The 214,226-nt window shown below is 43.2% G+C and overlaps 1 protein-coding gene across 1 annotated transcript; it reads left to right on the top strand.

Annotated features, from left to right (window-relative positions):
* The first annotated feature begins 45,256 nt into the window (after window positions 1–45,256).
* KIF5C (kinesin family member 5C) lies at window positions 45,257–211,425 on the top strand. The gene is made up of 26 exons (XM_047771966.1): window positions 45,257–45,796; window positions 101,857–101,947; window positions 109,961–110,034; window positions 117,541–117,645; window positions 121,866–121,914; window positions 122,172–122,227; window positions 122,905–122,992; window positions 127,510–127,634; window positions 130,237–130,341; window positions 130,686–130,834; window positions 142,142–142,290; window positions 153,225–153,400; window positions 158,929–158,997; window positions 160,797–161,003; window positions 164,008–164,154; window positions 171,245–171,433; window positions 175,228–175,345; window positions 177,715–177,791; window positions 179,401–179,510; window positions 181,537–181,638; window positions 181,873–181,933; window positions 186,280–186,351; window positions 189,292–189,396; window positions 191,407–191,623; window positions 193,096–193,209; window positions 208,377–211,425. The coding sequence occupies exons 1-25, from the start codon at window positions 45,671–45,673 to the stop codon at window positions 193,200–193,202; spliced, it is 2,874 nt and encodes a 957-aa protein (XP_047627922.1). The 5' UTR covers window positions 45,257–45,670; the 3' UTR covers window positions 193,203–193,209; window positions 208,377–211,425.
* Window positions 211,426–214,226: the final 2,801 nt, after the last annotated feature.

Below are 214,226 nucleotides of genomic sequence, written 5' to 3'. Positions count from 1 at the left end.
CAAAAAACGCAAATAACATTTGTACCAAGATGTTGATGTTTGACAGCAATTCTCTTCCAGGTGTGACTTGACTTTGGGGTTAATTTTTCATCTGTAAATCATTCTGTCCTGGCTGCTTTAGAAAGTGCTGTTCTTGCCAGCCTTCATCACTGGCAGGTGAAATTTGTTTCTGTGTTAATGAATAAAGAATAACCCTTTCCTCAAAGGCTTTTCCTTTTTCCATTCTGTCTTGGGGAATAGATTGCATGAACTTCTTTTTGTAACAAAAAAGGAGGCTTACTGATGATCTTGTCCAACCCTCTCCTTTTACATATGAAGAAACTGAGACCCAGCAAGCTTCAGGAGCTTATCCAGGAGCTGAATGGTGCCCAACCTGGAACTAACTCAAGAAGGCTGCCAGTTCATCATGCTTTCCAAATGTTCATGACCTTGGTCCAACAAACGCTTGTTTAAGTGGTTTTCAGCTCTTAGTTATAAGTTCTGTTTAAAAGTGTCAGGTGGCCACATTACTAAAGAGCATTTAAATGGTTTGTTATATACATTGCATACATTGGAGACACTTAAAAATTGCGTGGATTGAATTTAGTATTTTAGATATCTAAATTCTACCCCACCTAATGTTAAGGCGTTGGGCCCATTCTTTCTTTATATTTGAATTTTGCAAATATACTTTTCTTTCTTAAGGTGACATTCACATAGCATAAAACTAACCATTTTAAAGTGAACAACTCGGTATTTAGTACACAGTTCAGTGTTGTGCCACCGCCACCTCTTTCTAGGTCCAGACATTTCATACCTCAAAAGGAAACCTATAGCCATTAAGCAATTACTCTCAATTCCCTTTTCCCTCCAGCCCCAGGCAACCATTAATCTGTTTTCTGTCTCTGTGGGTTTATTCTGGATATTTTATTTAATTGGAACCATATGCGACCTTTGTGTCTGGCTTCTTTCACTTAGCATAATGTTTTTTATATATACATTGTAGTTTATGCCAATACTTTATTTCTTTTTATGGCTGCGTAGTATTGCATAAGTATATACCACAACTTATTTATCCATTCATTTGTTGATACATTCATTTTGGGTTTTTCCCACCTTTAGGCCATTAAGAATAATGCTACTATACATGTGTATATGTTTATTAAAGTACCTATTTTCAATGCTTTGGGGTATATAACTAGGAGTGGAATTGCTAGGTCATATGATAATTCTATGTTTAACTTTTTGAGGAAACAACAAACTGTTTTCCACAGTGGCTAAACCATTTTTACATTCCTTCCAGCAATGTACAAGTGTTCCAATTTCTCCACATCCTTGCTAACAATTATAATTTTCCTTTAAAAAAAATGGGAGTTGTGTTGTGGCTCAGCAGTAACAAACCCAACTAATATCCATGAGAACACAGGTTCAACCTCTGGCTTCCCTCAGTGGGTTAAGGATCCAGCATTACTATGAGCTATGATGTAGGAGGTCACAGACTTGGCTCAGATCTGGTATTGCTATGGCTATGGTATAAGTCAGCTACAGAAGCTTCGATTCAACCCCTAGCCTGGGAACTTCCATGTGCTGTGGGTACAGCCCTAAAAAGAAAATAGTAATAAAAAAAAAAGAGCCATCTTAGCGTTTATGAAGTGGTATCTCATTGTTGCATTTTCCTCACAACTAATGAAATTGAGCATATTTTCACATGCTTGTTGGGCATTTATTATCTTTGGAGAAATGCATATTCAAGTCCTTGACTCATTTTTAAATTGAGTTGTTTTCCTTTTTATGTTAAATTATAAGAGTTCTTTGTATATTCTGGATATGAGACCCTTATAACTCATGATTTACAGAGATTTTCTCCCATTCTGTAGCTTTTCACTTTCTCAATAATGTCTTTTGATGCACAGAAGTTTTAAATTTTGATGAAGTCCAGTTTATCTATTTTACCTTTGGTTACTTGTGTTTCTGGTTCATTATTAAGAATTGATTGCCAAATCCAAGATCATGAAAACTTACTCTTAGGCTTCTTGATAAGATTTTAATGATTGTGAGCTCAATTGATATATTTTAAGTTAATTTTTGTAAAAGGTGTGAGTCAGGGGTAAACTTTTTGGGTTTTTTTTTTTGCTTTTTAGGGCCTCATCTGCAGCTTATGGAAGTTCCCGGGCAAGGAGTCAACTCAGTGTTGTAACTGCTGGCCTACACCACAGCTCATAGCAACACCAGATCCTTAACTGAGTGAGGCCAGGGATCAAACCCACATCTTCATGAAAACTAGTCATGTTGGTAACCTCCTGAACCACAGCAGGATAACACAGGGAACCAACTTTATTATTTTGCATGTGATACCCACTGGTCCCGACTGCATTTGTTGAAGAGACTCTGCTTTCCCTGTTGAATGGTTTTAATATTCTTGTAGAAAATCATCTGGCCATTGATGTATGGGTTAATTTCCAGATTCTTAATTCTGTGTGTGTGTGTGTGTGTGTGTGTGTGTGTGTGTGTGTGTGTCTACCCTTGTATCATTACCACAGTGTCTTAATTACCGTTGCTTTGCAATACATTTTGAAGTCAGGAAGTGTGAGTTGTCCAATTTTGTTCTTTTTAAGATTATTTTCACTACTTGGGGCTCTTACAATTCCATACAAATTCGAGTATTTTTTTTTCCGAATCCACAAAAACTCTGATGGAATTTTTATAGGGACTTAATTGAACCTATATATTTCTTGGGGTAGTATTGCAATCTTAACAGTATTAAGTTTTCCAGTCCGTGAACATGGGTTGTCTTTCCATTTATTTAGGTCTTCTTTGATTTCTTTCAGCAATGTTTTGTTGCTTTCGGCACACAAGTCTTTCACTTCCTTTGTTAGAATTTATTTTTAGGTATTTTATTCTTTATATACTAAGTGGGACTTCACTGTTTTTTAACAAACAGAAATACACCTCTTAAAGAGTGGCGGGCAGAGAGGCAAGCAGCTTCTCTGCATTTTTCTGGCACACCAATTATAAGGGGCATCCAATTGCATGGGTGGGATATTCACTGGGAAGGTGGGGTTGAGGGTCATATTCTTCGTTATCATTCCAGCTCCACCTTCCCAAAGGGAGGAGGGACTTTTGTTCTTATGTAGCTTTTATTGGGAGTGTCATGGTGCAGGATGCCTGGTGCATGAAGTGTCATGGTGCATGATGGGTACTTCTTATCTGCATAGCTAATTTATTATAATTTAAGATGAAAATAAATTAAAATTTTATTTATTTATTTTATTTTTTATCCTTTGTCTTTATCGGGTCGAACCCGCAGCACATGGAGAGTCCCAGGCTAGGGGTTGAATAGGAGCTACAGCTGCTGATCTATACCACAGCCACAGCAACGCCAGATCTGAGCCGCCTCTGCGACCTACACCACAGCTCATGGCAACGCCGGATCCTTAACCCACTGAGCAAGGCCAGGGATCAAACCTGCAACCTCATGGTTCCTAATCGGATTCTTTTCCGCTGCACCACGACGGGAACTCCAAAATTTTATTTTTTAATGATGCTGGAGATTTTCACCCTTTTCTACCTTTCTTTATCTGCCTCCAGGACACACGTACCGCCACAAAATGTGTGGTTTCCTGTCAGTCTGGAGCCTCCTGCTTATCTTTGTAAGCCATGGACTCTGATTTTTGCATGATGCGTGGTTTCCTGCCATCTGGCCCCAAGCCCCCCTTCTCTGCTCATGCCTAACTATCTGCCTGCTGTAACACATTCCTGGAATAAATTCATTTAGTCTTGGTATATAATCCTTTTAATATGCTATTAGATTTGGTTTACTAATATTTTATTGAGAATTTTTGCATCTGTATTCATAAGGGGAGGGCTATAGGTCTGTAATTTTCTTGAGATGTCTTTGCCTAGCTTTGATAGCAAGTTAATGCTGACTTATAGAATGAGTTTGAAAGTGTTCTCGCTTCCCCTTTTTGGAAGAATTTCACAAATATTGGTGTTAATTCTTTCTCAAATATTTAGTAGAATTCACCAGTGACACTCTATTTGGCTGGAATTTGGTGGGGGGTTTCTACTTTGCTTCTTATGGTGTGTTCAGATTTTTAATTTCTTCTTCGGTCACTTTTGTTAGATTGTATTTATAAGAATTTGTTCACTGGGAGTTCCCATTGTGGCTCAGCAGTAATGAACACTGCTAGTATCCATGAGGATTCAGTTTCAATCCCTGGTCTCGCTCAGTGGGGTAAGGATCCAGCGTTCCAGGAACTATGGTGTGTGGCTCAGGTCCCACATTGCTGTGGCTGTGGCATAGGCTGGCAGCTGCAGGTCCAATTCGACCCCTAGCCTGGGAACCTCCATATGCCAAGGGAGCAGCACTAAAAAAAGAAAAAGAATTTGTTCATTTCATCTAGGTTATCTAATTTGTTGGCATATGATTGTTCATAGTATTTTCATATATTTTTATTTCTAGAAGGTCAGTAGCAATGTCTCATTTTGATTTATAAATTTAATTGTTTGTGGGGGGTTGCTTTTTTTTCTTTCTCTCACTCTTTTTTTTCTTTTTCAGGCTATCTAAAGTTTTGTCAATTTTGTTGATCTTTTCAAAGAATCAGCTTTTGGTTTCATTAAGTCCCTCTATCATTTTTCTAGTCTGTATTTCACTTATCTCCACTCTGATCTTTATATCTTTCTCCTGCTAGCTTTACATTTTTTTGCTCTTCTTTTTCTAGTTGAATTAAAGACTTGACTAATAAGTCCAATGTCACTGCCTTCTCAGAGGTAGTTTCCATTAATTTCTTTTCAGAATAGACCACATTTTCTTGTCCCTTTACATACTTTTTCATTTTTTGTTGAAAACTGGACATTTTGGATGTTATAATGTGGTAACTCTGGAAATCAGATTTTTCTCTCTCCTTGGGGTTTGTTTTTCTTACTTGCTTGGTGTAGGCTGTAGCTGTTTGTTTTGTAACTCTTCTGAATTATATGAAGTCAGTATTTGTCATATATGGTCCCTGATGTCTATTTTTTTAATCTATGTTCAGCTAATGTCTTAATAGAGATTTTTTTCAATCATCCTCTTTCCCCAGGGAAAGAAGGAAAACAGAGAGAGAATAGAAAGCTTTTAAAAACACAAATAATTCCAGTTTTTGCAAATTGCTTTGTGTTGGGACACTCCTTCAGTATTTAGCCAGGATTTATGACTCTGCTTTAACCTTCATGTCTTCTTGGACTCAGCCTAGAGATTAGCCTAGAGAAAGCTTAGGGTCTTCTCAGGTATTTTCCGTTCATGTGTTCTGCCTTGGGCATGCATGCAGCTTTCTAAATTCCTCAGTATGAAAGGGCCCCTTTGAATTCCCTGATTTCCCAAAACTCTCTCCCCAGCTTTTCTACCCAGGCTTTGGCACTTTATGCTTCAGTCATAATCTTTTGCCCAAAGTAGCTGCAAATAGTTGATTTGCATTACAATATTTTCAACGACTATTCACTACTTTTCTTCCCTGAGCAAGTTTCAAGTCAGGCAAAACAAAAGCAGAACACCTGTATCAGTCCTTCAGGTAATCCCTAGACAGGTTAAAATGTACAAACACAATTGCAAGTAAGGTTTGTTTTGCTCCTTCTGGAACCAGAGTCCTACTCTGGGAATGTGGACCACCATCTTCAAGACCATTGATATGCCACAGAGGTTGTGGGACAAGGGCAAATTAAAAAGCGTTATCTACCATTTTTAGGTTCCCTGCTGTAAACCTTTGTTTTCCAGGGTTAATGAATTTGGTTCTTCTAAAATTTTTTGCTTGCTTTTTTAATGTTTCTGTGAAGGAATGTGTTCATTCTTGGAGCTGCCTACTTTACCCTTTTTACTGACATCCAGCAGATATACCCATCACTTTTTATCATTCACATTGCTTTGGGTGCATCTCTCAACAGCACAGAGTTGTATATTGCTTTTTTTTTTTTTTCACGGCCACACCTGGGACATATGGAAGTTCCTGGGCTAGTGTCTGAATAGGAGCTGCAGCTGAGGCCTGCACCACAGCCACAGTAGTACTAGATTCAAGCCGCATCTGTGACTTATGCCACAGCTTGCAGCAATGCTGAATCCCTAACCCACTGGAGCAAGGCCAGGGATGGAACCACACCCTCAGAGAGGCAGCAATGGGTCCTTAACCTCTGAGTCACAATGGGAACTCCATGTATTGCTTTTAATAGATTGTTTAAACCCATGTACATGTTTTGATATGAGAGAGATGTTTTTGTCTCAATTCTTTCATATTATTTTGTTTAATATGTGTTTTAATGTTTATGTGTGTACATGCATATTTGTGCATGTGTTTGTTCCGTCATGTGATCTGCTTTCTTTGTTCATTTTCGTTATTGTTGTAGTTCCCTTTGTGTTTAGGAGAATTTTATTTTTTGTTTTAGTGGTTTGCTTTGCATATAGATCTTTAAAAAATTAATAATCTTAGTTCCTTCTTTTTTAAAAACAACGCCTGTTGTTTCCCTATCGTGAGTAACAATTTCATTGACTTGTGTCTTCCTCACCCTATGGCCCCTCTCTTCTCTAACACACAATTTTAGTCAGCAATAATTTCTTTGTTTTACTTTCATATGGTAAAAGTACTTAAGATTCAGTACAGTGAATTAAGGATCCAGTGTTGCTGCTGCTGAGGCATAGGTTGAAACTCTGGCTTGGATTTGGAAACTTGGCCTGGGAACTCTGTATACAACAGGGTGGCCAAAAAGGAAAAAAAAGTATTTAAGTTTTTGTTACTATAAATGATATCTTTGATCCTTAGTTATTTCACAAGAGAATGTCATCGCACTTAATTTTCTTCCCATTTTCTCTCCCATTTTTGTTTTATTATTTCAACATTGTTAGGAGTTCCCATTGTGGCTCAGTGGTAACAAAACCGACTAAGATCCATGAGGATGCTCGTTCAATCCCTGGCCTTGCTCAGCGGGTTAAGGATCTCGTGTTGCCGTGAGCTGTGGTGTAGGTTGCAGACACAGCTCAGATCCTGCGTTGCAGCTGTGGTGCAGGCCAACAGCTGAAGTTCCAATTAGACCCCTAGCCTGGGAACCTCCATATGTGGTCGGTGCGGCCCTGAAAAAAAAAAAACCATTGTTAGAACGTATGACATTAACTGCCTATTCCCACTTATGTTTTAATTACTATAGCTTTTAATAATTCCTAATTTCTAGTAAATTAAATTCTATATAACTTTGGTTATTCTTGCAACTTTTCTTTCCACATGAATTTTAGGATCAGTTTCTGAGAAAAACTCTATAGGCAATTTGATTGGAATTGCAGTGAATCATAGAGAAACTGAATGAAATTTACCCATAAATATCTTTGCATATTTGTTTTTAGTCTTACTTTATTTTTTCTTTTTTTCTTTTTTGGCCACTCCACAGCACATGGAGTTTCCCGACAGGCATCAGATCTGAGCCACAGTTGTGACCTACACCACAGCTGCTGCAATGCCAGATCCTCTAATCTATGGTGCCGGGGCCAGGGATCAAACCTGAGTCCTAGTGCTGCAGAGATGCTGCCAGTCCTGTTTAGCCACAGTAGAAATTCCAATTGTTAGTCTTACACCTAAGCATGGCTTTTGCTGCTCTTGTAAATTATTTGGAAAACCATGATTTCTTCATTAATCTATTGCTTGTTTTTTATGTAACCCCAATGGGTACCCTGACCATTACTCCCTCTCCTTGCTCCTCTCTGCACTTACCTCCAAGTGGCTGCTTATCCCCTGCCCCTCCAGTGCACCTCAGTACAACTAAATGGCCACAGACGTCCCTCGTCTCATCACACCAGCCATCCATCCTGTTGATGCGGGCCAGTGAGCATGCTAACCAACCTGTCCTCAGGGTCAACGTTATACTTCTCAGTCTTTTCCAACACTTACTGTCTTAATAAGCTCCACTGTTTTTAATTAGGACGCTGTGGTTTTATTCCAGGCAGGTATGAATGGGACCCTGAGCTGGCAGTGGAAAGAAGAGGAGGTCAAGACACGAGACAAGAAGGAATTAGAACTTCCAATACCTGTTAAGTGGTGGAATGTGAGAAGCAAGGAAGAGAGAGGGACTGTGACCTCCTTCCTCCTTCAGACTCTCGGGGTTGTGTGTCAGGGTTCTTTTGCTTTCTACTGATGCTTTCAAAGAAGGACGACATAAACTCAGGAGTGAACACCCTCTTCCTCAACTCCTGTCCTTCCCACAGCTCCCTCTACCCTCCCCAGTTCTGCATCTACATCCAGACATCCCTTGGTCTCTCTGCCTTCTAGCAATGAAGTCCTGAGCCTGGTACATTATAGATGCCCCATGAATGCTCTGTGAAGAGATGAATGAGGGCCGCTGCATAGGTTATTGCCTTTATGACCTCTGGGGTAGGTCAGGGTGGTAGGATCATGCCTATAATACATTTGGCACTAGTGTAACTAATAAATCCAGACATCAGAGTTGAATGTGTTCAATCCATGGTGGGCCAGGCCTTTTCTTACCTCTGAGCCTTTGGCATGCAAATCCCTCCACTAGAAACACTGTCCTCTGCCCGCAGCCTCCTCTTGGGTCTCTGACATTTACACTCCAGGAAGCCTTCTCTCTCCTGATGAAGCTGCCTTCTCTTTATCTCCCTTTCACAACCCTTGCATTTTAACTCATTACACAGAGCTCTGCCTCTAAGCTACTTAAGGGCAGGGAGGGACCTCAGGTGCCGTCTACTCCAGCACCTGGCACACACTTGGAACAACAACAAAAAAATCTCCTGTTGGGCTGAGTGAATTGGATTGCTTCTACCAATGAGAAGAAGGTTGTTCCTTTTTACAAGATATTCCCTCTTCTGGACCACATAGCAAATTCACTTTCCCGTCTTAAGAGAGCCCTTTGCGAAGGAGTCACCCCCTCCAGCTCACCAGAAGATGTGACTCAGGATTTCAGATGATGTTTGTACAGAGGCCAATGCTGCTCACCCCCTTGACAAAGGTGTGTGTGTCCAGATGGCTGCGGCTGTGGCACTTCACCCTCTGGAGCTCTGCCAGTTCACCTGCCCTGCCCAGACTCAGTGTTCCCATCAGTGAGGCTGGTGGCAGCTTTGTCTCTGCTCTTGGCACTGGAGCCCTGGCCCCTTGCCCCCTACCTCCATTAGCTGAGAAGCTTTCCCGCAACTGACACAGGGCCAGAACTCCTGGACCCAGCGCCAAGAAACCTTTTGTACTAATTTATAACCACAGTGCCCAAAAGTTCTAACCTTGAGGATACCTGTGAGTTACACGCACTTCCCAGGGCTGGCAGCTCTGCCAGAACATGGGGATGGAGGGCTGCTGGGAAGCAGGCTCTCAGCATGGTGGGTAGCCTGTTCGAAACTATTGGTCTGTTCCTCCTCATATTCTTCTTTGCTGGGGGTTCCTTGTCTCTGCCATGCCAGGCTGTCCAGGGAGCGGTCTGTCTAGGGCAGGAAAGACGAGCTGGGGTCTTGGGTAGGCTTGGGCAGCTCTCATGGTCTGCAACAGCTGGGAAAGTTTGCAGACTGCTTCTGGGTCTCATGGCTATTGCTGGGCTGTAGAAAGTAAGATAGATTTCTCCCTTTCTCTCTCTCTCTCTCCTCCTCCCTCCCTCTCCCTCTGCCTCTCCCCTATCCATCTCTCAAGAAGTTGCTTGAGCATATTTTTTTTCTGCCATATCAATACTTCCTTCCTATCTTACCTTTCTCTCCCAGATCCTGCTGAGCATACGCAGGAAGAGTGTCACCCTCCAACCAGAGGAAGGCATGCGATGTGTGGCTTTCCTTCAAACTATCTCTGAAGGCATCCTGCTTTTTGACTTTGGTTTTAGGATTTTATTTTCAGTCACTCTATGTAAGCTAGCACTGTCCAGTAAAAAAACACAATGCAAGCAACAGCTATAATTTTAAATTAAATTAAAAATACAGAAAGATAAAATGAATTTAATAGTATATTTTATTTAACCCAATGTATACAAAATATTATGTCAATATGTCATCAATATAAAACTAATGAAATTATTTACACTCTTACTAAATCTGTTTAATGAGAGATGATGTTCTACTTTCAGTTTATTCATATTAATTAAAATTAAATAAAAATATAAAGTTGAGCTCCACAGTCACACTGGCCACATTTCAAGTACTCAGTGGCCACATATGGGTAGGGCTGTGGTGCTGGACAGCGTGGATATAGACAGTTGGGACAAAGTGATAGGCTCAGTTGAGTAAGCCAGGTTTCAGGATCTAATTTCATTGTCCCTGTGTGTTTAGCCATTGTTTGCTTTTTTTTGTTTTTTTTTTTTTTTTTTTCTTTTTTCCTATTTGGTCACCCTGCGGCATATGGAGTTCCCAGGCCAAGAATCAGATCCTGGCCTCGGTTGCGACCCAAGCTGCAACTACGCCAGGCCAGGAATTGAACCTGTGACCCAGCACTTCCAAGATGCCACGTATCCCTTTGTGCCATAGTGGGAACTCCTGCAGTTGGATTCTTAACCCACAAGCCATGTCTCATGTTTTCTGTGTTCTGGTGCTCTGACCCTGGAGAGACTTGCCCCTCCCAGTTCCTAGAGAGCAAATGTGTACCTGTCCTCTGCCTTCCTGTGCAAACCAGCCAGTCCAGAGCCCACCTCTGTGGGGCTCTCACTCTCGAGCGCCATCCCCCTACCCTAATCACCCCTGGGTCAGACACTGGACAACTAGGGACAGCCCTGTGCCCCAGGGCCCCTGAAATGGCTTAAACTAGTCAGTCCTAAACCTGCATATCCAGCCTTGCCCATCTCCTTTTCATCACAAAACCACGGTGAAAACTCTTGCCACGTTTCTCCTCGCTCCCTCTGCCTCCTGACCTAGCCCATGCAGGTGGGTCTGGCCTCCCTGAGGGCTGTAGCTTGGCTCCTGTTTCTAAGGAACTGTGAGTTTAATAAATTTCCTTCTGACAGTCATTTCAGTGTCTGTGTGTCTTATCAGGCCCGATTTTCTTAAAAATCCCAGGTACCCTTAAATCACCCTGTCCTGGGGCTCATCTTCTTTTTCATCCACCCCCTCATCCTCCCCAATCCTAGCATCCTTCTTCTTATCTCTTTGTTCTGAGCATGAAGCTCCCATTTTTTTTAAGCTCCTGTTTATTGAACAGGCTCGCCATGTACAATTGTGCAGGTTGTATACAGCAACCAGTAGGGGCTGATATCCAGCTTGCACTGGGTCAGCCCAGGAAGCCCTTTTTTCTGTGAACTGACAAGACTGTTCCTGGGAACCTCACTTCCCCCCTCCTACCTCCCTAAGTCCAACCCATCATGGAGCCCTTCCAGAGCATTGTAGACCTTGTGCTCCTGGTTTAGAAGGTGGGATCCTACTCCCAAGCTGCTTTTTTTTTTTTTTTTTGGTCTTTTTGCCTTTTCCAGGGCCACTTCCCACGGCATATGGAGGTTCCCAGGCTAGGAGTTGAATCAGAGCTGTAGTCTCCAGCCTACACCAGAGTCACAGCAATGCCAGGATCCGAGCCGTTTCTGCAACCTACACCACAGCGCATGGCAAGGCCAGATCCTTAACCCACTGAGCAAGGCCAGAGATCGAACCCGCAACCTCATGGTCCCTAGTTGGATTCATTAACACTGCACCACGACGAGAACTCCCAAGCTGTTCTTTTATCACAACGGAATGTCTCCTCCTTCCTCAGGAAAAATCTGCAGGAAAGTGGCTGAGCTGCCAGGAGCCTCAGTGCAGTGAGAAGAGATGGTCTTTTGCCTCATCTGCTTTGCTTCTGCTTGCTTCTCACCATCACCACCCAACCCCACTCCCATTCCATTTACACCAGGGAGGAAATGACTGAAAACAGTTTGAAGCAGGGCCCTAACCCCTTGTCTGTAGTTCAAGTAGGGCCCAAGTTTTCCAAGAATGGTTCTTGATGGTCTAGACCAGATCAATGATTCTCAAACTTAAAGGTGCATCAGAATCACTGGAGGACTCCTTAAAACCAAGATTGCTGGGCCCTACCCCCAGAGTTTCTGATTCTAGGATGGGATCCATGAATCTCCATTTCTCTCATGACCTACATGATGCCATTGCGGTAGGCCTGGGACCACACTTTGAAAACCACTGTTCTAGATGTTGTGCTTCAGGGTCAGCCCCACCTGAGGTGACTGTGACCCTGTGTCCACTTCCAGAACCTAGGCATCCTTATTCTGCAGAACATGGTGCCTGAGCTTTCCGGACAGAGATTCTGTCCAAACATGGATCTATGAATCATTTTGTTTTCCCTCAGCAAGTGTTGCGTATCCTCTCTGTGAAAGCTTGTTGGCCAGGAACAAATACCTAATATCATTTTGTGCATTCTGAGTGCTTTTGATATCCGAGTGATGATGACAATTTTCAAAGTTCTAAGGAAGTATTACATTAAACTCCTCTCCCTTACCCTTAACTGAGTGACGTCAGGATTCTGATTTCAGAACAAATAAGGATTTTCTGGGCTCATTGGTATGAGTTGTGAACATCACAGGGAGTAAAATCAAGAAGGGTCTTACTTTAGAGAAAACTCTCTCCTTGGCTCTCTCTTTTTTCCCACTTGATAAAAATGTCGGCTTTTCAGAAACCCCAGTTCAGCTTCTGAAAGCCACAGCAGCATCTGTGGAATACCAGAAAGAAGAGCCAGCCCCCTCCCCAACTTGGAACCAGCTTTCCTTGGAGAGCGAGCAGAGAAGCCTCATTAAATGACAGCAAGTTGGAAATTGTTGGCAAGAGAAGTGATTTGCACGCAACAGTGAAACCCCTATGTGATTGTCACTTCCAAACTATGACTGCCTGTCTGCAAGGACAGATTGGACACTTCCCCAGATTGCTGCACCCTCCAAAATTGGACCTGGCTTTATAAGCTGACGTCTGGATATGCTGTCTCCTGGGGAGGAGGGGGTGGAAGAGATAGCAGATTTTAAAGGGCTCCTTAAATTAAAACCCAAATCATCTCTGCACAGTGAGAACTGCCTCAGCCAAGCACGGTCTCTCTGCACAGCCTGTAAATGACGCAGAGCCATGGCCCCTGGGAAGGCCTGTCACTTAACTCTTTCCGCACTGGTGGGCAGAGCAAGCTTCAAGAGCCAAACTCAGCAGCAGTGGGGAGCGCAGAGCTCATTTAAAATCAAAGATTCTATGGGGCAGCCAAAAGAAAAAAAAAATTAAACAAAATCAAGAGATTCTGAACATTAGCATCACTTGGGGAGCTTTTGAAAAATACCCATGCCTGAGCTCCTCCCCAGACCAATTCAGTCAGAATCTCTGAGGTTGGGGCCTGGGCATCAGTAATTTTTATCCCATATCTACCCAGGGAACTCAATGTGCAGCCAGCCTTAAAGAGTCTTGCTTTAAAGCCTGCATGTCACTTACTGGTTGGGTGATACTGAAGGCTATTCAACTTTAGTTTCCCCAGTGATTCAATATGGTGGACATTATTTGCCTTCCACAATTGTAGTGAGCAGCAGAGGAGGTCAATGGGTATGTAGAGCTTGGCCCAGTAGAGGGACCACAGTAAGTGCTCAATAAATGGTATGTTCTATTTTAAGCTGAGTCATTGAGGGCTAGCAATTAGGGAAGATCCTGAGGTGTGGAAATGGAATGAAAAATAAAAGCAAAAACAAAAGCTAAGGACATGAAATGGCAAGCCATGGAATATTGTGATTATTTTATACTGATATTATCTGATGAAGGACTAATGCCCAGAATAAAGAATCTCTACAAATCACTGATAAAAAGATAACCCAATATCAAAGGGTCAAAAGATTTCAACAGACTCCTCACAAAAGAAGATATAAGATTAGCCAATAAGTGCATGAAAATGTATTCAAGTTTCATTAGTCATTTTAGGGAAATACAGGTTAAAATCACGAGATCACTTTACACCTGTGGCAACAGTTAGAATTCACAACATTGATAATACCAAGTGCTGGCAAGGATGGGAAACAATTGGAATGCTCTTACATTGTGGACATGAATGTAAAATGACATGATCACTTGACAAATCTGTTTAGTACTTTCTCATAAAATTAAGTGTATATTTACAATACAACAGCAGTCCCAGCCCAGGAGAAATAAAAACATTATGTCTACAAAAAGACTTGTACAAGAATGTTTACAGTTGCTTCATTTATAGGCAAATACTAGAAATGATCCAAATGCCCATCAATTGGTGGAGAGATTAACACAGGACAGTATGCCACTCAGCGGTAAAAATGATCCAATAACACAACAGCACAAGTAAATCTCAAAACATTATGTTGCTGTGAGAAAGAAACCAGACATTGGAGAGTTTGTTCTGTATGCTTGCATTCATGTGAGATCCAAAACAAACAAATATAATCTTCAGTGACCAAGGACAAATCAGTGGTTGTGTCTGAGTGGCTGAATGGTGTTGACTAGAGGGACATGAAAAACTTTCTTGGGAATGGAAATGTTCTATTTCCTGTGAGGGGTGATCCATGGCATGTCCATTTGTCAAAACCCATCAACTTATATAATTAAATCTGTGAACTTTATTGTATGTAAATTATACATCAATAAGAAAGTGCAGGGCAAATAAATAATAAAATTTCATACTCTAAGTGGCTGGGCACAAAGAATGGATACTGGAAGGCCAATGACTGTGTGGCTGCTAAATTCACCACAAACTGTGTTTTGCTCAAATCAGAGGAATTACCTATGCTAAAAGGAGGTGTAAAGCATATTTACATGTAATATTAATCAAGGGTATATGCCTCCTGCAGAGGAGTATGAGCTGCTTTCTACTCTTGCAGTCCTCTTGTCAGGGTGAAACGTTCTCCATTCTCCAAGATTTGTACAAATAAAATCTTTTGACAGGGCAAGACCATTCCATGTGGATTTTCAACTTGGATATTTACCAGAGACTAACCTCAAGATAAGATGTTGTGATGGCTTGTCTTAACCTAGCCAGTACTCAGGAGGAAACCTGAAGAGGATCCAACCGGTCAAAGATGCACAGCATGAGCATCGCTGAGGATGCTGACTACAAAGGATGGATGGACATCAAATATGTGTAAATGCAAGAGGGCATAATAGTATAAACCAGTGATGACAACAAGAGCACATTTAATTCGTCACCATCAGAGGATGCTGGGGAACCAAACCATTATTTTGAACAGTAAATAAAAGGAAAGAATTAAGCTTTTCATTTGCCTTCTCTTTACTAACTGTGCTACCAGGCAGAGCAATGGTACACAAAGAGACTTTTTTCTTTTTAGGGCTGCACCTGTAGCATATGGAAGTTCCCAGGCTAGGGGTCTAATTGGAACTACAGCTACCGGCCTACGCCACAGCCACAGCAATGCCAGATCCAAGCCGTGTCTGCACCCTACACCAGAGCTCACGGCAATGCCAGATCTTAACCCACTGAGCGAGGCCAGTGATACTACTCAGGTTCATTACAGCTGAGCCACGACGGGAACTCTGACAAGGAAAGATTTTTTTATAGAAGTATTATAGCTAATGAATGAAGAAGGAATAGTGGATTTTGAATATCATAATTTTGGATCTAGGAGTGTTACTAGATACTAACATCACAAAAAGAAAACAACCAGACACCTGTGCCTCCTGATGGAAGAATACACCACTAGCCAGCACTTACTACTGCTGAAAATATCTGGCATGAACATGCCCATGCCTATAGATCTAACTGCCAATGCAGAGAACCAAGGAACTTGTTAAATGACCCCATTGGATGCCATCAGTAAAATCCCAACTTGGGAAACTATAGGACAATCAATCTGTTTTTTTTTTTTTCAACAAATTAATTGTAAGAGAAAAAAGCAAGATGGAAGGGAAACCTATAGAATAAAGAAAGTGTAAATGTAATATCAACCAATTGCCATGTATGGACCCTAATTGGATTCCAATTCAAATAAGCTGTAGAAAAAAGGAAAAATTAATGACATTTATGAAACAGTCGGAATTATGGATATTTACTAGATATTTGATATTTCTGATTTATTCTTATTTATGATATAGGTATTATATTTATATATAAAAAAGGGAGTCCTTTGAGATAGATTCTGAAAAAAATTTACAAATAAAATACTTTGATATCTGGGAAACACTTCAAAATAATATGGAAGGAGCAAGTGGCTGGGTTATAGATAAAACAAGGTTTGACATGAATTGGTCCGTATTCCTCATGTTGAAGCTGGTGAGATGTGCAGAGGAATTCATTATACTCTTTGCTCTAGCCGTGTCTGTGCTGAAAGTCTCTGTAATGGATACTTAAATAGGGAATTGGGGGCAACGTTTTGGTAATAACATTACACTGCTTGAATATGGATATTATAGTTGCTGATTAATTTTCAACACTGATAGAAAAATATGCTTAAGTATCTGTCGACATGTAAGTGTAGCATTAGATAAATAGAATAAAATCTAAAACTTTCAAATAACGAAGGGAGGGAAAAGATTTGAGATCCTTGAAAGACCAGTAAAATGCAGAGGGAAATAAAGAACAACATGGTGAGAAAGCTTTCTTGTGCTTAGTCAATTTTAAATGATTCCATTTGTGTGAAGAACTGCATGTTTGTAAACGCAAGAGCATTGGAAGCCTAGACTCTTAACTCCAAGGAGAGGAGCAGGATGGCAGTGGGAATGAAGGCAGACTTTCATCTTATTTATTTGATGTTATTTGAACTTCTAAGATAAATGCATTAGTTTAGGGAATTTTGTTGAAATATCAAAAGGAGATGAAAAATTTCAGCCACACATAGGACTGGTTGGCCTTGAATTTCTAACTCAATTTTCTGGGGGCAGGGTCCACATACCCCCTGCATGCCTCCTTCCCAGGTGAGCAGACCAGGGATCCCACTTGGAGAAAATGTGTCTCAGGGTTGGAGGGGTGAACAGAGGAGAAGGTTTAGAGGGAATGAGGGCACAGCGAAGGTGGCTGAACAGCAGGCTCGTATCACAGAAAAGAGGGGACTCTCCAGACCCTCCATCGTTCACTTCCCCTGCCACCTCCTGCCCTAGCCTGGAACTTAGGAGATGTTTACAGATATTCATTGCATACGCAAATAAATGAGCAAGTGAATAAGTGAATACTTGGGTGGGAATAGAGGCAACTGTAAGAGTTACAAGTTCCTAGATATGGTTGGGGAGGGGATGCCGGAGTGGAGGTGAGCATCAGCGACATGGTGCAGAGATCACCGACAGAGCACCCAAAGCCACCAGCTGATGTTAGAACACTTCCACTTCCTTACTCACAGAACAAAGATGACGGGAGTATCCACCTCAGAGGTTTTTGTAAGATAACGTACATGTTTCATAGCTGACCCTATATCTACTGCTCAGCATTGTGGTTAGTGCCCGCCCATTTACTGCTTCATTCACATGAGCATTCCCTTTATTATTTTTATTATTCAAACACTGCACTGTTATGTCCTGGCCTCAGTGAATGTGCAGTGGTTGTGTAGATGGTGGCAGGTGAAGCTAGAGGAAGTACTGCTGCTGGGGATGAGGGGTTTTAAGTGAAGCCTGTGGACAGTGAGGGTCTAGAAGCCTCCAGGCAAGATCAGAGGCCACCCAGCTCCTAGCCCCAGAAACTCATAGTGGAAGAACCACCTTTCAGAGCATTCCAGCAAAGGCAGAGGCTGGTTAAAGTGTCAAGGTGGAGTTGATGTTTTTGAAAACACAGTCACAATTCCTTTCATCCTGTCCTTCTTTGCCACCAGTCTCTAATTCTCTGAATTAAATACTGTTGAATTTATGAAGATTTTTAGAAATTTCCTGAACATATAATTTGGAGCTTGAGGCTCATTCATACTCTTTAGATGGATGGCCAATTCAAAGTTTTCTTGAGAAAGAGCCATGACGTGCTAAGGTCGGATTGTTTTTTCCATTAAAGAAAAATTCTGATTGAGTCTGAGCCCTCCTGTGTTTACTTGTTCTGGCATCAAAATTTAGACTGGACAAATTTTTTAATTTCACTGAAGTATTATAAATAGGTAGGCAATAAACTGAATATGTTCAAAGTATACAAATTTGTACCTCTTGATGTATGCATATTCCTGTGAAACTATCACCATAACTGGGCTGCTTTTTGAAAATATCAAAGTGTAGTAATTGCCCTTTTACACACACACACACAAACACACACACACACTCATAAACACATGCATACTCTGATGTTGTTACATGATAGAAAGGAAAACCCTGATCAGGATTTACTTTTAGAGAAATAGTGTAGGACATACAATACTCAAATGTTATTGGTTTGTTTCACTATAAATAATTGTTTTATTTTTATTGAAATATAGCTGATTTACAATGTATGGATTTCTGCTAAACAGCAAAATGATACATATATATATTTACATATGTTCTTTTTGTTTTGGCCACACCTGTGTTATGGGAAATTCCCAGGCCAGGAATCAAAACTGCACCAGAGCTATAACTAGAGCCAGAGCAGTGACAACACTGGATCCTTAACCTACTGACCCATGAAGGAACGCCTTATGTGTTCTTTTTTTATATATACTCTTTTCCATTATGGTTTAGCACAGAATATTGAATATAGTTCCCTGTGCTATACACTTGGACCTTGTTATTTATCCATCTAGTTGGCATCTGTTAACCCCAAATTCTCAATCCATCCCTCTCCCACCCCTCTTCCCCTTGGCAACCACAGCCTGTTCTCTGTGTCTGTAAGTCTCCATTTCTTAAAACTTCATTTGTGTCATATTTTAGATTCCATGTATAAGTGATATCATATGGTATTTATCTTTCTGACTTAATTCACTTAGTAAGATAATCTCTAGTTCCATCCATGTTGCTGCAAAAAGCATAATTTCATTCTTTTTTATAGCTGAGTAGTATTCCATTGTGTATACCACACCTTCTTAATCCATTCATCTGTCGATGGACATTTAGGTTGTTTCCATGTCTTGGCTATTGTGAACAGTGCAGCTATGAACATAAGGGTGCATTTATCCTTCTGAATTATAGTTTTATGTGAATATACACCCAGGAGAAGGATTACTGTATCATATGGCAACTCTTTTTTTAGTTTTTTTTGTTTATTTTTGGCTCACACAGCATGTGGAAGTTCAGAAGCCAGAAATCAAACCCATACCACAGCAGCAACCGAAGTTGCTGCGGGGACAATGTTGGACCCTTAACCCTCTGTGCCAAAAGAGAACTCGTATTTTCAGTTTTTTGAGAACCTCTATACTGTCCTCTATAGTGGCTGCACCAATTTATATTCCCACTACCTGTGTAGGAGGGCTCACTTTTCTCCACAACCTCTCCAGCCTTTGTTGTTTGCTGACTTGTTAATGATGGCCATTCTGACTGGTGTGAGGTGATACCTCATTGTAGTTTTGATTTACGTTCCTCTAATAATTAGCAATATTAAGCTACTTTTTTTTATTGTCTTTTTGTCCTTTCAGGCATGTGGAGGTTCCCAGGCTAGGGGTCTAATCCAAGCTGTAGCTGCCGGCCTATGCCACAGCCACAGCAACATGGGATCCGAGCCGCGTCTGCGACCTACACCACAGCTCACTGCAACACCAGATCCTTAACCCACTGAGCAAGGCCATGGATTGAACCCTAAACCTCATGGATCCTAGTCAGATACGTTAACCTCTGTACCAAGATAGGAACTCCAATACTGAGCATCTTTTCATGTGCCTGTTGGCCATCTGTATGTCTTTGGAGAAATGTCTATCAAGTTCCTCTGCCGTTTTTGATTGGCTTGCTTTTTGTTGTTGAATTGCATGAGCTGAATCAACTATTTATTTTATAACAATTTTGGATTTACAGAAGAGATACAAAGAGAGTTCCTGAATCCCCTATTGTTAGCATCTTACATTACTATGGTATATTCCCCATAATCAATGAACCAATATTGTTACATTATTATCAACTGAAGTCCATGCTTTATTCCAATTTCCTTAGTTTTTATCTAATGTCCTTTTTCTGTTTCAGGATCCCACCCAGGATGCTGTGTGGCATTTAGTCCTTGTATTCTCCTCAGACTCCTCTTGGCTGTGACAGTTACTCAGACTTTCCTTGTTTTTGTTGACCTTGGCAGTTTGGAGGAGTATTGATCAAGTATTTTGTAAAATTCCCCTCCATTTGAGCTTGTTTGATGCTTTCTTTATGACTAGGCTGGGTTTATGGGTTTTTGAGAGGTGAAGTGCCGTTCTTGTCCCAACATACCAGGGCTATGAACAATTACCACGACTTATCACTGATGGTGTAAACTTGATCAACAAAGGAGTTTCACACCATATAAAATTGTTGCAGAAGAGATTCTTCAACATTTACTAGTAGTGTGTAATGCCTTTTTTTTTTTAACAAGATAAAGTAAATAACAAATATTCCATGACTCCAGATGTGGTTGCAAAGGCTTGGGGGAGGGAACGAGGGCTTGGGTGCTTTGAGGACAGAATGGGGACCATGTTCTTGTCTCACTTCTTCATAGCATCAGCATGCCAGCGTCTGGCAGTGATGTTCTCTGGAACATTCATGTCCGACGGGGGAGGCCCATGGCCTGGCTGCACATCAAAAGAACTTCTAAGAACACCAAGGCCAGCCCTGAGCATCAGATCAGGTGACAAGAGTCAGAGACTGCTCTTTTCTTTCTCAATCACTTGGTGGCTGTTTTTCTCCTCCAAGAACTTTCAAGGATTTCTCCTTTAGTTCTTACAACCACTTCATATGGAAGGCATTTGCTTTGGGGTGAATATCTTCTGAATGCAGAGCCTGAGACAAGGATGTGTCTGAGTTGTCTCTGGGAAAGTGATCCCAGGAAGCAAGAGAGAGGGAGCAGGGAGAATGAGGTGGTGACAAGGAAAAGTCACCCCAGAGAATATTAAGGAGGTTGCTGCTGTGGGCAAGCGAGGTCTGATCCCTCAAGATATCTAAGGAGCACAGAGAACACCCCCACAGCTTCTATCCTAAGCAGGGGAGGTTAACTGGCCCCCACATGGGCCACTGACCCACTGGCTCCCATCTTCTTTTGGTTGAGGGTTAGAATGGGGGTTTTAACTTCCCTGCACTTTCAAAGCAGGGCTCCCACTTCTTCGGGGAAGGCCTTGAGGCACAGAGACTGAGGCCCTTAGGCTCAGTAGCACCAGGCCTGAGTGGGAAAATGAGCCCCACAGAACCTGCCCCCCACCACCAGCTATGGCTGAACCCAGAGGCTGCTGCAGGCCATAACTACGACCAGGCACTGAAAGCCTATGCGGCAGACTTCAGCATCACCCCTAATTTACTCATGAGGGAACTAAGGCTGAGAGAGGGGAATTAATGTATCCAAGGTCACACAGCCAATAAGTTATACCACCAATGCTGTCACTCAGGCTCTTGTGAATTTATCCTACATCCTTTAATCATTATGCTTCTCTGCCCACTGATTTTACTGCACTTAAGGCCACGCTACATCTTACTCATGAATTCCATTCAATATCCTCTCTTGATGCACTTCCTCCTGGCCCTATGCCCTAACCATCATTTCGCACTTGCTAGGCCCTTCTGGGTTGTTTGTCTCCCTTCCCCACTTCCTTCTGAGATGCCTCATGGAAGAACTGTGGTCCTGAAGCTCTTTTTCACCTGCTCTGCCTCAGCCAGTTCTGTTTCCTGTCAAGTGAGAAATTTCCTGTATTCCCATCTGAGCCATTGAGGACTTTGGGGGTAGAGTGACTTGTTGAGTCTGCACTTAAGAGGAATTCGTGGGTTTCTTTTACTGAAGTCAGGCTGCATGTAAAACTCCCAGGCCCGACTTGTCAAAGGCCCAGAGACTGGTTCACCTGGTCTCCAAACAGTCACTGCTGGCTTGTCTGCCCTGTCAGACCTCACTTGCCACCTGGCTTTGGCCTAATGGTTTTTATCCAACAGGTCTTTATTTATATTTCTATTTGGGTACTAAATTTTTAGAGATCATGGACCAGCTCTGTGTATCTGGTATTAAGTATATTGAGAAAGAGCCTTGCCGACTGCCCCTGGCACTGAGCCAAGGTTCCTTGGTTGGGTCGAAAATGCATGGACAGAGGTGCAGATGAAGGGACTGTGGTATCACTTCGAACATATGGCTGTGTCTTGTTTAGTTTTTCAAGGTGTGTCTATTTTATTAGCTCATCAAGTTAAGGACCATGTATTTGTTCTTTTCTTTCTGTCCCCTGACGTACGACTGCTAGTTGGATGTGAGTATGCAGGGTCCGGGAATGAATGGCAACCTCTTGTGTCACAGCCACTGGCCAAGAAGTTGAACATCAATGGGCTATACCATCCACTGGGTTTAGATTCAGGCAGGTAGTTTGGTTAGGGGGATGACTTATGGCCTAGCAATTAGGGGAAAGCCCAGAAACTTAGAGAATGATATAGATGTTCTGCAAGACCAAGGAGCTGTGTGCAGTCTCTGAGATCAGGAAGGAAGCAACCGAAAAAATGTTGGAGCTGGCAGCTGGGTTCAGAATCCAGGAGCTGTCTTAGGACAGCCAGCGTGAGCAGCATAAAGGAATAGGGCTGGGCACACAGGCGAGCGCCCCCCCACCCCCCACATCACACTCCCTCCTCTGCAGGGGCGGGGGTCAGACTGGCCAGCACACAGGCACCTGCAGCCAGAGGTAGAGCTTGGGGGACTTCCCTGGCTCAAGCAGGGAGAAGGGTGGGCTGGGCCTGAAATTCTGTAGGCCTTTTTTTCTTCTTGGCTTCATCTCCTTGGTCTCCTGCAGCCTTTTATCCACAGAGTACAGCTTCCTGGGTAGTCCCTGTATGCTGGTCATGCAATTGTCCAGAGGTGGGCAGAATCTACAAGGAGGCAGTGGGTCTGTGCTAGCTGCCAGTGGAAGCAGAGCCTGGGGGTCAGGAGGTGGAGAGGATTGGGTGCAAGTTCCCAGCTGTGTCCTGAAAGGGTTTTTGCTGATCCTCTACTGCTCAGATGCCCAATGTCCATTAGAGCTCAGAAACAAATGCCTTGGCAGTTTCAGCAGGAATAATGGTATTGAAGAAGAAATGGGGTCAGTGCAAGAAAGTAAAGTGCTGGCATACTTACCTGCACTCTGGTTAAAGAATTTGGAAAAGCCCAAGAGCTGCTGAAGCAGCTAAAGACTTTGTAATAAATATTAAAGGAGGTGAATGGGAGAGTGAAGCCTGGTGGGGTTGCCCCAGGCAAATGTGCAGGTTTTGTCTTCAGCTCACCCCTTCTTTGTTGGGCCTCATTCCTTGTGCAAATCTCTCCCACCCACTATCATCAGTGAGGTCAACAGATGTGGACTGAACACCTATTATGTGCAGTCCTTTGGTCAGTCTGGGTAAAGGTTTGTCAGTTTTGTTGATCTTTTTGAATAGTCGACTGTTGGTTTCATTGATTCTCCTGCTTTTCTACCTTCTATTTGTTTATCTCTGTTCAAATCCTCATCGCTTTTTTCCTTCTGGTATCTCTGAATTTAATTTCTCTTTTTTTATCCACTGTCTTAAGGTGGAATGTTAGATTGTTGACTTAAGATCTTTATTATTTTTAAATATAAGCATTAACAAGCATAATATTTTTATTCTTTTCAGGGCCACAATGGCGGCATATGGAGGTTCCCAGGCTAGGGGTCTAATCGCAGCTACAGCTGCCAGCCTACACCACAGCCACAGCAATGCCAGATCTAAGCTGTGTCTGTGACCTGCACCACAGCTCACAGCAACACCAGATCCTTAACCCACTGAGTGAGGCCAGGGATGGAACTCGCAACTTTATTGTTCCCAGTCAGATTCGTTTCTGCTGCACCACGACAGAAACTCCAAGTATAAATTTTCTTTCAACTACTGCTTTAGCTGCATAAGTTTTGTTATGTTGTGTTTTCAATTTCATTCGTGTCAGTTCATGTCATGAATTTCATTCATGTCAAAGTTTTCTAGTTTCCCTCTCTAAACTTTTGTCTCTTTTCTCCCTTTGGGACTTCCACAATATGTATACTGTTCTGCTTAATTATTTTCCACAGGGCCCTCAGGCTCTGCTCACTTTTCTCCAATATTTTTTCTTCTTACTCCTCCAATTCAATAATTTCCATTGTCCTACCTTGAAGTTTACTAAGTCTTTCTTCTGTTTGCTCAAATCTGTTTTTGAATCTCTCTAGTGAATTTTTTTTTTTGTCCTTTGTCTTTTTAGGCCCACACCTGCAGCATATGGAGGTTCTCAGGCTAGGGGTCCAATCAGAGCTGCAGCTGTTGGCCTATGCAACACCAGACCCAAGCCACATCTGTGACCTACACCACAGCTCACAGCAACGCTGGATCCTTAACCCACTGAGCAAGGCCAGGGATCAAACCTGCAGCCTCATGCTTCCTAGTCACATTCCTTTCCACTACACCATGATGGGAACTCCCCTCCAGTGAATTTTTCATTTCAGTTATTATACTTTTCCACTACAGAATCTCTTTTTGATTTCCTTTTAAGTTTTCTATTCTTTATTGATATTTCCATTTTGCTCATACAGTGTTTTCTTGATTTTCTCCATATTTTCCCTTAGTTTTTTGAGCATCTTTAGGGTGCTAATTTCCCCTATTTTTGAATTTTCTTTTGAATGTCCTAGTTTTCAATGCCTGGCTTTCAGGATGAGAAAAAGAGAAACATGAATGAGGAGGAAAAGTCCCAGTCTTTTATGCCACTTAGAAGTCACTTCAGCCACAGGAGAAGGTGCTTACAACAATAGGGAGGAGATGCAATAACAATGGCCTTTTCATCTGCCTCTCTGTGATCAGAAGCAGCAGTCAACAATCAGAGCATAGGAGTTCCTGTTGTGGCTCAATGGTAATGAACCCAACTGGTATCCATAAGGATGTGGGTTCCATCCCTCACCCTGCTTAGTGGGTTAAGGCTCTCCATTACTGTGAGCTGTGGTGTAGGTCACAGACTTGGCTTGGATCCTGCATTGCTGTGGCTGTGGTGTGGTATAATTTAACCCCTAGCCTGGGAACTGTCATATGCCACAGGTATGGCCCTAAAAAGACCAAAAAAAAAAAAAATATAGATGCCTGATATTTAGAGGCAAGGGTACTCTTTGTCCACCCTGGCACCTGCAAGCTGTATGCAAGCTGCTCAAGGAAGAGGCACACAGGCGCCTGCCATGGGGCTGAGGGGTTGGGGGTGGGAAACTGTTACCATGCTAAATGCTGAGGTTGACTGAAATTAACTGCAGTTTACCATCCAAGCTTTCCCCTGGAAATTGCAAACCTTCAGTAGATTTCAGAACTTCGAAATTATTTTATTAGACAGTTTCTACTAGTCAATTGTTGTCTAGGTGAGGAGACAGATTTATGGATCTTCATACTCTGCCATCTTGCCAGAATCTTCCCAGAACTACTTTTTTTAGGCTGGTATTTGAAGGGTTTTTGACCTCCGCTGGGCTGTGTTTAGCAGTCTTTTTCCCTAGTCCTTTCTGATGAACTAGTTAGCCTATGTTTTAGTTTATTGCTCTTAATTCAAAGGACCTATTATTTTCTATAGCACTCTTAAACTTGAACTACTGCACACTCTGTTTCACGTAAAATACATTCCTTTGATGAAGGCTTTGGAGCTCTCTTTTCTTATGGATTGCCTCTCCCTTGCAGAAAATTTCTGAGCCACTACTCTGAGCACTGGCTGGTGTGCTAGCCTCTGGTCTTCTTGACTTACCTCTACTCTACAAGTGAGAAAGCTGGGATGAAGGTGATTGAGGCCCCAGTGTTCTTGGTTTGTCAAGCCTGGGATAGAAATACTATCCTATGGTTTAAGGCTGGATGGTAGAAAAGTGCTCATCAGAAACTGAGCCTATTTACTTCAGAGTTGGAGGGAATAAGAAATGCTGGTGGCTTGCCTCTCCCAGTAAAATACGATAATCAATTATTAGTAAATGAAGAAGAGGAAGTCCTGTCTTTTTGATCATATCTTTTCAGAGATGAGGTAGGGAGAGGAAAAGAGTGGGTTTTGCCTCAATGCCATGAACATTTGCTATAAATGTTTCTTCATCTGTTGCATGCCCTTAGGACAATTTCCAGAGGTTTAAGAGATTTTCACCATCTCTGCTCATTTTACTGGAGACGAGGTCTGCAGAGTTCCTCATGCTACCATCCTGGAAGCAGAATGCCCATCCAATCCATTTTATACCCCACTGATGAGGTGGTTTTCTTTGGAGCATGTTGATTGATATCATTACTCTGTTTATAAACTTTAAAGCTGCCTGTGCCAGAGACTATTAGTTGAGATTTAATATCCATTTTCCCTTCCTCCTCAAGCACAGAATCCCAATGTTATTTGAAGCAGCAATGCACCCAGATAAAAGACAATAGCAGTTAGGTATAATCAAGTAAATGATTTCTGGTCAGTAAGTAGAAGTATTACCTGTGTCTTGGAGAAAGCTGCTCAGAGGGAGTATTCAGTCATGGTTGTGACCCTTGCCCTTCTTTTTTACTAGAATATGGTCTTGATGGTTGGAGAGTAGTCATCTTGGACAATGAGGCAATTTTGAGGCTGGAAGTCACACACTGAGATGGTAGATTAAAAACACAGAAAACACTTTTTTTTACTTTGATTACTGAGTCCTTTGTAATTTGCTGGACTACCATATCAGTCCTGGATTGACTTCTTATAAAGATTATTGATCCTTGTGTGTTTAAGCCACTATTTTTCTCAAATGTCACCTCCTCTATGAAGTGTTTCTTGACCTCTTGACAGCTAGAAATATTCTCTCTTTCCTTTGAATTCTCATAACACTTACCTCTAATTCTCTGTGGTACTGATACATGATATAACATTCTTTCTTGTGTTAATGCTACTTAATTTTGTGTTGAAAGGAACCAGATGGCTAGCCTAATAAAACCTAGTCCAGATTCTCCAAGGCTGGCTATGGGGGAGCAATCAACAAATAAGGAGTGCTATCTGGAGCTCAAAGCCCTCATTCCTGCTCTGAGAGTCACTTCTTTCCCGGAACTTTCTCACTACTACCTATGGGCTGGCCTTGGGTACCACTGCATTACTTTTGAGGGTTCAACCCAAGTACGAAGACATAGAACATTCAACTATTCCCTCATTCCATTTGGCACATCTGAGAACAGTCTAGAAGATATTCTTTAAAGATTATTGAAAGCTCAGAGTAATAAATGAGAACTAAAAAAGACGGTAAAATAACATGAGATAATCCATCTTACTCATCTTTAGCTTGGGGGCCCTGCTGCCTGCTTTGCTGCCTCCAGGTAGCAGATACTTTTGATTCCTTGTCATCTTTACATTCCAGTGGCCAAGCTACCCAGATGCAGCTATTACATTATCTTAAAGCCTTTGGAATATGAAGGTATCTGGCATGCCCAAGCTGAGCCCTGAATCCTAATTTTTTTGAAACTTGATAATAAAGAGGATATAAAACAGACTTTGTTATTTAAAAGTTGCCTTATAGAAGTCATTATTTTGAACCTAGAATTATACTAAAATGGAAATTTTATAAATCAAATGTAAAGCAAAGATCCTCTTTTAAATGAAGCTGTTCGAGACTAGTTCCCAGGAGCTAAACTTGGAATTTTTTTTTTCCTTTTTAGGGCCGCACCTGCAGCATATGCAGGTTCCCAGGCTAAGGGTCAAATTGGAGCTGCAGCTTCTGGCCTACGCTACAGCCACAGCAATACAGGCTCTCAGCTGCATCCATAACCTACACCACAGCTCACAGCAATGCCAGATCCTCAACCCACTGATCGAGGCTACGGATTGAACCTGCAACCTCATAGTTCCTAGTTGGATTCATTTCTGCTGTGCCATGACGGGAACTCCTAAACTTGGAATTTAAGACCGTAAAATGTTGTCCTTGCTGGATGCTGAATTATATCTTAGCAGACTTTAATCACTTTGGAAGAAAATGCCCTTAACTAAGGAGGGGACAATAATAGTTGAAGAGCTAGCATGGTGCTTGGGTCTGGGCTTGCACTGAACCCCTATATTATTCAGAGGGATGGAGGTTAGGAGATAACAGATCTGTTTTCAGGGAAAATTTTGTGAGACTCAGGGCTTAAGGCAGATTTTCAGAGTAGGTGACAAAGTGTGGCTGAGAGTTAATAATAAATAGTTAAAAAATAATAGCAGACACTTCTATAGTGCTTATTCTATGCCACTTGATGTTCATTATCTCATTAATCCTCATAGTAACCTTTGAGGTAGTATGATTATCATTCCCATCTTACAGATGAGGAAACGGAGACAGAGGGAGGTTAGATAGCTTGCCCTAAATCACTCAGCTATGAAGAGGTGGAGTTGAAACCCATGAAACCTATGCAGTTCAGCTCCAGAGCCTAGGCTCTTACTCTGCTTACCATCCACTTAAGGAAAGGGTCCTTTTCTTTCCACCTCTACACGAAATCTTGAGCCCTTGTCGATGGCATTTCATCTTCCTTATGAAGCTAGATATTCCTGATGAACAGAAAAGGAGGTGATTTCATCCACTTATTTTTCATCTGACCACTTTATTGAACTTACCTATCAGGTCTATTAGCTTTTTGGCTATTTCTTGTTATTTGAAGGTAGTGGCAATCATAATCATCTTTCCTGCAATTGTGTACAATCCTGCTTCCACTCTTTCTACAGCTATGCCTTCCATTTCTGTTTGTTGCCTTAATGGGCATAATTTGTGGAATAATTAACATGGAATTAAGTTTTAGAATGGTTCTTGGATGCATAAATATGAGATCTGTGTATATGGTGTAGGATGAGCAGTTAAGAAGCTACTGAGGTAATATAGGTGTGACGTCATAATAGCTTGGTCTACGATAATTGTTAGGGACATATAAAGAAGGATATACAGGGAAGATATTTTAGACAAATACTGGACTTAGTGATGTGGGTGAACAATTAAATAAATACATCCTACCTGAAATCTAGTACTCTACATGATGGTGAAAATTCATAGCAGATATTAGTATCTATGAAAAACATATGTCTGGGGTGTTTCCACTCTGACACAGTGGGTTAAAGATCCAGCATTGCTGCAGCTGCAGCGTAGATTGCAGCAGCAGCTCAGATTTAATCGCTGGCCAGGGAAATTCCATATGACATGGGTGCAGCCAAAAAAGAAGAAAATATATGTCTGGTCATCTAAAAGGGGGTAAGAGGAAGAGAATTGAATCACAAGCCTCAATTTATGATAGTGATAGCAGATACATGTATATAGATACATTCTATTTATTCCATCTTTATCCATCCACCATTTATCTATGGATCTATCCATCTATCAATCTAATTTTTAAAAATCAGATCTCCATGATTCAGTCTTTGATCCATGGAGTATGCAGCCCCATTGCTTGTCTGCTGGTTCCAGAACACTGAAGCCTCCCCCCAAACCACCAGCATCCTTCTCCTCATGTCTTCCACACATTCTATTCCCTACCCTTCCACCCATCTTAGTTTAAATGGCACTTGCTCGGGGAGCCCTGCCCTGATCATCCAGCCCTCCAGCCATTACCATCACACATCTTGCACTTTTCTGTCCAAAGTACTTGCCATGATTGCAATTTAATAGGTATGTGTATGACTGTGATGTCTATTGCCCTCACTAAACCATAGCTCCATGGGGGCATTAACCAAGGCTGTATTTGTTCCTCCTGTATCCCTAGTGCCTAGCATGGTGCCTGGGGTATAGTTCATAATCCATAATTCTTCTTGCATGAATTTATGGCTATCAAAACATATCTCACATAATTAGCATTTCTGTAGAGTTTTTCTAGTTTACAGAGGAACATTCTTTCTATTGTGCCCCATCTAGTCTTCATATAAACCCTGTGAGAAATACATATTGGGACATTTGGCCAGCACCTTAGACAAGTACTGTATTTTCACCTGCATCATCTCACTCAGGCTCATTCATCCTCATAATTTACACTCCAGCAGAACTGGGCTCTGAACACAACATACTCTACACACAGAGGTCCTTCTCTCTGCTGAGGTATACCCCCATTGTGGATGCCATTGTGCCCCATCCAGGCACCCTCTTCCAGCTTGGGCTCTCCACCCCTAGCGCTGGGAGTGACAGCTCTTCTCTGGAGTGTTGCCCTCCTCCTAACATGGGAGGAGACACCACACAACCAGTGACTGCCTGACTCGGGGGTGCAAGAGGCTACCCCCTTCCTCAAGGGGGTGCAATTATATGCCGGAGTTTCCTGGTACAACAATGCTGGAGTTGGTCTCCTGCAACTGTCAGGTGTGGTGGGGACTGGCATTCCTAGAAGCTACTCTCCAGTGTCCAGAGATGAGGAAGCCAGGGAAGGATCTTCATTCCTTGGTGAGCTGGCCCTTCTGGTCTAGGAGAAGCAATACTTGCTCCTTGGCTGCCCTTCTCTCACCCTTAATGCCTGAACTCAGAGGGAGGGGAGCCCATGGGTTTTATACACAGGAATGTGCATTCATGCAACCCCATTATCTCAAGTCCCACCTCCACTGGACCCCTGAGGTCTAGGATTCCAAGGAAACCGACCCAATGAGACACTGGAAACTTATCCCTTCTGCCTGAGGCCTGCATCGCTTTCCCAGGGGGATGGCAGTGTAGGCCTTCCCTCCCTTCCATAGGACATGGCTATCCTGTGAATGCCACAGTGCCACTCCTCAGAATGGAGGCACACCCACAATTCGACTATTTTCCAGGTCTTCATTTCTCCCTTAGGTGGTAGCCGCCAAGAAGTTAAGCACCATGTCTTGCTCATCCTAGGAGACCCTGTGGTAGCAAGAATATAAATTTTCAGAGTTCCCTGGTGGCTCAGAGTGTTAAGGATCTGGTGTTGTCACTGCTGTGGTTCAGGTCACTGCTGTGGTACAGGTTTGGTTCCCTGACCCAGGAACTTCTGCATGCTGCAGGTGTGCCCCCTCCTCCCAAAAGTATAAGTTTTATTTATGAGTTGAAAGAGTTCTTAAAGCTGTGTGGTATAATTTCCCTGGACAAAGTCTTGTGATCTGTCTCATTAAATGAGGGAATAAATATTTTCCTTTGATTAGAATCTTGCAATAATTCAACTAAATTATATTAAGGTAGATTTGCTAGTTATAGCAAATTTTATATTTATATTTTAAGGCAGGGAGACCTAGAGGCGTCCTCAAACTCTTTTAAATAGGAAGAATTCTTGTGTTTTTTTTAAGACTATCCCTAAGTCTTACTTGACATTTTGAAGATAGAGAGTAGACTATGCTGAGAGACCTCCAGGCAGGAGATATTTTCACACAGAGATTTGTTTTGTTTCATGCATGGAAAATCCCCAAAGCCTTTCTATTTCTTTTTGGCATAAAGCGAGCCACAATCTTGGGCCCATCTCTCTCCCTGGTTCCCATTCTCTTCACCTCTGACTGCGTTCTGCTCACAGATGGACAGTGCAGATCAGCACAGAGCCCATGACCCACTTTCAGATGAAAGAGAGTGGAATTTATTCTTTTTTTTTTTCAACTATACACATGTTTAAAACTAAGTAAACCTTCCTGCATCCTGCCTCCTTCCTTCCTTCCATGCGTCCACACCTATCTTAGTCAGCCTGGGCTGCCATAGCTAGATGCCACAGACTAAGTGGCTTAAACAATTAGAAACTGACTTTCTCACAGTTCTGGAAACTGGGGAGGGTCTAAGATCAAGGTTCTGTCAAGGCCAGGTTCTGTGAGAACTCTCTTTCTAGCTACAGACAGCCACCTTCTCACTCCTCACATGGTAGGGAGGCAGATTTCTCTCATGTCATATACTTTTTTGTTTATTGTCTACCTCCTCCAGTAGAGTGTAAGTCAATGAGGGCTGGGACCACACTTTTCTTGTCGCTGTTGCATACCTAGCACCTAGAACAGTGTCTGGCATTTAGTAAGTATTTTATAGATATCTGTGGAATGAATGAATATCTGTGGATATCTATAGAATGAATGAATGAATGAATGAATTTCTCAAAACAATGGAACAGAGATCGCTATCATTGATAGATAGATAGATAGAGGTCATATGTATACATATGTGTGTATAATATTATATTTTTGTAACTTACACTTATATTTAACTGTGTGTTTAAATATTATATATGATTACTTAGAGTAAAAGGGACTCTAGGATTTATTTTATTTTATTTATTATTATTTTTCTTTTTTTGTCTTTTTGCTATTTCTTGGGCCACTCCTGTGGCATATGGAGGTTCCCAGGCTAGGGGTTGAATCGGAGCTGTAGCCACCGGCCTACGCCACAGCTCACGGCAACGCCAGATCGTTAACCCACTGAGCAAGGGCAGGGACCGAACCCGCAACCTCATGCTTCCTAGTCGGATTTGTTAACCACTGCGCCACGACGGGAACTCCGGGACTCTAGGATTTAAATTTTGAGGCTGATGCTAGTATTTTGCTGGGACGGCCAGAATGCCAGTAAAAGTGGACAAAGAAACAACATAAACTATTACTTTTCATTAATCAGAATTAAAAGCTAAATGTTGCCAATATATAGAAGTGAGACATTCTCCAAATAAGGCTAGGGAATTGTTTGCCAGCTGGGTTCAATCTGTCACCCTGCTCACAACTATGTGCTTAGAGACTGGAATATTCACTAAGTGTTGACAAGGCTGTTTTTGTTGTTGTTGATGTTGTTGTTTTTTATGGCCACAGTCACGGCATATGGAAGTTCCTAGGCCTGGGACTGAATCCGAGCTGCAGCTGTGACCACAGCTGCTGCAATGCCGGATCCTTTAACCTCCTTGCCAGGTTGGGATCAAACCTGTGTCTCTATAGCGCCCTGAGCCACTGCATTTAGATTCTTAACCTACTGCACCACTGTGGGAACTCCAAGGCTAGGCGTTTTAAAGTACTATACCAAATTCAAATCTTTTCTAGGTCAGCTTAGAGTGTCTTATACAGTTAATTCCTTGTAATTCAATTACTCTCTGTCTTCTCAAGAGGAAATGGGTTATTTAAGGAAAAAATAAAGCCATCTTTAGGCTCCTAAGCCATGGTGCAACTGGACCAAGTGAATCAGTTGTCATCCCCAAACAGGCTTTTGATGGCTGGTTAACCAAAGGCCATATCAGGGCTCTATTAGATGTGAATTTAATTGACTCTCATAAGGTGATGAGTGTGTGCCATGGGGGTGGAGAGGGAGAAGGAGAAGGAGAGGGAAAGAAAGAGAAAGAGAGAGAGAAGTTGGCAGGGAGGAGCAGAAAACAGGGGCATTTGACTCACAGAACTGAGCCTGAATTGAATGCTGCTGTGGAGGGCATATAGTATTGAGTATTGCCATGTCAGCATCCATTTGGGTAAGAATTCCACAGGGAAATAGATGAGGTCTCTCTCATGGCCTCTGTTACTCCCTGAGTTTGACTGACATCAACACCATGGTGTTTTTCCAGGGCTTCCCCCTTCCTGGGACCTGCTCACTCCATCCACATTCCAGTCCACTTGGTTAAGGGATTACCTCTGACAACCATGATTGTTGAACAGGATATTGCCAGGGGCAGAGTTGATTTGTCCAACAGAGAGAGGGAGCTTACCTGAGCTGAACCCATCAGTCCTTCACCAAAAACTGAAATCAGGGCTGAAAGATTCAGAGGTTTCATAATTCTCCAACTTGTTAGCTAGATAAACTTTTGAGCTGGCAGAGCTGAATATTCTGTGATATAGCCCAAGAAAGCCAAGGAACCCAGTACGCAGAGAGAGAAAGAGGAAAGCATGTACCTAGAAAGGAGCAAAGATAAGACAGAAACTTCACAATATTCAAATGTGAATGATGCCAGTTTATTTCTGAGCCCAGTTGCAGTCCAGCCTTATTTCTTCAAGAATTGTAACTCTTTTTTTTTTTTTTAAGGACCACACCCAAAGTATATGGAAGTTCCCAGGCAAAGGGTCAGCAACACCAGATCCAAGTCCCATCTGCAATCTACACCACAGCTCATGGCAACAGCAGATCCTTAATCCACTAAGCGGAGCCAGGAATCAAAGCCGTGTCCTCATAGATACTAGCTGGGTTTATTACTGCTGAACCACAACAGGAATTCTAAGAATTATAATTCTTGAAGCTCAAGAAGCTAGCGCAAGTAGACTTCTGTTGCTACAACCCAGAGTCCTAGGTTGCACATTTGTGATATGTCCAGTTCCATGCCTGGTAGGAGATGATATCTGACTCTCAGGCTGATACACCCCAAATGTCAAAGGTTAAATGAGTTCAAACACCTGGGGCTATTTGAGCTCCAATTGTATCCCTGGATGAGTATCTCATTAGTGTTTTTTTTTTTTTTTTCCCTAACCGGGCTTAGAACTCTTCTTTTATCTGATCGCTCCCCTACTTAAAAACTTGCAGTGACTTCCCACTGTCAGTTGAATACCACCTGTACACCATTACCTGCTGTCCAAGGCGCTTAATAATTTGGCATAAATGCGCTTTTCCAATTGTAGTCCCCATTTGTCTCCAATAAACTTTGCCCTTCCTTGTTCCCTGAAGGTACAAGAACTTGCATACCTGGTATTTCTGTCCCTTCAGTAGGATGTCTGTGTTTGTACACACTTCAGGGTTTGATTTATGTTGACTTCTCAGACAAATTATATACATCTGCCTTCCTCCCAGTAGCATAAGAGAAGGTTGCCTTCTTTGTATGCATTACAACATTGGGCATTATTATTCTTTGTAATCTTTGCCAACTTAACAGGCATTCTTTTGGTTACTAATGAGGCTGAGTAGTTTTTCATGCGTTTAAGGGTAGTTTGTAATTCTTTTGTTTATTGAGCTTTTATGCTCTATGCTAATTTGTCTATTGTGCTTTTACAACTTTTATATTGATTTGTAAGAATTGTTTATTAACAATATGGACCCTTGGAGTTCTCTGGTGGCCTAGTGGTTAAGGATCTACCATTGCCACTGCTGTGGCTCATGTCACTGCTGTGGCATGGGTTGGACCCCTGCCCCAGGAACTTCTTCCTGCCATAGGCACAGACAAAATAAAATAAACTAAAATAACATTGACTTTTTGTCATATGTGGGATAAAACCTTCCTTAGTTGATGGTTTCATTGTTTTTGTGTATGATTTTTGATGTATAGGATTTTCTATTTTTATGAAGTTAAATATATTTCTTTTTTCCTTTGATAATACTTACTTTTTTTTGTTGTTGTTGTTGCTTAGAATAACTGTTTCTCTTTTATTTTTCTATTTTTTCTTCTTTTTTTGGCTGCTCTGTGGCATGTGGAGTTTCCAGGCCAGGGATCAGATCAGAGTCACAGTTGTGACCTAAGCTGCAGCTGCTGCAATACCAGATCCTTAACTCTCTGTGCTGGGCTGAGGATCAAACCTGTGTCCCAGCCCTCCAGAGACGTGGCTGATCTCATTGTGCCACAGCGGGAACTTCGGCTCTTTCTCTTTTAATCTCTGTATCTCTTGTCTCCCAACTAGACTGAAGCTCTTTGAGAGAAGGGTCTGCTTCTGAAGCTGTCTTCCTAGATTCCACTCTCTGCCCCATTTCACTGTAAATGAAAATAAGTGGCAATTGATTTATTGGTTGTTGTGACCCATGGCCTTCTAGAGGACCCCCAAGGATCCATGTCTCCTGATAGTCACTCCTAAGTCCCCTCCTTTTGAAAGTGTGCTGGACCTACTGAGTTATCCTTCCTTCCTAATCAAGAAAGTATGAAAACGTGATTGGATGAAATTAAGCTATAAAAGACTGTGATTTTGGTCTTGTTTCCTCTCTCTCATCTGCTCGGATAATGTCTACTGCTCTGCTGCTCTTCACATGGCGAAGAACTGAGGGTAGCCTCTAGCCAACAATCAATGAGGAATGAAATTCTGCCCAAAACCACAATAATGAGCAGGAAATGTCTCCTTCCCCAGGTTGAGCCTTGAGATGGTTGCAGCCCTTGCGCATGAGTGAGGAAACCTGGGCCACAAGAGTCAGCTAAGTGATGTTTGATTCCTGAACCACTGTGAAATATCAAATGCTGGTTTTTTTTTTTTTTTCTTCTGGCCACAACTGTGGTATGCAGAAGTTCCCACTTGGACCAGGGCTCGATCCTGAGACACAGCACTGACAACGCCAGATCCTTAACGTGCTGGACTACCAGTGAACTCGATCAAATGTTGTTTTAAGTCACTAGGTGTTGGGGTAATTTGTTACATAGCAACAGATAAATGATTTCTTTCCTTTCTTTCTTTCTTTTTTTTTTTTTTTTTTTTTTTTGCTTTTTAGGGCCACAGGTGCGGCATTTGGAAGTTCCCAGGCTAGGGGTTAAATTGGAGCTACAGCTGTGGGCCTACCTCACAGCCACCATATGGGATCCAAACGGAGTCTGCAGTCTATAGCTCGTGGCAATGCTGGATCCTTAACTCACTGAGCAAGGCGAGGGATTGAACACTCATCCTCATGGATACTAGTTGGGTTCATTTCCACTGAGCCACAACAGGAACTCCCTAATACCATTGTTGAAGAAAAGGCTTCTAGTCTTTGCGTACTTTTCTCTGATCTCTGTTGCAGAAAACCTCATCTAATTTACTGTTTCAAAAAGTGAAGGAGAACCTCTATAGGCAACAACAGTGTCTTTATTTAACATCTTCATAAGGAATTGATTTGCTGAAGCCGCTGCTGTGTTTCTCCATTGTGGGTAACAAGAAATGTATTTATATTTATTTTTCTTTCCCACAGTGTCTGAGGAGGCTGGAGCTGTGACTAGAGGAGCCCCCTGTGTTTTGCTGAGCATAGCAGTGAGTTAGGGCTGCAAACCTGGGACAGAGCTGGGATCTGCATCAGTGAAGAACAGTGTGGAAAAGTCAGCGCCTGGAGAGAGGAGTCACACAGGGTGTCAGAAGGGAGAGGGACCTTCTGTGGTGCATGACAGAGATGGGACTTTGGAATCATGAAGTCTGTTTAGTAGTGACTTTTAAATAGTTCACTTTGGGGTGTGCAATAGAAATCCCTCATCTGTGATTCCTCGTACATTTTTAATAAAGTTTACATTACTTCCTAATGCTTTCCTGAGAGTGGATTTTTATTTTTTTGAATTGATTTTTATTTTTGTTTTTTCCTTTTTTTTTTTTTTTTTTTTTTTAGGGCTGCACCTGAGGCATACGAAAGTTCTCAAGCTAGGGGTCAAATCGGAGCTGCAGCTGTCAGTCTACACCACATCTCACAGCAATAGTGATCCTTGACTCACTGAGCGAAGCCAGGCATCAAACCCGCATCCTCATGGACACTAGTCAGGATCATTTCCTCTTAGCTACAACAGGAACTCTTCCAAGAGTGGATTTTTAGAACTAACATCAATCAGGCCCAAGGGGGTTGTGAATGAACTTAGATACAGTTGGTGGAAGATGAGGGAAGGCTGACATCCAGGTCACACTGGGATTGTGCTGCATCAGCCCAGAGAAGGGCAGGGTTGCCCTTGTCCCTCACCTCCTGCATCTTGGCTCCTAACCAGGCCTGGTACCTGGTTACCAGTGCTCATTCACAGCTGGGCTCTTACCCCTATCCCTAGGACATAAGAGTTTGGCTTCTCTCTCTCCTTTCCTCTCCCTCCTTAGACTCAGTGGTTCTCCATCTTATTTGTTCAGAGCCTTGGATTCTTTTTTTTTTTTTTTCTACAAGAATTATGCTAAAGGTTTAATCTAAGAAAATGAATCTCAGCTGGAGTTCTCTTGTGGCACAGTGGGTTAAGGATCCTAGTGTTGTCACTGTAGCAGTGTGGGTTCAGTCCCTGGCCTGGGAACTTCCACAAGCTGTTGTGGAAAAAAAAAAAATCTCAGCTGATGTGAAAAAAATCTCACCCCTAGAAAAGAACAGGCTTCTCTTCAGATCAGCTAATGTTATGTCAAAGGGGAGGTGATAGTCTGCTTCTTCCCCAATGAGCTGGATTATGTGGACGTCTTGAACTGAGTGGCTAAATTTCAAAAGACAACCCAATTTTCCAGTCCATGGCAGTGGATTGTTTTTGCAAGTTTTAAAGGGATTTTTCAACCCTTTAAAAAACATTTTCACCTGTCCATTTGGTTTTTAATCTTCATGAGGGCCAGGTATTTTTTGAACTTTTAGGAGTGGAGCTGGGCCCTGGCCATCAGAAATGATTAAACCCATGCTGGAACATGCAGACCTCAGGGTTTGAGTTAAATAGCTATACCAGGTCTGCTGAAGATGGGGAGCTGATGTGAAAATTGAAGCAATTACCTCGATCACTCAGGCAGAAGGATTTCTGAGGCTCTTTTTCCTTGAACAATCCAGATAATTGCTTCAATTTACACTTCTCACTGGGAGTAGAGACTGGGAGAGAAATTGTTCTTTAAGACCGAGCTGAATAGAGTAGAAGCAAAATGCTCAGAAAATGATTCTGATCAATCTGGAGAGAAGGGGGGATGGGAGTGGGAGGCATGTACTTTGGTCTTGATTCCTATCAGGCTCTATCTAGCAAGTCAGAGGGAGATTTCGTTGTTGTCCAAAGGATCCAGATAATTCCTTGTTTATTTTATGTCTCATCTCAGTGTGGAAATCTTAGGGTCAAGCAAGTGTTACTGGTGGAGGTGTCAGAAGAAATTGTGGCTGGGAAACTTGAGGTCCGGTTGAGGCCCTTCCCCTGTGCTAGTTAGTGGGTGAATTCCTCAGTTCATTAACTGCCCTCAAAGGACTTATAAATTCCAGCTTCAAGAAGGCTTTGCCGGGTTAGGAAGAGGGGAATGGAGTAGGCACTGTCCTGGACGGGCACAGCACACCTCTTAATTTAACCACAAGCAAAAATCAAGGCCGAAGGACTTGACCAATCCCTAAAGCAGGTGATTCATTTACTAGGACCCTCAGGGATTCATCAGCACCCAGGAAAATTCAAAGTTGTTGAATGAATGAAAGAATGATGCATGAATCCATGAAAGACATTTATTGAATTGCTGCATGGTGCTTGGCATTATGCCTGGTCTTGGAATAATTTACTTTATATTAATACTCACCTTTTCTCTTTTCTTCTCATGTTTTCTTGAAGGGGTGATTTCCCCAATCTCTTTACAACCGCTCCCAGATTTTATTCTCAAGCATTTCCTCATGTATTTCTCCTCTGATTCTCATTTATCCTGAAGAGATAACATTTTCAGCTCCATTTCAACAGATGCGGTTAAAAAAAAAAAAAGTCATTCAGTGATATTGATTGAATATATTTTTCAAAGTCACAGAACTTGTTAGCAGCAGAATGAATGCACAGTGAAGGTCCTGAGCCCAAGGTTCTATCCACAATGCAAGGTCATTATTTCCACGTTCATACATTCATTCATTTGTCCTTGCCCTTCTCATGATCATGATGGACATGTCCCGATCATCAGAAAATATTTTTTTTTCAAGAAAATACTTCATGATCCCCCACAACATATATAAGGGAGCAAGATATACATACAAGACATTCAACAGAAAGAAAAATACTATGAAGAAAAAAGAACTAGAGAACAGAAACAGACAATGAGAGGAATGTCATTTCCAGGCTGCAAGCACTCAGGCGCCGAATCAGGGGAACTGATAGCCTGAGGGCACAGAGAGCTCTGTGAGCTAGAGCTGCTCCGGAAGGTTTTATAAATGCAATTTCTTTCTCCTTCAATGTTAATATATTTTTAAAAAATGAGACATAATGACATATAGCATTGTAGTCATACACACACAGTGAAATGATCCACAACAAGTTTAGTTAACATTCATCCCTACACAGTTATAATTTTTTTTTTCATAATGAGAACTTTTAAGATTTATTCTCTTAGCAACTTTCAAATACGCAATACAGTATTGTTAATTATACTCACCATGCTGTATGTCATGTCTCCAGGACCTATTTCTCTTATAGCTGGAAATTTGTAACATTGAGCACATTTAGTCAATTCCCCACTCCCCCACCCCTGCCTCTGATAACCACAAATCTGATCTCTGTATCCATGAGTTTGGTTTTCTTCAGATTCCACATAGAAGTGAGATCTTTCTCTTTCTGACTTACTTCACTTAGCATGATGCCCTCAAGCTTCTTTCTTCATTGGGTTGTAAATGCATGATTTTCTTTTTTATGGCTGAATAATATCCTATGGTATATATACCTCATCTTCTTTATCCATTTTTCTGCTGATGGACACTTAGGTTATTTCCATGTCTGGGCTATTGTAAATAATGCTACAATGAACACAAGGGTACAAATATCTTTTCAAGATGGGATTTTGTTTCTTTTGGATAAATATCCAGAAATATAATTGCTAGGTCACATAATAGTTCTGCTTTTAATTTTTGAGGAAACTCTATACTGTTTTTTAATAGTGGCTATACCAGTTTACATCCTTACCAATAGTGCACGAAAGTTTAGGAAATTATGATTAAATATACCACAATAACATAAAATCTGTATTACATTTTATAGCAGAAAATTTACCATTTTAACCATTTTTTTTTGTCTTTTTGTCTTTTTAAGTCTGCATCCTCAGCACATGGTGGTTCCTAGGCTGGGGTGGAATTGGAGCTGTAGCTGCCTGCCTACACCTCAGCCACAGCAACGTGGGATCTGAACGGAGTCTGAGACCTACACCACAGCTCATGGCCACACCAGATCCTTAACCCACAGAGCAAGGCCAGGGATCAAACTGGCATCCTCATGAATACTAGTTGGGTTCATTAACCATTGAGCCACGACAGGAACTCCATCATCTTTTTTTTTTTTTTTTAACCATTTTTAGTGCACAGTTCACGAGTATTAAGTACATTCACATTGTTATGTAGTCATCACCACCATCCATCTCCAGAACATTTTTCATCTTCCTAAACTAAAACTCTCTACTCATTAAATAATAACTCCCCATCCTGCCCTCCCCCAAGCCCCTAGCAACCACCATTCTACTTTCTGTCTTTAGGAATTTGACTCATCTGAGTAACTCATACAGATGGAATTGGTACAGTATTTTTCCTCTCGTGACTGGATTATTTCAATTAATGTCCCCAAGGTTCACCTATATTGTAACATATGTCTAAATTTCCTTTCTTTTTTAAGACTGAATAATACTCCATTGCATGTCTACACCATATTTTCTTTACCCATTCTCCACAGATGACTTAAACACTTCAGTTGCTTCCACATTTTAGCTGTTGAGAATAATGCTGCTATGAACTTGAGTGTACAAATATATATTTGAAAGTCTAATTTCAATTCTTTGTATATACCCCAAAGTGAAATTGCTGGATTATATGGTAATCTACTTTTAATTTTTTGAGGAATTACCATACTGTTTTCATGGCAGCCACACCATTTTTCATACCCACCAAGAGAGTACAAGCATTTCAATTTTTCCACATCTTCCTCAACTTTTCTTTTCTTTCTTTTATTTTTTTCTTTTATTTTCTGTTCTTTTCTTGATAGAAGCCTTCCTAAAGGGTGTGAAGTGGTATCTCACTGTGGTTTTGCCTTGCATTTCCCTAATGATTAATGGTGTTGATGTGGAGCATTTTTTTCATGTGCTTATTGGCCATTTGTATATCTTCTTTGGAGAGAGTTCTTTTCAGGTCCTTTGACCATTTTTAAATCAAATTTTTAAATATTGTTGCTTTATGGGAGTTCCTTATTTACTCTGGACATCAATACCTTTTCAGATAGATGATTGGCAAATATTTTCTCCCATCCTGGGAGCTGCTTTTTCATTCTGTGGATTCCTTTAATGCATAAAAGTTTATCATTTTGATATTGTTCAATGCATCATTTTCTCTTTTGTTGTAGGTGCTTCGGTGTTTTTTCTTAATTTTTTTTTAATCCTACCTGACCCATCTCCTTGACTGGGCCTTCTTAGCCACCACCAAGCACTCTACCCTCAGTACTGCTCATTTCTAAGTTGCCTGAGGGGGATGACTTATTTTGCAACTTCCCTCAAGTAGAGGAAGAGCCCTATATTAGCCCCTGTGAGTTCATTCAGAAAATTCAAAGGTATATCATGGTGGCAAATGTCATTTTTTCAATTAATAGTTGATGGGTAGATAGATGGATGAATAAATGAAGAGTGAACCCAGGGACACACAGTCAGGCCTCTCTCTTCCCAGGTTGTCCATGTTTGGACCTGCTTAGACAAAGCAGCGTGTGAGCTTCCAGGCATCCCCTGGTGGGCTTAGGAGAACTGGAGACGGGACTGCCCTCTCCAGTATATTGTGAAGTTAACCACTCAAGAGAGTTGGTGTCTGAGCCAGAGAACTACTAAGGTGAAAAGATGAAAATGTGGCATTTGGACTTTTGTTTGTTTTTGTTTTTTGTCTTTTTAGGGCCGCACCCACAGCCTATGGAAGTTCCCAGGCTAGGGGTAGAATCAGAGCTGTAGCTGCCAGCCTACACCATAGCCACAGCAACACCAGATCCGAGCTGCATCTGCAGTCTACAAAACAGCGCATGGCAATGCTGGATCCTTAACCCAATGAGCAAGGTCAGGGATTGAACCCACATCCTCATGTTTCATTACCACTGAGCCATGATGGGAACTTTGGCATTTAGACATTTTTAAGCCTACTTTCACTGTATCTGAGGGCAGAAAATCAAATTAGTACAGCTCAGAGTAGTTTACAAAAGTATATTTCTGTAGTTCTGTTTTCTCAGCTAGGTGGAGAACCTGCATTCCTAGGTCCACATGCATTTAACCAACAAATGTGTTCCTAAAATTAACTAATTACTTGTTTTATAATCATTTGTTCATTACCTTATAATAATAATAATATTTAACTTTTGTAGTCCCTGTTGTGTTCAGTGGGTTAAGAACCCAACATAAAGTCCATGAGGATGCCAGTTCAATCCCTGGCCTCTCTCAGTGGGTTAAGGATCCAGATCAGCTTAGATCTGGCATTGCTATGGCTGTAGCATAGGCCTCAGGTGCAGCTCTGACTCGACCCCAGCCTAGGAACTTCCATATGCTGCAGGCGTAGCCATAAAAAAAGAAAAAAGTAATATCTAACTTTCAAAGGTTTATATCATATAAGTGTCAAGCATCATGTAGGTGCTTTTAAAGTATTACTTCTTATAAATCCCTCAAAAATTCTATGAGATGATATCATTACTCAAAGATGATATCATTACTCAAAAATGATAGAGATGGGAGTTCCCGTTGTGGCTCAGTGGTTAACGAATCCGACTAGGAACCATGAGGTTGCGGGTTTGATCCCTGGCCTTGCTCTGTGTGTTAAGGATCCGGCATTGCTGTGAGCTGTGCTGTATGTTACAGATGCGGCTCTGATCCCGTGTTGCTGTGGCTCTGCTGTAGGCCGGCAGCTGCAGCTCCGATTTGACCCCTAGCCTGGGAACCTCCATATGCCGAGGGAGGGGCCCAAGAAATGGCAAAAAGACACACACAAAAAAATAAAAAATAATAGAGATGAGGAAAGAGGCTTAAGGAAATAAATTCCTTGCCATGGGTCCTACAGCAAATAAGAGAGCCAGGTTTCTCACTCAAGTAGAGCGTCCTCCTAGGTTGGGTTCCTTATGCTGCTTGTTTGTCCTAAAATCTAGAGACATAAAGATGAGGCAGATAACACTATCCATGGAGATGCAGGGAATGAGAGGGACAGAGATGATGAGAACCACAAGGAGGACCACCTAATTTCTGTCAGTGTTTATGAGTCAGGGAAGGCTTCATAAGGAGGGAGAGTTGAGCTGAGTCCTAGGGGAAAAGGTAGCACAGGAAGGAGAGGGTGGACCCCTAATGGTGCTGCCAGCTCTACAACATGCTTTTCTGGAACTGACATCCCTCTTCTTTTGGGAAGCTTCCCACCATGAGATTCCTTTGTGATTTTACAAAGTCCTTGATTTTGATTGAGTGGTCTAGGGGTAGACAACAACTTAACTCCGGGCCAATCATAAACTTTCCCTAGGATTTTTCAAACCAAATTTTCAAACCCAAAGTTTCACAAACATCTCTCCTTATCTAAGGGTAGAAATTGAAGAATAAATCACAGGGGCTATTGGCAGCTGAGTTTCTTGACATGTGGAGGGATGATGTAGAGTGAGAAAGAGTGAAGCCAATTTAAAAAAAAAGAGGTAAAGAGAAAGTCTTGGTAGCCTATATCTTCCTTGGCTTGATTTTTAATTTTTTGTTTGTTTGTTTGTTTGTTTTGCTACACCTGTGGAACTTCCCAGGGCAGGGATCAAACCTGAGCCACAGCAGTGACAACACCGAATCCTTAATGGCTAGCCCACCAAGGAACTCCATTATTTCTTTTTTGTCTTTTTTTTTGCCTTTTGTCTTTTCAGGCCTGCATCCACGGCATGTGGAGGTTCCCAGGCCAGGGGTCTAATTGGAGCTGCAGCTGCTGGCTTACGCCACAGCCACTGCAACACCAGGTCCAAGCTGTGTCTTTGACCTACACCACAGCTCACAACAACACCGGATACTTCACCCACTGAGCGAGGCCAGGGGTTGAACCCGCAACCTCATAGTTCCTAGTCAGATTTGTTTCCGCTGAGCCACGACGGGAACAAGATCAATCTGCCTTCTTTTGATAAGCTCTCTTTTTGCCTCAGTGTCTCCTATTGAATTTTTATCACTCTCCACCACAAGAGCCCTAAAATCCATACCTAATAATAATAGTCATTAATGGGTGACTCCAGGAGAGTAAATCCTTAAAGTATCAGAAGAAAGCAGGGCAAGAGTAAATTTAAATGGAGGAAGCCACCAATAGTTTGATGTTTGTCAGAGTGTAAACATCAAGACAAGAAATGGCAAGAGATGAGGCTAATAAGTAGACAGAATTCTGATCATGGGGTCTGGATGTATTTTGCAAAGTACTTTGGACCTGATCCTATATATATTATGTTCATTCTATAGGATTATAAGGAAGTATTAGGCAGTGGTTCTGTAAACTGCACTATAATTGGTAGTAATTAAGAGGTTCTTAACCTGAGAGTTACAGGCAGCTGTCAGTTGTCCCCAAACCCTGTGAAAAAGCATGAAAAATCTGTAAGTGTGTATGGGTTTGTCTTTTTTTTATAATGTAAAACGTTCATCAGATAGTAAATGAGTACCTGGTCCAAAATATGTATGAACTGTTATCTATGTGCAGGCATTTTCAGAAATTACTGGCTTCAAATATTCATGCAAATCTCATTTCCCCCTGATTTCTTCACAACCCTTAAAAACTGTTGAGCACAGAGAAAAAGACCTGCAAGCTCTCGGAAGTGGCACCCGGGACACCACTGCTGCTTAAACGCCAAATCCAGAAATCTTAGTCCTTCCACCTGCCTGTGCAACGACTACAAGTCCCAGGATACTCCTCTCTCAGGAGCCGGAGAGAGGGTCTGGCGGATCTCCGCAGTGACGTCACCGTCCAGGGGCCGCCCGGGGAGGGCGGGGCGAAGGGGCGGGCCGGGGAGGCGACGGAGCGTGCTGGTGCTGATGCAGGATGGCTGAGCTCGCAGGAGCCCGGGAGGTCTGAGCCGGGAGAGGCTCGCTCCCAGCGCATCGCCTGGTCCGCCCGCCGCGTGGTCGCGGGCAGGTGGGCCTGGGTTTGCAGCGCAGGGCCAGGGCAGCGCCAGGAAAGGCAGATCTGCAGCTGGCCGGGCCGAAGGTTGAGAGGTTGCTCACCTACGAGGTCTCGGAGCGGCCACAGCTGCCCAGCCCGCCCTGTTCGCGATGACCTGCTGAGAAGCTTTGTCGGAGGCTGCAGGAGGCGGCCTTGTTGCGGGAGGTGCGGTTCTCTACCGCGTCCCTCGTTGTGCGGAACCCCGGCCCCCCCCACCCATCCCCGCGCTCCCTCCCTGCCGCGGGCCGAGATGGCGGATCCAGCCGAATGCAGCATCAAAGTGATGTGCCGGTTCCGGCCACTTAACGAAGCAGAGATCCTTCGCGGGGACAAATTCATCCCCAAATTTAAAGGCGATGAGACCGTGGTGATCGGGGTAAGTGGTCGGGATGTCTGGCCTCCTCTGCTGCTTCACGCCGCAGCTCAGCGCCCCGACACCCCAGACCAGGCAGAGATGCTCAGGCCGCCCCTTCGGACATCCCCTTGAGGCTGCCCTCTAGGGTGGACTTGACGAGAGACCTCCCCACCCAATCCCACCCTGTAGTTTCCTCCTCGCTGGGTGGAGGGTCAACTGGGGGCTGCAGGGCGGGCCCCAGGCAGCGGAGGTGGGGGTGGGGGGCGAGGAAGTGTTCCGCGCCGCCATTGCTATTGGGGTGGGGGCCTGGGTGGGCCTATTGTTTCCCGCCCTGGCCACGCCGCGTGGGTAGTGTATTCAGGTTACCCTCAAGCCCAGGTTCCCCTTCAAGTATGAGCTGTGTAAACCACAAATGATTCCAGGCATCGGTTCGATTTTTCGAACACTTTGCCTCTTCTCAAGATCTTAGTAGAAGAGGGAAAAAAGGTACTGGAAAAATCCCATCCTAGGCTTGGAGCTCGCACCCTGTGTAGACTCGGACCCCGCGGTGTTTCACCTTGCTCTGCACGCGGAAGGCCGGGGGTAGGGGAACGCTGGTGGCTTTCGTGTCCCCGGGGGGCCTCGTGTGTCTCCTCCTGCTCCCTCTCAACCCAGGCTTCCCTTACTTGGACCTTGGGTCTGACGCTTCCCCAATGGGGCAGCCCCCAGCTGGGGTCCGAACACCCTTGGGTACACTTCGCGCTGTTTGGCGTGGGGTTGGGGGTCCTGAACGTAGCTAAATAGCCTCCGTTCCCAAAGAATAAGTTACTTTGTGTGGATGGGGTCCCCCTCCCTCTCGATCTCCCTTCCCATATTTCCCTTCCCCCTCCTCCCCTCACCTCCCCAGACTTGGCTTCCTTTCTGCAGCCGGACTGCTGGTGGGGGGATGGAATACCATTGATTTTTAGTTCTTAAAGGAGTATGTCAAATGAAATAAGCCAGCCTCCCCTCTCCTCCCCCGCCCTTCCCCCTCCGCTGTCCCCAGTGTGTGTAGCTGATGTGCCCTCTTTGTATGCGAGTCGCGTGGGGAGGTACCGAGTTAATGGGAGCCTCCCGATCCCCGCTGACACGTTCCTGGCAGCCTGCTCTAGGCTGCTGATGCAGCCTTCCCGGCCTCAGCATTGATTAAGTGATGTCATCCCGATTACTGAGCATGCTCCGAATAACCCCCTCCCTTGCCTTTCCCCAGTGGCTGGTGTATTTAGGTCAAATGATTGACAGGTGACAATTTACCTAGGGTCTCTGCTCGAGTAAGCCAGTCCCTTCTTAAGGCCAGAGGCCAACCTTTGCTGGCCGTAGCAGCCCCAGTATCTCCGCCAAGGCTGTGCCGCAGTCCCTGTGAAGGGCCCTGGGGACTAGCAGGTGCCAGCTGAACCGGCAGGCAGGCGCTCTCCAGGAGAAGAGAACCAAAGCAAGGCTCTGGCCTTAGGGTTTCATTTTGTACCTTCCTTAGGAAGGCAGCGCCCCTTGGCGACCTCTTCTCTCCTCCCTGTTTTCAGAGTCATCAGGAAACCGGTGACCTCCAAATGCTCTGGATGGACATTCACCCTGAGAGCTGACCAATGAGGTCAGGAAAGTGGGATTTTCTCTCTGCTTAGTGTTAAACTGAGAGAAACATGTAGGCTACAATTATTGATAAGGACAAAAATTCTTACTTAATGGCAGGCATGGGATAGTGATGGGCTATACTTCTAAGCTAGGGTCAGCCTACAGTCTGATTTGTCATTTCCTGAGCCAGGCTGTGGTTCAGGGAGAGTGGGAGTTACAGGACATCTAGACCCTGCCCCTTGTCTTGTAACAATTTTTTAACAATTGTGCAGCACGAGAACATGTTCTGGTGACCCTATTTTTTCATAAGTTTTAAGAAAAGCTGAAGTTCCTTCTCTTTCTCCTTCTCTCCTCCTCTTCCTCCTTTTTCTTTTCCTTCTTCCTCTTTCTCCTCTGTCTTTGTCTCCTAAGAGTGGTATACCAGGACTAATGAAGTGGAGTAATAAATCGCCCCATTGATCTGTGTGCAAGACATAGATCCTTAATTTTAGGATTATCCTTTAATTTTATGACATTACTATGAGTATACATGCTATTTCCCATCTGCATATATTATTGACTGAATAAAGTAAAACAATCACCGTAGAAAATGAGTATATTAAAGTTTGTGTGTATATCTCTTCAACGGTACATTGAAATTTTTGATCACATTATTGTAATCCTTTAATACAACAGTTTTCGTTTTCTTTAAGATAAATTTTTTATTGAAATAAAGCATTCGTATAGAAAACTGTTTTTTAAAGTGTACAGCTTAATGATACTTTGTAAACACTCCCTTGTAACTCCTTCTTAGACTAAGAAAGAGACATCTTCAGGATCCCAGAATTCCCCCTATGTCCCTCCCAGTCACGAATTCCCTCTGCCTCCGGGTAATTACTTTTCTGAATTCTAATGACATAGGTTGCATTCCCATCGTGGCTCAGAGGAAACAATCTGACTAGCATCCATGAGGACGAACGTTCAATCCCTGGCCTCACTCAGTGGGTTAAGGATCTGGGTTTCTGTGAGCTGTGGTGTAGGTCGCAGATGTGGCTCAGATCCCAAGTTGCTGTGGCTGTGGTGTAGGCTGGCAGGTACAGCTCTGATTCGATCCTTAGCCTGGGAACCTCCATATGCTGTGGGTGCAGCCCTAAAAAGACAAAAAACAAAACTAATTCCATGGGTTAATTTTGCTTTTCTTAAAGCTATATATACATAAAACCATATAGTATGTTCACGTCTGTGTGTGAATTCTTTGGCTCAACATCGTGCTTGTCAAATTCATCCATGTTGTACTATGTAGGTGCAGGTTGTTCAACCTCATTGTTCTTTAGTATCTCTTTATGAATGACTACAGCACAGTTTTTTAATCCAGTAACAGTTGGTAGTAACTGTTTGGATAGGTTTCACTTTGGGCTAATATGGGCAGAGTGCTACAAATGTTCTTTTACACATCTTTTGATGGGAGTGGTACAGAACAGAAGACAACCAGATGCTGAAGGGTATTGGGACTTGGAGTAGCATGTGCTAGGACCCTTCCCATTTCTAATTAATAATATGTGACTAAAGGAAGTGACAGTTTTGGCAGCCTGTAATACGCTTTTTACACTGAGTACGGTGGCTCCCAATCCAGTTCACTTGGAAGCAGCCCACATGGCTCAGTTGCCGGTGAAGACTGCCTTAGGTGGGCACTCCCTTCCTTGCTTGCAGGGATGGAGATTGTAGGGATGACCAAAGAAGACCAGAGACATCCAGAAATGTTAACCGCTTTCACTCCCCATAGAGATGAGTGAAGAATGAATTTCTGTGCCATTAGCTGTGAGTCCAAATTCAAAACCCTAGAAATTCTTTTTGTTTCTGAAATTGGGGTCATTTTTCCCCCTTTAATATCTTGTTCAATTCTTATGGAAATGTGTGCTAAGAGGGAGATTTTGCAGGTGGAATTTCTGGATTTCTCTTTTAGGAAAATGTCCTGTCTTGGGGGGAATAATCTCTTCTCTATTGCTTTTTTCCCCTTGGCTCCTGTGCAGAGCTTTCTTTCCCTGACTGCCCCAGCCATAGTCTCTTTCTATTGTGAACTCTTGTACCATTTATTTTGTATATGATCTCATATTTTTTTTGCCTTAGGCTAATTATTTGTTTTGATCATATGTCTAATGACATTGTAAGCCATGAATAGAGACAAGACCCATCCATTCCATGTTTTGCTTCTTTGTAATTCTCAGGACCCTTGTCTATAGAAGGCATTTAGTAAATATTTATTGATCTCTTTGTTGAATCTAGTAATCTTTACTTTGCTATATTTAATTGATTTTATGGACTTCTAATTGATTATCAGCTGTGGGGAATAGTTTAAAAAATAATTTTAGAGAAATGTGCTATCCCTTTGAGCAGGCCTGGTAAGAGAATATATAATATACTTAAATGTTAAAGGAGAATTGGGAAAGAAGCTGTATTCAGCTTTGTTAAAAGGTGAGCTGGAGTTCCCTTGGTGGTACAGCATGTTAAGGATCTGGTATTGCCACTGCTGTGGCTCTGCTGTGGCTTAGGTTACAGCTGTGGCGCAGGTTCAATCCCTGGCTCTGGGGCTGTGGGTGTGGCCAAAAACAAAAACAAAAAACCCAAAAAGTAGCAGAGCTAATGGCACTGGTAGTGAGCTAAAAGTAGAGGGTGGGGGTGGGGGACTCCACCATGTCAATTCTTCAGAGAAAAATACTGGATTTACAGCATTTCTCAGAATATTCCATTAGCTGCTAAAAATCCTGGTGAGTCATTACTTTGAGCCCTGTCTGTTGCCTTTGGTGCATGTGTATTGATGGAACTCTCTTAGAGAGTTCTCAGTAAGGTTCACTGAAATGGACTTTTACACTTCAGTTTTGGGCTTTCCTCTGGTTTGCTGTCCTGGGAAAGCAGGTCCAGTTAACATGGGTGCTTCCCCTGAGGCAGTGTAAATTTTGACTTGTTTGAAAGCCAAAGGAAAATATCTTCCTTTTCCAAAGGCTGCAAACCCTGAGCCAGTCTTTGATGTGGAAAGTGGCCTGTAGGAGCTTAGATTAGTTCTGGGCAGTGGATGGGCAGGGAAAGCAGTGGCCAGGACAGAAACCAAATTCCAAGCCTGAGTGAGTTATCGATGTGGAGATTATGGGTGGAGGACGTTAAGAAATATAGCTAGAACTTTTCTTTTTGTCTGTAGTAATGGTCTTTAAAAGCAATAATATTTTAAAAATTTATACACAAAGAGTTGTATAGCTGTGCTGTATTAGTTTTCTGTTGCTGCTGTAACAAATTACCACAAACTTAAAGGCTTAAAACTATACAAGTTTATTATCACACAGTTTCCATAAGTCATGTGGACAAAGAATGTCACTTGCCATTGATGGTGCACCCTGGGGGGAATTCAGGATGAAGCAAAACAGGATACCAGCCCTGGGTAGTTTAGATGCATATCAAAGGAATGATTTCAATTAGGCCAGACTCTTTCATCTTCCCATATGCAGAAAAGCACTAAAATCATTAACTTGAGATGTCTGGTTTTATTTATTTATTTTTTGGGGGGGACCAACAGTAATCTTTTTTTTTTTTTTTTTTGGTCTTTTTGCCTTTTTCTAGGACCACTCCTGTGGCATATAGAGGTTCCCATGCTAGGGGTCTAATTGGAGCCATAGGGATCCGAGCTGCATCTTCCACCTACACTACAGCTCAGGGCAACGCTGGATCCTTAACCCACTGAGCAAGGCTAGGGATTGAACACACAACCTCATGGTTCCTAGTTGGATTCGTTAATCACCGAGCCACAATGGGAACTCCCTGGATCATCAGTAATCTTTTGATGTTCCCCCACATGCTTTTTTTTTTTTTTTCTCCCCTCCAAAAACTGTATATCCTGGTTCCTCCCTTACCTTTTTGGAACAGCTATCAGAGAGGCTGCCAACTGGGCTATTGTCCTCAGTAAATGCCACAAATAAAACATAAATTTCAGTTTTTAGGTGCATTTTTTTTTAAATCGACAGAAATCCATCAGGTCTGCTGGTTTCTGTTTAGAGTCTCACAAGGTCAAGACCAAGGTGTTGGCAGGGCCATTTTGTTTTCTAGAGGGTCTAAGGGAAAATCTGTTTCTTGTTCAGGTTGTTGGCAGAATTCATGTCCTTGTGATTGTAGGACTGAGGTCCCCGTTTCCTTGCTGGCTGTCAGCCTGGGCTGTTCTCAGCTTCTAGAGGCTATGCTCAGCCCTAGCCACATGGCCCCCTTCCTATACTGTAAGTGCCAGCAATGGGTTGTTCATTCCCATGCTTAGTATCTCTCCTGCCTCTCCTGTAGCAGGTCTCTCATGATTCCCTTGTCTCCCTCGTACACTTTTAAGGGCCCACGAGATTATAATGAGCCCACTCAGATAATCTGGGATAAACTCCCTATTGCAGGGTCAGCTTATTAGCAACCTTAATTCTATCTGCAAAGTTCCTTTTACCTTGTAACTTTCACATATTCACAGATTCCAGGGATTAGTGTGGACATCTTTTGGGCTATGACTCTGCTTACCACCTAACCACCCTACTCAAGGTACAAAACAGTTTCTTCACCCCCCCAAAATAAAAAAGCCCTCATGTCACCCCTCTGTAATCAAACCTTCTCCTCTCTCTTAACTGCTGGCAATTATCTATTCTTCCTCTCTATACATTTTGCCTTTTCCAGAGTGTCATAAAAATGGAATTGTATATTGGAGTTATCTTTTTGAGCCAGGGTCCTTGGAGATTTAGGTTGTTGTTGCATGTATCATTAGTTCATTCCTTTTTTAATTGCTTAGTTGTATTACTTTATATGAGTATACCATAGTTTGTTTATCAAGTCCCCTGTTGAAGAACATCTGGGTTTCCAGTCTGAGATGGTTATGAATAAAGCTGTTACAAACCTTTGCACATGGTTTGTGTGTGTATAAATTTTTATTTCCCTTGGATAGACACTCAGGGGTGGGATTGCTAGATCACATTGTAACTGTATGTTTAATTCTAAGAAACTGCCAAGTAGTTTTCCAAAGTGGTTGTACCACTTTGTGTTCTCACCTAAAAACAGTAACATTTTAAGCTGATTCTTATGGAGTTTATTCAGTGACTTTGTCAAAGTGAATGTTAACAGTAGTGTTTACTAGTATGGAGATATATTAGTCCTTCATCCCTTGTGCCCCCAATTCAAAGATAGTTTATATCACTTGAAAATGAATTCGTAGTTTCCTGTAAACCTACCCTCTGAAACCCTGGAATGAGTGAGCATAAGCTGGCGTGTGTTGCTGGAGGTCACTTATGTTCGTGATGAACTCACAGTTGGTGCTACATAAATGACTGGGGTGGACAGAGCAGAGGGGAGAGTTAGAGCTGAATTTGGAGTCACTAGCTTGCTGTGGGGTTTTTTTCAAGTTGCTTAGCTTTCCTGGGCCTCAATTTGGTTGCATTTAAAGTGGAGATAATTAGTTATCTCTCAGGGTCTCTGGGATGAAATGAAATAAAGTGGTTGAAGTACCATCTGGCATGGAGAAAATGCACAATTAATGCTAATTATCTCCCAACCATTTTTATTCCCCTTGTAGTTTTCTTTATTTTCAGAATTAGTCTGTTCCCCACCCCAATGCCGCCTAAATTACTGCCCTTGACTCTAGCTAGCCCCTGAAAACGCATCCTAGATCCTATTTCCTAGGCACTTGTTCACCCCATTCTTCTGCTTGGAATAGCCACTCTTTCCCTCTGGTGTGTAGAATTGCTAACCATCCAGAAGGCAGAGCTCAGATTCCACTTAGAGACTCTATCAGCTGTTCCCAGTAAATTCAGTGTTAACATATAGGGTATATGTGCGTACGTGCACATCCTCACGTAAGTTATAAGCTTCTCAGAAGCAGGAACTGTTTTTGTCTTTGTCCCCTTTACTGTCATTTTCTGGTTGCTTAGTAAGTCCATGTTGATTGACAGTTCCATCTTCCCCTGTTCCCTGCCTGGAATCAAGTCTCCCTGAATGCCAGTTTCTGCATTTCCCTAAATAACCTCAGCATCCCTGGGGATTTCCCTCTGCCTCCACTGGGCTTGTTTGGCCCAACTCCCCTATTTAATGATAGCGTTTTATATCCTTGGCTCTTCATTCAGAATAGGAGACCTCCCCCACCTTTGGGTTCCCTTTAGTCCCTGCCTCAGATTTCTCACCTGTGTCTACTCATTAAACAAGCAAAAACAAAACTACCTACTCCCTAATGGTTTCTCTTGAGTTAAAAAAAATCTCCCTGACAGAACCAATTTCATTCCATTTCTCTCAGGTTTTTCCAGAAAGTCCTATTTTTGTGGCAGAGAAAGCTCCTCCTCCCTTAACCCATTTGTGGTGCATCAACCAATTTCCTTTTAGTAGGAACAGAGACTAATTTGTGGTTATTTGCAAATATTGCAGAGATTGGGATAGAGTTTTAGATTCATCGTACTATCCCCAGCACTGAACCCAGGACCAGTTCTCAGCTCTGTGACTTCTTGGCTTTCTGAACTTGCTAAACCATGCTAAGTTTCAGTTTCCTGGCTTGTGAAATAGGGATAATATCATTCTCCACATTATAGAGTCCTTGTGGGCAAATGTGTGTAGAGTGCTGAGTACAGTGCCTGGTGTATAGTAGGTGTTCAGAAAATACACGCTATTGTAAGACTTAGTGTTTTTGTCTCTATACCTTGTTGGGGTGACTAATCTTGAGAAAGCTCGAGACCCTTCACAGGTTCCCTCGTGCCCTCAGGTTGTGTTAAAGAAAAAATTATTCTGACACTTGTAAAAATAATAAGGAAGACTTTTGTGGTAGATGTTATTACTACTGTAACAGGAGAGAGAAATGAGGCTTGATTTCAAGTACAAGTGGAGCAGGTGGGTGCGGGGTTAGGTGGATGGACAATCACTAAGAGGAGACATGAAAATTAGTGGGCATTCTTTCTAAACCGATTTAACAGGATTCTTGCTGAAGGCAGACTTCAGGGTGTTAAGATACAACTGTGGAGGGATCGAGGGTGGTAAGATAGTGACGGTGGGGCGATTCTCTTGAAACTGCCTTTGTGGGGTGCTTGCTAAAACTGGACTCTACAAAGACAGACACAGAGGTCCAAAGTCAAGGCCCAGTTCAGAAGAGGGCTAGGGGAGCCTAAGATTTGATCATGGAGAGAGTCTTTGTCGGTTGGAACTCAGATAGTGGGGCCTCCGAGACCTACCATATTCCGGGCCTATCCTCCCCCTACTCCCTAGGTCTTTGTTCCCTCCTTGCTTCTGTTCCTCAGAAATATTAGGCTTCTCAACACTTGCCCTTGGCTGCCACAGCTGCCCACTTCCCGCATGCCTGGGATGAGCGTCGTCAAAGTGTGCTGGCCTGGCAACATCCATGTGCCTTTAGACTCCTACCCCATGGTGCCTCTTCTGACAGCATCTTTGCCCAGCAACTCTCCGCCCGCACCCTGCCACCCTGGCCAGGTTAGATGCTTTCTCACCTGCACTCCTTGTACCAGACCTCCCAAAGTACTACATTTCATTTGTTTGGGTACCTGCATCCTTTCCTCCAATTAGACTAAAATCCTAGGATGGCAAGAGATGCATGCCATTTATTTCCATCTCCAAGTCCTGGCATATAGAACAGTCGCTTAGCATGAGATGTCTTTTGAAAGAAGTGAAAGAATGTCGACCCTCCCAGGCTGTCAGATGTCCGAGCCTAGGGTTTATGTGCTTGGATTTTTACCTTTGACCTCTGTCCAGCTCTGGTTGATTTTTTTTTCCTCCTTTGGACCTCTTCGTGGTTTTGTTGTTATTATCTGAAAAGAAATAGCTTTCCAGGGGGTCCTGATATATGCTTATTGAAAGCATATATGTGTGAAAATGTGTGAAAGCATGAAGATGAAGGTAAAAATCACTTTTACTTTTATGAATCAGAAAATGTTATTAACATTTTGTTGTTTATTCCTGCTCTTTTCTTCCTATAGAAAACGCACTTTGTTTTAAAATGAAGATTAATGATTTTATAAAGTCTTTTTTGGAACTCGCTGTTTTACTAAATAGTATACCTCAGATAGCATTTTTAGAGGTTGTATAAAGTTCCATTGTGTGTCTCATTAATAATTTAACCATTTTGTGCTTATAGACATTTGTTATTTTTGTTTTATTTTTCTGTTGTGAACAAAGGCATGATAAACGTCAGCGCGCACATCTCTTTGTACCCTTGCCAATTTTTTGTTGGAATACCTTCCTAGAATTGGGATTGCCCGGTCAAAGGACATAGATGATTTTAAAGCATCCATAGTTTTTGAGAGGGAGCAATTTAGAGATGGCGAATTGTCTTCTGTTTTCGGTTCTCACTTCTCTGTCCATCCCATGGAGTTGCTACCAGTTTGTCTCTAAGGCATCCCTCATACCTGAGCTGGATTAAATGCTTACCAAGAGCATGTGCTTCATCATACATTCTTAACCTGGGGACCTAGAACACGGCAATGCCTTTAGACTTTTAATGTAAACCGTAGGATTTTGTAGGCTGTCTCTTGTCAGTTTCAGTATTCTAAAGGATGTTGTTTCTTGGAGGTGATCAAAAGCTAAATCTCTCTCTTGAGACAGAGAGAGATAGAGGTCAAGATTGTGGTCTTAAAGAAAACTAGGATGGATGTTCCCTTCCTTCTTGCAGCTAACAGTGAATGGCTTGGTAAGTTGAGAAGCGATATAATAGCCCTTCAAAAAAAGCCCTAGAAAGAGCTTTTTTCCCCTTCCTCTTTGAATACTAGGTACTCTTTGAAAAACAAACAAAAAAACAAACAAAAAAACATATAAAATTCAAGCACATGCCAGAGTGGAAAAAATATCAAAATGTACCCACGTGAATCTATCGACCAGTTTAACTGTCATCAACAAATGGGCTAATCTAGGAGTTCCCATTGTGGCTCAGCAGAAATGAATCTCACTAGCAACCATGAGGATGTAGGTTCGATCCCTGGCCTCGCTCAGTGGGTTAAGGATCCGGCGTTGCCATGAACTGTGGTGTAGGTCACAGACGTGGTTTGGATCTGGCATTGCTGTGACTCTGGTGTAGGCCAGCAGCTGTAGCTCTGATTCAACCCCTATCCTGGGAACTTCCATACGATGAGAGTGCAGCCTTAAAAAAGACAAAACAAAAAAAAAACCCAAATGGGCTAATCTTATTTTTTCTGTATACTCCTAAACTTTTCCCACCCAAGTCACTTAATTATTTTAAAGTGAAATCTCATATCTCACATTATATTATCCCTAAACATTAATATCCCTGGTCTAAAAGACCAGGACTCTTAAAACTACAATAACATTATCACAGCCAAATTGTGCAAAATTCCTTAATGTAGATGCCCAGACAGTTTCTCCCCATTGCCTCATAAATTTCTTCTCAGTTGGTTTGTTCAAATCAGAATCCTAGGTACTGTTGATTACAAGTGTGGAGAAAAAGAAATGCTTGTACATATTGACCGTGAAATGAGAGGGAGGGAGGCTTATACTCTGGAGTCATGTGTGGCAGTAGAAACACACAAAGCCATCAGGACTAATCAAGATTTCCAGCCCATCTCCCTTAACAATGTCCACGTTCGAGTTAGCCTTTTTAATAAACCAGTGCCGGCATTGCAATGTCACCCAGAAAAGCTATTCAAAGAGCTACATGCTTTATAGCTTCCCTCCTGCTGCACTCATCTCCCCTTGTTTCAGTTGGCTTGCATAAACGTCAGGAAAGCAGGCAGATGTGTCACTCATTTGTCTTCCAAGCTCAGTACCCACCCTTATTAAATTGGTACCAATTACAGGTGAGTCTTAGTGTATTAGTATGTATTATCTTTTCAGTCAATGAATACTCATCCTGGATGTGAAGTGACTACTAGAAAATAAACAGCTGAAGGGAAAACAGGTGAGAACAGAATTCAGTGCAACACAATACTTTAGGGAAAAAGGTAGTTCTCTTTTTATGTTATTTATTCCTTTTTTCTTTAAAAAAGAAGCTTTGGAAAGGAGTGGGGGTTAGAGAAAAAGTGCAGATGAAAAAAACAAATCCAGGAGTTCTCTGGTGGTTCAGTGGACTAAGGATCCAACGTTGTCACTGCTATGGCTCTGGTCACAGCTGTGGTGTGGATTCTATCCCTGGCCCAGGAACTTTTCTGCATGCTGTGGGTGCAGCAAAAACAAAACAAAACAAAACAAAACAAAAAAACCCAAAAAAACCCCAAAAAACAAAAAACAACAACCAAATCCCCATAATCGATGCTTTAACTTCTTTGAAGGCAGAGTATTCAGTATAAGAGCTGCTGATCAATAATGTTCTCTTAGAAACGTTTTATTTAAAGATCTTGGTTCATAGTTCTGAATTGACAGATCTAGGGACTCTTCCTTTCCCAGGCTCTCTCACAGAACAACCCCTTCCACTTCAGCTCTCATCATGCCTCGTGAGGAAAGGAAGAACAGTCTTCTTCAATTCTCTGAGGAGGTTATATCATAGTTTTTTTACTGTCTGCCACCTCATTCCACAGAGATTATTGGTTTTCATCTGGGAATCAGGGTAAATAACAACTCCATCTGACATCAGAAACTTGGGGGAGTTCCCTTTGTGGCTCAGCAATAATAACCCAGCTAGTATCTATGAGGACGTGGATTCCATCCCTGGCCTCAATCAGTGGGTTAAGGATCCGGTGTTTCCACTAACTGTGGTGTAGGTCATAGACTCGGCTCGGATCCCGTGTTGCTCTGGCTATGGCGTAGGCTGGCAGCTGTAGCTCCCTTTCTACCCTTGGTCTGGGAACTTCCATATGGGTGTGGCCCTAAAAAGATGAAAGGAAAGAAGGAAGGGAGGGAGGGAGAGACGGAAGGAAGGGACTTGGGGAAAGGGACTTCTATTCCTCTTTCTTAGGCGCCTCCTGCTCCACAGAGAGGAACAAACGTCAATCTGATCAGTGTCCCGATCTCTGCTGGTCCTGGTTACTGGTGGATAGGATCTCATGGGAGGTGGTCAGTTCCTTCCTACATCTGGCCTCCCTAGTAAGCTGACCCCTGCAGGGTCTGGGTTCCTGGGCTGGCTCTCAGGGGCTATTTTCTCATCACCTCAACATCATCTACTGTGGAGTGGATGAGTTAGTCTGGGCCCTGATATTCAGGCCCATACTGGCTGGTCTCAAGGGCTATGGGAGAGTTGGGTGGTGAAGTGAGGAAAGTAAGAACACTACATAAGTCTCCCTGTCAGAGGCTGGCCAGGTTTAATATCGGGATGTTGGAGTTCTCTGGTGGTCTAGTGGTTGGGATTCGGCACTTCCACCGCTGCAGCCTGGATTCAGTCCTTGGTCTGGGAGCTGAGATCCCACATCAAGCTGCTGCATGCTGTGGCCCAAAAAATAGAGGCATTGGGATGATGGGTGCTAGCACCCCACCCAGGCGTTGCTTGGATACCTGCTGTGTCCCTGTTCCTGGTAGAGCAACCTCGCCCACCCAGGAAGGAGGAAGGGAGCAGACAGAGGAGGCTTCTGGCCTTCCAGGATCCCTGGTACCAGTGTCATCACGATAGCATTGAAACAATCTTCTAACTACTAATAGTTTGTTTATATAACATTTGTGAAAGACTTTAGAAGGGAAGTGTTTAGCTCTTCAGTAATAATTACTAAACAACACAACCTACTAATTATCTGCTCAAATATGTGGTAAAATTACCACCCAAAGTGCTATTCTAGAGTAAAGCCTGCTCTTGTGTATTGTTAACTTTTCCTTAATGAATATGGCCCTGGAAAAGACTGGCTTGAGGGTCTATTTTGTTTATTTGTTTGTTTGTTTGTTTGTTTTTTTGCTTTTTAGGGCCGAACCTGTGGCATATGGAAGTTCCCAGGTTAGGGGTGGAACTGGAGCTACAGGTGCCAGCCTACGCCGCAGCCACAGCAACTCTGGATCTGAGCCATATCTGAAACCTACGCCACAGCTCAGGGCAACACCAGATCCTTAACCCACTGAGCAAGGCCAGGGTTCAAATCCAAACCCATGTCCTCTTGGTTACAAGTTGGCTTCGTTACCATTGAGCCACAATGGGAACTCCCTGAGGGTCTATTTTAAATACTATTTTCTGAAAGGAGTGAGCTGTCATCAGTGCTGTGAAATAAGTCTGGTGTGCCAAAAAAAAAAAAAAAAAAGAAAGAAAGAAAAAAAAATACTATTTTCTGAACTAGACATTAATCCAAACAAATTTGTAAAGGAAAATTATACACTTATCTGATTCTTGCTTCCTTAGTTCTATTAAAAACAAATGTAAAGAGGTAACATACCTCTTTATATTTGTAAAACTTTGAGTTCTTGATTACAATGAAAAACGTTTTCTTTTATAAAGAGGTGTTTTTCTGCACTGTAGACTTTTTGGAGTTTCACTGTAACACTGTGCTGTCTAAAATGGTCGCCACTAGCCTAATGTGACTGTTAAGCTCTTAATATGTGGGTGGTCCACACTGGTATGTTCAGGAGATGTAAAATGTAAACTGGCCTTCAAAGGCTTTCTGCAGACAAAAAAAAATATTAATTTACTCAATTTTTTTTCAGTATTCATCACATGTTGAAATGATATTTTTGGCTGTATTGGGTTAAATAAAATTAAGAAAATAAATTTCCCCTTTTTCTTTTTACTTATTTTTAATGTGACTACCAGAAAATTTAAAGTTACATATGTGGCTTGCATTTCTTTGGATGGCATTATGTTTCTATTGGTAATATTGGTAATATATTTCTTTATGAGAATGATGCGCTAACATTTAGATGCCACCATTCTCATTGCTTTTGCGTTTATTAATTTTGGTTCCAGTTTCCTGTCGAGGGGCTTATTGCTGCTAAGTTCATTGCTAAGCATTGTGGACTTACTGTAAGACAAGATCCTTGCCATCAAAAACCATATATAGGAGTTCCCGTCGTGGCGCAGTGGTTAACGAATCCGACTAGGAACCATGAGGTTGCGGGTTCGGTCCCTGCCCTTGCTCAGTGGGCTAACGATCCGGCGTTGCCGTGAGCTGTGGTGTAGGTTGCAGACGTGGCTCGGATCCCGTGTTGCTGTGGCTCTGGCGTAGGCCGGTGGCTACAGCTCCGATTCAACCCCTAGCCTGGGAACCTCCATATGCCGCGGGAGCGGCCCAAGAAATAGCAACAACAACAGCAATAACAACAACAACAACAAAAAGACAAAACAAACCCCAAACCCTATATATATATATATATATATATAATTAATTCAATGAGAAGAGCAAGTTAAAAAAAAAAAAAATTCACATGCTCTGAGTGTCCAAAGAGGAAATCCTGCCTTGTTGGAGTTAAGAAGAAAGAGAAAGCCTACCCCCTGGGGTTCTGGGGGAAAGCTCAGGCAGGGGGATCATTGAAGCTGGGGTAGGAATCTGCTTTGCAAATGTAAAATTTGCTTCCCTATCTAAAGTTACTTTGCAGTTTTGGATAGCTGATTTACAGATTTCAGTTTGAATACCATAAGGTATTATACTGGAGAAGGGATGTGTGCTATGCCCGGCCGGCCATCCCTCTCCTCTCACTGCCGGCACCCCCACCCCGCAGGAGTCCCTCACGCCAATATCCTGTAATTAAGTACCAGTCGTCTGCTGTACTGGGTTTGTGATGCATTTGTAGTTGGTGACACTGGGAACACCAGAAAGTGACAGGGTCCGTTGTCTTGGAAAAAATGGCAGGTTGGCTCCTGCCTCAGCCAGCCCAGGGACTGGACCCCAGCCCATGGCTCAAACCCTAGACCGCTGCTCACCCTATCCCCTGACTGCTGGGCCGGCCTTCCGGGCAGAGGGTTTTTAATTTCCAGGCAAGGATCGCCACTCTGCCGGTGGCTAATCTGCCTCTTACCTTTCGTCTCCATTCTGTCGCTAATGATGGGAATGATGAAACCTCCTGTCTGGGAGATGCATTCCCTTTTAGCACAGGCACCTTCTAATGAGGGCTCTTCCTCTTTGGAACAAAAGCTTCCATTAGGAGGAAGCTCCTATTAGGAGGTGGTGGGGGGACTGTGCTCAGCTGTGGGAAACCAAGGCAACACCGCTTTTGTCACTCACAGGTGCCTCTCCTTTGTCCTGGCAGGTGAAGGCTACACAGCTCTTGGGAGAAGGAGCTGGAAGCTCTTTTCTACTCTCACTCATGTCTCTGTCTGGATTGGCGTAGATTTGATTTTTCCTCCTTTGCAAATGGCCAAGATGGTATTTCACAGGATGGTAACATGGAGCAACAGCAAAATCAGCTGTAATCTCACCACCCTACATCATCCATCTTAATTTTTTATATGCTCCTTTTTCCTCTTTTGGTTGATAGCTGATGTTTGGGTAAATGAATGTATTTCCAACTGTAGATGTACGATTCTGCCTTTTAAAAAAAAAGTAAGCTTATTCCATATATGGTTTTCTATGTCGTATAAGATCTTCATGGTTATAATGTTCAGTGATAAGTATGCGTTGGGCTGATAGATCATGATTTGGTCATTCAGATCACATCTCCCCTCGCTCTGGGTGACGGTTTAGTGATCATATGCATTCACAGTCTCCAGGAGTTGATTTATTGGGCTTGGTGTAGTGAACGTTTTAAGAGATGGCATTCAGTGTTATCTTGTTGCTTTCTGTAGGGGTCTACCAATTCCTGTGGCCTCCAGGGATATATCAGTGTCCCATTTGGCAGGGAATTAATTTTTGAGGTAAAGGAAATAACTATTTGAGAGGGTGATTTATAGAGCAGTGGTCTGGGATTCATGTGTCTTAGGTTTTATTCCAGGCGTTTCCTCTGATTTATATGAATCTTTAACTAAAAGTTTATTCAGTGGGCTGGTGTAATTTGGATTATCGCAGTCAGTGGGCACTTCCTGGGTCAGGCTGGTGAGTGGGGAGTCTCCTGGGCTTCATAGAGGAAGGAAGGATTTGGGAGGGTGGCTATACTCCACCACCCAACTTTCATCAGAGGAATTGTTTGGAGGTGGTGATTTACACTAGGTTTAACACAAGACTCTTCTCACATGCTCATAAGGTATCATTATTCATGTCGTTGCACTGGATGAGTTTCAGACCTTCTGTCTCCTAACAGTAGCACACCTAGGGATACATTTTGCTAGATGACTGGGGCATCTTGTAAGAATCCATCCTTCCAGGAGGTGTGGTGGCATCACACAGAAGGCATGACTTCATGCTTTGATGGTTCTGTATACTCCAGGGACCAGTGAGCTCTTTAGTTCTGGGGGGAGCCCACCAACTGGGCTCACCATCCTGTGGGCAGCACTGGCAAAGATAGCACAGGGACACAAGAACGTGGGTAAGGTGAACATAAAGAAAGGCAGTGTGAAGAGGAACTCGGGCCCAGCTAGAAAAGAGAGGAAAGGAGCGTTGTGGGCTCTCTTCCTGAGTGTCTCTGTTCTCTGAACTTACTAGACATGACAGGACCCATTTCTTTTCTTACAAGACTTTGGTGGGGTTTTTTGCTTTTTTTTTTAGGGTCACACCTGTGGCATATTGATGTTCCCAGGCTAGTGGTTGACTCAGAGCTTCAGCTGCTAGCCTATACCACAATCACAGCAATGTGGGATCTGAGCCACGTTTGTGACCTACACCACAGTTCATGGCAATGCTGGGTCCTTAACCCACTGAGCAAGGCCAGGGATCGAACCCATATACTCATGGATACTAGTCAGGTTTGTAACCCCCTCAGCCACAGCGGGAACTCCCAAGACTGACCTTTTTTTTAAAATTATTATTATTATTTTTAATAGTTATTTCCCCAACACATTTTTTTTCTACTGTACAGCATGGTGACCCAGTTACACAAACACGTGCACATTCTATTTTTGCACATTATCATGCTCCATCGTAAGTGACTAGACATAGTTCCCAGTACTACACAGCAGGATCTCATTTTTTCATTGCTAATCCAGTCCAAAGGCAATAGTTTGTATCTGTTAACCCAAAGCTCCCCAACCACCCCACTCCCTCCCCTTCCCCCTTGGCAACCACAAGTCTATTCTCCAAGTCCATGATTTTCTTTTCTGTGGAAATTGTGCCTTATATTAGATTCCAGACACAAGTGATATCATATGGTATTTGTCTTTCTCTTTCTGACTTACTTCACTCAGTATGAGTCTCTAGTTCCATCCATGTTGCTGCAAATGGCATTATTTTTTTCTTTTTTATGGCTGAGTAGTATTCCATTGTGTATATATACCACATCTTCCTAATCCAATCATCTTTGGAAGGACATTTGGATTGTTTCCAGCTCTTGGCTATTGTGAATAGAGCTGCAATGAACATGCGAGTGCATGTGTCTTTTTTAAGGAAAGTTTTGTCCAGATATATGCCCAAAAGTGGGATTGCTGGGTCATGTGGTAGTTCTATGTGTAGATTTCTAAGGTATCTCCATACTGTTCTCCATAGTGGCTGTACCAACAGTGCAGGAGGGTTCTCTCTTCTCCACACCCCCTCCAGCATTTGCTATTTGTGAACTTATTAATGATGGTCATTCTGACTGGTGTGAGGTGGTATCTTGTGGTAGTTTTGATTTGCATTTCTCTACTAATCAGTGATGTTGAGCATTTTTTCATGTGCTTGTTGGCCATCGGTACATCTTCCTTGGAAAAATGTCTATTCAGGTCTTTTTGCCATTTCTTGGGCCGCTTCCGCGGCATATGGAGGTTCCCAGGCTAGGGGTCAAATCGGAGCTGTAGCCGCCGGCCTACACCAGAGCCACAGCAACACGGGATCCGAGCCGCATCTGCGACCTACACCACAGCTGACGGTAACGCCAGATTGTTAACCCACTGAGCAAGGGCAGGGATTGAACCCGCAACCTCATGGTTCCTAGTCGGATTTGTTAACCAATGCGCCACAACAGGAACTTCTATTCAGGTCTTTTGCCCATTTTTCAATTGGGTTGTTGGTTTTTTTGCTGTTGTGTTGTATAAGTTGCTTGTATATTCCAGAGATTAAGCCCTTGTCAGTTGCATCATTTGAAACTATTTCTCCCATTCTGTAAGCTGTCTTTTGTTTTCTTTTTTGTTTCCTTTGCTGTGCAAAAGCTTGTCAGTTTGATGAGGTCCCATTGGTTTACTTTTGCTCTTATTTCTGCTGCTTTGGGAGACTGACCTGAGAAAATATTCATAAGGTTGATGTCAGAGAATGTTTTGCCTATGTTCTCTTCCAGGAGTTTGATGGTGTTTTGTCTTATATTTAAGTCTTTCAGCCATTTTGAGTTTATTTTCATGCATGGTGTGAGAGTGTGTTCCAGTTTCACTGATTTGCATGCAGCATCCAGGTTTCCCAGCAATACTTGCTGAAAAGATTGTCTTTTTCCCGTTTTATATTCTTGCCTCCTTTGTCAAAGATTAATTGACCATAGGTGTCAGGGTTTATCTCTGGGTTCTCTATTCTGTTCCATTAGTCTGTCTGTCTGTTTCGGTACCAGGACCACATTGTCTTGATGACTGTGGCTTTGTAATATTGCTTGAAGTCTAGGAGAGTTATGCCTCCTGCTTGGTTTTTGTTCTTTGAAATTGCTTTGGCGATTCTGGGTCTTCTGTGGTTCCATATAAATTTTTGGATTGTTTGTTCTAGTTCTGTGAAAAATGTCATGGGTAATTTGATAGGGATTACATTGAATCTGTAGATCGCTTTGGGTAGTATAGCCATTTTTACAATATTAATTTTTCTAACCCAGGAGCATGGAACATCTTTCCATTTCTTTACATCTTCTTTAATTTCCTTGATGAATGTTTTATAGTTCTCAGCATATAAGTCCTTTACCTCTTTGGTCAGGTGTGTTCCCAGGTATTTGATTTTTTGGGGTGCAATTTTAAAAGGTACTGTATTTTTGTATTCCTTTTCTTTTCTTTTCTTTTCTTTTTTTTGTCTTTTTGCCATTTCTTGGGCCGCTCCCGTGGCATATGGAGGTTCCCAGGCTAGGGGTCGAATCGGAGCTGTAGCCATCGGCCTACGCCAGAGCCACAGCGACGCGGAATCCGAGCCGTGTCTGCAACCTACACTACAGCTCATGGCAACGCCGGATTGTTAACCCACTGAGCAAGGGCAGGGACCGAACCCAACACCTCATGGTTCCTAGTCGGATTCGTTAACCACTGTGCCACGACGGGAACTCCTGTATTCCTTTTCTAATATTTCATTGTTAGTATACAGAAATGCGACTGATTTCTGAATATTAATCTTATATCTTGCTACTTTGCTGAATTTGTTGATCAGTTCAAGTAGTTTTTGGGTTGAGTCCTTAGGGTTTTCTATATAGAGTATCATGTCATCTGCATACCTCTTCTCTTCCTATTTGGATGCCTTTTATTTCTTTTGTTTGTCTGATTGCTGTGGCTAGGACTTTCAGTACTATGTTGAATAACAGCGGTGAGAGTAGACATCCTTATCTTGTTCCAGATTTTAGTGGAAAGGCTTTCAGCTTTTCTCCATTGAGTATTATATTTGCTTTGAATACAAAGTATTGCTCTCGGTTGCTTTGGTTTAGTTACTCTTTTGGGGTGTCTTTATTATTGTGTTGAATACTATTTATTTAAGAAATTAATTCACTTGTGAGAATTTTACCTATACACAGAGTAAATCTTAGGTTTTAAAAAACAGATAAAATCAGACATACTCATGGTATAAAGCTCAAACAACACAGAAGGAAATAAAGAGAAAAGGAGAGGTGAGGTAAGAATATTTACAAGGGAGAAATGTATTCAAGATAATCACTGTGTGTTCAAGGGATGGGGGGAAATCATATGAACTACTTTAAAGAGGCCTGAGTTCAGAGGAGAAGTAAGGTGGTCAGATTAGAATAAACTGGAAGGAGTTGGGTGTGGAGGGTCTTGAAAGGGGGCTATAGGAATTGAAATTTGATTTGGGTGACTTGTCACTCTACTCTAATATTTGTTCAGAAATATTCCCATGAAACACTTCTTCTTCAATGCATGTATTCCTTGGCCTCAAACAATCTTTTCAGGTTCCCAGGAAGTACCATTGAAGTTAGGGGGTGAACATTTTTTTCATGCATGGATCACCAAATTTCAGGGAGTTGAAACACAGTCAAGTATCATAACTTAAGCCGTATTTAACATGTTTTTCTGAGGATATAGACATTTCCTGCAAGAATTTTGCATTGTTGGTAAGAATGGTCTAATTCAGGGTATTGCATATGTCAAAGGCTCCTCATTGTGCAACAGTAGTTTCATGTCTGTTGATCTTGCTTATTTTGAGGGAAGAAATGATAGAAAACAGCCCTCTCAAGTGGCTCAATTATGGCCAAATTTCTTGAGCACTGAATTTCCTTTCAGAAGATGGAACTTACTCTGGAAAATGAGTGTGGGAGGTCAGAGAAGGTGCCTTTCAATTTGAATGCTTGGGAAGACCATATTTAAAGAAAATTCCTCAACTGTTTTAAAGTTAAAGATAGCCCCCTTTTTTATTTTCTATTTGCTCCACCCCACCCAAACATGGTTTTAGCATTCCATATAAATATTAGCAGAGTTATAGACAACATATGTGTTACCACTCTTCTCAGAGACCTTTATGGACCTATTCGATGACCAGTCATTTTCTTCTTAAGCCAGTGAGGTTATATTTTTCCCTGTTTGCTTGCAAAATATTGAATTCTAACAGAGTAGTGACAGCATATCATGAAATCTGCTTGACTTAACAAACACTTATGTAAATGCTTTACATATATTCATTAATTTATTTTGATCCTCATTACCACCCTGTGAAGTATGGGTGGTTATAACCCATCTCCCATTCCACAGATGAGAAATCTGGGACACAGAGAGGTTAAGTAACTTGCCAAAGATTGCGCAAGAGTTAAGTGGTGGATCCGAGATTCAAACCCAGGAATACTGGCCTCAGAGTCCTTGATTTAAACTGTTTGCTATGTTGATTTACATTTTGGCTCATACCAGGAATCGAGAATGTTTGGGTACATAGCACTTTGTAAATTAGAGTTTCTCTAGAGCACTAGTTCTTTGAAATTTTTCCCTGATAAAAGAGTTTGATATCAATTAAATGCTGGAAGTGTTACCACATTCTCTGCCTCTTGGAAATCCCCACCTTGCCTATCAGCAATCCTGCAGTAAATAAACCCACTTAATTTTGTTTAACTTGGTGTTTCCCATTACCAACTCACTGGCTGAAACTTAAATTTGGGGCTACTGTACATAGTAGCTATAATCTGGGGCTACTTTCAAAGTGGAGGATTTTTTTCCCTCTTTCTTGTCCTTGCATTGATATAAAATTATGTATGAAATAAAATTATGGTCAGAATCAGCTTCTCTGTTATTGCTGTGATTTTAGTATGAAAGGCTGTTTAGGGCAGTCCATAGAACACAATGCAGATGCTTTCAGGGTATGGTGTACTTGCTAGGAAACCTTGTAAACTAGACTTCTGGATATTTCAATGTACTCTTAATCAACATGGATCTGTCCACAGAGAAAAGAATTACGATGCTTTTCTTTCTTATAAGAACATGTATTCATCGCACTCTTCTGTGTCTTAAAAGTAGATTTGTATCTGTTCTTGGATTTATAAGTCCATTGACATTCAACCTTATTATTAAACTTTCTTCTAAAAAATTGTCAGTGGATTTAAAAAGATGTATTATGAAGACAATTTTTTATCATCTTCAAATAATGTCAGTTTTGTTTCTTTTCAAAACATGTACTTTAATTTCTTTTTTCTTATCTTACTGCATTGGATAGGGCCTCTAGGACAGGTTAGACTAAAAACAATAATAGCAGGAATCTTTGTCTTGTTCTTGATCTTTTTTCCTTTCTTTTCTTTTTTTAAAGGAAACAGTCAATGCATATGGAAGTTCCCAGGCTAGGGGTCGAATCAGAGCTACAGCTGCCAGCCTACACCATAGGCAAGGCAATGCTGAATCTGAGCCGTGTCTGCAGAGTACACCGAAGCTCATGGCAATGCCAGATCCTAAATCCACTGAGTGAGGCTAGGGATTGACCCCATGTCCTCATGGATACTAGTTGGGTTCATTACTGCCACACCACAATGGGAACTCCTATTCTTGATCTTAAAGCACTGTTTGATGTGAGTTTTTAGTACATGTCCATTATCTTGAGGTAATGAAGGTACCACCTATTCCTATTTTGTTTTTAATCATGAACATGTCTTGAAGACCTTGATTGCTTCTTACTTGGATTGCAATAGTCTTGGAAAACAATTCCATGGTTGCTAAAAATCTTCTTTCTGAAGTTCCACCCAGAATATGTCAATTTTCTGTTCAAAACATTTAAGGGCTTTTCTTTGCTTACCGAAATAAACATGAATGCCTCAACTTGTTCCTATGATTCAGCAAAACCCTCCACAATATATTCCCTTTAGCCTTTCTCAAATCTAACTATATGCTTTGCCCCATTGTAGTCTGAGCTTTCACCCTTTCAGGTCTTTGTTGTGAGGGTCTCATCTTGTGGAGCACCTTTCCCATCTGTCTGTCCTCCTTCTCACCCTCAAAACTCACTGGGAAGTGTCTCCTCTTGTCCTTAGTCCCTTCCTTCTTAGAATTACTTCACCTTGAGTATGAGCCCCTCTCCAGGTTGGGGTTTGTTTGATTAATTTTCTTTCTTTTTTAAAACAGTTTGTTGAGGATTGTTTAAGATACATTGTTTGATTTATTCTCACACTCTCAGCATATGATTCATAATGGGTGTATGATACACAATAGGATGAATGACTGACTAACTACTAACATGTTTCTTGTATACTTATTGCTCGTTTTTATGATTATTTTTTGTTTTATTATGCTGCTCTTCCTCTCTCCATCAGTCTCATCTGAGGACTAAAGGAGCTACCCACATATGTCTTTTGTGAAATTTACCATAATTGGGCAAAATTGTGTATAGGCATTCCTCAGGGAGCATGATCCATTTATCTCACCCTCAACCAACTCCTTGTCTAGCAAGAGATAGAGATAGATGCACACACACACACACACACATAATGGCAACTCAACTGATAAGTGATTGAATAGTTCTTATCAAATAGGCTTTATTGAGCATGAAACACCTTTAGGTTGAGGCAAATTTTACAAAGTTGTTCTGTTTTCCAAAGGAAAAAAAATATTTTGTATCGAACATCCAGATTCCATTACCTTCTACTCAGCTACTCAGTTGGCAGAGCCAAAGAGAAAAGAAATTAGATTCATTAAGTATAGAAAAATGACTGCTTTCAAATGATTTCCTCTTCAACTAAAATGTAGAAGGCACACACAAAATCACTCCTCTCTAGGTTTGTAACTTACTAGTCTTACAGAGTTTTTTAACAAGAACTAAAACTGGCATCATAAAGAAGTATTCAAGAAATTGCAAATCAAAGACATTAATATAAAGGAACCATACTTAAAATTCTACTGGTAGTCCACAGCTCTGAAAGGGACATGTCTGTAATTTAATTGAATTACCTTGAAAGGGAAAGAAAAAAAAGAGACTTCCTTCCTTGGATGTCTGTTTCCCGGCATTTTCCTAATAACCAGGATATAGAGTAATTGAATTATTATTACAACCCCATAGCTATTATTTTCATTTCAAAAGAGTATGGGTTAATTCTAGCTGAGGCTTACTTTTCAAGTAGATTTATATGTAATGTATATAATAAGTCACCTCTGAGCCAAATGGTCTGGGGATCACAGTTGCTTTAGAACAACCAATGCATTTTTCTTAAAGATGGTCAATTGTGCATTCCACCTTATTACCCAGGAAGATGAAAGGGGTGGGAGGAGGGAAGATTAAAGAAACTATGAAAGTAATTACAAGTGTTCAGTAGTTTCTTTTTACTTCTTTTAATTTCATTGGCTTTTTTATTCCAAATGTAAATATTTTAGGACTATTAAAAATATTCAGGGAGGGGAGTTCCAGTTGTGGCTCAGCAGAAAAGACTCTGACTAGTATCCATGAGGATGTAGGTTTGATCCCTGTCCTTGCTCAGTGGGTTAGGATTCGGCATTGCTGTGAGATGTGGTGTAGGCCTGCAGCTACAGCTCTGATTTGACCCCTAGCCTGGGAACCTCCATAGGCTGCGAGTGTCGCCCTAAAAAGACAAAAAAAAAAAAAAGATTCAGGGAGGTAAAATTTGGAAGGTAGAAATACCCCATATTCCATTTCCCCAGAATGATTACTCTTAATGGATAGGTGTTATATCATTCCAACATATTACTTTCATAAATTCAATTATAAAATATTTAATACATATGAAAAATAACAAAAGTAAATCACAAGATATTTGAATAAAAGTAACACTCATGGGGTCACCATCTACTTAATAGCATGTTACTTACCAATGTATGACTCTCCCTTGGTTCCAAGGTGTTATCCCCTCATCCTAGAAGCAACCACTCTCCTGAATTTTGCTCTTATCATCTGTATATTATTCTTTATGGTTCTATGGTAAATTTTTTTTTTAGTCATAGATGATATATCATTTGCTTTTTCTTGGCCTTCAGTCTATTAAGTACTTATAAAAATACTGTGTATATTCCTGTTTCAAGATAGCTACTTAAAGTCACTGAATTCTTTCTTTCCTTTTTTTTTTTTTTTAACAGCTGCACCTGCAGCATATGGAAGGTCTCAGGCTAGGGGTTGAATTAGAGCTGTGGGCTATGCCACAGCCATAGCAACACCAGATCGGAATGGCATCTGTGACCTATGCCGCAGCTTGTGGCAATGCCGTATCCTTAACCTACTGTGCGAGGCCAGGGATCAAACCCAAATCCTCATGGAAACAATGTCGGGTCCTTAACCTACTGAGCCACAAGAGGAACTCCATGAATTCTGATGGTAGGAAAACATAGCGTATTCAAATCTTATTTGGTATAGATGGTGTTGGTCTGCTTGTGTTGCTGTAATAAAGTACCACAGACTGGGTGGCTAAAAAACATGAACTGATCTTCTCATTGTCCGGGGGCTGGAAGTCCAAGATCAGGGTGCCAGAAATTTGAGTTGGTGAGACCTGTCTTCCTGGTGAAGATGAAACTACCTTCTCATTGTGCCCTCACATGGTCTCTCTGTATGTGTGGGAGGAGAGAGATCTCTGTTGTCTCCTTATATGGACACCTGTCCTATTGAGTTAGAGTTCTCCCCTTAGGACCTCATTTAACTGTCAGTGCCTCCTTAAAAGCCGTATCTCCAAAGTCACATCAGACATTGGTGCTTTTTTTTTTTGGCTGTTTTTAGGGCTGCACCTGCCACATATGGAGGTTCCCAGGCTAGGGGTTGAATTGGAGCTGTAGCCACTGGCCTACGCCACAGCCACTGCAACCTCACATCCAAGCTTCGTCTGCGAACTATATCACAGCTCATTGGCAACACCGGATCCTTAACCCACCAAGCGAGGCCAGGGATCAAATCTGTGTCCTCATGGATGCTAGTCAGATTCATTTCTGCTGAGCCACGATGGGAACTCCTGGACATTACTGCTTTTACATATGAATTTTGTGGGGACGCAATTTAGTCTGTACAGGTAGTATACACTATGGCTCTGTTACACATGCAGGAGGTTCCAAGATGATGAGCTCAGATATTTCTTCCAGAGATTATAGCCTATGGTGGACCTCCTGGCTTTTCCCTAGTAACAGGGAGAGCTGTGGGAGAGGCCTTCTAGAGAATGACTTATGTGAGCATAGAAACTGTGCTGCACTGAGCCTATAAACAAGAGTAGAGGGACGACTGAGTTGTTGGCATGTCACCTTCCCTGATGGGGTGTCATGATTGGGCTTTGAACCCTGGGCATTGGAAGCGGCTTCCCTGAAAGCTAGTTATAGCTGTCACAGTGGGGTGGATGACTGCATAAAAGGAAGACTTCTGCAGCCATGGGACCATTTTTATAGACTTCTTCCCTTTCAGAGCATCATGATACCGATGTCTCTCCTATTTTGGTCAATGAGAAAGGAGAGTCCTGGACACATGTTCTGTTAAGGGAATGAGAGAGCCATGGAAGAGAGAATAAGGAAGTGATTAAGCATCATTCGTTATCTTGTCTTGCTGCGGCTGTCTGGGACTCCAGGTGTGTGCATGCGGCCATGAGAAAAGGTAATAGGAACCTGGGTCACTAAAAATTAATAGTCATTTGGGATTGAGTTATTGTTCATTATCATCCTATGAAAGGCTGGCCTATTCCAGAATTTTGTGATGAGAATGTTTTTACTGTAAACAAAGTTTTCCAGTTTTTTTGACTGATAGGCCATGATCTGTTTTACTTCACAACTTAGCACACAGACCCATCTCAAATAATGGTTTTATGAAACAATCTATTAAAATGTGTGCTGCATTCTGACATTTTCTAGTCTATTCTCTCATTTTATTTCTTTAGATTCTGGATATGATCTAGTAAAGATGATTTATGAACCAGCACATAGTAGCCTAGTGTTTCTCTACTGAAGGGTTTGTTTTAGGAGTTTACAACCCCCGGATCAAATTCCTCATGGTAATTTGGAAAGGCTAGATGACATCAAAATCTCATTCTTTACCGTTTTCATGTCTTGATCAGTTCAACACTCCACCTGACAGATATTGTAAAAGTATGTGACTGTGCAACAGATATTTTTCAAGCCCCAGCTCTGGGCCAGACACTATGTGTGAAAATAGTGAAATAAAATTTCCAGATGGGTAGCATGTTTGTGAAGAGTGTTTAAAAGGCAATTTAAAATTGCTGTTTTCAACCTAACCCTTCTTTAGTCCCAAAGAGTTTGCGGTTTGCCACTGTCTCCCCCAGGTGACTCTGTGATGTGAATGTCTGACTTTGGTGCCTCATCAGCCACCCTAGGCCTGCTGTCCTTTCTGCTCCAGGGATAGAACAGCTGGTGAGGAGAGCCTGGGGTTTGGGTCAGTAGAGATGAACTGCGCCCTGACTATTTCTCTGAGGGCATGATCTTGGGCAGGTCGAACAGTTGAATATGTCTGCAGTGAAATGGAGGTGCTGAGAAACCCCAGAGGGTGGGAGTGAAGAGGAAATGAGAACCTGTGTGTGAAAGGAGGTTGCATGGTGTACCCATAGCCCCCATACCCTCTGCATGAGGACCGTTGTGTGAAGTCCTGCCTCTTTCCTAGCCCTCTCTTCCTGCCAGATGTCCTGTCCAGTCCATGCAGGCATCCAGGTGGTGGAAAGTTCTAGACTAAGCAGCTCTTTCCAGTCTGAAAAAGTCAAAGTTTGTCAATGCCCATGCAGCCAAGTAGGCAGGCTCACCTTCAATGTCCCTGGTTCTGTGGTGGCTTCAGTGAATGTTATTAAGATCGCTACTGAGGAGTTCCCATCATGGCGCAGTGGAAATGAATCCAACTAGGAAGCATGAGGTTGTGGGTTCGATCCCTGGCCTCACTCGGTGGGTTAAGGATCTGGCATTGCCATGAGCTGTGGTGTAGGTTGAAGATGCATCTTGGATCCTGTGTTGCTGCAGCTATGGTGTAGGCCGACAGCTACAGCTCCGATTCGACCCCTAGATCACCACCAAAACATTTATTAGATCTACAAAAGTCCAGGGACCCTGAGATGAGTGTCTCCCTGAGACAGTCCCCTCTTTCTGTAGGTGGCAGAATAATGGCCCCCAGAGGTGTCCACTTCCTAATGCCTGGAACCTGATCTGTCGTGTTATATGACAAAGGGGGATTAGGGTTGCAGATGGAATTGAGGATATTAATCAGTTGACCTTAAAAATGAGGAGATAGTTGGAGTTCCCACTGGGGCTCAGCAGTAACAAACCTGACTAGTATCCATGAGGATGCAAGTTTGAGCCCTGGCCTTGCTCGGTGGGTTAAGGATCTGGTGTTTCTGTGGCTGTGGCTGTGGCTGGCAGTTGCAGCTCCGATTTGACCCCTAGCCTGGGAACTTCCATATGCCCCTAAAAAGACAAAAAGAAAAAAAAAAAGAAAAAAAGAAAAAAGAGAGAGAGATTGTTTTAGATTTTTCCCCATGAGCCTAATATAATCACAGGGATTCTTAATGGGGAAGAAGGATGCAAAAGAGTCAGACCAGACAGCTAACATTTTGAGAAAACCTGAACTGGACTCAGTCTTGCTTTGAAGGTGGAAGAAGGACATGAGCCAAGGAATGCAGGTGACCCCTAAAACCTGGATGAGTCACGAAAACAGATTCTCCCCTAGCGCCTCAAGGAAGGAAATTCAGTATTAACCTTGATGTTGGCCTAGTGACACTTACTGCAGGCTTTGATCCTTAGAGCTGTGAGATAATAAGGTTTTATTGTATTAAGCTGCTAAATTTGTGGTTACAGTAGTGATCAGAAACTAGTACACCATCCCATTACTTAATTTTTTACAAAGCAAACACACATGTATTTGCCGGAAATGAATATGAGAAAAACAGTAATGTTCGAAGGGCCCATTTTCATATTAACAACAAAATATTCAACATTCAAAAGGGCATTGTATATGAAATGGAGATATTATGTGTACAACCCTTGCTTCTAAAAATAAAAGAATTGTATTAGAGATTTGCTGTATAGAATGTTAGTGTATTTTTCAGAATTCACAATTATTGACCTATATCATTCTTTTGGCAGAGAAGACTTTAATCTTTTTAAAAGATTCAGTGACAAAGCACATACAGCTCTAGTCTACTGTTTTCTTTCATTTGTGTTTCCAGACTAGTTACTGTTTTTCTTGTTAAAAATCCTTGGCAGTTTCAGGTTGTGGGCAATAAAAAATGCAAACCAGGTGAAGTAAAGCAAAGTAAAAGGGATTTGTTTTATTCTCTTGAATGAGAACATCTTAGGCATGCTTGTGTTTTGCATTAAAAAAAACCTGTAATTAGGAGTTCCCGTCGTGGCGCAGTGGTTAACGAATCCGACTAGGAACCATGAGGTTGCGGGTTCGGTCCCTGTCCTTGCTCAGTGGGTTAACGATCCGGCGTTGCCGTGAGCTGTGGTGTAGGTTGCAGACGTGGCTCGGATCCCGCATTGCTGTGGCTCTGGCGTAGACTGGTGGCTACAGCTCCGATTCAACCCCTAGCCTGGGAACCTCCATAAGGCGCGGGAGCGGCCCAAGAAATAGCAATAACACTAACAACAACAACAACAACAAAAATAAAATAAAAAATAAAAAAAAAATGTGAAAAACAAAACAAACAAAAAAACCTGTAATTAGTACTTCTCCCTTACATACAGTCTCCTTAAAAATTAGTTCAACAGATTTCCTCAGCCAAGTAATAGGGATTTCTTCCTTTTGAATTTCTTGAGATTGGGTCTCCCCATCTCCCTTGTGGCCTTCTGTACAGCTCCTGTTTTCAGGCCTAAATGTGGGATGGTCCTGGGGCATTGAGGCAGCAGGATGATTTCAAATCTCATCAAAAACAAGTGGGCTCATAGCCGCTCCACCCTGTCCTACTTCAAGCTTGGCTCAAACCAATACAGAAACAATTAAGGTTGGTAGCTGCCCTAGAATCTGGCTGCACAGTCAGCTTTATTGAACCGTTTTTCTACTATTCAGGTACCTTGTTTGATTATTCCTTGGAAAGCTGTTGTGCTGATTTTGCGATTTTTTTTTTCCCCATTTCCCTTCCCTGCGGCTCAATTTTCAGTATTCCCTAAAGGTGTCTCTGTTTTGACCATACCTTCTACTTCTCAGAACTTGAAAGAGGTGATTTTCCTGATCATTTATCTCCTTTCTTTCTTAAGCCCACAGTATTGTGGACACTCTTTGTTCTATAACCTGCCTAGATTTTCCGTTTTCTTTTCTTCTTTCTATCTTTCTTTTTTTTTTTCTTTTTAGGCCTGCACCTGCAGCATATGGATGTTCTCAAGCTAGCGGTCAAATCACAGCTACAGTTGTCAGCCTACACCACAGCCATGGCAATGCAGATCCATAGCTGCATCTGTGACCTACACCACAGCTCACGACAATGCTGGATCCTTAATCCACTGAGCGAGGCCAGGGATTGAACCCATATCCTCATGGATCCTAGTCCAGCTCGTTACCTGCTGAGCCACAACGGAAATTCCAGATTCTTGTTTTCTATTTGGAGCTTACAATCCAGCGATGCAGGGAATGCCTTATCTGTGAGTGTTTTATGCTAAGCCCAAGGAAAACTTCTGATTTGTTTTCAGAACCTTGAAAGTCAACTCTTAAAATGTCTTTCAAGACCTTCATCAGCAAAGCAGACAATTGACATAGAGGCTGGTAGAATCCCGTGAGTGGCCCTTCCCTTTCAGAGGGCTGACTCACCTTTGCCTCTTTACAAGCATCTTGTTTCCTCTCTGACAGTTACTTTATTTATTTATTTATTTATTTATGTTTGTTTGTTTTTTTGTTTTTGTTTTTTATTTTTATAATTTTTTTTTATTTTCCCACTGTACAGCAAGGGGGTCAGGTTATCCTTACATGTATACATTACAATTACATTTTTCCCCCACCCTTTCTTCTGTTGCAACATGAGTATCTAGACAAATTTCTCAATGCTATTCAGCAGGATCTCCTTGTAAATCTATTCTAAGTTGTGTCTGATAAGCCCAAGATCCTGATCCCTCCCACTCCCTCCCCCTCCCCCTCCCATCAGGCAGCCACAAGTCTCTTCTCCAAGTCCATGATTTTCTTTTCTGAGGAGATGTTCATTTGTGCTGGATATTAGATTCCAGTTATGAGTGATATCATATGGTATTTGTCTTTGTCTTTCTGGCTCATTTCACTCAGTATGAGATTCTCTAGTTCCATCCATGTTGCTGCAAATGGCATTATGTCATTCTTTTTTATGGCTGAGTAGTATTCCATTGTGTATATATACCACATCTTCTGAATCCAATCATCTGTTGATGGACATTTGGGTTGTTTCCATGTCCTGGCTATTGTGAATAGTGCTGCAATGAACATGCTGGTGCACGTCTGACAGTTACTTTAATTGTGAAGTGAAGTTTGCATTTAATCACTTCCATAGCCACATTGGTCAGGGAATCGATACTTTTACCTTCTAATTACAATTTGCCTTGGGGAAAGGGTTTAACAAATATATAATTGGTATTTTCTCAGTAGACACTGGAGAGGCATTGGTGACAAAGGATGGAGCTCATGCTTACAAACCAGGAGAAGGAAAGATCATTGTAGGGGCTATGGTGGTGCAGGTTTGGAGGGCCGGTACAGGTGTGGATCCATGAGAAAGGTACCTGGTTTGGAATGGGGCAGGTAGAGCAGGGCGGGGAGCTGTGTTGGAGGAGGCTTCACAGAGGAGTGAACTAGCTCATGAAATTCATTTCTGGTGTCTAACAGGAACATGATAGCATTATTATTATGACAAGTATACAAAAGCATTGTATCAAGGTGAGAGAAATTAAAACTGGTGGTTATGGAGATCCCTCTGCAGTGCAATGGGTTAATGATCCTGCTGTGTTATTGCTGTTTCAAACTCCAACCGGGTACAGTGGGTTAAAGATCTGGCAATGCTGTAGCTGTGGCATAGGTCGCAGGTGCAGCTCGGATTTGATCCCTGGCCTGGGGAGCTTCCATATGCTGTGGGTGCGGCAGCAAAGGGAAAAACAAAAACAAAAAACAACTGGCGGTTATGAGGTGGGATTGACTAGAAAGAAACCCAATGCATGTGTCCTATATTTTGTTTTAGGTGATGGTTACAAGAAGGTACGTGATTGTCAAAATCAATGGGTGGACAACTTCAGATCTATGCATATATTATATACAAATTAAAAATAAAATCTATTGCAAGAAAGCTCTCCAAGTACTAATATATGGAAAGATTTTTGAGACATATTAAGTAGAAAAAGCAAAGTGGAGACAGGTGTAAATCATACACCACTTTTTACAGCATAAAGAAGGAAAACTAAGAATCCATGATTGTCTGTTTCTGTATGATCAAAGAACCCTGGAAAGACAGGTAGGGAACCCATAGCAGTTGCTGGCCTCGGAGGTGGCGAGCTGGGAAGTGGGGAGCAGCTGACATCTGGGGGAATGGAGGGCAGGGTTGTGAGGGAGTTTTCTCACTGTATCCCTTTTGGCTTTGCAGCCATTTAAGGGGTATTCAAAAAATTAAAAAGAAAACACATTGAAACAAGAACGAAGAAGGTTTTAACTGTTTACCATTTAAATGTTTCTAAGCAACTTTCTCTCAGCACTGCTTTAACAACTAGCTGGGGCGTACACGCCACCCCCACACCAGACGTACTGGTGGCAGCTCCTGTCAGCACAGTTCTCCAGCCCAACTCCATACTCCCAGGGACCGCTCCCTGTCAGTCTCTTTGGCGCTAGAGAGGAAACATCATTTGCCATCTGGATAATGGCCTATGTGAGACTCAGTTACAGCCTTTTTTTTTTTTAAACAGGGTCTGTATCCTCTACAGTATTCTATTTCTGCTTGGAACAAATGTAAGCAAGGTATAGTTTTTAAACAAGATTTTTGGCTTGAATTAGATAGAGCCTGTTACTTTTCGCCCCTCCCTTGGGTGGGCTGTGCATGCAGGCGGCTTCTTGGCTGAGCTCACCGGCTGTCATAGTCAGGATTGGGCCTGGGCAGAACAGAGATCCAGGTCTCCTCATTTCAATGCCGCCTTTCTATATGCAGAGTCTGGGCAACAGCTTCTCTTGTTAGGCCAGTGGGAGCACCACTCACATCCCTGGTCTGTTTCATCCTCTTTTTTTTTTTTTTCATTTCTCTCGGTCTGGGGGCAAGGCTCAGATGGCCGCTGCCTGCAGGATATCTTTAATTAGCGCCTTGCAGTCTCTGTTCCTTCACATTTCTTACCTTTCAAATGAAGATGCTGCTAGTCTTCTAGGTGCCTGGGGAGAATAAAAATATTTTTGGAGTGCTTATGTATTCTAACAAAAGGCCTTATGAAAAAGATCATCTCACATTGCTTATACCTATTATTGTTTGGATGTTCTGAACATTTTCCCTTCAACACATACAAGATGAATTTTGTATTATATTCTTAGCTATTTTATTTTTATTTTTTTATTTTTTGTCTTTTTAGGGCCGCAACCAGGGCATATGGTGGTTCCCAGGCTAGGAGTCGAATTGGAGCTGTAGCCACTGGCCTGCTCTACAGCCACAGCAATGCCAGATCCAAGCTGCGTCTGCTACCTACACCATAGCTCGTGGCAATGCCAGATCCTTAACTCACTGAGTGAGGCCAAGGACTGAACCTGCATCCTCATGAATACTAGTCAGATTTGTTCCTGCTGAGCCATGATAGGAACTTTGTATTCTTAGTTATTTTAAATGTAAATGTCTTATGAAAAGAACCTAAGTAAAAATAATTCTTGGCCCTGCTGAATATTAATCTCCTGCCTCATTCCTGAGTTGCCTGCTTATACTGTCATCTCCTGAAACTCAACGCTATGGACTGGTGGTGGAGCACTGGGTTGAGAAGAATTCTAAGGTTGTACTTGAGCTGTACTATGGGCAAGCATGCTGTGATTGATTAGTGATGTCTGCCATGGGACAAGAAAGAAATGGGGAATAGTTCTAGGGACAGGCATCCCTCGTTATGTTGTGCTTCGCAATAAAGCACTTTATGGACACTGCATTATTTTTGCAAATGGAAGGTTTATGACAAGCCTGTGTCAAGCAAGTCTGCCAGTACCATTTTCCAATGCATTTGCTCACTTTGTCTCTGTCATATTTTGGTAATTCTCCCAATATTTCACCTTTTTCCATTATTATTATATTTGTTGTGTTGACTCATTATCAGTGATCATTGATGTTACTGTTGCAAAAAAATTACAACTCGCTGAACCCTCAGATGATGGTTAGCATTTTTTTAAGCAGTATTTTTAAGTTATACACATTGGTTGTTTAAGACATAATGTTATTGCACAGTTGGAAGGCTTCACTGTAACTTCCAAATGCACTGAGAAACCAAGATTCATTTGACTCACTTAATTGCAACATTTGCTTTATTACAGTGGTGTGGAACTGAACCTGTAGTATCTTCATATTTGCCAAGCTGGCCCTAGATGGCCCTACCCTAATTTTTTTGATTCTTCTGCAATACTTAGTGCTTTTTTACTAAATATATATTCAATAAATATTTGCTCACGTTGCTTTTTTCTTGAGTTAGCTCTTCTGGAAACATGATTGTCCAAAATAAACAAATCTACCCCTGAGATCAAGGCACTGACACTAAGGCTCATTCTTAACGGAGTTTAAGTAGCATCATATAAGCATGAAGGTCTGGTTCCCGTACCACCCTAATCCCTCCTTAAAAGAACTTTTGCTAAGCTCCTTTGCTTCATAATTTGAGCCTCATGTGGTAAATGTTGGCCATCTCCTCTCACAGCTCCTCAGCACATAATACATACTAGGAATTCCTTTATGACTCAGTGGTTAACAAACCTGATTAGGATCCATGAAGATGCAGGTTCAATCCCTGGCCTCACTCAGTGGGTTAAGGATCCGGCGTTGCTGTGAGCTGTGGCATAGGTCACAAACGTGGCTTGGATCCTGTGTTGCTGTGGCTGTGGTGTAAGCAGGCAACTGTAGCTCTGATTTGACCCCTAGCCTGGGAACCTCCATATGCTGCAGGTGCGGCTCTAAAGAGCCAAAAAAAAAAAAAAAAAACCCCAGAAAAAACCCCCCAAAACCAAGAATACATACATACTAGTGTTCCTAGCAGCCCAAATAAGAACTTAAGTATTTCCAAGGCCTGCCAATCATATGTAGCTTACTGCTTAAATCAGTAGTATGAATAGCTAAGTGTATTGATCAGCTATCATATGCCTTGGTAGCATTCTTAGTATTTATATATATTAGCTCATGTAATTCTTGTAAAACCCTATGAAATAGTTACTTTTATTATCTTCCTGATTCAAGGTCAGAGAGGTTAAGTTATTTACCCAGGGTCACAGAGCTGCTAAGCAGTGAAGCCAGGGGTTTTCAGCTTGAACTGTCTCATCAATGAGGTGTGCTAAACGCTTGAATAGGAGGCAGAGACCTGCTGTTCTTGGGAAGTGACTTCTCTGGGCCCTGGTTCTCCCATGTATAAAATGTGGGCTTGGAGAGGATGGCTGAAATCCCTCTAAGTACTACCTTATTTGATTCTAAGTTACACATTGAAGATATCTTTGAGTCATCCTAGACTCACCATGAAATCTGACCAATGATCTGTGCATGTGCTGAAGATTCACAGATCGATGGAAAGACTTGAACATTCTCTCAGCACACACCAGAATTATAGCTTGTCAAGTGCGAGAAACTTATTTTCGCAAACAATTAGAGGACACCAGTAATTATGTTTAATTACATATTGAACGGTTTTCCTCTTGTGCCAACCCATTGTCTTAATCGTGCTTAAGAGCAGCAAGCTGTTATTTTGAGGTTTGTGAGTTTTAAAATTGCTTTGTGTCTGAGCATTGGGAAAGAGCAGAAGAGTTAAGCGTATGGGCTCTGGCGTCGGACAAACTTGATGCAAAGCTAGATCCACCACTTACTGGAAGTCCCTGGTAAGTTCCTTAACTTCTTTAAATGTTGAATTCCTCACATTGGGAATAATAATGGCATCTACCTTATAAATGTATTGTGATGCTTGAAGAGCATGTATATGAGGTGCGTGGTACAGCACTTGGCATGTAAACCTTTCAGATGGTGGCTGCCATGTTGTTTTTTATTGACTGATTAGATGTTGGTTGTGGGCAGTATCTGGACACGTTCCAGCCTCCAGCCCTGATGGATGGCCTGTCTTGGGTGGGTCTGGGCTCAAGCCTGAATGGATAAGTGCTGCTTTCTACCAGTTCTGACACTTCAGGTTCTTGTCGTCTATCCCATTTCAGTTATACGTCTGTAATTCCATTTTCCTAAGGACATGTAGAATGGAGCTAAGTAATATGGTCAACCATTGAAGATGTCACACTTGCAAGTCCCCTGAAGAGAACTATGGGGGAGTAAGAGCTAATCTGAGTATTGAGTAGGGAAATGATCTTGGTAGTTGATAATTTTATGCAGTACACAGACATGGTCTTAGATAGCATCGAATCACATAGTAAGAAGTTATATCCTTTTCTTTCCCTTCAATCCTTCTGATACTATCAAAGAGAAAGACTCAGTGTTGTGTTGTGCTAGTCTTTAATCTCGATTGCTTTGAGGTTTCCCTTTTAATGAAAGGAGAGAGCAAGTCTTAGGCTTGGAACCCTTGGCAGGCAATGGAATTTAGCTAGACTTCACTAATATGGCTTTATTTTCACTGTGCTTTTTTTTTTCAATGTGCCCTCCATTTATAGTATGAAATACTAATTTTTCACTTATAATAGCAATATAAACGTTTCATTGAAAACATAGTTAAGGAAAAATGAGTTGATGTAAGGAAAAATGGTAAATTAAACCTGAGTGGATGGTACATAGCTGCGGCAAAAATTGTGACGCGGCATGGGGATCTCTGAGCTGGGAAATGCTGGTTTAGAGAGAGAAGGGGCACAAAAACTTCATTCTAAACAACATTGGCAAGGCCAATGTTTTGGAAGTGGAGAAGTTCTAGAAGTCACAGGAGTGCCAAACGAATGCAGAGCTAGCTGCGGGAGAAATCCTTCTGTAAGCAGAGGTGGGCACAGGGGCAGACGCCCATCACTACAGTGATTGACAGAAGAGATGCAGTTGGGTTTGCTGATGGGACAACCAAGAGGCCTTTGTGGTGCCACCTTAGCACAAGGACCAGCATAGACTGAGGAGTGATTTAGAGGAAGTAAGCCTCTTGCTTTTTTCTAAGAGGCTTGGTGTGTGATGATGACACAGCTGAAATCGAGACAAGGTGGAAGGGAGTGTTTTTTGTTTGTTTGTTTAGAATACTAGAGACATATTTATGTTTTTACCTGATGGAGGATGGGTTGCAAAGATGCATGTGAGAGGGGCTAGATGGAGCCAGGGTCAGGGGTGTAGGAGGGTGGGTATGCCTGGGACAGAGGGGAAGGAGAGCGTCCCCCTCCTATACATTCTGCAAGTAAGTGGTAGCCAATTCTTGTTTCAGCCCAAGAGGAGGGAGGGGAGCAAGTAGGGGTGCTGAGAGAGAAGCAGCTGGCTGTGCAAGTGGAGATGGAGGGGATTTAGGCAAATCCTGGCTCTGATCTTTTGGAAGCACAGGGAGGAAGGCTTTCCCCCAGGAAGGTTTGGCGCTCAGGGCATGACCATGCTAGAAAACTGAGGGCAAAGAAAGTAGCAGCTGCTTTCAGATCCATCAAAGGAGGATTCATCTGCAAGTCAGCACTTTGAGGCCCTCTCATGCTGTCTTGTGAGGCTTCTTGAATTAAGGAAGTGCAGTCAAGAGACTTGGACCTGTGTCCAACTGGAGCCTCTCAGCAGGCTCCCTTAGAGTAAAGTCGATTGATTTCCTGTCATTTGGGTCATCTGCAGATCAGCCCATAGTCTCTAGGCCGCAAGTCTCTGTCCCCATCTCAAATCTTTCCAACCTACTCAGTTGCTATTTGTACCATTTACATTGAAAATATTTTTTTGTTTGGTGGGTTTAGGCCATACCTATGGCATGTGGAAGTTTCTGGGCCAGGGATCAAACCCATGTCACAGCAGTGACTTAAGCTACTGCAGTAACAACACCAGATCTTTAACCCTCTCTGGCACAAGGGAACTCCCTACATTGAAAATTTTGGTTAGCCTGGTTTTTCTTTTATTACAGCATTGCCCACAATCACAGATACAGGATTGCTGTGGAAAAGGTATTCCAGTGTTCACTAGCATGGAAGGTAGACATTTCTAGGCCGCTTGGATAGTAACTTTTAGAATGGCTCTCCATTTGCATTTCCCAGAAAAATGCATCAGAGACAGAAGGGGTAGTAAGTCCTGGCACCTTCCCTGCAGAGAGTTGCCATTCAATTAGGGAGCAGACATCATATTCTCAAAGGAAAAAGAAACAGAGAAAAAGAAACAGAAAAAGAAAGGACTTCTCAGAAGGTGGGATGTGAAATGGTCCTTGAAGAATGAGTAAGATCAAGAGGAGACATCTAAGGTTTGATAAACAAGTATAGGGGACACCAGAGCTCGCCAGGGTCCAGACCCCGCTGTCCAGACATTCTTTATCTACTTCACCTGTCAGGCTGAAGGCAAAAGTCTTTTCTTCTACCCTTAGGGGAGATGGAGAGCAGCTGTCTCAATATATTTAAAAAATATCCTTAATGTGCTGTCATGAATCACCCTCCAAGATTCTTCTCCTCCAGACAAGTAAAGCTAGGCCCATCAATCCAGTTTCATATTCCTAATCCCTTAGGCACTGTACAGTCCCACCCTGGCCTTAGCAGAACAGAAGATGGCTTGAGAACATGGCCCTTGTTCCATCCCACGTCAACACACTGGGTCATCTTGGGCAAGTCATTGCAACTCTAAGCCTCAGTTTCTCTAACTATAAAGTGGGCATTGTAATATTATGTACTCCAGGAGTTCCCACTGTAGCTCAGTGGGTTACGAAGCCAACTGGTGTCCATGAGGGTAAGGTTCAATCCTTGGCCTCGCTCAGTGTGTTGGGAATCCCACATTGCTATGACTTGATCCCTAGCCCAGGAACTTCCATATGCTGCAGGTGCAGCCCTAAAAAAAAAAAAAAAAAAATTCTACTTCAGGCAATCATCCTAGGAGTCAAAGAGATGATTTCTGCAGCTCTGACTCCATGGTGCCTGTTGCCAGTGGCCAACAAGCTTCTCTCTTACTGCCTTTCCCAGATTGTGCTTAGAATCAGTCCTAATTGTGGTTAGGTGCTGATTATCCCTGCTAACATTCTGAAGGCTGCTTAAAATAGAAAAGAGTTATTTTACCTGAGACATGGCATTTTTTGAGGTGATACTTTTTTTTTTTTTAACTAGACAGTACTCTTACAGAATAATAAAATGGAATGAAACTGTGAAGTTATCTGCATAATGAGGCCAGTGTGGCACCAGAGCAGCGAAGTCCTTGAAAATATCAGCCAGATCTCCGCTGTCAATTTAACTTTAGCATTCACAGAGTTTAAAAGTCCTAGGAGAGAAAAACCACTTGCCTTTCCTAAGTCTTCACCTCCCCAATCAGAGCCTGAACTTTTAGTCCTTGGGAGCTGTGTCCTTCTCACTATTAGTCTCTTAAGATCTAGCAGGTTGCCCGAACACCAGAGCTATTGATAATTTTATGTTAAATAAATGAAAGTATTTTTATCTAAAAACTTTTGGGAAAAGTAGGGGAAACTAAAGTCAAGGGATAGAACCCAGAGTGGTTTCCAGAGTGGGTGTTATCAACTCATGGTCACTCTAGATGCTGTGAAGTTCATTCTCCCTGCAGTGAAGTCTCTGGATTCTGTATGGAGTGTTGGAGGAGCGTGGGCTTTGGGGTCAGACAGACATGGGTTAGTTTATGGCTCTGCCATGTCCAGTTGAGTGACACTGGGAAGTTTGCTGTCCCTGTCACATTGGGCGGGGGTGGGGGAAGGGTGCGTGATAGTACCTCTTCCTTGGGATTGTTGTGGCATGAAAGGTGTTGACTTGAGGTTCTTGGGACCTGGGGCTCTTTCTTTGCCTTGATTTCTGAACTATTTGGATGACTATTGTTGGCATTCTTGAACTTGGAGGTTGTAGGAGGAGAGGCAGTCTCTGAAGGGCATTTTGAGAACAGGATGAATAAGGCCTTCCTGCCCTGGTCAACCTTGATGTCGGGTTGACTTTAAGTGATCTGTGGCCTGTGACTTTCCCATGGAGACCATCACATCTGACTCATGAACATTTGCAAAAGTCCATTGTATAGTTCTTTGTTATCCATGTTTGCAGCAGGCAACCCCTTCCCAACTGCCCCCCAAATCCACCCTCTTCTTTCCATCTCCTTTGCCCATTCTACCCACACTGTCCCCTTTTTTGGTGGATTTCTACATGGCCTCTTAAGGGGTCTTCATGTTTGTTTTACCTCACTTTTCCTCCCCAGACATCAAGTCTCTACAAGGCATACAGAGTAAAATTTTAAAAGCAGAAGCTGAATTAGGCCATTCCTTTGCTTGATTTGTACATTATAAGGACATACTACAGGGTTTTCTAGCCCCAAGCCTCTGCCTGGCTCTTCCCCCATCATCTCATACCATCCTGATCCTCGCTCTCCATACACACCAGCCCACTTTCCAACAAGCCAAGTGCTTCCTGACTCAAGGCTGCACTTTTTTGGTTGTCTCTACCAGAGCCCTCTGCCCCTCATGCCTCCCATGGCAGGCAAGCCTCTAAACCTCCACTCTGATGGCACGTTAGGAGGATGCTCCAAGCCATCCTCCTAACCCCCTATGTTTCCATCACATCACAACACTAGCAGGAAGTATCTCTGCTATGATTCCATTGCTTATTGCCTGTCTCCTCCCATTCAGTTTAAATGAAAGTGCCATAAGGACAGGGAACCCATGTTTCATCACCGCTACATTCCCAGTGTCTAGAACAGTGCCTGCACGTGAAGGAATCTATCACTATTTGTGGGTCTGGTTTTTTTTTGTTTTTTTGTCTTTTTAGGGCCACACCCATGGCATATGGAGGTTCCAAGGCTAAGGGTCGAGTCGGAGCTGTAGCTGCTGGCCTATACCACAGCCACAGCAACACCCGATCCAAGCTGTGTCAGTGACCTACACCACAGCTCATGGCAATGCTGGATCCTTAACCCATTGAGCAAGGCCAGGGATTGAACCTGAGTCCTCATGGATGCTAGTCAGATTCGTTTCCACTGAGCCATAATGGAAACTCCTTTATTACTATTTGTTGAATGAAGCAGTGAGAAGAGAATCTCTAAATCTGTAGCAGTATGTGAAATACGTTGAGCTATGTGGTAATATGGAAGGGAATCTGAGAGGTGTTCTCATTGCTTGTGGGTATAAGAGAGAAAGTAATGTTTCTGTGCTCTTAAGGGACAGGAGTGATCTCGGATGCAGAAACATTGTTAGACTGTGATAGTGTTTAGATGAATTGGATCTTTGTGGTCTGGAGTCTGGAATGGGGGGAAAACATGAGCTTTGAAATCCGACCTTCCTGTTTCTGCCCTTTACTAGCTGTGGGATTGCTCCTGATTGTCTCTGAACTCTGATTTTCCTGTCTATAAAATGGAACAATAATACCAGCCATCCTGCACTGCTGTGGAGATTAGATAGTCTATATCTGGCACATATACCTGTTCAATAAATGGCAATTTTTATTTTGGAGTGAAAAAATTTTAAATACGATTAATTCAAGACATGGCATCTGAATTCTAATTTAATTAAATAATTATTTAAGTGTTGTTAATTATTATAAATACTGCAGAGAATCCAAAGATGGGTAATATACAAAACATGTCCTTAAATAACTAAAAATCTATAAAAGATCTATAATATACATTATAATGCTAATGACAAATATGTATACTAAAGTTTGCAGTTTGTAAAGTGATTTTGTATGCCTTTTATTAATTGGTTCTTGCTGACACTATATGAAGCATGTATAATACAGGATTTGTGACCCTGTGCAAGTGAGGGACCTCTCTGAACCTGACCTTGTCACTTATAAAATGCAGAGAGCAATTGTGAGAAATCTATGGGATGACCCAGGGGAAGCATTCTGTTTGGCAAGTGAGAGTCACTCAAATAAATCTCCCCAACCCCTACCTTGCCCTAGTCTCTGACCCTGGGTCCTGCTTTCTTCTCCAAACATGGTGCTTTCAAGTGACTATAATATGAAATAGCTTGTGATCAGAGATCAGAGCCTTTCTGGAAGCATATCAAAATGCCACAGAAGTTCAAAGAAGGGGCAGGGGGAGAGAGAGCAATGAAGTTTGTGCAAGAGAGAGAGAGGTCATCTATTTGAGCAACGCAAGAAAAGGCTTTATCTTGGAAGAGATAACATTTGGCAAGAGTCTTAGAGAACAGGTAGTGCTTTGACAGATAACACGATAAAAGTATCAAGTTGTCAGCCCAGTTAGAGGGAATAGTTACAGCAGTGAGGTGGATGCAGGGCAGTTGCCGTGAGTATGTCGCTGGAGTGTTGGGTAGGGAAGGGCCCACCTGTGAGGTGGTCCCCACTGTGGAAAGCATCTGACTAAGGGGCTTATGTACAGTAAGGCATCCTAGCAAGCGACTGAGTGCCATCTTTAGGAGTAGGGCCAAAGGCAGATGAATTTGGTAAAGAATGCAGAACGCACTGGAGGAAGGTAAGACAAGCCGACTGCCAAGAAGGCTTTTGGACAAGCATAGGCAAAAAGTAATAAAGGATAGTTGAGATGCAAAGCAAGAGTTAGACCAAAGAAATGAACTACTGCTCTGTGGCAATGGACTAGGTGACAGTGGTGAGCGAGAGCTGGCGGCAAGATGCATGTATGCTTTTCGGCTTAAGTGACAGGGACAGAGGTAGAAAGAGAGGAAAGGGAGATGCAAGAGGAAGAAGGCATTGAGTTCCCTCATCACCATATATCATTTAGAGTCTTGGGGAACATCTAGTTTGAGGTTTTAAACAATTGGAACATGGATTGGGGGCTGTTAGGAATAGACTTTTTAAAGTCTTTTGCACAAAACTTATGGCTGAAACTACAGGGTTATTTGAGCTCTTCTATGAGAGAGTACAGAGGAGGAGAGTGCCAAAGAGAAGAGGTCCAGTGACAGAGCTGGGGACATTCTTTATTTGTAATTGGCAGCAAGGAGAACTAGTGACAGAAAGAGAGAGGGGGTCTGGTGGGAAAAGTGCAGTGTTATGGGGACCATGGATCAGAGTCTCACCAAAGCAGGGCTGGTGCACAGTTCTAAATGGTCTGTAACCTTTGAGGACATTGCAGGTGGTCAGAGGGCTTAGATTTGAGGATTAGGAGGATGTGGGACCCTTGAAGAAAGCAGCTGAATAAGGACAGAAATTAGATGGCAGGATGTGAGGGAAGGGAGTGAGGAGGTACTAAAAGCAAAGAGATGAACTTTCCAAGTAGTTTGACAGAGAGAGGGCTGAGGTGGGGCAGTGATTTGAGGGAGGACAAAGAAAGGAATTAATAGAAGAAGAAAACACCAGCTCCTTCTTTTTCTTAAACCACAGTAATGAAGAGGAAGATACAGAAAGGAAATGTGAGATGAGAATGGATAAAAGGGGCCCTTCTGAAGGACGAAGGCGCCAATCAGCAGCCCTTCCCATAGCTGGGTGTGGCTGTATATTGAACAGTTAGAACCCTAGATGGTTGAACAAAAGCTGCTTGGAATAATAGGTTTAAATGTTTACCTGCTGACCCATCCTAGGCAGGTTGTGGAGCCGCATTTGCCTTCCGCCTCTCGCCCTGACTTTCCCTATTTCCTCTGCTCCCTGACTGTCTACTCAGAAATGAACAACTGGTTTATCTTGGTTCTATAAACTAATGGATCCAATAAGCTAATTGTTGCTCCTGGCAGAAGATTAGACAGCTCTTTTCGATAACAGCCTTCTGGAACCACATTAGTTTCTTTTGTTGTCTAACCCATTAATGGTTTATGTGGTGGAACTTCAGGTCCAGAAGGTGGAGCATGGGCAGCAGAAGGAAGTGTTGGGAGATGTTGCTTGTTCAGTCCTAACCTTGTGGTTGCCCAGCCCTTCAGTACCTGAAGCCCTGACAAATGTGGTGCCCTGTCCTCCGAGTAAAATTAAAAATCTTTTAAAAGATACGAGGTTTCTGTGTCCACTGCACTTAAAACAGCTGCTATCTATCTAATCTATCTATCATCTATCATCTATCTATCTATCTATCTATCTATCTATCTATCTACCTATCTATCTACCTATCTATCTATCTATCTATTGGCTGCCCTGCAGCGTATAGAGTTCCCAGACCAGGAATCTGCTCCAAACCACAGTTGCAACTTACACTGCAGCTATGTGCTAGGCCAGTGATTGAACCCATGTCCCAGTGCTCCAGAGATACTGCCATCCCATTGCACCCCAGCAGGAACTCCAAAACAGCTAGCTTCTTTTAGATTTGCTGACTTCAAAATTATGTCTGGATTCAGCAACACTAGATATGTAAAATGGCAATAAAAAAAATTGGGGGGGGGGTGTCAAGCTACCTCACCTGCTAACTGGGCAAGTCTGCCTCTCTGGGTCAGAGTTCCCTCCTCCTGGATGAGGATGTAGTCCCATTGGACTGAGATGCATGAGCCTTACACAGCCTGAGTTCCAGCCCATCCATTCTGGACTTGGCTGGCTGCGGAAGAGCTGTTTAGAATGTGCTCTGAGCATCTCCCCTTTGTAGTGCTAGTGCATCCTAATCAAAGGAGGCCGGCACCCTAGACCACTTAACAACTGTTGCTAGATTTGGTTAATGTTATCATTCTATTTTATGGGACCTTTGTTCTGTAATTTATGGGCATCATTTTCTTCAGTAACATGTAAATGCAAGCCATTGCACTCTGGGTTACCGTGCAACATGTTCTAAACCCAAATGCGTGGAATTCTTAGAAAATCTATAGTTGGAGCTTAAATATGTTCTTGGAGGATCAGTGACAAGATGCAATATGGAGTTATGGGTAGAAGGCTTGGCTGGGAACAAGAAATTCTGGATCCTAGGCTCAGCTCAAATTTTTGCTTTGCACATGGTCACGGGAAGTTGTTCTGCATCCAGAAAGGGAAGCTATTATTCCTGCCCAGTCTCCAGAATCATGAGGAACAAATGGCGATGATGGATGTGAACATACCATAATAGCAAAATTGCTGTCCAGTATATGGGAATATTATAATTGTATGAGCTGTTTCTGAAGGGTGAAAAAATTAGTAGAATATTAATTCTGTTTGTAGTTAGTATTTGCAGTGCACATCTTTCAGAAGCCTTTATGTATACCATACCTAGGTAAGTGAAGGTCTGGGAAGAAGATTTTATATTTCTTTTTTTTTCTTTTTTTTTCTTTTTTGGCCACCCCCTGGCATATGGAGGTTCTGGGGCCAGGGATCTGATCTGAGCCACAGTTGGAACCTACTCCATAGCTGCAGCAACACCAGATCCTTAACCCACTGTGCTGGGCTGGGGATTGAACCTGTGTTCCAGCACTCCAGAGAGGCCACCGATCCTGTTGCACCACAGAGCAAACTCCTGTATTTCATTTTTTTAATTAAAGTAAAGAGAATTTTACATATATTACCATGTGGCTTCCATGTTGTTGGAGGTGCCACCGTGAGTCTTGGCAACGCTGGGAAAGGGTTGCAGAGTGGCAGTTTGACTGAATTGCCCAGTGTTTCTCCAGAAAGCTGCTACCAGGGTGACTTGCCCTAAAAAGAAGGCTCAGGGTTGTCTTTGCTTTCTTCCATTTGGCAGAATAAACCCTACCTTCAGTGAAACAGCTTTTCACCTTCTCTCCACTGTGAAAGGTTTGATTTTTTTTTTTCCAGAATTGACTTTGCAGAAAGCCATTATCTTGTGAAATAACCATAGCAGCATTTTGTATTCATTTCTCCAAGTATGTAGAACCTTGGGCTCACTCCAATGTAAAGATTACCGACTCTCATGCTATATGTTGTCAAGACAGATGCCACTCTTAAGGGGTAAATTCCAGAACCCCTGTGGGGTTAGAGATAGAGCCAATCTTTCACTTTACAGAGAGGAGGGGGCCCAGAAAATATGCATAAATTTGTTTAAGGTCACAAAATGTGGGGCGGTAGGGTCTGGGAGTAGAAAGAGTCCCCTCCCCTTCTCTCTCCTAGTCCCCATGTTTTGGTACATTGGGATACAGAACAGTTAAAGGGCAAAAACTGGGGGGGAGTTCACTATATTTTGATATGAAATGATGAAGTTCCCATTGTGGCTCAACGGGTTAAGAATCCAAAAAAAAAAGAAAGAAAAAAGGAATCTGACTAGTATCCATGAGGATGTGGGCTTAATCCCTGGCCTTGCTCAGTGGGTTAAGGATCCAGCGTTGCTGTGGCTGCAGTGTAGGCTGGCAGCTGCAGCTCCAATTTGACCCTTAGCCTAGGGACCTCCATATACTGCAGGTACAGCCGTAAAAAGAAAAGGATGTGAAATGAAAATCACATTCTTACAAAAAAGAATCTTGTTTTTGAAACACAGATCCCATGAATTTCTTTAACAAAAGTAACTCTTCTGTCTTCATTTTGCCTATCAGCCAGGCAATAATTCAGAATTTCTTCATTATTGCTTGAGTGGTTTGTCTTCCTAGAGCATTTCTTCATAGCTGTCTGAAGTCTTGACAGTGTCCATGCAGCAGGACTTCTGGCAAAAAGAAAAGAATTTGAGGCTGGTTTCCTGCAGGAAGAAGGCTTACAAGATTCATTCTTGTGTGTTGCCTTTGTTCATTCTCAAGACCTGCAGTGATTGGCATTGCCTTGGCAACTCCATTGGAAGCCAATTGCTGCTTCACGGGTGTCAGTTTTATTGCAGCCTCTCCTGGGAAGTGCTTTGGCTTTGGCCAGAACTGGTATCAGCCTCCTTCCTTGGGGCACAAAGTCAGTATGGGGAGGGAGATGGGAATGTCTGGACCCAGCTCTGGTTTAGAATTTATATCCCTGGTTGCAGAGTCATCTGTGCCCTGTGTAGATGGGCACAAACAGTGGAGGGCAAGGAGAAGATGGAGCTGGAGGGTTCAGCTGCTGGGAGAAACCAGGCTGATTGGCCTAAGTGTCTCCTTGTGAGGCTACATTTGCCGAATGCTGGACCCAGGACAATTTATAACAGCAATGGAAAAGAGCACGTCACTTCCAGGTTTGGGCTGCTTCTGCACAATGGGGTTTCATTCTGCTTTGGGAATTCGTAGGCTGGTTCCAGATAAATGGGAAGGCAGGTGACGGGGGAAAGGGGAAGAAAGGGATACAGAAAGAGAAGGGCAACTCCATGGTTGTTATAATCTTGGAATGTGGGACTAGAATGGTCAGAAACAAGTGACATTTCTGACAGGCTGGAGAGATACAGTGAGTATGAGTTCTATCCCATCCTTTCAGCATCCCAGCACTATTTCATGGTGTTCTGGCACCCTGTGTGCTGCCGGCCTTAGCTGTCATCAGGAGCAGATTTTTATTAAGCACCTCACCTGTGCCATTCTGTAGAAGGCATTCTGCTAGGTCAGGGCTTTCTGGAGCCTGGAGCCCTATTTGTGTAAGTTAGAAATTGATAATCCTCTGGGCAGATGTGGCTCCATGGGCCCAAGGCTTGGCAAGTGACCAGTACTCTTTCATGAAGAAAACGTCGCCTCTTTTCCTAAGAGAGTGTCCCAAGCCCACAGCTTGTTAAATTTTTATACTGTTTCTTTGTTTTATTTTTTATTTTTAGGGCTGCACCTACGACATATGCAAGTTTCCAGGCTAAGGGTTGATTCAGAGCTGCAGCTGCTGGCCTGTGCCATAGTCACAGCAATACCGTAGCCACAGCAATACTAGCAATACTCCTCCACTCTTAAACCCACTGAGCGAGGCCAGGGATAGAACCCACATCTTCATGGTACAAGTTGGATTCTTAACCTGCTGAACCACAATGGGAACTGTCTGTTCAATTTTCGTACAGATTTCAATTTCCATTTACCCACTGTCTGGGTAACGTGACGACACCGTATTTAACCGAGATTCAAGCAATCCTGCATCTCTTAGGACCTACTTACTGAAGAAAAGAGCAAAATGTCTGGGATTTTGACTTTCTTCGGGCCTTCCCAGGAGCAGACACCAAGCAGGGATTCAAGCTCAAGTTTCTTTGGGAGGTGATTCCTTGAGACACCAATGACAAGTGGAGAAGTGAGGCAGGAAAATAAACCATTGCAGAGCTTGTCATCATGCACGTTACCACCACAGGCAATGAGAGTGACATCCCAGTGAGGAACTTGGGGAACCAGTCTGGAATACACTGCTGGTGGGGATATAAAATGGCACAGCCACTTTGGCAAACAATTTGTCAGATCTTCTAAAAGTAACACCTAGAGTTACTGCATCACCCAGAAATTCTACTCCTGGGTTATCTAGTTATCTACCCAGGAGAAATGAAAGCAATGTCCATGTAAAAACTTCTACATGCGTGTTCATAGCAGAATGCATAATGGCCAAAAAGTAGAACAACCCAAATGTCCATCAATTGGTGAATGGATGCATAAAATGTGGTAAATCCATACAATGGAATTTTATTCAGTCATGAAGGTGAATGAAGTACCGATTGATGCTATAGCATGGATGAACCTTGAAAACATTATAAGTGAAGGAAACCTGTCACAAAAAAGCCACATCTTATGTGATTCCAGAACAGGCACATCTATAAAGATAGGCAGTAGATTCGTGGTTGCTTAGGGCTGTGAGAATTGGGAGGCTGGGGAGTGACCTCTGATGGGTATGGAGTTTTTTTGGGAGGGGAGTGAAAATACTCTAGAGTTAGACAGTGATGGTGGTTGTATAACCTTGTGAATGTTCTGACAACCACTGAATCGTATCCTTTTATTAAAGGGGTGAATTTCATGGGATATGAATTGTATTTCAATAAACAACATAAAACAAAACTTCTGGCAGAATATTTGTGTTGATAAAAAATGAGTATCAACATTAACCCAAGGACTTCCTGCTTTTTAGTTACTGTTCTGGAAACATTCTTTCAGATTGTTAGCAAAGTCCTTGAGGATATAAATTTATCTTAAGTAATTTATTCTTGTACAAACTAATACAGTGTTTTACTGATGCCTTAATCTTAGACATCTTTGGAGTCCTTCAAGTCAAGACTGAGCCATACACCTTGTAGGGAGGAAGCACATCTGTCTTTCTCTTTTCTCTGTCAGCGACAAGAGATTGGGATATTGAAACACTTAGCTCCCGAAGTGAACAGGGCTGCTGTGAGATGTAGGGAGGCCTCCCTCTCCTTGGTCTGTCTTGTTCCAGAGAACAGTGCCATGTCTGATGCTTCAGGGAGGCAGATGTTAAATCAATACAAGGACACAACTTTTTAACAATTTGAGCTAGATGAGTTTTGAGCTGGTTCTCAGGGCTGTGGAAATGAGAGGTGTTCATTGAGTGGCAGGTGGACAGCTGACTCTCAAGTTCGCATTAACTCCGAAATGCCACGATTCTAATTCTCCTGCTATACTGCTCTACCTCACATACCAAGGACTCTTTTTGCATTGAACTAATTAATTGTGTATTTGGAAATAATTTAGAATTGATTGGGAGGAAAATCAGGGGCGGGGGTAGGGAGGAAGTACCAGAGGCTCATGCTGTCTCCTTGATGCTCAGAGAGAACAGTTGATTCTAAAGCCAGAAATTTTAGGAGTTCCTGCTGTGGCACAGTGGGTTAAGAATCCAACTGCAGTGGCTCAGGTCACTGTAGAGATGTGGGTTTGATCCCTGGCCCAGTGCAGTGGGTTTAGAATCTGGTGCAGCTGCAGCTCGGATTTAGTCCCTGGCCTGAGAACTTTCAGTTGCCGCAGGTGTGTCCATTAAATAAAAAAATAAATAAATAAATAATTAAAAAAAAAAATAGAGCCAGAACTTTTAGAATACAAGCCAGGGAGCCAAAGAGGTCTGGGTTCTAGGCACAGATCTTCTGCTACCTACCTGACTGCCTGGGTGACTTTCTGCAAGTTATCCACCCTCTCCCAATTCAAGTTTGTTTATTTGTAAAACATTGTGTTGGGTTTGAATGACCTTGAAGGAGCTTTTGTCTCTGAACATTTCTAGAATTTTTCTTAAGAACTCCATCTTTCCCTAGCAAGTCTTATGCCTGTCTTTTCCTCAATTGGCCTTTGCCTGTTTCTTCTTTTCTTTTCTTTCTTTTCTTTTTCTTTCTTTCCCTTCCTTCCTTCCTCCCTCCCTCCCTTGGTCTCTCTCTTTCTTTCTTTTTTGTTTAAGGGCCACACCTGCAGCATATGGAGTTTCCCAGGCTAGGGGTCAGATTGGTGCTGTAGTCACTGGCTTATGCCACAGCCACAGCAATGCCAGATCTGAGTCACATCTGTGAGCTACACAACCGCTCATGGCAACACCAGATCCTTAACCCACTTTGTAGGGCCAGGGATTGAACCTGCATCCTCACTGTTACCAGTCGGCTTCCTTACCACTGAACTGCAATGGGAACTCCTCCTTTGCTTGTTTTTAATTCCTTCTTTTGCAAGGAAGCCTCACCATGTGTATGCCCACCATGTTTCTTGCCAGTCTTGCCCTTCCTTGATCATAAGCCCTTCTTCCCTCAGTGTTTCCTGTCAGTTCCAGCTTCACGGTTAACACTGTCTTGGCTCTCTGTTCTGTGTTGCCTCGTTAGTCGCTTCGCTTCAAACTTACATGTTAGTCCCAGCGTCTGCTATTTGTGAGTCTCCTACTTCTCCAATAAATCACTGGCTCCTTAAGAAAAGGGCCTGGCATAAATGAAGAACACTTGAAATTAAAGTGATTTCCCCAAAGTGATAGAGCTGATGATGTGTTGGGGCCTTCGTTTTTTAGTTTGTGAAATGGGGATAATACCTACCTACCTTATGGAGTTATTGTGAGCATTAAATGAGATAAAATATAGAAGGATTTGGACCTTAGTAGGTGGTGATGGTGTTGATGGACTGCAGTGAGAAGGTGGTAGCACAAGCAGAACTTGTCCTCTTCTGTACTTTCAGGAATGAAGTCACATGAACACCTGGGACAGAGAGTGAGTGATTATTCTCGGTAATCAATTCCTCCTCCTAATGCCTCTCAGTGTCTGAAGATAATTCCATAGAGGGAGTTTAAATCTTGCTGGGGAAATATAAATCCTTTTCTTTTTCTTTCTTTCTTTCTTCCTTCCTCCCTCCCTCCCTTCCTTTCTTCCTTTTTTTCTTTTCTTTTTCTTTCTAGAGATAGAAGAAAGTTCATTTAAATCACTGGCCCCTTTGGTCACAACCCTTGGTTGTTCTCAGAGATTGTTATATTACCCCTTGCTTATCTCTTTTTGGGGATAATTAATTTCATTTTCCTTAACATCCCTCCTGGTGCCCATTTTCCAAATCTTTAAATGGGTCTTTTGCTTTCCTCTGTCTCCTGGAGTAATATTCCTTCCAGGCTGGGGAACAGTTGTTGGGTAACAGGTCAAATGTATTAATAGTCAGGCCATATGGTTCACAGACACTTTGCTCTCAACAACTTGATAGGAATTCTGGTGGTTTGATTTTTTCTTTTTAATTTTAACTATAAAAATGTAGGGACCATCTGCTGTTATTTTTTGGTATGTGATCTTAGTAAATTATTTAGCTACATTGCTCCAGTGCAATTAGCACTGCTCTGCTTTTTATGGCCAAGCTGGGTTACTTCATTTACACATACAATGTATGTGGGGTGTGTGTCCCATCCAGATTCCTTTCATAAATTGCAGTGGGTTTGCATTACATATAATTAGGTCTTGCATTTATACGGCTTCTGTCTTGGTTGGTTGGATGTTTTAACTGTAGTGGTCTACTTGATTGGTTGAAAACGGGTCACATAGTAATTGCTATGGTGCAAACAGAATAGGATAATGCAATAGAAAGTGATACCAAGGTGGTGGGGTGGGGCTGCTTTAGTTAGGGTCATGGAAGCTTCGAAGGAGGAGAAATTAGAGTTGATATCTGGAGGGTGGTAAAGAGACAGCCAAATGAAGATCTAGGGAATTCTAAGAAGAAAAAAGAGCTAAGGGCAAAGGCTCTGAGCTGAGGAATAAGCATGGTACTGAAGGAAGTCCAGTAGGCTACACTGTAGTAAGATGGAGCAGGATGCAGGGAGCTGAGGTTGAAGAGGGTCTAGTACAAGTATAATAGGAGCCACTGGAGGTTTTTAAGGGAGATGATATCATTTGATTTATAGTTCTAGAAAGCTCTCTCTGACTGCTAAGTGGAAATTGGATTGTCAGGAGCAAGAATGGAGGCAAGGAGACCAGTTAGGAGGCTATAGCTCTTGTCTAGATAAGAAGCAATGGTGGCTTGGACTGAGGTTGCGTGGTATAGATGGTGATGGTATTTGGGATATATTTTGAATATGGAGTCTCTGAGACATACCGAATGATGGTGCGATTCTTACTCAGATATAGAAGGCTTGATGGTTTTTTTGGTGAGTTAAGTTTGAGATGGCTAATGGACATCAAAGTGGAAATGTTCAGCAAATGATTGACTATATGAATCTGGAGCTTAGATGAGATTTGAAGTTTGTGTTCATCTGAAATATGTGAAAGTCAAGAATTAGAGGCGTTCCCATCATGGTTTAGTGGTTAACAAACACGACTAGTATCTGTGAGGACGCGGGTTTAATCCCTGGCTTTGCTCAGTGGGTTAAGGATCTGGCGTTGCTGTGAGCTGTGGTGTAGGTTGCAGACACGGCCCGGATCCTACATTGCTATGGCTGTGGTGTAGGCCAGCAGTTGTAGCTCTGATTTGACCCCTAGCCTGGGAACCTCCATATGCTGCAGGTGTGACCCCCCCAAAAAAAGAATGTGGACAGAGAGGAGGCTGACATCAGGGTCCAGGAAACCCTGTCATTTAGAAGTCTGAAAGAAAGTCAGCAAAGGATGCAGAGTAGCCAAAGAGGTGTCAGAGGACCATGTGCTGATTGTGCTGACAACTAGAACAAGCTGGGCCCAACTCCTGTCCACAAAGGCTTTCAGCCAGGGTGGGATCAGAAACAGGGAGACCCTTGTCTCCTGGGGGGTTTCTGCTCAAGTCTCTGCCAGGAGTTTTGAGATTTTTCATACCATTACCAAACAGCAGAGTGATTAGTTTGTTGTTGTTGCTTAATGGCAGTTGTATAAAGCTATGTGGCTGGCACAGCTTTGACACAAGTCAGTTCTTTGAAAATAATCAGTGACTGCATTCTAACTCTAAATTCTAATTGCAGGATTTTAAGGTTCATCTAAAATAAAAGCCTATGACCAACTCAGTGCATGAAAAGACACATTAAAATGCTTACTTTTTTAACTATTTATGTTCTAATCCTGACAAGATAAGTCTCATAACAAATGATTATCCTATCTCAAACACAGTTTCTATTTGGGAGTTAACTTCAGCTTATGGAAAATTGTTGTATTATACATTTGTCACTTGATAAATGGATATTATTTAAATGAGTAGATTTCTTGTTTTCTAGTCTAAGTGAAAACATAATACACTCCAACAAACATTTTAAATTAAAGGGAAAAATTGGGAAGTCCTGTTTTTCTACCATATACCATAATTTAATAAGTTATTTTCCCTGCTGTGTTAAGTGCATTTTTTGTCAAATCTAAAGCAGGGTCATGATGTAAACAAGGTTTATTTTTGTCATTCCTACCAAGTTTGGAGAAATAATGGATTTGTTTTAAATCAAGCAAAGCTCCATTTCCTTTCTAGAATGTTCAGTGGATAACAAATACTTAGGCAAATGCTATAAATGTGTATCCTAATCTTTTACCTTACTGACTATTTGTTGAATTTTACAAATAGATAAGGCTAATGAGAATGTGGTGGGCTGATTGTTGGCAATAGATTGTGGTAAGGAATATTCTTGTGGTTATTCAGCCAAATACTTGGTTCCCTGATTGAGTGAGATTTGCTAAGAACAAAACATCAAGAAATAGTCCCTTTCCATAATTTTAAAAGAATGACTGGTTCTGCTGCTTTGCATAAAAACAAAATTTGACGCTACCTTAAATTCTCCACTTTTTCCTAAGACCACACTGGGAGTAGCTCCTTTACCTGGTTGGCTTAATCTTGTTCTCAAAGGCTAAAGCTCAACCACAACCAAAGGCCTAGGGCCTTACCCACGTGTGGCTTTACCACCATTGTAAATGTTAAGCCAGGCTGGCAGCTGAGTTCTTCCTTTGTGTGAAGGTTATAGGATGTAGCAAGCCTGGTGCTTGGATCCCCCAGGAGCGCTTATCTTTGCAAGGTGTCAGACTGTCCTTGACTGGTTCCTGGTGTCCAGAGCCTCACGTAGGAGGTGCAGGAAGGAGGCTCTGGGCTCTCTTCTTTCCTCCCTTCTCTTCTCCTGCCCTTGCTTCTGTGCTTGGAAATGAAAGTAAAGGGCTGCCTGGGTGCCTCTGACAGTGGAAAGGGGCACGGTGAGGGCCATCCCTTGCCCGGGTGGTACTGGTAGAGAAAAGGTGCTATGATTTTGGGGGGAGAGGCTCTCCCAGGGAAGAGGCTGTGTCTGTCCTTCCCACCCCCTCCCCAGTGCTCTGTAACGTGCCTGACATGGAAACACCTCTGAGTGGTGGTGGTGGTGGTTGGGTCAGGCCTCATGCGGCACCACAGCAGAACTTCTTCCCTCAAATTGCACATGGCCCAGCATCAGACCAAACTCTGAGAGCCTACGCCTGGGGACAGTGCTTGATTAACTAGATAGAGCCCCCCCACTTTCTTCAAAGCCTCCACCAAGTTAAGGAATCACTTTATTCATGTGAAGAAAACACTGGAATAATTTGGGACCCGGAGTAATAATACCTGGCTATTAAGAGCAGCTTCTGAAATCTGATCGTGGTATCTTCCCATTGAATAAAATCCAAGCATGTCCTGCAGTTCTTGTTCTATATGAACTGGCGCCCTCTTTCTTTCTTACTTTTTTTTTTGTCTTTTTAGGGCCATACCCGCTGCATATGGAGGTTCCCAGGCTAGGGGTCCAATAGAGCTGAAGCCACTGGCATATACCACAGCCACAGCAATTTGGGATCCAAAGCACATCTGTGACCTACATCCCAGATCCTTAACCCACTGAATGAGGCCAGGGATTGAACCTGCATCCTCATGGATGCTAGTTGGGTTCGTTTACTACTGAGCCACAATGGGAACTCCCCCATTTATTTTCTTACGTCCTCTTGTACACCCTTTAGTTCCCTGAGCACCCCAGGCCCCTTCCTGTCTGCTCTGCCCTTCACCTGGAATGTTCTTCCATGGTTGTTCCCATGCCTCAACCTTTCTGATCCGTTAAAGAACCACTTAACTAGTACTTCTTCCTGGAGATCTTCTCTGGTCCTCTCTCCTCTGTCCCATTATTTTATACCCAGTCCTGTTGCATTGTCCTGTGTGTTTGCTTTCTTTCTTACTAGCTGTTTGTCATACCTGAACGAATGCTCTCCAGGCAGGACTGATTTCTTTTTTGTTATTTGTTTGTTTGTTTGTTTTTAAGGCTGCACCCAAGGCATCTGGAGGTCCCCAGGCTAGAGGTTGACTAGGTTGCCACAACCACAGCAACGTGGGATCCAAGCTATATCTGCGACCCACACCACCGCTCACAGTGACACCAAATCCCCGACCCAGTGAGTGAGGACAGGGATTGAACCCATATCCTCATGGATACCATTCAGGTTCGTTACCGCTGAGCCACAAAAGCAACTGCCAAGGCAGGACCAGTTCCTGATGTGTTAGCATCTAGTCTGGGCCCAGCTCAGAAGCTCTCATAAGTAAATATTTGTTTAAATGAGTAGAGTGTCAACGTACCTTTCATCAGAAAATTGCTCCAAGTCTAAAAAAGAAAGCCACGTTTTTAAAAATTTCTTTTTTCAGATTCTCAGCAAACAACACACACACACAATGTAGGTGTGGTTCACGCTATAAAATTTCCCTAGGTTTGGCAAGGAACTGCCTTCAAGAGTAGGGTTGATGATTGAGTGCTTATGGTCTCACTACTAATATTAGTGCTTTTCATTCCTAAATGTCTAATGTGGTTTTTCTGCCTTTTTCTTTTGTCTTCCTTTTTTAGCAAGGAAAGCCGTATGTCTTCGACAGAGTGCTGCCTCCCAGCACGACCCAAGAGCAGGTTTACAATGCATGTGCAAAGCAAATTGTCAAAGGTAAGTGCTATTTCTTTATTTCCTCCTGGGCCTTTCAGAGTAATTGAAAACATTAAGTGATATTTGCAGCCTAGGAATCAATGTACCTTGACCGTAAGCAGAGGCCTGCTAATTGGAAACAGTGAATTATAGCTGAGCACTGGCCCTGGTTTGCTCTGGTGTCACGCAAGTTCTTTAACCCCTCAATACCTCCTTTCCAAGAGATTTCTTTATTTCTTTTGCTACCTTTTGGGCAGAGGTATTCTGTCACCTAGAAGCTTGAAAGCAAGGTAAGCTATAGTTACACTATTTCTGTAATGGTTTTAAAATATTACTGAAAGTACTGTACCTCATCAGGAGGAAAAAATATATTCTGATGCTCCAGTTGTGTATTTTTGGGTTTTTTTTTTTTTAATGCATCTGTCTCTTCAGAAAGAAGACTTAAATGTGGAAAATTCTTGGGCAGCAAGGAATTTTCTCCAGCATCCGAAAATCACATTACCTTGCTGGTTGTTGAGTTGTTCTTGCTCCTTAGCATTCTTTAATTATGCTTTCCTCTAACCCACTTTCAATCATCCCACCCAGATCCTGACATTTGTTCTTCCACCTAGGTAGCCTGAAGCCAAAATTTGTGTCTTAGAGATCAGCCCTTTTCTCTGGGACTGGCCTTGGCCCTGAAGGATTTGTGTTAGAATAACAGCAGGGGGATGAAGCAATTTACATGTTGCTCTACCTTGCCCTTTCAAATCAGGGGCAGGATGGAGCTTGCCTTTGGGGAGCTGGCCATCTGGACAGAGCCTAGGGGCATCTCCTGCTCCTTTGGTTTTCATCATCAAATCCTTGCCTTCAGATTTGAATGTTGCAGCAGTTGTGCTTTCAAATGTCTTGATGCTGTCACCTTTATAGGTGGCTCTAGATTTTCAAAGAGTGAAAAGTAAAAACAACCCCCCCCCACACAACTTGTCATATTAGATATGCCTGTTTTTAGAAGCTCAGCTGACTAACTATTTGAAATGCATGAAAATCAGCCCTGGGTACATCTGTTAGATTAATTCTGACCCTGGACACCTGCGTGGGAGCAGCCCGTCAGCATCTCATGTTTCTTGCTGAGGTGTATGGTTATTTGCATTCGTATTGCAGACATCAATTAAATGTGAAGGTCTTCACAGTAAGATTATTATAGAAAACCAAAGAGAAAAAAAAAAGCCTGAATATGAGGTCTTTTTGAATTAATAATATGGGTCTGTATCTTGTGGTAATTTTTGTCTACTTTCTATCTCTGCTCTTTTTCTTCTCTTTCTATCTAAACATATTTTCTGTTGCTTTCTGGAGTATATAGTTCTAGTTTGCTCCTAGTCAGCCCTCCTGCCCCTCTTTTATCAGGCCCTTTCATATTTTTATTGAAGTAAGATTGATCACATATGAGCCAGAATTTCTTTCTTCTCTCCTCCTTCATTATCAGAATCAAATAGTATTTACCATGTACTGTGCTAAGCATGAGGGCAATTTAAATACATACCCATCCTCTCCAAGTCGACATTATGATTAGAAATGGATACACTCCATTTAAAAAAAAAATCCTGTGATTAACAAACAGTAATAATAATCTTTGTCTTTATTTACTGCCTAACTTTGGATCCCTTTCAGTATTTAGATTTTTTTCTATAATATGAAATGTCAGAAATGGGCAGTCTCTGGGGTTTTTGTGGACATCCTAACTGTGGATAACTTGAGGCCCAAATATATAGTGAGCCACAAGAAAACTATTTGGAATAAAATTAGGCTCTGACATGATATGGTAAACAGACATCATAAATATAACATAAATATACTCATTTTGTAGCAAAAAGAGTATCTTATTCCCCCTTGAAAGGAAATTATTAGGGGCATGATGAAGACTGATTTAACTTTAAAAAATTATTGTAATTAAATTATAGTTGATTTATAATGTTCTGTCAACTTCTGCTATACAGCTAACTTCTTTTTTAGCATCCACTGAGGCTTGTGTGAGGGGAAGTGGCTGTGTATTTCTGCACCAGCAAGGTAGAATGTAGGGATATAAGAAAGAACTGCTTGGACTAGATTACCAGGAACAGCTGAGGTGTCTCTGGCCATGACGAGCCCTATTTAAATCAGGAACAGAGGGTGGTGCAGTGGGGGTCTTTTCCTGGAGGCCAAGAATTGAATCAAGTGACTTCTGAAGGTCCCTGCAGTCTCTGCGATTCATGGTGATGCGGTGAATCAGTGAACTTTCCTTTCAAGTCTCTCTAAACCCTTTATGTTTTTGAGATCAGGAAGACTCCTTTTAACTGGACAGCTTTATTCTCTCTCAGTCTTTCTTTGCATTCCCTTTAACTTCCCTGAGTTTAAAAAAATATTTCAAACATCTAGTTGTAGAGCCGTGGCATCTCCCATGCTCTCATCTGTGTCTGGTGTGTGTTTTTCAAAATGCTACCTGAAAGAGTTTGCAGAGTCTCCCCCATTTCTTCTAGAAGAGGATATAAGATTTGTGACTACCAGTGTGGTAAATAGGAAGGTTCCTGTGGACACCCTAGGAATTAGACACCATGATTAAGTTTGCTATTGCTGAAGTAGGAGTGACTCTGTCTCTGCCTGCAGAAGCTACTCCTGCCATTTGCCTTCACTATTAACTGGATGTAGACCATCAGGTGCTAGAGAAGACAGTTTTTTATTTTCCAGTTCTAATTTCTTTAAACTTCATTCACTTGATTGTTTCTTCATTCATATTTTTATGCAAGTATATTAGGTATTTACCGCATGGTAAATACTGTTAGGGACTGGAGCCACCAAGATATGCAAGACTCTGCAAGAGCCTTTGAGTACAGGAAAAGAGACAGATGCATGCATAATTATCATACATGTGGGGATTATGTGCTTTAAGATGGGTGTGTGCAAAATGCTGTAGGAGCACAGAAGAAAGTCACTTAATACTGTTGATTTTGGTAGGTGAGGAAGAAGATCGGAAATTAAGGAAGGCTTCTTGGAAAAGTTGGGCTCTGAGGACTGTAGAATATGTAGGACTGTACAAGCAGAGGAATAGCAAAAGCAAAAGCATAAAGACTTACACTATATGGGCAGCTTAGAGTGGTACAGGGTGCATGTTGATGAGGCCTAAAAAGTTAGGCTGGATCAGAGTTTGGTAGAAATTAATGGACCTATAGGCAGTGAGGACCCATTGAAGAGTTTTTAAGCTTAGGCTATTATCAGATCTATTTTTCTTTTTTTTCCTTTTTTATGGCCGTATCTGTGGCATATGGAAGTTCCCAGGCTGGAGGTCGAATTGGAACTGCAGCTGCTGGCCTACACCACAGCCACAGCAACTCGGTGTTTGAGCCGCATCTGCGACCTGCACCACAGCTCATGGCAATGCCAGATCCTTAACCACTGAGTGAAGCCAGGGATCAAACCCACATTTTCATGGATACTAGTCTGATTTGTTGCCACTAGGTGACAATGGGAACTCCCGATCTATTTTATTGTTATATTACATATGACTCTTCTTTGTTGTTGTTGTTGTTGTTGCTTTTTAGGGCCGCACTTGTGGCATATGGGGTTTCTCAGGCTAGGGGTCAAATTGAAGCTACAGCTGCTAGCTATGCCACAGCCTCAGCAGACAGGGTCTGAGCTAAGTCTGCAGCCTACACCACAGTTCACAACAATGCCAGATCCTTAACCCACTGAGCAAGACCAGGGATCGAAGCTGCAACCTCGTGGTTACTAGTCGGATTCGTTTCCACTGCTCCATAATGGGAACTCTTACATGTGATTCTTAAGAAGAAAAATATTTATTAAGCTACTGTTATCCATCAGGCACCCTCTATTCATTTTACCTGTGTTACTGCACTGGTACTGCATTTTAAATCTTTATAGTTTTACGAGGTGTGAGCATTATTATTCTCATTGAACTGTAGAGATAATTGAGGTGAAATAACTTGGCCAGGTCATTTAGGGAGTGGTGAGGTTGGGCCTTTAAGCTAGGTTTGTGTGACTTACTTGAATGTTTCTGTACCTGCCCCCACTTTTCTGGTGGGCCCGTAATGAGCATTTGATAACTGTTGAATGGGTTTTTCCTTTTCTATCAGGCTGTACAGACTATTAACCAAGCATTGCAAAGACAGGGATAGGAGTGGGGGTGAAGGAGAAGGGAGAGAACAGAGACTGGGTTCCAGAACCACAGGGTGACCCTGGTTGTCCACCAGAAATGAGACATGCTTCCATTCTGAGGATGTAGCATGCCCTTGTCTGGGCGTAGCAGCTGCCCTTCACCCTGGTTGGGCCAGCATCCTGGTTGTCACCAGTGTTCAGCAAGGCTGCCTCTTCATTTTCTGGCATGACCTGCCTGAGTGGTGTGGCCAGCTTGTGACAGCCTTAGGAGTCCAAGCCACGGGTGAGCTGTCAGCCACTATTGCTCGAGACTCTGATGCCATTATCAGGCCACCATGTCACCTGGAGAGTTGATAGGAGGCCACAGCAGCCTTCTCAGGCACACTGGTATATAGGTATGATTACATCTTCCTCAGATTCTTACCTGACAATGGAACTAACTCTTCTGCTTCAACAGGACTTGGACATCCTCCACTAGGATAGAAAGCCTGCCTCCCTAGTTTGTAAGAGGAGGTGAAATGTATCCTCTCTTTTGGGTTTGCTTGGCTGCTAGACAGATGTGTGCTGTGTTTGTGGGGCGCTGCTGGCTGGGTGGTATGAGCTGAAGTCACATCACGCCATACCCCATCACAAAGAAAGGTTCTGTCCAGCTGGGCTGGTTCCTGGCTCCAAGGCTGGTGTTTAGAAACAGTTGTTCTGTTATGGCGGAGTGAAACAAATGCTTTCCTCGGGCCTAGGACCTGTCATTCAAGGCCATGAAAGTGCCTTTCTGTGGACTGTTTCTGGAGAGGCGGGTGGGGTGGTTGTGTGGCTCAGTGGTGTAGAGCACAGACCTGTTCCCTCACCTTTCTATCCTTGGTGGGTGTCCTCTACCTCCTGTTGTCTCAGCGGTCCAGTCTCAGATGCTCTTTTGTCCTGCATCCCCTTTCTGGCTTCTCCTCTTCACTCAACAACAAACCAACCCCCCAAAGCCTGGAGTTTAGAAGAAAGTAGAGAACCTTGGGTTCTAAGAGCTTTTTGTTTTCTTTTTAAATTACCTTCTGACTCAGAATCGGGTTGATAGAGGATGACATCAGCCCTGTTCACCCTGGAACACCAGGGATAGATTCTCCAACAGCGAATTAATTGTCACACAATTGTGAACACTTTAAAGGTCAAGTGGAATTTGTTCTAATGGGCTTTTGTGTTCTCTTTTACTTAAAACAAACAAAAAAAAAGTACTTGTGTGCAGTGTTGAAATAGTGGCCACAAACAACCTGGGTTTCTGCAAGTAGAGTCTCTCGTGCACCTCGGCTCCCTGCCTTTGAGCAAATGGTGCTGTCCCTGAGCTCTTGTTTTCCTGTGTGTATCCCAGTCCTTAACCTGCAGGAGTTTGCTGAGCATCAACCCATAGGAGTTAGGATTGTGCATTCACTCCCGTGAGGGCGGATATAGTGGGTGGAATGAGCCTGGGGGCATCTGTGGGGCCCGATTCAGATGCCCTGGCCCCATTGCTTCCTGACAGAGAAAGAAGCATGTGCTGGGCTTTCTTGTCCATAGGTCTTGGCTCAAAGCTGAGGTTTCTTCAGGGTCGGGCAGGTTGCTTAGAGCCACCTCCGTGCAGGTGGATTTGCTGGGTGATCATCGGCCATGATGGGGACCAGAGGGATCCTTGGCCTTGGCTTCCTTCCTCTTGTCCTCATACCTGAGCTGTGCTTCCTCCACAGAAGCTTAAGCTGAGGAAGCTCTTTCAGTGTGGGAGTGTGTGTTCAATTTCTAATATATAGAAGCTTTAGTGTTGTGATTGTGACCAGCATTCCCATTGTCTGGAGTTTGTGCCATGAATATAGAATTTGACAACAACAACCAAAAGGTGGAGACATTATTCTTTGGGTTCCGGAAAGCCTGTCGCATTCGTGGTTGTGTGGAAGCTCTCTCTCCACTCTGGCTGATGTTTTTATACCAGAGGAGGCCTTTCTCTGAGCAGGTTGGCATTTTCGAGAAAGCTAAAGCTTGAACTCCAACCCTTACACTGTAGTCATCAAGTTTTTGCTTCCTCCGTTACCAGGGAAACCATTACCAGAAGTCAGATACGTGCGAACATTTTCTCTTTCTTAATATAGCTTGACGCAAACTGTTGAGGGCTGCTAGGATTTAAAAAAAAATATCCTGCCTGCCACTTAGTTTTCCCTTTTCTGGCCTCCTGAGGGAAAACCCTGCTTTCTTTTCTGATTCCTGTTCACACTCTATAACCTCAGATCAGTAAAATGTTATATAGATTTTTTTTAGAAGACCCAACAAAACAACAAAAACTGGGAGTTCCCATTGTGGCTCAGTGGTTAACCAACCTGACTAGCATCCATGAGGATGCAGGTTCAATCCCTGGCTTTGCTCAGTGGGTTAAGGATCTGTCATTGCCGTGGCTCTGGTATAGGCCGGCAACTACAGCTCTGATTGGACCCCTAGCCTAGGAACCTCCATGTGCCCTGGGTGTGGTCCTAGAAAGACAAGAAAAACCAAAAAACAAACAACAAAAACTAACTGGCATCATAAAATTCAGAGGGACCAAAAAAGCAAACCAGCAAACCTAATCAGGGCCCGAAATAAATGGAGTTGGTTGCCTGGCTTGGTTTTTTTGGTTCATGACCTGGAGTGGACCTGCCCTGCTTTTAGGGATGAGGAGGACTTCTTTACGGAGGGATGGTGGTCCAGGACATGAAGGATCATCATTCCTCTTGTGAGATTTATATGTGGCTGAAGGAGGGTAGAGGGAAATGAGTGCTGAATATATTTTAATCACCCCTGCGGCTTTGAAAGAATTCCCACAGATAATCTTCAGCGCATTACAACCTCATCTGTCTGACCGTCTGTCTGCATGCCCCTGCCCATCCCCACCTCCACCCCATCCCTGTGTGAGAGGGAAGTGGCCCACAGTGTTGGGGGCTGGCACAGTGTGCTCATTGTGTAATTAAGAGAAATTCCTGAGCTCATGGCTGGGTCCTCTTGCTGGCCACAGAGGCATTAAATTTGAGTTGGGGGAGTTCCCGTCGTGGCGCAGTGGTTAACGAATCCGACTAGGAACCATGAAGTTGCGGGTTCGGTCCCTGCCCTTGCTCAGTGGGTCAGCGATCTGGCATTGCCGTGAGCTGTGGTGTAGGTTGCAGACGCGGCTCGGATCCTGCGTTGCTGTGTCTCTGGCGTAGGCCGGTGGCTACAGCTCCGATTTGACCCCCAGCCTGGGAACCTCCATATGCTGCGGGAGCGGCCCAAAGAAATAGCAAAAAAAAAAAAAAAAAAAAATTTTGAGTTGGGGCCCATTTGGTTTCTGGGCTGATTGGATTGTCACCATGTCTTTCAATTTACAGAGGGGGACCCTGGTCCCCTTACCAGCTCTGCACTAGCTCTGTTCAGAAGTTGCTCTGGTGTGGCCTTCTCTCAAGAACCCTCCCCAAGCAGCCCGATGAGGCCAGGGTTTAAACTGACCCAAATCATATCCTCAGGAGAGAAATTCTACTCTGCTTTCTCCAGAGACCCAGGGCACAGTCACACCAATGTTTTTTTACTCTCTTGACTGATCTCAAGAGATCAACGTAGAGAGGAAAACTCAAACATCCTTCTGCTAAAAAGAAAATGCCCTGCTCATATCTGTCTTGATTTCGACGTTACTAGGAGGAAGTATGTCTGCCTCTTTCTTCATTAATATATTCTGTAGGCATGTGAGTCCATTTCTTTTTATTTGTGAAGCAGTGGAGGCTTTTATTTCTGCTTTTATCTCACAATTCTACTTAAAATGCAAATGGAGTTGAAATACATCATTTGTGTGAAAAATGAGATGGGCCCATTTGGAAAATGTAATTTTAAAATAGGCAACCAGCACTGGCATACAATCAAAGCAATGAGTTAATTTCAAATTTTTTTTCTTGCTTGCAGATGTCCTTGAAGGTTATAATGGGACAATTTTTGCATATGGACAGACTTCATCAGGAAAAACACACACCATGGAGGTAAGATTGCAGCGTGCTGTGGTGCCGGTCTCTGAGATGATTGAACAGAAGTAGTGCTTCCAGAAAAATCTGAGGTGCCTGTGGCTTTTTTTAACTGATAATAGAGATGGTGAAGGGCATGGTTATGTTTGTGTCACAATTTATTGTGTCTTTGAGGAGTTTTAAAAATAGTGGTGAGAAAGAAAATATCAGACGTTCAGTATTTTACTATTTATTTATTTAGTTAGTTAGTTAGTTATTTTTGGCCTCACCTATAGCATGTGGAAATGCCTGGGCCAGAGATTGAACCTGTGCCACAGCAGTAACCAGAGCCATAGCAGTGACAATGCCAGATCCTTAACCTGCTGAGCCACGAGGAAACTCTGGAATTCAATATTTTAAAAAAGGCTTTTGTTAAAAAAAATTTAAAAAATCTTTTCTTGATAGCCCTGTCAAAATAATAATAATAAATTCTATTTAAAATAATCATCAGGGAGTTCCTGATGTGGTGCAGGGGAAACGAATCTGACTAGTGTCCATGAGGATGTGGGTTTGATCCCTGGCCTTGATCAGTTGGTCAGGGATTCAGCGTTGCTGTGATCTATTATGTGGGTTGCAGATGCAGCTCTAATCTGGTGCTGCCTGTGGCTCCGATTCGACCCCTAGCCTGGGAACTTCTGTATGCTGTGGGTGTGGCCCTAAAAGTTAAAAAAAAAAAAAATCAATAATAAGCTAAACAGTGGTGTGAGTATCCTTATGGAATGCAGCCCCAATCCTGCTGAGAAAGTTTGTTGTGAAAATCATTTATTCCGGAGTTCCCATCATCTCTCTGCTTAAGGACCTGACATTGTCTCTGTGAGGATGTGGGTTCGATCCCTGGCCTCACTCAGTGGGTTAAGGATCAGGTGTCCTGCAAGCTGTGATGTAGGTTGCAGATATGGCTTGGATCTGGTGTTGCCATGGCTGTGGTATAGGCCTGCAGCTGAAGGTCCAATTCAGTCCCTGGTCTGGGAACTTCCATATGCTGCAGGAACAGCCATAATAAGAAAAAGAAAAAAAAATCATTTACTCTAAGAAGAGTCTCTGGGGAAATGAGTTTCTTCTGAAGAAATAAAAAACGGTAAGTCAGAGGTTGAAAGAAATTGGCTTGTGGATCAAATTCAACCCATAGACATATTTTTGTTTGACCTGCACAGTGGTTTCTTTTTGTTTGTTTTTTAAATTGCAGGCAGTGTTTGAAACGGGATGATTTCAAACAATTCTGTTTCCAACTTTGGTTGAAAATTCTGAAGATCTAGAAACTCTGGGTGAAGTTTCATAATAATAAAAAGTGGAAGCTTCCCTGGAGCAGGGGTCTTAATTGCCTTATTCACCTTTTTATTTACATTGCTGGTGTGTGGGGCAGTGGCTCTCATTAGGAGGGCTTTAATAAAATAGCAGTGAAAATAATAGGCTCGTAGTGGCCCTGGCCGACCCACAAGTGCGGGGCCAGGCCCTCCATTGTGGGGCCCTACTCCCTTCCACGCACATCATGAGCAAATGTTCACTGTCCTTCCTTGGAAACTTACATACCTGGCCCCTCTGTGCACCTGAGGGTGTGACCCCAGCTCAAATTGTTGGCCTTGAAGCTCTGTGGCTCCAGACAAGGCATGCCTGCAGAGAAAATTGGCCCCCTTTACCTCTTCTTTGCCTGCTTTTTACTCTGGTTTCAACCCCTAGATGGACGTTAGGCTGGATAATTCTAAAGGCTGGGCCCATCTGACAGGTGAGGAGAGGCGAAGAGTGGTTATTATGAGAAATTGCACAGAGGAAGTTTGGGAAATTGAACAGGGTAGATGAATCCTTAATCCTTCCAGCTGAAGTTTTTCATTTATGGTCCCCTCTTGGGAATGTCACTGAGACGGCTGGTGCAGAATCAGTTTAGCTTATGAATCATTCCTACTGAAGAAGAGATTTCAAAGGCACGAGGCTAAACTCCTCAGGCTCTGATGTTTTGCTCCCATCAATTTCAAGGGTGGGGTTTGACCCTGGGGGTTCTCATTCCTGTTGTGTTGACTCAATTTCCCCCCTTTTGCTGGAGACCAAGTAGTTTAGAGACTGCATGGATCCAAAGAAGCACAAGATTTATTTGCCCCTCTTCTTAATGGAGCAGGACTGTTCCCTGACCCCTGAGCCTCATCTCTCTCCACCTCCCCCTCTTCTGCCATGCTCCTTGGAAGTGATGTGCGGGCATGAGTGTCCCCTGGCTCCAGCCTGGCCCCTTGCCTGCCTTTCCTGCTGGGCCCCAGACCCTCAACCTTCTAGGTGCTAGAAAAGCTACAGGGGTACATTTCTTAAGTTCTGTCCACTTCAGTAGCCATGGACAGACTCCTTTGGAGGTCATAAGGCATGAGAAATAAAGGGAGAAAGAGATTTGGTTTTTTTTGGCTGTGCTGTAGCACACAGAAGTTCTAGGGCCAGGAATCGAACCCGTGCCACAGCAGTGACAATGCCAGATCCTTAACTTGTTGAACCACTAGGGAACTCTTGAGAGAGAGATTAAGAGATGGCTTCTTATGAGGGACTCATTCTCTAGTTTTTTTGAAAATTACCAAATAATACACAATACCCCAAAATGCAATATTTAGAAGCCCTCTAAATCTTACAGAATGCTTACAAGAGTGACCTTTTAAGCTCTCGGAGTAATTCATCTTTGGGAAATAGAAGGTATTTGCTAAATGTCAGAAATTTACTTGGTAAACCATCAAAGGAGAGACCTGTGCCCAGAGTACAGTCCTCGTTTGGGGTGTGTGTGTGTGTGTGTTTGTGTGTGTGTGTTTGTGTGTGTGTCAGGGAAGCTAGTGTGAGGGGACGGCAAAGTATGCCTGCTCTTTCAAACCAAAATTGGAGTTATCTTATTAAATGTGAGCCTCTCTGTGGGGCCAGAGGGACTCATGGAGACCTAAGGGAATGGGATTTGGTGCCGGCCACTCTCGCACTTGCCCACATTCTGTCACCTTTCCATTCTTGTCAGTTTTATTTTATTTTATTTTTTTCTCTTTTTGCCATTTCTTGGGCCACTCCCGCGGCATATGGAGGTTCCTAGGCTAGGGGTCTAATTGGAGCTGTCGCTGCCAGCCTACGCCAGAGCCACAGCAACACGGGATGCGAGCCGCGTCTGCAACCTACACCACAGCTCACGGCAACGCCGGATCGTTAACCCACTGAGCGAGGCCAGGGATCGAACCCGCAACCTCATGGGTCCTAGTCAGATTCGTTAACCACTGCGCCATGATGGGAACTCCCATTTTTGTCAGTTTTAAAAGGCTTATAGTAAGGAGTTGCTTTTCTTTATTGTGACTTTGGCGGATCACACCCTTAAGCCCACGGGAGGAAGGAGTGGGTGGTGGGATCCTTTCCTAGTACCTTCTCCCCCTCCCCAACTTCATCTGGTTCTTTCTGAGGGTGACTGTAGTAAGGGGATATTTTACAGGAAAAGAGAGGAAAGGATGAGCACCAAGCTGAGGTCTAGAGACTGTAGGAGACCAGGAAATCCAGGACCCTGGAATGCAATTAAATTAAAAAAAAAAAACCCTGCAGGACTCTCACCATCTGAAAGGAGGATTTATATACTCGGCATTACACATTGTGATCTTTTAAAGGCTTTCGGAAGGGGGTGTCAGCTCCCTGAATGGACAGAGCTCTCACATTTAAAAGCTGTTTTTCATTTTAATCCTCCCATTTTGGGTCTGACATCCAGTGGTGATTCCATTACCTTCTATTGAGGGGAACAAACAGCTAAGCCTATATAAAATTGGAAAGATTAGCTTCTGAGGATGGTGCATTTAAGGCAGATTTTCAGCGCAAATATGAACCCCTTGGCAGTGCTAGTGCTAAGCTCCATGCTGGGCCCAGCTCCCGTGGCCTTGCATGGCTGGGGCTACTGGGTGCTGGTTGCACAGGGATGAGGGCTAGGCCTTTGTCCTGCATGTGGCGCTGGGAAGGACTCCTCTTGGCCCTGGGATCCGCTTGGCCATTGTCTCCTGCACACTGACTTAGATGCTGGAGACATGCTGTGTTTTTCCTTCTGCCCAAAGGGCCACCTGGAGGCCCTGGACGGTGCAGGCTGCTGTGCCACCCAGGCTCTGCCAAGTGATTTTTAATGAGCCTGTCTGAGGGCATTGGTGCCCCTGGGCGCTGACGGGCCCCCCTGCCCTCCCATCTCAAGTGTTTCAGGAAACTCTGTCCTGCTTGGGAGGTTGAGGAGGCCACTGGGGCTGGAACAAAGCAAGTCTTGTTCCATGGCCAATGGCCTGGGTCTGGTTTCTGCTTCACACATGCTCCGAGAGGCTGCCTTCCAAAGTGGGAAAAGGTTTTGAAGAGGATTATACGGGATGCGAGTATTAAAATGTGTCTTTTTCCTCTCTGAGAGAGACACGATGAGGCAGCCTTACATTCCTTTGCTGCTCAAGTCCATCTCTGATCCTGCAGCCAACGAAACTTGCCTTTGTTCTCTGAAGGGACATATTCTCCCAGCTCCTAGCTTTGTTCTAGCACAGCCACCTCGGCTCCTCTGCCCATGTCCTTTTTGTCCATCCTTAATCTTACTTGTCCCTCAAGATTTGGTGTCTCTTAAGGAAGCCATCCCTTGTCACCCCAGCTGGTGCGAAAGCCCTTTTCTGTTCCCTGAGTTTCTATAGCTCTTTGTTTCTTTACCACCTTTTATTGCTTGATTGCCTGAGCTGACCGTTGATTGTGTGTGTGAACATGTGTATTTCATTTGCAAAGCGATCAACATAAAAGCAGTGAAGACCTTTATGGAACACCTCTCTGTCTCCCACATACCAAAGACCTCTACACCACAGATACCACACACATCCATCCCCCCACAACACACATATCCACACACCGCTCACACCCACGCACTGAATATACCACCCTTAACACAAATACACACAGTGCACATGCATAGCCACACCACACACACTAGCACTTCAGAAACCAACACTGAACACCTACCCACGTGACACATATCCATAGCACACCCTCCCACACACACTGCATGCACATCCATCATACCCCACATTCACATACATATTTATGAACACTGCACAAATCAACACCACACGCACACACAAACATGCACACACACGCGTGCACACATGTGCACACACATGATTGTTTCGGCAGCCTCTGAGGCCCTCACCACTCTCGGGTTTCTGAGCTAGAGCAAGCATCCCAGCCCTTAAACCTGTGGTAGATTTGGGTGTCACCCTCACTATGGGGTGGGGAATTATTATGCCTTTTCCAGGGAATGTGTGCTCCTCATCACATGATTTTTTTTGGGTGGGGTCTTCAGGGAAACAAGACAGGGAGTGTCCAGACTCATCCCGGTTCTGCCTTGGTTCTTTCCCTGACCAAGGCAGACAAAGGGTGTCAATACTTGTGTGAGCCAGGAATCAATGGGAGATGAATCTGTTGAAAGGGAAAGCATCTAGGGAAACAGCTTTGAGTCAATTATAAATGATTTTTGGATTATCAGTCATCTTTCCTTGGCTGTGGGCCACTGAGGAGAAGCTGAGGGATTACGATGAATTATGAAAGAGCTGGGTGGGGGGAGCATTCTTTGGACTCTGAGTCAGGTCGGCTCAGTGGTGTCATGACATTTGACAGGACAGAGATTTGTGTTTTCACTGTACGATTTCTGCCAGCAATTTCCACCATCTAGAGCCTGTGGGACCCAATATTTGATTTGTTCCATGTTTATGATGGCCAATGAGAAGTGAAGGCTCAGTTACTTGGTTTTGTTTTCATAAGAAAAAAAAATCTGGGGTAGAAATGTGTTTTCAGACTCTTCAGGTCAAATATACCACCACCGCTTAATTAAGAGCTAAATAATAAAGCTAACGTTGATTGTCACTAAACACATTATATATACTATTTAACTTAAATTCTGTAATAATTCTATGCAATAGATACCATGCCAAGTGTCATAAGCAGTAGGAAGAAATACATATGCACTGGCCATCCTGTCCTTAGAGAGTGTACAGAAACTAAAAAACAACAGAAACACATTATGTGATTTAGGATTCTTAGCAGATGAAGCATGCCGGGAGAGTACCTGTTTTCCCAGTAAGAGAGCTTTGCCGGAGGACAGATGTGTCTGAATTCAGCTTTTCTCCTGCTTTGCACAGTGTGGAAGGTCAGGAAGTAGGTGGGTGAAGGAGGATTCATAATGTAAAGTGCTCTGGGGTCTGGAGTCAGTGCCAGGGCTCATGTGACTTCTTGCTTTTGAGAACTCAGATGTTGGCTAGAAAGCCACCCTGTCAGAGAGACACTAAGTAGTGTACTCCTGAAAGAAAAAAGAGGGCTCGATTGGGGGAAACCAAGCAGATCCTACAGGTATTGGGCAGATTTGGAACAAGGGTATATGAGCTGAAATTGTAATACTGTTGGGCATCTCGGGAAAACTAGAGAACAAACTGGGTTTTATGCTTTTCTCCTAATTCCATTTCTTCTTAGAATTTTAGAACTTCCGAAAGGCAGAGTCATTCTCTAGGAATACAGTGGCTGGCAGTCACTTTAGCTGTGCAAACTCTGAGTTTGCGCGCTGACAGGTTGTTTAACGTACAATTTTAAGTGTTCCTTTGAGTGTGGCGTAAAGAAGGCTCTCTGCCATTGTACACCTAGGTCCGTGCTAAGCCTGTTGCTTTAAGCGTTTCTAGAACTCTTCTCTAGGAATTGCTTTCAGGTCCTAGGGTACATCTTTTTGAAAGTTTTGTGAGGCAAAAAATTTTGGATGTTGAAAATGGATTTAGTGATAGTCAGAATAACAGAAACATTTGTTTTACCTGACCTGCTATTTTATAAGCAGGTTTACATATTAGAAACAGTCAGAAATTATTTGGAGCAATTCAGGCTGGGAATTATAGATTTTTTTTCTTTTTATGGACATGCCTGTAGCATATAAAAGTTCCTGGGCCAAGGGTTGAATTGGAGCTGCAGCTGAGGCCTACACCACAGCCCCAGCAATACTGGATCCAAGCCACATCTGCAACCTATGCTGCAGCTTAACAGCAATGCTGGATCCTTAACCCACTGAGAAAGGCCAGGAATCGAACCCACATCCTCACAGAGACACACTGGGTCCTTAAACTTCTGAACCACAACAGGATCTCTAATTACAGATTTTAAAAAGAGATTGATAGGAGTTCCCTGGTGGCTCAGTGGGTTAAGGATCAGGTGCTGCTGTGGTGGTTCGCTGCTATGGTGTGGGTTTGATCCACGGCCCAGGAACTTCCTCATGCCACAGGCATGACCACACACACATAAATAGAAATTGATAAATTGATTGTCTTAATTGGTTTATAAAGTTCAACTGATGATATTTGGCACATCGGGTAGATCTGCAAGGGATCAAGGAGTGCCTGCATGGGTGCCCCTCTGGCATGGAGTCCTATTTCAGGAACCCAGGTATGGGCCCCCCTCTCTCTCTCACAGGGTGCCCAGCACTCTTTAGCTTCTGTGTTTGTGTTTTCCACTTACTAGGGAAAGCTCCACGACCCTCAGCTCATGGGCATCATTCCAAGGATCGCACATGACATCTTTGACCATATCTATTCCATGGATGAAAATCTGGAGTTCCACATCAAGGTAATGCTGTTGATTCCACCCCAAGAGAAGAAACCGGGTCCCTCACTGTGCTTGCTTTCCTCTTCTTATGTGCACAAGGAAGGTGATTTTATGTATTTTAAATGACATTCCTGTAGTCAGCAGAGCCATGTTTATTATTTAAGGTCAGTACTGAGGAAATCTTGTGATACAGTAAAAGTGCGTTTTAGGATGGAATCATCTTAATAATTGTCTGAATTCTACCCTTTACCCTGTGGGTTTCTGTAGATTTGACTGGCCTGTGTCCATGATTGGGTGAAGACTGCGTTTCCCAAAGTGTGTTCAATGGAATGCAGTCCCTCATATGACTACTAGGTGGTGCTACCATGGAAAAGGCTTTTGTGGTCATATAAACTTGCAAAATGCTGAACAATGTTAAATTTGCTACAAGCCTAAATATGCAGTTGTGTGATGCACTTCTTCAATGGGGGCATGTCATCTATTACATTTCCATTATTTGACTGGACATCCTTTTCCTCCTCAGAGTATGATAGACTAGTGTTTGGAAGAGCACCCTCTGAGAAGCACTGGGAAAGGGAATTCTTCTCTTCCTTGTTTTTGTTTGTTTTTTTAAAAAACCCAGAAGCTATGCTCTGGCTTAAATTTGAATGGAAAGCGAAATTTCTACTTTTCACTAGCGCTGTGAATTCATAGCACTTGGTATCAGGGATATATTCACTGGAGTTCCTTTGTTTGTGGGTGACTGAAAGCCACTTGTTTAAGCAAATAGAGAAAGTTGTTGGAAGAGACAGAATCTGATAGCAGGTGAGGGGGTGGGGGGTTGTGGAGAAACAAGAAATCTAGGCACTGCTTTTCCTAGTTTTTTTTTTTTTTTCTTTTTAACATAAAAAAAATTGAGGTGTTCCCATCGTGGCACAGTGGTTAATGAATCTGACTAGGAACGATGAGGTTGCGGGTTCAATCCCTGGCCTTACTCAGTGGGCTAAGGATCCAGTGTTGCCATGAGCTGTGGTGTAGGTCACAGACACGGCCCAGATCCCGTGTTGCTGTGGCTCTGGTGTAGGCCAGCAGCAACAGCTCTGATTAGACTCCTAGCCTGGGAACCTCCATATGCCGTGGGAGCAGCCCTAGAAAAGACCAAAAAAAAAAAATTTGAGATATAGTTCACATACCATATAATTAACCTTTTTTGATGGGTATAATTTATTGGGTTTTAGTATCTTTTCAAAACTATACAGTCATGATCACTATTTAATTCCAGAACATTTCACTACCCCCAAAAGAAACTCCATACCTTACAGTTCCTGTGTTTTTGCCCTCCTGCTTTATTTCTTTCCCTTATTCCAGACCATCTTTCTTTTTTGGGGGTATGGGAAAGAGGGCAGTATGGCAGCTCCTGCTCCACATTCCCTTAGTTCCAGTTCCTAATCCTCCTGGGAAGGGCCCATTGGCCCAGCCTCTAGTAGGTGACCCCCTAGCTCAGATTAGCTGTGTCCAGGATGCACTTGGCTGGTGGGGTCCCCACCACAAGTGACTGGAGACGGGGTTGATGGAGGATGGGGAGGTGAAAGGGGCAGTTCTAAGAAGACTTGGAGCTAGGCAGATGAACCCTGAGGCTGATCATCCTCAAAGGCTGGGACCCAAGTGCACGGGCTCATCACTTTAGAGAGGAGGAAGCTGAAGTTCAAAGCTGTAGAGCCAGAGGGCCTGAGTGACAAGTCAGGTCCTTGGCAGAGTTGAGATTAGACTCTTGATCTGACCAACCCCCATTACATTGTATTCCACCTTTTCTTACTTCTGGTGGGTACCTTCCCCAAATTATATAAAAAGAAGGCAATAACTCTTTGCCCAGTTATAAACTACATCTAGCAGATGTTTTTCCCTGCAGCTCCCTTTGTTGGCTAAAGCCAGCTTCTCCTCCTTGCTAGAATTCTTTATATCTGAGGATACAGAGGCTTGTTGCTTTGATGGGATCAAGATTTAGGCGCTTAGTGCATCTTTAAGGCTGTTTGCATTTAAATCCCTTAACTACTGGAGGGTTCTTATGGGATAATCCTGGAGTAAGATGTTAAACCAATTATTGCCCTCAAAATAGGGTCTTGTATTAGAATCTTATTAAGATAAAAACAGCCCCAGCATGAAGGGGGAGAGGAGGAACAACACTCAGGTCTAGGGCTGAATCTTATAGTCCAGGTTCCTGTCTTGCATTTGTAGTCATGCTCCCTTATTTCACAAATAATACTCCCTATTTTAAACTGAGTAAGGACAGTTTTAATCAAGAAAAAGAGGCTTGATTAAGGCAATATTGAAAATCTGTTCCTTAAAGTAAGTCTCATAGAGATATTAAACATTATTTCTGAACATGCTTTTCTTACTGCCAAACAATACTTATTTATCTTTCTTCCATCTGGTCTTACAAAGTATTTGAAGTGACAAAAATAACAAAATTAACTCTCCCCAAAGGCAGCCACTATCTGCTATCATAAAAAGAAATTAATAAATCAGAAATCTCTTTCTACTTCTATAAAATGTGAATAGGATTCTCATGGCCAGATTTGCTAATATCTAGGTCACGACTGGTCTTCAGGTATAAATAATTTTCCCTGTGACCTAGGGAAATAAGGGCACTTGTTTAAGACCTCAAAGATAACAAAAAAGCCTTAGTGAAAATCAGACAATTCTGAAATACACAGGATAGATTGGAACCAAGGTTGAGTGGGCTGCAGAAGGTCTGGGTTACAGATGTCAAAGGTTAGAGGCCAAGTAGACCCCAGGATTCTGGTCACAGGGAGAGGTGTCCAGAGTGGTCGGCTTTCAAAGATCAGGTAGGTGTGTCTGCAACAGAGATGGTCAGTGACAGAGCTATTTGACAGATGTTCAGAGGTTGGAAGCAGACAGAGGTTGTTAGGGAGAGGATGCTCAGCTTCAGATTCCAGGGTTTGAAGTCGGGACCCTGGATCGCAGAGAAGTGAGGACATCAGGAGGTTCTGGGCTCAGACACACACAAAAGATAATCAGGGCGGAGCTGGGTTGGGGCTAGTGCTGGGTTAGGGGGTCTTCACTTCCCCCTACCTGGAGGCAAGACTAGTCCAGAGCTGGGATGTGGGGGTGAGATTTTACCTGTAGAGTTACATCCCAACTTTACAACTGTTTTACCAAGTTTTTAAAAAACACCTTTTGGGGTCCAATCCTCCATTTAGATTTCAAAAAAGAAACCCCAAAACCATGAACTTGAGGGAGAGAAAAATTGATCTGGTCAGCAGAAGGCAAGTCCACACTTGAGTACAGAATCCCAGAGGGAATTTTTGGTACCGTCAAATCTAATGGCTTCATCTGACAGAAAGCAGCATTGAGTTCTAGGGCCTTGGTTACTTGTGAATTAATATTCCAGGATCACATATCTAATTAAAGTTGTTCTCAGATGTCAGCCTGAGGTAAGATAAGAATCACCTGGGGAGTTTAGAAGTCAATTCTTAAGTCCTATTCTTGGAGATTCTGATTTAGTAGCGGGGTTCAGGGCAATTTAAACATCATTAATCAAGTTTTCTCCTGGGAGATGCTGATATAGGTAGTGCTGGGACTGAACTTTGAGAGTAATCAATTGGAAGTTTTCCTTTCCCTCTCAGTCCAATTGTCATTGATTAAATTATATTTTGTTCAAATTCTTCCTGGACTCCCCCAAACTGGCCACTGTCACCAACTCTCTCCCTGTTACAATTCTGCAGTTCCAAGCAAACTGCCCTAACCCCCCTCCCTACCTTCTTCATGTGAATGTTTGGAACATGTTCCCTCTCTGGTCTGATAAAACTGTCAACATCATGCCTAAGGCAAGGGCTACCGATCATTGACAGTTATACTGAGAGTATTGTAAAGAGCATGTTCCATTCCAGCTGTTGTCCTACCTAGAAGTTTGCTTAGAGCTCACTTGGGGGGAAAGGCAGAGTCCTCCTGGAAGGCTGTGTAGCGAAGATATAAATAACACCTGGCTGGAACCGTAGGGAACCCTAGTGCTTTGTTATGGGATGCAGACTGGCCCACTGAGCAGCACTCAGAGCAGGGGGACAAGCAGGGGAATCTGGGGAGTTGGCTGTAGCTGTGCCCTCTAGGACTCTGAATCTCCACTTTGTAGCTTCCCTCTGCTTACTCTTCAATGGCATGATAAAATGCTTTTACAATTTCTAATAGTGATGTTTTTGAAGGATGGCATTTCTGTTTTCAAAATCTTTTTTTTTTTTTTCCAGGTTTCCTACTTTGAAATCTACTTGGACAAAATCAGGGACTTACTGGATGGTGAGGAACCTGAATTCTAGTCCTTTATGTGTTCTGTAACTAAAGTCCAGGGAGGTTGAAATGATTTACAGCACTTCTGCTTAAGAAATTATAGAGATGTTCTATTGCCTTCAGGCTATCTGCTTATTTTCAGCCACGGCTTAAACCAGTTATTGCAAAGAGATTAGATTTGCCTATCTTCTGTAATAGTTTCTGTTTTTCTTCTAATATAGTCTTTAACTTTTCTTCTTTGCATGTCATCATTATCATCTCTGTAGTATCCAAGACAAACTTGGCTGTTCATGAAGATAAAAACAGAGTCCCATATGTAAAGGTAAGAGGAAAACTTGATTAATGATGTAGTTGATTTCTCTCCAGTCATTGTCTGAGTGTTACATAAGATGCCCAGAACATTATCAATAAAGTGCATATGGACATTTAATTGTATTCCTTATGTTTAATATTCATCTGGTTAAAAAAATCAACATTTAATTTTTTCAGTCATATCTATGTAAATCTATCACAGATGTCTAATCACGTGAGGTAGGAACTGGAGAAGTGAACAAACATTTATTATTCATATTTAAAGAGGCTTTGGTACTGAGTACAGTTGTCATACCTGGCAATTTGGAGAAGCCTAAGATAGCGTTACATCTATGACTCCAGTGTCTAAGTTAGTGGCTAAGAATGTAAGGCAAAGCAAGATTTCATCTATTTTTCTGTCATTGATTTTCTTTTTTATTTTCTGTCTCCTTTGCTATTGAGTATTGATATGTATTTAAAATCAGGCATTACTTTTATGGTTTACTTCTGGGTTTCCTAGGGTTTGTTCAGACTTCTTTTAAAGGTAACATTAAAGTTCTAGGTGAGGAGGAGAAGTTGTTGGCTTGAGGCTATAGCCTTTCTCTTGATCAGCAGCTCTAGAAGAGAAATGGGGAAATGCTTAACTGTTTCAAAGTATTGTTGCTTTTCAATTTTTTCAGTGATGAACCTGATCTGACTGTCTTGCAGGGGTGTACTGAGCGGTTTGTGTCAAGCCCTGAGGAAGTCATGGATGTGATAGATGAAGGCAAAGCAAACCGCCATGTGGCTGTAACAAGTAAGCCTGGTGTGGTGTTTCCCCTCCTCTAACTTAGGACACAAATGTCTGCCTACCAATCAGATTGGGTGGGGTAATGAGATCCGAATGGAATAATGAACGGGAAGGTGGTAGGAAAGCAGTGGCTCAAACCAGAGTGCCTGGGTGGCTCATGGGAAACAGCGCCTCCTGCTGTCCAGGGGACTCTTGGAAATGTTGGGGGACAGTCATTGGGCCTAAGCCTGAACACTGACAAAAACAACCAACCAGCCAACCAACCAACCAACCAACCAAAGGGGCTGGGAGGAAGTAAGCTTCTAGATTTATTTATTTTATATGTGTTATTGCTAAAATTGTTTTTTTGTTTTTGTTTTTAAATCCAAACAAGCAGACTCTATATGCCAGTCATACCCATGGAAAGAAATCATATTTGGTTCCTGCCCTCTGTAAACAAGGAAAGGAAAGACATGCGGGAGCTCAGAAAGCAGAGTTGGGAGTTTCATTGTAAATTTTGGATCCTTATTAATAACACACACCGTCAAGACAACTGATTTACCTTCTGGTTCCTCACTTGGCACGTTTCGGGGAAGCAGGTCATGTGGTGTTAGAGCAGCAGAGGTTCCATGAGAAGATGGGGGCTCTCTGTCTTAATTAGAGGAATATGGGCAGATGAGAGTGAGGCCCAGGTCCTTATGAAGAGGACCTGAAAGAACTAAGGATTTCTAGTGTCGAAGAGGGAAAAATATCTGAGGAGGGCATGTGAACAATGCAGTATTTCTTACCATATTCTTAACACTTTCAAGGTGCTGACATTAAGAATGAGAGTCAGCTTGCTTTGTTTGATCTGAATGGGTAGACCACCCAGGATTGTTAGAGCTGCAACAGATCTTGAACTACTGTAAGAACTCCAGTCCTTTTAGCTGCTTCAAGCAAAGCCTGCTATCTGGAGAGGTAGCAAGTTCTCCCCATGGTGTAGAAGAGATTCAAGTATTGCTTGGTTAACTGGTCTAGCCTCTTTAAGTCTCCTTCACCCTTTTCACCCCCTGCTCTATGATTCTTTGACCCAGTACTGTAATTCTCAACTGTTTCTCTACCCCAACAAATGTATCAGAGGGTATTCATATATATGGCAAATTTCATAGGTAAACCTAGACTTGCATACAGTGTAGGTTCAACTCTATTTTCTCTTCTGCTTACACATCTGGGGAAGAATGTAAGGCTGATACTCTTATAGCCTCTCTCATTTGTAAAGAAGTTTTGCGCTCTGTTTCTTAAGTTACTGTTAATCATGAATCATTCATGCCACACCTGACAATCCATCTCTTGGCCTCCTGGTTCACAACTGCTGGTCCAGATCATTATTATTTTTCTTATCATTCTGGTAAGGTGGGTTTCTTTGTTTTATGGTACAATATGCATAACATAAAATTTACCACTTTTACCACTTTAAGTGTACAATTTAGCAGCATTAAGTACATTGACAATATTTGAAACCATCACCACTACCTATTTCCAGAATTTTTAATCATCTCAAAGTGAAACTCTATACCCTTTGAATAATCATCCCCCATACTCCCTCCTCCCAGCCCCTGGTAACCACCATTCTGCTTTGTCTCAATGAATTTGACAACTCTAGGTACTTCATTTAAGTGGAAAAGTACAAGTCCTTTTGTAACTTGCTTGTTTCACTTAGCATAATGTCTTCAAGGTTCATTCATGATGTAGCATGTATCAGAATTTCCTTCCTTTTTAAGGATGAATAATGTTTTATTGTATGCATGTACCACATTTTGTTTATCCACTCATCCATAGATAGACATTGTGTTGCTTTTACTTTTGGCTGTTGTGAATAACGCTGCTGTGAACATAGGTGTATAAATATCTGTTCAAGTTCCTGCTTTCAGTTCTTTTGGATATATGCCCAGAAGTAGCATTTCTGGGTCATATGGTAATTGTACTTTTAATTTTTTAAGAAATCGCCATAGCAGGTGTATCATATTACATTCCCACCAACAGTGTGCAAGAGTTTTAATTTATCCATATCCTTGCCAATACTTATTTTCTGCTTTTTTTTTCCCCTTTTAATAGTCATCCTAATGGGTGTGAAGTGATATCTCATAGAGATTTTGATTTGCATTTCTCCTAATGATTAGTGATATTGAGCATCTTTTCATATGCTTATTGGCCATTTGTACATCCTCTTTGGAGAAATGCTATTCAAGTCCTTTGGCTATTTTTTAAAAATTGAATGGTTTGGCTTTTTTGTTGTAGTTGTTTATTTGTAGGAATTCTTTATATACCCTGGATCTCATTCCCTTAGATACATGATTTGCAAATATATTCGCTCATTCTATGGGTTGTCTTTTCACTCTATTGATAGTGTCCTTTCACACACAAAAGTTTTAAATTTTGATGAAGTTAAATATATCTATTTTTGTTTCTGTTGTTTCTTGTGTTTTTTGGTGTCACATCCTTGCCAAATCTAGTGTCATGAAACTTTTCCTCTATGTTTTCTTCTAAAGTTTTATAGTTTTGGCTTTTACATTTAGGTTTTTGATTCTTTTTGAGATAATTTTTATATATGACCTTACAGGAAAGACTAAGACTAAGATTTCATTTTTGCATGTGGATATCCAGTTTTCAGTTTGGTGGAGACTGCCCTTTTCCCATTGAATGGTCTTGACACACTTGTTGAAAATTATTTGACCATATTATGTGATGGTTTATTTCTGGGCCATCTATTCTATTTCTTTCATGTCTATATGTCTGCCTTTATGCCAGTACCACACTGTTTTGATTACTGTAGCTTTGTAGTAAGTTTGAAATCAGTATGTGTGAGCCTTCCAACTTTATTCTTTTTCAAGACTGTTTTGGCTATTCAGGGTCCCATGAGATTCCATATGAATTTTAGGATGTACTTGTCTATTTCCGCAAAAAAAAATCATTGCAGTTTTGATAGAGATTGCTTTGCATCTGTAGGTTACTTTTGGTTAGTATTGACATCGTAACAGTAGTGAGTTGTCCAATCTAAGAACAGGAGTTATCTTTCCACTTATTTGTGTCCTCTTAAATTTCCTTTAGCAACATTTTATAGTTTTCAGTGAATAAGTTTTCACTTCCTTGGTTAAGTTTATTCCTAGTATCTTATTATTTTTGTTCCTATTTTAAATGGAATTGTTTTCTTAATTTCCTTTTTGGATTATTCATTGTTATGGTATATAAATGCAACCGACTTTTATGTATTGCTTTTGCATCCTGCAACTTTGCTGAATTTATTTATTAGTTTTCACATTTTTGTGAAATCTTCAGAGTTTTTTCCCATATAATCTGGTTAGATGGGGGTTATTTTTGTTGTTGTTTGTTTTTTCTTTTGCTTTTTTGTTTTGTTTTGATTTTCCTTTTAGGGCTGCACCTGCAGTGTATGAAAGTTCCTGGGCTAGGGATTGAATCAGAGCTGCTGCTGCCAGCCTATACCATGACCACAGTAACACCAGATCCAAGCTGTGTCTGTGACCTACACTGCAGCTTGCGGCTATGCTAGATCCTTAACCCACTGAATGAGGCCAGGGATTGAACTTGTATCCTCATGGATACTAGCCAGATTCTTAACCCACTGAGCCACAACAGGAACCCTTGGTTAGATAGTTTTAAGAAACCGGAGTTCCCATTGTGGCTCAGCAGTAACAAACCCAATTAGTATCTATGAGGACTCGGGTTCGATCTCTAGCCTCGCTCAGTGGGTTAAGGATCCAGCATTGCCATGAGCTGTGGTGCAGGTTGCAGATGCAGCTTGGATCCCACATTGCTGAGGCTGCAGCTTAGGCCAGCAGCTGGAGCTCCAATCTGGCCCCTAGCCTGAGAACTTCCATATGCCACAAATGTGGCCGTAAAAAGCAAAAAAAGAAAGAAAGAAATGATTACTAGTGGGGGTTGAGTAAGACAGTTGCTGGTGTTCTGCTTGCTTCATGAACAAACACCAGGGTCCAAGAAGATTTTATATACTTGGTCCTCATGAAGTATATTTAACCTTCGAGACTTTTTGTGTGCTTAGCATGAGTTATAGAAGAAGGGTATATATTAATCCTTAAGAAAGCTTATGTGGCATTCCCATTGTGGCACAGTGGAAGTGAATCTGACTAGTATCCATGAGGATTCAGGTTCGATTCCTGGCCTTGCTCAGTGGGTCAGGGATCTGGTGTTGCTATGAACTGTGGTATAGGTCACAGATGAGGCTCGGATCCTGCTTTGCTGTGGCTATGGCGTAGGCTGGCAGCTGTAGCTCCAATTCGACACCTAGCCTGGGAACTTCCATATGCTGTGGTTGTGACCATAAACAGCAAATAAAAATTAAAATAAATCTTTTATTTCTAGAATAAGCATTGCTTTTAAGAAGAAATCATGGTCTCAGATAATTTTTTAAATTGAATGGACTTAAAAACCTAGAGCTAGTAGGCATGATTCATTGTGCTCTGTATTGAGAGGCTTGCTACCCAAATTTGTGTGTTCTTTGTAGAGCAGTAAACTATTTTCCTTTTCAGACATGAATGAACACAGCTCTAGAAGTCACAGTATCTTCCTGATTAATATTAAACAAGAGAATGTAGAGACTGAAAAAAAACTCAGTGGAAAGCTGTATCTGGTTGATTTGGCTGGGAGCGAAAAGGTAATTGGTTCTTTATTTGTATTATCCACAATTTCCCCCTGTTATTTGCTTCAGTGTGCAATGGTATAATTTTTATGTCTTTCTATTCCCTGGTTTTAAAGCGCTTTTACAGTTCCTGATGTTGTTCCAAGATGTTATTAAAATTAACCTTCATTTCCCTGTTCTTTCTTTTCTGGTCCTGAGGTCCCCTATTCACATCACAGGAGGTGCTTTGAATGGCAGCTCTGATTTCTTCCTCCTAAGCTCTGATGATGACAGTGGGCCAGTGTTGGTATGGACTTAGCCTGGCAAAGCAGCTGCACAAATGAGGGAGGGAGGTGAACTTTTCAGAGCAGGAAAGATCTCCGTGTTGTAACCAATTCATATGAACCAGAAAAGGGCTTTGCTGCTGGGGCAGGATGGCCCTGCCTCTGTAGATGTGTGGGCCGAATGGAAGATTTGGAACGTGGAGTTCATCCTGTGTGCCCTTCTTCTCTGCAGTAGGCATGAGCTGGTGGTGTCCTGCGAGGGTGACCTCATTCCCTTCAAGCTGTGGGGCCTGGAGCCCTTGTTTTAACCATGAGTCCTGACACTTCTCTGATCTTGCCAGAGGTTTCTTTGGGCATCTGTACCCTGTCCACGCTCTCCCAGGCACTGGCTGAGGCCATGCTCCAGACCAAATAGGCTTCCCAGAAACTCTCACCTGCCCCTCCTAGTCCCACTTCCACAGCCCCACCAGAGGATCCTACTGCCACACCCGGGCTGGAGACACTGCCTGCCTTGGGTGACATCACAGAGCAAGTCCCTGTGCACAATACCACGTGGCCTCCCTCACCGCTGACGTCGTGCTGTCCCCATCAGGGCTGGCCCTGAAGCTTGGTCAGTCTCCTGAACTGTGTAATTGATCCCCACTTATTGCTCCCACCACTGAGTTGCCAGACACCAAGATATGGCCACTAATATCCATGTAAGTACCAGCTACTTGGATTATCCTCCTGTCTGCATTCATACAACCTTGAGCAGAAGATCATCTGGACAGTCCCAGTTGGGAATCAAAAATTGTACTTGTCCAGGCTTATAACTTTATTTAAGCAGATGCCCACCAGAAGGGGAATGTAGGGCAGCATGGCTCACTTCTAGATTCACTGTTAGCATCCACTTGGCTGCTACCCCTGTCATGTGGGTCCAGACAAAACACTCAGTGACCCTTTCCCTCTTCCCAAGCTGGCCCCCTTTCCCTTTAGAGCACAGAGATGAGTACTTAGGGCCTAAATACTGCTGAAAAGTGCTGAATGCTGGCAGTTGAAAGCGGAGGCCTGCTCAGTGTCAGTGGTTATTGCTTATGATATTTATGAGGCATTTTAAAGCTGTGGTCCTGCACATCGTTTCTTATGCTCACATCTATTTTCCTTGCCCTAGATGTGTCTGTGTGAATGTGTCCGCGTGATCTGGTAGAACAGACCTCTGGGTCTTAGTCCTCATCTCTCCTAAATGGTGTTCTTCCCTTGGGCAGGTGACTTGATGTCCCTGGAACTCGAAATTTTCCTGTCTGTGAAAGGAAAGTGATGCACCTGTTTTGCATATTTCGTGGAGCTAAGATGCTCAAATATGAAAGCACCTTAAACAGCACTGAGTGAATAGACTGTTTCTGTTTGTGATACAGCAACTCTGTGATTTCTCCATCTGTGAGCAAGGGACTCACATACGATTTCCAGAGAGATGAGAATCTATCCTTTTTGGAAAAAGTCTACCCCTGGACATGCATTCATCTCTGTCACTGAGAATTTCTCCTCTATACATAATTGAAATCCATCTTTGTGCAGTTTAACATCATTTCCCCACTTTTCTTTCTTCAGAGAGCAGCTGCTCCCCCTGCGTCATTTTGCCCAGTCAGCAGAGCTATGAATCATGTTGAGTTCCCTTTTTTCTAGCATCTGTGGACTGCTGTCTACCTAGAGCAGATGCTGTAAATACGAAATTACCAGTAATAACACAACCAAGGAGGAACAGTGTGTGGTCCCTCTAACTGTGGAGGAAAAAAAGACTATTCCCTATGTAATATATACTTTCTTGACTTTCCATGTTGAGTATTTTTCCTTCTGGATGGTGGTTCCTTTTTTCCTTACTATGGGAGTATGTAGAGAAGGAACAGAGAGTCTGGATAATCATCCCAACCTCCTCTTGTCTTTTTCTTGAAGTGGGAGCTTGTGATTTATACTCTGCCCATTTATTGTGGCCAGAACAGCGTTTTCTCTTAACAGCCTGCATGGAGGCTGTGGTTCAGTCTTGTAGAACTCTAGCCTTTTTGTCATGACAGCACTTTGGGAGCCTGGTTTCCCTGGATGGATGTTCCCTGGAAAGCATCTGCAGCTCTAGCACTTGAAGCATTTCAGCCATTCCCCTAAAACCTAATTGAGAGGAAAATGACAACGAGAGAACAAATCCCCAGTCTCAGGCACAAGGGAAGGTTTTAGCACCATGATTCTTACTTCATTTTTCCTTGCATTCCAGGAGGATTCACGTCGGCCCCAACCTCCCTGCTTGCTGTCTTGTGAGTTGGAATTTCCTCCTCTGTGTTTTTGCTGTCCAGTGCAGCTCACTGTTTTCCTCTTCTCTCTGGTAGGTCAGCAAAACTGGTGCCGAGGGAGCTGTTCTCGACGAAGCGAAAAATATCAATAAGTCTTTGTCTGCTCTGGGAAACGTGATCTCTGCCTTGGCAGAAGGGACAGTAAGTGGTCCTATCCCCGTCTATTAAGTGATACTATGAGAAGTTGCCTTTTGGACCCATGTACTCTCTTTGCCATATACCCTAGAGATTCATTCTGTGTCTCTTTGAAAAGGGCCGGGGGTGTCCTGGTTATGGACACCCTGCTTGCTGGGAGATAAAGCCCATTCAGATCTTTGAATGGTGACGCTAATTTCATATGACCCAGGTCCTAGAATGGGCAAGATCCAAAGACCAGGAAACAGATTCTTATTTAGCATTTCTAGCCTACTTCTCATCACTAACTTGCTTGCCTCTGTATTTTCCTTTGAATGGGCTGTAATAGCCATTTTTTTTTTCCTAATTAGAAAACACACGTGCCATACCGGGACAGCAAAATGACTCGAATTCTTCAGGACTCTCTGGGAGGGAACTGTAGAACCACCATTGTGATTTGTTGTTCTCCCTCAGTCTTCAATGAAGCTGAAACCAAGTCAACACTAATGTTTGGACAAAGGTAGGTGTGGTCGCTCATGATCTATGCTCTGAGCTGAACCTTAGGTGTTAGGAGCCAGTGGTCAGAGAGGAAACAGGAGGAAGCAGCCTGTTAGTAAATTGCATTTATCAGGTGATCTGTAAACTAGAGGCATCATTTATTGCGGCCACAGGAACATTTTACAATCATGGGCAGGAGAAGTTCCTGTGTAGTGCAGTGGGATCCAGCATTGCCTCAGCTGTGGCACAGGTTGTAACTGTGGTGAAGGTTCCATTTCAGGCTGGGAAACTTCCACGTACTGCAGGTGTGACCAATAATAATAATAATAGTAATAATTGGCAGCAATATACCTATCAAAGGTATGATGCTAAAGAAACACTCAAGCTCATTATTAATGTGATTGTTGGTAATCAGTAGCGTGTTACTTTTTGTTCTTCATGGATTCAGTCTAACTTTCAGGTTCACAGGATTTCAAGTGTGTTCAACTCAAGCCTGGTTACTACCAGCTACGATTGGTAATACTATTACCACCAGTAACAACTTTAGTATTTGGGATCCATTGCAAATTTGCTGATAGAACAACTGAAACTTATGTGAATGAAGAGTAGTTGCATAAATATAAAAGGACGGGGGAAAGAAATCCTAATATTCACTCTGGTAGTAGGATATACAGCACATACGCTAAGGAACCATCATCTCGTCTTCCAAAATATCTGAAGATTTCCTAGATGTCTGGGAAGTATTACTAGGTAGGCAGCAGGGACAGTCAGTAATCCTACAACAACATTCACGGGTATGGGTTAGTTTATCCCTTCCTTTCATTTTTTTTAATTTGGCCACGCCCATGGCATGCAGAAGTCAGTGATCAAACCTTCATCAAACCTCAACTGCTGCAGTGACAATTCCAGACCTTAACCCACTGCACCACAAGGGAACTCCAAGGAAACTCCTTCCTTTCTTGCATAAGGCCTGACCTCCTTCATGCATGGTCCCTCAGGTTAAGGTGTTCAGCCCCATCCTCCCTGCATGGCTACCTCAGGTGCTAGAGTGCCTGGGTGCTGTGGATTGGGGCACTCTGAGCATGCTCAGTGCCAGTGGGCTCAGCACAGACCTGAGGTTGGGAGATGTGGATTCTACTGTCATCATTCCCTTCAAACCACCGTGTGATCTTTAGACAAGTTAGCAGTTCTCTGCGGGCTCCAGCTGCTTTGTGCCTTCCCTCTGCCTTCCTCCTGGGAGTATGTTGTGTGGTTATGCCTGAGAAATAGTGTAAGATGCCTAGAGAAAGGACAGATGGCAGTGGGCATTCTGGATGGGAGATTGTTATGGCTTGTTTAAACTGCATTAAATCCCAGTCATTTCCTGAACTCTCAGTAGAACATAGAATTACGTAGTCATGGCACCTGTGGGATGTCTAAATAAATAATAATTAAGCTGAATTGTTGTAGAACTAATATACCTTTTAAATTGGATTTGGGTCCTTTGCTTCCTCTCAAATCATTTCCTTCATCAGCCAAATGCCTAGTCAACAGATTGCAGTAGGATAACAGCTACTTTTCCTAAGGGTCTTGGGGTATCTATAAACTATTATCTGCTTGTGGGAAATATAGATTACCGTGATGATCATTCTGTCTGCCCCATCTCTCCTGGTTTCTTCAGCTTAAGCTTTAACAGTTTCCCTGAAGACTGTTTGAGGAAACCAACACTGAGTGCATTTTTAAAGGGAACATCTCTTTTTTAAAATGTCTCACCCACAAAGCGAAAATACTCTGAATCTCTGCAAGGCAGAGCCCTTCTGGGGCACGGGCTTTGGCTGAAGGGTGCTGCTGGTGGTGGTTTTAGGTATAAGTCTGAATGATTATGTTCTTCTGATCGCAGTGAGGCCATCAGAGCATCAGCATTATCACTAGCCCCACCCCACCCCCTGTTTTTAAAGGGCCATGTCCACAGCGTATGGAAGTTCCCAGGTTAGGGGTCGAATTGGAATTGCAGCTGCCACCTATACCACAGACACAGCAATGCAGGATCCAAGCCATGTCTATGGCCTACACCACAGCTCACGGCAACGTCAGATCCTTAATCCACTGAGCGAGGTCAGGGATTAAACCCTCATCCTCATGGTATTTAGTTGGATTTGTTACCCAACTATAACAGGAACTCTTCCAGCACTTTTTTTTTTTTTTTTAAGGAACTAGCACATGCTGGGCATATCAACATCTTCCTAGAAATTCTATCAGATAGGCATCTCTCCCCTTTGTACAGGGGATGAAATTGAGGCTTAGGCTCTCAGCCATTTGGTCCTGCTCCTAAGGCCACACAGCTAGTAAATAACTAAATTTGTGGGATGTTGTAGGATGGAGGCTGTGTCATTTCACCCACAGCCTCATCCATGCAGGCTGCTTGATCGGAAACTTTGATGACCACAGGCATCTGGGGTCAGTTTCTTGGGTCTGAAGCAGACTCTGCCCCAACCTGTTCTCTCTCTTGTTTCCTTCTCCAGAGCTTCAGTCTCTGCACCAGTAGGAAGACATAAAATAATGCCTACCTCTGATAATTGCTGGGAGGATTAAATGAGTTGCTTCAGTTTTTCCTTAGCACAAGGGCTGGCATGTAATGAGGTGTTCAGTGATTCCAAGTTTCCCCTTTCCTCCATCTTTCAGCAGACTTGAAAAAGTCATGGTCATGAATGCGACTTGACTGCAGGTGACATAATGGGCAGGAAACGGCTGTGATATAAGGATGAGGACTGAATGACGTAGGAGTAGAATTAAATTTCTGGAATGAATGATTAAAGAAATGCTGCTAATAATTTGGGATTCTAGGAAATAAATAGTATTTCAATTATGTTTTCCTATGAAATAGGACATTGGTCTACAATCTTTTATCAGAGTCATCTGGACACTGGGCTCCGTGAGGACAGGGACTAGTAGTTTATCACTGGCATCACTTGCCCCAACAAGCACCCAGAATGACAAGGACACAGTAGGTGACCTATAGATAAATGTTGTCAAATGAAGGAACAGATGAATCTAAGGATTATTATGTATTATATATTCCTTAGAACATTAGGGCGGGTGCTGAACTATGACACCGTGATGTTCAGAAGTTTGGTCGGGTTTAGGTCTGGTTAATTCTCCTGCCTATAATTAGAAATGCATGAGGTTTAGTTGCCTCCATCCTTGAGTTAATGGATTCTTCAAGGGCATCTAACTTCTCTGTGGGGCCAAGGTCTGCTTTATTGTTAAATACACACATTGAACCCAATTACACAGCAGACACAAGTCTGAACAGTGAATTAGACATGGTATCTGATAGCTAATGAGATTAAGCACTTTGAACTCAGAAAAGACTGCCAGGCACCTCCCAAATTCAGTGTAACGAGTGTTCATTACGTCCTGTTGCAGGGGTAGCCGAACCTAAGAGCAGCATGAAGTTCCTTAGTTCTTGCCACAAGGTTCTTTCAAGGACATGAAGCAAGTCCATATTTGTTGCTTGGTTCTACTGTAGTGATGTTCTGAATAAAACAATAGGAGGGCCTTTGAAGCAGTAGAAACATGACAGTGTACAGATGCCTGAGGGCAGCCTACCAAGTCAACACTCTTCAGGATTCTAGATTAGGTGCTAGAATTTACTTATTTTTATTTTTGTTTTTATTTATTTATTTTTGTCTTTTTGCCATTTCTTGGGCCGCTCCCACGGCACATGGAGGTTCCCAGGCTAGGGGTCGAATCGGAGCTGTAGCCGCCGGCCCACGCAGAGCCACAGCAATGCGGGATCTGAGCCGAATCTGCAACCTACACCACAGCTCACGGCAACGCCGGATCCCTAACCCACTGAGCAAGGCCAGGGATCGGACCCGCAACCTCATGGTTCCTAGCTGGATTTGTTAATCGCTGTGCCACGACGGGAACTCCATAGGTGCTAGAATTTAAAGGAAACATTTTACTATGTCTGTTTCTTGGTTTCATGATGGATTCTGGCTCCTCTGTTGGGTCAGGCCTGTCTCCTCTAGGCCCCTGAATGCCCAGCCATGTGCTCAGAAAGAAGGAGAGCCATTTTCATTTGGTCAAGGAGGCAACACTTGAGTTTCCAGGCAACAGAGAGTCAAAAAGCTGTGCTCTGTCAGGAAACTGAACACTTTCTGCTTTAAGGGATGGGAACTCAAATTAGAGCACTTTCATTGATTTTTCTTTTTCATCTGGCTTCCAGCATTTCATTTTTTAGTCTTTAATTACTCTTCCAAAGTACTTCTACAGCACAATTCGAGAAGGATACTTTTAAGTTTTAGAAGTGACTCAAATCACCCAATTATCTTGGAAGCCTATTTAACGTACCTTGATTTGGGGTGGTAATGAGGGAAAAGGGATCCCTGAGGGGGCAGACCAATCAGTTTAGAAAAAGACTGAATTAGCACATCATTGACACCAAGAGTTTTGATTGATCCAGCATGAATAATTCAAAGTTTTATTTGTATGTTAAATGAGAAAGGAGAAGTGACAGTTTAGGAAAAGTAATACTCTTTTTTTCTTTTCCTAATGTGCACTTTTTAAAAAAGTTGTGCCATGTCTCTCTCTCTTTTTTTTCTTTTTCTTTTTATGCCTGCGAGGTACCTGGACTAGGAGTCAAATTGGAGCTGCAGCTGGGTCCCATGCCACAGCCATGGCAATGCTGGATCCTTAACCCTTAATCCTTAATAAGGCCAGGGATTGAACCTGCGTCCTCAGAGACACTGTCAGGTTTTTAACCCACTGAGCCACAACAGAACTCCAAATCGTGCCATTTCATACTCAGTTTAACAGCAGCTGGATTAGGCAGAGCCTGAGTGGTGTGCATGCAAAATTCATGTCCCCAGAGCCTGAGACAAGTTCCTGCAAGACTAGAGCAAGCGCATGGCCTAGGGAGGCTACAGTTTTTTTTTTTTTTTGTCTTTTTTTTTTGCTGTTTCTTGGGCTGCTCCTGCGGCATATGGAGGTTCTCAGGCTAGGGGTCGAATCGGAGCTGCAGCCACCAGCCTACGCCAGAGCCACAGCAACGCAGGATCCGAGCCGCATCTGCAGCCTACACCACAGCTCACGGCAACGCCGGATCGTTAGCCCACTGAGCAAGGGCAGGGACCGAACCCGCAACCTCATGGTTCCTAGTCAGATTCGTTAACCACTGCGCCACGACGGGAACTCCAAGGCTACAGTTTTGACATAAAATGGAGAAAGACTCAAATCATCCTTTGTTGGAGGGATGGTGGCGAAAACACCAATAGGGTTAATTTTTTTCTTGGAGGAAGAGATGCTGTGGATGACAGTTTAACCAGATGCCAAATCCTCATCGCAGTAGATCATTTAATGTTTCTCCAGAGACTAGAGCTTTTCAGAAGACAAAATTTAAAGCTTCTCATTCCTCTCTCCCTTTATCTTCCACTCACGAGCAGGGAAATGGCCTTACTGGGAAGTGGGAAGGTGCTTTGTGGCAGTCATGTTTCTAGGAGAAGTTTAGGTGTGTTATATGGGAACAAGGACCTGGAGCAGATGAGAATATGTGATGGTTTTATGTGCTAACTTGGTTAGGCTGTAGTAGCCAAGAATTTAATCAAACACTAATCTAGGTGTTGCTATGAAAGTATTTTGTAGATGGGGTTAATGTCTACCATCAGTTGGCTTTAAGTAAAATATATTACCCTCCATAATATGGGTGGGCCTCCTCTAATCAAATGAAGGCCTTAAGAGCAAACACTGAAGTTTTCTGGAGAAGAAGAAATTCTGCCTCAAGACAGCAACATCGATTTCCGTGTGAGTTTCTAGCAAGCCAATTCCGGTAGGTAGGTAGGTAGGTAGGTAGGTAGGTAGATAGATAGATAGATAGATAGATAGATAGATAGATAGATAGATAAAAGGTATATCTATCTATACATCTACCTATCTTCTATCATCTATGTACCATCATCTATCCTCTTGGTTCTGTTTCTCTGGAGAACCCTGATTCATAGAGAAGAATGCTGAACCACCCTGTTCCACCAAATGGGAGATCTCAGTTTCTTTATCTCTCTAACACATACACCATTCACAGCGGGGCATCACACATTACGGATTTATTCCATGCACTGAAGGTGTGGGCTTGTTTAGAGCTCCTTGTTCAAATGCTAGTACTCTCTTGGAGAGGGAAAGAAGATGCTGAAAACAAGAGGTAGGAAGATACCAAGAACAAAAATCTTTCTGGCTGTTCCAGGGGAGGCCACAGTAATTTGAAGAAGCCCCAGCAGTATGTTGTTTCTATATTGTTTGGAACAGATGTTTGCCTGGAAGTATGAGTGTGGGCAATTACTGGGGAAATAGGTAGGGTGGGATTTATCAGGATGCAGAGTGATGTGAACCAGTGGTTCTAGGACTTCTGTTCAACAAGGGTTGGGTCAATTGCCAAATTATAGAGTGTTATCACATATGGGGACTTAAGGAAAGTGGTAGAATGGACACGATTGAGAAGACTGAGCTGAGAAGTCTGGGAAGCCTGGGCATTTGTTTCTGAGCAAATTCAGTGACAGAGGAACTGGAGAGGCCATAACAGAGCACGTGAGGGCGGGGAGGCAGAGTCTTCCTCCTTCCATCTTTCAGTGAACTATATTGATAGACTCCTTTTTTGAACTTAACTGTCTTTGTGTGGGGATCTATGTGTAAGAGGTCCTGTGGCCTCTGCTCTCTGTCTGCTGGGCTTGATCTACCTTCTCCAAAGGTGGTTAACATTCATTAGCATTGAGGTCTTTTGAAAACTAGGTCCTAGTTCCCTTCTCATGGGGAGAAGACATGTATTTGGTGCAAGCCTAGATCATATATTATTTAAGTGGTGCTTAACTCTCTAAAGCAAGCTGAAACAAAGAAAAACTGCAAAACACATACCCTGGTCATTGTACCTTCAAGATTTGACTCATCTGTGCTAAGTAGGTCTTGCTGTTAAGTGGTAATATTAATTAAGGTTCTTCCCTTAACTACCTTTTGGTTAGGATTTTTCTCAGTGTGTGCTATGGTTATAGCTGGTGGAACAGCTATAGGGGCTCTGGCAACCTACACCACAGCTCATGGCAACACCAGATCCCCAACCCCCTGAGCAAGACCAGGGATCAAACCCGCCTCCTCATGGATACTAGTTGGATTCATTTCTGCTGCCCCACAATGGAACTCCCTGTCTGCTTTTTTCTTATTGATATATAGGGGTTATTCTGAGTAAATCCTTTGTCAGATGCATGGATTGTTTATATCTTCTCCCACTTTGTAGCTTATGTTTTAACTCTTTTAATGGTAACTTTTAATAAAGAGGGGTTTTTAATTTTAATGAAATCAAATTGATCTGTTATTTCCGTTCTATTTAGGGAACATTTAATCTTTCCCTATCCCGAAGTCTTGAAGGTGTTCTCCTGTTTTCTTCTAGAGGCTTTGTTTTAACTTTCACATTTATGCATATGATTCATCTGTAATAGAATTTTTAATGTTATTAGGAGAGTTGATAAAGCTCATGATCGGCCTCCCCAACCCCCAGCACCACATAATTTGAAAGGACCATCCTTTCTCATAGTGCTGTATGGCCACCTTCGTTGTAAACCAAATGGCTGTATAGCTAAGTGCCTATGAGTGTCTTGTTCTGGAGAAGCTATTCTGTTTCTATTCTAAAGTGGCTGGACTATTTAATCAGTTTTAATCACTGTGGCTCTATAATAAGTGTTGATATTGCATCCTCTAGCTTTGTCTTTCAAAATGGTGCTTGCTATTCTTGGCCTTTTAAATTTCTTTTATATATCTTAGAATCAGGTTGTCAATTTTTTATATTTATTTTTTAATTATAGTTGATTTTCAGTGTTGTGCCAATTTCTGCTGTACAGAAAAGTGTACATTTGGGTGAATGTATATGCACACCTTTTTCTTATATTATCTTCTATCATGGTCTATTCCAAGAGACTGGATATAGTTCCCTGTGCTGTACAGTAGAACCTCATTGCTTATCTGTTATAAATGTAATAGTTTTTACCTACTAACCCCAAACTCCCAGTCAATTCCACTTCCTCCCCATAGAGAACAAGTCTGTTTTGTATGTCTGTGAGTCTGTTTCTGTTTTATAGATAGGATCATTTATGCCATATTTTAGATTCCACATGTAAGTGATATCATATATTTGTCTTTCTCACTTACTTCACTTAGTATGAGAATCTGTAGTTGCATCCATGTGGCTTCAGATGGCATTATTTCATTCTTTTTTATGGCTGAGTACTAGTTGTCAGTTTCTATATACACATGCAAACCTCCTGGGGTTTTATTTCAGATTATTTTAAATCAGTAGAATACTTTTGGGGAGAATTACTCTCTCTCCCAATCAGTGTTAGCTGCTTTCTTCTATTCTGCCTTTAGTAGATGGAGAGGCATGATGCTCTTCCTCATGTGGCACTGAATGAAGTCCATCGAGAGCAATGGTACAAGACATGGTTTCCTACCATTGTTCTCAGTTCCAGATAGGAGTTGGGTTGTATATCTTCCATCTGCTTCTCTGGATTGTTTTTGTACCATCTCTGCTCTGCTCTGTGTCCTGGGACGGTGACCAGTTTGGACAACTACGATGGGTTCCCTTGCCTCAGGCTTCCGGTTAGGATCCACCGATTAGGAAGGAACATGGGCAGAAAGTCAGAAGGACAGAAGAGAGTGAAGTCAGGGTATTACTTTCGTGACTCCTTCCCTGCAGGATCACTTTAGGTTGGTTGTGTTCCTAGATTAAAGGTGGTTACAGCTTCCATTGGGCAGCACCATCTTTTTTTTTTAAGGACTTTAAATTGTATTTATTTATTTTTATTTGAAGTTGATATACAATATTGCACAAGTTATAGGCATACAGTACAGTGATTCGTAATTTTTAAAGGACATATTCCGTGTATAGTTATTGTTATAAAATATTAACTCTATTCCTGTGCTGTACAATACCCTTGTAGCTTATTTATTTTATGCATAGTAGTTTGTATGCAAATTACTTCCCTTACCTACAGCTTGCTCCTCCCCTCTCTCCTCTCCCCACTGATAACCACTGGTTTGTTCTCTAGATCTGAGTTTGGTCAGCCTTCTTATCACTCCCTTCCTCTAGGCCCCCTTCAACCTAAGTGTGATAATGGCTCCCCCATCACTAATGTGGGGTACACATTATCCCTTGTTATTTCCCATCACCTCTTCCAACCTTTGTTAAAGTCTTCTCAATTTGAGTAGATGATTTTCGGCCAGGACTCTGATTACAATAGAAGTGGGAGGAAAAGAATTTTCTCAACAACTTAAAAGGACTTGGAGAATGAGGAGCAGTTATACCAGTGACAGCCTTGTTGGGTCTGCTCATCGCATAAATCCTGTAGGCCTCCCTTTCTGGTATCATTGGAAATCATCAAGACATTCTTTATGATGAAAAAGAAGATTAGTAGCCTCAGCGTATACCCTTAAATGTCCACAAGCATTTTAGCCGTAGGTTATTTTTCACTTCCTGATTTAACTAAGTTGTTAATGGAATGCTGCTGGATTTGTGCTGGTATCTGAGAAATGCTCATGACACGCCTGAGGATGTCAGAAGGTGAGGTGAGAGTGTCATACTGGCATAGTCTTTAAAGTAGCAATAAAATTGCTGCCATTTGAAAAATGAGAGTTGAAGCACTTCTGGGGACAGCAGCCTTAAGCTACAGTAAGCAAGGGAGAATTATACTAATTCTTAAGTGGAGTCTTACATTGAAATCGTTTAACTCCCCTTTTGACAGTTTGGTTATTTAGTTGTCTGCTTTAGGAATTAATTTTTCGAATGACATCTGCAGCACTGGTGAGGACTGCTGAATTTCTTTCACTGAAATAGAAGTCATGTCCAAAATGTCATTTCATGACAACAGTAATTAACCTGAATCACACATCAGATAGTGCTGGCAAATATGACAGGACAGAACTGGTGGGAGTTTAAAATGAAAAAGTCAGTAGCAAATAAATCAGGATATCACATCTTTTTAAATGAAGGTTTTACTTCTTAATAAGTTCAGAGTACAAGGAATTCTGCCATCTTCAATTTACTTTTTAATTGGACAAGTCTGCTTGCATGTGTTCATTTCTGTGCATAAGTAGGTGTCTCAATGTATTTTGCTTTTAGTGCTGACTGGAGCCACCACTGGCTTAGCTCTCACCTCTTGCTCCCTCGAGGTACTGTCCAAACATCCCTCGTGGCATCACACTTCCCCCAGGCCATTGCCCTAAGAGGTCACTCCAGCTCTTACGCCACAAGTGGGAAAATGGTAGCCATTAGTCATGTTTGTTTGTCCCACACATCATTTTTTTTTTTTTGTCTTTCTGTCTTTTTAGGGCCGCTCCCACTGGCATATGGAGGTTCCCAGCCTAGAAGTCCCATCAGAGCTGTAGCTGCCAGCCTACACCATAGCCACAGAAACATGGGATCCTTAACCCCTGAGCGAGGCTAGGGCTCAAAGCTGCATCCTCATGGATGCCAGTCAGGTTCGTTAATCGCTGAGCCACGACAGGAACTCCCCCCACACATCATTTTGAAAAATTGTTTTAAACTGGGAGATACAAATGCAAATCTCAGTTTCTGACTTTTCTTGAAAAATGGGGTGATCTGAGAACAGGCCCTCTTCTCCTGCTTGGTGACAGTTGTGTGGGTGGGTAGGGGTGTGCTCAGCAAGGAGCAATGGTTTAACCTAGCCAGCCTGAGTGGATTGTGACCCATGTGTCCTGTGATGCATGTGTTGATTATTCTAGGTACCAAATGGAAGGAAGAGAAACAATTGATTTAGGCTGTGTGTTTATTGGTACGAGAAAACCATAAGCGCTAAGGCCAGAGACCTTGTCTCATTTGTCTGGTGTATCCCCAGTGTTTCATTGATGTGACTTGAATTGAAAGGAAACTCCTTGGGCAGATGAATCTGGCAGGGGTATGCAAAATGCTTAAAGGGGGATGCTGCATGTTTGAAAAAGGCTGTCACCATAAATTAGTGCTGAGAACATAGACTAAGGTGGTAGCTAAGGGGATAGAGATGGTGATGGGGAAGAGAGAAAGAATGACCCCAGGAGACAAGTTGAATGAAAATACATTGGATTTAGGGACTGGCAGGAGGTAAAGGACAAAAACAAGGACAAGGTGAGTTTGGAACCTTCTGAGTAATGGTGCCATTATAATAGAAGTGGAGGGTAGTAGGTAAAAGTGCAGGATCCCTCCTGCTCCCCAAGTCCTAGTTTTCTGGCATAAAAAGAAATAGAGTCTGAATTATATTCCTGATTGGATAAATGTTAGTAGCTATGCTCAGAATTTTTCCCATATGTTTTCACCCAGGGCTAAGACCATCAAAAATACAGTTTCTGTGAACCTGGAACTGACAGCAGAAGAATGGAAGAAGAAATACGAAAAAGAGAAAGAGAAAAACAAGACTTTGAAGAATGTTATCCAGCATCTGGAGATGGAGCTGAACAGATGGAGAAATGGTAAGGAAGAACAAGAGGATGACAGGCATGGGTGTGTACTTTGTTTTTGCTATGACAGTTGGCATCCTGGGACATTTGGGAAAGAGAGTGTGATGGCGGAGCTTGGTTCTGCCTTGCAGATGTTTTCTTATCCCTGAGGTTGACATAGATTCTTCGTGTGGGCAAGTGACTGTTTGCCAGGTTGTCTTAATCTATTTCCAATGAGATGCACCTCTTGCCACCCCTGGAATTAACCTCTGGTAGCCACATTTGAGGTTTAGAGGGCAGAGCCTGAGACTTTGGTGCTCTGATTGCTTTTGATTAAATGAAAAATGTCATTCTCTCCTATGCGAGTTTTATAATTGATTTGGGGTTAAAAGTCACCTCCGGCCAATATTTGCATTTTCTTGCCCAACGCATCTTCATGCTCTGCTTCTTCAGAGCCAGAAATAGAAGATTCCTGAAGAAGTTCTGTCCTAAAATGGAGTCTTAAAGGCTTGTTTCATGACTCGTTTCTCTTCTTCCCTAAAATATTCTCTTTGGTTTGTTCTACTTGAGGAAAATATCTCAGAGAGCTGACATGCAGTGGTGGGTGGGTTGTGGGTGAGGTGTTGAAGAGGGGTTTCCTGATCCAAGCGCAGACAGATTATTTCAGTGGCTTTCACTTTGTGATAGAGGCTAGAGAGTGGAAGTCCATTTTTTGTTTTTTGTTTTTTTTTTTCTTTTTTAAACTAAAACAAGGCAGGCTGATGTATAGGGGGATAGTGGATAGTTGGAGGTCACTCTTCAGATCCTCTGCTGCTGGGTTTGGTATTTATTTCAGGTGCTGTGTCAGATCTCAGTCTTGGGTAAGTGTAGGAGCCTGGGGGCTGCTGTGCAGGATGGGGAGGTAAACCACCTGCTCACGATTGCAGATTTAGCAGCAGACCATCTTGTGATTATGTTTGCCACTGTTTTTGCTAGCAAGGGTGGGGTAGCAATGAACTACTATTCAATTGAAAAACAATTACATGGCAAAGGGGATTCAAGAAAGGTTCAAGAATTGGCCTGGTAGCCTAAATAATGTGATTCTCTTGGGGACATTTTCTAGCTGCACACATGTTTTGAAAGCTTCTAGAATAATTGAATAATTCAGCACCTGTGGCTGGTGGATGATTCCTTGCCATTTGGCTGGAGTAGGAGAGTAGAGAGGGGTGCTGGGCCAGGCAGGAAGTGGCCGTGTGAAATTTTGTTCTATTTATGGGATCCTCTTGGGTCACTTCTCTCCTGGGCAACTGGAACATTCTGTAAAACCTTTTGGTAAAGGGAGGGGGGACTGGCCCCAGAAACACTGCAGTGTGGGCAACTCGCCTTGTTTTTTCTCTTTTCTTTCCTGTCCCTTGCCAAGCTTCCATCCTCCAGTTCTCCAGCCCTCTGTCAACTGTTCTCCAGGGTGTACCCACTGCTCTGTTCGCCTCCATGCTCATGCCTCACATCTCTTTGGGGCACTCTCCCCTGATCTCAGATTGTCTGCTTGACATCATCTTAATTCTTTGTCCCACTTCATCCACCTTGTAGATCTCAGAAATGTACTGTTTTCCATGCCCTGTAGGGTGAGGTCCTACCTAAGCCCTTAACTTACATAATTGGGGAAAACTAATCTATGGTTTCTGGCATGACTTTCATAAATGTATGTTAAGTAAAGGTGTGTTTAAGGCAGTGTTAGAGATCCAGGGGTGAGCTGTCAGACATGGTCTCTGCCCTCACAGAGCTTGTAGGCTGATGGGGAAGGTGGGCTCCAGCCATGACCAGTAAACATGTGATGCTAGTCTGTGCCGCATACCAAGATGGGAAAGTATAAGGTTCTGAGAGAGCCCTGAGCTTGACTCAGAAGTCTGTGAGGGTTTCTCCCAGTAAGAGACGTAGGGAGTAAAATCTGAGAGAAACAGAGCAGTTAGCTGAGTAAAATAGGTGATGAGGGTGGAAGTGGGGGTGGAATGGGAGGGCATGTTTATAATGGCCCTGAGGGGCAGGAGTTTGAAGGCCAGTGTGGAGAGCTGGGGTTGGGGGAGCACCAGCCTGAGATGGGCAAGACGGGTAGGCTGGCCCATGCAGGGCTATGTAGTCCTCATTCAGGATTTTGATCACTATCTTGGAATCAGTGAGAAGCCATTCAGGGATATTAAGCTGCAGATCATATACTAAAACTTGCATTTTTGAAGGTCTTGTTTGTATTGGAGAATGGACTAGAGGGCGTGGAGAAAGGCTGGGACCCTCCGAGGATGAGATGACAGTTGTTGAATTGAGAGATAAAGCAGTGGAAAGGAGAGCAAGAATGAGGGACCAGAGAGATATTTAGGAGGTGAAATCAGGGCTTGGTGAGGAGCTGGCTGTAGGGAGAGCGAGTGTCAATTTGCCAAGTTGAATGGAGAGCAGAGCAGTTCACTGAAACAGGAAACACTAGAAGAACTGGACTGGAGACCTGGGAGATGAGGAGGGGAGTTTGAGGTGCTTGTGGTATATCCGGGTGAAAATGCCAAATAAGAAGGTAGGTCTGAGTGTCTTGCAGCTCAGAGGAGCTGCCTGAGCTGCAGCAGGAAACGTGAGAGTCATGGATCTTAGGAGGTAATCAAAGGCATAGGTTCTGTGGAAGAGAGAATAGGGAGGAGAAGAGGGAGGGAGTCCTGAGAGACACCCCCCCATAACCCCACACACACCATCCCCATATAATCACTGAGTGATTAGAAGGGAGAACTCCTAAGCTCTCCTTCCTGAAAGCGAACATTTACGTTTTAAAGATTTTTTTTTTTTCCTTCTGGAAGCGCAAGTTTTCCAGATGCAGCTCGGATCCCGCATGTCTGTGGCTGTGTAGAGAATCTTCTCTAGTGGTATACAGATTTCAGGCAGGAAGTGAGGCAAGTGGAGGCCCTGTGGAGTGGTCCTTTGACCAGGTGTGAGTGAAGGACTATTTCAAGGATTAACTGCACATCCACCTCCCCCAACCCACCCCTCACATGTTTTCTGTCCTGTTCCTAGGCTGGGCAGGGTTTTTTGTTTTGTTTTGTTTTGCTTTTTTGGGCTGCACCCATGGCATATAGAAGTTCCCAGGCTAGGGGCTGAATCGGAGCTGCAACTGCCAGCCTAAAGCGCAGCCACAGCCATGCAGCATCCGAGCTGCGTCTGCAACCTACATCACAGCTCCAGGCAACACCGGATCCTTAACCTACCAAGTGAGGCCAAGGATTGAACTTGTATACTCATGGATACGAGTTGGATTCATTTCTGCTACACCAGAATGGGAACTCCTAGGCTGGGTGTTTAATCCTCTAGCATCCCTGGGGGGCAGAATAGACTTGCTTAAGGTGGCTCTGTAGGGCCCTTGATTCCTAAGTTCATTCCCTTTCTGTTCTGGCTGCAACCTGCATGCAGCCCTAGTGGTTTGTGCTTAGGCAGACGAGTGTGAAAGAAAGGGGCTGGAATTCCTTTCCCAGTGACCTGAGCATCCTGGTTCTTCACAGTCCTGAGAGCACGGCTGGGCTGTCTCAACTAGAGAGCAGGGATTTTGAAAGGTGGATTAAAGAAAAGAGGCAGTGTCCTCCACTAAGAGCCAAGTGGCAGGATATTTCCAGATTTCTTTTGAAATTTGACACTCACATTGGTTCTAAACTTGTGAGAGGCAGGCTCTGAGCCCACCTCAGTGACACCTGCATGTGGCTATTTCCATGTTGCCATCAGATCACAATAAAGAAGCATTGTCAGCTGTGTGCCCTCTCCTGTGGGAAAGAGATCTCCCTTGCATGGTGTTTATCATTTAAAACTTTGGCCACTCCACTCCAGCTGTGGGAGAGCAGGAGAGGAGGAGTGTAGCAAAGAAAAGCATGACTCTGTGTGCACGCTTGTGCCTTTTCCTGTTTGCTGTTATCCAGAATGAGGTAGGAATATGGAGGAGGAGGAAAGGTAAAATAATATGCTGTCTCATCAGCTAATCAGGTCCAGGCAGATACTGTAAGTAAGTGAAGGGAGGTACACCTGATATATTTCACCACAGGAGAGAGCGTTCCCTGCTCAAAGTCGTTCAAAAGCTGTGAAATACTATCCTATTACATGCTTGTAGGCTGGTCCCCACTCCCCAGACCTGTCCTCGTAGCTTAATGGGCTACTTCAGAATGCAAGCCTGGCCGTTTTCTCCTCTGGGTGTAGTAGATTCTCACTGATTCTCAGGATATGGCCTGTGACTCGTCACGCACATAATGCACCGAGCCTTAATTCATTCCTGCCACAACCATGCAGGTATGTGCATGGGGCTTTCGGGGTGGGGTGAGGGGCATGCTTTGTTTTTATAAAGCAAGAGTGAGGAGAACTAACCACTCTCCTGGCTTCATTCCCCACTGAGCCAGTGTGGGTCCTGCCGGCTTAAACAAAAAGAGAAAACAGGGAACAATATTCATTATCTTGAAATAACCTATAATGGAAAAGAATCTGAAAGAGTATATATGTATAACTGAATCACTTTACTGTACACCTGAAACTAACACAACATTGTAAATCAGCTATCCTTTGGTTAAACAAAAAAATCCTGGGGAGTTTCCATTGTGGCTCAGTAGTAACAAACCCAACCAGTATCCATGAGGATGCTGGTTTGATCCCTGGCCTCGCACAGTGGGTTAAGGATCAGGCTTTGCCCTGAGCTGTGGTGTAGGTTGCAGATGAAGCTCAGATCCTGTTGTGGCTCTGGCATAGGTCAGCAGCTGTAGTTCCGATTTGATCCTTAGCCTGGGAACTTCCATATGCGGCACCAGTGGCCCTAAAAAAAAAAAAAAAAAAGCCTGTGAATGACTCGCAGAACGGAAAGAACAGCCGAGGAATCGGGTTTATAAGGGGCCACACCTGGAGTGAATCCCCTCTGAATGTCTTTTTATCCTTGCCTTGTATGCTGGAGACCCAGCAGCCCTGGAAAGATGGGGGTATTGCAAGGGGTGTGTGTTTGTCTGGGGAAGGACAGGGCCCCCTGATGTGTTGTCTGACCAAGACTGCACGCACCAGAAGGGTTAATTCCTCCCGCAACAGTGCTGTTGTGAGAACAGGTGTTGAGTGGCTGAAAAAACAACACAATTCCACACAATCTACTAGTGACATCTTGTGGGCTGAAATCAACGGGCAGTGTTTCTTTGAATCTGGAGGCTCTTGTTGGCAACTTTAGCCTCATGGAAATTTGTTCATCCTACTTGTTTTAGGACAGACAGAGGGAGTGGGCACTTGTCAGAAATAGGGTCTTTTTTTTTTTTTTTTTTTTAAGCTCTGTTACTGGTTGATCATATGTATGGAAGGGGCTCGAACCATCCTATAAATGGGGATAGAATTTGAATTCAGAGTGAATTACAGCTGCCCCCTCCCCAACCCCAATCCCTCAAGAAAAATCTTGACAGAAGGATGGAGAAGGAGGGCTGAAGGCCCTGGGGCATGGTACTTAGAGGGGGCTTGAGTCCAGAGCTCCCAGTTGCTGCCAGGTCAGTCTTTACACATGCCTTCTTCTACTTCTTTGAATTTTGTCCTTAAAAAAAAAATAACTTTTTACAAGGACTTAAGTCAGAGAAAGAGGCCCTGAAAATCCAGGTGTCAGAACTATAGGGAAATGACCTGGTATGAAATATTGCATATCTGCAGCATCTCTTGCATAATTAAATATAATACTAACAGTGGATGAAGATTTACCCCATTTGTAGAAGTTATGCAAAGAAATTATTTCATCCCAGGCTGAGGAGGTGTGGAAGAATCAGCAATCTCTAGAGCAGATTGGTTCTCCAAATTTAAAACCCACCCAGCCAGCAGGCTTGGTTTGCTTGACTAGCTAAATCTGATCCTGGGCTCTGAGGAACTGCATGGCCTCCGTAGGTGGAACACAGTTTTCTCTTTGGGCATTAAATGTGTAGAAGAGGCTGGCCCCCCTCTTGGATTCATGATTACAGTAGAAGTTGGCATTTCATTGGGAGATCTATCTAATTTGTTAAACCCTTCCTTCTTTTGAGAGCACAACCGAACACTAATAGAAATACTGACTACTAGGAGAATACTGTGGCCAGGAGACCAAAAAGAGGATGCAGAGTCCAGGTGACCAGTTTTTTAGAAAATTACTGTACAAGGGTCTAGACAATGTCTTAAGCTTCTCACAGTATTTTTTTTTTGTCTTTTGTCTTTTTTGTTGTTGTTGTTGTTGCTATTTCTTGGGCCGCTCCCGCGGCATATGGAGGTTCCCAGGCTAGGGGTCTAATCGGAGCTGTAGCCACTGGCCTACGCCAGAGCCACAGCAACACGGGATCCGAGCCTCGTCTGCAACCTACACCACAGCTCACGGCAACGCCGGATCGTTAACCCACCGAGCAAGGGCAGGGACCGAACCCGCAACCTCATGGTTCCTAGTCGGATTCGTTAACCACTGCGCCACGACGGGAACTCCCTCTCACAGTATTTTGAGGAACTAGGGTAAAACATGCTATTTGCATGCAAAATGATCCCATAAAGGAATGATTTTTTTAAAAAAAACTTCCCATTTATATCCTGACATCGTGTATCCAGCAGCTCCACCGATCTGGCAACTTAAGATTTCCTTTTAGTTTCTTTGCTATAGAAATACCTACCATTAGGTCTGCCATTGGGCCTGTTTAATTGGTATTAGAAGAAAGCACCTCCTTTGCCAGATCTGATCGGGTTTCTGGCAGAAGCTGTGAGTGACCAGCCAATCTTTGCCCTGGGGTTGCAGAGAGAAGGCAATTACCTTTCTCTATTCCCCAGAGGCTTTAGAGACTCAACTTATGAAAAGGATAACTAGCTTGTTGCTACTTCATGTGTGAAATTTTAATGAATTACTGGCAGTCTAATGGTTTTCTTTCTAGCTCTTTTTTTTTTCTTTTTTAAAAAACCCCAAAATGTAAAAAGCCTGTTTTAGAATTTTTAACTAATAGCCCTAACAAGAATTTTTGATTAGTCTGTCATTCTTGTTTATTGCAATTGATGGATTTCCACTTTTTGTGGAAACGTTATTTATGCCCTCTAGGGGTTTTCATTTTATAATTAAAATGCTCTGCAAACCTTGTAGGTATGCTCCAAGCCAATGCTCCTGTGTACACACAAATCTTTTCAGTCCTTAAAGGTAATTATATCTGACAATAGGAAATGCCAGAATGCTTATTTAAAGAAGGGAAATGTTTCTTGGGGGGGGTTCATTTTAGAATATCAAATGCTTTATAATATTATAAGGTCTTTCCCTGTGGACTGCAGGGGTAAATGAAGAGAAATTTGCTTTTTGTGCAAAGGAGAAGACAAATAAAAATAGATGCCAATCTTTGTTTGTGGTCTTTTTCTTGTTCTCCCACCACCAGAATTTAGGGCATTATTTCTCCAGGGTTTATTTGCTGCCGTCTTCCGTGTTATGATCCGTTATTCCGTAATCACCTCGCGGGGGCTTCTCGGGAGACCCGGTCCACTGCAGTGCAGGGAATATTCTCCATTAACACCGTGAGATTGCCATGGAGACAGATTGCCTAGTGTCGGGTCCTGCCTAGTGTTGGGAATTTACAATCCCCAGACGTGTTTGTGAGCTGGACAGCGTAGTTACCAGGGACGCTTCTGGAAGTCATTTTCTCCGTCCTTTGAAGGACGGCAGTGTTTGAGAAAACTGGCTCTTGGTTCCTCTCCGGGCAGGAGCTGGGCTCTCTCCCAGACGCCTGCTGCTTTTGTTCCTGCATGTTGCTGCTTTGTTCTTCTCGGCCTGAGCGGCTGCTGCAAAAAATAATCCCGACTGCCTGACCTTTAGAATAAAAACTGGGAAGGGCTCGCTGTTTAGAAGTAGCTTTATGGGAGATGTGCTAATGCTTTGATCCAGAGAATTGCTCAAGGGAAACCGGAAAGTCTGCTCTAGGTTTCAGATATTGTTTTCACAATAGTAAGAATAAAGCCCAAAGGCACTTACATAGCTATACAGTGTTTTACTTTGGGACCTGAGCCCTAACCACCGCCAAAGGTATTGTGAAGACCCCAGAAACAACTAGTCTCAGGATAAGTAAAAAAAATAATAATAATTGCTCTGCAAAACCTAAAGAGTTGACAGATTGCCAGGCAGAGGAGGGGGTAAGAGACAGACTTCTGTGCTTCTTACACATACTCTTGTAATTAATGTTTAGAACAATGCTGTGTTAAAGGCACTGTTATGTCCTCACCTTTGCAAAAAAGCAAAGGCTTTTTTGTGGGGCTTGTGATGAGCTAGAGCTGTAGAAGGTGCACTGTGGCTGAGCATCACGCCATGATGCCAAGCGTGTTTATGCAGCATCTGTTGGTCCCTTTCCAGGTGCCACAGAGCAGCCTTGGATAGCTTCTTGAACCTCTCTAATCTGGGACAACCCCAGTACTCGATGATGCTGTCATTTCTCGGTGGGAGAAGAGAGCAGCTTTGGGTGGGGGTGGGGTGGGGTGTCAAGCCCATGACATTTGCTTAGAGCAGGTCACCACTGCACAGTTGTAGGGTGTATTCCTGACTCCTGCCCACCCAGATGAATGGAAATATGCACTGGGCAACTCCTTAGCTCTCCCCCCAACCTCACCATTGTCACTGCCTCTCTGGCCATTTGGAACTGAACAACACAGGAAATGTTTTTATTTCTTCCAAATGTTTTTGTATCTTACCTCTGGACATAGGACTATGTTCTGGCTGGTTTCTGGTCTAGCACAGTTGAGAATTTCATCTTTATCATTCCTTAGCTGAGAGATCCATTCATACTGCACTGGATTGCCCTGTTCACAAATTTCAGAAGCTAGGACTGAAAAGTTAGACATACAGTCATGATACAAGTAGGGGAAGAATGTTTACAAAAGTGTTAGTGGTGAAATTCTCTAGAGGAGGAACAGAATTGGGAAGCAGAGGTGAGAGAGGGCTTTCAAGTTTTAATATATACTCTACAGTTAGAAAAAGATATTTACATATATATTTATTTATAATTATATACCTCATTATGTATGTGTATAATTATATGCATCATTTTATATATATATATATGTTTTAAAGCCAAAAAAAATTATTAGGAAGTAGAACATGATACTCCTTTTATAGCCCAGGGATTTATTAGCAGGCTGTAGAGAATATAGGTCCTTTAATTGGATGAAATCCTGACTGCACACTAAGGTTGCTGATGGATGCTTTTAAACCAGGAATTGGAACTGAATGAAATATTGATTTGGTTCAGGTTCAGTTCAAAGGCTGCTCTGATATTCTGGTTTTGTTTCAGGTTAATAATTTTAGAAAAAGCCTCAGGTATAGTACAGTCTAGTTGAGCTTCAAGAGAAAAAAAAGTTTGGCTCAGTTTTGTGTTTGGCAAAGTAATAATTTATTCCAGGTTTTGCTTCAAATTACTGCCTTCACATGGAACTGTGATCCTAAGGTGAAATCATTGAGGGTTAATTTTATTTGATGTGGAGGCCTACCATACCATTTTGTGATTATTAAGTGAAATAACGGAATCTTCAAGCAGCAAAGCTAACCCATCACAAAGTGCTTTGTGTGTATTGAGATAAATGTGTAGTCAGTGTTCAGGTGAGTTTCTTGAGATGTGATATATACTCTTCATGAAGCCATGGATTAGCAGTTCAGTTCTTCTGTCATTTGTTTTTGCTTTTTTTTTCTTTACGGCCGCACTGGTGGCAAATGGAAGTTCCCAGGCTAAGGGTCGAATCGGAGCTACAGCTGCCGGCCTACACCACAGCCACAGCAACACAGGATCTGGACCTCATCTGCCACCTATACCATGGCTCAAGGCAGTGCTGGATCCTTAACCACTGAGCAAGGCCAGGGTTCAAACCTGCATCCTAGTTGGGTTTGTTAACTACTGAGGCACAAAGGGAACTCCTCCCCCCCCCTTTTTTTTTTGAGGAGTTCCCTCTGGCAGGACAGTTTTCCTGGGGAATTTCCACAGAATGCATTTTACAGGCTGAGAACTGGGTGAGGCTTGGAATGTGGCAGACACTTACTGATTGTAGCAAACTGAGTGTGAAGCTGATGGTAAACATTGTGATGGAAAAGTATGTTTGGTTTGGGTTGCTTTCCAAGAAGATATTTAAGAGACACAGTTGAGCCACATGGTTTTCCTAGAATCCTTTTTATGCAGTCTGTCTTGCAAAGGTGTTTTTCTTGTTGGAGATAGCCTTTGGCCAGCTAGAGAACTTCACCTTTAACCTCAGTTTGCATGGTCACTTCCTTTGAAGACCCCAGTAAATGCTCCTTTGCAGACTGAGCAATGGTATGCAGGGTCTCTGCACGGTTTTCTAGATGGGCTGCTGCTTTTTTCCTGGGACTACTTGATATCACAGGAAATTATTCTGTTTGAACTCTCCAGTCGAGCCAATTAATTCTGACTTCCTGGGGGAGAGAGTGGTAGTGGGCTGTGTTTGTGCGATGTTAGTTAGAGTTTCTGGGCCCAGGGCTACCCTGACTTCCTGCTTCAGGGTCAGAGATTCTCAGATTCTGTGAATTTCGGCTCTCCAGTGTTCTATTAACAATGGTGAATTTGTTCCTTGATTTGGCTGTTTCTATTAATGAAATGGTAACCTAATTAATTATAATTAGCATGGCTCAGAGGTCTGTTTCCCTTGGAATCAATCACTAGCGAGAATATGGTTCTAGTAAAGCCCCAGCATATTCCTCAACAAAAGAAAACGGTATGCAGAAAATTCTGGGGATTTGGTCAAGGGAACCAGTTTACTAAATGATGCATCACAAGCAAGGAAGTGCTACACAGCCTTCTCAGACTAGTTTCGGTCAATTAACTATGACCTTTCTTGTCCAATAGTCAGAACACAAACTATAACCATGCAACTCCTCCTTATTGTGTCCTCTGTGTCTTTTTCAAAGGAGTGACTATTTTTGGAACTCTTCCTAGAGGGCTACATGCCGAATTTCTTCAATCCTAACTCCTCTGGGCTCTGCTTTGCAGGAGAAGCTGTACCTGAGGATGAGCAGATCAGTGCCAAGGACCAGAAAACCCTGGAGCCCTGTGATAACACCCCCATCATAGACAACATTGCGCCTGTGGTCGCCGGCATCTCTGCAGAGGAGAAGGAGAAGTATGATGAGGAAATCTCCAGTCTCTACCGACAACTGGATGATAAGGTCTGTAGCCTAAGATGATTGACCTCACGCTGGTACAAAACAGCTGGCAGGTCCCAGGCCTACTGGCTAGAAGCAGCTCAAGCCCGTGGAACTGATGTAGGACCACAGGCTGATGTTGATAGCTATCTTCCTTATTATTTACCCTAGATCTTCATTGGGTGGACTCAGGGAACTGGATTCCTGTGGAATGGAAGCTTTCGTGGAAGTTTGGTGGAATGGAGTGTTGGTCAGGGTCTTCACTTCTAGGAATTGAATGGGGCCTTGTTACTACATGGGGAGGCGGAGGGGTGGAGGGTCCGTGATCTCTGTTTAATTCTTCCTTCTCCTCTATGTCTGTCCATCACCTCTTAGAAATTCCACAGGGTCCCAGCTATAGGGGCAAAGGTAGTGGCTCCTAAACTCAGGTGTGTGCTTTAATCATGTAGCTCAATGGCCCCGGAATATGGAGCCAGTGGTAGCAGAGTGTTTTCTGGCAGCTTCCACTGTATAAGTGCAGCTGTTTCCATGGGCACAGTCCTGAGCGAAGGAGTTTGGACGTGCTGATTAGGGATGTCAAATTTCACGGCAAACTTTGGGGACTCAAACAACCATGTGAACACACAAACTGGAATAAAGGAAAAGAGGTCTTGGAGAACACTGCATCATTCATCCCCATTGAAGGCTGGCTTAGGAATCCCAGAGGCAAAGGAAATTAAATTGATATTTCACATGATCTTGGCAGATTGCCCTTGGAATATCTAAATCCTTTCAGTTCATTTCATCAAAGTTGCTGATATTTTTGGTCTGATTTAATCTTTTCTGCTATGGTTCAGCTCAGAATGCTTGGGGACACCTCTAGCTTGGATGAAACAGCTTTGTTATGTTAACATTGAGCATTAATCTTACTGGCTTCTCTCTCTTCTATGTAAAGCTCAGAGTCTGGTATCACCTTTACAAGGGAAATGTGACTGGTTGCCTTAAGGAAGCTCTTTCTCATTGCACTTGTGATTCTGGGAGTTTGCATTATAACCACAGTGTTAAGCTGGGGTCACTCTACCCTTCTGGTTACATATTTAATAAGATATTCACACTGTGAGAGTTGGGTTAATTACTCTTTAGGTACTAGACATACCGTTAGCCTTCCATTTCTACCCAGCTATTTTATGCAAAACCTCAAAGTGAGAGGAAAAAGGAGATCAATAAGGAAATGAATGGTGTATGCAATTTCTTGATTTCTCCAAAAAATGCTATTGTTTAGACATACTTCAATTTTTTTTCTCATTTAGAATTGATGGGTTCATTTTTGGTATCCCCAAAGCACCCTGGATATGGGGTGATAACCTGATTCTACTCTCTTCTCTGTGAATAGATACCTGAAGTGATTGGAGTGGGGATCTTTTAGGTTGACAGTGTGAGGATGTTTATTGATCTGAGGGAGACTTTAGAGGAGCTCAAAACCAGCTTCTGAAATACAGGAAATGTCAGGCCTTGGTGGTTTTCTGTTGGCAGCTAGCAGAGCTGACTCTAGAGCCTCTGTCTGTCTCCTAATGGCCAACCTAGGACTTTTTCTGTTGTATCATTTTCCTTTACTGTTATGCTTTGAACACCCTGGAAAGCACACATTTTGAGGTTAGCATTTGTGCTACATCTCAGGGTGATGCTGAGAGATCTGGGTGAGGACTGAGCCCCAAAGCCTCAGACTGGCAGGGCACTAGTGTTTTGACTAGTTCAACCCATGGATGCTAATTTTATCTTATCAGCTGTCATTCTTATTTGTCCTCTTCTTAAAGGTCCTAGAAAGTATTACATGCTTCTGATGATGTGGGTGCTTTGATATTTTTGAGAATACATGAGTTGGGACAGGGCACCTTCATTGATTATTAGTGGCAGTGCTGAAAGTATCTTTGTCTAGATGAGAAACTAACCCAGGATGGTTAGAGGACTGACATTGCCCACAGGTGGCAGACCTGCAATGAGGTCTCACATCTTCTGGTTCCAGTCCTGTGCCCATCTCATTTTGGCCTTAGCCCTTGAAATGAGGAACTCATCAGCCCTAGTGAATCTGTTTGGAATGTGGTGGGAGAAAGATTATGTGGTCTCCTCCCTGCTGCCTGCTCTGACCCGACGTGCTGCCCCTCCAGGGGTCTAAGGACAGGTGCTCTTCCAAGGCAGTGCTGTGTGAGGGGAAAGTGTGCCCTGTAGAGGCTCTGAGGTTAAGTGCTGAGACCTGGACTGATGACCCACTTGTGAAGATTAACCTGGAGCTCAGATCTCTTACTTCACAATTTTACCTCAGGGCTTAAAAGTTTCTAGGACATAGTAAATGCTCAATAAATATTAGTTTCTTTTTTTCTTTTCCATCTTCTCCCTTTCTGTTTGCTTTAGGGAGAAACTACATTATATGCGGAATCAGAGGGTGGTGGTACAGAGATGGGCTCAAGTCAGAGTTGCAAGATAAGTGAGTGGGCTTGGCATACTCTTATTCCCATTAGCTTGCCAATGCTTCTGTGCTGTTGGAGAGGAATTAAGTAGAAGTTAAACCTCCTTTCACTGATTACCATTGCAACAGGAGCATCTTTATAATTAAAGGTGATCACTGACCTGTTGACAACTCACCTATTTCATATATAAGGAAATTCAAACACTGGAATATTTTCTGGAGTGCTTAGAAATCCATTATTCATGGACTAGGTTTTTTGTTTTGTTTCATTTTCTTGGTTATACTGTGGCATGTGGAAGTTCCAGGGCCAGGGATCAAATCTGCACCACAGCAATGACCCAAGCCACAGCAATGACAACACTGGGTCCTTAATCCATTGAGCCACCAGGGAACTCCCTCATGGACTAGATCTTAACAGTTGGCATCAGAGTTAGTATGTATTAACATATTCTAAGAGACGCACTTGAGTTTATAGATACAGACTGCACCACACATCTTCCTCTGAAAGTTTTATAAAATTAAAAAAATTGCAATGGACATTGCTAATTCCTCAGAGAATTTGCCTTAAGAAAGGGTGAGTGTACGTTTGGAAATGCCTCTGGCACAAGCACTTCCTATCCTCATCATGTAATCTTTGTTCTTCATCCTCCCCAGATGGGCTAAGGGCCCTTGGTTTCTCACAGTACCTCAAAAATCCCTGGCTTTGAAATGAACACAGTGTTGAGAACAAAGTGCTCGCACTACCGTTTTGCTTCTCTCGTGATTTATATCACTTGTAGCCGTTGCTTATATGTCCCAGGGGAAGAGATGGCAGCTCCTTGATGTTAAACTTCTTGAGTCTTTTATGTTCAGTTGTTTAATATTTATGTGCCAAGGAACATAAACACAAAATTGTTTGTACTGACATTCTAAGTTTATAAAGTAGAAGAGAAGATATGTCCAACAAAATAGTCTCCTAGTCGTGGAAATACCATTTTTTGGGAGGGCTCACTCTGCTATAATTTCCCTAATTCTCTTGCTAGAAATCTGAATTGAGGAGGAAAGCTGTGAGTATTTTTTAGAACCATTAAAAAATTTAAAATTTGAGAGTTCCTACTGTGACACAGCAAAAACGAATCTGACTGGTATCCATGAGGATGTGGGTTTGATCTCAGTGGGTCGGGGATCCAGCATTGCCATGAGCTGTGGTGTAGGTCGCAGACATGGCTCAGATCCTGCGTTGCTGTGGCTGTGGCATAGGCCAGCAGCTGTAGCTCTGATTTGACCCCTAGCCTAGGAACCTCCATATGCTGTGGGTGTAGCCCTATCTAAAAAAGCAAAAAAAAAAAAATAATAATTAATTTTAAAAAATGACATTTTTAAATTGTAGAAAAATTTTTAAAACTTCAGACTAAAATTTGCTATGCAGTCTGTATCTGTATCAAGTGCATCTCTTAGAACATGCTTTACAGATGTTTACTCTGGTGCCAGCTATTAAGATCTAGTGCGTGGATAATGGATTTCCTAGCACTTTTCAGAAAATATTCTGGCTTTTTGAATTCTCTCACATATGAAATAGGTGAGTTAGTGTAAAAAAGTTCAGTAAAAAGAGCATTTTCCTGAGTAGAGAAATTCAAAAGATGTTCTACACAAAGGAAAAGGAGATACAGATCCCATAATATTGGTGTTAGCATTTTCTCGCTCTGTGGAAAGCATCAGGTTGTGACATTGAGTTAATTTGATTTAAGTGGATGCCCAGACAGGCACCTGAGACTATCCCGGGGAAAACTGTGGTTCTACAACCCAGGTCCTCAGTCTTACCTCTCCCCGGAAAAGGTAGAAAGCACACTGCAGGTTTCTGGAAGCACCTGGGCAGCTCTTGGCAGGAACAGGGACCAGGTAATACTGAAGTGGATCTGCCTCTGCCTGGGGTTTAGATCTGAGGAGCATCATCACAGAGGACTTTTGCCAGTTCCTAAGGGAGAAGCACATGAGAAGCCAGGCTGTGCTTCACCATTGTGAACTCAGGAAAGTCTCCGTAACAAAGATTAAGTCCCATACCCCATCAGTGCTGCTGCTTTGCCTGCGCTGGGTGGACCTCCTCTAGGGAAGGAGAGGGGAAGATGCTCGCAGGGATGGGGAGAGGCAGCAGCTGCTTTGGCTTTTGTGGCAGCAACACCTAGTGGTCGAAGTTGAGAGTGAGGAGAGTGAATTTGCCTGCAGGGAGAGACTTTCCCACTGCAGTGACAGGCCAGAAAGGAAGCATTCACGTTTCTGCACCCCAGCTTCCTTGAGGTTTTTTTCAGACTGGTAAGAAAATTAACTTTTCATTAAAAGGAGGTCAGCTAGTGCCAAAGATTAATTCTGTAGTAAATGTGTTCTAAACTTGCTAAGTAAGAAGTTCGAAGTGGATACACTGGTCTCTCCTACATGTGGCTGCGTTCTTGGTCACTGATGTGTTGGAAAAGATTTCAGACGTTCAGCTACTATAGTGCAGGTGGTTAGAAATGCACTCCCTTATTTTTTGAACTAGGAATTCACTGGAACACCTTTGAATTGGAAGGGATAGCTTCAAAGTCCCACTGGATTCCCAGGCCCTACATTGCTGATTTCTGGAGGAGCAGGAATTGAATTGAATGTGTGGGGTATTGTATGTGCCAGAATATCCAGACATTTCATCAGCTGAGAAAGGTGGACAAAGTGGTATTTAAACCAGTCTTTTGGAGTTTATGTAGTGGCTTAGCGGAAAACGAATCTAACATTCATAAGGACACAGGTTCGATTCCTGGCCTCGCTCAGTGGGTTAAGGATCCAGCATTGCCATGAGCTGTGGTGTAGGTCACAGATGTGGCTTGGATCTAGCATTGTGGTGTAGGCTGGCAGCTACACCTCTGATTCGACCCCTAGTCTGGGAACCTCCATATGCCGTGGATGAAGCCCTAAAAACAAACAAACGAACAAACCAACAAACCAATCTATCTTCTATAGGGAAGCACCACACCATTTCCTTCATCTGATTAGCAGATCAACAGTGGGCCTCCTGGTACCCCACTCTCATTGAGAAACCAGTATATCAAAAATGACATAACTAACAACAACAACAAAAATTAAACATGATGTTTTGTTTCAGGATGATGAAATTAACCAGCAGAGCCAACTGGCTGAAAAGCTAAAGCAACAGATGTTGGATCAAGATGAGGTAAATAATGTAATAAAAAAAATTTTTTTTACAATGTTCTTTGATGGCTTTTTGTTGTTGATATTTGTTCCAGAAATTTAATTTGCAAATTATTTTTAAAAACCGCTGAATCATGTGGAAATTTCTTGGTGGATTTCCTTTCACTACCTGCTGAAAGCTGATTTTACTTGAGTTTAGAAGATAAACGTCTGACTTCATAGAGCTCTGGGATTTTGTGAGTGAGCAGCTGGTGGCTATACTGAGTCTGTGAAGAGCAGAGACAGAGGAGCTTGGTGGCTGGGGAAGGTGGTCCTGCTTCCTCATACCCAGGGTGCAGCACCCGAGGTTCAGGCCACTTCAGCCTTCTTCAGCCTTGCAAATCAGACAGTCCAGGTCTTTGAGATACACTGTGTTCTTATGTTGTCCTCAAAGAAAAACCAAAAAAAAAAAAAAAAAACCAAAAAAAACCAAAACACCCACACCTAAAACAAAAGTAGGTGCTAGAGGAAGGGAAAGCAAAGAAGATAGGGGTCCAAGTGCTACGTGAGTATATAGGTGATACAGTAACAAGGAGGCAGATTTGTTTTCAGCCTCTCCCCAGATGCATTCAATTTTCCAGTAAATGCCTTTACTGCTTTCTGTTTTGCTAAGTATTTTACAAACAGGAACTTAAGCAAAGAACAGATAGCCAATCTATCAAACATAGATGATGTGTAATTGTCATTCTCTTGCTGAGCACATCAACGTATGTGTTCTCTTTTGTGCTTTAGGGTGCTTTCTGCTTTATTGCTATAATGCCGTGGGTTGGATCGTAAGACGAAACTACAGCAAGTGGCTTGGGTTCATGGCCCCTGTCCCAGCCCTTCTGTAGACATAACTCTCACTCTAACCATTTTCTTCTCTTCCTTTTTGCTGTCCTTCATTTCTCCAGGGCAATGATTATGCCCTTTGCCCAAGCACTTCCCTTGGCAGGAACTGTATTTAATTGATTTCCCTCTTAATTATAGCTGAGTCTCCCATTTATTTAGTATTTCCTGCCCTCTTCCTCCCATTCTATTGCTTTGCATCTCCAACTTGGTGCAGCTGCCCATAATAACCTTTCCTTTTTGTTACAGTTTAAAAACCTGTAATATTTTTTTTTCTATACTATAAGGCAATATCTGTTCATTACAGGAAAATCAGAAAATATAATAAGCACAAAAATAGTGAAAGCATCCAGAAGCTCAGTTACTCACTTCTTACTAGTCTTAATGTTTGGAGTATATTTTTCTATAATGCATGATGAATATTAAGAAAAATTAGTGACCACCCTTTTATACTGTTTAGCTTGGCTCTGAAACCGACCTGGTTACAATGTAAAATAACGATAATAGTAAAAAGCCAGCTAAGTATTATTATAGTCCTTGGAAATGATTCCTCCCCAGCCTTTGTTCAGCATGTGGAATAGCCAGCCAGCTGTAAAGTATGGTGATTTTTTTTAACGTGTAATCAATTCTTTGAGTTAATCCTATGCAGCTTTAAACTGGGAGGAAGGAAGGAGAGAAAGAAGAAAGAAGGGAGGAAGGAAAGAAGGAGGGAAGGAGGGATGGGAGGGAGGAAAGGGAAAGAGAAAGAGAGAGTGAGGGGGGAAAGAGATTTTTGAAACAACATGCTACTTTTTCATTTAGCATCTGGATATACAGTAGGGTTTCTAGTTATCTTGAGACTTTTCAACTTGTTTTCTTTTACAAACTTTTTTTTTTTTATTATTTTGGATAGAGCACAGATCATTTACATTTGACCATTAGATTCACTAGTTCCATGCCATCTGATTTCCCCAGCTTCTAGCTTCCACAAGAAGAGACTATGAGAAGATTCAGGAGGAGCTGACACGTCTCCAGATTGAAAACGAGGCAGCCAAAGACGAGGTGAAGGAAGTTCTCCAGGCTCTGGAGGAGCTGGCTGTCAATTATGACCAGAAGTCACAGGAAGTGGAGGACAAGACCAGGGCCAATGAGCAGCTGACAGATGAGCTGGCCCAGAAAACGGTTGGTGCATTTGTGTGTAGGGGCGGGATATCCTCCACAGCCATTCCTATACTTACAGTGATGTTTGCTGACAGATACTACATAGGAGGGCAGTAGGCTGCGTGGTTGTTCAGCATTAGGCATAGATGCATTCTTTGAAATCCTCCAATAATTTAAATACTTTGTGTAAGTGACTGTCCGCTCAACTGGGAACTGCCTGTCAGAACTGCCTTCTATCTAGGGGATTTATAACCAGCAGGAATGCCTTGTAGGATAGTCAAGAGGGTTCAGACTTCAGAGCCAGAAAAATCCTAGTTAAAAATTCAACCTTATACCTAGTAAGCCTTAGTCAAGACCTTTAAACGTAAGTGTTCAATTTTCTTACCTGTAAAAATTGCGGTAATAGCATATTCCTTTCAGGGCATGAGAATTAGTGACAGTTTACATAAAGCACTTAGCACGAACCTTTGCATGTGCTACAACAGCGGCAAGTAAACCTCAAGATGTTGTATTACCAGGGTAGTGGGTGACCTGTAGAAAGATATGAAATTCACACTTCTCATTTACACCCTCTTGAATAAAGTCCATCCCTTCCCCGAAGCTCCTTGTCCTCGCCTGGGACCAAGCTGTCCTGGTTTGTTTGTTGCCCTGTTTTCAGCCAGTGCTTCCGTCTGCACATCTAATTTTCAGACCCTCCCAGTGAAAGATGCTTCAAGCTCTGCACAGTGAGCTAGTGGCAGAGGGCCAGTGAGCATTTGGTGAGGTGGCAGGTGGGGGAATGTGTCTATTTTGTCTTTTTTGGAAAGTGGGTGGTGGGAGGCTGAGTGGCTATAACCGGCTGCCCTTGGCACCTGGGCCTGATAGCCTGGTATCATGGGATTGTGCCCAGCCTGCTTTGTGGAAAAGAGCCAGTCCTCCTGGGCCAGGAGAAGGAGCAGATGGTGCAGGAAACTCTGATCCTCTGACCGTAGAACTGACAGAAAGTGTTCCTTACTCCATACATTCAGCTGCATGAAGGAAGAGTTGTTAATGTTTCCCAAGATGGGAATTGCTACTTCTGTGGATTTTAAAAATGAAATGAAATAAGCAGCTGGCAGTGCCAAATAAAAACAGAAACAGAAAAACAAACCAAGAGTTATTAGGAAAGAAGGATACAGGTTTTCTCTGCCTACTGTTTTCTATAGGGTTCTTTAACTAGTCCTTGGTATTATCTGCTTACCAAAACAATACAGTTCTTATTTCCTGTCAAACCAAAGTATTACTAGACTGGTTTAGGGTGCTAGTTTTTAGCCCAATCATTTAAAAATGTTCTAGTTGGAGTTCCCATCAGTGGCTCAGTGGTTAACGAATCCTACTAGGAACCATGAGGTTGTGGGTTCAATCCCTGGCCTCGCTCAGTGGGTTAAGGATCTGGCATTGCTGTGAGCTGTGGCATAGGTCACAGACACTGCTCAGGTCCTGAGTTGCTGTGGCTCTGGCGTAGGCAGGCAGCTATAGCTCCTATTGGCCTTCTAGCCTGGGAACCTCCATATGCTGTGGGTATGGCCCTAGAAAAAAGACAAAAAGACAAAAAAATGTTCTAGTAAAAGGGATCCATAGCTAATCACTTGTGATGGGACATGATGGAGGACAATGTGAGAAAAATAATGTATATATATTATTGGGTCACTTTGGGTCACTTTGGGTCACTTTGCTGTGCACAGAAATTGACAGAACATTGTAAATCAGCTATAATAAAATTTTTTTAAAATTTAAAAAATAAAAATGTCCTAGTAAAATAGTTGCATATGGAAGAATAACATAAATGTTTTTTGCATTAACCTTTTCAACTCCATAATTTAGGGAAATGTTTTCTTTGTTGGCTCAGTTAATACCAAGACACCAAAACATGGCTATTCTGTTGATGTTAAGAGTTCATTAAGTTAGTTAAAAAACATATACATTTTGGTAACATACATGAAGGATAGGAAAGAGATGAATCTGTTAATGCTTGGCAATAAAATGGAGCTTCTACTCTGTACTAAGAAGCCACCTCCTGTTGAACCGGACTGATTTTGAAAAGCGATAAAGAGGAGTTCCCTCATAGCTAAGTGGGTTAAGGTTCCGGTGTTGTCACTGCTATGGCTCTGGTTACAGCTTTGGCACAGGTTTGATCCCTGGCCCGAAAATTTCTGCATGTCGAGGGCACAGCCAAAAAAAAAAAAAAAAAAAAAAGGGAGTTCCCATCATGGTTCACTGGAAATGAACCCAATTAAGAACCATGAGGTTTCGGGTTCAATCCCTGGCCTCACTCAGTGGGTCAAGGATCCGGTATTGCCGTGAGCTGTGGTGTAGGTCATAGACGCTGCTTGGATCCTGAGTTGCTGTGGCTGTGGCATAGGCCAGCAGCTACAGCTCCGTTTGGCCCCCTAGCCTGGGAACCTCCATATGCTATGGGTGCAGCCCTAAAAAGCAAAAAAGAAAGGAAGGAAGAAGGAAAGAAAACAGATAAAGAGTGTCCAATTCAGCTTCACTATGAAAATGGAAGAGTTTTTCTAGATTGTTTTATAAACTCACTAATGTCCCTCTGGGCCTTCCAGAGCCATCTCTTATGAAGTCAGATGGGAATTCTGAAGTGGTCCCCAGGGTGCAGGTTTGTTTGCAAGTGGAAGCGGGAATACTTGCAGGCATGTTTAGATCCTGAAGAATGTGGACTGAAATAGAATATCTGGTAGGTAGGAAGATGTGATTCACATTATAAACCCAAGGACTCCTTTTAGTCTTTATTTATTTTTAATAACTTATTTCACTGACCTGGAAATTGTCCTCTGATATGCAGACATATGACATGTCAGGCCAAGATAAATTCCTCTTCTTCTCAGAGAATGCAGTGTTATACTTTGGTTTGACTTAAAAGGACCCTTGCGTTGAAATCCCATGAAGTGAAAAAAACTTCCTCCTGCATCATGTTGTTATTCTTTGCAATGCTGTGTGTATGAAATTGATGGGCCACCCTTTAAATCTGTTGTTAAAATGTATTTTTCAGACTACACTGACAACCACACAGCGAGAGCTAAGTCAGCTGCAAGAGCTTAGCAATCACCAGAAGAAGAGGGCTACTGAAATCCTGAATTTGCTGTTGAAGGATCTGGGGGAAATAGGAGGAATTATTGGCACCAATGATGTAAAGACTGTAAGTCAACCCTTCTTTTATCCTTTTTACCTGCTTACATAATGGCGTGATTCTAAGCAAGTAGGGTCTGTGTTTTATTTCCTGAAGGGTCTAGTGCTTAGCACAGTGTTTTGCATCTGCCATGTGCTTGATGATGTTTGAATGAATGAATGAACGAAAGGCTGATGGCATGGTTAAGTGAATGATTGGTTAAGGAAAAAGAGAAAAAAATTTACCTTTCAAGTATAGGAAATGTCCTCAGATCTTGGTTGGCCTTGTGTAAGTTGGTTTATTCCTCAGAATTATATGCTCATGTCACGGAGCTTTGGGATTGGATAGGTTAAAGCAGAAATTCTAGTCTCAGAAATGTGTTCCTCCTTTTCTCTGAGAATCCAACAGAGTGAAAATTCCCCAGCCAATCGATATGAATTAGGAAAGCTTTCAGCTGGAAGTAATAGGATTCTAACAGTGGCTTAAAAAAAATAAAGCCACATTTAATTATTCACAATATGAGAGGTCTAGAATCTTGTTATTCAGGTTGTGATCAGCATCACCTGGGAACGTGTTAGAACTACAGACTCTCAGGCCCACCTCAGGCCTGCGGAGTTAGAATCTGCATTTTAACAGGATTCCCCAGGTCATTCTTATGCTTCCGTAAAGTTTTAGAAGCAAAATTTGGTTTGGTGGAGTATCTCAACATGTCAAGGGACCTGGCCTTTATTTTCTTTCTGCTTTCCTCAGCCTGTTACCTTTTCACACCTGTAGATTTTTTTTTTTTTTCCTTTTTACAGCCACACCTGTGACATATGGAATTTCCCAGGCTAGTGGTCAAATTGGAGCTGTGGCTGATGCCTACACCATAGCCATAGCAATGCCAGATCCAAGCCACATTTTCACCCTATGCTATGGCTTGTGGCAATGTTGGATCCTTCATCCACTGAGTGAGGCCATGGATTGAACCTGCATCCTTAGGGAGACTATGTCAGGTCCTTCACCTGCTGAGCCACGGCAGAAACTCGTACATCTGTAGATTTTTGTCCATTGGTAGCAAGATGGTGTCTATAGAACCAATTACCACATGCCCACACAATGACATCCAAGGGAGATTGAGCTGCAAAGGCAGCCAGCTTTCATCCAGGAGGGGCCTGTATCCCAGAAATGCCCCGTAGACATCCCCTTATACTTAATGGCCAGAAGTGGGTCATCTGGTCACCCCCAAACTGCAGGGGATGCTGGGAGAACAAAGAAAAATAGTATTGTAATGGACTTAAACCAGCCATAATTAACCCCTGGGGTGGTACATAGTGGTGCCACTGACAGCAAGGATATAAGAAAGAGGGTAGTATAAAGTTGTCCATGAGTTAGGAATCGCGGGAAAGAGAATAAACAATATTATCAGCCAAGAACTTTTAACAGTTTGCCACAATATGTAGAGGGCATTGGAAAATAATAGAGGATTTAAAAAATGGCTTCATTGACATAAAGTAAGCTCTTCATATTTAAAGCATACCATCTGAGAAGTTTTAACATATGTATATACTGATGAAACCATCACCCCATTAAGATAATGTCTGCCACTTCCCAAAGTTGGTGGGGGGCTATTTCTAGTCCCTTTAGTCTATTTCAGTGATCTAATCTTTAAGCTGATACCACACTGTTTTGATACTGTAGTTTTATATTAACTCTGCACCTTCTGTAGAGTAGCCTTTGATGAAATATGTATGGATTTTATCAAGCCAGGGAATGGTATAACACTGCTCAACTTCTACCTCTCAAATCTCTAAAATCAAATTCTTGTAGTTTGGCCCTTTTACCTTTAAAGAGCTAAATTTGGGAGTTCCTGGTGGCTCAGTGTGTTAAGGTCTAGCATTTTCACTGCTTTGGCTCTGGTTATTGCTGTGTCTCAGATTGATCCCTGGTCTGGGAACTTCTTCATGCCATGGGTGCAGCCAAAAGAAAAAGAAAAAGGCTGAACCATACATCAGTCTACTTTATGTGAACACTCTGTTAGTGAGTTGGGATTGTTAAATACCAGAAAAGCCTTCCCAAATAACTTTTGTTTATGGACATTTCTGGGATACATAGAAAGCCCTTCTTCGATGGTATAGGAGATCTAGGCTTAGAGTTTATGACCTCGTGTAAACTTATTCTTTCATGGAACCTCTGTTGTAACTGAATTTTTCATGAATCTTTGCAAATGAATCTAATTTTAGTATAGACTTCTCAGTCACTATAAAATTAACCCTATTAAATTTCAGTTTGGCGATTTTATATTTAAGGATTTATTTTTAGAAGTATATGTTGGTGTTGAGCTATAAACTGAGGTTGGGGTGATTAAATGGCCCTTGCAATATGAAGGGGGAATTGATTTATGGGAAGTTGGCGCCTGCTGCTGATAATAATAAGGGAAGATATTTTTATGCTAAGTTCTAAAATAGAGCTGATGAAAAATGCTAATGAAATCAAGGAGTGTCTGGGTGCTTCGTCTTTTTTTTTTTTTTTTTAAAGTCTTTACCTCTGGGACGCTGAAGCATGATTGAGATTATTTTTAAGTACTTTCAATGTTTTTAAGATATTTTTGGACTTTAGACATTGGATGCCCTAGTTAACTTCATTGATAATTTTATATAGATCATGTTATTAATCATTCTGATCTTTTCCATTATAATCATGTTTTACTCATTAGGGTAATGAGAGCTAAAGGGAAGGAATTATGTGACTTTGGGCAAGTTTCTTCTCTGGGCTTCATTTTCCTAATTTTTTTTTTTTTTTTTTAAATTAGGGCTACACCCGTGGCATATGGAAGTTCCCAGGCTAGGGGTCAAATTGGAGCTGCAGCTGCTGGTCTACACCACAGCCACAGCAACACAGCATCCAAGTCACATCTGTGACCTACACCACAGCTCACAGAAACACCAGATCCTTAATCCACTGATCGGGGTCAGGGATCAAATCTGTATCCTAATGGATACTAGTCAGGTCATTACTGCAGAGCCACAATGGCAACTCCAAAATTTTCCTAATTTGTAAAGTGACAAGATGAGCCCAGATTATCTTGAAGTTTGTCTTAGAAATTGCATTTTAGAAATTGCATGAATTTTGCATATATTTTTTAGATTTATCATTGTGGGTATAGATACTTTTCTTATTGGTTAGGCGTATTCACTTGATATGATTCTTTTTATCTAAGAAATGAGCAGATCAAGGAAGTCTTTTTTGGTGGTCTTGTATTTTTTGCCAAAAATCTTATTACAGGAGCACCAGGTCCCTCCTGGTAGTAAAGGTTCTGGGGCAAGAAGGCAGATGGCTGTGGGATTTCCCTCAGCCCTCAGTTTCAGAACCTGCAGGCCTGAACAGCAAGGAAACAGAGGAAGCTGTGTTTCTCTAGCTCAGCCACGTCTGGAAACATGTTCAGAGTCCAGGCAATACTTTAAGTCAACAAAATAAGATGAGACCAGCCCATGACAAGATGAGCCTAGTGTTAACTCTATCCAGGTTTATTAGTGAGCCACCTCTTCTTTTCATGTTCCCATGTCACAGGTCTTTCCTTAAAAGAAAGATTTCCTGATATCTAGCCTCAAGCACAATAGTGAGTTAAGGCCAAGTAAATGAAATAGAGTGCATTAGCAGCCTATTTTTCTGTTAACCTCCGATCTGACTGGGTTGGAGGGGAAGAGGCTCAAGAGACGACGGAGACCCTGGGCCCCAGCTCCATCAGGGACCTGGCTGAGGCCGGGCCAGAGATGCAGATAAAACTTCTAAGATCCTAGGCCTGAAATCAACCCTCAACACCGATGCCTCCCTTCCTGTCAACTTCTTCCACGTAGCCTGAGGGCTGTTGGGACTAGGGGCTGAGGTCCGGTCCCTACCCTGGAAGGTGGCTGGGGTCCCTGTGCCCAGAGGGGACTTGCTGCTTCCTGCCATGCAAGCTCTTAAGACCAACTGCATCAGGCCTTAGGTCTGTACTGCACTTAGAGATAAAACTGACATGTCTTGGCATGCATTTTTTTAAAAAGAGGATCTTATAGGTCTCATTATGACTTCTTTAGGTCTTAGAATGTGAAGGTCACCTTGCTTACCTTTTACTTGGCCTGGAAATGGCACCTTGCATAGCCACTCCATGCTCTAGAGACATGGGGTAGGAATGAGTCCTCCCACACAGGTGAAATCGAAGGGGAGGCAGGATTTTCTCCTGGATTAGTAATCTGTTCCCGGGCCCACAGTCTGGTACATACATTGGAGTTATTGTTAGACCAGGGGAGAGTTATAAAATAATATTGCAGAAGTTCTCGTTGTGGCTCAGTGGGTTAAGGACCCTACATAGTTTCTGAGGATGTAGGTTCGATCCCTGGTCTCACTCAGTGGGTTAAGGATCCAGTGCTGCTGCAAGCTGGAGCATAGGTCTTAGATGGGGCTTGGATCCTGCATTGCTGTGGCTGTGTTGTAGGCTGGCATCTGCAGCTCCAATTTGCCCCCTAGCCAGGGAACTTCCATATGCCACAGGTGTGGCCCTAAAAAGCAAAAAGAAAAAAAACGGCAGCACACTCTGATTCTTTTTGACATAACAGTGTACTGGAACTACTGAAAACTTTGAGCTTGTAATGAACTCTTAAGTGGTAAGAACCTAACAAAACTATTTGTTTGAGGTATTTTTTTTTTTTTTTCCATCAGGCCTCGATTCAAAATCTCCTTTTAGACCTCCTAGGACAAGTATAGACTCCAGAAGTTATGTTTCCGGTTTGGGGGAAGAAATATCCAACTCTTACTTTGTAGGAAGCCCATTATTGTACATTCTTCCCCAAATCACCTGGGATCTGGGTATAGAATACAGAGTGTCCTCATCTGAGGAATGCCTTGGACGGAGGTGGTGTTTTTTCCCTTAGCAGGATGTCCTACCTCTTGTTCAGCAATATCTTCCCACCAGGAGCTGGTGTGGGTCGTGAATTCCACAATGAGGAGGTGGATGTCCCCTTACCTTTATACAGAAAGACAAGATGCAGGGCACACCTGGTTAGACTAGAGAACAAGTGTCTCATCGTTGTTCCGCATTGGACCAACCACAAAGGCAGGAGAACAAAACTGAACTTAAAGATTACAGGTGTTGCTCACCTACTTTCTCCGTGCTATCAAATTATAGAAGGAATGTCATGAGAGGCAGTGACGGCAGTCAGAAATATAGCTCATTGCTGGCAGTCAGAAATATACCTCATCTGCTAGAATTTCCCTTAAAGTAAGATGGAGTCAGAGATTGATACTTATGGATTTTCTTACTGTTAACATAGATTCTGCATTGTGTTGTTGATTGATACTGGATTCACTTAACAGATACTGTTGTGGAATTCTTAGAAGGTTAACACCAAATTACAGGCACTCAGCCCTGTCTAGTGTACTTCCTTTCTGCTACCGATTTTCAGAGTTGATACACAGTTCTATAGTCCTAGCTCTTCAATGTTTACTGAAAAAATAGTCATACTATGAGTTCCTGATGTCAGTAATAACAAAAGTGGGCAGATAGCATGTACTATGGAACATCAAAAAAAACAAAAACAAAAAAACAAAAAAACAAAAAAACAAACTGTAGTTGGAATCATTGTTTTAGAACCAACTAAAACCTCTATTCATGGGTTGGGTACTGGACACGGCTGCTGTTTTCTCCTGAGGTGCTAGGATGCCCTCTGCTGGTTAAACAAAATCTACACACAGTTACTTTGCTTATTTGGTCCCTTGCCCTTCAAGACCATTTTACCATCTCATTAAATGAGTTTCGATCTCAAGTATCTTGCCTCAATTTTTGTTTCCAGTAGAGCTGTGAAACTTAGATACCAAATATGAGATTATATAGGAATATTGGTTGTCAGAATCTTTTCTTCTAAAGGTGGATTTAGACTGTAATTCTCAGGTAATCTTAAATAAGCTAGATGCTTGTGTCCTTGGAAGGGCAGGCACATAGAGGCAGGCAAAAAGATTGGTAGTAATGAGAAACTGTGCAGGAAAACTTTCATTCAGAGGTACTTTTGGTAATAGCACATGCTTTTTAAATCCTTTCTATTTCAACCCTTGCTTCTAGAAACATTTTCAAGCTGTTAGACTATTTGTCTCTCTGAATAGCAGACTAGAGAGAACATAATTGAAACTTTGATTTGACTTCTTTTTTTTTTTTTGTCTTTCTGTCTTTTCTAGGGCCACTCCTGGGGCATATGGAGGTTCCCAGGCTAGGGGTCCAATTGGAGCTGTAGCCACCGGCCTATGCCACAGCCACAGCAACGCAGGATCCAGGCCACATCTTCGACCTATACCACAGCTCACAGCAATGCTGGATCCTTAACCTGCTGAGCAAGGCCAGGGATCGAACCCTCAACCTCATGGTTCTTAGATTCGTTAACCACTGCGCCACGATGGGAACTCCCTGATTTGACTTCTTATAGGGACTCAGAGTCACCTTTAGGAACACTGGGCCTTGCTGTTCTTCCAGGAATGTAAGGTATAAGACATTGAAGGGAAAACCCTTCTTCAGCATTATCTTTCTCTTTTTAATTTCAAGGTCTTTTTCTTCTGATATTATCTTTTTTATCCCTAAAATCACTTGAAATAAAAAACCTGATTAATTGAAGATTATATTTAGCACAGGTTTTTTTTTTTTTTTTTTTTTTTTTTGTGGTTGGGGAGTGCCCCGGCACATGGAATTTCCCAGGCCGGAGATGGAACCCTCACCACAGCAGCAACCCGCCACTGCAGTGACAGTGCTAGATCTTTAACCTGCTGCACAGCAAGGGAAGTCCAGCGGAGGTGTTTTGTTTGTTTGTTTGTTTGTTTGAGAGTTAAGTTTTATTTAGGGTGAAATTAGGACTTAAGCCCTGGAGACAACATCTCAGGTAGCCCCTAGAAACCACCCAGCAGAGGTTTTTAATTTGCAAGTTTTGCTAAAGATTTCAGAGAACTTAGGTTTGAACACATAGCACTTTTTAGAGATTGTTTTCATCTGGTGGTCCTATAATTAGGGATTCTTAACCAGAACCCCACAGACATCTTGAAGATCCATGGACAGGTTTCAGGAGCCCTGGGACCTCTGGAAATGGTAGACGTAGTTGAGAGTGTTCCTTCCTGTGCTCAGTTGGCAGATGTGAATGGAGTCATTGAGGAGGAATTCACCATGGCCCGCCTGTACATCAGCAAGATGAAGTCCGAGGTCAAGTCCCTGGTGAACCGCAGTAAACAGCTGGAGAGTGCTCAGATGGACTCCAATAGGAAGATGAATGCCAGTGAGCGGGAGCTGGCTGCCTGCCAGCTGCTCATCTCCCAGGTAGGCCCACCCTTTTCCTCTTGTTTCACATCCTTTTCCTCACGAAATCTGCTTCCTCCATGCTCTTAGTGAGGCTGGTGGTGGTAATAGGGATGGACTTTGCTTTACGTAGCACTTGGCCTCCCCAGGCAGTGACAGCCCAGGCTTATTCCTAACACTGGGTTTGGTTGTGTGAATTACAGGAATTTCCTTCAGCCCCTTTCTAAAGAATGTATCTATACATATCTTAATCTAGTTATCTATGGATAAGTGGGTAGGTAGAATAGAGATACACAATGAATGGACCAGATTGGGTGGCTATGAAAACTCAGCTAAAGCAACATTCCTTCCTCTTTTATTTTTTTAATTTTTTATTTGTTGTCTTTTTAGGGCTGCACCCGAGGCATATGGAAGTTCCCAGGCTAGGGGTTGAATCTGAGCTGTAGCTGCCGGCCTATGCCAAGGCCACAGCAACAGCAGATGGCAGATCCGAGCAGCATCTGCAACCTATACCACAGCTCACGGCAATGCCAGATCCTTAACCCACTGTGTGAGGCCAGGAATCGAACCTGTGTCCTCATGAATACTAGCCAGATTCATTTCCACTGAGCCACGATGGGAATTCCCATTCCTTCCTCTTTTAATCTCTACAACAGGTCCAATTTGAAATGAGCAAAGAGAAACTACACCTTACTATTGTTATTCATAGTAGCAGCAGGTAACATTTTATTGAGTGTTGACAGTGCACAATATAATGTGCTAAGCATTTTACATGTATTCTCTGCCTCGATCTTTAAAAAAATCCTAGTGGGCAGGTTTTATTATTGTTCCTGTTTTTTTTAGAGAAGGAAAATGAGACTTAGAAAGATTAAATATACTGTCCAAACTCATACAGGTGGTAAAAGACAGAGATGGGACTCAACCCAAAGTTTGTCTGAATACAAAGCCTTGATGGGATTTTCAAGCCATCAGGCATGTTTCATTCTCAGTGGGTAAGGCTACCCTTCTACCCACATGGCATTTTCATTTTAGTAAGGTGGTTTCAGAAAACTGCAGCCTCATTTCCCATCTGCCACTGATACCTGAGGTTTGGGTTTGAGGCTCCTGTGCGTGGTCCCATGGGTACTGCTCACTGCCTTAGTCCAGGCATTAAAATAGCTAAAGTCAACTGGGGGAAGCAGATTCCAGCATGGACTGTGCATCAGATAGTGCTGAGGAAGAGACAGAAGCACACGTCACCCTGTGTGCTTGTGAACACAGGACTCTATGATCACAGGACCAGCTCCAGCCTCCTTGCTGCCTTACCATAATAACCTAAAAGATGCACCTTAAAGCATCAAGTCTTCATTTTATAAATAACATAACAAGCAAAAACGTATTTAAGGAGTTCCCATTGTGGTGCAGCGGAAACCAGTCAGACTAGTAACCATGAGGTTTTGGGTTCAATCCCTGGCCTCTCTCAGTGGGTTAAAGATTTGGCGTTGCCGTGAGCTATGGTGTAGGTCGCTAACACGGCTCAGATCCTGCATTGCTGTGGCTGTGGCATAGCCGGTAGCTGTAGCTCTGATTCGACCCCTAACGTGGGAGCCTCCATATGCTGCACCATCAGTCCTAAAAAAGTAAAAAAAAAAACAAAAAACAAAAAAACCCATATATATATATATATTTGATAATTCAGTGCTGGTGTGTGGTAGTGAAATTTAGATACACTGTTGAGAGAATCATAATTAGATCAGTCCTTTTGGAAAGTACCTTGGGAATCAAAAAGCATAAAAATGTAAGTATACTTTGGTCCAGGAATTTCACTTATGGTATTTTTTTTCTTGGTAATGAAAACGAAACATTTTCACTTCATATGGTTTTATCATTCCTTGATTAAAAATATTAGCGCTTATATGCAAGATGTGGAGTGCAGTATTGCTTACATTATAATAAAATAGGCAACTATCTGTTGAGAAAACTAGTGACACGAAATTACATGGAAGGATATTAATCAGCCCTTAAAAAATTCATAAAATCTAGTCATTTGGAAAGTTTAATTATATAAAGTTAAAAATGAAAATGCTGAGTTATAGACCTACGCTATGCCTTGCAACTTTGTAAAATATGCATTCATATAGATAAGACCATGGATATAGGGCGAATTTGTTGATGAATTAGAGTGGTTTATAGGCGAAATTTACACCACCTTTTCTGATTTTGCTTTACAATTTGACATTTTTATAATTTATGAAAATTGAGAAGAAAAATGATCAACACTAGGGCATAGCACACCTCAGTATGATTTTCAGATCCCCTATTACACTGACAGTGTGTGCTTCTGGCTCGTCCTGCCCATGACATTTTGAGGCAAGAGCACAGACGGGCCCTGTGGCTGGCAGCCCATGTCTTTCCTTCCATCCGGACACACCAGCCTCCATGTCCAAGTCAAGTCCCTTCCACACTTCCTGTGAGCTGATAGAACTGTGTAATGGTGTCGGCTGTAATCTGTGTAAATGGATGAGAGGAGCTGGACTGCCAGCCCTGGCGGTGGCCTTAGGGCCACCGGAATCAGGGGTTTCTTGGTTCCCAGACTCACTGTGGTCTGGAAGAGGGGTTGGACATGCTCCCTTGGCACATGAACTTTGCTCAGTGGAGTCGGGGTGCAGGCAGAGGACCACCCAGGTGGGATGCTCTAAAGTGTAGGGCCCAACACTGGGACCCCAGCTGCCCAGATCTTAGAGCAACAGTCACTCAGGGTAGAAGAGATTGGAGCCAAGAATGTTAGAGTAGTTTGGGATTAAAGAATACCTGTCTTAGTTAGACAGTGCCTTCTGCATTAGCAACATACACAGTTTCCCATCAGGTGCTATTTTGTAATCTGCTTGAATTTACACAAAGCCAAAGACTCAATCATTATTGTCTAGGGTTCAGAAAGTAAGAGAAAACCTTGGCTCTTTATTTTCTGACATGATCTAAGGAATCTGACAAAGTATTTCCAGCTAAAATGCTATTTTGTCCATTGTTTACACTCGTCCTTGTCACCAAAAACTGTGCTCATAAAACGACTGCTCCAATGGAGCCCCTCTTTCCAGAGGTTATTTCAGTAGATCAGAGCTCAGTCTCCAGGGTCCTCCTGCCTGAATATGAACCCCGGGGATCCAGAGCGGGGAGTGTCTGCATACTTCCTTCTACCTAGATGTGACTGCTGTCCCTGTTCTGTCAATGAGCTCTCGTTCACTCCATTACATTTATTAACTGTATACTCTCATGGAGTTAACACGTGGGAAAAAACAGATCAATCAGAAAGAAATTAGATGTCATAAGAAAATGTTGGGGCCAGAGTGAAAGGGTCCAGCAAGGACCATGTCTGGGAGGATGTTGGGGAGAACTTCCTAGGGGAGAGGAAAATGGAAATGCAGGAATTGTGTTTGAGAGATAGAAAAAGAAAAGACGTAATGTTTGAGTTCCAAAAATGAAATCCACAAGTGCAGGTTGAAAGAATAAAGCCCTCAGCCATGATATTTTCCAAGCCCCTTCTCTGTCTTCTACAAGGGGAGGAAACCAGCTTGGGCTTTGGGATTGCACTTAAGGGAATGGTGAGGAAGGGCAGGGCCATAAGCGGTGTCTGTGGAGAATGAAGCAGAGAAGCCCATGGAGGGACAATGACCATCTGTGGTTCCAGATCCTATGCAAAGGGCAGAATATGCCCCATTTGAGTATTGGGACTCAAAAATGTCTTCTATTGCATTTTCCCTTTGGACAGTCCCAGGCAAGCCAGGATGACTATTTGCTAGTCATTCACTGCTCCCTTTTGTCTATTTGCTTGTTTAAAGCATGAAGCCAAGATCAAATCCCTGACAGACTACATGCAGAACATGGAGCAGAAGCGAAGGCAGCTGGAAGAGTCCCAAGACTCGCTCAGTGAAGAGCTGGCCAAGCTCCGAGCCCAAGGTAAGCAATTGACCACTTTGCAGGTGTCCAACTCTTGGCCTAAATCAGACACTCTCTAGTTGGCTGGACTCATGGTGTTTAATTTTGCTCAGTTAAAGCATTTCTAGGTCTACTGAAAATGGGGTCAGGGTGGGGGGAACATCTAGAAGATTGCCCCAACCCTGCATCTGCTCCTCTTCCCATTTTCCCCTCAGTCCGCCTTGCTGCCCAAGTCAGAATCCTCCCCTTTCTTCTTCTCTCTCCAGCCTGTCACCAAGGCCTGTCCATTCGGCCCTACAGATGTGTCCCTGGTTCCTGTCATCTCTGTCTTGTCACTGTCCTTAATCCTAATTAGAATTGTGGCTACACCCATCTACCAAGGGACCCACCCCCGTCTGCTCTAGGCTGAACACTGGCTCCATCCCAAGTTCTATCTTGTGCTTACTTTCATGCCTCTGACCCTTCCATGGTGTCTGATTGCTCTTAATATAGAGTCTGAACTTATAGCAGTGGCTTACCTGCATCCTCCATCCTTCAAACAAGCTCTTCCTTTGCCAGGCAATCTCCTGACCCCCTTTGCTGAGGAGAATGCCCAGCACATAGGAAGCACTCAAGGAACATGAATAAATAGAAGAAATTCTAGAGAAGTGACTCAAAGTGCAGAAACCAGAAGAGGAATAAGAATGAGTGCATTGTAGTGAAATGGGAACACACAGATTACAGTATGAGTTGCAGTAAAAACTGGTCGAGTCCTTTTGGAAAGCATTTTGAACATACATATTAATAATTACAACACTTTTCATACCTTTTGATCCTCACATCTCAAATATTCATTGCAGAGTTTCTTATATGAGTGAAAAAAAAGGAAGCCACCTAAATGTCCAAAAGTTAAATGAACTATGGTATGTTGTTTAAAAGAACAATTTTTTTTCATCATGGAGATAAAATCGTAAAGGCTGTGCAGCAATGCTTACAATACATTAGATTAAACATCATAACATGTAATTTCATCTTTACTTTGGCTATAGCATTTAAAAATCAATGGATGCCTGTGTTCTGAGCCTGCAAATTAATATTTCAAAGAAAAATGGTTTTTGATAGGGTAATTAGATTGATGACGATGTTATCCTTTTTTATTTTCTTTGTTGTTATTTGCTCAAATACATTTTGCCTCAAATGTAAATTAAAGAAGAAAGAGAACACACCCACCCCGACTATGACCTTGTAAAATTTTCTTTATGTGATAAGGGATGTGAGGAAGAGAATGCACCACCCAAAACTTGATGTGGAAAAGAACTTTTCCCTCTGGTAAATTGCTTTTGCAATAGTGCTACTGAGCAGAAATTACATCAAAGCAAGAAGAGCTGAAATTTTATTTATTTATTTATTTTTGTCTTTTTGCCATTTCTTGGGCCGCTCCTGTGGCATATGGAAGTTTCCAGGCTAGGGGTCGAATTGGAGCTGTAGCCGCCCGCCTATGCCAGAGCCGCAGCAATGTGGGATCCGAGCCATGTCTGCGACCTACAACACAGCTCACAGCAATGCTGGATCCTTAACCCACTGAGCAAGGGCAGGGATCGAACCTGCAACCTCATGGTTCCTGGTCGGATTCGTTAACCACTGAGCCACAACGGGAACTCCAAGAAGAGCTGAAATTAAGTAGAACAGACTAGAGAGAACATTTAATGACTTGGATGCCACTGTCTTGAACTGTTTTGGTCCCTCCATCCTCTGTCTCAGGCTGCCCCTTACCCGCTGTGCTCAGGGAGCGCCACTGACCAAGAATGGGTGGGGACTTGTCCTCCCTTCCCCCCACATGTGCCCCACAGCAGCCCTGCTCCCAACACGTGGCCTTCCTGTTTGGTTTGGAGAGAGTTATTTTATATTTCTGTTTTCTGTGTGCTTACCCTTAGATTGTTTTCCTGCTCCAGATTCTTAGAGAATAAACAGCTTACCCATGGGAGGTAAATTAGCTCTTTCTGAAAGTCTCAAAGTGGCATGAATCTAAACGCTGCAAATATTGGCAGAATGTGTTATTATTGGCAAAGCACGTGTATGTGTGCTGCCCAGGAGCAGCCCAGCAGGCCAGGTAGAGAACCAGCCCTCTGTGGTGTGCGGTGACACACCCTGGTCAGTTCCAGAGTGACAGCCCCAAGTTAGCCCTCCCCCTCCAGTCGCCACTCTCCTCAGAGGACTGGGGTAGTGTCCCAGGAGAGATCAGCCTTGCTTCCAGAAGCCAGAAGTCCTCCTTCAGAGGCACATTTGTTCTTTTAAACCATAGTTTTGATTGGTGAGATAAGCTCGTGTTTCACCCCGTTCTTTTTTTAAATGTTTACTTTTGGGTGTGAGTCCTTCCAGTTAAATCTAAAACCATTTAAAATTCAAAACAGAAAAAATGCATGAAGTCAGCTTCCAGGATAAGGAGAAGGAACATCTGACCCGGCTGCAGGATGCTGAGGAAATGAAGGTGTGTACACCGCTCCTTCCAGGAGCCCAGGCCACCGTCTGTATATCCTTGATCTAGGAAAATCCACCTCCTTTAGAGCCTTGGGTGGCAGGGTAGGAGGGAGTGGGCAGGACCAGGGTGGGGTATCAGAGCTGCACAGAGTATGGCCTGGCTTATAAATGAGACTGAGGCAGAGGTGTCTAGAACCCCTGAGTCCCCTGTAAGCGGTAGTTATGTTGCATCAGTACATTTCTCGTCCCTGTTCATGACCAAGAGGGAGAAAGCACGCTTTCCAGTCTTGTGTGGGCCACGTGCACAAGTTCCACAAAAATGTTTGCACCCTCTCCCCATTTGAATGAAAAAAAGCAGCTCTCCCTTCTGCCTTTTTATTTTATTCTATTTTTTAGTTTTTGTCTTATTAGGGCTGCACCATGGCATATGGAAGTTTCCAGGCCAGGGGTTGAATAGGAGCTACAGCTGCCAGCTTATGCCACAGCCACAGTAATGCCAGATCAGAAGCATGCATATGACCTACACCACAGCTCACTGCAACGCTGGATACTTAACCCACTGAGCGTGGCCAGGGATTGAACCTGCATCCTCATGGATACTAGTCGAGTTCTTAACCTGCTGAGCCACAATGGGAACTCCTGCTTCTACCTTTTTAAAGACGCCCCAAATTCAAAGTATCATCTTAAAAGTAGAGCTCTTTTTTTCTTTTTTCTTTAGGGCCACACCTGGGGCATATAGAAGTTCCTAGGCTAGTGGTTAGATTCGAGTTGCAGCTGCCAGTCTACACCACAGCCACAGCAATGCAGGATCTGAGCCTGTCTGTGACTGACACCATAGCTCACCACAACTCCATATCCTTAACCCAGTGAATGAGGCCAGGAATGAAACCCATGCCCTTATGGGTACTAGTTGTGTTTGTTACTGCTGAGCCACAACCGGAACTCTTAGAGATCTTTAATTTTGGTAATGTTGCAAACAGAAAAGGAAATGCGGGAAAGGTGATTAAGGAAATAAGGTTTTAAGGTGAATACAATGAGATAGGAGAAAATGTAGAACTTTTGATTAGTTTTAGGTAAACCCAAGCCCTGTGTGGGTGCCCTGACATTAAAGCAGTACCATGAATGACGATCCCGTAGCCCACAGGATAACCCTGCCTTGCCTTGTGGGCCTCTCCTGGGCTCACGTCACTTTGGTGGAAAGATTTCTTTGAACATCTTAAATCTGTGCAGTGGTCTGGGCAGGGATGAGGCATTTTGCAGGTGAGGAAGTGTGACTCACACAGGTTCCATGGTTTGTCTGAGGTCACCTAGGTGGGAAGAGGTCCATGCCCTCTGACTGACCTGGCAAGAGAAGCCACATGTGTGGCTCAGATGAGGCATAGAAGTTCAGAGGAAAACCTTTTACTTGAGGAGTGGGCTAACTTGCTCCTAGGGCCCACCTATTTTTATACCAGATCCTTGAGTTTTGTTGTCCCAGCAAAGCACAGTGGGTTCTAGGGGCCCTGGTTTGGGGACCTGACAGCTGAGGGCTATGGGCCAGGAGGTAGCCATCCAGGGCTTGTCACAGAGCAGGCTGAGAGCCAACGTGCCTGACATATTTCTCCCCACCTGGGTTGCAGAAGGCACTGGAACAACAGATGGAGAGCCACCGGGAAGCTCATCAGAAGCAGCTGTCCAGACTCCGAGATGAGATCGAGGAGAAGCAGAAAATCATCGATGAGATTCGGGAGTGAGTTGGTCCTGGGGGCTCTCAGGAGTGGGGGCGGGCCTGGCCCCTGGGCCAGACTGGAGGGACATGGCTTCTATGTCTCCATCCTTGCCACCCTGTGGACTCTGGGCTCTGCCCTGGTGCCTCAGTGAGCTGGATGTGATTCTGCCAAGTCTGCCTTCCCATCTGGAGCCAAATTTTCAGGGTTTCCGTTGGGCAGGTGGCGGGCAGGCCCAGCTGCCCTGCCCAGTCCCCATGGAGCAGGGCACACTGGTGACTCAGCTGGGCAGACATGTGTCCCAGTGGGTGGGGATGCCATTCCTTTGAGAGTGCGGAAAAAAAGACTCTGAATTGGCCCTAACTCAGGGGTCCAGGTAGGTTAATAAATACTCCAGAAAAGACAGCTCCTGGTGCCTCCTCACCCCAACACATATGTCCTCACTGCACAACCTGAAGCCACCTGGTCACATGCACACACACTTCTTAGGGACCCATACTGCTGTGTGTCTGTCTGTGTTCGAGGGCATCATTGCAGCTGGTCTCTGGTGACACTCCCTCAAGGCCATTGTCCTGTCCTGTCTTGAGGAGCCCTCTGCTCCATAATTATCCCTCCCCACCTCTCTCTCACCTTCCCGTCTCACTGTCACAAGTCCCCATCCTGGGAGGTGCCTTCAGGATCCTCTCCTCCGGGTACTTGACATTTTTTTGCAGAGTCCCTTGGTAGTCTTTGAACCTCTTTGCAAAACAGTGTGTTTAAATGTCCCAAATAAAAGACATAGGAAAACAGAGACAACTAATTATTTTGAAATACAGTTCCATCCAGTGACACCCTTCTCTCCTGACCCCCCCCATCCCCCACCCCAACCTGGTCTAGACTAAAGGTTCCCTCCTCTCTGTTTCTACAGATGAAGAAACAGATTTCTATATGGGAAGCAAGGTTAAATGATTTACTTAGAGTCCCACTGCTAAACAGGAATCTAACTGGAGTGGGAGTTTTAATTCCCCAGACTATTGATCCAAACCTCTTTTCAGTGTCTATGAGCTGCTTGCACAGCACATTTGCATTTTAAAAGCAAAAGTGTAAATGACGTGAGGGGTTCTGTGCACAGTCTACTAGGAAAGCATGTAGCACCTCTCCCTTCTTCTGGCGCCCCATGCTCCGGCTCATGTTGTGCCTTCCTTCCCCTTTAAGTGTGCCTTGTATTGGCTCTTCTGCTGAATCACCCTCCAAAATGTTCAGCTGGAAGCGGAGGGGAGGGAGGGAGGGAAGATGAGAGGGAAGGAGGGTCTGGTCTGTGCATGAGTTGGCAAGGCAGGGGGAGTTTCCTTGGCCTATGCCTTTCATATGGCCTCTGGGTTTTCCTTCCAATAGTATATAATCTGTTCCTCTGCTGTAATGTAGGCGTAGCCATAAGAAAGGTTACACAAGGACTTGGGCTAATATAAATGGTGACCAAATGCCCCCAACCAGATGGCAAGTTTCTTTTTTGCAGCAGCCCCTGGACTTTCTGTTTTCTCTCTCAGTTACGTAGATCCACCCGCCACCCCACCCCCCACCCCCACAACTTCACAGAGCAGAACTGTCCCTGTATCAGCCAGGATTTGAATTTAGCAGATGCTTTCAGAACATCGGACCAGAGAGGAAGAAGAGAAAGTCAGAATGGCCAAATAAGGTCCCGGGAGTGGCTACATGCCATCTGTGGTGCAGACGAAGCAGAATTCTTCTGACTAGGCTTCTTTTTTCTGTTTTAAAATATCGACCCCTTTTCCCATCTCATTATTTTCCCTCCCAAAGCTTTTGCACAAGCCAACTATAAATACATTCTTAAAGCCTTATGTTTCATGCCTCTTAGATGTTCCCAGAAATTAGTTTTCACTTGGGCAGGGAGGAAGCTGTGAAGTTATTCTCTGATCCCTCAAAATCCTCCAGAATTGCTGCCTTTATTGCACAGAACTAATGGGTTTGGAATAGAACCCCATCTTTAGCAGCATGACTCAGAAATTTCAGGCTGATGTGGAATGTATTGCTTTTTCCTCTCCATTTCAGTTTGAATCAGAAACTGCAACTGGAACAGGAGAAGCTCAGTTCTGATTATAATAAGCTGAAAATAGAGGACCAAGAGAGAGAGATGAAACTGGAAAAGCTCTTGTGAGTGCATTATAAATATTATCTCTATTTTCTCTTATCCCCACACAGTCTTAACCGGTCTACTTTGATGATTCAGATATCCAAATATTCATTTTAGCTCGGGCCAGTTTAAAAACAGACCATGGCCATTTTTGTGAGTTGGTTTGTTTTGTTGATTTATCTGCAGGTGCACATGGTATCTGTGAGAATCTCTGATGCCCCTTTGGTGGTTCACGATTGCTTTCTGTTTTTTAGATTGCTCAATGATAAAAGGGAACAAGCCAGAGAGGACCTCAAAGGGCTAGAAGAGACAGTGGTATGTTGACATATTTCCCACCTCATTTTAGTCTCAAAAGATCAGAGTAGTTTATATTCCTTTGAATTTGTTTATTCTGAAATTTTGTCTGTGCATGCCTTTCTTGAATATCATTTTAAACATGAAACTTCCTATGGAAACGTGAAGGTTGTAGAATGCACTCCCTAACTCTTGACAGCGTGATTAACCATCATTCCATCCATCCATCCATCCATCCATCCATCCATCCATCCATCCATTTATCCACCCACCCATATACCCATCCATCCATCCATCCTTAGGACTGTAACTCTGGAGCCCCAACTGAGATTTAAACTCAGATCAAGACCTGCAGTTTTACAGCCTTTGTATGCTCTGGCTTACTTCCATTCAACAGTCAATGGATATTTATTGACCACCTGCTAAGGGCTGACATGCTTTTATGTGCTTGGGTTGCATCAGTACACAGCAGAGAGAAGATGCTGGTCCTTGTGAAGTTGTCCTTCACCTGGGGGAGCCAGACAATGAACAATAGGAAGTAAATCATGACCTGTATTAGATGGTTATAGAAAGTGTGGAGGGTGGTGTTTGGGGGCGGCCCCAGGAGGAGGTGACATTTGAGCTGGAAAGAGGGAGCCATAAGGATGTCTGAGGCGGAGACTTCCAGGAGAGGCAAAAGCATGGCTCAAGGCCCCAAGGTGAGCCCACGCCTAGCATGTTGGCATGCATCAGGGAAGCCAGTGTGTCTGTGGCCTACAGCAGGAGAGAGGCAGGAGGTAGGCACAGAGAGGCCAAGACAAGAGGGCCTCCTGGCCAGGTGGGGCCTTGACACCTGCAAGGTTGGGTCAGAGGAGTGACAGATCCACTACCTTTGGAAGAAGGGCTATCATTGGAGATCCTGTTTGGTTTTCTCAGTCCTGCATCTGAATTCATTGGTTTTCTCTCTTCTGGTCCACTTCTGTTTCAATTGCCCTGCTGCCTGGCTCTGAGGGCTCTTAAGAGCCCACGAAAGTGCCACACAGCCTGCGTTTGAAGGCAGACATCCTATCAATGATGCTCAAGTTGGTGAAAACATGTTTGGCCCTTTCAAATGAAATGACAACCCAGTGAAACTGTTGTTTAGATACAGTGATACATTTAGGTTCCATTCATACATTATGTGACTTTGTGTGGGCTGAGCCTGTCAGCAAGAACTCAGTAACCTCAGATTGGAGGCAAGTGGTTGATCAGGGCTGGGCCTGAGGCTGCACCTGGCCTCTGGGCCTGTGTGAGCTGCTCAAAGCCAGGTAGGGACATGGAGGGCACAAGCCATTCAGGACAGAGGAAGGGTGACTGTTCAGAGGAAGTCGGGCCTTTGACGCCTGGCAAAGAAGACAATGGACAGGGCCTCTGGAGGGGAAACTGAGGTGCAGCCATGAAATTGCTTCCTCTTCATCTCTTTTTCTTGAGAAGTGATACCCGTGATCATAGATAATTATAACCATTCAGAAAAATATAGAATATTAAAATGTTACCATGTTCCCACTAGCCTGAGATCAATATTTCATTTTTTTTTCTTCTTTTACACATGTAAGCTCTCTCTCACCCAGCATCCTGCCTCTATGCCCTCACTCTTCACCTCCCCCACATTTAGGCACCACAACACTCCCTCACACACACATCATCACTCATCACACTCATGCACAGCCACACGCCCTCCGTTTCACGTTTTCACGCCTGTGTTCATCTAGACACAGGTCCTTACGCACTTACTCAGCACATTCCCCCATGCTGGCACCCACACTCCCACTAGTGCATCCATATTCTCACTTGCACACTCACACCTGTGCTCATCCACCCTCACAGTCCTGCTCATTCTCAGCTCACACCTTTACACACCCACTCACACCTCATGTCCCTGTGCACAAACACTCTCACCCAGTACATCCCCCCAGCACCTTCACAGGTGGTCACCCTCCCCTTTGCTTACAAAGGAGCACTCACGCTCTTGCTCACCTGCATAGCCTCCCCCGAGTACTCATCCACTCTCACACCCTCCCTCACCTCCACTCACACTCACTGCTCTGTCTTCCAGACTCACAAGCTTTCTCTGTCACACTCATGAGATGTGCTTTTGCAGTTCTGAATGTATTTTAACAACACATTTTCCTCCCTAGCCGCCTCAGATCCACTGCTCCTCCCTCCCACCCGCCCACCTGCACTCCTGCCCAGCACCCACAGCCTCCCCCCAGGCTCACATACTCACTCCCTCACAGGTGGATGGACTTAGCAACACAGCCTCCATGTTCCCTCTCTGCTCTCACCACCCTGTCCACATACGTGCACGCACACACACACACACACACACACACGTGTTCAGTCCCCAAACTGGAACCCCACAGGCTATGTCATTTCAGTCATTTTTTCACTCTGCCTCCCATCAGAACCCCCTGAGCTGTCAGTGTTCCTCAGAAGCAGGCTCGCTGTCCCGGCTGACCCTTCCTGAGCCGGCCTGAGCTCCAGGCCTGCATTGCCTCCTGGACAGGGCCAGGGTGGGGCCTGCTGCCCAGGGATTGGGATTGCTGAAGCCCACTCCAGGGGGCGCTCTTGGGAAAGGCTGACTGGCAGGCAGGGGCATCTCTGGGCCCCAGGCAGCCGTCTGGCTTCAACAGGACACTTTGTGTGGGCTCTTGGACTGGACCCTCCTCCTACCACCTCTCTGGTCCCACCCTCGCCATCCACTGGGACAGGAAGCTGAGCCCTGACTTTACACCAAGGCCAGTGGCCTGTGCTGGGAAAGTTTTGAGGGAAAGGAATCAGAGTCGGTGGGGGAACAATGAACGTGATGGAGGAGAGTTTGTTGCCCGAGGAACCAAATGACAGTTGCTTGGGCAAATATGTGCAACTTTTCAACCATTTCCAAGGTCTTGAACTTCCCCTCCTCAACTATTGGTCCAAGTTATCTAAAAACTAACAAAAATGAGAGAAAGTCGCCAAGCTCAGGACTCTGGATTATTTGGAGGTTGGCCCCGTGGAAATGCCTGGCCCTTTGACAAGGCATTTGGGTCTTCTCTTCTCCTGTCCCCGTGAGATGGTGGCATTTTTCACTGAAAGTATTTACAGTGATTATAGGTCAATCAGTAATGAAATCCCTGAAGTGAGAGGGAGAGCTGACAGCACAGGGGCCCGGGCCAAGCCCCCTCGGGCAGGGGTGTGAAGCTGCACCCCTATACCTGCCAGCCGGCAGCTCAGCCTTGGATGGGGCACTGCATGCATGGTGTTCAGACCCGCCTGGCCTCCTGCAGAAAGTAATTTGCTTCATCTGAGGAAGCAATTGACTTCAGGTGGTTTTTATTTCAACACAGCATTGTGGAACTGGACCCAGTAATAAGACCTTAAATTAACATCAAACCTTTATGTCAAGAAACCCAGTGTTGCCATGGCTTTAGAGCCTGTTTCTTCCTTTTTTCTGTTAGCTTGCATGAGCCACATCCCTTGACATTCTGTGTTAGAGTAGGTCAATTTAGATAAATTGAAGAATATAAATGCATGTGTATCTCCATTCTTATGGGGACATATTTTGAATTTTGAATACCACAGTCATATGTCCTGTGATAAATACATGGTGACTTTCATGGAAGGAAATATTTTGGTTTTCTGATTTTGTTAACAAAAGTAATCAGATTTAACCCAGACCTTTATCACAGCAATCTAATTTCTAAGTGTTCATTAGACAATTCAAAATAAAGAACAAATTGCCCCCAAGTAGTTAATTACACAAAAGTTGTAACAACAATAGGAAACAGTAAAAGCCTAATGAAATGACTGTCAAATATAATGCCTCAATAAACTAGTATGAGCTAATATTTATTGAATACTTACTATGTGCCAGAAACTGTAAGAGTTTTATAAGGGTCGTCTTATTTTATCTTGACAACAACAGCTATCAGGCAACTGCTACTTTTGTCCTCAGGTTACAAATAAGGAAGCTGAGGCACAAGAATGGCTAGCTAAGTTGCCCAGGATCACCCAGGTGGAAAGCCCACCAACTGTCTCAGCTATAGGCTCAGCAAATTTTTATGAGAAAACTTGAATTTTTGTGGTTGAGAGGGAAAAAGAGGTTCTATTTAAAACAAAGCAAAGGAGATGGCTTTGTTCTGGTTTATACTTCCTTGTTTGAGTTCCCCATCCTGCACCTTAGGGTGCCCCTGGGAAGACGCCAGGTGGAGGAGGAGGACACCTGTGGTGGGCAGGTCAGAGGATACAGCCTGCACGGTCAGCTTGCAAAACTCGGTGGAGACGTCTGGGTTGATGGTCCGGTGTCAACTGTGTTGTAAATTCAGTGTGTTCCCTTACTTAAGTGATGTTTTAACAATCTTCTCTTGCAGTCTCGAGAGCTACAGACTCTACATAATCTCCGTAAACTCTTCGTCCAGGATCTGACCGCCCGTGTTAAAAAAGTGAGTTCTAGCTTGTGTGAATGAGACCGAGAAGAAAAGTTGTCCAGAAAGAATCATTTTCAGTTGAAACATCACTTGCCAGGGCCAGTTATGCTTAAAAATTAATTACGTCTTGCCAGAGAATGTGATGAAAAGAATGTGCTAGAGGGGGAAAAATACTTGGGAACATTTTTCCATCTGATTTTTCCTTCTTAGTTAAAGGAAGTTATAATCCTTTCCTTGGCCTTTATTTCAAAAGAATACATATTTATCTGGCCGCCATGTGAAACCCCTGTGAACAATGCAGGGAAAAACCCGGAGGTGTCTCCTCCTGGTGAGTGATGCCAGGAGCCTGGAAAAGTCAGGGGCAGGACCCTCCTATTTGCCTGTTAGGGGCCGTGATGGGCTAGGTCAGAGTGCATGAAGTTCTCTAATAGCTGGTGTCTTGTATACTCTCTCCAGTAACCATGTGCGTGCTTCTTAGTGTTCTGTCTTGCAGCTGTGGAGATGAGCTCAGAGGTCACATAACCTCCTGAGGTCACCCAGCTGGGGAGAGCCAGAGATAGGTCTGGAATCCAGGTCTGCGTGGCTTCTGAGTCTGAACTTCTTTGGTCTTTGTGCCACACGCAGTCATCTCAGGGAGTTGCCAAACAGTGAACCCCCAGAACAGCTAGCAGTGGTCTCAGGAGGGAGGAGGGAGAGCTGAGGCAGTAAGGGGGCTACACTTTAAAGATGTTTGAAAGCAGTGGATGAGGAGCAGTGGGCCCAGAGGTATAATAGGATGGATGGCAGGTATATTTAAGAGAAGTGGGTGCTAGAGTTCCCTGGTGGCTTAGTGGGTTAAGGATCTGGCATTTTTTCACTGTTGTGGCTCTGGTCACTGCTTGTGTGCACGTTCAATCCCTGACCAGGGAACTTATGCATGCTGCGGGTATGCCCAAAAAACAAAAGAAAATAGTGTGTGCGTGGGGGTCTGTGTGAAGGAGCCAAGGAAAAGAGAGAAAATATCTCTATCTATATCTATATATTTATAGAAGAGGAGATTGGTGGAGTCAGATCTGAGAGGGCAGAATTGACAGCATAGGAAATGTATTTGGCTTATAAGGGGAAGGACACGTTTTCCTGGAGAGAAGCGGAGAAGCCAAGATGGAGACATTTGTAGGGAAATATATGGCAGTGGCAAGAGATGCATCCACTGACTCTGACCTTTTCAGTTAACTTGGAGGTTCAGCCCTCGATGAGAGGAAAGAAGATAATGGGGAGCTCACGGAGACAAAAGGAGGCCCAGGCAGCTGTGAGGGGGTTGCTGGAAATGAGTTAAAAGGATGCTGAGCAGTGGTGGGGGTGCCCAGCTGAGGGTCAGAGCATAGATTTGCCGTGATGCCTGACAGCATGATTCTAGTGAGTTTGGAGGCCTGGGAATGAAAATAAGGAAAGCAGGTGGCGGGGTGGGGGGAGGTGACAGGAAATCTCAAGGCCTGAGTGGCTATGATCAGGCAGGGAGGTAGTGACCATAATCAAAATAGAAATGACCAGAGAACCCAGACCAGGGAAGAGAGAGGGGCCAGAGCCGAGGTGATGGAGACGGAAACCAGAGAGGTTAGGACAAGAAAGGAAATGGCTCAGTCGGAGGAGGAGGTGTTCCAAGGAGGGTGCAGAGCTTCAGCTCAGACTTGGTGAACTTCACAATATAAAACTCTCTAGGAAGGACCTTCTCTTAGACCAGTGGTTCCCAAAGTGTGGTCACCTGGCCAGCAGCACTAGCTCACCTGAGAACTTGCTAGATACACAGATTCTCAGACCCATTCCAGATCTGCTAATTCAGAGACTAGCATGGGGGTCCAGCAATCAGAGTTTTGTTCTGTTTTGTTTTTCTTTTGCTTTTTAGGGTTGCACCTGTGGCATATGGAAATTCCCAGGCTAGGGGTCAAATTGGAGCTACAGCTGCCAGCCTACACCACAGCCACAGCAATGCAGGATCCAAGCCGCATCTGCGACCTACATTGCAGCTCACGGCAAGGCCAGATCCCTGACCCACTGAGCAAGGCCAGGGATCAAACCCGTGTCCTCGTAGACACTAGAAGGATTCATTTCTGCAGTGCCACAAGGGGAACTCCAGCAATCAGAGTTTTAACAAACCCTCCTCTGGGCTTGAGAACCCTGGATTTAGACTAAGACCAGTTTGAGATATTGCCATCACTTCTCAGAAAGAGAAAAATGATGATCTTTTTGTAGTCAGACGAAGCAAGCATGCTTTGCCATTTTTGGACTCCAGGATGTGTTTATACACGTATTTCACAACTTATTTGGCCACCCAGTGTGGCAGTGCTGGGAGAATGGTGTTCCTGTCAATCTCAAGGTCTGATTAATTTGGAGACTTGATCCAGCACAGAACGGCAGATGCTGTGATTAGCCTGAGATGGATTCACTGAGGAATTTCATGGAATTGGAAGCTGAAGGGACAAGCAGAAGCTGTTGGGACTTCCCAGTGGGACCATAGACACCTGCCCACAGCTTGATGACTCGTTGCCTCACTTGTGATGTTTGAAATGAAATTGAGGTCTTAGGTTTATATTTTCATACTAGTTCTTCTTAATGAGTTTTGGAACACTTCCTTTTGAAAAGAATAGTCTCTTCTTACCTACCTGCCAGGGAGAGGTATATTTCACAAAGAGAAGTGTATCTAATCCATATCCTTCAAAAGAAGGGCTTTTCCTTTTTTAATCTCACTAAAAAATAATGCTAACACTTCTAATGCTTTTGATACCATTCAGGGAAATTGAGAAGACTCTTGAGTCTAAACTTTTAGAACCTCTCTTTATTTTCGCTTTCAGAATAGCCTATAGTAAGATGGGGGATTTTTTTCTAAAGAAAAATCCCCCATCAAACTTCTGCTTGATGCTGGGGCTGAGGGTGGGCGGTGTGGAGGCCAGTCCCTCTGACCCCTTGGTATTGATGCAGAGCGTGGAGCTGGACAGTGACGATGGAGGAGGAAGTGCCGCCCAGAAGCAGAAAATTTCCTTCCTGGAGAATAACCTAGAGCAGCTCACTAAAGTTCACAAACAGGTAGGAGGGTTTTACCAGCTTCCTTCTGCTTCTCTTTCTCTCCTGGAAAGAAGCACCACTGGATTTAGCCCCAGTGAGAGAAGCTACAGAAGGAAAAGAGCCGTCTGTCACCAGAGAATGTCAGCACTGGAAAGGCCTTTGAACTCTTTCAGTCTTCAGTGACTTCCCTTGGATATAAAATCCTTTCTTTAGTGGAAGCCACATATAAGGAACTGACAGTTCTTTGGGGTTTGGGAAGTGGGTTGTTCGGTCACGTCTTTTCATCCTGCCTCCCGTCCAAGCTTGGACCCCAGCTGGCCTCAGTGTCTCTCACGACACCTTGGAGGACCTTCTGTGGACCCAAAGCCTCCACTGAATGCAGAGTGATGCCACTGAGCTGGATCAGGCTCCTAATTTTTATGGTTGAGGAAATATACTGAGAGTGGAAGCGACTGGCTTCATCCCACAGGTGGGAGAACTGGGACCAGAAGCTCTGTCCCCCTGTTTCTTGAGCATCTTCTAAGGTGCCTGCAATGCCCTGAAGTTTGACTATAGTGACAGAGTGCAACAACCATGTCCAAACCTACCAATAATTTAGGTAGGTTATTTGCCTCCTTTCTGTTTAAAGGCTGGAATGTTCATGACAGTTTTCCCTAAATCCTCAGGCGTTGGAATCTGATAAAAATGGTCCACCTTCCACATGGCCAAGGGGATGTCATTTCTCTTTAACCTGTTATGTCCTCTTCAACATTACTGATGATGGCATTTTGCCTCAAAGGGAGGATGACAGATTCAATATGGTTGAAGTCATTCAAGCAAATTGTTGATGAGAAATAGAAAAGCTGAAACTGCTGGGAAACTTGAAATAGAGCTCTGAAATTCATTAATAAGTTTATTCATGAATTCAGTGAATATTTATTAGAAACCTACTCTCCACTGGGCACCAGAGCTGGTCCTGGGTGGGGATTCCAGAATAAAGAAGACAAGTGTGGACCCAGCAATAGTCCAGCCTTCATATAGCACTTTCTGATTTTCAAAACTTTTTCTGAGCTCTCCACAATTGTCCTAATATGTAGTATGTAGTTATTATAGTGGTTGAATGACTTACTCCTGGTCAGGTGGCCAGGGAATAACAGAGCTGGCTCTTGAGCCCATTCTTAACCCAGGGCAAGCCTGTCCCTTTTTTTATTTTGTTTTTTAGGGCCTCACCCAGGGCATATGGAGGTTCCTAGTCTAGGGGTCAAATCAGAGCCATAGCTGCCGGCCTGCACCACAGCCGCAGCAACACAGGATCCCTGACGCACTGAAGGAGGCCAGGGATTGAACTCTCATCATGGATAGAACCAGCATCCTCATGGATACTAGTTGGATTCATTTCCACTGGGCTGCAATGGGAACTCCAAGCCTGCCTGTCCCTTCTTCATTGCGGGTCTTAGGTAATGAAAGAGAGAACAGTAGCCATCAGTTGCCTGTTAGCCTCTGGATATGTGGGATACAAAGCCGTTGCTGGTGTTGACAAAGTGTCCTGCTTGCAAGGAGGCCTTCAGAGGGCTCTAGGACATTCATGCCTTTCACTGAGCGCTTTTGAACTGGCTTCACATTTTTTAATCTTTCACATGCCATTGTGCAGATAGTCAATTTTCTCCCCCAAGTACCCGCTATTTCCCAACTCAAACAAAAAAGGAAGTAAAGCCCACCCAAGCCTGAAAGTTTCCTGTGGCTAGAAATGGCTTTTAATTTTATCTTACACTCCTCGCTCACTTCCTTGCACCCCATGAATCCTTTGTTTGGCAAGCGGGAGTCTCAGGGTATGGGGGTTTTATTTTCCTTGGGTATTCCCAGAGTTTATGGTGATAGGGACTTTCCAAGCTGATGTATGGGGGAGGGGTGTGTGTGTGTGTGTGTGTGTGTGTGTGTGTGTGTGTGGTTCTAGCTGCTCTCCTGTCAATTCCTCGGGCCCCCAGGTGGGTCTGCTCCTCCTGCCACCTCGCTTCCTCCCAACCCAGTAACTGCCCCCCTTTCCTTCCGTAGCTCGTCCGGGACAATGCAGACCTGCGCTGTGAGCTGCCCAAACTGGAGAAGCGCCTGCGCGCCACAGCGGAGCGAGTTAAGGCGCTGGAGAGTGCACTGAAAGAGGCCAAGGAGAATGCCATGCGGGACCGCAAGCGCTACCAGCAGGAGGTAGACCGTATCAAGGAGGCCGTGCGAGCCAAGAACATGGCCAGGAGGGCCCACTCGGCCCAGATTGGTACGTGTGCGCTCACCTGGGTCCTTGATAAAGGGCCAGAGCTGGGAGGTTGCTTGGATGCTCTGGGCAGCCTTCCTGGAGCTTCCCAGTACCCGGTGCCCATCTTGGGAGGATGAGATTCCCGGGGAACAGGCTTCCTTATTACACTGAGAGATTACAGGGACATTTTGTTATCTTCAAAGCTATTGAGCTGAGCTGAGAAGCCGACCAACCCTGGCTACAGGCAAAGGTGTTTGACTGTAAACAGGGGAATACTCTCAGAAATAACAGAATGTAGGGCTTGCTCAGCAAAGCCTGAAGGCCCCTTCTGTTCTGCACCAGGCGGAACCATGAAGGAACTGCGTGCAAGGACAGGTTTGGAAATACCCTGGAGAGAGCCAGACCTGGCCTCAGTGAGTGAGGTGAGGGGACCTGGATGTCCACCCCTTCAAGACCTAGATTTGCATGTTCCACCCATGCAAAGAGTGAGAGTGTAGCTGGTGGGGCCACTTGTCAGGAGAGAAAGGGAAGGAGAGTAAGGAAAAGGGATTTAAGTATATTCTCTAGAGAGCTTCTCTCTCTCCCTCTCTCTCTTTCCCTCTTTTTCTTTCTCTCTTTCTTTCTTTTTCTTTCTCTCTTTCTTTCTTTTTCTTTCTTAGTTGAAAGACCTCCAATAACATGTAATATTATTTCTCATCAGATATTGCTGTGCAAATAGATGTTTTGTAAACCAGCAACTTCATGTTTCTCGTTTTAAGATCATACCTTAGATTAGTGGTTCATTGCATTTACTGGATTTTATACCCTTGGAAAATCTGCTGAAAACTCTGGGCCCTTTTCCTGACTCAAAATGCATCAGAGGCAGACTTCTATATCCAGTTTCAGGGAGATGCTATTGGAACCCAAGGGGAACCTATGGATCTGCCTCAGATAAAAGAGTCCTTTGTTTTCTAATTTTTCTTTTTCTTTCTCTCTCTCTCTCTTTTTTTTTTTTTTTTTGTATTTTTAGAGTCGCACCTGAGGCATATGGAGGTTCCCAGGCTAGGGGTCGAATCAGAGCTACAGCCACAAGCCTAAACCACAGCCACAGCAACTCAGGACCCGGGCCTCATCTGAGACCTACACCACAGCTCACGGCAGTGCAGATCCCCAACCCACTGAGCGAGGCCAGGGATTGAACCTGCATCCTCATGGATCCTAGTCGAGTTCATTAACTGCTGAGCCACGAAGGGAACTTCTGTTTCTAATTTTTCTTAAATCAAGATCAAAATAATTGGTATATAAAGTCTCTCTGTCCTCTACACACTTGGAGGACATGCTTGGATTAGCTAACTGTACTAATAGGAGGGCAGACCACCTGTCTTCAGAAAGGTCTGGTGGTTGATAAGAATTGTCGTGTTGATAAAACTGTGCTTCTTGGTTTTCGTGTGTAACCTGGATGTGTCTGGATTTAGCTGTTTAAGCCCTTTCTGAATGTCTCTTCTCTTTTGCAGCCAAGCCCATCCGCCCTGGACACTACCCGGCATCGTCTCCAACGGCTGTCCATGCCATCCGAGGGGGAGGAGGCGGCTCTTCAAACCCCACTCACCACCAGAAATAAACACGAAGTGAGTCCTTAGCGTCAGGTGTGGCTTCTGTCCGGGGCAGCTCTGGGGCTCTCTGCCCCTGCCTGGCTCTCAGCCATGTGTGCATGGACCTGTGGGGAGGAAGGAATTAAGCTTGACCCCAGGACGGACGCCGGGGGTTCAGGATATTAGGGGCCAGGGTCTACCCTCAACTCCGTCTCGAGCCTCAGGGTCTTCTAACCCAGGCCACCTGGCACCAGGGGCCCTCTGGGGATGGGGAGGGTGTGGTACATGATTCATCAGAGCTTCCTTTTGTCTGTGGGACTCCTGTCTGTAGCTGGCAGCCAGAAGGGCATTACCTGTTTGTCAGCTGCTTTTACCCAGAGCAGGCAGACGTGGGTGGTTACTTTAAGTCTCAGGAACTGATTATAAAGAAAGAGCTAGGTAATAGAAAATCACATTTTTATAGTTATTACTTGAACTCAACAAATGGGGTTTTTATGAATTGTGCAAATCGATGTCCAGGTGGGTCCTGACCACTTTTTTCTTTGAGATGATATGAAAATCTCTCTCCCCACAATCCACATGCCTGACATTGCTCTACCAGCACAAAATAAAAAGTGGTGTGTTTCGGAAAAGAGAAGACGGAGAGTGCAAGCCTGCTGCCCTCTACTTGAGATAAAGAGGTTACTGGTTGGGCAGGGCAAGCAGACAGCTAGGTGGCCGGAAAAATCTGTTCAGAGAAACTCTGACCAGGAAATGAGAGGAGGGTCTCCAGATGTTGCCCTTGGAGTCTAAGCCCTCACTAAGGAAGCTGTAGTGATCAAGGGCAACTTGGGGGACACAACAGTAATTGCTAAGGCTCAGACTAACACTTCCAAGTAGGAAGCTTGGGGGCTGCACCCAGACAGTGTTCACCTGCTCTGCCCCAGGCAGTGTGCCAAGGAGCAGGGCCAGTGGAGGTAGCCCATGGGAAGGGGTGGATGGGAATGACCTTGGAGGTGGGCCACCCCATCAGATGTGATCTCTGCTTTCAATCAGAAATAAAATTAAATCAGATGTCATAAAAGTGCTTTTGACTGCATGTTATCAGTGTTGGGGTTGACGCTTGAAGGGAACCATAAGAGTAACTTGGGCAACTTGGAACAGAAAGCCTAAAACAGTGGTTCTCGGATTTTGATGGGCATCAGCATCATCTAGCTTTCCTTGACATAAACAGGGCCTGGGCCTCTGTTTTTTGTTTGTTTGGTTGGTTTTTACCAAGTAACTTTGCTAGCCACCAAATTTTGAGAACTACCAGCCTAAAGTGTCCTAGGAGTTCCTACCGTGGTGCAGTGGATTAAGGAGGATCTGATTGCAGCAGCCTGGGTTGCTGCTGAGGCGTGGGTTCAGTCCCTGGCCTGGTGCAGTGGGTTAAAGGATCTGGCATTGCCACAGCTGTGGTGTAGGTGGCAACTGCAGGTTGGATTCACTTTCTGGCCCGGGAACTTCCAAATGCCATAGGTGTGGCCATAAAAAATTAAAGTATCCTAAAGTGACTTATATAGGATGGGTGTTTATTTCTCTGTCATGTAAAGGACACTTGAGTGTGGTCTGTCAGTGGCTGGTGAATGAAATCTATAGTGACAACAGAAAGATAGCCTCTTAAATTTAGATTCACTGTCTTCAGCAGGTACCTTCCTCCTTCAAGGTCACCTAAATGACTCCTGCAGTTTTAGCTATTGGTCTATGTGCCATGTTTGGCCAACAGAGAGGAGGCTGAGAAGAGGCAAGAGCAGCTCCCGGTAGAACTGGCTTCCTTTAAGTTGCCTTCCTGGAAGCCCAGTCAACTCTGATGCCTCCATCCCTTTGGCCAGAACTGAGGCACATGGCTTCACAGGAGGCTAAAGGCTGAGGACATCACTGTCCCAAATAAGAGTAGCATTCTTTTGCTGAGGACAAGGAATCAGATGTTAGGGTGGCAGCCAGAACCCTGCATTTATTGCACACCTGATCTGCAGCAGTGCTATGCTCGGTGTAATATCCGCATCAACCCATTTGATAGAAGCAACAGGTGGTGTGTGTGTTTGGCTCCCAGCAAGCTCTTAATAAACATACCAGCCCAGGGATTCTGGGATCGGAGCCTGTGCAGTGGAGGGTCCCTCTCCTCAGGCACTCCTGGGAAGGCCTGTTTGGCCCACATTTAACTAAGGTACATACAGCCACAAGTCGACTGTTCACCGCCTGTAAGTCCACTTCTCACTCTGAAGATCGAAAATCGATAGGTCTGGTGAGACGTTCAAGACCTTCGAAATAAGACCACCTCACCCATCCTGGCCATTCGTGTCATTCTATAACTCAGAATGTTATGAGTGGTTTTGATGATTTTATCTGAAATCGAAACCTCCTTCACCCACCTGATTTATTCCCACAACTCCTGTAGCTGAGAGCTTTTCTCATAATGTCACCAAACTAGCAGGTCCCCTGTCAGGTGTGGGGACAGTGGTGGGGTTGAGGAGCCTGGCTTAGGCCAGGAGCCCTGGGTCAGGTGTCTGGTCTTCTACTTTCTTCAGGTCACATGGCCACAGAGTTGTTTCCCTGTCTGTGAAATGGGGCAGAGCTTTTCCCTGCATCCCTGGCATTGATGCAGGCACTAAATGAGGCCATGCTTCAGAGCTGCTTGGCCCATAGCTAATGCTCAACAAATTGTCAGCTGTTTTGGAGGTTCACAGTGCAGCGCTTGGCACACAGTGGGTGACTGATGAATGCTGGTTTATATTCTCTTTTAATTTTCAGTGTTTTCTTATAAAATAGTTTGCAGTCTCTGTAACAATATTATAACCCCTGAGAAGAGAAGGCCCATGTCTGGGTATCCTGTTTGGTGCTCTGACCAAATATAAGGGTCTTTACAGATACTATCATTGATTTTTCCAAGTTATGAACAATGTTGACTATTTTTAAGAAAATCATTGGGTGTTTTTCAATGGAGATTTAAAAAAAGATGATAACCAGTGGAGTGAGGAATTATAATTGGAAGTGAGGAAGATGCTGAATCATTAAAAAAAAATTGGAAATACAGAATTCACTGCGTAGCTAGGATCAAAACCTTTTTGAGATGATCTTTCCTGCTCTTTAGCTTCTTGTTCTGAAGTGTGTCTGTCCTGTCGCAGTGATCTCAACTGCCAACACGTCCTGGCCCTTCTGTTGGAGCCAGAGTGGCACATCATACCTGGGCAGCATCTAAGCACCTTTGGGGTTTCTTTCTGCTGCTTCATTGAGGGATTTACTCACAATGCATCCTTTGGCTTATGCTCAGAGTTTCAGAGCAGCTGAAGATGCCAGCATGTTGAAATCAAAGGAACCCAGGACAATGGCAGTGTTTATTTCATCTCTTTCAAATCCAGGCTGGGGGTGGGTGTATGTGGGGGGGCTGCCTTATCTTTTTCAAACTGCAAAGCTGGACACAGGGCAGTGCAGTGCAGCAAGCTAAGGACGCAGGATATGGGGTTGGGCAGATGTTCATTCCAGGCCTGGCCTTGACTCTGTTCCTAGTGGCACCGGGTGAGTTGCTTGATTTCTTTCTGCCTCAGTTTCTTCACCCGCCAAATGGGATCAAGCATTTGGTGCTTCCTCTGTACTTGGTTTAACAATAAATAAGACAAAAGAGGCTCTGTTCTCATGCAGTGACAGGCTCGTTGGTGCGAGACAGACAGCAAATAAAGAAGGTAACTTCAAATAGCAGTAAGTGTTCTGGACGGGACCTCTGGGTCAGGTGTCTGGTCTTCTACTTTCTTTAGGTTACTTAATCACAGAGTTGGTTTTCCTGTCTGTGAAATGGGGCAGAGCTTTCCCCTGCATCCCCGGCATTGACACAGGCACTAAATGAGGCCATGCTTCGGAGCTGCTTGGCCCATAGCAAGTGCTCAACAAAATGTCAGCTGTCTTGGAGGTTCGCAGTGCAGTGCTCTGTACTTGGTTTAACAATAAATAAGACAAAGAAGTGTGTCTGTCCTGTCGCAATGATCTCAACTGCTGACACATGGAACCTCCATGTGCCGCAGAAATAAGAACAGGTTAATGGAATAGAGATGGAAGACACTTATTTAGAGGAAGGGGTGACATTTGAGCTGAGAACTAGATGATGAGAAATGCTTACCATGCAGTGATATGGGCTCAGACACTCCCTGGAAGGTGAGTCAGACTGTGGCATATTTGAGGAACCATGGGAAAGCCGATAAGACTGGAGCACAGAGAACAGGGAGGCCATTGTAGTTAGGATCGTTGGGGAGGGAGATGGGGCCAGATAAATGAGGCCTTGGAGGCCAAGGTGAGCAGTTTCAAGTGTAAGCTAAGAGTGGGGGCTTTGGCATGGGAGTGGTGGGACCAGGTTTAAGATTGGGAAAGATCGTCCTAAGCTGGACTCTAGAGTAAGGATAGGGGTGGAGTGAGTTAGAGCAGGGGCTCCCCTGGGGGGCTGTTGCCACTATAGCCCGTATTGCAGTGAGCTGAGTTGGTGGCAGCCAATGCTCAGAGTCAGCCTATTTGAGAGCAGAAGGTAAGGGGAGAGGAGACAGGGTGGGTGGGAATCCAAGGTGGTCCCTAGACTGGAGCCCTAGCAACCAGGTCAATATTGTTATCTTTTAGCCAAGACTAGGAAAATCGGGCAATGAGCAGGTTTTATGGAAGAGTAGAGTTTGGCTGATCACGAGCTGCCTCTTAGATGTCCATCCCAGCTTACCCTCCATGCAGTGTATTGAGAAGGCAGTGGGATCCCTGGGCCCGGGAGAAGGCCAGGGCTGAGACTGTAAAGTTATGGCCTGTAGGTTGTACTTAGGACTGTGGGCCTAGAGGAGGTAACCTGGAGGGAGGGTGGGGGGAGGCGGAGGTGGGGATAGTTAGACCAGCAGGGGCTGGCCACTGGAAAGGTTGGGAAAAGGAGGTGGCCCCAGCAAAGGGGTCTGAAGAGGAGACTGTGAGGTTTGGGGAGGCTAAGCGGAGCCCCAGTTCCTAGGAGGGGCTGGGCAGCTGTGCCAGAGGCCACTCAGAGCTCCAGGAAGATGACCACAGAGACTGACTTTGGTAAAGGCAGAGGGCAGTAATCTAAGCTTCAGTGAAAGGGGAGGAGGGCCCAGAGAGCTTGGGGGTGGGGTGGGGAAGTAGAGCCAGCAACCACGTGCAGCTTGGAGTTTTGTTTGACCAAGCAGAGAGGTGGCCTATGTGGGGATAAGATGGGGTTTGCCTTTCTGTTTTAAGGTGGAAGCAGTTATAGCTTATTTGTTCCTTGATGGTAATGATCCAGCTGGGAAGGAAATTGATAACTTAGGAGATGTAAGAATCACAGGTAGAGAGTTTTGGCTTCCTGAGAGGTGGTGCAAACCAGAACATAAGTGGAGGTGACACTGCACCTAAGGTTACAGGAAGGTGGAGTAAAAAGTACAGGTGCTGGTAGCTGGGGTGTGCAGGGAGATGAAAGGGATCTCATGAAGCTTGTGTTTCTTGCAAGTAAGAAGCAGGTTATCAGCTGAGAGTGTGGAGGGAGGGGGGGTTGCAGGCTGAAGAGAGGTGTGAAATAGGGCCCTTGGCGCTGAGTACTTATTCAAGGCACCTTGTTTAATAGAGACACCTTTTGAGTACTTGTTCAGCAACCTGGTTATGAGGGCCCTGGAGTTTCCTGGATTTCTGCTTTCTTCCCTGGCAGGGCCAGTGGGCGCCGGTTCAAATGTGCCCACCAGATGGCGCCAGTGGGGCATTGCCGAAATGGCTTGTGAAACACTTGGTCGTGGCAGAATTGTCTTGGTTTTTCCTATATGTAGACTGTTATTTCTCAAACTTGAGTAGTAAATAGTGTGCTTTTAAGGAGATAAAATTCTCCCATATTCCCAGTTTATTTAAATTATTTTTATAATATTTAAATATTTGTAGCTTAAAAAGTGTATATACTCTCTCAACTTACTTCAAGTCAAACCAAATCTAAAAACAAATCTGAAAACAAGATTTAAAGGAGTTCCCGTCGTGGAACAGTGGAGACAAGTCTGACTAGCATCCATGAATGCAGGTTCAATCCCTGGCCTCGTTTGGTAGGTTAAGGATCCCATGTTGCCCTGAGCCGTGATGTAGGTTGCAGATGTGGCTCAGATCCTGTGTTGCTGTAGCTATGGTGTAGGCCAGTGGCTACAGCTGATTTTGACCCCTCGCCTGGGAACCTCCATGTGCCGTGGGAGTGGCCATTAAAAAAAAAAATTTAAATTCCAAAATCTCAATCACCAGCCTTTACTCAGCTTTACTAATTTAACGAATGGCAGTCTTTTGATGTTTGGTCTAGTTTGGCGTGTGTATGAAGACATGACAATTTTTTCACCCACTTTCTCTGTTAAAAACCACTGTGGAATCAAGTCATTTTGTCTTCTCATGGCTGGAATGCAGCATTTTCCTATTGAGTCTGGCTTTAGCCCGAAGACGAAAGTTTTGGGGAGAAGCACCAACTTGGTCTTAGCATAAAGCAAGTATGGGGCTGAAGTAGGTTTCAAGGAAGTCAGCCAGATAATATAGAAAACGCACATTATGCTTCAGATGTCCATGGCAAGAAAAACGTCAAGTTGAAAAACTTGTGAACTGAACCAAAGATCCAGGATGCCTCTCTGTTGATGTAGGTGAAAATTGGCATCTCGAGCACAGTACTTTCATTTATTTTTTATGGCCGTACCTGCAGCATGTGGAAGTTCCCAAGCCAGGGATCAAATCGTATGTGGCAGCTGTGGCAACACTGGATCCTTAACCCATTGCACTGGCCCAGGATTGAACCCAAGCCTCTGCAGGGACCCAACCTGTTGCAGTCGAATTCTTAACCCACTGCACCACAGCTGGAACTCTGAGGACTGTACTTTTATTAAAAACCATATATATCAAGTCTGGAAATCATATCCTAGTTAATAAAATTTTGATACACTTTGATAGTATATTTGGTAAAATCTCAGTGGTGGAACCAGAGGGACTCACAGGGCTCTTAAAGTATACTACAATTCTTTTTTTTTTTTTTTCTTTTCTTTTTCTTAACACCGTGATTTCTCATTTTGAGGCATAAAGAAAACAGCCCTGGGAAAGCACTTCTGTAGTTTACATCAGGGTGACCCAGGTGAATGTAACTACAGAAGGTTGTCAGGAGCCCAGGAGTCCGTTATCCCTGCCTCTCAGGGTTTATGGGACATTCCCTGGGTTACTGACAGTCACTGTACGATGGCTCTGACTCTGGTTGCACCACTTTGGGAGCTTATTGTGACTACATTATTAATTGTTAATAAGGAGTTCCTGTCCTGGCGCAGTGGTTAACGTATCCAACTAGGAATCACGAAGTTGAAGGTTCGATCCCTGGCCTTGCTCAGTGGGTTAAAGATCCGGCATTGGTGTGAGCTGTGGTGTTGGTCGCAGACTCGGCTCGGATCCCGAGTTGCTGTGGCTCTGGCATAGGCTGGCAGCTACAGCTCCGATTCAACCCCTAGCCTGGGAACCTCCATATGCCGCGGGAGCGGCCCAAGAAATGGCAAAAAGACAAAAAAAGAAAAAAAAAATTGTTAGTAAAAAGAATACCTTTAACATCTTAAGTGGTGGGTTGAAGGCACATGTATAACAAAGATCCCCGGGCTTTCACCGGTTTCCTTTTGCTGCCATAACACAGTTATCTGTGACTGAGGGTCTGAATTCCTGGAGCCCATGTAGCCTGTGTGCCTGCTGCATTCAGGATCTTCACCCTGCCACCCGGGCCAGACACTGGGAACGCACAAAAGACCTTCTGCAGGAAGTCTAGTCACAGTGAGCAACACCCAAACAGGGAAATTCCAAGTATGCATTAAAGGCGGGAATTCCAGGGAGTTCCCCTCATGGCTCAGCAGTTAGTGAACCCAACTAGCATCCATGAAGACTCAGGTTTGATCCCTGGCCTCACTCAGTGGGTTAAGGATCTAGCATTGCCGTGAGCTGTGGTGTAGACACAGACACGGCTCAGATCCTGTGTTGCTGTGGCTGTGGTGTAGGCCAGCTGCTACAGCTCCGATTAGACCGCTAGCCTGGGATCCTCCATATGCCACAAGGGCGACACTAAAAAGACAAAAAGACCAAAAATAAATAAATAAATAAAGGTAGGAATTCCAGTGTGTTCCAGCCTTTTATGTCAACTTCAGATTTCTTGATTCTAAATGCCCCTGGTCATTTCCTCATACTCACTATCCTCAGCTAAAGTCCACTTAGGCCACTGGCTCTTCTTTCTTTGAACTGGGAAAGCTCCACCTTCTCAGAAGCCCCACCCCCTCTTCCTCCACCACATTCCTCACCCCACCTCAGGCAGAATGGAGTTTTCTCTCAAGCTCTGGACTACCTGGAACAACAAGGCCCTTCTGTCTGGTCCTTGGTATGTCCTTAGATTCAGGCTGAGCTTCCCCAGCTGGCAGCTACTCATTTATATACTGGATTTTCTTACACACTCTGTCTTCCTTCTTGTTTTGCTTCTCTCTGTCCTAAATACCTCCATCCAACTTGCCTTGCACCATTGTTGGGGTTTGCCTTGACCTTTCTCCTGTTTTTGATATCCTAATCACACAGTTTTATTTCGTTTTTGTTTGTTTGTTTGTTTGTTTGTTTGTTTATTTTTGACCCTTTAGGGCTGTACCCATGGCATATGGAGGTTCCTGGGCCAGGGGCTGAATCAGAGCTGGGGCCCATGCCACAGCCACAGTGATGTCAGATCCTTAACCCACTGAGCAAGGCCAGGGATCAAACCCACATCCTCATGGATTAGTCACGTTCGTTATCACTGAGCCACAACAGGAACTCTTCATCACACATTTTTAAGATGTAGACATAAGATGCACCGGCTGACTTCTGCCTTCAGCAAAAATGGGTTTGCATGGAGGATGAGAGAGGAGCTGCTTTGGGATTTAGCTCTTTGAAGCCAAGAAGCCTCATTTACAGTAGGTCATGTGGAACCCCGAAGCCACACACATGGTCTACATTAAAACTACTGGGGCTCTTGGAAAATCCTAGCTGTTAAATGGTTGAGTCACAGGAATATGCAGGCAGGGGGACTTTTTGCTACAGGCAGGGGAGCTGGGGGAGCTCAGGATCTGGAGCTGGACCACCAGGGGTTGAATCCCAGCTTGTCCCGGTCCTGGGTAAGTTACTTCATCTCTCTGGGCCTCATGTCCTCATCTGTAAGACGTGGCCAGATGGTACCTACTCATGGGGTGACCGTGTGGATCACATACATGAATATCTTAGAGCTTAGACAAATGCCTGGCATGGAGCAAGCCCTCGTGATCACCTGTGGTCCCTGTCGAGCCCAGCTTTATTGGACGTTCTACAAAGAGGCCAAGTGAACCATCAAGATCTTGACACCTTGTTAGTAGTGGATCCTGGACCAAGAACTCCAGTATACTCTGCAGCAGTTCTCAAAGTTCCTGGCCTTAGAACCTTTGACATTCTTAAAAATTATTGACGACATCAAAGAACTTTTGTATTTCTGGGTTACGTCTATCTATAGGTATTATGTTAGAAATTGAAATCAAAACACTCAAAGTAGTATTTCTATTAACAAATGCCAGGAATTCCTGTCATGGCTCAGCAGAAATGAATCTGACTAGTAACCATGAAGACACAGGTTCGATCCCTGGCCTCGATCAGTGGGTTAAGGATCGGGCATTGCTACGAGCTGTGGTGTAGGTCTCAGACCTAGCTCAGATCTGGCGTTGCTGTGGCTGTGACATAGGCCAGTGGCTACAGCTCTGATTTGACCCCTAGCCTGGGAACCTCCATATCCTTTGCCACATCCTTTGCCCTAAAAAAGACCAAAAAAAAAAAAAGAAAGAAAATGCCATTTTTTGGAGTTCCCTGGTGCCTCAGTGGGTTAAGGATCTGGTATTGTCACTGATGTGACTCAAGTTGAGTCCCTGGCCCAGGAACTTCTGCATGCCATAGGCATGGCCCACCCCAAAAAAATAATCAAAGAAAAACAAATGCCATTTTTAATGAAAAGTAATCATTTTCCAAAACAAAAAACAGAATGGCACTGTTTTGTGGTTTCACAGATCTCTATAATTAAGCTTAATAGACAACAGCTGAATTCCCATTGCTGCTGCTGTCTCCTCTCTGCTCTAGTGTGTTGTTTTAGTTGAAGTATCTGAAGAAGACTAGCTTTGTCACTCCAGACAAGATTCTTGTCCATTTAATAGCTAAGAAAACCGTGGCATGGAGAACTTCTGATCACAGTACCTTCAATCACAGGTTTGTGTTGGGAATTGAAAGGAGAGTGAAAAGTTATAGAAGAATGCCTGGCAAAAATTAGGCCTGAGGAGTTCCCATGTGGCTCAGTGGGTTAAGGAGCCAGTGTTGTCACTGCAGTGGTTCAGGTTTTGATCCCTGGACTGGGAAGTTCCACATGCTCTGGATGCAGCCAAAAAAAAAAAAAAAGGCCCTGACAAACATTTGCCAGTGTTATAGTGGCCATGGAGACAGGCCTAAAAGGAGTAGATGAAGGAGAATTTTAGGGAGAAAAGACAGAAAAGGTGGGCACTTTAAAATTAGCATTGTGAATTCAAAGGGCGGCATCCCAGAGGACCTAGGAGAAAGAATTCCTCGCTTGGTCTCCCATGCAGTGGCTGCTGGACTTCATTCTCCTCGATGCATAGTTCTCAGAGTTATGAGTTCAAAATTGCCCCTCCCCAGCAGATGGACTGGTGCTCCTGGAAGATGAACCCATTTCTGTTCAGCATGATATGTCAGGTGCAGTTGGTAATTCTTGTAATGTGGGGACAGAATGGTAAGGCAAAAGGAAAGATAAAACTGTGTGCTGTTTGGATTAAGCGTAAATCCACTGCACGCAACTGCGTAAGCCAAAGTGGGAGGGAAACAATCTCTAACTCCTTGCAAAACCCATGTATGATTAGCTCCTTTCTTCAGCCTTCCCCACCCCTTCTAAAGAAAGGCAACTTTATTTCCTTCTAACTGGTCACTTGTTGCCCCTCTGAATTACCACCTCCAGTCGGGCAGAAGCCCAGGGGCAGACCACTAGCAGGTCATGTGGTCCAGTACCATGCTTTTAGGCAAGTGAGTTGACTTCCCTGAACCATCAAAGGAGGGTCAGCAGAACTGGCTTTTAAATGTTCTCAGAGTTCCTGTTGTGGCTCAGCAGAAACAAATCCAACTAGTAACCCTGAGGTTGCGGGTTCGATCCCTGGCCATGCTCAGTGGTTTAAGGATCCAGCATAGCCGTGAGCTGTGGTGTAGGTCGCAGACATGGCTCCGATCCCGTGTTGCTGTGGCTGTGGTGTAGGCTGGCTGGTAGCTCCCATTCGACCCCTAGCCTGGGAACTTCCATATGCTGTGGGTGTGGCCCTAAAAAGAAAAAAACAAATGTTCTTAAGACTCACCAACCTCTCTAGATGGCCAGTCCATCTAGAGCAGAGCAGTCCGAGATGGTTTTTCTTGGGTGTATGTTACATCCATTCTCTCCCTGATATCTCATAGGTGAACATCTAGATGGTTGGGGGGATAGATGGGAGTATCTAGTTGAATCCATTTTTCTTGGGCCTACTGAAAAGGTTGCTTTGGCAGACAGGCCCATAAAGATGTCTAACTAAGGATGAAAGAGCACTGCTAGGTAATAAAGGACGGGTTTTTTTTTGGTGGAGTTCCTGTGTTTTCCTTTCAGAGCCCCTCACAATCTGTTCTCTCAAACCCTCCTCCAGGGGGTTAAACTAAGCAGGTCAGGCCTCCTTTGTGGCCCCCTGTTTCTCCCAAACTGTTAGCCAGAACATGTCGAATCTCGCACGCTGGGAGGAGTAAGGGGCTTGGAATGAAAGGCCTTCTGTGGAATCCATGTCACTTCATGGTCTGCTGGAGTTATCAAGACCACCCCGTTGAGTTTGTGTGTCAGGTGCTTGGCTGTGTCATCATGGGTTGGCTGCAGTCATCATGTTAAGCCATAATCCTACAGTTTCAGGTATGTTCTTGGTATCTCCCTGCCTCCAGGCACACAGGACGACCATCTCATGACCAGGGCAACCCACAAATGATTCTGAGATAGTGTGCTTAGGAAAATGAACCCATAAGAAAAGTGAAATGAGGGTTTTACAGGTCATATTCAGAAAGCATTCCTGAGCCTCTTGGTTTTCAGCTCAAAATGGGTTGAAATGACAGCCAGGTTTTTCATTTCTGGTCCTAATGATAAGCACAGAATCTCGCCAGAGAGGCTGAGGATGCTCTTCCCAAAGACAAATCTCTCTGACAAATCTTCTGAAAATGATGGGAATAGTACCATATAAGGCTGCTTAAACCACTTTTAATTGAGCAGCTTTGTAATTGTGAGCAATTGCACTGTTGGAGCAAGAAATGGTCATTATCAAATGAGCTCACTGAATGTTTATTTTTTGTGTCGTGAAAGAGGTGGTATTCTAAAAAGGAATGTGCTCTCTTTTTTTTATACTCAATTTCTGTTCTTTATTCTTTTTATCCCCACCCACTTGGCTCTTATCTATTTTAAAAATCCCTTTCCACATTGAATTTTTGTTTGTTTATAATTTATAGCCTGCTTATGTATACAAAAATGTGAATTTGCATACAATATTATAACACATAAATCAGGAGAGTGAAGACAATAAAAATTAGAGAGGGAGAGAGCATTGTAGCAGGTGAGATATTTACCACAGTTGAGCACTAACTTTGGATGTAAGCCTTCCAGGCAAAAAGAGAAAGCATGATGTATCAGGTTGGAGTTCTTTTTTTGATTACATTATAGTTGATTTGCAATTTTATGTCAGTTTCAGGTATACAACACAGTGAATTTAAATTCTTATAGATTATACTCCATTTATAGTTATGAAATATTGGCTATATTCCCTTTGTTACACAATATATTCTTGTGGCTTATTATTTTATGCATAGTAGCTTGTACTCCTCAATCCTTTACCCCTGTCTTGCTCTTTCTCCCCACTGGTAACCACTATCAGTCTGTTTTGTTGTTGTTGTTATATTACTAGTTTGTTTTATTTTTTCAGGTTCCACATATAAGTGATAATATACCTTAGTTGTCTTTGTCTGATTTACTTCACTAAGCATGATATCTTCTAGGTCCATTCATGTTGCAAATAGAAAAAATTTTAATTCTTTTTTATGGCTGAATAGTATTCCATTATGTATCTATATGGAGTTCTTTTAAAATCAGAAGAGCAGTTGGGTTTTACTTAGTGTTTTTTATACTTCCTGTGCTTGGCAGTTCCCATGTGTTTCCTTTCTTTTTTTTATTAAAGTAAAAAAAGTTGTGCCAGTTTCTGTTGTACAGGAAAGTGACCCAGTCATACATATATATACATTCTTTTTCTCATATTATGCTCCATCGTGTTCTATCCCAAGAGACAGGATATAGTTCCCTGCGCTATATAGTAGGACCTCATTCCTTATCCACTCTAAATGTAATAGTTTGTATCTACTAACCCCAAACCCCCAGTCCATCCCACTCCCTCCCCACCCTTCTCCTTGGTAACCACAAGTCTGTTCTCTTTGTCTGTGAGTCTGTTTCTGTTTTGTAAGTAGGTTCATTTGTGCCATATTTTAGATTCCACTTATAAGTGATATGGTATTTTTTTTCTCTTTCTGGCTTACTTCACTTAGTAGATAATCTCTAGCTGCATCCGTTGCTGCAAATGGCATTTTTTCACTCTTTTTTAATGGCTGAGTGGTAGGTATTCCATTATATATATGTGTGTACCACATCTTCTTAATCTATTCATCTGTAAATGGATATTTAGGTGTTTCTATGTCTTGATTATTGTGAATAGTGCTGCTACAAACATAGGGGTACGTGTATCTTTTTTTGTAATTTTTTTTCATTGTTATTTCCCCAATGCAATCTTTTTTCTGCTGTACAGCATGGCGACCCAGTTACACATACATGTATACATTTTTTTCTCACATTATCATGCTCCATCATAAGTGACTAGGCATAGTGTGCAGCAGGCTCTCATTGCTAATCCATTCCAAAGGCAATAGTTTGCATCCATTAACCCCAAGCTCCCAATCCACCCCACTACTTCCCCCTCCTCCCGGCAACCACAAGTCTATTCTCCAAGTCCATGATTTTCTTTTTTGTGGAAAGGTTCATTTGTGCCGTATATTAGATTCCAGATATAAGTGATATCATTTGGCATTTGTCTTTCATCTTTCTGACTTATTTCACTCAGTATGAGAGTCTCTAGTTCCATCCATGTTGCTGCAAATGGCATTATTTTGTTCTTTTTTATGGCTAAGTAGTATTCAATTGTGTATACATACCACATTTCCTATTTGAATTGTAGTTGTGTCTGGATATATGCCCAGTCCCTGTGACAACTTTCAGGGACCGTGAAAGTTGAGTTGATTGGAGTTGGTCCAAAGGCTGACTGAGGCCACTCTGGGGCTGGCCTCTGAGTCAGGACTAGTGAATTTTCATCCTGGAGACTTGACTGTGATCAGATGAACATTCTGGTGGGGGCATGGAGTGAAATCAGTGTGGTGGTCTACCGAGTAACTTCATCATCTGGTGGAGGGGAAGCATACCTTTCAGGACTGGGAGCCTCTTTCGTGAGAGAGCCTGGGTCAGGGGATGTGTCTGACCTGCCTGGATACCTTAAAGTGCCGGCAAGTAAGAAATGGTGGTTTGAGTTCCCTGAGGAATGAGAAAATGCATTATGTTTTCTCCAAGTATCTGTAGTTTCAGTAGACAGTAACTTTTAGAAAAGACTCTTGTCAGGGCTAAATATTAGAGCAAAAGCAGTAAGTAGGAGGCTGTGCTGTCCACTCGGTAGTCAATGGCCACATGTGACTACTGAGCACTTGAAACGTGCCCAAGTCCACTCCAAGATGTGTGGAAAGTGCAAAATATACACCCAGATGGCAAACACTGTGGGGAGAAGACTGTGCCCTATCTCAGTAGTAATCTTATAAAGTGAATTATCTCAGAACCTAATATGGGTTTACATGTTGAAGTGAGGCTATATTGACTGTATGGGGTTAAATAAAATATATTATTAAAATTAATCTTACCTGTCCCTTTTCACTTGAAGCTTTAAAATTAAATGCATGGCTCACACGGTATTTCATTTGGGACAGCTCTGGTTTAAATATCTAAAGTGAATTTTTTTCCCCCCGAGGAGTGAATTTCCATTGTGTTCTCTAACTCCTATGTTCTCTCTTTGGTTCTCTTTCAACAGATATGACTCTCCACGTAGCATGTCAAGGACTACATTGATCACCAAAATTCCTTTCTTTTTTTTCTCTCCTACACAATTTCCATTTTCTTTTACACTTGCTTATCCCAGCCATCTGCAGTACACCAGTTTCAGATATTTGAGCTGTGTAGAGTTTCTCTGTGTATAGATGTGTGCTTGGACTTTTCTCTTCCTGAGATATCTGAAGGGGACAATTACAGAAGATCCACTTACTCCTGGGACCTATTGCTGCTGGCATTGGGTGGTCACTGGGTGGCCTCGGAGCCTCCTTTCTCAGCAGTCACCATCCCGGCAAACACCATTCCCTGGGGGAAACAACCAAGTGCCGTGGAGGTGGGGGAGGGCCCCCCCTCCTGCCCATTGCAACTGTCTGGTTTCCTGTAAAATAAACACATTACTTTATATTTTTAGGGAACAAAAAAAGTGCTGCTATAGAGTTCACAATTTTCATTCTGAACACTTTTCCAAAACAAACCACCCCAAAGACACATTTTGAATACCCTGGTCTCATCTTTGGATCTGTAAAATACATGTTTTAGTATGACACCTGTTCAAAGGCAAAGCAAATTTCTTAGAGACAGAAAAACAATCTGACAGTAGTGATGTAGAAATTGTTCACTCAGACACATTTATGTAAATGCAAGAAGTCATAACATTCACTTCTGAGCTGCCTGCTATTGAACCTGCAGTGACTAGTCTCAGCCAGCCCAGTTTGAGCATCATTCCTTCAGAAGTGTTGAAAATGCTGTGAAGTTGGACAAACAGAAAATGGGGCTGACCCCCTCCTTGCTTCCTCCTCCCTGATCCTACAGGAGCTTGCATGGGGGGATGGCCTCTTTCTCTAGGGAACCATCCTAAGGCTGGAGGGGGTATTGCTAATGAAATCCAGGACCATTCCAGCAGTTGAAAAAGGGAGCCTCGGGGGGAAGTCATTGACATGTTTTTGTGCCTATGAACAAGTTGCCATGAATAAGTTGTTATATTAACCCAACCTTGCTGACTGAGTTCTCTCTTTGGCATCAAAGAGATAGGTTTCATCTTAGGCAGAATTAGAGGAAATCAATGTGGACGGATTTTCTTAGCCAGCTATTGTTTTATTCAACTACATGAATCTAAAGCTGAAGCCACTCTTATTTCCAGTTGTGCATATTTAAAATGAACAATTTCCAAGTAGTCAACTTTTCAGGGATGCCAATGAAGATTCATTAAGTTAGTCTTGTGTGCTGCTGTTTGTTTTGATCAATTTGAAGGCTAAGTCAATGACAACCAAACCAATCTCGGTATAAGCACCTATCCTATGGTTGTGCCTGCCCTGGATGAGCACTGGCTGCATCTGCTGCTGTCATCACTGGAATGAAATTATGCTGAGAGAGACGTTTCACATTCTCATCACTGGTGGGTGGTAGTTTGTGTGTGTGTGTGTGTGAAGCACTAAAGACTGAATTGACTTCCAAACTCTTCTTGTGTAAGATTTCCCTAACCAAGAAGAGCGCTTCAACTTAATTTATTTGTTAAATGTTGTACTTTGTTTATGTGTGTTTTGTTTTGTTTGGGGGTAGAGAGAAGAGGGTGAATTCTACTGAAGTATTTATTTCATAAAAGTGATAATTTTGCAACTATTTACATTTTCAAAATTCTTCTGTTTGATTTTTTTCTGTTGTTGCTAGTACTTGCCCAATATACCTGCTCAAATGCTGTTTGCCACCTGATAGAAGGATCCTTGCAGGACAGGTTTTGCAAACTTTATCAGCATATGCCATAAATTACAACCTTGCTGTTAATATGTTTGCCCCTGACTTTGGAAGTTAAAACATTAGTCTTTGAGAAGATTGCCAATGAATAAATTGTCACACCACTGCTGTCTGTCCTGCAACTGTTCAGCTATATATTTGGAAATAGAACAAAGGTCAGTAATTCTTTCTTTGGGCCTTCTTGTTTTAATAGATTATTTTAGACTATTTTCCAAAGTGATTTTTCCCTGGGCACCTCTTTTCTAATTCTGAAGGGCTGTTTGGGCCTTTTATGTTTCCAAAAGAAACATTCACTTGTAGTTCCATATTTCTTGATCTCTAAAATTCACTTTACTTTTACTCACAGAGAAAGTTGGCTTTGACGTCTCTTAAAGATAATTGTGCTAGGTGCTGATCAGCCAGTCAGTTCACCTGGCTTTAATCTTTATAGGACCTCTAAACTAATTTTCCTACACTGTGACTAAAAGGTAGGCAGATCCTTGGAATGAATTATATGGTATATTCACATGGATCCCTAAACATTACTTTATATAATAAGGTAATATCAGGACTATATCTACAGGTCGCTTTTGTTAAGAGCCACATTCATGCAATTTTCACTTTTTTGAACTCTTGTACCTTTACATTTGTACTCCAGATGTGAAGACCACATTTCTGAATGGCTAAGCCTATGATTATATTTTGGTTATATGCTGCTCTTTTGCTTGTGTATGTGTGTGTGTGTGTGTGTTTCTCCTCTATGAATAATTTTATATTTTATGCTACTTCTTGAAAATTTATTCTTTGATGCTGTAAAAGAATAACCGGATGGTTTCTACACACAATCTCTCCCTGCAGGATGGTGGATTGTTAAATTAGAGGAATGCTCTTTGAGATATCAACATTTATGGTGGAGACTGAAAAAATATTAATGCCAAATGTGTTTTGGTCAATTACTAGAGAATTCTGTACAAATGCGTCTTCTCTTCCAATGCTGTCCAGTTTGCCTTGTTGAATGGCAAGTAGTAGGGAGAACAGAACAGAAGTGTGGATTAAGACTTTTAAAGGAAATAGTATCGTATGATTAAGGAAATTAGAATTTGTAGAAATACTGGGATCAATGAAGAAATAAAAATGTCTGTCTAGAATGTAGCATCTAGAGAGTTTTTGAAGCCCTAACTTCACATGAGGAAGTGATGTTTCTGTTCACAGCCAGCCTCAGCCATCACCAAGACTCATGGGGGGATTATCACTTCTTTCCTAGAGAAATAACTGAAAGCAAATAAAAATTCTTAACAGTCCCCTCTTTGGAGTGTTTTTTTTTGTTTTGTTTTGTTTTGTTTTAGGAGACATTAGCAGAAGACATTTAGATTCTTGCTCTGTGACTTCTTAGGAAGTTTTTCATTGGCAGGGGCAGGAGGGGGCGGGCAGGGGAAGGATGTCACTTAGAAGTTCTCTCACCCTGAATATCTTGACCAAGCTCAAGGAACCATCACACTCTAAAATGGCTTCACTGAACACTAACTTTTTAAGAGTACTGGATAAGGGCCACGTAATAGCTGAAGGAGGCACCACTCCATGAAGTCTGCTTACACATTTACAAATTGTCTATGAGTTTAAAATACTTTTTACTGTGTGCAGATATAAGGGGAATAGGGCATTCTGTAGAATTTATACATGTCTAGTTGTAAAGGATGTCATGTGTACTGCAGATGTGTGTTCTCTGGGCTTTGTGTATCTGTACAGTACCTTTCATTAAAAAAAATTGTGGACAAATTTGTTTTGGTGGTGTGAGGGGGGAGAATGGCAGTTTATATAAAGTAATCATGCTGTAATATAGTACATGTAACAAAAGATCTGGAAGTAACTCTCTCCTGGCCCATGGAAAAATCTGGTTGTCTTCTAGGTTCCAAAATGAAGATGTATGGATACTCTGGCAGACTGCATGTTGTATAATTTGAAAAATACTAAAAGTGGAAAATAAAGTTGAATTAAACTTTGGCTGGTCTGGGGTTTTTTGTTTGTTTTTCCTTTCTTTTTTTTTCTTTTTTGGGCCACGCCCATGGCATATGGAAGTTCCCAGGCCAGGGGTCGAATGGGAGCTGCAGCTGCCGGCCTGTGCCACAGCCACAGCAACAGCGGATCTGAGCTGCATCTGGGACCTATACCACAGCTCATGGCAATGCTGGATCCTTAACCCACTGGGTGGGGCCAGGGATCAAACCCAAATCCTCATGGATACTAGTTGGGTTCAACCCGCTGAGTCACATTGGGAGCTCCCTGATCTGTTTTTTCTTATTTGAGTCATCCTAAAGGTTCTCTCACTAAAGGCCTCAGTGCTGGCATGAAGATGGGCCATTTTCTGGCCATGAAGTTCATTTTAGGAAGCAGCTGCTTGAATTCGAAGCCTGAGCAAAGTCCACCGTCACCTTTTTGTCTTTTGCTTTGCTTTAATATCCGCTTTTAACTTTTTTCATTGAAGAATCAGGAAAACCTGACATTTGTTCCTTCAGCACTAAAAAGACTGCCACTGATGTCAGTAAGTGTCTTAACTTTTTAAAAAGCAGGATTGAGTTAAAGCTTCATAGATCAGTGTATGAGGTGAATTTCTGAATTTCTTCTTGCCCGAGAAAGGCACTTACTCTAATAATATGTTCCAGCTCATTAGCATTCTCAGAGCTCTGCATGTGTGGAAAGATTATTGGCCTTTTTTTTTTTGAAGGTTTGGGGTGTATTCCTGTTTAATCTACTGATTATTACTATTAATGTACAGGGCTAAGATCTTGTGAGAGGATGCCAGGGTGTGAAGCCTTCAGAGAATAACAGACAGCAGGATAGGATTATTTTTAGCTGCTCTCTTAACAAAGAGACTTCTTCCACTGAAATCCTGTGACCATGCATGGCCTTATATTTGTAAAACACCCTCATTCTCACTCTTGGTTTGATTAAAGTTGGATGAGAGCCAGACATTAAACTGCTTTCATCAATTAAAAATGGAAGGATGCGGGAATTCCCTTTGTGGCACAGCAGAAACAAACCCAACTAGTATCCATAAGGATGTGGGTTTGATTCCTGGCCTTGCTCAGTGGGTCAGGGATCTGGCATTGCCATAAGCTGTGGTGTAGATTGAATACACAGCTCTGATTTGACCCCTAGCCTGGGAACTTCCATATGCTGCAGGTGCGGCTCTAAAAAACAAAAAACAAACAAACAAAAAAGTGGAAGGATGGATACTAAATAAAGGTTTTGTAAATGGAATTGAGGGCACTGCAGATGATGTGTTTTTATGTTATCTTATCCATCTCCTTGAATTTGTTATTTCTCCATCTTCTTGATTTTGGAGGAGACAGTTACCAGATATCAGATGGTTAGAGGTGATTTATGTAGTAAAACTTGGAACACAGTGGATGAATATTTAGGCTGAAGCCTGTTTATTTAAAATGGGAAAGCAGTCCTGATCACAAAGCACACAATTGCAAAGAACATTTCAGCATCACTGGGAAGTGACCCCATAGGTTCCAGGACCAGCAGCTCTGCGATGCGGCACGTCTGCACTAACACCCACTCTTCCCTGGGTTTCTGCGAGCTTTTCTCGAGGTTTCCTGTTCTGAGCTCTGAGCCGTGCTCAGGCTATGCCTTGGAAGCACTACAAGCTGAGCATCTGTGGGAGAATGGGGAACTGAAGCTATAAACTGCCAAAGCAATTACCAGTGATGTGTGTATTGGCAGGTTTAATTCCAGCATTTGTGACAGGTTACATCTTGTGATTTGTCTTATGTACATAATAAGTAGAACAGGAGTGGGAGGTATCTCATCAGAGGAAAATGTGGGCTCACTTGACAAAAGGCAGACGGAGCCATGGGATTTTTACTTTCCCTTTGGTGTTGGGTGGTTCTTCAGCCAATCTGCTGAGAAAGCACCCATTTCTGTGTGATTAGTTGTACTCAAAATCATAAAAGCCTTGCAGGTAACCCCAACCCTTGTGGATCTTCCCACTTGCACTACGCTGTGGCGGCCAGGTTGGAATCCTCCACCTGGTTGGCTCCCGTTGTGTGGAAGGAGGTTCTATTTGGATCCCCTCTTTCCAGGACCCTTCAAACCC

This window comes from Phacochoerus africanus, chromosome 3 (assembly GCF_016906955.1).
Source record: "Phacochoerus africanus isolate WHEZ1 chromosome 3, ROS_Pafr_v1, whole genome shotgun sequence".
Classification (NCBI taxonomy): domain Eukaryota; kingdom Metazoa; phylum Chordata; class Mammalia; order Artiodactyla; family Suidae; genus Phacochoerus; species Phacochoerus africanus.
Note: the sequence above shows the minus strand (reverse complement) of the source record. Positions and strands in the feature narration are given on the sequence as shown.

Coding starts and splice junctions, on each gene's coding strand:
- KIF5C (XM_047771966.1), top strand. CDS start 45,671: ATGGCGGATCCAGCCGAATGCAGCATCAAAGTGATGTGCCGGTTCCGG. Junction 127,635..130,236: donor ATTTGGCTGGGAGCGAAAAG/GTAATTGGTTCT, acceptor TCTCTCTGGTAG/GTCAGCAAAACTGGTGCCGA. Junction 189,397..191,406: donor TCACTAAAGTTCACAAACAG/GTAGGAGGGTTT, acceptor TTCCTTCCGTAG/CTCGTCCGGGACAATGCAGA.